The sequence below is a fragment of the Zonotrichia leucophrys genome, chromosome 4 (assembly GCF_028769735.1).
Source record: "Zonotrichia leucophrys gambelii isolate GWCS_2022_RI chromosome 4, RI_Zleu_2.0, whole genome shotgun sequence".
Classification (NCBI taxonomy): domain Eukaryota; kingdom Metazoa; phylum Chordata; class Aves; order Passeriformes; family Passerellidae; genus Zonotrichia; species Zonotrichia leucophrys.
In genome coordinates this window covers 29,778,605-30,022,350 of record NC_088173.1, presented here as the reverse complement: position 1 = coordinate 30,022,350, position 243,746 = coordinate 29,778,605, and the positions used below count along the sequence as shown (strand labels likewise).

The 243,746-nt window shown below is 42.0% G+C and overlaps 8 protein-coding genes across 18 annotated transcripts; 5 read left to right on the top strand and 3 right to left on the bottom strand.

The window, feature by feature from the left end:
* Positions 1–4,384: 4,384 nt before the first annotated feature.
* On the top strand, positions 4,385–17,339 carry SH2D4A (SH2 domain containing 4A). The gene is made up of 10 exons (XM_064710984.1): positions 4,385–4,524; positions 7,728–8,081; positions 8,855–9,014; positions 9,524–9,686; positions 11,748–11,813; positions 12,226–12,361; positions 13,585–13,801; positions 14,202–14,332; positions 14,735–14,955; positions 16,434–17,339. Exons 2-10 carry the CDS (start codon positions 7,907–7,909, stop codon positions 16,524–16,526), a joined length of 1,362 nt encoding a protein of 453 aa, XP_064567054.1. The 5' UTR covers positions 4,385–4,524; positions 7,728–7,906; the 3' UTR covers positions 16,527–17,339.
* Positions 17,340–20,435: 3,096 nt separating this feature from the next.
* On the bottom strand, positions 20,436–62,605 carry CSGALNACT1 (chondroitin sulfate N-acetylgalactosaminyltransferase 1). 4 transcript variants are annotated; one of them, XM_064710979.1, is made up of 11 exons: positions 62,494–62,605; positions 61,940–62,008; positions 55,712–55,821; positions 37,909–38,162; positions 35,386–36,308; positions 28,400–28,616; positions 26,722–26,823; positions 25,783–25,961; positions 25,347–25,441; positions 22,238–22,319; positions 20,436–21,877 (listed from the first exon to the last, which is right to left on the bottom strand). In XM_064710979.1, exons 5-11 carry the CDS (start codon positions 36,017–36,019, stop codon positions 21,594–21,596), a joined length of 1,593 nt encoding a protein of 530 aa, XP_064567049.1. In that variant the 5' UTR covers positions 36,020–36,308; positions 37,909–38,162; positions 55,712–55,821; positions 61,940–62,008; positions 62,494–62,605; the 3' UTR covers positions 20,436–21,593. The 4 variants fall into 4 exon arrangements, with proteins under 4 accessions (XP_064567049.1, XP_064567050.1, XP_064567052.1 ...); XM_064710980.1 differs by lacking the exon at positions 55,712–55,821; XM_064710982.1 differs by lacking the exons at positions 55,712–55,821; positions 61,940–62,008; positions 62,494–62,605 and adding an exon at positions 61,265–61,317.
* A 5,449-nt stretch (positions 62,606–68,054) lies between these two features.
* On the top strand, positions 68,055–87,933 carry INTS10 (integrator complex subunit 10). 4 transcript variants are annotated; one of them, XM_064710973.1, is made up of 18 exons: positions 68,078–68,240; positions 69,095–69,162; positions 69,848–69,951; positions 70,953–71,092; positions 71,582–71,663; positions 71,971–72,111; positions 72,525–72,696; positions 73,153–73,322; positions 75,727–75,860; positions 76,651–76,804; positions 77,435–77,517; positions 78,244–78,396; positions 79,523–79,631; positions 79,959–80,038; positions 80,489–80,651; positions 81,697–81,790; positions 85,640–85,717; positions 87,589–87,933. In XM_064710973.1, the coding sequence occupies exons 1-18, from the start codon at positions 68,112–68,114 to the stop codon at positions 87,743–87,745; spliced, it is 2,211 nt and encodes a 736-aa protein (XP_064567043.1). In that variant the 5' UTR covers positions 68,078–68,111; the 3' UTR covers positions 87,746–87,933. The 4 variants fall into 4 exon arrangements, with proteins under 4 accessions (XP_064567045.1, XP_064567043.1, XP_064567042.1 ...); XM_064710972.1 differs by having other exon boundaries at positions 76,648–76,804; XM_064710975.1 differs by lacking the exon at positions 85,640–85,717 and having other exon boundaries at positions 68,055–68,240.
* Positions 87,934–88,034: 101 nt separating this feature from the next.
* HGSNAT (heparan-alpha-glucosaminide N-acetyltransferase) lies at positions 88,035–100,148 on the bottom strand. Of its 2 annotated transcripts, XM_064710976.1 has the most exons (17): positions 99,900–100,148; positions 99,488–99,627; positions 98,872–98,993; positions 97,861–97,930; positions 97,183–97,252; positions 96,135–96,241; positions 95,613–95,689; positions 94,964–94,994; positions 93,942–94,102; positions 93,489–93,598; positions 92,650–92,771; positions 92,129–92,255; positions 91,922–92,008; positions 90,719–90,796; positions 90,541–90,611; positions 90,290–90,402; positions 88,035–89,281 (listed from the first exon to the last, which is right to left on the bottom strand). In XM_064710976.1, the coding sequence occupies exons 1-17, from the start codon at positions 100,131–100,133 to the stop codon at positions 89,100–89,102; spliced, it is 1,902 nt and encodes a 633-aa protein (XP_064567046.1). In that variant the 5' UTR covers positions 100,134–100,148; the 3' UTR covers positions 88,035–89,099. The 2 variants fall into 2 exon arrangements, with proteins under 2 accessions (XP_064567046.1, XP_064567047.1); XM_064710977.1 differs by lacking the exons at positions 98,872–98,993; positions 99,900–100,148 and having other exon boundaries at positions 99,488–99,547.
* A 54-nt stretch (positions 100,149–100,202) lies between these two features.
* Positions 100,203–104,456, top strand: POMK (protein O-mannose kinase). The gene is made up of 2 exons (XM_064710978.1): positions 100,203–100,777; positions 101,288–104,456. Exons 1-2 carry the CDS (start codon positions 100,490–100,492, stop codon positions 102,059–102,061), a joined length of 1,062 nt encoding a protein of 353 aa, XP_064567048.1. The 5' UTR covers positions 100,203–100,489; the 3' UTR covers positions 102,062–104,456.
* Positions 104,457–110,534: 6,078 nt separating this feature from the next.
* On the top strand, positions 110,535–125,153 carry SMIM19 (small integral membrane protein 19). Of its 2 annotated transcripts, none has more exons than XM_064710971.1 (3): positions 110,535–110,718; positions 110,835–110,959; positions 123,589–125,153. In XM_064710971.1, the coding sequence occupies exons 1-3, from the start codon at positions 110,540–110,542 to the stop codon at positions 123,639–123,641; spliced, it is 357 nt and encodes a 118-aa protein (XP_064567041.1). In that variant the 5' UTR covers positions 110,535–110,539; the 3' UTR covers positions 123,642–125,153. The 2 variants fall into 2 exon arrangements, with proteins under 2 accessions (XP_064567041.1, XP_064567040.1); XM_064710970.1 differs by lacking the exon at positions 123,589–125,153 and adding an exon at positions 112,117–113,020.
* SLC20A2 (solute carrier family 20 member 2) lies at positions 113,612–170,340 on the top strand. 3 transcript variants are annotated; one of them, XM_064710969.1, is made up of 11 exons: positions 113,612–113,727; positions 138,011–138,561; positions 143,203–143,343; positions 144,583–144,668; positions 146,622–146,718; positions 148,675–148,791; positions 149,408–149,611; positions 151,028–151,616; positions 162,159–162,344; positions 163,645–163,729; positions 168,686–170,340. In XM_064710969.1, exons 2-11 carry the CDS (start codon positions 138,273–138,275, stop codon positions 168,848–168,850), a joined length of 1,959 nt encoding a protein of 652 aa, XP_064567039.1. In that variant the 5' UTR covers positions 113,612–113,727; positions 138,011–138,272; the 3' UTR covers positions 168,851–170,340. The 3 variants fall into 3 exon arrangements, with proteins under 3 accessions (XP_064567039.1, XP_064567036.1, XP_064567038.1); XM_064710966.1 differs by lacking the exon at positions 163,645–163,729 and adding an exon at positions 163,059–163,143 and having other exon boundaries at positions 113,613–113,727; XM_064710968.1 differs by lacking the exons at positions 113,612–113,727; positions 163,645–163,729 and adding exons at positions 137,698–137,716; positions 163,059–163,143.
* A 19,522-nt stretch (positions 170,341–189,862) lies between these two features.
* FAM241A (family with sequence similarity 241 member A) lies at positions 189,863–206,497 on the bottom strand. The gene is made up of 2 exons (XM_064710965.1): positions 206,314–206,497; positions 189,863–193,584 (listed from the first exon to the last, which is right to left on the bottom strand). Exons 1-2 carry the CDS (start codon positions 206,413–206,415, stop codon positions 193,339–193,341), a joined length of 348 nt encoding a protein of 115 aa, XP_064567035.1. The 5' UTR covers positions 206,416–206,497; the 3' UTR covers positions 189,863–193,338.
* Positions 206,498–243,746: the final 37,249 nt, after the last annotated feature.

Genomic DNA, 243,746 nt, shown 5'->3' with positions numbered 1-243,746 from the left:
GTGTCTGGTTATTCATGGGTTGAAGGAGTGAGGGTCTTTCTGCCGTGTTCAGGGCATGTTTGATAACCCAGCTATGGTGTCCATATTCAAACTACAGTGTCATATTCCAGCTATGGTATCCAGACCAGGCATGGTGTGTGAAAGGAATAAGATGAATGTGTCTTTACAAACAGACCATGTGAATGTGCTTGTAGATAGTGCTAGGAACTTTAATAGATAGAGAAGTAACAGAAGAAACTAATAGTTCTAGAAAATGTTACTAATCAACACGGACTGTTGCTTAGCCAAGGCCGTGTGAAATTCCTGAACGTAGAGAAAAAGAACAAAGACTTAATAGAATTATGAATACCTTTATTTTTCTTCTTTCCTTTATATATCAAAAGGGGGATGCCTACCAGAGGGGGTTGTAGAGTAGGCGATTTGGGAAGTCTGTACTTTCCGAGTACCTCAGCCAATGGGGAAGAGGAAGAGGGTGATGCAGCCAGGAACTTAGGATAAAAGGGGGGCTGAGTCCCCCAACAGTCTGAGACCCTATAGGAAATTTCCATGGTCTCTCCCTTTTGGACATAAACCTCTGACAGGGTGGATTCATGTTCCTAACAGTGTCTCTCCCGGAGCTGACTCCCAGGAGTGGAGGGCCGGCCTCATCCTCAGGCAGTCTTGCTGTGTCCATCCCAGAGCAGCGCCTGGCTGGCTGCGGGCCGGGCGCTGCCGCTGCCGCCCCGGGACTGCGGGGTTGTGCCGCGGCCGCCAGGCGGCGCCGGTGCAGGGCAGGGGCGCGCAGCCGCCGCTCCGCACAGTGCCCGCCAGGGGGCGCCGCCGCCCGGGGCCGCGGGGATACACAGGGGCCCTTCCCGCGCGCCCCGTCCCAGGTCAGCCCCCGGCGACCCCTCCTACCACCGGGCCTCACCTGGTTTCTTCTCCCAGCTCTTTCCCAGAGCCACTGCCGGAAGGACGAGCCCTTCGGCCCCGCGCCGGCTCTGCTGTAACGCGGCAGAACAGCTCGAACTGGCCGCTCCCGGAGCCGCTCCTGCCCGAGTGAGCCGCGCCAGGTGTGGATCCCCCGGGAAGACGCCGGGATGCCTGCACCGAGGAGGATGATGCTGCTGCCTGCCCTCAGCACAGCCCTGCCAGCGCCCAGCCGGCTCAGCCCTCACAGAGATGCTGCAGGGAGCTGGCGGCTGCAGCTCCTTTGTGAGTCCCGTTAGTTTGCGTCTCCAGCTCGGGGAAGGTTCTCTCTAGTTTCTGCTTCACCTCCTTCACAGCTTCAGGTGATTTGCTTCTGTCCCCAGATTGTCTCAGGTTCAGCTCATAGAGTTTGTTTGTGCCTCCAGCATGTTTTAGACTCTAATTTGGTTTCACCTTCCCTGGCTTCTTTCCGGCTTCAGCTAATTTGCAGCTCCAGTTTGTTTCCATGTTCTGTGGCTCCAGTTCATTTCTGCTCTGGCTCATTACCGCTTGTGCTTGTTCAAATGATCTTGGTTTTTGACAGGGCCACAAATCAATCACTATCATAACTTAAACATGAACGGACATATTTGTACGTTGTATAAAGATGGACTAAACTTCTTGGACCAATGCAAGTGGACCTTCAGCCTCCAGTGGGATTCCCCACAGGTGCCCCAATACCGATTCCCACTGTCAGGAAAATCCACAAATGCCAGAAGTTTGTGTCCGTAAAGGAGATAGAGGAGTCCTGCAAGTTTATTCTAATAAAGGGAGGGAGTCCCACACAAGCCCCCAGGGTTTTCTCTCTCGAGGTTTCAGAGGGTGCAGCCTCTATCCTCAACTCCCAGCCGCAGTTGCCCTCTTCCTTTCTCCACTGGCTGAGGTACTCAGAAGGTACAGCCTTCCCGAGCCACCTACAATCTATCCCCCCTTGTACCTACTGTTTTACCCCAAAGTTCAGAAGTTCAGGTTTGTGCAGGCCCACTTGTGTGTTTCAGGAGCCAAGCTGTCTGGTTTCTGCAACAAACCTGCCGCCTAAAGTTACTACAGACATAAAGACCCTTTTCAAAGACTTTAATACCAATACTGTCACTCATCAAATTGGTTGTAAAGACATGAGCTTTCCTCTCACCACCTTGATGAATAATGGGAGTGAAGTTCCTAACAAGGTAAAGAACAAAGTGGTTAAGCAATGGAAGCAATAATCACAGGAATATGGAAGAGAGAAAATTGATGGCATAAATTCTTGAAGGGGATAACCACAGAAAGATAACACCCTTGTAATCCAGGATGTGTAATGATGAACTAAAAAATCCCCGGTTTTTACTGCTTCTGTAGTGAGAACTTGCCCTAGCAATGAACTTTTGCTCCTTATAATAGTAAAAACCCCACCCCAGCTCAGGCATCTCCCTCTACAAAAGGACTACTACTCACCAAGCATGGGCTATGATTTCTTGGGACATAATGGCTTTAATTTGAGGTAGAGAAAGGATGAGCCAATAACAACTTAAGCCAAGTAGTGACTTAAGTAAGACTTAACAGCCCAAGTTTGTGCCTTGGGGTGCTGGCTCTGAGATATACCACCCAGCACCTCTTTCTGTGCAGAACAGTAAATATAATTACGTGGTTAGAGAAATCTCCTTTCTTACAGTGACTGAGTTAGGTGGAGTATCTGATCTAGGTGTGTTAACCTATAGTAGCTCTCAGCCTTTTCACCACACTGTTAATTCTCTCAGTAATTTTCATACAGGGAGATGATCCAAGAAATGTTTGCACATTGTTCTAGGAGGGAAGAAACATTTTCATTGAAAATAGAGCCCTGTGGCCTCAGACTGTGTTCAGTAGCTGGTGCTATATCAAATTATTTTTCCTTCTTGTCATTACCATCCATTCTTACCTGCTACAAGATAACTGCTACCCCTCCAGCAATATCAGGGACCTATAGGGCAAGTCACTTCAGCTCTAGGTAATTTCAAGGTAGTTTATGTTGTGATGACTTCCTTGGTGTTGTTCTTTCAAGCATTATATGCCAGCCTCATGCAGAATCCAGTACATGAAGGGGCTACAAGACAGCTGAAGAGGGGCTTTGGACAAGGGCATGGAGTGATAGGACAGGGGGAGTGCCTTCAAACTGACAGAAGGCAGGTATAGATTATATATCAGGAAAAAATTCTTCCCCGTGAAGGTGTTGAGGCACTGGAACATCCCTGGAAGTGTTCCAGACCAAGCTGGGTGCTGCTTTGAGCAACCTGCTGTAGTGGCCCTGTCCATGGCAAGGGGGTTGGAACTAGATGAGCTTTGAGGTGCCTTCCAACCAAGCCATTCTATAATGCTAAGATACAAACAGGTCTGGTTCTGGCTTTTGGGGGCTGTGCTTGTGCAGTTGTGCTTTCCTTCTCTTATACCCAAACTAGATGTTTTTCCTTCCGTCTAAAATAAAAAACAAAAACAGTAGGCTGAAGCAAAATTAAACAGAAAGAGAGGAATTAATCACTCCGCTATTTAGAACAGGATGAGGATTATAAAAAGCCCCAAAGAACAAAACAAACAAATGAGCAGCCAAACCCCAAAGCACGGAAGGATGTTTTGGTACTAACCCTGCTGGTGCAGCTGCTAACATAAATGTTTTCTGACACAAGTGCATGTCACGAACCAATGTGTAACATTTAACCCATGGAGGCTTGTGTACTCAGAGCAAGGCTGGGGTGGTGATTTCTTTTGGCTGCACTGATTTCAGGTGGATTTTGCAATTCTGCTTTGCTTCACTTCTGAAAAAAATCAGAAATGCCTTCATGAAATCTGGCAGAGAGCTGATGGCATTGGAGTGGCTGGAACTGGAAAAATCTAGGAAAACCTGAGCTTCCTAGTGCTGCAAGGCTTAGTTTGGCAAGTGAAAGGAAATTCATTTGCATTCTCACAGTCCATCCTCTTGATCAGGGAAAAGAATTTCCAGTGGCTGTCTGAAACCACCTCTTACTAAACAAATAATCAGCTCCAAAGTGAAGTTCTTGATTCAAAATAATGTTGTTCACCATTTACTGAGCAAAGTGTTCTTATCTGCCTTTTAAGGGGAAAACTACTTTATGAGAATAGAAATCCTCTTAGGTCATCAACCTGTACCCTGAAGCAGCTTTTCTTGCATTCTCTTTCCTCCTCACTGTTGGGTTTCTTGGGTTATTTTAAATTTACAGTTACTGTCACATTTACAGTGGAGATGTGTGCAGCAGGTTGAGTAAGCTGCCTCCCTCAAAATGAGCACATTTACACTGTGCTGTTTGATTTCTTGGTGAAAATCATATCTGTGGAGGGACAGAATGTAAGAAAATGAAGATAGTGCTGCAGGCAGTCTCACACCTGAGGAGTTGCAGCTGTACTAATCACCAAAGATTAGGAGCAGGCCTGCCTTTAAATAGGCCACAGCTGTGTCCAATAAGAAGACAAGTGCTACAAAAGGGTTAGCTGGTGGAGATGAGAGTTGCAGTTGGTTGTGCTGTGAAGAGATGGAGTTTGTTGGCTGTACTGTAGAGAAGAAGGAGTCAGTGCTGCAAGGAGAGCCCATGAGAAATCACCAAGAAGGTATGGAAACTTTGCAATATGATGACAACACATATCTATGATTTTTTGTCTGTCTGTTGTTTTCTTGGAGAAACTTCTCCTCTGCTGGCAGTGCTGATGGTGAGGACCAGGACTAGTATGGCCAGGTGGGAGTGTCTTGGGAGCCTGTTGTGTCCAAAGTGTCACCTGCTGCACACGTGAGCAGGAGCTTGTGCCAGATCTTCTCAAAGCTATGGTGCTTTCATGTGTATTCATAGACTTACTTCCCCTGTTCATGGTAGATGATTTACAGGAGCACAGAGCAGAGGCTGCCCTCCAGTAGGAGATTTAAATGTTGTGTGAAGGACAACATTTTGAAGGGTCATTTAGCCTTTGAATTGTGTTTATCCTTACAGCTTTCAGGCTGAGTATCTTATACATGAGTGGCAGAGCCCCAAAGCCCTGGTTTGGCTTCCCACATCCCCCCACTTAGTTTTTTGCTATTTTTGGCTACTCCCATCTCTATTTCTCCGCAAAACCAGCTCCCACCTACCACTCCCATGAAAAAAATGTAAACAGTAGAAAGCTTAACAAGACCTCTGCTATAGTTTTCCTGTAAGTTACCTGCTTGGAGGTCCCTGTGCCATTACTGCAGTCTTTGTCTTCACAAAGTTTGAACTGTAAATATACTATTTACTGGAATATTACTATTTACAGCATCTGCAAAACCACTTCCAGCCAGGTGTCAGTAATATGGCTTTGATTCAGATTTTGGGAACAGTATATGACTGATTACAAGGATTTCCATCTCCTAGATCTTTATTGAAATGACTGCTAACACGGAAATATTGCAAACCTCTTGAGATGCTTATATCATTTCCCTATGTTAAAACAGCTGGTGCTTTAAAGGGTACCTTTGGAATACAGCATTATAAGTCTCCTCTTACAACCAAAATTATGAGGAAATCCAGCTCTGCAAAACTGCATTGGTACTGTGAAACTTGTTTGCTGAGCACCTTCGATCTTGTCAACACACTGTGTGCCCAGACATGAAAAGAGGGACCAGTTTGTCACCGTGGCATATGGCAAAGCACATCAAGTTTACCCAAGTTAATGCCATAGCAAAGCCATTCTAACTCCTGAGAGGCCAGAGCAGTGTGGACATGCTGCTGCATGCATTCTGCTGATGGATTCTCATGTGTTATGTCCTGGGAAGCTCTTCCCCCTCTATATCTGCTGTCTCCATGGCTCGAGGACAGCCCAAGACCCTCTGGCTGCTGAGCTGAAAAATCTCTGCCATCAGGGGATTACTCAGAAAGCATTGTTCAAGTCAGATCATCTCCCCTAAAAACCTTTTTTTAAATCAATAAAGTAAGTTGTTTAAACCAAATCCTGATACTGGTTTGAAACAGCAGCTTCATGTTTCTTCTAGAATGAAGTTAACATTTTTAATAGGGAAAGTATTATGTAATCAGAGAAACAAAATAGAAATGAGAAGACTTAACACCAACTCCTGGTCACTGCACACTCCCCAGGACTTGCTCCTGGCTTCTGCTGCAGACAATGCATTTCTGGGACCATGATCTGCTCCCTTGTTTCCTTGAGGAGCAATTTGTCTCCCTGCCTACAGCTCCTCCCCCTGCTCCAAGCTCCTCTTGCTGAAAGTGCATGGGGACTTCACTGGAGTGGGGCTCCAGCCAGCTGTGTCTCTGGCAGTTTTAAGGCAAGCCATATTCAGAAGCAGGAGGATGCTTGGGACAGACTGCTTGTTCCCAGCATGGGTGCAAGATGAAGGAACATGGACCAACGCAGCAGATACTTTTCTGACAGTCTGTATTCATGATGGCTGCTGTTGTGCTCTCCCATTTCATCTAAAGAATTGTGTGCTCTGTGCGTGCTCCTTGGGAAGCTTCAGTATTGCACTTCCTGGCTTGGCTACCTCCTTTTTTGGCTTTTTCTTGTCAGAAGCTAAGCAGTCATACTGAGAAGATGCTCCCAGCACTTTTCTTCCAACATTTGGGTTCCTAGAAATTCAGTCTCTCTCCTGTAAGATGGCTAATTGATTTGACCCCATTAACTTCATTTAATATGTATTCCCACTTCACCCTAGCACAGGTCCTGCCATGTCTGTGTCCTTTGCATTTCCGCATTACTGCCTCGATAACCCTCTGCCCCCCACCTACTGTGCTACGTTCTGACATGCTTGTTCCTCAGACTCCCAGGATTTGTGCAGAAGGACATGAACAATACCACTGCTTTAATTTTCTTTGTACTCCAATAGAAATGCTTCTCAAGAATTTGTCCAGAAAGTCCCTGCCACTTGTGGCCAGTCAGCCACCCTGCTCTGGTGTTGCACTTAATATATGACTGTCAGCCTCTCCATGTCACCAAAAGCACTGCCAATGTCCTGATCTCCACAAGTTATCCAGATAAGATAAGGAAAATAGTTGTTTTCAAGGTCTTTAGTCCACATTTCTACTTTCTCATTTGTCACCTTCCCAAGTGACAGGAGAGCTTTCAATTTTCCAGTGAAATCTCTGTTGTAAATGTAAATCCATGAGCACAAAGCAAGGCTGTGCGGGTGTTAGTACCTTGCTAGCATGCTGTGGACATGAGCCAGTATCCTGGGCAGGAACAGGGATGCCCCTTCTCCCCATCAGCTTCATCCTGTCAGACAACGATATCCCATGCTAGGCTCACCACGTGGAGATGCATCAGCAAGATGTGTCATAGCAGGAGCTGTCTAGGACACTGGCTATCCAAATGGCCTTTCATCAAACCAGCTGCACTCCTTGTGCTCTCTTGACTTGCTGGGAGGCTGACTTTGATGGACGGGAACACTCTGAAATTCCTGCTCCCACCTCAAAAGCGGAATCGAAAGTCCTCCCTGTCTTTCTTTGGTAAAATGAGGCAGGCTGGGCTTTCAATCATCAAAGTGTTCCTATTTGGAAGGAGGAGGAGCCATCTAGTCATGGGTTCATTGATTCCCTGCCCAGCAAGAATGTTTGCTTGAGCAGAGCCAAGCCGCACCTCTGATGACTAACAGGCAGCGCTCTCTCTTTGATATACTATCGGCCGGGTTTATCACAGTATCAACACAACCTCCCCACTCCAGGCCTCGCCCCTTCTGGCCAGCCCTCCCTGCAGAGCGGCAGGGGCGGCATGGGAGCTGAGCTCACCTCTTATTCCAAGGAATCTTAACAGCAGGTTTTAAGGTACTTATTTACTTTTTTTGGTCTGCACAGGAAGTCTGAGCTAAAAAAAAAAAAAAAAAAAGGAAAGAGACAGAAGTATAATTGCTCTGGCACGCCTGCATTCCTACTTCAGTCTCAGACGGGCAGGCACTCTTTCTTGTCGGAGCCTGGAAGAGGATCCGATCCCTGAAGATTATCGCCACGAACGTGTGTAAGTGAAACCTGCAGCCATGCTGAAACAGATATTATCAGACATGTACATCGATCCGGAGCTACTGGCAGAACTCAGCGAGGAGCAGAAGCAGATCCTCTTCTTCAAGATGAGGCAAGAACAGATCAGACGGTGGGAGGAAAGAGAAGCAGCTGCAGAAAAGATTTCAGCAAAGAAGCCACTGCCAAGAAAAGGTAAGTCTCTGCCTCCTGGCTGCTTCACCCTCTGGCATGTATCTGGCCTAGTCAACTGCTTCCTAGAGATAGGAAGTAATGTATTCTTAGATTAATTTCTTCTCCAAGGGACATGGCATAGGCTTATTTTCACACATAAATGAATCCACCTGCAATGGGGTAGTTTTGGCCAGGCACACAATGGTTTTTACTCCCTGGTTCAGACATTCTGTCCTTGACCAAATTGCTCAACTCCTCTAGCTGGGAAGACAGGGCTTATTTGCCCCCAGGACATGCATCTCATTAAGTTTCCCACTAAATGGTGCCTCAGAATCTGTCTTTACCATAACCATGGATTTGAATACCTCTCCTGAGGCACTAGATCTGATGGGCAGTTCCCACTGAAGTTCCCTTGCCAGGATTACACCAGCATGCTAGCTGCTAGGAAGATAGCTCTCTTCTCCCAGGTCTGCCTCACGTGCTCTATTTGTAAGTAGCTCACCCTCACACAGTTTGGGGAGGACAGTGGTCAGGAGTTAAGGCAAGAAAAGAAAGAGTGGTGATTCTTCTCCTTTGCTCCTAGTCTCAGAAATGCCTCCTTCACTGACCTGGCTTAAGGAGTATGAAAAAATTGGCAAGTGTGGGCTGCATCCAAGTCTAGTTTCTTCATGTACAGTTGCTTTTGGGGGGGCTCTGTAATCAACAGCAAATGGTAGGGCACAGCAAGAGCAGCACAGGCCCTGCAGAGACCTACCCAGAAAACAGCATTTTCCAAAGAGCTGCTTCTTTTCCAGCCAACAGGAAGTCAGTGACATGGAAACTCGGCGCTGACAATGAAGTGTGGGTCTGGGTGATGGGCGAACATCCTTCAGATAAATCCTATGCAGCCATCTGTGAAGAGATCCAGGCACAAAGAGCAAAGCGCTTAGCGAGAGAGCAAGGCCAGGAGGGCAGGTAAGCATCCTTCAGCTGAAGGACTCAGTGGGCAGATATGGAGAAGAAGGCTTTGTCTACGGACACATGAGCTGGGCCTTCTCTGTAGGGGCTGTGGTTAGCACTGTCATGCTAGTCTTGCTGGCAAAAGGCAATGGTTGGTTTTCTGAGAGGACACACAATGCTGGCAGAGACCAGAGACCTGAGAATTGCCCGGCTCACTGAGCTTCCTGTGACAAGGCTGCTGTGTGGGAGCCTCTGCAGAGCACAGGAAATGCTGATGCTGCCCCTGCAGCAGGTGATGGGCTCAGATCGCTCTGATTCACCGGCAGGTGCCCGGGTACAGTCAGACAATGGTTACTCACCACGAGTCATTAATTTAATTACCCACCTACCTGATCTGGAGATATAACTGCCTGTGCACGTGTGGCGTGATTGCAGCTCTGCTCTGCTCACGTGCAGCCTCCTCACGAGATTCTCAGACATCAGAAAGTGATTCCCTCCTAAGTCCTCTCTCTCTTGCATTTCAGAGACACTGAATCTTCTGCGACATGGTCTCTACACCCCCAGCCAGGACTTCTGGCTGAGACAGACCTTCATGGGAATACAAAAAACACTGCGGAGAAAAAGGAGGAGCATGGGAGACGAATGACTGATATTGATACAACAGGAAAAAGCCAGGAGCTCACAAAGGTAGTTTTCCATTTTCCCGTAACTATAAGAAACATGTTTTTTGAGGTCTAGGAAGTGCAGCAAATCCTGATTGCTGTAAATACAAATCTGAAGGAAAAAGCCATCTATGTGTTGAAGCTTTTTTTCTACCTAAGAGAAGAAGCCATATTGTTACATCCTTCCGTAAGACTCAGAAGGTCCATGTGCTGTTCTCAGCTGGGATAGATCTGATAGATAGTTTATCAATGGATAAACTACTCTGAATTGCTTTGCTTCCATTCTCTGTGGGTAAAACAAGGGGTGCAGTACTTTCCCTTCTGCACCATGGCTGGTTTGAATGGCTTTTGGGGCAAGATCAGGATTTTTAAATGGAACATCACAGCCCTCAGCCAGATCACTTACTTTTATAAAAGACCAAATGAAGATAATTTTACCAGCATCATCTGATGTGCATATTTTAGGTGTTTCTTGGGCTTTTTTGTCTTCTAATACAGAAAACAGCTTATGATGTTGATAGCACAGGATGGCTCCAAATGCAGTAATACAGTGCCTGCATTCCTGTGATGTTTCATTACAGAAATATTTTTTCCAGCAATAAATATATTTGTGCTTTTAAGCTGTCTACCAAAAAGCCATTTGCAGAGGAAGGAAAAAAATAAAGAGTTAAATTAACTACCCGTGCAACTACAGTTGAACAAAAGGAACAGGACATCCTGCCAATTTAATGGGAGAAGTCCTATCTCATTCTGCATTTTCATTCAGCCTTGAATGAACTTGTATGAGTGTATATTCTTTTATCATACTGCCACTCCATACTTGGGTAAAAAAAGTATGATAGCAGAAGGTTAGGTTTTGGCAAAATGCTCTCCTACTGCTACCAGAATAGTGAATGGAATTTGGAGTGACTGTCTCCTTTATCAAAAGCCTCTGAGTTACATGGGGATTTTCTCTGCACTGTTTGCTGAAGTTGAGCGACTATGTGGGAGGTTCTTGTTTTTCAAAGGAACTTATTAGTCAAAACTGACTAAAAAAGTCCAAAACAAAGCAAAAACAACCCCCAAAAAACAAACAAGCCGCCACCAAAAAGCTATCCCCCTTTCAAAATCTTGCACATGGGAATAGATGGGGATTGTATATTTTCCTTTCTTTTCTGTCCTTATGTTACTAGTAAATCTTCCCAGGTTTCTGAGACTTTTGCTGTTAGAAGGAGGGCTCCAGACTGAAGTCTCCTGTTGTATTTTCTAGGCCTGAAGAGAGGCTTTTTCCCACCTCCTGCATAAAATGTCTTCTCTGAGATCTACTTTGTGGTATTTACACTAGTTCCCACTTAATCTGAGAGATCCTGGTATCATGCTGCAGGGAATAGGGCTGATCTACAAAAAAAATGCTGCTCCACAGACATTTGAAGTTCCTAGTTTCCTAAAGAGGAGAGGGAAATTGTAAAGCCATGCTCATATTAAATATTAGCCAAGTAGGTGATGGAGCTAAAAGGAAGTGTGACCTTGGTAAGCAGACTAGTACAGTTAACTCATCACTTGTACTGTGGGAGGCAGTTGGGGGCTGATGGGGAAGTGGGTGGGTGTTTACTGAAAGCCAGACCTAACAGTTTGTCTGCAGAGGCAGCTCTCAGCTAGGGACTGCTGGCAGGGCAGCTGGGCTGGTTCTCAGGGAAGAGAGAACACGAAATATCCAGCCAGTTGGATCAGTTTGTCAAGTAGGAGTTTGCAGCAAATCCAGCCACAGCTGCAAACATGCACAGGCAGGTAAAGCTGTAGACGGCTGGTTCTGCAAGGGATTGCTTTAGAGGAAGGGAAGAAAGGGACTACTCCCTGGGAGCACCTGTGAGCATTGCTTAGCAAATCTAGGCATGCTTATGGCTACCCCGACACCCATGAGCTCTCCTCTGTGGCATGTTTGGCCAAATATGATGGGGAAAATCCCCACAATATTTGTCAGAGCAAGCTGGAAAAACTTAACAAATGTCACATAACTGCTTTTGCATTAAGCACCATTTGCACAAAAAATAAAGAGCAATTGTCCTAATGTCACATTTATTTCTCACCACTCTTTTGCTCTGCTCAGAGAGGAACCAGAAATGTTCACCAGATGCTGGCAGATTGCCATGCAAGGAAGCAGAGTTTCCAACAGGTAAGTGGCAACCTATGGTGCTCCTAACACATTGAGTGGTGTCAGTGCTTTATCCTAGAGTCTCAGTCAGCTTCAGAGCCTCATATGAGCCAAGAATGTTCTCGCCTTTTGGACCAGTTTTATCCAGTATTGCTATGTTCCTCATGCATGGTGTGATGATTTGAAGATGATACAAAGCAGGCCAGGCTGGCAGATTGGGGAGTAGCACAAAGAGATGCTCCTTGATGATTTTTGGTGGGATGTTTTCCCTTCCTGCCTCAGTTGTTACCTTTAGTAAAGACAGAGGGTCTCTACATTGTTGAAACTGGAGGGATTCACTGTAAAGGACAGAGCTCCCAGTATTTCAAGGCTAGCTAAAAAGTAGGGCTAAAGCTTGCCTTAGACAAAGCTGAACATAGTGTTTCTTTCATAGATGAAGGAAACACAGAGGAAAAATTCAGAAGAGACCACAGCCCCCCAGAAGCCAATACCACAGAGCCACTCCAGCACAGAGAGCCAGAGAACACTGCAGAAAGCGGATGAGAATGAGCCTGAATGGCAGGAATTCTGTAAGATCTTAAAATTACCTTTTCCTATAAGGCTTGAGAAATCCTGGGTCTCTGTGGGGTCATGTCAACCCTTCCCCTGCCATACTAGAACTGAATAATAGGTCAGAGGGTGGAGAGTATTGCCAAGAAGTACAGCACTGTATTACCAGAATATTTCTGAGTCCACACAGCATTGAGACTAGAGCTGGGCAGGGAAATGGAAAACTTTTCCAACTGACACTGTGTAAAAACAAGCAACAAATAGAACCACATGAGTATAGCCAGTACAATTAATTTTAGACTAGAAACTGGCCTTTTGTAAGACTTTGCAGTAACTGCTCTTAAGGACAAGGGTAGTCCTCAAGAGTAACAGGGATTAACAAAAAGGGCTTCCCTGTCATTTAAGCATGATCCCACCCAAGTAAAGCCCTTCTGCACTGTCTCATGTAATGAATCCTAATAATAGAAAGGAAAATGGCAAGTAGCGTGAGACTTGCAGTAGTAGCCATCACTGCTGCCAAATGCTTCCTGAAGGAGAACCTGATGCACTTTTCTTCCCAGTTCCTCCCCTGCTGCTCAGTAGATGGCAATGCTGTACCACCGGTTGTTTCCACTTCAGTCTAGGGGTTTTATTTTTCTGGCTTGATAAAAAAACTGGTGACTGTAGAGCTGGTTACTCATACAGACTCCAGGGAGAGATGGACCTAGACAATAGAGGCAGTTTTACAGGAAAAAAACCCAAACAAAACCACTGTCATGTTCTCCACTTTCCATAATAGTTTCAGCAAGGCTCCTTACTACCCTCCAAAATTGATTAGCACTTTCAAATCCTTCAAATGATTGATTTGGGGTCATTTCAGCAGCTTCAACTCCAGGAGCTTCAAGCTCTGCCCCCCTTTTGTTTACATGAAAGGCGCTACAGAAATCCATGTCTGAACCAGGAGTCAGTATCCGAAACAAAACCAAGAAGTCTCTGAGTACAAAAGGACCTGGTACCGAGAAAAACCACACAGATTTTGAATCTTGTCCTACAAAAAAATTGGGTTTTAATCTTTTAAAGGAATAAAAACTATGCCACTTAACACATGGGAGAGATGTGGCAAATGGTCTCACAACTGAGTGACTCTTTCAGCTTGTGGAATGGATTATTCTTACATTTCAACAAGCAGGAAGATGGCCAAAGGGGGTAGCAAGCTTTAAACTTGCTGCTTGTTCGCTCCTGTAGGACTCCTTTTTTGTTCCAGTGCAGAAATCCAAGGCAGCAGACGAGAAGAGACGCTCCCTTGCACAGCAAGCCCGAGATGACTACAGGAGGCTTTCACTGCAGGGCATCCACAGAGGGAAGCAGGCAGATATTTCCAAGGGTGCCACAGCAGGAGATCGGCGACCACTTCAATACCCACCTCTCCCTCCCAAGCCTAAACTTCTACCTCCTGCAACAGCAAATGGGAGAGCAATTAGGTAAGGAAGCCCCTGTGCACTGTGGAAAGGAGAAGGAATGAGATTCTTTTGCTCTAGCAAGAGATGGTTGAGATGATTGTCTCTCTTCCTTCTGTGGAAGAGACACCCAGCAGGGCAAAATAGAGCCTAGGCTATATTCCAGCCTGGGGTGTGATGAGGCCTTCAGGTGTTCATTCCTGGAGGGTAACAGGTTTAGTTAGTAGTGTGTCTTAAGTCTAGAACACAGAGAGCCCCTATGATGCCAGATGCCCGCTGAAAACCATATTCCATACAGCTGAACTGGTGTAAGCTGCCTGTTTAGGGCTGGTCTTAAAATCCTAAGCAAAATGTAAGTCCCATGCAGAGACTCAAAGCCTGTCTTTTTGAATCTGATGCACAAACCAGAGGTCTTTTTTAACAGGAAAGAGGGAGTCCAGAGGACAATCTCCAATTCCACAGAAGAAAGCATCATCAAGTGGTTCAAAGAGGAGCAATTCCCCCTCCGAGCTGGCTATCTGAAAACCACAGACACAATAGCACCTTGGTTCCATGGTGAGTCCTGGGAATTTCTACCCCAACTCAAGTGTTTAAGAAGTTTTTCTGCTAACATGGCTGCTAATATGGGCTGGGCTTGGGAATAAAGCTCCTACACTGGAATCAACATTCAACAACTGCAATACCATTCTCTCTCATAACACAGCAACAGTCCTTTTGAGCTGTCCACATTTGCTGTTCATTGTTGGTCAAGTGTGGCACAGTTAACAAAGAGCTGTTGGCCATGGCCTGTTACTAGCAATGGCAGCACTCTTCTTCTTGGGCTCCTGGGCAAGAAAACAGTGAAAGGGATGGAAGTGCCATGGACTGGTTTTAGAGCAGATTTCTTGTGAGAACTGTTCTGTCCAATCCTGCACAAATGCTTTTCTCCCTTCAGTTTTGTGTTTCGGTTTTGAACAGGTATCCTAACCTCTAAGAAAGCAGAAGACCTTCTGAAAAAAACACTACCAGGGAGTTTTCTGATCCGGGTCAGTGAGAAAATCAAAGGCTATGTGCTGTCCTATCGGTCTGTGGAAGGATGTAAACATTTCCTCATTGATGCCTCCAGTGATTCCTACAGCTTTCTTGGAGTGGACCAGCTGCAACATTCAACGCTGGCTGACCTTGTCGACTACCACAAGGTGAACTTCTGGCAATGCATTCACTAATAGCTTAATTGCCTCAGGGCACTTCAAAATAAGACAGAATAGATTCAGTTGTTTTGAAGTTGGTAACTAGACCCATTTTAACTGCTGCTGGCTACCCTGTGTGATGCTCCAAAATTGTATTCAGCCTGACTGGTACAGCCCAGGTGACCTAATACATCTCAGGTATCTTAGATTTGATTCACTCACCCTCAAGCACACAGAACACCTTGCATGCTGGGCCCAAGTTACTTACTTAGTAGAAATGTTGATGAGAGGTGACAGCATACTCATACAAACTCCTTTCTTCTATATTCTCTCCATGGTTAAGAGGCAGTGGCAAGTTGGGTAAACACAAAATCCTGCTTACCTTCAGCTTCAGCATGAAAGAGAGTAACATATCTTTATTATCTCAAAGCAGACAAGGGGTGGTACTGAGCAAAGGTAAAATATAGAAGGGAAGGAGGAAGGTTGGCAGGCTCTTGCAACAATAACAGTTGTGTTTACCAGCACTGACTGCAGTTGCATGGATTTCTGGGAGAGCCAGGTGGATTGTTCATTTGTTTACTGTAAGATCTGCCCAGGGACAAGTCAATAATTTTTCTCATAGTTTCATTTAAAGTCCCTGTTTCTTTTAAAAAAGTGCCTAGCTTAATGCAGGCATGGTAAACAAAACTGGACATGAGAACAATAGCTATACTCATTTGCTCTCTGAAACTTTACCTGGACTGCCTGAGCTTGCTTCTTGCATGATTTTCACAGTTCAGGCTGAAAGTATTAAAAGCAGGAGTTATACAGCTACTTGTACCAGAGCTAAAGGATTTAAAGCTTTGCTGTGCATAGCTACATCGAGTATAGAGCCAAGGCACAGTCTGAACCCTGCAGCTCCCCTGCACTACAGCACATGTGGGCAGATGAACCCACTCTGCCAAAGTGCCCCGCTGGGTTCTGCTTATCACCTACCAGGTGAGCATGAAAGAAGGCAAGTTCCCACCATGCATCTGCTGCTAGGATGGAGAATGAGATTGGAAGCACAGACTGTACTTAGAACAGGACTTGCCTAAGCAGAGGGTGTGTGTTCTCTCCAGAACCCACCCTTGTCCCTCCTACAAACACAGTCAGAAGCTCGGTTCACAATCCCCGGTCCTGCTCTGCCTGCATGCTGCGCATTCCTGGCTCCAGCACTTTCTAGGCAGGGCACCTCTCCATGTCAGAGAAGCTGTAGTTTTCTCAGGGATGAGCACAGCTCTTTCCTAGAAGTGCCTGAGTTGTCACTGAGTTATGGCACAGAGCACTTTGTGTTATGAAGACAGAGGGCCCTTCCCTGAGTTCTCCAGGAAACTGAGCTGTATCACACAGTGGTGGGAACACATCCACAACATAACAGAGGCAGGAAGACTGCTGTCCACTTTGTGAAGTTGTGACAGGCAGGATCTGTTTGAAAACTGGTGTTTGATCATATGCTGTATTAACAGGACGAACCCATCACTTCCTTGGGGAAGGAGCTGTTGCTTTATCCATGTGGCCAAGAGGACCAAGAGCCAGATTACATCTCTCTCTTTGAGTAAACCTCCCCATCTTGTTGGGCAGCCCCGGACTTGTATTCACAAAGAACTTGGAACTGGACTTGGAACTAGAGCTCCTGATACCTGGAACCATCAGTGCCTCTGTTTTGTATCCTTCACAACAGAGCAGTAGGAGGATAAGTACTGTGAGCTACAGGATGCATCAGCCCAGCAAGCTGCAAACCTGGACACATCCCACAAGATGGAGAGAATGAGTTGATGAAGTAATCAGTTGATCAGGAGATACTGCCATGGTTTTTCATTGGGTTTTTGAAGGTTTCTTGGGGGACTTCTGTATTCAAGCTGCCTTTTGTTCTTGAATGCAAGGTTCTCTGGGAAATAGATTAGTACCTACAGTTGAATGAGATTATAACCTTCCCAAAAGCACAAAGCAACTTGGAGAGGTGAATCGATCTTGATATGTAATTTGCAAAATGTGAAGCTTAATTCTATAAAATGCTGTGTCCTTGGAAGGAAGGATGTTCAGCCAAAAATGCAAGCAAACCCTGAGTGCCTTTCAGTGAAAGGTGCTCTCTGTGACAAGAGATTGGCACACATGAAGACTGCATTTTTTTAAACTCCCCTAGCCTCTGAATATAGATCTTCACTCTTTTAACCTGTATTTAACTCCCACACAGGCCTTTCTGCATTGAGAGGGTTTATCCTTTTTGAAAAGGAAAAGAGATGGGACAGAGTAATTTTTGTGAAGGGACAACCACATGTACAGAGCCTAAAAATGTAAGAAGGAACACCTATATCAGTATTAATACAGTTTACAGAAGAGTTTTTGCCAGTAAAGAATGATGTTTTCCAAAATGGAGCTATTTATTGCAAGTTGTGTCCCAATTACTGAGATGCATCTAGTGTAAACTTCATTATAGAACTTGTTCTTTCAACATAATGTTCTTTTTTCTTATCTGTTACAATGCTCTTTAAATACATCATTCAGAAGATTGGGGGAGAGCTTGGAAAGAGTCACATAAGAAATTAGTCTTCATCCAGGTTCCTCAATGTTGTTGCACATGACAAACTCTGCAGCTGAGGGTCTGAATCTGCAAACGTCATTTTTTAGAGGCACAATCCTCAAATAGTGAATAAGAGTTGGTCTTGTTTCAGTTGTTTACCTCTTTTTACCTGTTCTTTTTTTTCTTTTAGATCAGGGCTACTCAACTTGAAGAAGCAGTCAAAACTTTCAGTCTTACATTAATCTGGGTTTTGCAGAATACAGATTTAAAGAAACTGTGATCATCAGGTCTTAAAATTTACAGCTATGCTGACAGGTGGTTTCCATTAAAGGAACGAGGGGATAACTACACTCCAGTTTCAGCAAGTGTCACTTGCTAGAAATAAAGCCTTAATGTAAACTGAGATTCTGAATGTAAAGACACTCTGCCACTGCAAATGACTTAATGAGCTTCTTGAGCAATATATCACATTTATCAAAGAGATAATTTCAATATAATCTGTATCAATCATGAGAAAGGGTGTTAGATTATTTGTAGGGGAGGAAACATCCCTCCTTCCCTCTTTATGAACTGTTTCTTTTAAAACTTTTGTCAAAATGAAAGGTCCTTCAGAAAAACATCTGTTTTCATGTGAAGAACATGTCATAGCTGATATCTTGCTGAGACAAATTGTGAAGTGTTTTGCAGATCATTGGGCTGGTAAAGGGGGAGGAAAAGTATGTTCTAAAAAGGCATTTTGAGACTCAGGGTGTTAACTTGCAAAATAGGATGCAGGCCAATCTGTCATGGACATAGCAGGGCATAATCAATTTTAGCTCTAAGATCTTTAGTAAAACTCCTCAGGGTTTGACCTGCTGACAAGTGGACCAGGAGATTCACTACCTTTATATTAAACTACTTATTTGCAAATATTGTCTCAGTACAGCCCAGGGAAAACCACTATCCATGTTCACATCATCCCACATGTTTGAGTCATGCCTTGGTTTTTCAAAGACCCACTTTTCTGCTGTGAGGCAAGAAACATGAATATTTAGATGACTAGACTGACTGCAAAGGCAACTACCTTGCTAGAACAGATCCCCTTAAGACTGGCTCTTCTATTGCTCCAAATCCAGTTACCCTGAAAGTCTGTGGAGCAAGGATGTCTTGCAGCAGTTGAGACTCTAGGGTGATGACATACCTTTGGGAGTTTTCTCTGTAAAATCTTTCCTTCTTCAAGGGATGCTGTGTAAGGATTACAAGAGGAGTTAATTTGCAAATTGCTTGCTGAATCCTAGAGGAGCATGGGAATTTGTTTTTGCTCTATGCCTTTAGCCAGAGTGTGCTGCAGTCATCACAAAGTAAAGCAAGGAGTCCCTGGATGGCCTCCCCACCTGCAGAGGGCCATCTCTAGTCCCTCCTCAACCAAGATAAAATCAGTTGTCATTCTGAGAAAGATCACAAGCTGGTTTGGGGACAAGGAAGGTAGACACCTTCATAACAAAATGTATTGTTCTGTTGACTGTTCTCTTTGGATTTCACCTTTTTCTAACTGGGCTAGAAGATCTGTTAGAGCTCCACTTGGCTGACAGAAACGTGAGTAACAGCAGCTTCCCTTTCTCGTGCTGTTCCTCACCTCTCCTGCCAGTGCAGTCTCCACCTCTAAGAGAGCCCTGACAGATCTTTGCTGTGATTAGATTGCCCTGCACATCACCAATGACTGTGGGCTGGATCTCTCCATCACTGACACCATCTCAGCTCTTGCCAGACTGGCTTCTGCAGCCAAGGAAAGAAACTACATAGACAGTATTGTTCCTGGCAAGAGGAACAGCATCTCTGTGGAAAAGGACATACATGAAAATCACAAAGGTGCTATTTAAAAACGTAAGTTGTGAAACTCTGACAGGATCTGGATGATGTGCTTGCAAAGTAATGAAGTGCTGAATTTACAACTGCCCAGTGCTTAGAACTGGAGACTAATAGAGGCTTGAAGGGACCTCTGGAGATATCTGGTCTAGTTCTGCTCTACAAGTGTGGCTCAGGGAAGACTGAATAAAACAATCGTGGAAATAGTTAAGGTGAGGCTTGGCACAGGTCATGATTACAAAACTTTCATAGTGTACAACACCCAGTTTCAAATTCAGGTTTAAGTGGGACTGTAGGAACAACTTTTGCCTTGGACCAGCTGCATAACCACACTTTGATATGCACTCAACAAGTCATACCTGTCTCCTCCTATTGCATAATGTTTGTAAAGTTACTTCATCAATACAGAGCCCTTTATAAATAATTTATCATGTGTTCTGGGAACAAAGCAGTCCTTTGGAGGATCTACTTGAGTGATTACTGAAGTTTCTATGGTAAGTGATGTATTTTGGGGTTGAGGTTTTGAAGAATACAAAGTTTCTATTCTTTTTTATTTTTGCAGTGTTTTGGATACTTGGTGATTTCCAAGATGAGTGCAATGCAGACCCTTTGCACCAGTAAAAGTCAAACACATATAAACCTGTCCAAGGAAAAGATACTTATAGCAGCATGGTCTCTGTCTGCAGAACCTGCATGCAGTGCTTTCAAAAGAGCACTCTTCCTACTGCACAGCTGCACAACAAAGAGTAGCTCATTCATTGTTCAGTGCTACCTTTCTTTCCCCCAGCTTTTACAAGCCAAAAACCAAATTAGAATCTGGTTCAGACTGCCTTGAATTAATCTGAATCCAAAAAACAAAGAGGCTGCTCAGAGAAACAGCATTTAGGTAAGCAAATGGGATTTACAAACCTGTGCAGTTTTTGTTGGCTAGTATATATTAAAACTGTAAATAGCAGTCAGCATTAAAATAAAATGCTTTATAAGAGCAGTAACTCAAACTTTCAACAATTTTAGGCAATTGCAACAAAAACTATCAAGAAAATTACTAATTTTTACAATTAGTACCTATAATTATCATAAGAGAATTTGCAGGGTCCACTAGTCCATCACAAAAATTTATTTTGTTAATTACAGAAAGCTTTTTATACCCTGGGCAAGACTCTGTATTTGGTTTAGAAGAAATACTTTGGCATAAAATCAGAAAATGTTCATCACTGTTGGTATCTGGCATTTGGAGTTTAAAGCCTCCTGCTAAATCAGTACTGCAAGTTGATATGTATTTTGTTTTCTTCAGCATGATAAAGCTTCTGCCTTCCAGTGCCCAGGTTGTGTAGAAAAATCACTTATCTATTCCAGTTCCCATCCACAGGAACACAGATCTGCAGAGCGTTTTCCAAGCATTGGAAGGTTTACTATTTCCTACTAAGGCTAGAAGTAGAAAACCTGAAGTATGGCGAAATAATTCTCAAGCCAAGTGAATTTCATTTAAAAATAAATCTTGAAATACATACAGCATTCTAAAGCAGAAATACACTATGTGATTCACATGATACAGATGTGGCTCATTGCTTTTGGCTCACTGTTCACAGAGGAGAACAAACAGTACCCTCCAGTTGATGGTTTTTCAACCATCACACTTGACCAGTAAGATTTTCTCTTCAAGTTTAGAAAGCACTTTCTGAGAAAGCTCTTTCTCTGGATTAACTGGGAATGGCCTGTTAATGCACTGCTGCTGTGCCCCCATCCCAGCCCCTTAAAGAAAAAGTATTTTTGGTTACTCCAGCTTTACCATGGTTAACAATCAGATGTCCTCAGAGCAGGAGTCCCTGGACTTGTTAAACAATAGCCCTTTTTAGATATGTCAAGTTAGGTGTAGGAAATAACTCCTAATTATTGGCCCACCAAAAGATCAATCCTTTCAATAACTGTACACATCTTACACATCCATTTGTTAGTGTGAATACCACACTGGTCACATAACATATAATGTTCATTGTCTCTATGATGTGACCTTGAATTTCATCAAGTGTTCAAGTCTTCCCCAGAAGCAAGTGCTGAACAGTCAGGATAGTGGAGTACTTAAAAACCTCTTTAGAACAAAAACAAAAGTAGGGAGGACAGACGCTTTCCCTCTGCTTTTGCTGCCATCCTGCTGGAATCTCCATCCTCTTTCAGTCTCATCCCAACTTTTCTGGTTAAAACCTCTTTTCCAAAACACCCCGAAGTCCAGTTCAGAGGCTTTCAACCTCCCTTTCTAGATTCACATCTTCTTACTGCTCAATTTCTGTTTTTGCAGGTGTGTCTCAATCTCTTGCTTGAAAACAAGCATCCCAAGCTGGCCATGGGAAGCCTCATTCATGGCCTTGGACTGCATGCACATTTTGTACTGCTCTGGAGTCAGCTCGTCCAGACACTGCTTTTCATGCCACAGATGGAAGAGACCCCTGACAGGCGTTCGGATCACCATCAGGTTGCTGTGAAGGTACTTGCGGTACAGATGCACATCTTCACCACCCCAGCCTTTAATGTCCAGGTCAAAGCCACCTGACACAGACAAAATTCAAAATACAACTAGAAATCTGTTAGCAAGCTCAATGCTATTAATTGTACTGCAGCTGTTTTCTGATTCCAGTCAGCCCTTTAAAACACACACACTTTCTGTGAACATTTAACTGCTTTAAATTTAAATATTTCACCATCAGAGAAAAGTTCTTTATTTGTAATTTTATTTGTAAGCAGTGTTTAGATTCTGGTAATTCTGTTACACCTAGGAAAAGCCTGAACATCTAACCCCAGCACTGCTGCAAATTAGTGAGACAGACACATTGGCAAAGGAAAGGGAGGCTGATCATATTTTCTATGTTTTAGCAAAAAGGCAGGTGTATTGGAATGTATTTTTCTTACCTATGTTGATAAAATCAGATCTGTACTGGCAAGTCATCCCAAAACCAAAGTCTCTCCAAAATCCAGTTTCTTTTTTAATAATCTGCATGGAGGGAAAGGAATATTTATATGGAAGCAAAATTGCTTTCAGAGTGAGCATTCTGACCTGAATGTGGTCAGAAATAGGAGCAACTGCCCTTTTATTCTTCCCCATGTGAATCCACAGCTGGTCCTGAACCCGTTTTTGTAGATATTCGTTGGATATATCTATATACTTGCCACCCCAAAACAGCTGTGTTCTTAGCTATCATGGATAACCCCCCTGATCCAGAACAATCAGGTTTTGCTCCACTCCTGCTGTTGTAGACCAAGTAGAACAATATCACACCTCTGGAGATAATTTCTTTGCAGGCAAAGCATCCTCCAATTGTTAGTCTCTGTGGGATTCACACCTGATGTAAGAAACATATTGGTAAACCAGGGAAGCCAGACTTTGCTCAGAACAGATGGTGGCATCTGCATTGTGGACCACAAGAGCTCTAGAAGAAAACAGTGGTTCTAATCTGATCACACAATCTACAGGGTTTTGATTACATTGATTTTGAGTAACAAGAATAATTTTCCATTACAGAAAATGCTATATTCACCTAAAATTGAACTCCAGAAATGCTTGGTGATAGATATAAATCCCATGAAAGCCTTTGTAAAGATGAATGGTGTGCCTTCCTGAGATGGACAATCAAAATATTATGTATTACAGGTAGAAAATCAGAGCACTGAGGAACAATGGTTATAATTTTGAAAGGCAGATATCCAAGTACAGATCTCTAAGGTCATAATTCATGTGAGTGACCTAACCCAATCTGGTGAGACATCCAAGAGCTTCAAGGGATAGGCATTTAAATCCTCTGAGCAAGTATCAGCAGTACTTCACACTCTTAAATGCAGTTTCTTTAGAAAATCTTAACTTAGTTGTGACAGAATTTCAGAAGATGAGGAAAGAGAACTTCCATTTCTGGTTTTACAAATCCTAGTATTTTCTTTATGAAGAAATGCTCTTCCAAAATTTTCTCTCCTGATTTATTGTTCATGCCTCCCCTTTTTGTTCATAACTCTTGTCACTTCAAATGCTTTTTAAAAAAAATTATTTTACTGCTTACATTGCAATACATTTCATTTCTCATTTCTCCTTTCCTTGAAAAAGCCAAGTCACTGCAGAAGCTAATTAAAAGGAAATAAGATTGAATCTGTCAGGCCTGCACTGTAACAAGAAGTCTCCATCACGATGCCCTTACAGCAAGCTACTCATGTGCATTAGCATTATTATTTCCCATTAGGGCAAGTGGCTGCTTGAATCAAATCAAATTCTATCCAAGATTTCTCAAGGAGTTTTGTTTTTCTCCTCAGCAGCCCAAGTTCCCGGACAGAGAGCTAACACTGTCTTGTTTTATTGGCATAAATCTGGCCTTATGCCTGGCAACTAATGTGGGCTAAAAATACAAAAATATACATAAAAATGTGATTGGCTGTACTTCTTTAAATCAAGAAGCTTTTTTGACATAAGCATCACATTTTATGATTCAATATTAGCTATAAATATTTTAACAATCCTGACAATGTACTTTGTGGAATTTATGCTAGCTTGAAAGCTAAACTCTATTTCATTCCCTAAGCACAATTTTTACAAGCGTGAGGATCCCTGACAGGCTCTGAGCAGAGAAAGAAAGGCTTATGTGAATCCCATGGTATGATCAGAACAAGTTTCTTCTGAGAAAAAAACAGTACAAGGAATTTTCCAGTCACTTCAGTTAAAGGCTTTCTGGCTATATGTCTCATAACACAGACAGTAGTTAAAAAAAATGACTTTAAAATGTTTTGGATTGACTTTTCAAACTCTCATTCTTCATTTTTATGGAGGAACTGTACAAGGTGGGGGTAGTGATGACAGAAGACTGGACTCAGAGACCAGGTGATCTTTTTCAACTGTGACTGTCTCTGGGCTCACACCACCCCTAATTCATACTTATCCAGAACAACAATAGAAGCTGGGGTGCTCTGGGGACAGTGTCCAGCCAGGGACAGGATGAGCCCTAGTGAGTGCAGTGCCTGGCAGTAAGAGAGGCAGATGTGGCAGGTTAGGACTTGGCCCAGAGGAGCTGAATGAAGCTGCAGAGTTGGCTTATGTTTCGATTTGAAAATTCAGCCACTTAGCAGCACTAGTGGGTAGAAAACTGTGGCCCACTGACTCTGGAGAGAAGCAAGACTCCCTTCTATCAGGCCTTTAGGCTCAACAACAGTGCAACACCAGAGCACAAGAGAATGGAGAACAGTGCCTGCAGCAGTGCCAAGCAATGGCTTGGTCACTAACATTCATGTGAACCTCTCATCTGTGTGCTCTTTCTTCCTCACAACAGCTCCCTTCTCATTCAGGAGACTCATACGTGTCTTAATCATATGCCTTATGGCAATGTTTTTTAAAAATACTGCTTTTTTCTCTTGTCAAAATTATGCAGGTGAGATGAAAATCAGTGGAGCTGTGTTGTGTTGTATCAGTGCCAGAATAAAGTGACAGTTCCAAGCATGTGATTTGACTCAGACATTTCAGAAACACACTGTCTGCTCACAGGCAGTTCAGTCATGAATTGTGGGAAGGGAAAGGCCGCTGTAAGGTGTTCAAGTAAGTGGAGAATAACTGTGACAGCTCCTGGAGTTCTCTTTTTACTGACTGATCTGAGGACAGCTCTGCTTTTTACAAATGTCATGTCTTCAAATGCAAATAGTATTCAGTGACAGGAAGAAATCAGAGCAAGTCAATGACTGTCACCCCAAAATAGCACACCATGGAGGAATTGTTCACTAGTTAGGAAATTCCTTCTAACAGGGAAGCAGACATTTAAAAAATTCTTTGTTGCCATGTAAAAACTTCAAAAAGGTTTAAAATAAATGGCACCAATGCACTTCCCAGTGAAAAACACTGCAGAACTCACAGTAAGGTGAGTGATGTAGTTAATTTTGTCTGTGTGGCTGTCACTGTGCACAAGGAATAGGGAAATGCTATCCAAGAGCACATGTACCTTTAAAAAATGCTTTGTTCGAATAGAAGCAGGCATTCAGAGAAGCATGTACTTACCAGCTGCTGTTCTAAAGATGGTATGGAATCATGGTGACCATAAATTATACTGGGGTTATACTGGCTGAAGAGAACAGGATAAAATACCTTCTTCCCTGGAAATGACAATGGGTTGTTTTTTTTAAAAGCTGTATAAAACACACTTGTCTCTTACAAGGTACAGTCCAGACCTGACCAAATCCAGACAAAGTCACATAAGTTTTGCACTAAGCCTATGTTCTTTCCATGAGAATGTGAGAATATAATTAATAAAAAGATCCTGTTCCAGAAAAACAGGTGCTGAAGGCAAGAGATTCTATCACACTGGGAGCAAGAACTGTTACAACTGATTTACAGTAGCTTCATTACCAATTCAAAGACAAGAATACTCTGATGAAGGATTTTACATAATAGGTGGAACCTGTTGAAAGACAATGCACTTCATGAGGAGCAGTACCTGGCTGTGTGTTCAGTCTACAGGAGTTCAAGAATTCGGCTGTGAAGTATATGTCCACATCGCAAAAAAAGAGAACAACATTGTTTCCTTTCCAAAATCGAGCACCAACATCTAACCCTTTGCCCCTGGAAAACTCTTCATTCAGCTGGATGAAGGTGAAGTTCTTGAAGTTGGCTGACCTAGAAAGGAAAATATTCAGCAACTTACCCTGTCCATCCAGCTCTTAATACAAGCTGGGGGTGGGAACCCCATATGAAAGAATTAACAGACTAATAGAAATCTGTAGTATCACAGTTCTGAGAGCAACTGGAGGGAAGAGATGTCCTGTTTGACTCTTGAGGAGATTTCCTACCTACGTTCAGAGCTTGACCTGTGTCAAGCACACACTAGCATTCCTGTCCCAGACTTTCTTTGGACAGATCTCACAAAAATCCCAACAAGGTTTAGATTCGCAAAAATATCTTCTGTATGCCAATTTCAATTACCTGTGGTTACATTACTGCATCTATACAAGGGTCTTCTTCCTACACAGAGAAGACAAGCCAAAGGCTACAGTGCCACATGATCTAGACAAATACAGCTATGTAACCAAACAACAGAGCAGAACTGGCCAAAAGTATTGAGTTCCTTTGTGCTCTACTGAAATTTTCTTCCACCTGCCTTTGGAAGTCAGCTTTCAGTCCTAACAGTCCAAGCCACTTTCAAAGAACTAAAGAATTACCTGGGGGGGGGAGGGGAAGCAGTTGCACTGAGGTAAATTGAGTGAAAATCTGTTCTGCAGAGACCACTCTGTGGGACTCTGGGTAACACCATTTTTATTTGATACAAAAAGAAAGCTATTTTCTGCAATGCACTTTAGAACCCTTTGGCACAACTATGAGTTTTGTGTTATCAAATCTCCACTTCACGTAGGATCACTGTATATGAACAGGTACTTACTTAGAGGTATTTTCAAGTATTGATTTGACTTCATTCATTTGTTCCTTTCCAAAGTAAACTACAGTGAGGTGAATTCTTCCATCCTGCTGAATGCCCATTTCCCTGGAGAAAAGAGACAGATTTGTGACTTGTTCCAGAAGTGACCTTCCTTCAATAACCTAACAGCAGCTGGAGAAGGCAGAGTAGGGTGAACCTCAGAGGCATTCCTGGGGACGTGATTCACTGACAGGCATTCTTGTCCTCAGAAAGCTGCTCACTTTCTCTCTTAGAAGAGACAGAAGTCTTTCAGGCAGATTAGGTACCAGCTCTCTAAACAGCATTTGTTATATTAATAGGATACTGTTAAAAGAGGCCATCCAGCCCCAAGAAGAATGATCAGGCAGGCAATAACTTCAGCACTCAGGAGAACGTGAGAAAGGGGATTTTTATAATATCCTACCTCATAACCTTGAGTTTTTGCAACACATATTCCAGAGTTCAGATCTTTGGCATTTGCTAAAACCTAAGTATTAGCAGAGATCAAACGTGTAGCTCAAGGGTAAGACCACTCTGAGCAAATGCTAGAACTGTGCCTCACTTGCACTAAGTTTAGTTTGTAAGAGTTCATCTATAATCAGCAGAGAGATCAGCATGACTAGAGGGCGATTTCTCCCAGTCTAAAACAAGATAATCAAAATACTAATCAGAAGGCTAATTTAGGCAAGGAGCCTATTTTTAGATGGCTGTAATTAGACAAAACATCCCATTGTAAGAGTGAGCATCTTTTGATATCACAGTCTTTTCTGGGCAGCTATTTGAAGTTACATCTCAGTTCAGTTCTTTCTCTGAACATCTTATCTGTGCTGAAAAAATAACAGTTTAAGAGTTACTATGCTGAAAGCTTAAATACATTTCCTTCTTGCCTTTTGTTGCCTTAATATTTTATCTAATGGAGCCTAGCAAATTGTCTGGGAGCACTGATTCCCCTTTTCCTTTTTTCCCCTTTGCAACTAGTGCATGGCATTCTCATGTTGTCACAATTGTATGTGCCCAACAAATAGATTGAGACTATTGAATCAGGTACATGCAAATCAGAAACCCTGATGACTGGAATATAAGTGCCTTTATCGCTAATCACTATGCATTAAGCAACCAAATGCCTTTCAGTCTGTAATCTCAAAAATCACTCTGTGGCACAATGAACTGTTCTGTAAAAGTAGCAGTGAGTGAGGTTTTGATAACTATTGTAAATTAAAGGTGACTCCAATGAAGGGGAGAGAGAATGATGCATCTGACTCATCATCAGAAGGCTAATTAATTACTTTATTATACTATACTATATACATTTCATCTAAACTGAATCTGCCATGCACTCACTCTTGCTCACAACTGCACAGAACTGCATTCATCTCTGATTCTCTCGTGACTGTCCCATGACAGTCCGACACACACACACCTTCTTGGCCCTGATGGGCCAAGGGAACAAAACATTCTCACTGTGGGTAAACAATCTCCATATTGCATTCTACTTTGGCACAATACAGGCACGGTGAGAGAAAAGAAATGTGTTTTCCTTCTTCTCTGCTTGTCTCACAGCTTCTCTCTTTACAGAGGGCATGTGAATACCACAGATAACTCTTTTAATTGCATCTTACTCTCCTAGTAAGAAAAAGTAAAGGCAGCATTGAAGGAAACCCACCTGAAATTCTGCATGAATTGCCGAAATTTGCTGGCTCTCTTGGCCAACGGCACAATGACATTAATAAGTGTGTCAGCCATATTGACATTTTCATTTTTCACTTTCATTACAGGACCAAATGGCCGGAATAAAACAATCTTCTTGAACTGATGTTTTGCATCTCCTTTGAAAGTCAGCTCATACAAGGTGCCTTTATTTTTTTCTGTACGGTAGATCCCTGCATGAAAACAAAAATGAAGAGATTTTTGTATTCAAGTTGGGCTCCTAGGGGGAAAAAGGGGGAAAGTCTTAAGTTGCTACATGTAAGCTGAAAACACAGCAGAGGCAATGAGATATTTACTTTTATACCAATACACAGTCCACTATCATTTGGAGGAGGCCATCACTGTAGCAGGGACACAGCCCTGGGTTGCAGGAGCTGTTTGGTATTCTTGCAGCCACATTCCAAGGCTTGGCTGAGTTACAACCCCCTGAAGATTACCAACTGCTCACTCTCAGTATAACCCAGCAGATGTACTGTCCTTATTTTTCAGACTGCTCCAATTGCACACTGTAGACATGCATGGTAATGGGATGCAGAGGGACTGCAAAGGCAGTCTGCCTCTCTGCAACAGAAGGGATTAGGCCATCTCCCAGAAAGGCAATTTCCTGATGAGCACTGGGAGGTTCTCTGGAAAGTCCCCTGATAAAACTTTGCAAACAGGCCCTAGCCATCAACTTCCCCCACTGTCAGTCAGACAAAACTCTCCTGTTACTCAGTTCTCAAGAGATTGCTATTTTCTGTACGAATACCCACTCCTGGCCAAGTAATGGTTCTGCAAGGATAACACTACAGTTTGTCAGAGGCTAGACCGGGATACTTAATTCATACAATCATGTTTTTATTTCCTGTATGGAAGAAACTTTTGACATGCTTGATGGCTGAAATTGCTCTGGTTCATGCTGAGAGCCAGCATGAACTATAAAAGCCTTGATCATGCCCCACCGAAATACTATAATATCCTAAATGAGATCAAATTGGCAAAAAGGCTATAGATTTTACCCACTGTAAATGATACTTCAGTCCCTACAGTGTATACTGAAATAAAGCTTTTTCACTGGAAATCCATTAGGTTTAAGAAAGGAAAATTAATGCTAATTCCAACCAGTCACTAAGCCACTGTAAACATCTTAACAACTTAATCAGTACAAGAGTATAATTGCAATGCCTTCCATCTCTTGCAGAAGTTAAAGAGACAAGCACAAATGTCTTGAAAAAAACTCCTTCTCTTAACTTGCTTTTCTTTTCTTTCTTTTTTTTTTTTTCCTCTCCATCTGGCTAGGAAGCATATCTTCTTCTGGTTATGAAAAACAAGACCAAAATAAGGCTTGCTTTTAAAAAAAATTTGGTTATTCCCTGATGTGTAACATTGCTGGGCATCTGACCCATAAGCTGTCAGCTCTGTCTGTATTTCTTGTGAAAGTCTGGGTCAAAGTTTTCTTCAAAGAGCAGTGACAGAATCTCTTCATCTTGTATTGCAGCTTTTACATTGGTATAATCAAAAAACTAATTAGGTGTGATTTTATCTGGAGAGAGTTCTGTGGGCTGTCTTATCTTCACTATCGTTCTCCAAGTCTTTTATTCTTAATGAACACTTCAGCTGGTTAATAATATATGCAGATTTGCTGATCTGTTATTCACTTCATGTTTTATTTTTAATATAAGCTGATTCAACAAATGCTCCAATCCTCTTTCTAGCATAGTAAATGAATCTAGGGAAATAGGAGCTCCATAATTCTTTTGCTGCTAATCTTTCAGCATTGTGCCCTTGACTCCTCCTAGCTTTTTTCATAAAGTCTTCCCAAGCTACAGACCATGAACTACATTTGTTACTGAACGGAGCTCTGACCGCTCCGGCTGTTCGTCTCTGCACGGTCACCTGTAGGATGGCCTTGGGACAGCCTGTGCTGCAAAGGACAAGTCTGGACTCTTCAGATTTTCAGTCTTCAAATTGTTTATAATTTCTTATCTACAAAATTTTCTTCCAGCCCGACAGAGGTCTGACTGGCAAGGCAGCCAAGGGCACTCTGACCTCCCACTGGGCGGTCATCTAGTTTTATACTACAAACTACGTACATCATATTTACCTTTATTTCCCAATACCTTTCACCCATATTAGCAAGTGCACCTTCATCAAGGACCAATCCCAAAGTGCCAACATCACCACAGAAAATGGATGACAAGAAGAACAAAGAAGAAGGACAAGACATGCCCTGATCCCTCCATCTTGTCTCCATAACCCCCCTGTACCAAAATCCCAAAATCTACATTTTCACCCTGTAAATACTTCATTCTTACACCATTCATTCCCAAGTGATTCTCTTGTCCTCAAACAGGTGGCACATCCCTTGCAGGGTCAAAATCCAACCACCAGACACTTCTGGCAACATTCCAGGATTTCCGAGCCCCCCCCAAGGGTTGTCTCGGTAACTCTGGACATCTGGAGTGATGTGCTGAGTTCCCACTGAGCTCCTCTGAATAGTGGCCCAATAGTCCCTTGATTTCCTCCTCCTGGTGGCCAGAGAGTAGAAATTTGGGCCTTTGAACTCTGCTCACCCATTTATTCTTACAGAAAGCCTGCTGATGATCTGAGTGCATTGTTGGGTGCACTCATTTGCTCAGGCAGTTTTTGAACACAGGTTTTACCAAAGATGTTTGTGTTTGAAAGGTTAAGGCAACCTTCTGATATTCAGATAAACAAAATTCTAAATTAAATCTGATTTTCATTCCCTTTAGAGATAAATTGATAGGACTGTTTCATATGTTTGACATAGTGAACTGACCTTTTTTCATAATAAAAAAGTTCTAAATTAAATTAACAAATCTAATAGTATCTACCACACAATATTTCAGCTTTTGCTTTTACATTCTCTTCTACCTACCCCAGCCAAGAAACAGTGACCCCACAAATTCCACTTCCCTGGAGAGATGTAATATCCAATAAAGGAAACCTTGTCAAACATGAAGTAGCTTAAAGATGAATGCAAGTTTGGAACCTGACTGGGGTCCCTCATAGGGCCATACATACAGAGGCTGCTTCTAAATCTGTTGTTTTGTTCTTGTTTAGTACCTCTACTATGGCTGAAAACAAGTAGCTTAGGTGCAGGCATTTGTACAAAATGGTAATCCAAGAATTTATAATCCTAACATTTTATACTGAAGAGAACTGTATGCAAGTTTAATGCCTCTAATTAAATATGGCTATTCTTCATTAATATTTAAACTATTTGTTTTTCATTTTTAAAAATGTTCTTTCCTTTTAAAGTATCTTCTTTTTAGAAGCAGAGAACAAAGTGATTTGCCCAAGGGCAGGCAGTGAGCCTTGGAAATGAGTCTGAATGTCTTGAGTCACTCTGGCGACTCACCCAGCAGAACATCCTGCCTTTTACAAATGTTTTCCATTTCCAAAGGCTCTACTTTATTTGTGCCACCAGGACTTTCTATGTGATTCAGGAAGATGTGTCAAACAACCTCAATTCTGAGACGTGAACTATGAGGAGAGGAAAAAAGTAGTCTCAAAAAAGTAAACAAAACCCCCTTTTCCTTAAAAGATTGCTTCTGAAATGAAAGCCTTGGAAAGGCCAGATATTAAATAGGGATAAAAGAAGGTTAATTGATCACCTATTGCTTCCATTACAGCAGATATGTTTCAGAATATGCACCATTTCTTTGAGAGGCAGAGAGAAAAGTCAAAGCCTTTGGAAACCCAGTGTAAAAAAGTAAACAGAAGCTCTGTGTCAGCAGATAGAATGGCCCTAAGATGAAGGGAAAGAACAAGTGAGAAGCAAAAATGGCCTGGGCTGAAAAACTGATGAAAGAGTAGTAAGTCTCCAGTCTTCAGAGCAGCAATTAGCAGCAATTCCCAGAGCTCTCTAAAGAAATGGAAAACACCTGATGTCTACTCAGCAGGGCAGGCAAACAACTGCCAACTATATAGATCTACATGAAATGTGTAACTAGCAAACAGCCACACATTCATAACAAAATGCTGTTGAGTGGATGACAATTCTAGCCTCAGTTCTACAGACTACAGGCTTCAAGTCTCCTAGTGTCTCTAGAAACACTCCCTGGACTCATGTTCATTAGTTCCCTTCTGTTAGATGATGTAGGAGCCACTATGAGGATTTATCAGAATTTGTTATCCTCGTTTTAACTCAGTGCTACAATGGTGTTCCCATTTCACATGCAGTAAAATACAGCATCTTATCCTTTGATGAAAAGCGTCATTCCTTTCTCCCAGTAAGCAGCCATGGCAAAATGCCATCAGATAGACCACTACCAGTAGCTGCCCATTTGAGGAAGCAAAGCTACTCTTTTTTCCTTTGCCTCTGAGACCTTGATTAAAATTCCAGTCACTAGACAGCCACATACTTCAAGTAGGAAAACTTTTGATTCAGCATATTTGAAGGTGTTATGGCAGGGCATTTCTTAAAAATCCAGGGATTTTCTGGAGCTATTCACATTAGGAAAGAATATCATCAGGCAATTATTCCATTCACTTATGGAACACACTACTGAGGCTTGTCAGTCTCCGAATTATCATCTCCATCTCTGAGAAAATGAGCAACTCCCAGATCTATTTGGTACTGCTGCTATTTACATAAATTAATGACTAGATCTGTTATCCTGCTTTCTGAGCAAGTGGCTTTCTACTGGAAACAGAACAGTCCTTTGCCTGCTTATAATACACAGAAATTTCCTTTTTTTTCCCCATGCTGTTTCTTACGGACTCCCCTTGGCAGAAAGCTAGTGAACTTGGTTCATAAGTGGGAGGAATAAAGGGGAGAGGGGAGCATTATAGCAGCTGAACAGTCCAAGTGCCTCTGTCAGGAGAGAAGCTAAGCAGAGAAGCAGCCAGATGGATACATCTCAAGGTCCAGGGAGAAGGTGTGGCTCCCTTGGTTTTGATTAAGGGGGGGAGAAATGGAAAATTCCACTACGCATCAGCTATTGCTCTGGAGGGAGAACTGAGAATCCTATCCAAATTTCGTGTAACAGCAAATCTGCTGAGGAGTTTAACTCCGACATAAGGTACTAGGGTCATAGTCCAATTTCCTAAGTTACTCTGTCTAGAAACTGCAGAGAATGCAACACTAATTTTAAGATGCCAGAGAGACAAAACATTTCTCCTTCAAGAAGTGTTTGAAGAAACATTTCCCCTCTGCAAAGACAAGAGTAAATGCACAAAATTAAAAAAAGGAAGAGATACAGACCCCAGCTGAGTTTATTGCCACACACCACCACCCTGCCTAGCAATGAACTAGTACTGAAAAAGTGATAGCAGGTGCCAGGATCCACAAGAAAAGAAAAATCCACACAGGAGGCCAAGAAAACAAGATTACTGTGCACAACTCTACCTTCTAGCTAGACTCGGGATCAGCAACACACTTGAGCAAAGCTGGTGTCAAAGGCGTCTCTAAGTAGAGCAGAAACAAGGACATAAATCCCACATACTGACCAGCAGCAGTTCAGATTTTAAATCCTGTCTCTGACCCTGATTACCTGATTTACATTTCAGCACATCTCTCCACCTGAACAACCTTAAGATGAGAGCAGTAGCCCCACATTTAACATGAGAGGCACACAGTTTTGTGTGCTGTTATTGCTTAAGCAGCTGGAAAACACTTAGAGGGTTAGTGCTATTACTTTCTGTGCAAATCTGGGCACTCCCAGAAATCTCCAGCTGCCCATGGCAGTTCCAGAAAATGAAAACAGCTGGCTTGGTGGCTGGGTCAATGGACTCATGGTTACTGTGTTGCTGGACTTACACTAAGTTGCCGGAAGCTAACATAGAATCCAGCTTATTACTCATTGTGTAGGCAGTAGCACCTGCAGAGCACTGTTTCCAAAACAAGTTCAGAGTCCAAACTATACTTGAAATGCAGAACTGGAACAGATAATTCAGTCCTCCCTACACATACTGAAGTTACACAGAGCAATGGATTTGTCCTTTGATTGGCAGTTTCTGCCATTCTTGGGAGAATAAAGTTGGGGGGGAGAAAGAGTGACAAGTCACAGAGATGTCCAAAGGGATTTGGCAGAGAAATTTTCTGCCAAGTCTCTTTGTTTCCAGCCCCAGTACATGGATCACTGCATTGGCAAACAGATCAGTCTGCACTGATGAGTGAGAATTAGAATTTGTTCCCTTGAACCTGCAGAAGTAAGGACCTGCCTCACAGGGGAGGACATAAGGAAGGTTCCTTGAGCTCAGACTTAGCTGTGCAGAGGCCTCCAGTTTCTTGAGCTCTAAATCATGTGAAAGACTTCCTCCCTCTGGAGAATTTCACCATGGTATAAGAAAGCCAGGAAGACCATTAGTGCATGAAGAACCTCCACAAAGCCAGCACTAGCATGCATCTCTTCCCCACATCTTGCTGCACTTGTTGCCCGAGCACAGCACTGGTACCTTGTCAAAGTCTCTTACTTATGCATAAAGGCAGGCTCACAGCTTAACTGGTATTAAGCAATGTGTTTCAGGAAACATCTCCTTTCTTGTCACCTTCTCACATGGAAAAGGTGGTGCTAAACAGTCATACCTGCTTGTTCAGCACCTATAAAAACTGTAGAAACATATTTTGAAAAGATAAACTAAACAACAAACAGAAAGGAGGAGAATGGCAGCACGGATTTAAACTGCAGTTGCCAGTGTTAACTCTGGAAATAGATCTGGGATTGCAGTCTGGTCAGTCACTCCTTTTTGAGGCAAACACATGACTAGAGAGCTGTGAGAACACATTGGTGTCACTATAGGACACAAAGTTGTCACCAGGTCCTGTTCCCCAGGAAAGCTGCCATTTTGCAATAGTGCCTGAGACAGCATCACTAGGTCACAGCACTGACACCATCCCAGACATCTGTGCTCTGACACAGCTCCCATCTCCCTCAGCAACTCAGTCACCCAGAACTCCTCCCCAGCACTGTGTGGACCTGCTCTCTACATACGAACCTTCCACGAAGTCAGAGGCTGTGTATAGGCGGGGTTTTGCTTTGCTGACCCCGTCTGGCTTGTTCAGGCTCCCCACTGCTAACTCGATCACCTCTATCAACTCATCTCGCTTGTCCTTCCTTACGGGCTTCTCCTCCGGGTGCCGTGTCAGCCCTGTCTCCAGCTGGTAAACCTTCTGGAGGGTGAAGCTCTCAAAGGGCACTGCCGCGTACTCTGTGGACAGCTTAACACCGCTGTGCACCTCTGCTTTGTCTACTTGGGAACGCAGGAAGGCCAACAGGTTGGCTTGGGCCTTCTCTGGCTTACTGTGGTCAAGCTGAATGTCCAAGGGGTCTGGGTACTGGTTCTGCATGTTCTTAAGCTGCTCGGTCCTACCCTGGAGCTCAGCCTTCAACTGGGCAATTTGTTTCTTCAAGCTGATGATGTAATTGCGGTGCTGCTCCTCTCGCTCTTGCAGAATGGCTTCATATCCCTCCTTCACAGTTGGACTGTGCACCCTGGGCAAGGCAAGCTGCTGGTTGTCACCCTTGGGTGTGCAAGCCAACATATAAAAAATAGACACTGAGCAACAGGCCACCACCAGCAGGCCTATAAGTCGGGGAAGAAATAGAATAAATCCTCGTCGGAGCATCATATCTCAAAAAAGCAGAGTCTAACCCCACACATGCAACAGTTCTTATATCCATGCAGTGCCACAGAGGCCTCTGGTCTTGGAGTACTCTTACACAGATACATGTATGTGCAGGAACTGGTTTGTCAGCTCTCTTGAAATGTGTTCTCTGCCTCTGTATGGAGCTCTCTCTGGTGTGTACTCAGCAGGACCAAAAGACAAGTTGTGAAGCAAACAGGACATGTCCTGATCCTCATGGCAACACCTATGTTGTTGCAATATGATCAGATGGTGGCTGATGGAGCCTGAGGACCTGAAAGATAAATAACAAAGGCAGACAAGTTAGAATTTGGTCATTCTAACAGTCCAGACCATTTAGCGTGTTCTAATTTAGCTTGTTTCTCAGCTGCTCTAGCAGACCTCAAAGCTGTGAAGTGCTTGGGCTAAGACCCTAAAGGTGCCAAGATCCTTATCTGAAAAATCCCATATGTATCCCTTTCATTGTTAATAACATGGCTTGGCCCATTGCCCATGGGAAACTAGTCCAGGCCTCAAAGACTCCCATGCTTCACCATAACTTGGAAGAGTCTAGTGGTCGGATGCTAAAGTGCTCAGTTCATCCAGGCATTGATGGCCCTTCAGGTGTTCTCAAATCTTGGAGTGTTCACTCAAGTTATGAAAGGAAGGCACTCAGTCCCACAGCTACCACATACATTTTAGCTTCCAGGCAGATTTTTTCAAAAATGCCACATGACAAATATAGTTCATTCAAACATATGAAGCCTGACCTGGAGTAGAAATCTGATAACCAGAAATCTAAAAACTGTTATCAAGGCAAATTACTACACTGACACATATCCTACCAGATGCTCCCATAAAAACCAGATAATGAGGAAGAGGACATATTCTAGGAACACTCAGACCGATTTTACCCAAACTCAACAGAAGCTTTGTTGCAATTTTGAAACTGTCATCATTGCACATTTTTTTAACATTTCAAGACCCTCTTCTGTTTCTTATAACATTATGAAGATCTTTGAAAAAATGTACAGTAAGACCATGTTTTCCAGTCTGCCTAGGACTATAGACCACAGAGAAGGTGGAACTGGGAGCATTATAATTTTTAATACAACTTCTTCAAGTATATATAGATAAGGGAAAAAAATTAGATTATTGAAGTTGAATATTGATCTAGCTATAAGCTACATTAAAACAATTGTGCTGAGAACATTACCAGAGAGATTTTCAAGTCCCTTGGGTTTGACCCAAACCCATGCTGGTGCAAGGAACTTCATCATTTACCCTGTACACTTAGGAGTCAAGGCTGAGTGACATCCTAGATTACACATTGTTAGACATAAACACAATCAAATTAACCCCTTGGTGCTCTCCCCTTGGATGCATGCATGACATCATTACACTCTTTTGACAGAGAGAGTCACAGTCCTTTTAGGCATAAATCCTTGCTGGCACACCCTTAAGCAAAAGCAGTTTGACTAAGAATAAGATTTTCAGAGTTATTTTCAGTTATTTCTAGTCTTGAATCAAAGTCTTATGTAGGACTTTTTATAAAACTGCTCTGTGGCTTCCCCCCTCCTGCCCTCCCCCCCATCTTGATTGACTGTTGCTCCATATGCAGCAGTTACACAGAGATATTTCTGATGTTTGAACTGTTATTATTTTATCAGTTTGCAAAGCTTCTGGGAAAAAACCCAACTTTGAGCAGGAATTGAGGGGGCTAGAATGAGCCATAAAAATAGTACTGTGTTTTTTTCAAAGTAATGCTAAATTACTTTTATAGCATTTCTAGGATTCTCCAGAAAATGTCAGAATTTTCAAAGAAAGAATTGCTGATTTTCAAGAAAATATTCAAGCAGCAGGACAAAAGGACGGGATGAAGTTGGCGCCCTTACCTTTTTGATGTGATTTCTTTGGAACATCTTGGTCTGCTACAGCTTCTTCTCAGCTTGCCAAAACCATTGCCTGTTTATCTCCCTTCTCATGCCTTTCCCAGAAAATGAGTGTACTATGAAAAGTGCTGTCAACCTCAGAACACCTCTTCATTGCTTTCACATTTGTCAGCTGCCTACATCTTCAGTCTGTCTCTCGTGTGGTGAAAGGCTGTAGTGGAGACGCTTCCTATGGATGCACTAAAAATGTTGGCCTCCTGCAATGTAAAGGAGCTTGTCAAAGCAGGGAAAATTAATCTGGGCATTTCTAACTGTACAACAGATCTGGCTAGAAGACTGTAAGAAGGTAGTGTGCAGGGAGACAGGGTCAGGAAGTGGTGAGATGTAGTACATAAAACACTGCTGTGCTTGTATGCTTCCCTTCACACAATTAGTCCATTGACTGAATTGGCAGAAGCTGAACATCAGTGAAAGGATTAGTTGTCCTAACATGGTATAAACTGAAATTACATCTCAATGGCTTAGATAAACACACTATTTAATTTCTCTAAGCAGCAACAGATTTAAGTTCTGGTCAAAGAGCTCTTCAAACGTTGACCTTAGAATATATATGTATATAGATAACCATCTTCACTAAAATGTAGTATCTCTCTCTTCAGGGTACTATCTCTTTTCTATATAGTTTTCTGGTTTGAAATCTCTGCCATCAAAGATGCATCTTTATAAACATTTCAGAACAGTAAATTAGCAGAGCTACTTTGTCCTTTGAAACACCATTTTCATAGTAAGGAATTGAGACTATGGGGACTTTAACCTTCTTCACAGGATTTTACCATTTTGACTGTAGACATCCTGACAAGAATCTTTCATTGCTTGCACTCTGGATCTGTCTTATTAAATTGTACTGGCAGCTTCAGTGGCATTGCCTTACAGTAGCTGACATTTAAATATACAGCTGTTACTGTACTACTATCTCATGGACATGCTTGTGAAAGCAGTCCCTATCCTGGTCAGTGCCAAAATAAGCAGATTACTTTAAATCAACACCAAAGGTGGTCACAGCTAAGGCATGTCAGCTGCATAGGCAAGTACCAGAAAGCCAGGGATGGTAACTCCTCCTAACAACCATTCTGTTGATTTCACCAGACCAACAGAGTTTCACACCAACTGAGATGAAGACAGACTGAAATGTCAGTTTTTTTCCTAGGAACTGACAAAAACGCCTCTGTATTTCACAGCAGTCAGCTGCATCAAGCAGCATTAGTCCATTTGCAAGGAGAAGCTGTAACAAATATGCAGTGATTAGTCTGGTGGCTGAGGAAAAGGACATTAATGCTTAAAAAAGCCTTCACTTGCAAAAACATCTCCAACCTCAGTTCAACCTGTAAGCCCAGCCAGAGGTCAGCCCTGCTCACAGAGGTGCTTTTCACTTGCTTTCAAGGAGCCTGGGTCCAAAAAATGCTCTAAACACAGAAACAGATTCTGTCATCACTCTAAGCACTCTATAAACACTTCTGCACAGTGGAGGGTGCTGCACCCAATCACAGGGAGCGGCAAAAAATGAAAATTGGTTGGTTTGAAATTTCAGATTGTATGCACCCATCACTGTTTCTCACCAACATCTGAACTTTTATTGGACTGTAGAGATACAGGAAATTCCTCTCTGCACAGAAATAACAATGTATTTCAAGTCTGAATTTTTGGCTCTCGAAAACCACACAGAGAATCTGTGCAGGAGAAAGGGACTCAAACCAAAGTATCTCTGTACATATATCTCCTCTCTGAGCTTCACAATTTCTGCACTCCTCATGTTGAGGACAGAAATGAATGGCAAAAGCTCAGTCATATTTGCAGAGGTAGTGATCTCTCAGCACATGTGACATGAGCAATGCCAGATAATTCCATGTTTTTAAGTACTTTCTGCCACAGCTTCTTATTGTAGGTGTAACTCAGACTGGCAACTCCCATTTTAGCTCACAAAACTTTGAAATTCCTTTTATTTTGTTTTTTTTCAGTAGAGGCAGTAAGTGGCAGAAGCTGCAATTAGGTTTTGTGTAGGTGTTTGAAACATCTTCATTGAATAGCAGCACATGTCACTGTGAGATTTCAGTAGAATCATAATAATCTCTGAGATGAGCTCTGGGGAGGAGGAAACAGATGTTCCACCCAGACTTTAAGTGCCTTACAAAAATAGAGAAAGACATTCTGCAGCCACTTGTAATTTGCCTTGATCTTCTTAATTACAAGGACTGTGCATAGCACGGCAGACAAATTAGTCTGCTTTAAATGTTAGGAGCAAGATTTTTCCCCTTAGCTTCTCAACAGAAATCCAAGACCCTCAGCAGAATAGAACATGTCACAGGGACTAAAATTTAGTCTCACATAACAATTTACATACTTTATGCAAAAATTAATTTTATTTCTCCTTATGGCTAGATCATGATTTCTCAACTACTTCTCAGCCCAGTTCTTCTGTCTAGGGCTAAATTAAACAGAAGGCTGAGTAAAGCAAAAAGCCTGTCTGATAAATTGACTGGGTGTACATTCTTGGCCTTCTTGTATTGTCCCCTGTTAAAAATGCCACTGCTCCCTCTTGGGTTGACATTCACACAATCCCAAACAAAACACTCAAAATCTTAACATCTGGTTTCCAATCTTCAATCCAAATAAAGGGTTAGTAAGAAATAGTATCCAGAATGAAAATGTTAAACATTAATAGTTGAAGACAGTAGACGACTTACTGTAAAACTCTTCATTTCCTAATCTTTGTTTCTAGAGTCATCTTCAACAGAAAGTCTTACTTACATTGTCACATGTTCTCTCAGAAATCCTCAAAATCTAACCCTGCCCACAGAAGGACAATTACACTGTTCCCCTCTGTAAAAAACAATTACAGACTGATCCTCTTGCAAATAGGTTACAACAACAGTTAGAAGCTGACTTCAAAAGAAGAAGCCCTCAAAACTTTAACAGTCCTGGAAATACTGTGTTTTCCTCTTGTAAGGGAACTGAGAAGTAGCTGTTTCATTCAAGAAGCAGCTTATATTCAAGATACTGTTAAAGACTTCTCACTCTGGAAGCTACAAAACCAGTGCAGAAGTCCTAACTTTTGCCTTTGATAGTATCTGGATCCCATTTCTGCTAATTTAATTAAATTTAATTTAATTAATTAAATTTAATTAATTTAATTTAATCCTCTTATAAGGGTGAAGCATTAACTTAATCTGCTGTGCCACTTTAACTGAATTCTGAGGTCCATGTGTACTTGTGTTAGACCATCCACTTACATGTGGTCTCACTGCTCATGAAGGGAACTTTCCCAAAGACAGTCCAGAACAGAAATCAAGATTACTCTGAAAGCCTTCTGCTGTCATATGCAGTAAACATGCCAGAGTTGTTTTAACTTTTACAGTAGCCATTATTACTCTTACAGTAGACATCCAGTAATAATTATTTCTTCTACAGTATCATTTCTGTTTTAAATAAAGCACTCAAAAGAAGTACTGAGGTGCCTTGGTCCTTCCAGTACATACCTATTCTGTGTGTGGGTTTATCAATGTGTATAAACACAAAAGAGTGAAAGCACCATTGCTTTCCTTTCTCTACTGTTAACAAAACTAGTTTTAAAGTAAAAAAAACCACAGAGGATAAACAGTAATTAATTTCTAACTACACCTGAAAAGAACCAGTGTAACACCTAAAATTATCTCCACAATTCAATAATATTGTTTTTTCTGATAAAAACCCCATTACTTCAAGTAACTGCAACAACACTCCTAAAACTGCTTTCTCTGCCTCAGAGCAATGTTATCTGTGTAAGACCTGGCAGTTCTCCAGAGATCAATAACCAGTCATTCCAAGGGTCTGTATTACGAATTGTATATTTTTTGTATGAGGTACTCAGATTTCCACTTTACAGCCAAAACACACCACCCTTCTCTGCTAAACACGCTGATCTATAGATGTGCAACCTGCACATCCTCAGTGCAACTATCAGCTGGGGGTACTACAGGGCACTTCCAAAAGCCTTCACAGGACTTTCCTGAGAGTTTCCACCACTCTGTCCCTCCTCCAGTAAGGACATGACTGATCCATGCCTTGTCAGGCTCCAAAGAAAAAATGCAGAGAAGAGATGACAAGCATGCGATGCTGCTGCAGAGATGCTGTGACTCACAAAGACCATCTCCGTGCTACTACTACAAGACAAAAAGACAAGGTTTTTCTCTAAAGGTCCATTTCTCATTATCAGGCTCTGGCCTGGAGTTTTAGGAATTCAATTACTCCAAGAATGTTTTGACCTTTGCTAAAATAGAGACAAGAACTATGCTTTTGAGTTGAGCTGGAATTCAGCCTGGTCTTTTAAGAGCAAATTAGCAAACTACCATAGTTTCCAGAACTAAAACATTGTGTAGGGCTGGACAGCTGAGATGTTCAACTTAGCTGGAAGATCAGCATCTTCTGAATGTGACCATCACTTTAATTTCATTTAGGTGAGCACCATCTCTGCTTTGTATATATGGAAAAAAGGAGCATTTTTGTCCAATCATATGATGCTGCAAGAGCCCTATACAACATCAAATACAGCAGTGTGCTGAGAACAGTTTCTTTTTGTAGGAAATTAACTAACAAAACAAGGACAAACTACAGCCAGGGAACAGCTAAATAATGCTACTCTAATTTACTTCATTTTAAGATCTAATTCAATTTCTAGGCATGTAGAGAGCTTCCAGATAGACTAACTCAGCTTTAACATAACACCAATCTATACCAGCTTATGAAATATCTTAGAATCAGAGTAATAAGGAAAAAACACAAAACCCTGTAGTATTTCCTCGTTAAAACAAATAGTGGAATAAATTTTGCTTATCCATTTAATTCTGTACCTGGGAAAAAAATGCTATTATTTCACTTTGAAATGTTTACACATGCCTCCTCAGTGATTCATAGAAGCAAAAGAAAACTGACTGCCACCACGGGAATGAACAGTCATTTCTTTTAAGAATGAAGGTGTCCACAGCTCTATGAAAGTAGCTCAGGTCAGCAAGCCCTGTAAAACTGAAGAGATCTACACCTATGTGGGGACACTCTGTGAATGCTTGTTGGTTTAGACCATCTCTTCATGAGTGTTACTTAAAACATTTTCTTGTACAAAGTTCATATTGATGTCACTTTATGCAAGGAACCCCAAAGATTCTGCCAGATGTACATCCCAAAGTTCCACAGCCAGATTTTCAATGAAATCTGAAGCCCAGTGTATGCACACCTGTGATGTAGGTCATGAATCAGGGAAGGTTTAGCACCTATCTATTAAACAAAAGCATAATTTATCTGTGCATGGCTAAGTTGTGTTCAGAAACGGGAAAGCCTAGCTAGGCTGAGCTGCAGCGTGGAAAGCAGTTTGTGTCTCTCCCAGTATTTGACTAGGACTTCTTTAGTCAAGGCTCTAAAACCTTTCATATGTTTAGCTGCCAGTCCAGGCCAGCAGCTACAAGTGCACAGTGCAGTGAAAGCATCCCTGATTTGAGAAAAGCTGAGAGGTGATAAAGTATAGTAACAGTGACTGCCTGTAAGGTAGCAATAGAGTTTTAAGATGTTTGAACATTCCAGCCTGACCTGGAGATTATGTCTTCCTCTCCTTGCCAGAAATCCCTGGTACAGCTAGAATGCTCTGTACCAAGCTGGATGTGGACTTGAACTTCATTAACTCCAGCAGAGTTGGAAGGGGAAGAGATTTCCTCCCTCCTGAGTCCAGCATGTGGGAACTGAGAAGAGACATCTGGCTCCCACAAGTCTAATGTTATATTTTTATGGCAATTTTGCGCTCCTTGTACTTGAAATTAAATTTTCTGGGTAGTGTGGTATCAATACAGAGCTTTAAATAAAATAATTAAGAGCAAAGGAGACAACAGAAAAAACATTTTGATAGTCAAGGTGTTAAGGATTAGGTAGGTTATCTAGGTTGAACAAGAATTAGCAGGATAGGAACTAATTTTGCTGACCAAAATGACTTTTAATCTGTGGTTTACATTACAGGAGAAAATCAAGTTTCAGAATACAAACTACTAACCATGAAGCCAGAAAACAACTGCAGCCTGGTTAAGAATTAGAGAAGCTCCCCAGGCTCTGCACAGAGCCCCAGTGCATGCAGCATGAACACTCTCCTGTAGCTGCCCCCAAGCCCCACTGATCTGCATTTGGCTGTCAGTCTGGTCTGTACTGACAGGAAGAGGCCAGGCCCAGATCCAGCCCCCACTTCCTTCCTCCTCCAGGTTGGTGTTACTCGGAAACAACGTGCCACAAGGTCTCCTCTCCTTCAGCACCACTGTTTTGATACGTGGTTTTGGTCAAAGGCCCAGCATTTCCTTGATAGATTAGGAAACCATCTCCTAGCAATTCTTTGAAAAGCCCAAGTTCTTTCAGTTATTTCAGTAAAACAGTTTTTCTCTTTCTAGAAGAAGTTTCCAAATATGTTTTCCATTTTTTAATTTGGAGCTCACATAATACTTGAATCTCACTAACTTCACCTTCATCATTAAAGTAGCTAATTCTTTACTATGGAAACTTGAAAAGATAAATCACAGCAAAGGTCTAGGCAGAGATGAAAAGAAAGGAAGGCTTTTTTTATATTTAATATTATGCAGTTTTCTATTCACTTGACCATGAAATTCTTCTTCCAAAAAGGAATTTTAAAAATGCCAAACCTGAGTACAACTGAAAATTAAAGAACTATCTTGCAAAACAGAGCTGTCTACAACCTTTCATTCAGGTTGATTGATTTCAACAGAATGAAGATGTTTATCATTGTATGATATTTCATTACTTATATAGATTTATTTTTTAATAAAATATTCCAATAGGCTGAGAATGCCTACTTTGTTTTAACTTAACAAATCATAGGGCTTCAAATTTCCAATGCCTGTCCGTTTCTGTATCTTTGAAGGTGTCAGAATGCACACAGGTCCACAGAAAACTGCTTTTGGTCAAATGGCTACAAGAAAAAAATATTCTTTTAAATTTATGAAAAATGTCTTCACATTTCTATATCCTTTAGTTAAACCGAGCCACATTTTCAAGTGTTAATGAGACACCTAATCACAGTTGCTTTGGTTGAGTTTTCATCTCTGATCCTCAAATCATATTAAAAATGGAATCTATCCTTCAATTGCTTTATAAGCAATTCTAACAAGTAATTCAAACAAGTAGTCTGATATTCTATTTTACACCTCTTTGATATACCAAATTACAGCCATAAACATAATTTCTCATTGGTCCTTAAGAAATTTCAGTTCCCTCATTGACTGTATTGGTATCTGGGATTAAAACTGTAGCTTATTAAGGAGATTTTAATTGCAGTTATTGCATACTGTCAATAGCTCTTAAACCCAGTCATTTAGCTAGAAATACATTAAATGTTAACAGTTTACACAAGAGGCATCCTGGCTCCCTAACACAGAGCTGATTGATGACATAAGTAAAGCCAGTTTCCCTATCAGCAGGAGCTTTTTTCCCCTTTTGTTACACAGGAGAGGTACACCCTGCAGTCAGCTCAGCGTTTCCTGAAAAGTTACAAAGAGCCCATCCTTTGAAAGAACTTCAGGCTTCAATCAGAAGCAAAACCATTTCATGTGAAGTTATGAAATAATGCATGCAATATGATCTTACTCTGTAACATTTTTCCTCATTGTACCATGAAAGTATCTGACTTGGTGTAATGTAACTTTGTGTCAAAGTTGATGGAAACAATTATTTTTTTAAAGGATAGTTAAATTTTTTTAAGAAAACAGTTTTTTGCTTATCCTTGTTCCTTAGGTGCAATGTTTGTCAGAAAACAGGAATAGAGAAAAAAGTGTAATCTCATAGCCTACCAGAATACATGAAGTAAAGAAATTTCCTTATGAGTTTAAGCTTCTTGCTACAGAGTCTTTGTTTTTCTCCACATGGAAACCTGTCTGCAAATGACAGCATTATTTTTATTTTAACAAAGATTGGCTAGGATGTGTGCTGGCACAGCTGTGTAAGCTAATGAAACAAAAAAGAATAAATTGCTGCTGTGCCTTTACAGTTTTCTTCCATTCCCTCCTTTTAATATTCCACAGTTCTCTGTGGAATATTAAAATCATACCATTTTCAGTACCAACTCATGGCAGCTTAACTCAGTTTAACTCCCTACATCTCCACTACTTTCTTTCCCTGTGTTGTTCTGTTATCACAGGGCAAGGGTTCAACAAGGGCTATTAGAAACAGCAGTGAAATGTCTCACTACAAATAGTTCATTAGTCCCTAAAAGAAAAATCGTTCTCCTATGGATGTAAAAGCATTTCCTTTTTCCAAATGCAGTCAAAATAACAGGCAGTTTTCCAGGACTGGCATCTTAAGGACAAATCTCAAGAGAATTTAACAGCCTTTTGTCTGAAAGAGGAAGGAAAGTAACTGTTGGTGGAACATGTTAGCTGTTAAACAGCAGCTGAAAGTTCCTACAGGAAAGAATAAAATATGAGCAAATGGTCTCAGCATGTGAATGTGGACTATGTGGTAAAAAGCAAGTCATCCCTGGTTCAAACAAAATTCACAGACAGGGAGAAGTTTTAAGCACTTAGGTTGGTGCATGCACAGGGGATTTTGGTGGTTTAATTCTCTCCTGTGGCACGTACCCTTCACAACAAACTTTGCATTGAAAGCGTGACAAAAACTTCAGTGAAACTGAAGAAGCTGTGGGAAATCCCTATGTTCTTAAAGGAAAATATAGTTAAGAAAAATTGCCTGATAGAGAAGATGATATCAGCCATCTATGTAATGGTTTACATTGCATCTCTTAGAGGATACCAAGTGCTTTGAAAGGTGAAAAAAAAAATCTTGTCCAGGAAAGAAATCTTTTTAATATTTGTGATTTTGATGATTGATCTATTCCCTGAGCATAAATTTGTGATTTTGATGATCAATTTATTCCCCAAGCATAAGTTTGCATTTTTGCAGATATGCATATGAAATAATTCTTCTGTTTGGGAAATGTTACTTTCCTTCATTCCTTCTCTGGATTTTTACCCTGATTTTGACTTTCATTGCTTCAAAATTGGCATTTTCCCATCTCCTTCTCTGAGAAGTTGCATACTACTACATATGTAGGTACTGCTTTTAGCTACTTCTGAAAGAGGACAATCAATTTCAATAGCTACTCTTCTTGATCAGTACTTGATTCTATTAAGCTGCAGTCAAAAAGGACAAAGAAAAGTGTATTATATGTAAATAACTGGAAAATTCAAAGAACATGATTATCTTACAGACAATCATAGGCAGAACTCTCCCTTGTTTACTGTAAGAGACATGCTGCTGAGAGATCTCATTTATTACATTACCCAAAGTCAGGCTCCTGCACTTAGCTCCTGAATTGTCTTCTGGACTTCATCTAGCCACATTCCTGATGGGAGCCTAGGGAATTTACCTGGCTAACTTAATCACCTGAAGAACCATCACACAATGCCAATTAACTTATTTTAAGTAATTACAGTGTGTTCATTACAGCCACAACTGAGCTAAGGTAACATTCTAGGGAGTGGAAACCCTTCTGATAGCTTTTACACACTGACTTGCCCCCTGTAAGAGTAATCCAGTGTCCTACTGTTTATTCAGTTTATTTCTAACTTCAGTTACTTTTACAGGATTAAAAGACATCAGCCAACCTGTACAGTGCAATAGTTCCGGTATCTCCAGCAAGTCCAACACACCCAAGATGCACTCAGCAGAAAAGGGAAAGAATATAATGAAAATCAGATGGTTTTGGCCTCCCCTTTGGTTTTGTACACCTACTTCTGCTTATTTAAAATATTCTACCTCAAAAGATACAGTTGACTCAAAATATAAAAAGATGCAAGAACCAGGCACCAGTCTGAGTTAATAAGCTACTGCCAGCTGAGGAGTCATGCACACATCCATTATTACAAGCCTAAAAATAGCAGGCCTTTGAGAAGCTCTTAGGACAGCAAAATGTGGCATATTGATATAAAAGTAATGTCTGGATGAAAGAAAAAAAGATGGTAAGAAGCTATTTCAAACAGATGGTTAAAGAAATAAAGCAATTTAATCCCAACTTCCAGAGGCAAATATTTCCTTCATTATCAGTGATGTTAGAGCCAACTGCTCTACCTGGGGTCTTGCTGCATTCCTTTCAGAATGTCCAAGCTCCCAGGCAGTGGGGTCTGCTCCAGATGAAAGCTACACAATTTCCTATCACTCCTTGCACATTTCCTACCCATTTTCTATTTCTCCACAGCAAACCTTCCCAGAACAATTGTGTTCCTTACTGTTCAAAAGTTTGCTCAGTAGAAATCAGGTCCAGTTGGGCCCTCAATGAATCTGCTATGACAGGAAGGCGTCCAATACCAGATGATGGCCCATAGCTTCTTCTTTCTCTCTAACAGATGTGCAGGCCACTTCAGAGGCCCTGGCAGAACCAACTTGGCTGGTCTACTGAAATGAGGAATTAGTGCTGGCAATCAGCCTGGAAACCTTAAATATGGTACAAATTGTGACTCCAGCCCAGAGGAAAAAGGGTAAGAAAATGGTAAATACCTTGAAATTAGAACTCTGTTATCTCATCTAGCCTTTAAAATCAGGAGTGTAAAACTAAATACTGTGCACATATTGCAGCTACACAGTGAAGTTCCTCATTGTTGGCAGATCTGGAATTTCACATGAGTCTGTCACACAGGAGCACTAGGAGGAATTTGAAGAGTAAATGTGAGGTAAATACCCGCGCCATGATCTCACAGCATCATTTTCCACCCCCTTCTTTTAAGAAGGGCACACCTTCAGGATGATTATTTTGATGTGTGCACCATTTGTTGGGTGGAGGCTCTACACACTCCTTGACTTCCAGAAGACAAGGCCCATGAAATTCATTCCCTCCAAGCACATTCTCCTTTACAAGCAGAAAGCTGCAGTTTAAGGAGGGCAGCTACACACAAAACCCCCAGCCTGCAGTTATAGGATAAACCTTCTATATCCATTAGCACAGGCAGGAAAGGATTCCCAGCCTGAAGAGAGACAAGAGGAGCAGCTGAGAAGTGGCTTCCTCAGATGCTGAAACTGCACATGGAAGTCCCTGTAGATATGGGTCCCTGGTGTCCAGCCAAAGTGGGCAAAACTAAAGGCAACTAGATGTAATGGGTGGAAAAGGAGGCTGCTTCTTTTAGGCAGCTTCCTTTTCCAGAGTATCTCAATCTTAGAGTCTTTCTCAATACACACTGCACTAGAGGCTCGTGCAATAGAGCGTTTGTTAGCAGCACATTTTATGGCCTGAGAAGAAATAAAGTTTGCCAGAGCTCTAAAGCACTGGCAAAACACAGCCATCCCTCAGCTCAAACACACACTTTAGCACAATCCTGCAAGATGCAGGATCATTAGACAAATCAGTTCTCAGGTGTGATCCATTCAGTCTGCAAAGCTGACCAGAAAAAAAATCACGAAATGATGAAAAAATGCTTCCACCACACCCACAGAAGACAGCCCAGTTATACAGTTTAAATATTTTCTACACCAGAAGTGCATGATTTAGAAGACCCCAGCATGGCCATTTCCTGGTATAATAAACACCTGGTCAATCTCAGCTGGAAACACTGCACCCATCCCTGGCAACACTGAGGAGGCTTTCTAAAGGACACACTGGTTTTTTTCACCAGGGTGACAATGACGTATCTAGATAAGGTTTCTCACACAACTAAAGCAGTGCACAGACTACTTGAAAGGAGATGCTAAAAGGAGATGGTTCACTGTGAAAATAGAGCTCAACTTTGAGTTTCATTGGAGATACTGAAACATGTAACCAAAAAAAAATCTTACAAAAAGGATATTACTGGGATAGTCACTAAATTTTTTTTCCTTTGAAAAAGGGGAAGTTCCACAAGGAGTTAAGGTAATGATGACATGATACTAGAAGAGGAACATTTGTAATGTGTAGTACTAGTTCTACTGTAACTGAAAACTGTCAAGACACACTTACCTGTGCCAGAGACAAAACACTCTGTATTTAAGGGAACATAAAATCAGGAACACTGACACAACACTTTATTAATATTTGTCAGATAACATGAGGAAGTCACACCATTGACTTCAGTAACTACTGAGGAATCAAATGAGAAAGAAATTACAAATTGTAATTTCCTACTAAAAGTAAATCAGCTGTAGTGATGGAAAGCAAACATTTTCACACATCTGATTTTATGCATCCTTGGTAGATTTCAAAGGTACAGACACAACATGAAAATTATTTTTAGAGCCTTATAGCTGCATACATTTAGTTAACTTTTGCTATTTTCCCACATATAAGCAGGCATGTTCTCAACAATTTTCTCTTTTATTCTGGAATGCCATTGTGTGTGGGGATCAGGAGACTTTGGGTTTGTCTTATTTACCAAATTTTACTTGAAAGAAAAAAAATGCAGAGTATCTATGTATCACCTAAATGGAAAAACTGAATTATTACCAAGGTCATAATGATTTATTGTGGAAGTTTTAGTTTCATTTTGAAAGGGAAAAAATAAAAGAAAAAAAAAGTATGTTCTTTTCATGGTATAGAACAATATTATCTGCTGAATGTCAGTACTGATTCTTTGTAAAGCATTTTGTGCATACAAAACATCAGTACAGCAGTAGTAACTGCTATTAATGAACATTGCAAGTAGACCATCTGACCAGAGCCATTATTTAGACCAGTCCATGCCTGACTTCATTGAAAATTACAGTAATATCTTTTTTAGTCCTTAGTGAATCTATTCAATAGCAAAATGTCAAATCCCTCTGATTAGCTCAGTACATACACTTCGATTGAACATCTGAAAGGAGCTTCAGAGGTGCTTTGCACCTTCATGTCATGTGCCCAGGGTCACTAAAGAACAGAAACACAAACCTTAAAATTCATTACCCAGCTGATGCCATTTAAGCTCAGCAATCAACTTACAAACGGTGTATGCAAGACAGGAGATCACTTGCCAAGATGACATTTACAATCCAAGTAAACAAGCAGCACAGTCTAGATTTCCTAATGCATCAGGCTGTTTGCTGGCTCTGATTGCTGCTGCTTAATGCTCAGACCACATGCATGCAAAGAAGCCATATGGTTGTGAGAAAACGAACCACTCTGCTGAAATCTGCATCCTAGGAATCAGAAGGGGTTGGGTTAAATGATGGATTGTGCTGTCCTCAAGCATTCCTCCAGTCTCCTCCATCAACATTGATATACCTTTGTTGGAGCACTATGGACTCACTTGGCTTTGCTAAAGGGATGGAAAAATATATTTGGAAGAAAGAAGTGAGGAGTAAACAAATGAAGGCAAAAGATGAGGGGACTTATGGAACCACTTAGAATTACTATGTTGCTAAAATACCCTTGTAAAGTGAGGAAATTGGCTGTGAGTAGGTTTGCAGCTACAAAGAGCCACAAAACCTCAGCATGGTTTGAAGCGGTTTTGCTGAAGGGAAGCAGCTGTAGCAGCTGGCCTGGATTCTGAAATGTGTTTGGGAAAAAATCCCCAACAAAACAACAAAACTCCCCACATGTTCAAGACATACATATCTGCAGAGAACATCAGGAGCGCCTTAGAGAGCTCAACAGGGGCTGGACGAGAACCACACCTCTCCCCAGGAAGGAGTGATGAGTACACAGGGACTCTCACTCAATTTGCTCTCTTACTTTCCCTGTGCAGTCTCTACCAGCTTTTTTTCTTCCCAAAGGTAGGCTGGGTTAGAAAGCTCTTAACACTCCTCTTTCCACCAAGTCTGTTTATCTGAGCAAGTCCAATAGGCCCGGATCCAGCTACAACAAACTTTCTGGGCACCTCTGACTGTTATGAAATATAGTGACTCAGCCAAGCTACATTAAAAAGAGAACATATTTTATTTGTTTACTGGAACCTAGTAAACCAGAGCAGGAAAAAAAAAGCATCAGAAAGGACACATCCCCACATGAAAGCTTAGTCCTTCTCTCTGACCCTAGGCAGGTGTCTCTATCTGGCTTTCTTCCTCCCTATAGACTTTTGACTGTCTGCCTCCCTCCCCAGACCCATAGCTCTGCACTTCAGACACAGGTCACCTGTCCTGTGATGCAGTTGAATCAAAGGTATCAGTGCTTATTTATGACCAGCATTTCCCCACAGTTCCCATTGCCATGGTGAGCAGCAACAGAGCCTGAAATATAAGGTCAAAACATAGCCTAGATATCTCCCACAAGCCATATGGCATAATCATTTTCTGAGGAAATTTCTGACATAAATTTGCTTGCTCTCTGACCAAAAGCACACCTCAGCTCAGCACTCTGGACTCCTAACTGAGCTCCTGAGACAGAGAACAATAAACATCCCTTAAAAGCTTGAACTCAGATTCCTCTGCAGAAACTGAAGAGGATCTTGCCAGTTCTTTATATGTTATCAGTGTTACTTCTTTGATCTCTGTCAGCCTCACTGTGTTTCCTTCTACCATGTGGAAGTTCAGGGCCATGGCACATATCTGCACTGCTTGCCAAGCACCCCAATATTACTTCATAGGAATTTATTATTATTTTCCATCTTTCAGAAGCTTTTCAGCCTATCCTTGCACAAATAATGTATGACAATATAGGTTGCATGTGAATATATTTGTGAAGACAAACCAGACCTCTTCCCCAGTTGCTATTCCACTGAAAATCAAATGTCAGTCTGCGTGTCTTGGATTACTCAGAGATAACACAGTCAGCAGCACAATGCAGTTATGTGAACTGTATCAAACTAATCAGACATTGAGACAGAGGAAAAAATAGGAGAAATGAAATGAACCTGGGAAAGAGGCATCAAGTTCAGGCTGCCAGGACTGCACATACTGAAATACCTGAGGAAAGATGAAAATTATTGTGGTAAGTACATCACAATTTAGGCCAGCCTAAGAGAGAGGCTGTCCACTTGGTGGAAACCTGGACAAAAGCAGATATTCAGCCTAAGAGACTGTGTTCTGGAGACAGGTATGAGGACACAAAGTATGAAGCACCAAAAAGGCAGAAACATAATAATAACATACAATCGCTGCCTTGTCTCAACAGGAGTCAAAATTAAATTACTGGGACCTACCAGATTTCAGTAAAAATTTACATTTCTGGGCATTAAACAGGATTATTCAATAGATGAGAAGACAGAAGTACAGTATTGACAATAAGTGTCAATATATCAGAGTGGTGATACTTCAGCCCAGTTTGGTATCCTAGGCTTGATGAATAATACACTGGGCAAGACAGAAGCTTTTCATTTCTGTGTTACCTCCTGTATCACCTCAGCCTTCTCTGGATTAATTTTAAAGCAGCTATTTTGGAACTTGTGAAAACAAAGGCACCTCCATGTCAGTTTTAGCTTGGGAAACTGTCAAAAATCCAATTCTAGCTGCAGCTTATGTAGAACCAAATGCAGACTCAGGCTTTAATTTTGACATAAGTATCATAACACAAAGACATCAGCTGTTTTTTCCTCTGTAAATTGCAACAGATCTTCTCCACTGATAAGTTTTCATGTCATAGTTGCTTTCTGATCTGAAAAACAATGCAATTTAGAAATTCTTCTCCTCTACCTTGATACAATCTTGAGGAATGCAACTGAATTCATTTTAATCTGCAACACCAGCAAGATGAAAGAGAGTAAAAAAATTTAAAGAGATCAAAATTAAGAAAAAGATGTAATATCCAAGGAAAACAAATAAATATTTAGCCAGAAAATAGATATAGCTGAATGGAAATTGTCCTGTGCAATATAAAAAGTGCTGGTAACACTTTTTTGGCTTGGCTTTGTTGTTTCAGTCCTAAGAGATCTGAAATGTTTGCTTTGAACTGCTACTGACCATACACATCAGTTTGATGAGAAAGACCAAAAGTTTAGTATTAAGTGTGTACCATAAGCTGAGGAGCAACAGCTCAGAAGCTGTGTCATTCATCAGGCAAAAGTACACTACAGCCTTCATATAGGGAAATAAGTCCTCTCTTGAAGAAAGCCCATGGAGTAAAAACAAAAGAATACTGTAAGAAAGAGCAAAAGCTCTCAGTGCATTGAGGTGACAAGCGTGCAGCACATCAGAACTTTCCAAAACACTGCTGCACTTTCTAGGTCACCACATGCAGGTTCCAATATCTTTCCAAAGGAAAGAGTCTGGAAACTGGTCTGGAAGATACTCCTGATCAACTCCTACATGACAGATATATATGTCACTATATTATGGGACTGAACAGCAGCAAGCCAAGTCTCCTTCCTGAAGGTAAGATGATCCTGTGCAAGTCATTTCCCTGTCTTCCTCTTGATATTTCCAGCTGTAGCAAAGACAATAATGATGATGTCCACTGTATTATGCATCTAGATAAGATGTTGAAAATAAACAGAAGTGGATACATACTTAAGATGAAATAACTTGCTGTGGCTTCTTCTTCTCACTATCACGCAAGGAAGCATAACAAGATATTGAACTGAAATGCATCTGGAATTGGACAATCCAAATTCAACCCTAGCAGTGTAAGAATTAGCATCACTATTAATATGCTGAATACTGCTTCTCCAAAAATCTCAAGGTGAAAGATCAGAATTCACCTCTAGATCAGAATATCACCTCTAGAAGGTGGGAGTTTTTCTCACTCCACAGGTATGTTATCATAAATATTAATTGGAAAATGTCTATGTACTTCAAATAGGAGGGGGGAAATGTGCCCAGACTGGAGATGCCCATGGCAGCTGCAGTGAGGAAATAAGAAACTAAAGAAGTCTAGACCAACATGAAAGCTTTTAACATGCCACTGTAAAGGTTCAAGTATCAGTTAGACAGAGTCTAACTGACTCGGTGACTTTAAGAGTCAGATGATTTTATCACCAATCATCTTTATGATCGTGCATACTCAGCAGAGAGGAGCTGTGGACACAATTTGACTCTCATTATTTGAATCCCTAAATCTTTTCAATTTCTATTCAATTTCTAAACACAACTCCTAAAAGAAACAGCAGAAAAGTCTTACTGAGCAACCATATAATCATAGAATACCAGGTTGAAAGGGGCCCTCAGGATAGTTTTGCAGTGGCACTCTCAAGGCAATGCTCACCTCACCTGTGCCATTCTTCCACAAGCTTGTGGGCAAGCTTGGACTTGCCCAGCCCAAGGACTCCAAAGAAAAATGTAGTTGTCACCTGTACCCAATGTTCATCTAAATAACAGTCCCCAGCAGCAGGAAATTGACACAGCACAGCTATTTATGACACAAGCACTCTGTGATCTGCATCACCCACACCTTCTCTCTTTCCTTGGTAACTCTTGGAAAAGAGCTTACCCTTCCCTTGGACTCCCTTTGATAGCAAGGGACATCCATTCGGCTCTTCTCAGTGGAAGGAAATCCTCATGGTTCTAAGGTACCTGTGACAGCCAAGGCTTACCTATTCCCTCTGGTTGTCTGAGCACATTATCAGCCCAGATGAAGATTATAATGGATCCCTGATGGCTTTCCCCCCAAAGCCAAATCTCTCCTTTGCTGCTTTATGAAAGTTGAAATATTTATGTGGGAATGTACCAATATCAAAATTCCATGTAAGATTTTTTAACTCTAGGATGGAACTTCAAAAGGAAACTAAAGAAATCTGCTCTGTGAGTACCAGCACCTCTGTAAAACAAATACAGCAGCGATGAAGGATCTCACAGGATGCCACATCTTTGAAACTCAGTATCATGCAGCATAAATTCAGTCCCCAGATACATCCATCCTCTTTTCTACCTCCTCTAACTGACTACATTTGAATCATGCATATGAGAAAAAACATCAGGACAGTACCGTTAGCTGCACTACAAGTCACAGAAGCACAAATGGCATGGAACGTCTGAGCCTTTTAATAATGATGCTCTTCTCCACTGCAGATCACCTGGCATGCACAGTTCAGCTCTCTGAAAAAATAATGCAGTCATTCCCTGATTAAATTACTCCTGGAGTGGAAAAGACATTGAGCAGCCTGCCTGTTTCAATTGGCTGTGTAGTGACTGAGCTCCATGAATATGGAAATAATTAGAAATGCTAGACCAATACAGAGGAGGACGAGGAATATGTGACCCACATAAAGGGCATGCTGGAGTTGCATGAAAGTGAAATCGTACTGTAATACTAAACAAGTAGTTTAGTATTGCTATCAGTGATGGAGGTTAGAAAACAAATGAAGATTACTTCAGTAAAATGCCAACTGAGATACAAAGCCTTTTCAAACGCATTTTACAAGCTCCTTTCTCCTAGGAAAGAGGTAAAATTGAGATTTTATTTTAAATCCTAACTCATAAATCTAATCCACACTTTTGTGTCTCTTTTTCTCTTGATGTTTAATAAGTTTACAATATTACAAAGTAGCTGCCAGGCAAGTTTTTTTACTTGGGCTCTGAAGCTTTATATACCCTAAGAAAACCAAAAAGCTTTACCACCAGATGAGCCTGTTTTCACCAACTCAAGCAGATTAACTGCTTGAAAGAAAGTAAGAAAATTATGGCCCTGAATTTACTGGAAAAATTCTGTCACATACATCTGTAAAATCTCTAAAAAAAGCTTACATTTTCCTTGGACGTGACTCACTTCCTCGCTTGCCTACCTAGCCCACCTTGCTAACCAGGAAGAACCAGCACTCCAGTATAAGTGGTGCCTGGGTGAAATTGAAGTGCTCTGCTTCCCACATACTCCTGCAGCTGGAGTGCACAGCACATGCAGGCGCCCCGTGTAGCTCTGTCTCTCCTGCCACTCCCTGGAATTGCTGGCCAACAAGGTGTGTAACAGCAGCCTTCTTCAGCTTCTTCTACCTGGCTGTCATAGCAAAAGGCAGATCCAATAGCAGGGAAGAAAAACAAAGTCTAAACCACACTGGACAAATGCGGACATCCATACCCACTGAATTCTGAACTTTTTTTGTCCCCATCAGAAAACTAGGGCCACCAATTCATAACAACACTTTTAAGGGATTCTGAGATGTGCTCTCAAAACTGTTTTGCAGGTACCTTACATTTGCAAAGATCTAGTTTCTTAGTGTAGTTAGTTCCTAAGGATTTGAGAGTGAAGCTTTATTTTCCTTTCTCTAATGCTAAGAAATTTTCCTTTCATTCCTTTAACATTACGTAAGTGCTTTTCATTTCCTGAACAATTTTCAGAGAAAGCCGCTATATTTTTGGAGTAGATTAATTCATAAATTTATATACATAGTTCAATTAAGTATCAGAAAACTTCTCCACTGACTTTTATCTCATGAAATCACCTTACACTATCCTGTAAATTGAAAGGTCAGTGGCATGTTTTCTATCCCTGTGGCTCAAACAAATCTCTGTATCAATTTTTAAGCTAGCAACTGCTACTTTCGCTGTAAGTTCATTAATCTAAAATATTTCTGTTTAAATTTGCTAGGATTAGAAGTAACATTATGATGCGTTATATATTCCCTACAGACAGTTTTTTTACTAAATAGCAGTATGATGAGAAAAAAGCAGTGCAGGTAACATGATTCACTATGCACACCACCGTATATTTTGTTAATAGCTTTTTACAAGATTTCCCAAAGTTTATTTAAAATCTCTTCCCTGAAATCTAAAGGCTACACCTTCTCACAAATAAAATAATACAAAGTTTCCTGTACAAAGCATTTTTTCAAAATTTACCTCTATTACCTTTATTTTCAGACTATTCTAACTGAAGAGGAATGCTTTCCTAAAATACTGGCTCCACATTAAAAGCACACATGGGAATGACTATTTGATGTAAAGCTCCTCCTTTCAAAATCAATACAACTCAAAGTTTCTCTCTGTGAAGAAACACAGTACGTACGTGGTCATTGTAAATGTTAATGAAAATATCAGTTGTAGGATACATGAATCAAAGAACACAAATATAGACATACTCTGGTCTGGGCAAGCTGAAATTTAACTGTCCCATCAGGGGTTGGGTGACTGGCTACAAAAGCTGAAAAATAAAAATGCACCCCTCAAAACTGGAAGCCACTTGGTTCACTGAGTGATTACCACTGATCCCTGGCACATGTAGCTCTGTCTACCTCTGTTATGATCATGGCCAGGACTTTCATAACTACCTTCTATTAAATCAATTCATAGGGGAAAATACTGGAAAAATCTTAAAATTGTACAAGTATTAAAATCCCACTTTTAAGACTGAAATTTTCTGCCCTCCCAGATGAAGTTGAAGTACCACCTCGGTAGCAGGAATGGCAGCACAGGTGACAGAACATCTCCTTCCCTTTCACCATTCACATCCCAGTAAAAGGTGTGAGTGCAACGCAAACCACTGACCATCAGTACTGGTCTGGGTAACATGAAACTCTCTGAAGCTCTCTGCCTTGGTGCATGTGCCTGGGAGGCCTTTGGATATTCAATCACTCCTGTGGTTTGAACATTTTGGCCTGTAATTCTTTATTAAGCCAACTTTCAAAATAAATTATCTCTTAGTAAACCAGGTGGAGTTACAGATCACTCAACTAGTTTGAATTAAGTGATTCTGATTTCTAAATATGGCTATACAATAAAACATAATCTAGTAGGCAAAAATCTGACCTTAAATGCAGGATATAAAAGTCCAGCTTTTGGCTCTGCCACGGGCACAGTGGCAAGATTCTGTGTGAGTCTTTTCACCATACACAAAACAGGAACAATAAGAGATTTGCCTCAAAATCTGAGCAACATTATGAGTAGATGATTAATAGATATATTGGGCTACAGACTTTTGGCTTTGAAAATCTTGATCCAGTTTCTTATCCTGGAAAGGAAGCTGGGATTATTCATTTTAAGAACTGTCAACTATTTATAGCCTCAGCTATAAAAAAAAATTCTTTTAAGAAATAATAAGCCAGAAACCTCTTGCTGCCCAACCATCTCCAGTAGAAACAATTCCCAGGGGTATCTACATACTGTTCCAATGTTGCTGGAGTGCATATTGTTCCATGTCTTCTTGCCAGTAAATTGTCAAACCACTGTCAGACACATGATGGAGAGGAAAAAGGAAAAAGCAAAAAGCAGTTCTGAGGATTTAACTTCAGTAGAGTTTCTATCACTGTTCTGTTACTTTAGGAGGATGATGCTCATGTCCAAGTGAGTCAGTAACATTTTTCTGTTATCAAGGCAATGCAGCCTGATCTAGTGGAAGGTGTGCTTGCCTATGGCAGGGGGGTTGGAACTAGAGGATCCTAAAACAATGTTCAGTGCTAATGTACTTTTAAGAACATTCCCATTGGCATGGAACTGGGCTAAAAAAGTACAGTTTAGCCTAAAACACACAAACCTGTTGATGATGAACCTGAAAACAGAATCCAGAACTGTAACTACTCTAACAGTGAGGTACCTTAACAAAACCAAAAAAACACACAGCTCTCTGCTATCTTCTGACAATCAACTTTCTGTCTCCGTGTCAGAGGAAAGACAGAGCTCTGCACAACATTGAATGTGTTAATTTACTTGTTGGTAGAGAATACAGCTCACCATGAAGACATTTTTTCTGCAAACTAAGTCCCAAAGGGAGGGGAAGACATTTACTCCTATTTTGACTAAGCAGTCAAGTATAAGAATGTAACACCTACACTAATAAAGATATCAGTGAGTCTCTAACAAGGAAATCATTGAGGACAATGATGACATCTTATCTGGGTACACACAAACAGTTGAGGATGAAAGATTAACACTGCACTGTCTCAAAACTTTTGTAGTGCAACTGAATAAAAAAATGAGAGTTTCTTCAAGAATCAGAAAATGACCTGAGGTATGCTGGTGTGGACAAAGATGCAGTGTGACAGAGCTTTCTCCACCAACTAACTGATGGAGGCTTGTGAGCAGGCTTTCTCCAGGAGATGGGACCTGAAAGGTAAGCTACACGCAAACAAAAAAATTTTGTCAGAAGAGGATCAAGTCAGCAGGACAGGGTGAAAGAAAATAGAAGCTAGGTGTAAATAGATTCAGCATTTTTGCCTTATGTTTTTTGTCCATATTTTTAGTAAGTGTTTCTAAGTGCATTGCTGATTTTAACTGTTACAAACAAAAGTTCATAGTGCATTTCCACTTCACCTCTCTTGGATAGTGCATGGTTTAGACTAATGAGCCTTTCCTTGTCAAGACACAGGTAAGAAAACAAGTACTCAGTTAACCAGGTAATAGGAGCCCAGTTTGGGGCATGCAAGGTGAAATATAGCAAGCCATGAGCTCTCCTACATTGACTAGGTAAAAAGCTGACACCACAAACTTCATGGAAAAAAATGAACGCCTTCCAGTAAGTCTTGGGGAGCAAGAAGGATGGAATCCAGTAAGATATTGCATCGACTCCAAAGATCCCAAAGAACACACCAGGCCATACACATCACTTATCCTCCTTCCCCATTCATGTTTTCTGGCAAAGTAATGTCCATAGAAATGTCAACACATCGTGGTGGGAGTCTAACAAGGCTTGGAAAGCAGTACTGGCTACCTCACAAACCAGAGATCAGAAGGGAAGGGAGGCAGCCCAATACATCATCTGCCAGGGATGGTGAATCAGAGATCCTATCTAGTTTTTTCATAAAAAGGTTCAGAAAACATGTTCTATAAAGGCTGCATTAGTTTATTAAACTGCTTAATTTACAGTTTTTAAGGGAACATTTAACTTGAGATAACTTTAAGAATAGGGAATAAAGGAGATTTTTTTTTTGACAGAGAAAAGAGATTGCAGACATAAAGTAGATATTTGCACTGTGACAGGATATGGATTTCTAACTCCAAAAAACAAGATGACAGAAAATAATAAGATTTGGTGTAATGTTGATTAAAGGAAGTTAAGCCTCAATGGGTTTAAAAATATCTTAGAATTAATTTATTCATTTGAATATTGTAAATATTTACAGTGGTAAATATTTTTGTTCTATAAAATGAAAAATAGTTTAGTGTAACTTTGTAACTCTGCCTTCTATCATTCCTTACCCCATCCCAAGTAAAAAAAAACTTCTTGACAAACTGTTAAAGGACACTTCTAAATGGAGCTACCACTAGGTGGAATTCAAACAGCAAACAGCTTCAGAGATGTGAGGAGCCAAACAAGACAGATTTAAAACATTTTGCTAGATCAAAAGTGTTTCTGGACATGCAGTACAGCATGTTTGCCTTAAAAGATGCAGACTCCCCTTGTAAGAGATGCCCCAAATACTCAGATAGATTGCTTTCAATAATGAGAAAACTATAGAAAGCATGAGCAAAAATCTTGAATTATAAAAACTGCAACCTTGATACAGAAAAGAAAAATTAACATCCCTTGAATGGCAAGCTCTTAAATTGTTTGAAAAGAAATATGAACAAGAAATAGTATTTTCTAGTTCCCCATGCACTAATCATAACTCACCAATAGTGGTTTCCCACACAAATCCATTTTCAATGCAGTTGCATTGGGCAATGTTGCAGTGACACCTTTCAGCTATTCTGATGCTCAAAAATAATGATTCAACCTTTTAAAGCTATATACTTCCTGTAAGAAGCAACATAAGGTACACAAGGAAGTAAACAGCTTGATATGAATAACTATTTTATTTGGACTGCTCTTAAAAAAGAATACACAAAAAGTACATTGTATATGTTTGAAAACAATTCTACTCAAGTTAAACATTACCATAAAAGTAATTCTTTTACAAGGAAAGTGATTCACAGTGGAAACAATTTGAAACTCAGTTTTACAAAGTTTGCATAAGGACTGCCCACCCAGGTCAAAAAATCCACTCACTCCCACGCAATATGATAAGCATAGTGGACAAATCCAAAGCAACTACAAAAAATGATCTTTCATTGATCCAGAGAACACAAGCTAATAGGAACATGCAGATATGTAGTAGGTATTGTTGAAATAAAAATACAGGATTTTCATTCTTACATAGGGAAGGAACAGTTTTGTGACAAGTCTAAACACATTTTATCAATAAGAAAAACAAATAGCAACAGGATAATCTTAGCAACTATAATGAAAGTAAATACTGCATCTACTTCATAGTCTAATTTCAGAGATAAGGATAAAAAATCGCCTTACCTCAAATACAGCTTGAATAGAGACATTAACAATATGCCTACATCCTTCCTTAGTTCTCTTGATCGCAATCTAAGAAGAAATACAAAGTAGCAAATAACTATCTTTCCTTCAGACAGCATATGCCCAGGAATAACACACTTCCCAGTAAAGTGTGCAGAAAAGAAATAAAAAATTAAAACTCAAAAAGACAATCCTTGCAAAAAAAAAAACCCCAGAACTTTATATATTTGAAATTCATAGTATGATTTATTGCATTTTAAGGGAGTAGAGACATTCAGGAATTAGATAATATAGATAATATAGACTTAACTGTGATATTACCTCAATGCTCGCTAAAATATTAATTCAGTATATTTGTCCACAAAAGGAAGATTGTAAATTCATCCACACAGAACCCGGACACTGGAGACATAAAAAGATTTCTATTCCAGTAGTAGGCACACATGGGCTCACACGATACAGCCTTATTAACTTGCTTTTTCCTCCCAAATGACAGTGCTTACCAAAGTGACACTCAAATGTTAAATGGTCTGGTCAAGAGTTCAGTCACTGACCTGCAATGAAAGCCTTATGTTCAGCTCCAACATTTTCTAACAGCAAACAAGGAGAAAAAAAATGGTTTCACGGAATGAACTGTTAAAAAAGAAAATCCTCACACAGGCTTTCCCCGAGGGGGAAGAAATATCCACAAGCTTTAAATTGGCCAGGCGGATTTAAGAGGAAGCAAAAAAAAAAAAAAAAAAGGCAGCTCTTTCTGTTGCGTCAAAGAGCCCACTGTGCAATAGGAACAGTGAACAGAGTTGTGAAACTGGCAAGCCTTTGCTGAAGACAGCTTTTCAATATGCTCTCAGCATCGTCTCCCAGGGCTGGCTGGAGACAGTCCCACTCCTCTTATATGGGCTCTACTCCTTCAAGAGGCAATCGCTCTTAAGGACAGTTTCTATAAACACACTGTTCTCCCGGCTTGGCTGCACATGATGAGGGCAATTGCACACGTATACATACCTGCACTCAGGGAGCAGACCTGCAGGCACTTGGGGAAAATGCAGGCACACTCCAACTAGCCATCATTACCTTGGCTTAAGAGCAGGATACTATTGATGACTGACTGCTTGCTAAAACTCCCTTCCCCACTTAGACCATTCAGTGTGCTGTTGGAAAGCAATTCTGAAAGGCACAGTACTTAGAGAGGAAACCTCTAATGCAATTCCACTAGGGAATTGCAGCCCCAGCAGTGCTCTCTGACTAAAGGAAATCAGTAGTCACATGCTGCTGCCTAGCTTTGTGTGTAGTGCAGAGGGCTCGAAAGGCCACCAGAGACTGCAGCTACATGGAATGAATGAACCATCCCTCCCAGGAATGATGGCTCCATTACTGAGGACATCTTTAGGGGCTGAACCCGTGTACATAAGGTGAGCAGAATAACCTGGTTAAACATTAGTAAAGCCACGCTCATCACCACATACAGGAAACTGGCACACAGATCTCTGCAGGTGAGGACAGCGCCCTGCATTCCTTTCACAAGCCATGGAGATCTGAGCAAAGGCATTCAGAGCACAGTTCAATGTACTCCAACCTGCATCTGGTCTGCTGAGCTACCTTCTGGGCTCCACTGCCTACAAAGGGAACCCATGATGGCTTTCCCAAGAAGAGGTTGCAGACAGCAACATTTTTAGAGATGAGTGCCACTCCAAATGACAAGGCGATGAATGCCTGCAACGTGTGCGCAGAAAGAACTTGCAAGGAAGAATGGCATTGGTAAGGGACAGGAAAAGAAAAGGGAAAATACAAACTGTGGAATGCACTTTTCAATGTGACTGCAGAATTAAAAGTGGGGACAAACATATGCAGTTGGTTAGTTTAGAATTTATCTTCTATTTATACATCTTTTGGAGTTGCCACAGGGACATAATGAGCCTGAATATGTGGGAAGGCAGCAGAAGGAAACGAAGTATATGCAGGAGTTAAATTCTCTCTATTTGTGTTCTTTCTCTACTTTATGAACTTCTGTATGGAAAAATTACTGGTTTAACAGCTTCTCTTGAAATCCTTCCAGGTGAAAATGAATTTCTCTCCTAAAAAGTGTTTCCATAAATGACAGACTAAGTTTCTGCAAAAAGTACCTTCAACTTAAAAGTGAAATACAGCATTTTCTAAGCTTTTAGCCCTGTAAATTTAATACAAGGTCCTATTTGTGCACCAAGCAGTTTGCTGCTTTATTCTGTTTTCACAACACCTGACAACTCACTGTGTCCAAGCCCCAGCTGTAGTGTCACTGGAGTCATATGGGCGTAGATTTGGCCACACGAGAGTAGAGTGATTAATAATTCTGTCTGTGCTGTGTGGAAGATAATTACAATCTGGTTCAGTTCCCCAGATCTAAAAGCTAGGCAGGTATTTTAACACCTCTCATAATAATAATACCTGCTCATAAGATTACCTAAATGTTTCCTCCTATAAATCCAGACTCCCCACCACTCATCAGTGTCACACTGCAAGCTGAAAGAAACTGGTAATATTTGTTCTTTTCTTGAAATTGATTTTTGTTTAATTGAGTATAATAAAAGTAGATTAATTTGCATGTTGAGCAGGTGGCTGGAGCAGATGATGTCCTGATGTCCCTTTCAACCTAAACTATTTTGATTCTGTGAAAATGAGGTCAATTATTAAAAGCTGCCTTAGGCTATTACAGAAATTAAGTGGACTGCGGCCAACTTCAGTGTTTTGAAGCCATAATTTGGATTCGACTGTCAACTGCAGTTTTAGAGTCAAAGATCTCCATTATGTCACTTTGGGAGAAGCTACCAGATCTGCTGAAACATAAACCATAAGCATTTGTAATGATATTGCCATCTATGAGGTCATTAATGGATATCACTTTATGGAGAGGGTTCCCACACATCCCTTGCTGCTCCACTCTTGGGTTCCCAACCTCCGTTTTTTTTCCCTTCTTATCTATCACCCAGTCATCCAATCTCAATTTAGTGTTCTTCAGCTGCAAGAGACAAAGAAAACACTGAGAATTCTGAGGGACTAAATGCCCAGACAACTCATGTCAGCTGTAGAAATTCCTCTGCACAAAGCAAAGGACACAGAATTAACAAAAAAATCTACAAAATAAGAACACCATTTGCATGATCCCTAGTTTTTGTGTAGACTCCACTATACTGCTAGCTCAACACAGAATGTCTTCTCCAATGCCTCATTCAGAAGATGTTGAGAAGATGACCCCTTTCAAATCCTTTCAGTACTATGCAAAGCTTTAGCTTCCTTGTTACCCATGCCAGACATCAACTCCTGCTCCCCAGGCCTAAGGAGTGGCTGTCAATTCAAGCCCTCACTACTCAGCACAGCATTTATCCCAACCTTTGCACTGCCACATCACAGACCACTTTATCCCATACCTGAAACCCAACATGCACACCCTTAGGGCTTGCTGTAAATACTCCAGTCCTGTGTAAGTGACAGCAGCCTACGGCAGCAAGCCAGGAAATCCAACACAGAACAAATGCTATCTGGTGGGATTATACTGATCCAGAAATGTGGAAGGTGGAGAATGACATTCAGAGCCCTTTGCCGCTGCCAAGTGCCAACCCAACACCTTTCAAACACTCTCTTGGCTCATGAAGACTCACTTTTGTGGTGCAGGAGGAATTTGCAGCACTACCACCAAGGTCTACAATATGGCCTTTGCACACATCATATATCCATCCCTGTGCCGCATCAGCTACTGCCTGAAATATCTCTGTTACTCACCGGCCTTCCTTAAGAAATGGGACAATCTTCCCAGGGAAAAATCATCCTTCACTACTGCCTTGAGGTCAGTGCTGCCTCTTTCCTGCTACAGAAGGTCACAAAGCCTCTTCCTGAAAAACAAGGCTCATGTAGGTATTTCAGCTGAGTCCTGTATTCCTGCAGGAAGGAGGCTGAGTGCACTTCCAATTGTCTAGCCAAAACTTTGAGATTCAGCATGTCCTGCACTGTGGAAATCCAAACAGCACAATCTGGGCAAGAATTCAGGAATGCCACAGTAAGTGGAGAGGAAGCTTCAGACCCTGACAGGCGTAGCCCAGCCCCACCACCACCTACATGCTTGGCTCCTGGAATGGGAGAGGAGCATGCAGTGCCATTGGCACATCAGTAATTCAAGTTTAGAACAGCAGTGGCTCTAAACTGTTGGCCTGGCTAAAAACCAAGTTTATATTCCAAGTACCTTCAAATGCTAGTCTGATGTCACCTATTGCAGACACAGTGCCCATATTCTGAAGAAGCACAGTGCTCCTCTTCCTCCCATCCACAAACCCATTAGTGGTGTTTCCTGCTTGCTCATGGAATCACTTGCCCCAATCCCTTGCAAGTCTGATCCTGCCGCCTGTCTTGTATCTATATGAGGATCACAGAGCAAACAGTTTTACCTCCTAACTTCAGGGGTCGGGCAGCCTGAATATAAGTCCTTTCTTGGGTTTAAACTCTTCCAAGCCCCAACCAGACTGTGCCCTTCCGACTTCTTCTGTCAAGTGATGCTGTTTGTACCATAAAAAAGTGGACCTTCAACTTCTTGCCTGGAAGGGCTGAGTGGACTGGCAAACACATGAAGCATTAGGAATGCAGAGGCAAGGATTCAACAACTCTCTGCAAGAGACAGCAGTACTTCATTTGAAAAAAAAAAAAAAAAACCCAAAAATAACAAAGTATTTACAGTTTTAAAAGAAATTTGAAAAATAATCCAGTGTCCAGAGGACACACAGGCATACACAAAAGGAAAAAAAAAGATAAAAGGGTGTTTCTAATTTATTGGAAGTATTCCCCCTTGCCTAGTGGATTAAATACAGCAACATCTTGCTTTCAGGACACCTTGTGAAACTGGTTACAAAACTGCCATCTTCCTGCCTAGCTGATATCTAGCTGATGTCTCAGGGGTGATTCTGTACCAGCAATTTTTTCAGGGCACTCCTCACACATCCATTAATTTTCAGAAATAACTGTTAGTAATCCCCTGCCCACCCATTTCACTCCTGCAGCATCCTGATTCTGGCCTCACAAGCAGCACAGGGGGAACCCCAACTAGCCCATCAGCTCTTGCTGGGCAGTTTTCAAAGAGACAGAATACACAACTTTATTACCATATTCAGTCCCACAATGCAAAACTATATAATAATAATAATAATAATAATAATAATAATAATACTATTCAGTCAAAATTGGCTGTGTACATCTGCACAGGCACATGGGGAAGAGCTCTGGGTAGACCTACACACTGGCCAGTGATGAACATTGCTGCAGTTGCAGGGGATTGCAGGGCTGTGAAGCCATTTTTAGGAACCTGTGCCATCCCACAGCAATTTGTAGTTTGATAGCAAGAACAGAAGAAGAGGAGGCACCTGTTTTACGAGGGACTGACTTTCTGCTGTGCCTCTGTCACCTCTCTGTGGTGACAAATGGCCACAGTCTCTGTGTGAATGACTGCAGTCACCCCAGCAGGAAAGCAAGGACCTTGCCTTTTACCTGCAAGAGAGGTTATATGTCTCTTAAAACTATTTGCTGAAAGGATTATTGCACTAGCTCTGAGATGTGTAATTTATGGATTTAATCAGTGAAAGTCCCCAAGTGCAAAGTCTGTAAGGTGTGTCGCAACATCAGAAAGAAGAGCCTACTTGAAAGGAGCAAAGAAAATGACAAGGAAAGAAACTGAGAATTCTTACTAAGTAACATAAGGGGTTACGCTTGTAATCAAGCCTCCTAACATTAAAATCTAATTATAAGAAGCAAGGCTCTGTTCCAAGCTGCTGAAAGGTGGATGCACATCTGTGGTGAGAGGTCCTGCTTTTCCTTCGCATTTGCCTGTGGTGACTTTAGTAGTGGACTGTAAGAACTTCAGAGAACACTAGCCCAGGCAGCAGTGCCTTGGACTTCCAGAGCGGGCTTTGACCAGCAGCAACACCAGTCTTAGGAGGGCAGCGCTCGTTGCCGCCCACATCAGTGCTTTGGCTCGCTCGGGCCCAGCGGACCGGCAATCGCGGGCCCGCTCCGACACTCCGGCCACCGAGGGCGCTGCGGGCAGCGCGCTGCGCCAGGCTGGGACGGAAACGCGAGCGAGCGCAGCTCGGGGAGCGCTGTGGCGCATGCGCGCCGCTCGGCGGCCGGGGCGGAGCGAGGCCGCGCCGGGTGCAAGATGTCGGCGCAGGGGGACTGTGAGTTCCTCGTGAAGCGGGCCCGGGAGCTGGTGCCGGGGGACCTGTGGGCGGCCAAGGCCTGGCTCATCACGGCACGGAGCCTCTACCCCGCCGACTTCAACATCCAAGTGAGTGCCGCAGCTGTCGCACACGCTCGGTACCGCGGGCCCCGCTGCGGCCCTGCTTGATTGACAGGCAGCTCAGCCAATGGGGGGGGGGGGCGGGGTTGCTGGGTGCCGCCGTGACTTCGCGGTTAAAAAACAAAAGAAAATCCTTTATTACTGCTGCTACTACTGTTAGTTAAAGGTTCTCTCCTCATTATGGCTTCTGTGGAATCTTGGGGGCTTTGCATTGCATTTGACTGGGTTCAAACCCTGGTCAAAGGACTCTCTGAATTCCAAGTTTTCAGTTTGTGTAAAAATTAAGCCGGGTATTCGCCATGGAATGTTAAGGGTTGGTTTAAGGATCATCTGGTCCAACCCCAGTTCCATGGGCAGCGCCATCTCCCACTGGACTAGGTTACTCCAAGCTCCATCCAACCTGGGCTTGAACACTTCCAGATACGGGGCACGCACAGCTTCTCCGGGCAGCCTGTCCCTGTGTCTCACCCCTCTCACACTAGAGAATCCCGTCATTATCTATTATATAAAGTTCCCCTCTTTCAGTTTGTACCCATTACTACTTGTCCTAGCACTTCCTGATGAAGAGTCCTTCTCTGACTCCTCTGTTGGCCTCCTTTAGATACTAGAAGGTTGTAAGTGTTAATGATATTAAGTATATTGTCAAGAAGAATTTTATGCCTAAATTAATGTGTGATTAAATTGTCTAACGCACCTTCTAATTCCTGCAAATGTTGCAGTCCTTTTATTTTCTGTTATGCGGACTGCTGTGGTAAATCGAGGGCAGGTTTTTAGAGTGGAGGGACTGATGTGATTGATAAATATATTTGGGAAAGCTGATGTTGTGTTCTTGCATGCTGCAGTATGAGATGTACACTATTGAGAGGAATGCTGAGAGGACAGCGTCTGCAGGCAGGCTGCTCTACGACATGTAAGTAATCAGAGCTGGAACTCTGCTTTTATCCCAGGTGCTCCATTCATGGAATCAGATTGGGAAAGACCTCTGAGATGACTGAGTCCAGACTATGACTAAGCATCACCTTGCCCACTAGACTGTGGCACCAGGTGCCACATCCAATCGTTCCTTAAACATCTTGGGAGGGCGACTCCACCACCTCCCTGGGCAGCCCACTCCAATTGTAATTACCCTTTCTGTGAAGAAATTCCTCCTAATATCCAACCTAAACTTTCCCTGGCATCTTAAGACCATGTCCTCTTGTCCTGTCACTGGTTGCCTGGGAGAAGAGACTGACCCCACCTGGCTACAGCCTCCTTTCAGGGACTTGTAGAGAGTGATAAGGACACTCTTGAGACTCCTTTTCTCCCAGCTAAACAACCCCAGCTCCCTCAGCCACTACTCACAGAACTTGTGCTCCAGACCCTTCACCAGCTGCACTGCCATTCTGTGGACAGATAAATGTCAGGATTTCCAAAAATATAAACTTAGAGTTTTTGAAAATCTGTGTGGGTAAGTTAAGCACAAAAGATCTAATTAATTAAAAATAAACAATGAAAGGTTTTATTTTCTGTTTTGCCCAAACACATACTTTTATGGGAAGGCTTTGTCTTTGAGACAGATTTTCAGATCACTGTACATTCCTTAAACTTTGTTACAGGTTTGTCAATTTTCCAGACCAACCTGCTGTGTGGAGGGAGATCAGTGTTATTACATCAGCATTAAGGAATGACTCCCAGGACAAGCAGACACAGTTTTTAAGAGGTAAAGATTCTATCCTGAAGTAATCTAAAGATGAGCCCTCTCATTGTTTATCTAGTTTGACAAGTAAATGTCAGTTTTTCTAACTTTGCCTGTGGACTGCAGGGTTTGTTTTTTTCCCCTCAGTTCATTCATAGCAGACTTCATTTGGTGTGTTAGGCTTAGGAAAACAAAGGGACATGACAAGCTGATTCCCATTGCTTTGTCTCTGATATAGGTAGGCCTACTCTGCCAGAACAAGAAGCACGGAGTAGAGCAATTGAATAGGAAATAAGTGGAATGGGACTTAAATCAGAGATTGCAGAAAGCAGTGTATGGTTGTAAAAATGGAGTGAATTCTTGCTGATGTAGTGAGGGATATAAAATTGAATGGCGTCCAGAAGGGCTTGGCATTCGCTGCTGGCAAGCACAGGCAATTTTGAAAGCAGGATGTACACCTGAGAAACTGTAATCTGCTGTTTGAATACGTGCTTCAGAATCTCTAAGAATATTCCAGTTATGAAAACATTTGATTTTTCATGGGATGTATTTATTTTTGAAAGCAAATGCATAAAACACATGGGAGAATATGTGAGTTTCTTTTTAGTGTCTCACTGGATGTTTAAATTGAAAAAACCCTACATTTTAGTAATGAAAGTATTAATTGTAGAAGTAGAATGTAAAAAAAGAAATAAACAGTTTTGAGAAAGCATCTTGAAATGTCCAATACTGAAGTATTGGAATTTAGATTATTTCACTTACTAGTAGTCTTACTTGTCAATTCAAGGTCCTTGCACCCAAATAAACACTATTACAGATGAATATTTATTTGGTCTTCTCTGAAAGAAACAGACTTTTTTTCAGATATGTGTGTTAAAAGCAGAAGAAGCATAAGGAAATCCCTTTTTGTTCAGCAAAGCAGGGTGATTGACTTTTATGCTTTGTCATATTTACAATTATTTGTCATATTGTCATATTTACAATTCAGACACAACAAGTTAAATGTTTTCTTTTTTTTTTTTAAGGATTATTTGAGACCCTTCCTGGTCGGGTGCAGTGTGAAATGCTCCTGAAGGCAACGGAACAGTGCTTTAACACATTAGAAAGGGCAGAAATGCTCCTTCTCCTTCTGCGGCGTTTCCCAGAGACCGTGGTGCAACATGGGGTAAGAGAAGAGGAACTCACAGTAATTATTAAGGATATTGGCACTCAGTTTTTTGAGGTTCTGCTGAAATGTGTTTTCCTTAATGAGAGGGTGGGTCTTTTTATTTATGTTTAGCTGTAACATATAGTTCAGACTGCTGTATCTTGAGCTTACCACCAGGAAGGGATTGGGCAGGATACAAATGGAAGCAAATAAATGTTTTGTTTTGTAAATGAAAGAATAACAGTCATATATTGCTTTCATTTGTCTTTGTGTGTCATTACTGAAACAGTTTCATGCACAGTTTTTCTCTTGTTCTGGTTTTGCTATCTTCAGACATTGCTTTTTACCTGCTATTAAGTGTGGATATTTTAACTGTATATTTGGAGTCTGGCACATACTGTTGCCATAGAATTGTTACTGAATTACTGTTCAACCCCACTGAATTGCAGTTCAACAAGTTTCTGAAACCACTGGTCCAGTGTTTGATTGTCACCTCTGCTCACACAGGTAGGCCTTGGAGAAACATTATTAGATGCTGAAAGTATTGAAGACCAAGAATCTCCAGTGAATTGTTTTAGAAAATTATTTGGTAAGAAAATATTAATGTTCTTGTTTTACAGCGCTGCTTTGTAGTGTGGCAATGTTCTGAGGTCAGTAAACTTCTTTAATGATGCTGTGATTAGAAAACTGCTTTAGCCAGAAGAGGCTCAGGCCATGTTAATCCAGGCTGGCCATATGGTACAAGTTGGTCCTGGAGCCATTCATGTGAAGTTCTTTCTGGTGTATGGTCAACCAAAGATGAAGGCTCCCATTGCTGATTGAGAAACCTTACCTAGGAGAAATAGAACAAAACCCCTCACAAACCTAAAGGATTTTTTGTTTGTTTTCTATTTTAGTTTGTGATGTTCTTCCTCTGATAATTAACAACCCTGATGTACGACTTCCTGCCAGCTTGTTATATAAATATCTGAATAAAGCAGCAGAATTTTATATTAATTACGTAACTAGATCGACGCAGACAGAAAGTCAATATCAAGGTAAAAATATTTTCACAAAGTCAAGCTTTCTTAGAATGTGTCTTAGTATCACTGATGTCCATAAATAAAACATGCATTGTTTTTATGTTAATGTATCCCACAGACAAGGAGACCACTAATAGTAGTATTTAGTGTTTCTTAGTTTTTTGATTCCAAAATACCAAGATGGTGCTTCAGCTACTTAGTCATGATGCTCATGATGCTTCAGCATATGACAGGTGGGACGAAATGCCCTTATCTGGCCAATTAGCTCTCTTGTACAAAGGCAGAAATGCCTGCTGCTCCCTGTTAAACTTCTGTGTAAAGAATGGTTATCCTGAAAGCTCCCACATAATTTTTACATGTTTTCTTCTTGAAAATGCATCAGTTTGTTTGATTTCTTTATGAAGAGAAGAATGTGCTGGTTTTCCTAGGTTCACAAGATTCCTCTGATATTATGTCTCCAAGCAAGCGCAGCTCTCAGAAATATGTAATAGATGGTCTCACAGAGAAATCATCCCAGATTACAGATCCTTGGGAGAGGCTGTTTAAAATACTGTCTGTGGTGGGAATGAGGTGTGAGTGGCAAATGGATAAGGGAAGAAGGTAAGAAAGCTCTACTTTGCTGGGTATTTCCCCTCATGGAGAATGTGGCTTTTTGATTCTTAATAAGAACAATTCTCATTGAAGAACAGTTTTAACACAAAAACATTTTTGGTAAGTTCCCAGCAGCTTTTCTTTCAAGACTGTACAATGGAAAGCAAAAATGGGACTCTAGAAAGCACTTTCAAATTAGTCTCTAAAATCAACTTCTGATGATGTTAAAAGTCATGCATAAGCACTATAGTGCTGTGGGTAACCTTCCCTATGTGCCACAGTAAAGAGAAACAGGGTAAATGTTTTGTGAAATTTCACTAGCATGTATTCCCAGCCTCCACTGATTTGATGCTGGGAGATATCCTCAGCAGAAACATTGAGATTTTCATACTCACTATGCATTCTTTTTTTTAGTTGCAGAGTCTGTGTAACATCCTGAATTCTTGTTCTCTCTCTTCCCCTCAGGAGTTATGGTGACATTCTGCATCGAATGAAAGATCTCTGCAGATACATCAGTAACTTTGATAGTGAAGCCCACATTAAATACAAGAATCAAGTAGTGTATTCCACGATGTTGGTCTTCTTTAAAAATGCTTTTCAGTATGTCAGCAACATCCAGCCATCACTCTTTCAAGGTTAGTTTCTAATGTTTCAACTTCTGTAACGAGCCCTTCGTGGGTTCATTGCTAATGTCTTAAAGATACTTTCTCATTAGTCTTTTGAAACTGTCGTCTCACAAAACAACATTTACATTTGCTATGACTTGTCATAATTCTCCCAAACCATTAAGCTTGCCAACAGTAGTTCATAACAAATGTGTAGTGGATCAGACCAAAGATCAGTCTAGCTTAGCATTGTGGTTTCAGCCTTGGCCAGCAGCAGTTGATTGTACAGCAAGGAGAAAAGACAGACCAAATGTTATGAGAAACATCCCTAGGGTTGATTCCTACTCTTCCATGAGCATTGTTTTTGTTTCATTTCTCCTCTGATTTTGTTTCTTTGAAGCTGACATTTTCCTGCTTTCTTTCAGTCAAAATAAGTGAAGATATTTTTGCACTGGAAACACACAAATTTGTAATTAAGCAAACAAAATTGAATAGGAAAAGATTTCCTGACATTCACAAGCTTCCAACTTGTCTTTCTTTATATAGGTTAAGCCTAATTTTTGAGGTGTGTTTTGCACATTTCTCCTAATTAGTTACCTGTGCATTTTCCTACCCACTCACATCTGCATTTCAGACATGCTACATTGCTTGGAGCACCTTGGATTGCTTTTTTTGGGATTAATTGGACTTTTCAAGGGTGGCCCAGAAGCTGAGGAAAGTTTTTTGGGTTGATGCTTTTGGGGTTTGTTTATAACACTCTCTGCTAGAAAACAATTAAAAACTCTGTAAACTTTGATTCTAGAGCTCAGAGAGAAAAACACAGTGCTGCTCTTTGTATGCCTGTGTAACTTTCAGTACTGTAAGAGAAGGTCTGCGGCCCCAGTCAAGTGTGACAGTGGATTTTCTTTTGTTTTAGGGCTGGAGGTTTTGCAATAAAGACTGCAGTGTACTTCTGGTGCTGGGAGGAGAATACTGGTTTGGAAAGCAAAGCACTTAGCTGGCAATAATTTAAGTCAGTATGAGTAAAAGAAAAACCCAATATTTTTCTTCTCCGGTGTTAAAACTAGACAGCTTTTGAGGTTCTAATGGTGAAACTCTTCCAGCATCCCAGTTGTGGTACTTTGCATTAATGAGAATAAGATATGAATCTTCTGTGTTAAGTCTTTGCTCTATTTTCAGTTTTCACACATGGGATTCTGACATAGTGGAATACATGATGGTACAGGAGAGGTGATTGCAGTGTGCTGTAGGTGCAATTTCAATGGTGGAATTTATTGACCTGTATTTGTTAGGTAGAGCAAATTCGCTGTTTCTTCTGACAGGAGCTTCTGTTGTAGTGAACTCAGAACACATCACTTTTGAGTAGATGTGAAAAGCTTAATAGAAGGTTTTTTTTTATGTCAAGAGATGAAATGAATCATCTACTAAACTCTCAAATTAACTCTTTGCAGTTACAAGTGAAACCTTAGCCTCATATCTTTCTGCAAATAGAAGAAATGCACAAACTGAAAGTACTTGTTTGCACTAGTGTCTTACAGAGATTTCAGAAAGAGAAAACTGATTAAAGGATTCCTCTTCCCTTTACATTTCTCTTTGACTGAGCTTTGCACATCTATATGCAGCTTGATTGTGCAGGAGAAAATGGTTTTGGAAAGAAAGCTGTCTCACTAGTGATCACATATGAATGTTAGTTGAGATTAATAAGTGTTGTTCCTATTTTATGTCTAGTGAAACTTAAGCACTGGAGTGTGAAATAATAGGTACCAGATCCTGCTGAATGTGACAACAGTGAAAGTAGAAATTGTTTTCTGTGTTTCAAAATGAGTCTTTTCTATTTTTTGGGAGTGAAGATGAACTCTGGCAGACAACTAAAGGTTTAATTCTGTGTACTAAAATTAGTGGGGACAAAACTGACACTGAGTGATCCTACTGGGGAAATCTTGTCATAAAATACACAAACTTCTTTGTGGGCTGGGTGCCTGTCAGCCTATTGGTTTGGTTTCTCATGAGAAATATTTTGAGAATATTGTTGTGCTTTGCCGTATTTGTGGCTGTTAACTTCAGAGCCATTTGTGCTGCAGAGTTCATCTGTTGAATAATTTTACTTATTTAAAGCAAATAATGCTTGAACAGAGAGCACCTGCTGCCTGAGTATATTTTATGCCTGCTCCAGAAGAAAGGGATTCAGAAATACTGTGAAGCTCTCAATCAGACCCTGGTGGTGTCTACTAAATGCACTCTGACTGTATGGCTGCATTGAGGAAACCACTGCTTTACCGGAATAGTTTAAGTAATTAAAGTGACTTAATTTAAAATTGTTTTCTGTAGCATTATAGTCATTACTTGTGAAGGAAAAAAACCCCAGCTTGCTGTAGGCATAAGACCTTTCAGATCAGTTCAGGACAATTGTGAATTAATTTATCTTTAAATCCAGGTCCAAATGCTCCCAGCCAAACTCCTCTGGTGCTTCTTGAGGATGTACCCAACATCTACGGAGATACAGATATTGACCGTAACAAACACATACACAAAAAAAGGAAACTTGCTGAAGGAAGAGAAAAAACAATGGTAACTTCTGTGGACTTTTTAATTCATAACAAGAATGGCATTGCTACTGGAATTTAAACAATAATGGTTTTGACATGGATGTAAAAAACGATGTAAAAAACATATTTTTAGAGCTACCCTGAATTAGCTGTTTATGACCACAATTTTCAAACATTTTTTTCCTTAAGCCAGCAAGAATGAAGCCATTTTTGCACCAATTGCTCTAGACACATGTTCTGCTGTGAATGCCTTAACTTAAAAGGAGTTCAGCAGAGGCACTTAAAAAAGTAGCTATAGCAGTCAGGTAATTCAGGTAGTAGCTATAGCTATAGAATTACCTGAGCTATAGCAGTCAGGTATTCTACAGGTAAACTAACAAAGTAATTGACTTTTCATTATTGGAACTGTCAATATATCTATTGGTTTAATGGTAGAAAATGACTATTTATAGAATTTCTCTGCTATAAAGAGAGTACAAGGATTTCCTTTGCATTATGCCACTGTAGGCTTAAATTGAGTCATAAAGTGTGAAGTGTGTATGTACTTCAACAGATAATCTGGCTGAAGCTCAGTGGTGGTAAACAGAATAAATTTGTTTGGGATACTGCTCATCACACTGTGCCACTGAGTTCTTGGTAGCAAACCAGATGGATCTAACCTTGAAACAAGCTAAGTGAAAAATCACTTAAAGCCACTTAAACTAGGACTGTGGCACCTCTATACATAACTGTTTTCTTGTGTTCAGTGGAACTCTTGAAGAAAGTATAAATTAAGAAGTTAATCTCTGTGTTTTATACTGACTTCTAAGCAGAGCTCAGATGATGAGGATCCTTCTGGGAAGGCAAGAAGTCGCCATATTACAGTAAATAAGGCTGATCTTGCAAATTCTATTGAAGTATTAGAGAGTTTCAAACTGGCAAGAGAGAGCTGGGAGCTGCTTTGTTCGATGGAATCCCTTGACAAAGGTAAGGTATTGCGTTTAGAATTGCATTTAGACTTTCTGTGTAGAAATCACTTTTTTATTGTTAAAATGGAATTCCTGCCATTATGAATCCTTAAAATTGAAATTGCTTTGTGTCCTGAGTATTTCTGATAGAAGTTCCAGTAAGAAGCTTTATCAGTTGTTGCATTTCTGAATATTTTGTTGCTGTATTGCATTTCATTCTTGATGCATCTTTGCTTATTCACCCCTGTTTCTCTTGGATCAGTTGGTCAGTAGTAGGGCTGATAGTGCTCAGTGAGGATGTGCTGCTTTAGTTCATGATTAGGAACTTGTGTTTTTACATGTCTCTCTTTCTGATAATAACTAGTGTGATAATCTTGAAAAAAAATTCTCTCCTAAAAAGCAGGCAAACAGTACCACCTAGCTGCTTTTACGTTTCTTGGACATGGTGAAGAGAAGCATAATCAAAAAATGAGTGTATAGGAAGAGGGTATCCTATATGTGAAGGATTTCATCCTCTTACTGTTTTGGTGCCATTTTTTAAATTCTTAAATTCAGTTTATATATATATGTATATTATTGGTGTTTAACCCAAAGCTGTGAAACGTTTCATATGCTCTTTGTTTTTTTGTTCTCTAATCATGTAACACAGAGTTCACCAGAATTTGTTTGTCATGGAAGACTGAAACCTGGCTTTGGTTAAGAATCTTTCTTACAGACATGATCATCTACCAGGTAAAAAAAAAATGCTATAAACTAGGAAAAACACCATCCTTGTGTTGCTCTTCCTTCTAGTAAATAGCAATTTACTTCTTTCTTGTTAATAGTAATTCTGATTAGCCAGTTTGACTGCTTATAGTGTCTTTTATGCCTTAAAGTAAGACTCTTCTGGGGATAGAGCTACACTGTTTGCACCATAAGCTTGATACACTGCTTTGGATGTTTCTGTCCCCATAGCTGTTGTTTGAGTCCAGCTAATTTTGGCATGTGGAAAAACATCTATGTTCTCCACAAAAATTAGGCTGACTGTGCTCATTCCAATTCCATCTACAGAAGAAAGCTTGTTCTTTATTTTTCCTTTGTGAGTCTTTTATTTTTGCCTCTACTTGTGCCTGAACAAGAGCTATTTCGAACTTTATTAGTCTAAATAAAGTAATGATTAATTCAAGAATATAATTATTTGATTCAGTTACAAATATGATTTTGTAAACTGTAAATTTTTGTAAATTTTTAAAGGAGAATTTTGTTTGTCTTCCGACTGCCTTGTAAATGATTAACTCACACACAGTCTTGTACACAACACATCACTGGAGATTATTAATTTAGATTAAAATTTTGAAGGCTTGTTACTTGGACACACACCATTTTGAAAGTTTTCTGTAAGAGAATTTTTTCTCTATTGCTCTACTTCTTGTATAGAAAAGACCCTAACAGGTTTTTTTTTATTATTCTGTTTCAAAGGGGCAGTACAAAAAAGCAATTAGCAGCCTACATCACTTGGCAGCTCTTCAGGGCTCTCATTCTCCCCAGCAAATTACAGGACAAGGATCTTTAGAAAATCAGCGAGCACTAATCCAGTTAGCATCGTGCCACTTTGCCCTTGGAGAATATCGGGTACGTACAGCATTCCACACCCTGGGCCTTCAGCAGCTGGACCTGGGCTTCCCATTTCTCTTTTCCCTTAGAATTTTCCTGGGAGCCTGCTTTCAGCAGCATATCAAACATAAGCCAGGGTCTACTGAAAAATCCATGCTTTACTGGGAGAATTGTACTTTGTGCCACATTAACTGACTGTCCATTAGCAACTCTTCATATATATGTGTATAGTCTTTTTGATAGTGAAGATTTGGGGGGTTAATTATGATTTTTGGTGGCTACATGTGTTTGAGTTGTCTGTAAATGTATCCTTAATTTGAATTCCTTGACTTTACTGAATTAGTTTCTTAAACTGAAGGGGAATTCTTTTAGATACAGGCTTCATGTGGCAGGGAAAAGAAAAAGTAACGGAACTTCTGTGATCATCTTAAAAGAGAGTTAGTTATTAGCTGACGATATGAGAGACACCAGAACAATATTGTCTGGCTTGACCTCTGAACTTGCTCTACTTTTGCAATAGATGTTTTGTTTGCAATTTTTAATATTGCAGGAGTGTGTGATGGTCTGAGGTCAGTCAGAGTCAGCACTGACAATAAAGGCTCTGTCTCTAAGGATCTACCTCATCCTGGTACTGCTGGACAAGTGCTTTTATCCCTTCCCCGTTAATACTTTTTCACTGGAAATGTGATCGTATATTCCCACAGACTCCTTGCTAGGAAATAGCATTAAAAATTCATTGAATTTCCATCATGCTGTCAGATTTCCATTTTCCTTTCTATTTTTACCATGAACAAAATAAATTTTACTAAACTATTTTAATAATTCATTTTAAAACATAATCCTTCAAAACAAAATAATTTTGATTGCAGTTTTATTGACCTTATCCTCTTGAAATGAAGAATGCCAATACAATTTTTTCACAATTAAAATGATGTATGTAGGCTCTCAGAGGTTGTTTAGTGACAGCTAAGTCTTTTTGCTTAGCCAGACTATACTGTGTATTAAGTCAACTCAAGTTCTGGCAAAGAATTTTGTGATTGATTTATCCTTTTGTGGTGTCTGAAATTTTTTATCATTATTAACATATTGGAATATTTAAGAAGTTGAATTTAAATTTAGCATTATCATGTCCCTTCTTTTACAGCAAACATGCGAAAAAGTGCTTGACCTCATGTGCTGTATTTTACTTCCAATTCAAGAAGGAGGTAAAGTACAAGAGGAGCAACCCAAAGTCAAGTCAAAATTCAGGAAAGGTATGGAGTTGCTATTACCCTAAACTCATTGTTAGCTGATTTTTTCTATTATGAAAAGGGAGGAAGTTTTTTATTTCCTTTTGATTTTGTATTGAGGTTTTCTTGCTTGTACCTTTTAAAGTATATTGGTGGCAAAATCCTACCACAGGAAAAGAGAAGTGAAGAAGAAAAATTTAAATGTTTCACTTCACATTTTGAATCAGTCATGATTTACATTTAAAGCTTTCCTCCCTACCTGAGATGTGGTAATTTTGAATTTTTTTTGCTCCATTTCAATTTCTTTCAACCTACCTGTTGTGAGACCCCTAAAGAACTGTTCTTTTGCAGGTTCTGATTTGAAGCTTTGGCCCTGTACCAGTAGAGCTATCATGCCTTACTGCCTTCATCTGTTGTTAGCTTGTTTCAAGGTAAGATAGCTCCAAGGAAATTGGAGCTTTCTTGTCCTTAAGGGCTAGTTTATGTATCCTGAAACTACATGGCCATATCCCAGGGCTGTGCCTCAATCCTTCTTACCTAAGTGGGTATGGGGAGAGTCTTCCTTCGGAGAGGGGAGTGGAGTTTTGAAGGAGGAGGGTTTGTTTTCTCTTTTTCTCTATTTGTTTTAGTTTTGAGCAGAGAAGATAGAAGAGATCTCAAAATTTTTGTCTTTGTTCAGACTTCTCTTACAATCAGTGGGAGAGGATTTGGTATTTTAGCTGGAAATTTCCAACCTACTTCAGAAGTGTATTTCATTCTGCCTTAATATATATTTTTAAAGAACTTCTGTATTTGCACAGATCTAGGTGAGATAAATCCTATATGTTTTTGAAAGCACTGTGTATTTCGTGATTGTCTGAATATAATTTTTTCCCCTGTAGCTCAGAGCTTTCACAGACAGCAGAGATGATATGGCCCTGGGCCACGTAGTTGTTCTGCTGCAGCATGAATGGCCAAGGGGTGAGAACTTGTTCCTGAAAGCCATCAACAAAATCTGCCAGCAAGGAAACTTCCAGTATGAGAATTTTTTCAACTATGTCACAAGTATCCTTTCTCTAACCAAGAATGTCTTTCACATCCTGTGCTGTAGTGTTGAAAAAGCTGTTAGTTTCCACAGCAGCTCTTTCTCTGAATCATATTCTGTATTTATTTTCATTCCAAGAAAACCTCTTGTAGTAGGCTCAGTACACAATGGACTGTAAATATGCTCCTGTGCCCTGGCACTTGAGAGTACCCTTAAGTACACTGCCATGGCATTTCCACTCAGGAAAACAGCAGGAGCTCAGGCTGCTCATGCAAGTGACAGCAATCTCTTCATTAAGAAATACAGGGCATTATGTACAAAGCTGTTAACAAAAAAGACAAAGTGGTACCTGTACTGCAGAGCTGCATGATTTTGGCTCTTGTTTGTGAAATGCTTTCTGTGGGTAACATGTTTGGGTTGAGTAAGATAATGAGCTATGTCAAAGATCATGCAAAGCATGTTCTGATTTATCTATTCAGCTGTCTGACATAAATTTTGATCATCGTACACACAAATTGACAGTTTCATGTTTAACCTAAATAGACAACTAGCCACGGGCCTCAGGAAGCAGTGGGGTCTAACTCCTACCTGTGACAGCTGAATAAGCTGTTGTGTTAAAGGAAAGGGAAAAAAACCCACACAAAACAAGCAGCTCAATAAAGGATCAAAGTAGAAAACTAAAAAGGGTGATCATGTGCCACTGTGTTGGCCCTTGCTTCAGATGCAGCCTCAGTTTGCACTGCTTTCATAACCTGGAGTGCAGGAAAAGGAAGTGAAACCCAGGGAATTGGGAGATCAGCCTTCTTTACCTCTGACTACATACGAAGAAACAAAGAAAGAAAAGAAACTAACGGATGTGTCCTTCACTTTGAAAAGCCATTTCTCATCAGTTTGTGGAGGATTAGGAATACATGCTGTGATCTTCTTTATCACTTTTAATAATGAGGTACTTCAATAGCTTTTTAGTTTGACTCTCCTTTCAGCAGTGTGGCTTCAGATGGGAGGCATAAGAAAGAATGTTCTCAATCATCGTTTCCCTACTCAAATCTTTAACGTTTTCTTCAGATATTGATATGTTGGAGGAATTTGCTTATTTAAGAACACAGGAAGGAGGGAAAATTCATCTGGAACTGCTGCCAAATCAAGCAATGTTGATCAAGTAAGGATAAAAAAGCATTTACTGTTTTCTTTGGCAAAAAAAAAAAGGGAGTATGTTCTGGTTGTCTTTGCTTTCATGTTATCTTCTGGATAGTTTGTCATGTCTTTGAGCTTAAATTTAATGAGTTCAAACAAGGCCGTGAGTTTCTTTTTCTGACTCCTGCTGATCTATGTATTCTTTTGGGGGGGGGGTTCTTCAGCTTCAATTCCTGCTTTTACAGGACTTTATTTCTGAGTGTGGCACTTGCTTTAGAGTGATTGATATTAAAGTGATTATGGTTGTGCTCTTTCAAGTAGACACTTGCACTTTGCAGGAATTCATCAAATAATTAGGCATGAGTGCAAGGTGTTGTTACTAATTTTGATGAAGAGTAATGCTGAGCAAGAAGCACTATTTTGCTTATTTTTGTAAACAAAATTCATGAAAGACCACCGAATGATGAAAAATTTTGGTAAAAATATAAAATAAATTACTTTCCAGCTACACTCCAGTAATCTTTCTGTTAGAATTAGCAGGTCATCTTATTCTGCTTAGCTTATTACAAGGTGCTGAAATAAATTAATCATTTGGATTAACTTCCTAGGTGTTTTTACTTGTTCAGTCTTGACTCATAACTATCTGCTGCAGGGTTTTAGTGGCATAATGTTTTGGAGTATTCTGGTTGCTTATGAGAACTTGTAGTATTTTGCTTCCTAAAAGGGGGACTGCTTAAAGTTTGTTGAAATTCCACTTAGGGAATTGTATTCTGGCTATTCACTAACCAGAAATAGGCTGAAGTTTTCAAAATGGGAGCCTAACATCAGACAATGGGATCCAAATTTTAACTAGTAAATAGATTTTCCAGAGATCTAGGTAACCAACACAAAAGTGAGATACTAGGTATAATTAAAGGAAAAGTAGAAATTCAAATGTTTAATTATGTGATGGAGAATTTTCTTTTTTAAGCTCTAGGTTTTCAAACTCTTCCCCTTGCCATATCTTACTGCTTGTAACCAGCTGTATGAAAACAAGCTTCAGGGCATGCTGCACCACATAGGGTGTTAAGTGATAAGCTGTGCCAGCAAGAGGGCTTAGCACTGAAGACTCCATCTGGTAACTTTTACCTGCTGTCTCCGTTTCATTGCAGTGGGCCAGCGCTGTTTCTCTTGGCTCCGTTGGATTTGCGTGGCCACAGTTACTTTCTGTTCTGACCCCCTCCGTCAGGAGGGAGGTGGGGAGAAGTGTTTCTAGCAGGACAGAATCTCTCTTTCTTTGACCTCCTTTTGATCTGTGATGTTTCCTCAGTGATGGAAAGGCTTGTAGAAGAGAAGTCCATTTCTTTGTGCTCACTGAGCCAGAGCAGTCAAGTGTCCTGTCCAGCTGGAGAAGCTGTGTACAGTGTTTCATGTGGCTGTGTAGGGCTGGAAGCACTTCACCAGAGAGCCCATGGAAGGGATAGCTGAGGCCATGAGTCACTGGTCAGAGTGATGTTTCCTCCCCTGGTACTGCAGGTGTTTTTTAAGCTGGACTGGCTGTGAGCCCAGGGCTGATGTCACCCACCAGTGTTGACCTGGGTAGCTCACAGCCTCCCCCAGCTGGGGTTTTGCTAAAGTGTGCCACTGTAGCCCTGTTTCCTGGGACAATGGTTGGTAGGCTCAGTATCTGCAGACTGCTTTTATCTTTCAAAACTATCACCAGCTCTGGTTGGATGAGCTGCTGAACCATCCTCCCATGAATTAGCAGGGACAGCTCAGATGCTGTTCATTCTTGCTCAGAAAGACTCTGAGTTCGACACAACAGGCCAAAGATAAAGCAGTTGTTCCTTTGTCTGATCTTTTCTCAGGATAAATGTAGTAATCCTGCATCTTAATGGATGGGAAATGTATTGCAGATATTATATGTCTTTTATAAGGACTACTTTTTGATGACTGACAGGGCATTTTCTCCCCAGGTGAATTCCTCATTCTTCTTCCAGTACTTTTTTCTAAGTACTTTATACTTCATAGGAAATTGTATTCATTTTTCTGAAGTCAGTACAGCAAACTATAGTGTGCTTTTACAAAAGATGAAGTAAGATCTTGGTAGTCTGCAGACTTTTATTTAGGTTCTGCAAAATATTCCCTTTGTTTGCATCCACTGTGGGAATGAGAAGGTCCATGGTTTGGGTTTTAACTGGTGATACAGCCAGCTCATTCTCTTTGTGGTGTTAACAAGATTTGTTTTATGAGCTTTGAATCCAGCACCATTAAGTGCTTTTGAACTCCCATCTAGAAAAGCCAAGTTTCACAGTTTATCTGATATTCATGTCAGTAGGGGCAATGTTAGCTGGTGAGGCTAAAGAGGAAAAGAGCAATATGCAGGAAATTGCTGCTTAATATCTTGCTCCTGTTTTTGATAAATCTTTCTCTAATTAATCTAATCATAGCCCACCTAATGGCATAAACTTGATAGGAAAGCTATGTCCTTCCTTTTACTCATATTCCCATCTCATCTCTCCTTGGGGACTGAGGAAGTTGCTTTGAAGTGAAACAAAGTATCTTGAAAGTGTAATTTTTACTCTGTGCACATGGGTGCTTAGTTCTGACTGCAGATCTTGCAAACAGTAGTGAAGACAATTGCACAAAATTCCTTTTGCAAACATCTGCCACTCTGGGACCAATAACATCTTGCTGGTCCTTTGTATTTTCTATTCCCCATATCCATTTTTGCAAATACTGAACTTACTCATGCCAAGAATTCTTGAAAAATTACCTCATTTGATAGAATAATTTTTGTGGCTATTTTATTTCTGGTTATTGTAGCTGTATTAGAGTGTTAAATGTCTCATCTTTATTTGACTTCTATAAGCTCTGTATCTATCAATAAACCAGAGATGCTAACCCAAATGCCCACCTATGAGATCTGAAGGTAGGCATCTAACTCAGAATTACAGGAATCTAAGTGTGAGTTTTGCTTCTCTGCTCCCTTCATAGCATCTCTGGGGGTGAATGGTGCACTCCCTACTACTTAAGATTTAGGTGACATAAGAGACTTAGAAGAAGCTAAACCTCTCTCCTATATACCAAAGTTCTCTTTTTTCTTCTCCTTAAGTGGAGTATTGCTTTAGACTGAACCTCTTATTATCTTGTTCTAGATAGCACACAGAGATAGAAGTTTAATTTCCTGGAGAAGACAGACAGTCTTTCAGCTGAGACAGCTTTTGGTGGTTAGTTCCTGTAGCCCTGGTCATAAATAGGAGGTTGCTCTGAGCGGGCATTTGTGCTGTGGCATTGTCTAAGAGCTGTTTTTATATGCAGTTAGAATTTGTAAAGGTGGAACAGTCCATCTGTGGGCTAACAAAAAGATACTTGGGCAACCTTTAACAAATACTGCCATGTACTCAACCTGGCTGATACCTGCTGTGCATGCACCTGGCTTGGGCTCAGCAGCCAATCCCTTGGCCCCAAGCTCTGGGCTCTCCCACTTTGCTGACATGCTCTTGCCAGTACTGAAGGGAAGCTGTGGTATCTGCAGTGCTCCTCTGATTAAATCTTTTCTGACTGACATGCTTCCTTGGAAGAGCTGTGACAGTTCATTGTAGTACAACTGTGTATTGGTTTTGCACCTGCTGCTGTCCATTCTCCTGGTGTAACTGTCCAAAAACATGTGTATATATTTAGACCACAGCTGTAGAACAGCCTTGCAATGAAGTCTGGAGATATTTGCATGTTTGATGCTGTTAGAGTCCTGCACCCCTTTGGCTGCTCGGTGGTCATACTGCTGTGTGAGCTCACCCTAGTTTTCTGTTACTTCTTTTTTGGAGAGTTGTTTTGCACCAGAGGGGAGTTGGTGTGTGGGTGTTTGAATGCTGCTATTTGCTGTTTTTTAAAGGACCTCTAGCCCTCCCATGGGGTTACTGCAGCAGGAATTCATACCTGTGCTACAGCCCAGCATACAGACTGCTGACAGGTACCAAGTGGAAAAACCCTGCTCATAGTGTGCTGTGTTTTGTCAACATGTTTTACTGCCCATGATTTTCAGCAATTTGTTACTCAATATTTATCTTTTTTTTTATTTCTTCATTTGTGCCTACATTGCCTGGCAAACCATGTTGTTCTATAATAACATTTATTTTTCTTTTTCCCATAAGTTGCCAGTATCCGTGTCCTTTCAATTTAGTAATCGCTATTGAATTTAAACAATAATGTAGAAATCCTCAAAAGTTTTACTGATGTTCCATCATATATTAGCAAGAGCATAACCCTTTATTTTCAAGATACTGGTTCCTGGATCCATTTGAGGCAACTTTTCTTCATTTAGGTTGTTCTGAATTCTGTTTTGTGTTTTCCAGCTGTAATATAACTCATCCTCCAAAGTGCTGCTGGCTTGCTCAGTAGCTGTAGGTTGCATATTCTCCTTTAGGCTGTAACTGACCATAGCACCCAGCTGCCAGCAATGTTTAAGACAATAAAGACTGAAAACAGGACTCATCCCATAGCTTCTGAATATATTGTAATGTCTTCAGTTTAGGTTTGCTTCACTTAGCATAGCTCACCAAGGAATTGCCCAGTAGGCTTTGCCTTTTCCATGTGTTGCAAAGGTCTCTACTGTTTTGGCAGAGAAGTCTCTTCTCAAATGCCAGAGTTACATGAAAGTTGTGTGGTATTGTTGGTGAGGGTAATTCTGAGATGTTTCCCTTCCTTGTTTCCAGCATCTGTGGATGGGCACAGATGCCCTTTATTTTTTATTTTCTTTCTGTCTTTCAGTGGGCTTGCTGGGTTCAGACCAGCTATTCCTTTCTTACCCATGACTCAGGACTCATCTCAGCATTAGCATTATGCTTTTCTCTCTAAATTAATTTATGTTGGTTCCTTTAGTAGTGTTAAGGTTCTCATTTCAGGGCATGTCTTTTTCTCCCCTTCCCAAGCAGGGCTTGCAGGTAGATGTTACAAAGTCTTGATCTTACTTACCCAATTCTGGACCAGTGCAAGTAAAGTGCTTTGGTGCTGCAGAACATTGTTTTAAAGACAAGATTTAGGTGTTGAGGCCAGCATGAGGACAAAGAACTGTTCATAAAAATGGCCTTTAACAGAGCAATATCCCATAAGTTTCCCCAGCCAGCACTGCTTTAGCTTGCTCAGGAGCTGGACCTTTGTTCTGTTTGAAAATAAGTCCTGTACTTGTGCTCAGAATAAATGTAACCCCTTGCCTGGTGTCTAGCATCTTCATAAGAGCTGGCTTCTACGGATGCAGCCTGGCATGATTTGGGTTTTGTGAAGTGCTCACTGTGCCCTTCACTAGCCACAGCATTATCAGTGCCCACAGGGTTATAAAGCTCCTTCCTGCACTTTGATATTGATAGAAGATGCCCTCTGCTCTTTATGGTGGCACCTGTGCTCCAGAGAAAGCAAGTTCATCTTTTCACTCTTCTTTCAACCCCAACCATTTATAGAGGTGATTACAGGGAAGAAGTGGCCTAGGCAGCAAAGGTAGAGAGGGAAAAAAATTCCTTTCCCCAGGCAAGGAGAACTCTGTACTTGCTGGGTTAGGAGAACAGACTTTCCTGCTATCCAGAAGACTGGCATTATTTCCCCCTTCAGCAGTCATAGTCAAAGCAGTGAGAACACAGATTTTTTTGCGGCTTCTGTTGAAAGACTTGTAACCTACTAAACGTGATTTTTAAAAAATAGCATAGCTCAGGCTCTTTGACTCTCATTAAATAAACTCAGCTATGCACCATAAATATATAGTAGGTGACACACAGTACCTTTTAAAAGCCTGTAGTTCACTAGATAACCATGATTTGATGTTGTCTGTCTCTCTTTCCTCCACGGTTTAAGGCACCACACAGTTACCCGGGGTATAACGAAAGGAGTGAAGGAGGATTTCCGTCTGGCCATGGAGCGCCAGGTCTCGCGCTGTGGGGAAAATCTCATGGTGGTCTTGCACAGGTTCTGCATTAATGAGAAAATACTGCTGCTGCAGACTCTTGCTTGAATGGACTGGAACCTGATGAAGTGTCTTTTATGGAGAGAGGGGAAGGCTCTTTGTGTGAACAAGCAGCATAGCAGTGGAAAAATCTCTTGTTCAGAGGGTCAAGAAGTTCCCTGTAAGTTACAGGTTCTGCACTGCTTGATTTCTTACGTGAGTAGATCAAACTTTATAAATAAAACATTGTTTAAAAAGTCTTTGTAATATCCTATTTGTTTTGGTTTTTTTTTTTCCATAGCATTATACTAAGGTGTGTGTCATAGTTCTTTTTGTCTTTGCACATACACAGAAAACATAGCAAGGTATTTCAGGTTTTTTATTAGCACTAGTTTGGAAATCACAGCATGAGCGAATTTCCTGAATTTCTAAAAACTGTTATCTTACATGGAATTGATCTGTTAGGTTTTCCTTGTCTGCAGAATTCTACCTGTATTGCTGGTTTTCAGATTCAGGGTCCTTAAGTAAATTCATGTAGAAAGAGGACTGTTTTGATTGAAATTTGGTAATACCCAAGTGATTATGCAAAGTCAATAGGAAATGGCCTTTCTGCACTCCTAGAGTGTAGCACATGAAACTCGGACCTCGTCCATGCAAGAGGTGTGTTACACAAAGGCCCAGAACATGCACAGATGGGCTGCTAAACCTGTAGGAGCAGCCTGCTGATTAATAAGCCAATAGAGGAGATTTTAGGCTTCAGCAGGATCCTAAACCTAAGGGTTTGGTTGAATAAATGGGAAAAATACAATGAAGCATGATCAGCTGATAGCACCACCAAGCTGCGACACAAAGGTGCCCCCAAGCTTTCCCAGATGGTCACTGGCCAGGTTAAATGTGTGCCAGTAGCCAGAGGGGACAGGCATGCAAGAGGTGCCAAGGATATATGCAAACCCCAGACCACCTGAGTTAGGGGGTTCTGTGTCAGGGACTGCTACCACAGGCCCTTTCTGACAACCCCCTGCAGTCAGCATCCCCCATCCCTTGCAGTTCCTTTCATGAACATCAGGGTGTCTTAGGCTGCCCAACTGTTAGGGTATGGTCAGCTTCTCTATATGAAAGAGGGAAATCAGTAAAATATTTACAAAAGATGGAAAAACAGAGAGCAACTGTAATAGACTAGTAAGTTTTTGTTAAATAGGAAAATACTGTCCCTTAAGTCACATAAAAGTCTTGATGATGACTTCTATGGCACTGTAAACTTGAACTAGTATCCCTTTTTAGTAATACAGCCTGAGTGGCGATATTTCAGGCTAATCCACCATATTTCAGGCTAATCCACCATATTTCAGGTTAATCCACCATATTTCAGGCTAATCCACTTGCCTCATCAGAATCTAGGCCTGCTAGACCTTGACGACCTCTATCAGATTTTCCAAAATATCCTTTTCCTGTAAAGTATGTATGATATTATGACCCAAAGAGTTGTTGCAGTGAGGTTTTGAGTCAGATGCTCTGCGTGGGATTGACTGTCTTGCATCTTCCACTTAAAAGGGAAGTAATTTGCAAAAACTTGGTGTCCAATGTATACCAGGATTGAGTTCATTCCTGAAAGGAAGCACAGGGTTATACCATCTGAAAGAACAGGTATGGGCTTGATTCAGAGCAAGCAGGCAGAGGTGTGCCAGGCTTATAAAAGAGAGTGGCACCAAGACAACAACTGCTAATGTCATTTGCCCCAAAGATGCTACACACTGTTTTCAAATACAGTCTGAGGGGTTCTCTCCCCCAAAACATTTATTCAAAGAAATACAAATAATCTCTGTGCTAAATTGAAAATACAGCCAAATCAGTATGCTGCAATTATATTAATAAGGAGAATAATAACAGTTACTGTTTTCAGAGTGGATGAGTGCCAACCAATTTGGTCAGATCTGCTGCCTTTACAAACAAATGCTGACTGCCCTTCAAAGCTCTGGGGTTTCTGGTAGGAGGTAAGATATCCTGCTGTCACCCTGCCTATTTTCCTACCCAGACAACAGAAACCGAAGTTGCTGAAAGGTCCCCTCTGCTGTGGCTTTGCATTCTCTTCTCATGTTTGCTGTGTGCCCAGTGTGGTTAAAACCACAGTGGCATACTTTGGGAAACACGCTTATCTAAAATCACAGAGACACAACCTACACAGCTGCCCAGGGGATTTAGTCTTCCACATCTTCAGAAGTGGTATTACTCTGTTGACAGGCCTTTGAGTTTCCCATTAGGTTACACAAGTCTCAGCAGTCCCTTCCAAAACCAACTTTGAACAGCTGTGGTATTTTGCTTGGTACTAGGCAGCTGTTCACTGGGACCTTGACTTGATACCAAACTCAGAACAGTCATTAGGCAATAGCAGCTTTTAGCCCTCACTTAAAGAATTTATTGTCCCTCTCTCCTAAATATCTGGTCTCAAGTGTCCCAGTTCTATGTAAATGTTCCACTCAATCATTCTGGAATCCTTCAGGTGACCTCAGTCTAAATCCCTACTTTCTTACAGACAATGGAAGTGAAGAAAACAAAAGGATAGTATCAGTGCAGAAAGAATCATAAGGAATATGTCTCCTGATGTGTTTTACTGACCTGGGTATAAAAATGGAGCACCTGACCACCATTTCTTGACATCCACAAGGTAATATATCAGCAGTAATAGGATGAAGGCAAAACAGCTCATGGTTGTCACATATGATATTGACCTACAAACATTTGCAGTAGAAAGAGTAATATTTAGAGAACTATGTGATACAGATCTCAGTGTACAAAAGATAAAACATTCTCTGACCTAAAACAGTACTTTAACGAAATCATAAGAAATGTTTGATCTCTTTGCTTACCATAAGTTCTTGTTTATGGGAATAAACCCTTCTTCTTTAGAACATTTTGTCAAGATAGCAGAAATAACTCCCTGAAATAGAAAGTAAAGTTTATATAACCACTGCAGCATGTTTCAGAAATATTTGCATTGCATTAAGATACATGTCTTTTAAAGAGCTCCATAACTATCAGACTTACCATTACTATGCCCCATATGGTGAACCGACTCATAATTTGTTTGGGCTGGTCTTTGTAGAACAAAGTAATTTTTCCTGCCTTATAAAAAAAATACAGAAAAATAATTAATGCCCATTAATGCAACCACATTTCAAGAGCCAGATATATTTTCCACCAGCTACCTGTGAAAAAATAGAGACCACGAATGGGATTTCTATCAGCCAGGTTGTTGAAAGGCTCAAAATGAGGACTCTTTGTAAAGAATGGACACACAAGGGGAAAGTATGTAAATGCAACCCAATCAGCAGTAGAGGTGCATCTTTTCTCCCTTTCTAACTGTTAACTGAGGAAGGGGACAAGCATCTTTATTAGGTCAACACAACATAATTGAGCTCCCTCTCCCTTGGTAAGGAACAACACCAGAGCCAGCCCCAAGAGCTACTCCACAGCATCCCTGACCCACCCAGAGCACATACTTCTTTTCATACACCACTAAGCAATGTGTCTTGATAATTCACTCCTCAGTGTCACACTTCTCTTCCAAGCTCTGCCTCACAGATATTTCAAATCAGTTTTTACCCAGTGCTACATGTGGTAACATTTCTTTCCAAGCACAAGAATTCCAGTTTGGTTCACAGCTGCTGCACCATCAGAAAAGCCAGGAGTGCATCAAAACTGCATCAAAAAGTGCAGTGCTTTAAACAGTTGTGACCTGTGAGCTTTTGGTGTTGGTAACACCAGTATGAAGCCCTGTATCTCTCTTGTCAGGGAAGGTGAGCACACAGCACCTGTGCAAGATGGTTATCACTGCACGACAAGCAGAAAATCAGCAAGGGGGAGCAAGTACATCTGCAACTTTTGAAACTCTTACAATGAAGCTGTGCAGTTTGTGTGTCTCAGCCTTATTTTCCAACATGCAGAGCCAGCCTACTCCCAGCCTACTTCAGCCTTGAAACACCAGGTGTCTATTTTGCAAGCTTCTTGTGTCCATCCCTTACAAAAACTGAGAAGAAGTCTCAGTGTATCTAATGCAAGCTACTGCCATGTTAGCTTCCACTTCTCTGGCACTCACCTCAGGCTAAGCCATTGCAAAAGCATTGTTCTGAAAAAGGATTTGTTAGAACCAGTCTCAGCCTTATGTAAAGAAACCCAGTTGCCTCCCCACTTCCAAGTTGCCTTCAAATCTTCCCATTATAGCATGCAGCCAGAAAGAAAATTAGGTACCTGCAGTCCCAAAAATGCCATAACAATGCTATTTATGGTCCCCAGGATCCCTTCAGGATCATATGGCATCGTTGATTGGTAAATCACCTTAGAGAGAAAATAGCTGTTACAGAGAACCCAAGCAAACAAACTCCTTTTCTTTTAAATCCCCCTGCACGTATCATTCCCAAGCCACTCCTGATATACTGCAAACCAAAAACTACTTACACCTGAAGAGGGATGCTGATACATATGCTTTTCTCCAAGAAGCAAGCGGTCAATGTAACCAGCTGCTCCTCCAGTGCAGTTGGGATACTTTCCGAAGTCCCCAATGCCCCCAGGACCAAGATAGCCCCTAGGACAGAGGCAGAGAGGTTGTAGCACAAAATGTTGTTACAGTCCGGCTGCACAGCCACTGGCCCACTGACCCACCACACTAAATGCTCTGTTTTCCCAGGCTAGAGGCACACATTGATGGCACTGAAGTGACCATGTATTGCTGCACACAGACCTCAGGGAGATTTTAGTCCTCTTCTTTAGACAGAACAGAAGAGTGACATCACCTATACAACATCTGGTACTTTAGTACCAAAGTAAAGAAAGTTTTTTCACATGATGGATGCTTCTTTTAACACTGCTGGCCTGAAAGCTCTTCCCTCCATTCTTTCCCTATGGCTAATAAAATGTGCCCTCTACTCAGTAGAAGAGAACCAACTTGAGAACCACATTGTCTGAGTGCATGGTCTTACCTGGGACAATCTGGCACTGGTAACAAGAAGGTCAGGCAGAGCCAAATTGTTTCTAACACCAGAATAAAAATCCACTGTGGCCAGTAGGGGAGAATATCCTGCAGAGCAGGGAATCGTCCTTCCTGCATGAGATGGAGGGAGGGGGTGTTAGCTGGCAAGTAAAAACCATGCCCCCAAGTGCAGGGGGACAACCTGCATTTCCTGGCAGGCAGTCTTGTACCCCAGATACAAGAGGGAGAAGTCATTACAAAACTGGGTTCTACCAATAGACCTTTCATTTTCACAAGCAATTTCCAGACACTTAGTTACTTGGGGCAGGGGGGAGAAACAAACCAAAACAAAAGCCCTTAATGTTTTCTAACTTGGAAAATGTCAAAAGGAATTTTGATTCATGCATAGAACAAAAGCATTTTGGGAAAACAGAAAGGCCAAAACCCAGTATTACTTTCCCCGGCTGTGAAAAATCCTTGACAAAATTAAGTGGACAAAATGCAGACTACAGGATTCACCATAGAGATGCCTGTCCCTGGACTTCCTTGGCAGTGAAAAAGTCATCAAAAGCTTCTTGGAATGCCTGTTTTTAAGCACTATCTGAATGGATTGTTGAAATCCTCAAATATAGTAAAGCTAGATGTGACAAAATGCAGACTGCAACACTGAAGGGTGCACATACCCAACACTGACCCCTGCCAGGCCACACTGCACCACGCATCAAACAAGATGTTACATCTTGTTTTCTTGTTGTTTCTCATGTGTTCTTTTTGCCCAAACAAGAGCAAAGGCTCCCAAACCCTTCTCCAGTATCAGTTCAGTTGTCAGAATCTCCCCACATAACTCACCCAGGTCCCACTATCAGCCCTTGTAAACAGGAGTTCAAGAGCAGCAACCACCAGGTATGTGAATCCCAGCCTCTGGAGCACGCCTGGAATACGCAGATTATCCCAGGACACTGGAAGACATGCAAGCAATGTGGAAGAGGAGCAGACACAGGCTCTGTTGTAAATACAAAAGTGATCCTTCTTCAGGGAGAGCTGAGATCCACTGCACCTGCGGGTACAAGGGACACCTCCACTCTGCCATCCCAATTTTCTGTACATCAAAGTCCTGGGAAAGTCATTAAGGCAATCAACAGTGGTTGGCACAAGAGCCTAACAGAGAGAATTGCATCAGTGCAGAACTGAACAGCACTGCACAAGACACCATCCAACTGTTGACAAAGTTTTTGCAACAGCCCAGCCAAGGAGGCAGGAATAAGTTACAGAAATGCAAGGAAGAGAGCAAGTTCCACTCACAAGGTCCAAGGCAGTAATTGGGATTCACAACTATGATTCCCAGCAGGATTAGCACAAAACTCCTCCAGATGATTTTTCTAAGCACCTTCCACTTGGAACTTCCCCACCTCAGCATGGAGCCCAGTGCCAATGCTATTGATGTCCCCATGATGAACACAAACCTGGAGAACAGAGCAGATGGGAAATGGAGCTGACAGATGTCTCATAATAAGTATGAGTGACAGCAAACACTAAAGCTGGCAGAGTGGCCTGCATTGGTCCAACATAGATGCATGCACATTTTATTTCCTCTGATTGCTAGGAATTTCTAGGCTACTGAGCTTGCACTATGGGACACTTCTGCCTTTTTCAGTGGTCAGTTGAGGTAGGGTTGTAATTGCAGTCGGCTCTTTTTCCAGCAATTCACATGATACCAAAAAAATCCATTACCCAAAATTAAATTAGCATCTTCAGAACAGTCAAACACCAGCTTCAAATCTATGATTCAAATTCAGAACTGACCTACTCCTCTACTCTAGCTTAGGTTCACAGTCCAAGTCCAGCTCCTTACTCCAGCAGAATCCAGAGCTGGTGTAGAGAAGCATGTTAGGGGCAGATGGGATAATTGCTTCTCCATAAGACCATTCTTTGGTTATAGAAATATCAGCTTAATCCAAAATTTATTTGGTTCCTTTATCTATGGATACACACCAGTCCAGCTTTGAATCTTGCCAGAGTGGCAGCTTTTAACACAGTGGCATGGCATTGAGCTCCTCAGGGATACTGCACTTCCACAGGCAGGGTAACCCTGAGCCTTGTGTGTGGGAAGAAGGAGGATGTGGGCACCAAAACCACTTAGCTTTTCTACTGGTTCATAAGGGTTATGTTGTTATTTGTAGGGGCAGACTCCTATTGACTGTTTTACACAAATTCATCCCTCCAAATACATTTCCACATGGAGGCAAGGTGCACACAAAGTTCCACTTGCAATATTTAATACAAAGAATCACTTGATACAAAAACTATTCTTCAGGAAAACTTACCATGGAAACACCAGATCTGCCACTGTTAATCCTACAGAGAAATACAAAGGAGCGTGTTATCTATCTTGAACCCTCCTCACATTTAACTATATTACTGCTGATTTTCTAGAGGAATTGCAGGCTGCTAGCAACTATTTATGTCTCAAAACCTAAAACATGTTACAAACAAAACCTACAAAGAGCTAATCATATTGCTTCACTGCATTTGCCACTCTTCAAGAATAGGGTCAGAACTGATTGCTGTGCCTTGGGAAAGATTTCAGGGATGGGATCCTTGCTGTTCTCTACTAGGGCATTACAATGCTTGACTTCATCCCCATCAGCTTACCAATCAAGGATTATGTTTTTACAGCACTGAGCAACATCAGCTTGACTAGGGTCATTTAGCAACCCAGGAAAGTTAAAGATATGACCCTGTATCACAAAAGAAAGGGTTACACACAGACTGTGATGTGAAACCATGCTGTCATGAGGAGGACTACACTCTGCTTTGCCCATTTAACCAACAGGCAGATTCCCTGTTGAGGCAAACCAGGACAGCATCCCAGCTTTTGGCTGAGCAACAGTTCACTGCAGCAGCTGCAACACCAACCATTTCTAGATACTGCTGCAGTTAAAACCCAGAGCAACTGTCTCAATTGTACTTTACCATTCCAGCTCTCATGTTTGAAGAACCAGTACTTTCCTCCTCCATAGTTAACAAACACCATAATTACAAGAGAGAGCCTAAAAAGACAACAAAACCACAAAGTATCACATGTCAATGAAATGCATATTTATGAACACAAAGTTAATGATTACTACTCCCACTGATGCATTTCTAACTGATTTATTTTATTTTTAAAGCAAGATTTCCTAGGTTTCCAGCTTTACCAACCAGTAAGCCATGTTTCAAAAATCATGGGTGGTGGTGAACCAAAGCAAGCTCCTTGTAGCATTTCCACACTGAATACGTTATTTTTTTGCATCATCTGCCACAACTTTGACGTCTCCTCAAATTAGATAAATTACAAAATATTTTGGAATATCTGAGAATTAAAATCTTGATTAACTTCCAAGTAAAACAGACCACCTTGAACTGTCCATCTGCTCTATATTGCCACACACTGCCAAACCACTGGAAAAGTGTCATTCCCCTTGGAAGAGCTGCTTTTGAGCAACTCAGGCTCACCCTCGGAAGGTGTCCAGGGACCGCAGGCGCTGCCGCGAGCCTGAGCTCCACGACTGCGGGGCAGGATCACAGTTAATGGAGTCTGTGGTGGTCGGGGATCCGAGCTCCTTCAGGAACAAACCAGACACATGAAGAGCACATCAGCAGCTGCACCAGCTGACTAAGCAACAAAGGATAGTAAACTACAAACTTTCACACACACAGTCTTTATTGTCCCTGTCTTTCTTTTGTCTACTTCTAACCTCTTCCTGGCTTTGCCACATTGCAATAATGCTTGCAGATGCTCCAGACTACCTTTGACCAGGCAGAAGAACGCACTGAAATGAGCCTGTGCTTGAGACTCATCAGAGCTGGGTCCCCTCCAAATCAACCAGAGACTTGCCAACACTCTGAGTACTGCTTTACAACAGAGCTGAGCAGATCCAGTTGCTACGCTCAAACAGGAGCCCCCCAACCCATCAGCACTTGTCTGACACCACAGAGAGACTGTTTGGAGATTGCTGTAGAGCTCTGCTTCCAAGTCTTTTGATTCTAGACAGATTTGGACCTCTTCACTATGAAGCCCAGACTCTGATGAACTATATACATTCTACTACAAAATGAGGATCCCATAGAAATGCCGGTTCTAGGGGTGCCAGAGAAATTCTGACTTCATTTTTTTTTGCTAAATTCCTGCTGTGCTGGAAGCAGTAATGAAGGCTGTGATTTCCCTTACACTGATTATGTTAGAAGGGAACAGTATTTTTACCAACACATTTGTTTCAAAGGAATTAAAGAGGGCACAAAGATGTATGTTCAAAACTTGCAAGAGCTTTACAGGGAATCCACTACACTTGCATGGAAACCCAGTCTAGCACTCTCCATTGACATAAAATTGCCTATCTGACATCAGTACAAGATTTGCTAAGATTTGCTAAGATTGTTTGCAATAACGCACACAAGGGAAAGATGATTAGTAATAAACAAGTCCCCAGATGTCCAGATAGTGTGTGTTTCTCAGAAATGCAAACACTACAGAATGCAAACTAAAGATACTGTGGTCACTCACGGAGTTAATCATACGATCAGTTGCTCTGGGATTCAGTTTCTTGTAAACCCAGTTTCTGACTGGATCAATTCTGAAAATGAGTAACAGTTTAAAACACAAAACAAAGCCAAAAGTACTTTATAGTTAACTTCACCTTAATAGAAGCTATTTAGCAGAATAAAAGAGAAGTTTTGACAGTTCCTATTTCTGTTTTTACAGCTCACACAGGTAATACTGAGATTCAGCCAGCACCTAGGATCTCAGTTAAGTCCAGCTGTGGAAATACACTGACACAAGCTCATGTTTGGGGGTTTTATTCTCGGGTTGCTTACAGGCAAAGATGATTTACACCTTTCAGTAAAGGGTAGAAGGTTGCATTTGTTACATGCACTTTGGCCTCACTGCCTTGGATTACTGATCCAGAGCTAGACAAGGAACAAGGGACATCAGGGTGCAGCAGGGCATTTGTGAGGTTACAGTGAACATCATCTGCTTTGCACACAAACTACCAAGGCTGCAAGATATCCCTCGAGTGAAATTGCATTACTCTGCATTTCTTGCCACATGTGCCACAACGTGCACATGGAATCTGATAACAGGATCTGATGTGCAAGCAGGGCTACAAGTGAGACTCCAAAGTATTGCCACACTGAGATGTGTGGTCTTAAACTGGCACGTGCAAGGAAGAAGTTCACTTACTTCATGAGAAGGCGCCCAGCAATCAGGAGAGCAAGGATCCCCACGTAAACCAGGAAAGCAAAGAGAATAGCTACATGAAAAGGGAAGAACACAACTCTATAAATGATCTAACAAAACCATCCAGCAACCTGGGCTTGGCCAAGTGAGACACAAACACGACACAAAGCCCAACTCCTCGATCATTATCCCCACTTCTCCATGCAGTAAACATCCCAGAGGAAAATCAAAACCCACAGCAAAACCCCCAAACTACCCAACACAAAAGCAGGTTAGTTTCAAAGTGCAGCTCAGTGACTCCACATCTCGGCATAAAAAGAGCAAAATAAAACTGCATTGCATCACAAGACACTAGTGAGAGAAGAGATGATGTGCTGTGATATGTTCTGAAGAAGGAAGTAGAGATTTCAAAACAGCCTCAATGTGAAGAAGATAGGGGAAAGGGCAATACACCTAGTTAGCAAGCATGGAGAATTTTTCTTTACAGTTAGGAAACTGGAAGAACTGAAGAATAATGTAATGGAAAGAACAGACATAGACAAGAGTTTGAAACAGTCCTGGATAAGAGATGAACAAAAAAGAAGAAGGTCAGGTTCTAAATTTAAAGTCCAGCAACAAACAAAAATCCAAACAAACACTCTGTGAATTGTTTCCCATTTTGTGAGAGAAGATAGAGGGAAGAAGAGGGAGGATTCTGCATATACACAAAACCATGCAGGGAAACAGGAAGTAGTATCTCCCTCCAGACACATACCCACTGATTTTTCTGTACTAATGCCTGCTGCAAAAATGTTGAGGGCAGACAGGATATCATGTGAAGAGGCCTGATCCTGGTCAGGGCCTCAAGATGGGTGTATAAAACATAGGGAGGCAAGGATGTCAAGAAAGAAGAGGAGCAAGCCCATGACAACTCTCCAGCACAACATGAGTGGCTGCACAGGCTTCTTAGGAAGCTGGTTCTGCTGGGAGACATGTGGGCTGTAGAATGAAAGGGAAAAACAGAGCGCTACATACGGAGGTAGCTGTTGATAGGGCCTTCATTGATGATTAGGTCACAAGAAACAGTTTGGTTGCTTGTACTTAAGGTCTTTACCACGAGGGAATAATTGCCAAACTCTCCAAAATGATACTGAATTCTGCAAATAATAAAGGAAACAAAACTTGGTGAGCCACCCCCAGTACATGCAGGTACCACTGCAGGGAGGCTGTCAGCCTGAGGAAAGGCAAGCCAAAAACTTGGACCTGTGATCTAACACAGAACTTGCCTCTTCCAAGCATTACCCTCCCCTAACCCAGCACCAATTCTTTACCACACATGCATTGCCATAATTTGTCTTCTTGAGCTAGAGACTCCCTGCAAGAGAAACCAGGTGCTTGCACATGCTGCCTCAATGAACATCGTTTTTGCTCCTGCTCGCACCTTTCAGCACAATTCCAAAGTACACCACACTGTTACAGCAGTGGGGTGAAGGCTGAGCTCTAGGTCTAAAAGTTGGGAAAAAGGAGGAGATGAGCAGGCAGTGAAGAGGCACATGGCTCCAAGGGGGAAAAAAACCCAAAACACCAACAACAAACCAACACAAATAGAGGATAGCACTATCCATGTACTCCCTGGGGCTGGGCCACCTACTTGCAGAGATCTCTGTCACCCACAGAGCTGTTGAGCAGCAGGGTGAGTGGATGCTGCGTATCAACCATTACCGACGCCGTGCCTGGTTTTCTCAGGCTCTCGTTGCTTGGTGGGACAAACGCCAGGAACTGATACAAGCACTGTGGAAGAAGAGGATGAAGGGAGCTCATTAGTGCCAAAGGAGAGTGAAACGGGGTTCTGCCTTGCATGGTGGCAAAGACAAGGAAAGATGCCACGGGGCTGGACCATCTCCTGCTTCGGGAATTCCCTGCGTGCTGCTCGAAGGTAAAACCGAAGCGAAGCGACCTGACGAAGCCGCGGGGAGACGCCGGAGAAGCGGAGCAGCCCCGCCGCTGGCCGGGCTGTCAGAAGCGGAGGCCGGGGGTGACCCCCGCCCGGCACAGCCCCTCACCTGGTGGCAGGAGCCGGAGCGGGCGGCGAGGTTCAGGCCCGGGGCGGGCAGCTCGTTGCGGACGAGCAGCAGCGCCTGGTCCATCCGCCCCGACCGCCGCCGCTCCGCCGCCGCCGCCGCCCCGCCGCGGGGCCCGGGCGCGCCCTGCCCGTCGGGCTGCGAGAGGCCGGGCGCCATCAGCAGCGCGCCCAGCGCCGCCGCCACCGCGGCCACCAGCCCCGCCGCCGCCGCCATCGCGCCGCGCTCCGCCCCGGGGCGGGGCCGCCGCCGCCACCGCCCCGCGGGCCGCGCTTCCCGGTGTTTTCCGGGGTCAGGCGTCCCTGTCCGCCCGCCCGCTCGCGGCTCGGGCCCGCCTGCGCGGAAACGCGGGAGGATGCGCAGCGCGGCGAGTGTCGAGCTTGCGGCCGCCTGCACGACACGTCCCGCTGCCACGCGTGGCCTCTCGTCGTAGGCTGCAGGCGCCGGAGCGCGGTGCCTGCGGGACGCCTGGGCAGCAGGCACTGAAAAAGCCGTAAAGGCGTTCATCCCCCGGTTGGGAAGAGGGTTCTGCTTAGCCTCTGTCTTTCACGGAGGATGCGGAAGGCACGGCCATGGAAAAGAAATCGCATTTCGTTAGGAGGGAGCTTCTTCCCAGAGAGGTGTCATCCATCTCGCTGGCGTTACTGCTTGCGGCCGTCCTGCTCCTTAATGTCTTTCTCTACCTGTACCTCAACAAGTTTTCCAGCTCTCTGGGACGTGTCGAAGCGGACTCTGGCCTCTGCCCTTTTGGGCATTTCAAATTCGGAGGGGTGAAGAATTGTTCCCCGTGGCTTTCCTGCGAAGCCATAAATAGGGAAGTCAGGAAACTCAAGTGTGTTGGTGAAGGTGCTGTGAAAAAGGTGAGTTTGGATTTTCTTTCTTCTCTTCTCTGGTTAAAGAGCTTTCACATTTTGCTGCCTAATTAACGCCAGCACTGCTGTTATGATTATCCTCTCAGCAGCTAATTACCGTAGGCATCCGCGACCATATGGCTACTGATAAGGCGAACACAACAGGTACGAGAGCATAACCTGGGCCACCTCTCTGACACCAAATGACATCCAGCTACACAAGCAGAATCACAGATTGGTACAATCCTGGAGAGTGAGACTGGCTATTTGGGTGATATAAAATAACTTAATTCATATGCATTGTCCATGCCAAAGAAAATGTAGGAAATCGTGATATAACTGTGGCATTGGAAGGGGTTTGCTGTGACAGGTACACGGCTCTACCTAAAGCTGACTGTGCCTGGTGACTGTAATTTGCAGTTGTGACTAGCCAGTCACAGGAAGAGGTCAGCAGCAGCTGGTAGCTGTTCATTGAAGAAGCCTCTCCACATGTCTTATGTGTTTCTTGTATGTTCTCAGGTCTTTCTTTCTGAGTGGAAGGAAAAGAAAGTGGTCCTTTCACAGCTCACCAACTCAGGGCTGAAGGAGGACTTTCTCCATGGACTGAAGATGCTGAAAGCCCTTCAGAGCAAGCATGTTGTCCGGCTGCTTGGCTACTGTGAGCAGCAGTTCACAATCCTCACCGAGTACCATCCTCTTGGTTCACTGAGAGGCCTGAATGAAACTCTCCACATTCCCAAATACAAGGCCATGAACACCTGGCATCGCAGGCTGATGCTTGCCATAGACTACGTGAGTGTCATTCGGTACCTGCACAGCAGCCCCCTGGGCACCCTAGTGATGTGTGACTCCAATGACCTGGACAAGGTTCTCTCCCAGTATCTCCTGACAAGTGACTTCCATGTTCTGGTGAATGATTTGGACGCTCTGCCTCTTGTGAACAGGAGTGCTGGCAGGCTGGTGAAGTGTGGTCACAGGGAGCTCCAGGGTGAGTTTGTAGCTCCTGAGCAGCGTTGGCCCTATGGAGAAGATGTGCCATTCGATGATGACCTCATGCCTCCCTATGATGAGAAAACAGACATCTGGAAAATCCCAGATGTCTCCAATTTTTTCTTGGGCCATGTTGAAGGAAGTGACATTGTACGACTGCATCTGTTTGACATCCATGCAGCGTGTAAGAGGAAGGACCCGGCAGAACGGCCCTCTGCCCAAGAGGTCTTAGACACCTACAGGAAAGTTTTAACTCTGCTTATTCGGGAGGCAGCCATGCCTAGTACTAGAGAAATGTTATAGTGAATCATGAGGCAAACAACACGCTGGTGTTTGAAGTTAATGTCCTTCCTATTTATGTAGCTTGCCTGATGGGCAAAATCTCTGTCCCCAAAACTGAGAAGAAAAGAACAGCTGAACTTGTACCTCTTGATTAAAAGAAAAAAAAATCCCCCTAATCCAAGAGCTGTGCAAGCTTTCCATTGGCATGTTCAATCTACCATTGGAAGAGGAGGAGGGAGAGAAAGGAAGTTGTGTGGGTGCAGGGAAAATTTGTTCCTTAAGAAATGATAAATTTTCTTTTGCAACATATACACAAAAAATATCTTAAAAATTAGAGAAAAACAGCTAAAAATATATTGGTCTACCTTAACTTGTTGGTGGAGACTGGAGAGCAGAGACCATGGCATGCCCCCCACAAGCTTTGTGCTGATTACTGTGGCTTTGGCCTATGTTGTATCCACAGAGCCCTCATCTACTTTCCCATGCAGTAAAAGCAGTGGTCACTCAGAAAGGAATACCCTGTTTCACTTCAGGTTTTGGTGAGCCCCAGGGCCCGAGCTGCAGTGGCAGTCTCTCCCTGCTGGCTGGGGCATAGGTTGTGTTTGGAGCCGTATGGCTGTTGCTCCTGTATCCCACAATAGCAAGTGTGTGGCCACTTTTGGAAGCAAGAAGATGATGCAGATTCTGAAGAGTCTGCTTACAGACACAGGTTCTTGGTTTTCAAGCCTTTGTCCTGTGGTATTCCCAGATGAGCTCGTCCAAGATGAAGCTGTCAAATGCAAGTCTGTCGCCCCCCTGTAATCCACAGAAATGCGGAACACTTTGGAAAAGAGATGAAGCGTGTCTTTTTCTTTTTTCATTCACCTATCTATCTTGGCTTAGTGTCATCATGATTTGATGGAGAGGAGAATAACAAGGAACTGAAAGAGAATGTGACTTCCACAGCAATAAGCATTAAACACAACCTTTGGAAAAGAAAATTCCTGTATTCAGAGCATACAACTCTATTCAAAGTCCATTAAGGATAAAGGAAGGCTGCTAAAAAGTAATCTTTTTGGTGTGTTAGGAAAAAGCTTGAGGTAACCTACATGGATGTAACAGCCTGGTACCAACAGCTAGAAAGGAAGAGCAATAATGCCTTAATCCAGCAATAGGCTGTGTTTGGTGGGACTGGGATCCAGGATGTAGTCTCCTTGGTGAAAAACCAGGAATAATATGAATAAGAAACATGAACTCCACCATTGTCCACCTGAGGACTTTCTGTGCTGCAGACTAAACCTTTTAAAGGCCTAAGAGACAACTTCCATATTGTGATCTGAAAGGTGATTTGTAAGCAGAGAAGTACACTGTCCTTTTTGCTCCTTTTTGAAGAGTTTGGTTTGTTCTTGTCTGTGCTGCTATTCCTCTGCACATAAACCAGCCATGTTCTGACTGCACTGAGATCATGCAGTCATTTCATAATGTATAATGTTAAAATGTTGGTATCAGAATTTTATTATAAATGGGAAAAATTTCATGCAAATAAGGAAATTAATCCCTGATATCATACAATACAAGCTGCTGATTATGCCTTTCCCTCTGGGCAGTGTGTTTTCTTAAATTAGACTTTTGCCATTTTCCAATTATTTATTCCTTCCTTGCAACTTTCCTCCTGAGGTTGTCAGAAGACAAAGCTTAGAAATCAAGTTTTCCAAAAGAGAACAGTGATTGTGGATGCTTTGGGTTTGTTTTGAACTTTGACTCAAAACGCCTAAAAGAAGCATGGGGAAAAGAAATGCTCTGTTGAAAATGCATCATCCAACCCACAAACTCTTTACTTATTATAAGGGTTAGAGTTCTACAGTTTCAGTATGAATACAGGATGTGCAGCAGTTGAAAAAGTCTCGTGTTACAGCACCTTGAAGCCAGGGATAAGGCTTTAAAGGGTCAAGAGTCACATCTTCTGCATGTTCCCCCCACAATAATTTGTTACCTTTTGTTAGCCATCATGTACACTTGAAAGGGAAATCATCATCTAATGGCTGTAGACAACCTGTCCATTAAGGGTTTTTAAGAGTGTAGCAAGGACAGACAAGAACCTGACAAACATCTTGTGCTGGTGTCTCTTGGTTAAGACAAGCTTCTGCTGGGATTCTTGCCTTGTTGTGTACTGTTGCACCTTGCAAACAGCCATATTAATTTCACCAAGTGAAAAAAATATGGAAAAATTCTGGTTCGGAATAATTATCTTGCCATGGAGATGATTCCCTGTTCCTGGATGAAATAGTTACAAATTTTTTAAAAAAGAGGTGTCTCCCTAAACATTCACCTTGAGCAGTGGCTTCTCCATGTCTCTTTCCCATTCCCTCTCCTTCAGCTTTTGTGTTGTCCAGCACTGTATTTCAGCAGGAATAAATCAGTTTTGTTCTGAATACTATATTATGGAGCTGCAGTTTCTTTTTTGGGATGTTGTTTCTGTCTTTGAGGAAACACTAGATGGCAGCATGAAGGTCAGTTTAGAGTCAGTTATTAGCAGCTGCCTCTGAAGCCCAGACATAGGCAGAATCTGGCCTTGCAGTCAGTATTTTCTTAGCAAACTTCCCTTAAAGGTAAACCCCTTAAAGATATCATTGTGTTTGCTTTAGTGAGTTGAAGGAACAAGACACATAGATAAAGGGGCTGGCCACACATGCCACTTCCCCTTTAACTTGCTCGTGGTCTTTGTGTGCTTTACTGTCCTGGTGAGACAAAACCTGGTGAGACCAAAACCAAGTTTGCCTTGTGCCATGTCACCTCCTTCCAGTCTTTCTGTAAAATCAGATGTTTGTACCCTATGCATCTTTCTATTCTTCCCTGCTAGCTCCTTCTACAATCTCAAGATTGCATTAATCCATCCAGTCCTTCCCACATTTCCAGCTTCTTTTCCCTTAAAGGGAAAAGGCAAGGCATGACAGAGAGGGGGAAAGGGGTAGGACAGCCCTACATGCAGTAGTCTCCCCGCTTTCCAGTTCTCTTTTCTGGGCATTTCAGTCTTTACCGCCAGTCACAGCCTTTGATAAACATTCAGGGACTTTGCTGCCGCAGTACAAGCAGCTCTTGTCTGTCCAGTGGAAAGCATCAGAGGATGAAGGGCAGGAAGAGGCCTGTTCACAGCTGGGAGCCTGCAAGTCCCCAGCCAGCTCTAGACCAGTGGCCATGACCTCCCCTGCTGAGACCACTGCCACAGTTCTGCCTAACCTCAACAACAGCTGCTGGTTCTTATCTCAAGCTCTGATCAAGTGTCCCACATTCCCCGTCCTTTCCCACAAAAAATGCTTCTCTGGCAATGGTCATTTTCACGTTTCTTATTGTATTACTCTTCTTCCATCCCAAAAAGCCAGTCAAAGAAACTGCTCAAAGATGCAGGTCACCCAAGAAGGACAGTGATTGATGCTTATCTCCTTCAGAAAACTTCAGAGGAGGTTCCCCAAACCACCCTAGGTAATCAGTGCCGAGGCAGATATGATCCCAGTCATTCCAGGGCTTTTGTTTGCTGTCATTATAAAGATGAAGGCCCTGGGTCTGGCCCCTTTCCAAGGGTCAGAGCAACCCTTTTGCTGAGGTTAGTGTAACCACCTTACCCTTCTCTTTTGGGCAATGCCTCCTCTGCCATCCCTGCAGCAGTCCCACAGCGGATTTCACCCACCCAGCTGCTAGACAAAGAATCAGAGCAGAAGCCCTCTCCCAGACTCAAGAAATAGCCCCTGGTTCCCAGACTGAGCTCTGCTGGGACACTGCTGTGCTAGCAGCGGAGGAGAGCAGGACACTGGGGCCATGCTAGCTGAGCCTGCTGACAGTGGCTGCAGGTGGCAGCTGAGTCAGGGCCCACTACTGCTGTGGGCGCTCTATCCTTGGCCCAATGCTGTTGCCAAAACAAATTCCCAGTGGATTTCCTACTAAAGTTTAACTTTTCCCAGGCAGGTTTGTACAGGTTATAGAATGGAAACCACCTCAGAGGTCTCTGTCTCAGAGCAGAGTCCCAGATACAGTTCAAACCCACTGCTCCTTTCATTTTCTCTTCAGAGCCATCCAAAGAATAGCAGTGTCAAGGTTATGCTGATTTCCTTTCCAGATTGCCTGCTGGGGGGTCAAGTCTGATGGAGCATTTCCCATTTTGCACTATGGATTTCAGAATCCATCTTATTTAACCCTAAATCCTCTACAGGTGAGCAACCCTCATGGCAACTTGTTTGTATGTTTGACACCATCAGACATAAAAAGTAGTGCACGAATATCTGCGCCAGCTGTTGTGTAGGTCTGGGTAAATACGGAGGAAATAAAATGGACACAATGTATTTAATTGAACATTTGTTTGATTTTTTTTTTTTTTTGAAGGATCAGTTGAAAATCTGTGTTATTCTGTATTTAATAGAGTGGTAACTTTTAAATGTATCACATGTTGAGAATACCGCACAAAGTTTTTTAAAATTCTGTCACAATCTCTTAAATAATATTTTCCTTTCCACATAAACAAAACATCAGATCATTATCTTTGTGAAACAGAGGCAGTGTTGTTTGCCAAATATAATTTGTGAGCTATTTGGCAGAATATGCAACTGTAAACTGATTCTATCATTATGACTGTAACGTCTTACCAACAGTCAAGAGACCCTGGGAACAAGAAAAAAGTGGTTCTCAAGTTCTTCTGGCATGATATAATTGTATATTTGTAGAGTCCAACCAAATAAATTATATGCTACAGGGTACTTTTAAAAAAGGAAAAGGATTTTGTGGTTTTATTTTAATTGAGGCACTGTATACTTGAGATGACCACAAGGTTTCCAATAATTGTCAGTCTCTGTTCAGAAGTCTACAATCCAGTATTTATCAGGATTAAATGGTGAATATATTTACATTACAGTGATATTTACATATCAGCAATTTTTGATTCTGTTTAGCTCTGGGTAACTCAAAATGCATTAAAAAAGATGTATTTATATATAGACACACACACACATACATTCTTTGGCTATAATTTTTAAAAGACCAAGCTCACTGTTTCAGCATTCACATTTTGGATATGCAGTAACCGGATTTTCAAAACTGATCATATTCAGTAGCTCTCAGTCAAATTTCTAGTAGTTGCTAATGACTTTTGGAAAGTGAATTCTTTCCCTGTAAAGCTGGAAGACCCTTTTCAGCAATTCTCTTGATAAATCTATGAGACTGAAGTGAGTACTTTTATCAAGTACATTCTGGATTTCTTCATGGAATGAACATAGTCTCCATAAAAGTTGTGATTTTTATGTGTTTTTCTCCCTAAGAGCTCATTCCTAGTATGGAGGGAGAGTAGGGTGCTGTATCTAACTAAAACTGAAACCCTCCAGGCTTGTTTGCCTGTAATGTTGGAAATCTGGCCACTAAGCTTGGGTCTCCATTAACTATGTTTAGCTTTTGCCATATATTATCATTACATATTATCAGTTTGGTGCCTACAGGCTTTGGTCATGGGCCAGGATCCTGTAGGTCAGATGCTATAAAGGCACAGCACAAACTGACAGTCCTTTCCCTACATGCAGCTTTTGTACGAGAAAATATAAAACAACTTTTGTCCTCATGCATGAACAGCATGCACAATTATTGGTCATCTCATCCTCCCTCATCCAAGGCACAAATAAATGTGCTGCCTAACCTACATGGACAGGTAACACAACTTCTCACACAAAATTGCAACTGCAAGGACTGACTGGGCTCTGACTGAATTCAAGAGCAGCTTGCATTCCCACTTCTGAACGTGCTTTAGGAGCCCAAGACTGAAACAAAAGCCCAAGATCTAAAAGGAAATAACAGTGTACCAGGCAAGCTAACTTGTAGGTCTAAGAGTCTTTTGCTGTTTGGGGCAGATTCTTCAAGGAAGTCATGCAGAAAGCCTGCACCCCCAGAACTCCTATTTCTACAGTCAAATAGGGGGAAGATCCCCCCTTTTCCTCAGGTTTGCAAGGCTGTCACACTCAGGGCAGCACCAGCTGTTGTGCTCCTCAATCTAACCCTGTCCTATCCATTGATTCACATTTACTAAATTCAGAGGGGTATGTGGAAGCAGAAAATCTGTCTCTGCCTGTCTTTTAGGTTGGGGGCAGGTGGATAATCAAAGTCAGAAATCAAGCATTTCATTAAATCAAATGAACTGGGCAATGCTGAGCGAGGCAGTCTGTTTCTGTGTGCTGGAGGCTGCAGAGGAGATGCCAGGACCTGAGCTCATGCTCTGTGGATGCAGGCCTTGGTTCCCTCTGCATGGGAGGCTGTGGGCAGAGTCCTGGGGTGTCCCACTTCCTTCCCAGCTTGTCCAGAGCCAGCTGCAGGGTTAATACAAACAGTGCCTTTAGTTACAGCTTAAATACAGCTTCTCGCCTCCCCATCCAAGGGAGCCTGATCTCAGCTGAGGTCTACAGACAGTAATGCACTACAAAGGGCACCAAAGTTACTTACATTTGTTCTTTCCACTTTTCTTCAAATGTGTGTGACGCTTTTGTCCGGCTTGTTAGCAGAGTATTCAACATACTAGAACAGCAAACAAAAAGCCTCAACTTCACAGGAAACTGCTTAAAATCCCTCTGAAACCATGCTTAATTAAATGTCTTATGTCGTGTTGCATAAGTGACTTCTTAAAAAATTTCTCTCAGTGGTTTCCACAGTTCTGTGCATGGGTGCCATCCCAATTTAATGACCTAGAATTATGTCTAATTGCTATTCTGTCCTCCTTTCCCACACCATGTGGGGCAAGGAACTTTTCTCATGACACCAGTGCCTTTGGTTGTTTTTTTTTTTATATTGTCATTTTCACTCATATTCTTTTATGTGCTGATCTAAGGCTTCTTAAAATGAATCTGTTCCATACCATGGAAAGAGAAAAACTTGGAACATCTCACAGTGAGAACACAGCTCCCCAAAGGATAGATTTTCCTCAGGCTGATTAGACATCTGCAAAGCAAGTGCCATCCAAATGAGGTGTCTAGACTCCTTGCACTCAGTAAGGGATCAGAGATTTCCCAGGCACAGGAGGCATGATTCTGAATGTTTGACACAGGTTAAATAAATCACACCCTAGAAATACTTGAGTTTTCCCCCTTTATTGTCTTATAAAGGGTGAAGATGGATAACCATAACACAAGCACATACCCCAAACACATGCTGAGCAGAGGGACATGGACCATATCACTGATCTCTAAATTGTAACAGTTCTAGTATCTGAAGGAAGCTATGGCAAAAGGAAGTATCAGAGGCAGAGGTGGATAGAAAGAAGCAGAAGGCCCTAGTGAAAAGCATGCCTAAGCTGTCATGTAGCTCAAGCATTTCACATCAGGCATTAGGGAAAAAGTTTGTGTGTGTGAGTGTTAGAGCAGCCTAGTTTACCTGCATCTCAGTAAGCAGTTCAGAAAACTTTTCCAGGTTCTGAGCTGAAACACTTGCTCTGCCAAAGCATAATCCTAGAATTGTCATTTTTGGCAATGGGAGTTTTTCTATTTTGACAAATATAAACTGTCACATTCAGTTCCTATGTGAAAAGCAAGAGCTCATGACACTCTGAACCTCTTCTTTATTTTTGACACCACGCACTGCATTCCACACAATTCCACTGAAAAAGCACCAGCCCTGTCAGCTGACTCCTTGCCTGCCAGGCTCCTGGAGCTGCTGAATCCACGTCTCCTGGCCCCACATCCAGCTGTGCCTTTCCCTTGGACACTGGCACGGCAAAGCCAAGGGACTTTTCTTGTTATACCTCCGGTGCCCCTGGGAGAGAAGCAGTCCCCTGTGCATGTCCTCTCCCCAAGGGTCTGGTACCTGGAGGTATGGGATGAAAGAAAAGAAAGAAAGTGTGGAAAGGCACCCCAGGGCCTCAGGGACAGTCCAGAAAATTTTGATTTCTTACCCGGCGTGCAACAAGCCAGTAATTACACACCTGAAAGAGAAATCGCTTATTCTCTCTACAGCTCCCTGAAAGGAGCCTGTACCCGGGTGAGGGTCGGCCTTTTCACCATGGTGACAAGTGACAGGGCGTGGTTTTAAGTTGCGCCAGCAGAGGTTTAGGTTGGACATTAGGAAGAATTTCTTCATAGGAAGGGTGATTTGACACTGGAATGGGCTGCCCAGGGAGGTAGCAGAGTCACCCTCCCCGAGGTGTTTAAGGAGGGGCTGGATGTGGCACTCGGTGCCATGGTCTGCTTGACAAGGTGGTGTTCGCTCACGGGTTGGACTCGATGGCCTCAGAGCTCTTTTCCAACCTCACCGATTCTCTGATTAATTTCACAGTGCACAAGCCCAGGTGCTGGGTGGGGTCCCACAAGCCCGGCGCGCCGACTATCACAATTTTTTCCTGCGTATACACTTTGGCCAACAGCGGCATTAGCGTTCCCCGGCACAGTTTATTGTCAGCGCTAATCACGGCCCCCACCGCCCCTCCGCGCCCCCCCGCCATGGCGCCCGGCACCGCCCTGACGTCACTTCCCGGGGCCGGGTTGGCCCCTGCCGGCCGCGCTCCCCATGGCGGCGGCGGCAGCGGCGGCGGCGGGGGCTGGCGGGGCGGGCGGCGGCGGCGCTTCGGCGGCGCTGGGCGACGGCGGCGCCATCGACTACTCGGTGCACGAGGCGTGGAACGAGGCCACCAACGTGTACCTGCTGGTGGTGCTGGCCAGCCTCGCCCTCCTCGTCTACGCGCGGCGGTGAGAGGCGGCCCGGGCGGGGCGGGGCGGGGGCTCCCGCGGGGCCCGCAGGTGGAGGGGCGCCCGCCCTCAGCGCCGCGCCCTCACCGCCGTGCCCCCCTCCCTCCTGCTCGCAGGAACAAGAGGAGGATCATGCGCATCTTCACCCTGCCCCCGGCCGCCGAGACGCCGCCCGAGCCCAACTTCTACGACAGCATGAAGAAGATCCGCCTGCGGCAGCAGTTGGAGATGTACTCCATCGGTAAGTCGGAGGGAAACGGGGATCCCCCGGGCCTGAGGGCTGCTGGGGGCCGTGCCTAAAGGGGCGACCTGGAGGCTGGCGCAGCGGGAACGCCCCCGGTGCTGTGGCGCCCTGTGAGGAGCGGGGGCTCGGCAGCAGCCGGGGCCGCGGGACTGCTGCGTGAGGAAGTGCGGAGCGAGGGAGCGGCTGTGCAATCGTCCTAAAGCAAATGTCAAAACGATTCCTATGTTACACTTGGAAAGAGCTAGGAAGGTCTGGATGTTGTGAAAATGTGGGCGGACTTGTAAAAGTTGAGAGGACTGTGGAATGATGAGTAAGACAACCACATAAATTGAAAATTAATTAGAATTTTACTGTACCAACAAGTGTTGCTGCTCGGATCTCAGTGCTAAAGGTCAGGATGGAGGCAGGAAAGAGCCCCAAGCCTGTGATATTCCAGTGGTCCAATTCAGAGAAACACAACCTTGCTTCACACCTGCCCTACATGTATGCCTAGAGGAAATACAGCAAAATTAGTGCTTAGTGATCTGAAACCACCTTTTAAATGCAAAGACTTGATGTAAAGATTCTTACATCAGGCCATTGCGTTCTGTAGGAACAAAATTGGATGTTCTTCCTACAGTGGAATGCCTGCTGGCATTTGCTGATGGTGTTTGTACCACTGCACACAGCTCTTTGATCTCCCTTTGCCTTGCTAACCAGATTAATTTTGAAGTCAGTGTAATTGTTAGCTTGTGGCTTGTATATTGTGGAGGAGATGAGAAATGTGGACATCAGCCTTGTGACTGTTGAGCTGTTCACGTCATCAGCAATAAAACTTCTGAAGCCATAGCCTTTAATTTTATTTTTTTTTATTTTAATAAAAGGACCTGAATGGAATCATAGTTCTCTGCCATTGATTCACTGACATTTTGCTATGACTCTACTGTTCAGCATTTATAAGGTGAAGTTCCACATGGTGACTGAAACTTCCCCTTGTGTGGGGGAAATTAGGTTCTTTGATGTTACATCTGTTTCTTGTTGTCATAGTTACATGAATATATATAAACATACATATGTACATATATATACATGTATGTAATAAATAATACAATAATAGTAATAATAATATAAAATAAATTGTATAATCAGTGTTGATTGGTGTTTCTTTTTTTCAGCAAGGAAGTATGAACAGCAGCAGCAGCAGCCACCAAAACAGACTGAAAGCGTACAGCTCTCAGTGGAATGAAGCCCACAGTTGTGTAGGAACTCAGGACATATATCCAGTGCTGATTTTAAGAGTCAATGTGGAGCTATTTTCAATGCTTTTTAATTGACACATAGCTGAAGGCAAGGGGGAAAGGGAGGGGACTGTCCCTAAAAGTTTGTTCTTAGTAGCTTTTCTCTGAGCCCTCGTGCGGTAAAGCGAGTGCCCACTGGAACATTCAGCATGAAAGTACCCAGCACAGGGCAGATCTGCTCAGAGGAACATGAGGGCAGGGAAGAGCAGCCTTAGCACTGTCTGAAACTATTTCTCTCTGCTAGCACCTTGGAAATCAGCTCCTACCTTCTCTGGCAACAGCACCCTGGAGAAAGCGAGGCAGTACCCGTCTGCCTGGAAAGCCTTGTGTTCCTTGGTGATGGTTGTTGAATTTGCTGAATACAGTCAGCAAGTGTGACTGAAGGCACTGTGGCCATACTGCCTGGTGAAGGTGAAGCTTTGAGAGCCCAGAGTGTCAGGTGGTAGTGCGGAAAAGTTCTCTCTGTTTATTTGGGAGTTGTGTATGCAATACTGTGAACCTTTCCTGGAGAAATTTTGAGATGTACACAGTGAACTACACATCCAGAAGACACTTAAAGCCACTACTCTAATGTTAATAGCAAAGGTGGTTAGCTTAATTTACTCAAATTGCTGTAAAGAATGGGTCTGTCTGTAAAAATCGGTATAAGCAGGTCATAGCTTGTCCAAAAGAGACTTCACACTGCAGTTACTTTTTATTTCTAGGTAAATCTCAAAATCAATTAGTTGAAAGGATTCTGCAGAAATTACTTTTTAATAAAAGCATCTAATCATGAAAACTATTTGAAGATGTATCATGCTGTAATTCCTAAGGTTACACAAGGTGAGTTGGCTGAATGATGAACAGCCAGCACAGTGCTGGGTGTTTATGTCCAGTGGTTCTCACCTGTTTTGCTCTGAAATCTTTTAAGCCCTGGAGCAGTGGTTAGCACCACTGCGGTTACATTTGGATATTAAGAAACTTGGCTTTGAGCACCAAAATTTTTCTATATTGACGTGATCTGTACTTCAGTGTCTGTAGGGACTGTGAAACGTGACCCGGGCGGAACTGACAGTGGCACAAGGTTTGCCCCATGGCTCCTTTGGGTGAAGGGTGGCTCCCTGTGACAGCTTCCTTGCTGTAAGGAACCGCGGAACAGCGGGGTCGCTGCGCGGGGCCGAGGGCTGGCGGGCGCGGAGCCCCGGGGCGGCCGGAGCCGCGTCCTCCCCACGTTACTGTGCCCCTGTGATGGCCCCGCTCCGCAGCGCGTCCCCGTCACCCCGCGGGGTTTACGAGACACAGAGATCCACGCCCAGCAGAGCTCCCCGGGCGCAGGGGAAATCTCCGGTCCGCATCCCCCTCCACCTCCCGGAAACCCCGCCGTTTCTCCTTGGCGCGACCTCACTTCCTCCCGCGCTTCCGTCTCCGGGACGCGCCGGCTCCCGCTGCTGCCGCTGCCGCCGCCACCGCCGCTGCTGCTGCTCGGAGGCCGGAGGCGCCCGCCGGGCGGTGAGTGGGGCCGCGCCGCCCGAGCCCCCGCCGCCCCCCGCGCCCGTCCGCGCCGAGGGGAGGGCAAGGGCGCCTCGCCGGGGGCCGTGGCGAGGCGGGAAGGGGCCGCCCGAGGAGAAAGCACGGTCGGGGGCGGGGAAGGGGTGTCCGAGTCCGGCTCCATTCCCGCGGGAGGGCTTGGTGCCGCCGCCGGGCCGGCACGGCCGTCCTCCGCGGGAGCGCTCCGCTCCGTCCTCCGCGGGAGCGCTCCCCACGTGTCCCGTGCCTGGGTTCGCGCCGCGGCGATGTCCCGGCACGGGGGCTCGTGGCGGTCCGGACAGCTGAGCCCTCCCTCTTTCCCACCGGCCCTGCCCACCCGGCGGGCAGTCAGGAAACGGAGCCTTCCCAATGGCGCATCTCGGCCGGCGCCGCTGCCCGCCGCAGCCCCTGTGCGGCTCCGCTCGCTTCAGTGGAGCGGCGTGGCGGAGAATGAACCCGCGCCCTGCCGCTTTCCCGGCACAGCCGCCTTTCGAGCTGCAGATAATCAGTTCACGGTTTGCCTCTCAGCTCAGCTGAAAGCAACGTGAAGGGTTTCGAAATCTGGAGCAGCGTGCGGCTTCGTTTGTATTCATGGACCTGGGGCGGTGGCAGGAGCATCTCAGACTTACTTGTCCAGAACAAAAGGCTTGTAAGGAGAAGTAGCAAAAGCAAAAGGTTTTCTAGGGCCCGTGCCTTTTGCCTGTGCTAGGGTGTTCGAAGTGTGCTGCTTGAGCCATGAGCGAAGGGCAGCGTGGTTTGTTTTCCCGGCAAGTGCAGCCACGGGAGTTCTGTCCCGGTGAAACTACACCCTGTTCTGCAGGGGGGTTTATGTTTTCAGCTGTACAGTACAAGTATGTGTTGGGACAGAAGGTGTAGTCAGCTTTTGAAATTTTACTTCAAATATCTGCACTGATTTTTACCTGTTAATTCATGATTCCAAAAAAGCAAAGGCAGATAGGGTAGAGAGACAGTAGATTTTTTTATGCATCCATTTTTAGTAGTCAGGCTTATAGGCATGCACAGGAGTAGATTCTCAGACTCTCATGTAACTTAGTTAATGCAGAACTTTGGATGTACTGGATGGGGAAAGTTATGACCTAACAAAAATTGGGCCAAAGTTATCTTCAGTTACATTTATTTTTGAGAATGCTGTACAGAGGGAACTGTTTCTAGCTTACCCAATACTGTTTAAAAAGCTATTATGCTGTGTAGATTGTGTGGTGTCTGATCACATGAAGCATGTGAGAAAAGGCTTTCAAAACAGTTAAAACTTTACATCTGTAAGATACTGCAGAAAATCATTAACAAGTTGCTCTCAATTATAACTCCAAAGTTTTTGAGAATCTGACCACTCTGTTGTCTCCATGTGAGCTGCTGAATGTCAGATCTTTGTAAACGCATTCTTCAGATGGCATTACAACCATACCTCTATAATCTTATGTGAAAACTATAATCTTCTGTTAAGTGGTGGAAAAGTCATCTCTCTCCTTGTAACCCAAAATGTGGCTGGCTAGGTTTTTTACTCAGCACTGCACACATCAAAGGATTTTGATACAGCTCTGTAAGTTCTGTGACAAGGCTCAAGAGGGTCTTAAATATTTAAGCTATGAGTATGTCTGTGTTTAAAGAGGACGTCGTAAACTCTGAAGGCCTAGTAGTGAAAATTTCCTCCCCTGTGCCATGAGCATTTCAAGTTTCAGTCCAGTGTTACATGCCCGGATAGTATGAGCTGGTATGTGCAAGCCGAGCCCAGATGAGAATGTGTCTTGCAGCAGCTGCCATGATGCCTTATAGCCATCCACAGGATTTAATAATTTCAGCAGAGTGATGTGTGATTGGTCCTAAACTTGCTCTCAAACTTTCCTTCCAAAACTGCCTGACCCATTGAGAAGACCCACAGAGGAAGCCTTTGCTGTACAACTAGTACTAATGATGCTGGTAGAAGCTCTGAGAATGGAGAGAAGATCGCAGTGCTTTTGTCTGAGGACAGTTTGCAGGGAAGCTTCTTCAGTGCAATGCAAAATTATTAATTATGAATATTCTAACCAGTGATGAATCTTTCTGTAATTTATGTTTTGCATATATGATTAAGCAGCATTGGCCAAAAGCCTGGTGACAGCACAGGGCTCTGGAATGTTTTCCTGTTGCCTGGGCAGTTTATTCATGTTAGCTTACTTCCGTGAGCTTTAATCACTCCTTTTAAAGTCTTCCTGAACTCAGGAGTGCCCATGCTATTGAGCAAGCTGAAATTACACACGCTGCAGGGAGCAAGGTGGGGATGTTGCAACTTAACATCTCTTTTGGAGGAATTGAAAAGATTTTGTCCCAGCCCTAATTTCTGCATTAAAGAAATTGAAAATTGTCATTGCGTGCCTTCTTCAACAAGGAAGCAGCGCATTGTTAGAAAACGTGTTATTAAATCCATGATGTCTTCGGCCTGTTATGCCTAAAGTGCAACAGCAATTGGAGGAGGCTTGCTGACAAAGGGGAGTCTTCAGTCATGGTTGCTTATGCTCCAGATCAGAAGCAGTGATCAAAAGGCGTTCCCTTTCCCCTCCAAACAATTAAACTGTGCTTTAGTCATGGTGAGGAGCCTGGGTGTTGTTTATTAATGTAGTCATGCAAACAAAAGGCAGCACTCGGTCTTGTCCTTGAGACAGGGGTGCCGCTGAGGAGCAGAAGGTTTCAGTGCCTCAGGCCCTCGAGAACGGAGGTAAGAGCCTTCACTTTGCAGCCCCGCATCTGTTGTGGCATAAGAGTTAAGGGCTATGATCCAGATTTTTGTAATCTAACAAGCTCCACCAGAAGCTGGCATTGCCTGGGTCGAGGGGCCTCCCTGCTGGCTGAGGGAGAGGTACAGAGGATGGCCAGAGGAAATGACTGCTGGCAGAGCAGCCCCGAGCCAGCACAAATGTCTCATGAGAAATCTGACATCAGGGAGTGGAAACCGGTGCTGCTTCTTCTGTAACAGAAGGCAAGAAGGGAGGAAAAAAAAAAAAAAAAAAAGACACATGTACTATTTGGAGCAAAAGGCTCATGATTTTTTTAGGCAGAAAAATAGAAAAATCCTGCCTTAATTACTTTTTTCCTCAAGTCTCTGATAAAAAATGGCTGATAAAACTTTGCAGTGCTCAGCTGTCTTTGTGAAATTTGTGTTTGCATTGAAAAGACCAAGAACCTTTTTAAGAATGAAGGTGCTTTGCCTTATTTTTGAAAGGAATGCCTAAGCTTTGGGTGTTACTTTAATAAAAATAATTCCTGATCTTTTTATGGAATATATAAACTCTGGGCGTTACTTTAATAAAAATAACTTCAAATTCCAAGATTAACAGAATTGCTAAAAGGAATTAGTTCTCAATATGAAAAACAATAAACTAACTTTGGAATTTCTGAACCAAGCCCTCAAAGGCAATTTGTGGCAAAACTCCAGGAAAAAAAGTCTCATTTTTATAAAATTATATCTAGGCACTGCTTCAAAAAGTGATTCTCTCCTTGCAAATGCCTAGGAATGAGGTATTTTAAGAGAATTTGGTTTAATTTTAATCTAGCAGTGAAATAAATTAATCTTGAAAAGGGGCTGTTTCAGATTTGGGGTTTACTGAAACTGCAGTCTGAGAAAATACTTCACATTTGCATATCTGAAGAAGAACTTAGATCCTGACTCTGCGAAGGAGTTGTCCCCTTCGGTTTCTGCCAGGCTGTCAGACTTGCTGGAACTGGTTTTGGACATCCATGATGTATAAAATGCACAGGTGGATCTACAGCTTGCTCCTGAGAAAGACCATGGTTTGATAAGATGGTAGCAACATTTGTCATTTTCGTAATGGAGTAGAACAGGTATTTTGAAAAGACTCAGCCAACTGGAGGGCTGTATTACTTTCCAAAATATCCTCTGGATCATCTTGGAAACATGGTTTGTAATATGCTCTTGACTGACAGCGAAGGGTGCGAGGCGTGAATTCCTGAGCAGGGAAGATGTATGTGGGTTGTGCAATGGGAGACTCCATGTGATGTCGTTATTTATGGCGCTTCTCTCAGATGTCTTTCTGGGACTCAGACAGCTGCTGTGAACTTTACCCAGCACTGAGCACTAGGTATGTTTGAGTGACTGTTTTGCTGTTGCTTGGATCATGGTGATAACCAGTACCGAGCCAGGTTCTGTGACACTGGTTGAAAGAACAGAGCAGAATTTGTACTGGTTGATGAAAACCTTGCAAAGGGGAAAAAAAATGAGATTATCATCTTCCATAGCTTTGGTTGGTGAACATCAGGGAGTGGTAGTTGAAGGCAGCCCATTTCTTTCTGCTGTAATATGGAAGGAAGGGTGGACTGACAGGAGAGGGAGAATTGCTTTTTCTTTTCAGATAGAGGAAAAGGTGCAGGTTTTCCCCTCTTACCTCTTTTCTTCATGACTGTGTTGTTAAATGGCAGCAACCATTGTTTGCAGGAACTTTTCATTGCTTTAGTAAAGAGCTGCGGGTTGTCATGCGTTTTGATATGTGGCAGTGCTGTTGTTAAACAGATCCAAATCTACAGTCAGATAAGGCTCGGAATAATTGATGTTTTTAGCTCAGCTAAATAACTGGGCTCACATGATCTGTAAGTGGCCAGCAGGTTTTTTCTTAGGCAAAGTATGTACTGCTTGTATTGTATATTTATTTAAAGCTAATTTTATGACAACAGATTGAGAATTCTAGCAACCAAAAATACCTGACTTGAGTCTGTTAAAAAAGTCTCCTTACCCAAAGTCTGCTTCTGTGTGTGACAAACAGAAAATATCACTTCTTTTTGACTTCAAAGTCAGTAATGACCCCAAAATGGTGAAAGCATTGCACTCTGTGCCTCTGAGATTACTTTTGCCACTGCTGATGGGAGAATTGTTCTGTATCATTATTGTCTTCCCTTTCAACCTCAGCGCATTCTGGAATGCCAAGGGCAAACCACTCGCTGGCTGATCTGAGGTCCTGGCGGTGCTGGTATGGCAGTGCTCTGAGCCTTGTGGCTTGGACCACTCTTTCAGCATTGCCTAAGACATTGTACAAGTACCCAGCTCAGTATATTGTCTTTACACATGTGAGACTGAAGAACAGGAAAACGTTTGTGGCCTCTTGGGAAGAAACGGTCAAGATCCTTGCTCTTAAACAGAGTTTCTAAGACCTCTGTAACTATTAAACAGCACGAAGAGGTCTTTGAGAAATACGTGAAAGGACAATTTTACTGCCATTATGAGACCTGTCACTTTATTGACTAATCAGTCTCTGATACTCAAATAGAGAAAGAAGTTGCATGTGTTTGGATTATTTAATGAGGTAACTGTTGACAAAGTGGGGCCTTTTACCAGTTCTGTTAGTGCTATTTTGATCATTAAAGAACTTCATTTGTTTCTGAACCATAAGTTGGAACAGGCTTTTTCTCTCACTCCCTTGCTTGCCTGAAGGTTGTTCCAAAGAGAGTTGAAACGGTATAATTTTCATTTTGGTTGAGGCAAAGAAGTATTCTCTTACCATAACTCACCAGTTCCAAACCCATAATCACAACATTTGTGGTCAAACAGTGATGACTGTGTGGTATTTCTCACAGATGCTGTAAAAACTCTGTCATCTCCTTGGGAGGCCATCTTCCCACGAGATACCAGCCTTTCTCTCTTTCTTTCCTGAAGGCTTTCGGACTGAGAACCTGTGGCCTGGAGTCCAAAGTTTTAGCTTCTTCAATTGGAGAAGAAAATGCAGCCCAAGTAATGACTGAAAGCAGGTTTTGGGGAGACAAGAGGATCCAGAACTTCAAGTGTGCTTTAAGAGTCTCCCTTTCTTGTCTGCTGCTTGCATATATATTTTTTTTCCCCACCAAGCTTTTGTTGAATGAAGGTGTGGCTTGATACGTTGATGCATACATTGTGTGAGCAGAAACAGCAGACAGCACTGGAGCTTTAATAAGTACATGGCACAACAATCATGATGAATGTGCCATGAGCTCATCTGTAAGGAACTAAAGTAGCAACACAGGCTAAAGTTATTGCACAGGGGAACCTGCAGCCCACAAGAACATCAGCCAAGAGCAAAATAGGATTGGTGTTGCATGGTTTGGCCCTGGTTTTTTTTATTCAGGTATGGAGATGAGAGGGCAGTTCTTTGCTCAGAGAGGTTCCTGTACAGCCCTCTGTATTAAGTAAATGTATCAGAATCTTGAAGGGGGGTTTCAAAGTGCACAACATAGAACAAAATGTCTTGCTTATAAGAGTGGCATCCCTGGAGTGGAAAACGACATGAAAGTGAGCTTGCAAGATCTAGAAGAAGGGAGAGCCTGCTGAAATCTTGGTGCAACTGCCAACTTTGCTGCAGATCCCAGAAACGTAGCTTAAATGTTGCTAGTTATCTAATAGAAGTTGCTCAGTAGCTTCCTTGAAGATCCTCAGATTGTGTCCTGTCACAGGGCATAGCGTGGCATGGAAATTTATGGTGCAAGGCAGGCTGGAGCTCTTGGAAGGGGAACAGAGGTGGTCAATGGTTATGCTAGTTCCCATAGTGCAAGAACAAAGGGATATTTAAATGACATTAGGCATAAATACACCACACAGTATTACCGAGAGCAAAAGTTTAGTTGGATTCCAAGCAAACTTGGGCATTTATATGTATAATGACAATGTCCAGAGTTGCTGTAAATAGGATTAAAAATAAATTAAGCACATAAGCCTTCATCCTTATTGATGAGGTCAGGAAGGAATTTCCCTTTTGGGGGAATTACATCATTGCTCACTACCTGAACTGTTCTACCTTCTGTAGCATCTGGTCCTGATCACAGGAGGCAGGATTCTCAGAAAAATGGACCAGCAGTCTGACCTGTCGTGCCAGTGCCTGGGTAGGATCTTGTTGAAGGGTTTGAAAAGCATTTTTTTTGGGGGGGGGAGGTTTTGAGGCCACCTGTGTTGCAGTGTATGTCTGCTTTTCCACATTCCCATTGGTGAAACAAGACAGCTGTTGTCCAAGTGCCTTTAATGAATCCTCAGAATTGCCTGTTGACATGTCAGCAGCAGCCCACATAGAGATGGAAGATGTGATGGGCTCTTAAGGCATTGCTGTATTGCTCCATAGATTCAAAGGTAGCTCTGTGAGCAGCTGAACTAGTGAAGATAAATCTTTCCTGCAGCTCTCTTGGTTTTGGTGGCACTGCAGTACCTTACACATCTTTCCTTCTTTCTCTCTTTCCATTACACAGCAGTGCTGTTAGCATCCCTGATTTTCCCCACAGCACAGTGCCTGAGCAGCTTCTCACTTGTAGTGAGTTCTTGGGTATATTTAATCAAAGCGTGCTGTCTCCCTGATGTTTGAGAACCAGACCTTTGGCTCAGGAGACTGCCTTGGTTGCTTACTTTTGCAAGTCTGCTGTAGGAATTGAGCACTTCTGAAATCTCCTAGCTTTTGCATGAGATTAGGTTGAAATTTGCCTTATAGTTTACATTTCTGTGCATGGAACAATCAGTGTGGTTTTATAACCATTGTTTCTTTGGGAAACACGGAACACTTTCAGTCTTTCAAGCAAGTTACTGAAGAATATTTTTTCTCTCAAAGCAATCAGGTGAATGAAGAGTTACACCAAATAATTGAGGTGTGTGTACTTTTAAAACATGCACTGTTTAATCTTTTCAGATTTTCCCCAAGGTACAAGGGGAAGATTTCCTTGCCAAAATACTGTAATTGAGTTAACATTCTGGGAGGTTTCTGTGTTTTGTTACTGAGCTACAAAGCTTCAGAACTTCTGTTACTGAGCTTCTGCTGGTGTTGGAAGGAAGGAAGATCAAAGTTAAAAGCACCAGCCTGCCAGTAAATTGTCTCTTCAAAAGAAAACTGAAAATTCCTCGGTTGTTTCAGGTGGCAGCCAGCATCAGATCTTTTGGGCAACTATTAACCTTTTCCTGCAGTTCTCTTTCTGCATGCAACAGTGAGCAGCCTGGATGTTTTGTAGTCTGTATGGTGTGTAAGCTGACTGTAGACATCTGATTAACAAGTGAAGATGTCAATAATAGATTGAATTACTTGTCCTCAGTTACTTTCTGCTGCTCAGAAAGAATATGGAGTTATGATGGCTATGGAACAGTACAATTATGATTTCTGCTTCTTGTATACAGTGGTCATCATGATAAAAGATTAAGAATCACTGTGGTGTAAAAAAATTGAATGGTGTATATATTTTATAAAAGAATTCTGGATGCCCTGACAGCTGGACATTTGTGACTGCCTCAGCTTTAGTGCTTTTGAAAGCTTTTAAGCTCTTGAAATCTGTGATAGTTACCTTTCCTGAGTTAGCAGTAGCATGTCTCAGTAGCAGGCGTGATCACTGAGGCACAAGCTTTCAGGACTGCTTGCCTTCTGATCACTTTTGAGGGTAAGGACTTAATCAAGAGTTCAGAATTGGGGGAATATGTATTTTTCTTTGACATGTAATCCCAGCACAGCAAATACTTTTCTGTCCAGTTACTAAAAAGATGTTTTTTCTGCAATACCCAGAGCGCTCTCAGAGGGTTTCTTGCTTTGACTAAGGCTCAGTTATCTTCTCAACTGTGAAGTGCAAGAAGCAGAGCCAAAACTTTGTGCTCTGGTGGGACTCTGTCCCTACAGCTGTCCCTCATTTCTGCTGTAAGAAAGCCAAAATGAGCCCTGTTTCACAGGGAGGAGTTGGGGAAGGACTACTCTGTCTTTCTGATTCATGCATATGGAGCATGCTGCTGTCAACTGTTTTTGCAGAATAAAGAAGGATTTTAGATGGGATGTGGAATTCTGAGAAGTTTAGGTGATAGCTGATAAGATGTAAGGTCTGCTCTGCTTCTAGTACAAAGAGGTTTTGATGCTAATGTTTATTTAAATGTGGCCTTAACCCTAAAAGGGAGAGATAAAATGGCTTTTATGCTTCTGTTTCACTGAGAGCTGGCTGGCAGAATGGTTTTGGTGCCTGCTTATCTGCTCTGAAGGCTTCATGGCTGGGGAGGCTGCAGAAATAATTCTCCTGTACCCCCTTATTCAGCATTCAGGCAAAACTGTAAAGCAGGCAGATGGTTTAAGCTGCAGCTTTGGACACAAGAGGGTTGTGTCTCCATTTTGCAGATGAGTCATCCCTTTGCTGTTTTGTTGTTAGACTCTAAACAGTGCTGCTCTTGGCTTTGGGCCTGCTTGACCCCAAGTTTTGGATGGCAGAAACAGGCAAGTGCCCTCTACCCCAATGCCAAGTTTTATGACAGGTTGAAAATACCTTAGGTCATTGTCACCTTGTAGTTAAGCTGCTGTAACACAGAGAAAGCTTTGTCTTCTCTTGTACCTGATAAGTGTATAAAACCACAAACTGTGTGCTATGGAAGTTGTGCAGATTAGGGAGCAATGGGAAAAGCAGAGGAGAGGCTTACTCACATCTTTGTTTTTAATCTAACTTGTGGGCTTGAGCTCTACTTGGACAAGTGAGTCCTGGGTAAAGATAACTGGCATTGTTTTCAGTAGCGGGTAAGTCAGCAGATGGGTCAGCAGTTTCTTTTAGTTGAGCTGGCTGCCGCAGACTAGTTCTGCAAGCTTGGCACCAGGTCATATTTTCCACAGTGTGTAAGGCTAGCTGGTGCAGGATTTCTCCTGCTCATGGTGTCAGGATCAGAGGTGCAGATTGGGAGATTGGTTACCCCCTTTTTGGCACGCGATGTTTTGCCAAACTAGGTTTGTAAGCTTTGCACTTGTGAAAGGAACTCTGATTTCCTAAAAGGAACTTGAATGAAAGTTGGGATTTTATTAAAGACACAGAGGCATATTATTATTCATCTTTCATTGCTTCATCCCTGTGATGTTTCCTGTTTTGCTTCTTGAGATACAGGTGTCATGATGAGGAGCTTCTCAGAAACAGAAGTGGATGATGAGTGGAGATGAAGAAATCATACATTTAAGAAGTTGGCTCAAGTTTCCGTTACAGGCATGGAAAGTTTCTGAGACCAAGCCATGCGAGAAGAACATGAGTAAAGAAGAGGGAGATGTAGACCCAGACTTTCTAGAAGGGATTGCAGGATTTGAGAGGACGCTGCACAAACGTCACGTAGTTTTCTTGCTTATTCATTTACCTGCACCCCTGAACTGTAATACTTTGTTTGCATGTCTGTTTGGAAATTGAAAAATCCCCTCACATCTGTGTCTTTAATATAATCGTGGCTTCAAGCTTGTTTTAGGAAGAGCAGAACATCGCTGTAGTTTCATTTGTGGATGAGATAGCTGCTGCTTTGTACTTGAAATCAATTTGGGGTTTTTCTTGTTGAAACATACATTGAATATGGAAAAGCTCAGACCATTACAAAATAGGAAGTTAGGAGTTTTGCTCAAGTTTAATAAACAGCCTTTGCATAGAAAGTATGACGACAGGTGCATAGGTAAAAGAAAAAAAAATCGTGCTAACCCTATGATTTGAGTAACCTTATAATGTATTGTTCTTATGGTGTCCTTAGACAGATGCCAGAATCAAATATCAATCAATTTTATCTTTTCTATCTGACTGTTGGTCAGAAAAATGTTCTAGGTAAGATTTCTTGCCAGGGTTGTAGGGTTATAAGTGCAGATTTCTTAGTCAGGAGAGAGCTTTTTGGAGAGAGAGTTTTTGAGCATCTTGGCTGTGCTGTGAAGTATCTCGAAGGAAATACTGGCCATGCAGTCCAACAGCTTAATGATGCTGTGAACAGATTTGATTGTAGTAAGTCTCTGATACAAAGTTATTAAGACTTTGATGTATATGCATTTAAAATTTTAAAAGTAAATGTGTTTTCCTGTATTGAAAACTATTGGTGGTAGTGGCAGGCAAAGAACATCTTTATTTTTCTTATGAACTCCTATCTGGTGTCTTATCCTTAATAAAAGGCTATGGTTATTTTTGTATACTGACTGAATATTTGGCCTTTAAGAGTATATAATTAGATAGAAGAGTAAAAGCAGTTGTTAAAGGACTATTTTTTTAAATGAAAATAGTTTGAAATCATATAATTTTAGTTTCTTCTGAATAGATGTGATTAGTGTGTTGGAAATAGTTTTACAGTGGATATAAGGGGAACAGTTGAGAGACAGTGGCTGAGAATGTGTCCAGATATTTTTGTAGTTATATTTTTCCAGTTAGATTTTTTCAGTCTCTTTACTTAGATATTTCCATATAATCGAGCTGCTACATCACAATGGGATACAAAAACTATTTGCACTTTTTAATATTTACATTTTAAAATAGGTTTTATTGTACTAATTGATAAGTAAATTGCAATGACTGTGAGAAAATCCTAGCCTATTTTATTACTTTGATAGAAATTTGAATATGGGATAGTATTGTCTGTATCATATAAGAATGTTTTCATGGATTTTTAGCTGCTGAAACTGAAATCAATAAACTTTAGCTACTGTTGTTGACTGGAACCAGTAAATCTGCACATTTGTTTTCTTCGTGTTACCTGCACCCGTGTTCCCTTAGTGTTTCTGCCAGCATTACTCCTTTCATGGCGTTTGCCCATCAGGCACACTCAGCGTGGGTTCCTGCATGGTCTTCTGGAAGACTTTATTGATGGAGAACTGTGCATTTGAATTTGTGCAATTGATCTGTTTCCTGAATAAACCTTAGAGAATCTCAGTCAAAATAGAATCCCAGGATTACAGTAGCCAGTAGATGAGTTTGTAATTTTTTTCCAATTTTAAATCGATTTTTCGGTAATTGATGATAGTGTTTGCAAGTAGATAGAGAACGGTCTTTGCACCCCTGAATTTCACATATGATTAGTGCACCACTGTATCCCAGATGGAAAGTACATTAGTGAATAATACAGTCCAGGTTCTGGATTGCTTTAGAGAATGGAAAATACTTTTTGCATAATTGAGGAATTTTTTAAACTGCAAAGTATTATTTTTCTTGTAAACGCATAGTACTTTGGATTTGAAAGAAACAAACTTGTACTATAACCCAAATTTATTGTAATCTATTTAGCTATTAGTATTAAATTAAGTGATTAAGATATCTTCATGTCTGCTGAAGTTTTAAAGAAAAAAACAAATTGTCAAAGATATCTGGTTAAAGGCTTGGAGACAGTGTTGATTGAAATATTAAGCCCATTTTGGGAGTAATGTATTCCACTGTTTCAGAGCAACTCTTTTCCTCACATAATTTTATTAATTTGATTTAATTAAATATCTGCTTAATTCAAAGTGGAGAAACTGACTGATAGTTGAAGAGATGGCACAATTAATTTTCCCCTTTTTAATTTATGTGTAGAAGAGATGGAAGAGGAAGTTATTTATGTGACTTCTGAAGGTCTTGGTGACAAGAAACCAATTTTTAATTAATTGTACATTCCTTGATTACTTCCTTAAAGGAAAAAAATACTTTATATTCTTTCTGCCTGTGTATTCAGTGTTCCTTGTTTATATGATTATCTACTTGCTTGTTTGTTTTACGGATAACAGTGGGTAAATTTTCCTTATCAGTATGACAGAGATAGACCTTGTTCCCTTCCAGGTCTTGCAAGAAATGTGCTCTGCAGGTTCTTCCATATTTCAGAGGACTCTTGACATGGTGTTATTGTCATGCGTGGCTGCCATAGACTTAATTTTATTTATTTTTGGGGGTTATTTTCTCTTTTTCTGCTTGATTTTTTCAGCTAATTCTGGAATTTGCACCCTTGTTTGGAGTGGTGTGGCTCTTCTCACAGTGCTTGTGTGGAGCAGAGAGGTCTGTGTCAGTGCCACTCCTATTTTTGGGTTGGTCATTTTCTGCATGGGGGTGCATAGTCCAGAGAAGTCCCAGCCTGAGCCACAGTGGCCACAGCAGGATCCTGGCATGGCCAGCTCTGCTTCTCACACCGGCAGGCAGGGAAGAGGGGAGGGTTCCTCATGGAATCCCCTTTGCTATTCCTGACCTCTCAGCAGCATCCATTCTGTCTCTTCTCCTCTGGGCAGCCATGGGGCTTCTGAGATGCATTAGTGTTGTCATCGTGGCTTAGCTAGGAATGCCTTACCCTGAGGATGAGGCACAGAGGCCACCGGCCCCGTTTGCTGGTGCCAAGTGCTCAGATACATTCTGCTGCCTAGTAACTTCCTCTTCCCTGCAGCCTGTGTGTCAAGCACAGAAATTTTAGGTGTTCAAGCTCTTTTGGAGGATGAATATGCTCATCAGTCCGTGTGTCCTGTTATCTTGCCCAAACCTTTAGGAAGACTCTTTGTGCTCCCCCTGGACATTGGCACTGCACCACTGGATTTGCTCCCCGGCCTTCCATGAGAGATAAAGCCAAACTTTTCTCAGCATGCTTCATATGACTACACACCCTTAGTAAGCCCTCTTGGAGGTGTTTGCTAAGCCAAGAGCCAGTTGTGGGACACTCTTTGGCACATTGATTGACAGTGATTTAATCTGTAGCCCATGTCACAAGTCTGTTGGGCACTTCTTTGTTCAATCTATGGTGAAGCCACCAGGAGGTTAATGTTGCCTGGTAGGTGGAACTCAAGGTATTTGCTTCCCCATCATGCTCCTCATGCCTCTAGTAGCATAGGCTGCAGGAGACAGATGTGGATATTACATGGACTCAAGAACAGAATCAGCAGCTGTTGGGCTTTGAGGGGGCAACAGGCCTGTTAATTGGCAGATGCCAAGCTTTGCGTTGTCGCCGGGCAGCATAAGCACGAATATTTGGCTCTGATTCCTGTGAAATGAAGCCAAGGTCACAGCTTTCATTGCTGTTTCTCCCTTTATATCTCTATTACTGCAATGCTCATAGGGAAAAAGAAGCAGCAAAATTTCCATTGCCAGAGTGTACTGGCTTAATCTATTCCATTTACTCCCATAACCCTGGTTGACGCCTCTGTGAGTGTTATCCATCCTCTGTTTGGTTATAGCCCTGATCCTTTTCTCCTTTTGACATTCAGCTAGGTCAGGAGTGCTTGGTCTGTCCTGTGGGCCACACCGATTCTGGAGGTCGGCAGTGAGAGCCAGCCGGTGTGCTTTGGCATGTTGATAGCCACTCACTCCTGCAGCTCTGTTTGAAGAGAGGGGGTTGCTGGACTCAGGGGAGCTCCAGCCATCTCTTCTGGCTCAAACAGAAGGCTCCACAGTGGTTGTTCTCTGAAACCCAAACTGAAATGGAAATGGCAGGCAATCTGGGGCTGGACGTGTCAGGTTTCCTTTATCTGCAAAATTTGCATTGTTGACTTTTGGCAACCACACTCTGGCTTTTCACCAAGGGCATCTTTACATATGCCTCTGAATTTGCAAAATGCATATTTTTGGATTGCCACAGGAGTGTTTCATGGGCAGTTTTTATGTTCTGTGTAAAAGTCAGTACAGGTCCGTTAGTATTTCAGGATAATGCTCCTTGAGTTGTCAGCAGTAGCCAGGGCTTTTATAGTACTGTGCTTATGCTGACTGCTTCTTTTGGATATGGGTCTGGGGAGGGGAAGATTAAGCTCAGGGCTTAATCAGGGCTCTGAACAGCAGCTCTTTTCCTTGGTCTTAGTATGGACATGAGTGTGCCCCAGTCTCTGGTCAGTCGGCTGGAATCACAGGCGATGCAAGTCCAGTTCCCAGCATTAACTGGGAATGGACCATTCCCAGCCTGAATAAGCACTGGCCAAAGCCTTGCTCCTTCAGCATTGCTTTGCTGCCTTTGAACTCCTCCTGGCTGGACATGGGCTTGTGCTGTGGTAGGGGCTGGAGTCAGCGTGGCTCTCCCAGGCCACACAGCACCCGGAGCCTGTGTCAGCCTCTGCGCCAGCCTTGGCCTCCAGCAATTCCACTTGTGGGTTCCTCCCTTTCATTTCCCAGGGCTGGCTCACTCGGTAGACAAGTGTGATCTCAAGCAGAGTCACATGCTGTAACATGGCAGCTCTCCATGCATGCCTGTGCAAGCACAGCTAATTCACCTCGACCACTGGGAGTGGAAGTCCCTTGACTGGGGTGGGATGTCCTCTTTGAGAGCCCGCAAGTTTGCTGGAAAAAAGAAATGTTTGGATGACACGGTGACAGAGTTCAGAGCCATCAAGAAAGCCCATCCAAGGGGTTTGATTCCTTAGAGCAGAGGAGTTGCTCCCCGCTAAATGACTTCTTAATTTTTATGTCTACTGCATTAAACTTTCCAGAGTCCCTGAGATGGTTTTCTTGCAGTGAAACATGGATGCGTCTCTTTTGGAGATTATCCTAATAGATAACAATGTTTCAGAACTTGCTATCCAATATGCAAAAGCAGATGTGCTTTATTGGCTCTTTTTAACCTAAACTGTGTTTGCAGCTCTCTGCAGAGCAGATGCTCAGAGTTTTGTTCGTATCCATTGAGCATAATAGAACCACCAGAGCTCCAAGAAGAGATGTTGTGTTTGGTAGAGCAGGTTTGATTAAATCTCTGTTAGTCTGAAGGGCCTCAGGGCTGATTTCCAGGTAATGATTGGCCTGTGGTGCCCTTCAAGGCTCCTGTGGTGGAGATGGTCATGGGGGCCTTAAGTACCAGAAAGAAGAGGGCTGGAGATTTCTTTGAGGTACGATGGGCTGTTGTCTGTCACCCTTTTCATTCCTCCTCATTGATTCGATTTCCCCTGTTTATAGATTGAGGGGGAATAAAGGAATAAGAGTTCCCAGGCAGGGGCAGGGTCTCCAGTTCCAGGTGCTTATGGCTCCCAATTTTAGAGTACCAGTAGGTATGTGAGAGCCCAGAAACTCCTGTAGCTGGTCACTAACCTTGCAGCTTTTGGATGTTTTTGTTGTATTTCTATTCATGAGTAAATGCATTTTACAGGCATTCAGGTTCCAATTCTTAGGGGCTTTTATGTTAGAAAATTATACTCATCCCCCATTATTTTCTACTCAAAATGTAGGTGTTTTAAAATCTGAATAATCATTTACATATATAGCCTTCCAACCTGAATGGCAAAAAAAAGCCAGTTACCTTTGATATAAAAGTATAAAAGTTACTCTTAGTTGCAAAATTAACTTTGTTTTAGTGGTCACTGGGAAATGAGAACCTGGGCATCTTTCAGAAAATAGCTCATGCAGAAATGCAGAACAAAGGGGGTTTAAAATTAAATATTTAAATTGGCTTGTCCTATTACATTATTTTAATGTGAATATAAATCTGCCTAGCATGAGTTTGTTTAATCAAACAACGATCGATCAATTGTTGATTTACCGAAATAAATTACAATTAAAACAGAATTATGATATCTGATCGAGATTGTAATTTATCATTTCTACAAATATTTGATTTGATGGGAACCAAACTGGTGATGCCATTTCCAAAACCCAATCCTCGTAATTTATTCTGTGGTCTTATAAATTTTCCTTTGCTTGCTTCTTTAGTGGTGTCCCAAATTATAACTCTTTCTAATGGTCAACCTATCTTGGCTTGAATTTTCCCATGCCTGAAGTCCACAATGCTGATGTAGCAGAAGAGAAACTTTGAAGATATTTCCTTTTCTCTGTGCTGTTTATTATATCCTTTGCTTTGCGTGTAGACCGAGCTCTGCAGCTTAGGTCAACAAGAAGCCACCGTTGTGGCCAGGCTGGCTCGTGGGAAGCAGCGCTCAAATGGTTCCAGTTTGCAGCTCTCCTGGGTCTGAGATGCTTCCCACAGGTCAGGCTGGCAGCTTCTGGGGCTGGGAATTGAAATGGATACCCCTCAGGTCTCATGTGCCCTGGGCAGTGTTTGTACCTGCACGCTGGTGGTGGCTGCTCTCGGCTGGGGGAACGGTCCTTAGCTTCTCTGAAGGAGAATTAGGATGGATTTAACGCTTACTGGGAGAGGCAGACATCAGCTATAAAGAGAACATGGAATAATATTTTGCCTTTTTTTTTTCTTTTTACCTTATAAAGTTAAACAAATGGTACAAGAAGTTTCTGCGCTTATTTATTCGCTTTCTTAAAACTTTGGAATCCAGATCTATAAATACAAGCTGACTTAATGTTTACCATTATGGTCGCTCTCACTTGAATTGATGGGTGCTACTTGTCAGGGAAAAAAAAGTAAAAAAAGGTATTAAGATATATGATCTGCAGGAAAAGATTAACATGCTGTTGTTGTTAAAATATGTTGCTTTTGTCCATAAGGGAAAACCACTGTGAAAGTCTTAGCCCCTCAGTTTTCTAAAAACTGGAAGCCTGTTTGTCAGCTATTACAGGAGCAAAAGGAAGGACATCACAACCAGACTAAAGAGATGTAGCTTTTCATAAAGATAGCAGATGTATCACAGACTTAGTTGTAGTGGGGTATCGACCTTAAATAAAGAATCACCATTTCTTAAAAATAATCATGGCTCAATAGGTACAATTCTTTTTTGGGGGGGGGGGGGATTTTAATGTCATTTATTCATTGCAGATTTCTAGTTGGAGTTTTTTCTAATTCTTTTTAGAAGGTGATGTAAGCTTGCTAATCCATGTGAGTTTTCTTAAGAAATGTAAAATACTTTTCAGTATTACCAAATAACCCATGCAGATGTGCAGCTGAATTTAACCAATTCAGAAAACTTTTGACTTCTTGTTAGGAAATATCCGTTATTCAAACTTGAAAAAATAGATCAGGAAGGATTATGTTTCCAAGTCTGTGTTTACAAAACTGAATTGATTTGGTTTTTCTCAAATGTTCAGGATGCGGAAAATGTACAGATTTAATTATGTTAAGTTCTAATATCATTACACACATTTTAGTGACTCTGAATGGAGTAAAACCTAGCAGATAAATATATAAACCATAAAGGTGTGCAAATAAATTTTTGTCAGTCAGATTTGTAACTGTGACAATGCAGTTTTGATTTTAATTCCTTTTTGCTGAATATGATAACTGAATGGCAATATATGGTCTTAAAGCAATTATTTTATATAAAGCTAAGCCGGGTACTTTTAGGCAAACATTAGTTGTGCCTTGATTTATGTGCAAAAAATTTTTCCCACTTAAAGGAAAGCGGTTGAAGGAATCTGGATTGGGTAATTTAGGCTGAATTGTTGAAAGTGAAGTTGTTTGCTTAGGCATCGATCCAGACAAAACTCGTGCACATCTTTAACTTTCTGCAGTCTGTGTAGCCTGTGGGACCTCTGCTGACATGGATAAAGTAGCAAGCGTGCAACATCATTCCCAAATTGGATCTACATACCCTACTGTCACAGGCACTTGAATTAAAAGTGCATTTAAGTGTGCTTGCAAATAAACGATCTGGGACTCCTCAGAGATTACCTGATCCCACCAAAACACCCAACTGACAGTCAAAAATGAGATTTCCTTTCTTGTCTATGCCTATGCCTGGGGGTGGGGAGTGGGAAGGGAACGTTTTGTTGCTTTTAATACGAGCTTCATTGGATTGGTTTGTCTCTCTGGTGCAGTCGTGACGCAGTGTTGTGTTTTATCAGTGCCCACCCCCAGCAGAATTCTTTGCTTAAGAGGAGGCAGATTTTCACCTACTGAATAAGAATCTGGACTCGCATTGATGCTTCTCAGTGTTGTCTTGTGTGCTCTCCTCCTGTGCCGGAGTGAATTTTATCCCCGGACTGCCTGGTGTAAGTTACAGCGCTCTTTCTACCCTCTGAAAGTTTGCATGTTCAGATGTGACTGTGCTGAATGATAGGATATCTATTTTAAACTTCAACCTGTATTTCTGATCAGGAGGGAAGGTTGCTAGAAGAACTTTGCTCATTTTTCTCTTGAAAGAACTTTTAAATACTGGGTGAGTTTTAAAGACTTCTTTGCATGGTTTTCTTTTGTAAAACTTGTTTTCTGTAACCATGAACACTTGTTTTCTCTGAATGGATCTTGAAAATCTCCAGTATTGAGTCATAAAAACTACTTGCCTGCTAGAAAGACTTTGTTCAGTCACTGAAGGATCAAATTGTCCTTTAGTTAGAGAAAAATATGTTTATCAGCAAATGCATGAGAGTTTGTTGATATTTCACCTTTCTTACTTGTTTGGAGAAGTGCTTAAAGTGACTGCTATCTGTGTTTTTAATGAATGTTTTCAGCCACAAAATCTCATGCTAGATATTTTATATCCATTTTTAACCTTTCAGTGGTGGGAACAGAAGGTTGATAGGGACTAGGAAAAGGAAGCATCCTCTGGAAGTTTTGGGAGCTGACAGTGACAGTCCCTCTCTGCAATGTTAAACTGGACAGGAATCCTTGGAAAGCTATCAACTTCAGTTTGTTTCCATATCAAGTAGTAGTATGAAGTATGCTTAAACACATTGTGACTGTGTTAAAATAGGAACTGATTGATAGAAAAACCTGCTTCTGCTGATGTGGTAATTGATTTTTTTTTTATAGTAAGTTCGGAGTGCTTTTTGTGTACTGGAGCATTAAACTTGCATAATGTTTGGCCTTGTGACAAGTCCTGTGCATGTAATTTAGAGCCATATAGGGATGTTCTCAGTCTTGAACCACTTGATTCAATACTACCTTTCATATCATGAATGTAGCGTTAGTAATTTAAAGTAAATAATTTGTGAGCCTTGTGGCCTGAGCATGAACTGGAAATGATAAGGACTATTGATAAGAGCCACGTTAGTAGCTCTGGTTATAAACCAGGCTTGGTTTCTATGCAGTGCTGCTTCAGTACCTGGAGACTGGAATGCCAGATCTGGCCTGAGTTTATACACATAGGTGGGAACCTGACAGATTGGTTTTATATAAAAAGCAGAGGATATAAAAGAGAGGATATGGACTAACCTCCCAGGAGCTGCTGTCTGGTAAGCATTTCAGACAGACTTTTACCCCACTGGTAACTAGAAGTGAACCTGCCTGTCAGTACAAATCCAGTGCTGCTGTCAATCATTAAACATCAACTGTTTTCAACACGGCAGAGGAAAAGAAATTGTCCTCCCTTGTCTGCCTTGCCATAATGCAAAGTGGAGTAGTCATATAAATTATTTTGGGAAATGCTACATGCTGCTGTCCTTTGATTTTTGTTCATACTTGGGCAACAACAAATCAGTTAAAACTGGGATGTCTCAGAATCTCTGTCCCATCCAGAGCACAAGAAAATTTTCAGCTGCAGGACGGGGCAACTTCTGAGAGTAGGAGAGCTGCATGCAGCATGATTTATATATGGTATGAGCTGCATACCTTTCAGTGCCTTACAAATGCTGTAGGTTCTTCCCTAATTTTCAGTGAAGAGAATATTAAAGGACATTTATGGAATCTCTGTTTGTTCCTTTATGTCACACAGTCGGATTGCTAGATGGTAATGCACTCTGATTACTTCCTTAGAATTTGAACTTAGTCCTGAACTTTTATTTATCCATTCATTCCTGCTGTTTGATACTTCTCTGTTCTCTTTAGCAGCAATTCGTTTAGCAAAAACAAAAATCTCCAAACCCTGACATCTCTGATTTTCAAATTTAGTATTATTTTTTTCACTAAAACTTGTCTAGGCTCAGTAGTGTACTCTGAACAGCTTCCAGGAGACCTGTCTTAGTGAATGTCCGTATATAAACATGTCCTAAAGTGATCTCATGTTTAACACGAGATCCTAACTTTTTCCTGAGGATTCACTTGTCATTGTGCATGAACTGAGGTGCTTTTTTACCTAGGTTTTGTTCTCATCTCTCCCTTAGGGAGGAAATAGCACTCTGTCTTGACAGAGTTATAACAAGCTGTTTAATGAATAATAAAATACAGTCTGAGGGGAGTGTCTGGATCATCTCCAGTGAGGCAGAGGGACGTGCTTAGCATTTCCAAAAATCAAATTTTTCTTGCTGAGGTGCAAGTTTCTAAGTCCATTTAAAAGGCTTCAACTCAAACCTTGTAAGTATGGTGCACTGACTATGGACCATAAGGAAACTCTATTAGCTAAAAATCTTGCCTTAATGCAGAATTAGCTTCTTCCAGCTTGACATGCTATCTCTGTGCATTTCTCTCCATCCATCAGAGATGCATGCCCTAGCTTCACATCCTGCAGCTCCTGGTCCTAACACAATTCCTCTGCCCTGCTAGTGCCCAAGTGTGAGTTTGCATCATGGCAGAACAAGCTGGGCTGGTTCAGGAAGAGTTATCCAAAGCCTAAACAGGGAAATGTACTTTTCCACCCAGAGTGTGCTGTGGTGGCAGAGCACACCTGCCTGCAGAGGAGGTGTCAGTCCCAGAGGTGACTGGGAGGATCCCCAGCACCCAGCAGGTAGAATTGAATTGCACAGAGGCAGGTTGATGGAATATGAGAACAGGAGAGACACAGGCAGGTGACTTCCAGGTGTCACACGTGGAGCAGATCACCTGCCATTCCCTCCTGCATGGTTTTTTTTCCAGTTTCTTTTTCATCCCATTAAACAACATCACAAGCTCTTGGGTTACATTAGGTGATGAGGGGCATAGTTCAGCATGTCTGAGCATGCCAAATGTATTTTGGGCTCTAGAAAGAAGCAGACTAAGATTTAGTCTGTATTTAGTCACTGGCCTGCTTTGCAGGATATTTTGCATTTCTGAAAACTTTCTCAGCAGAGATGTGCCTTTTTTTCCCTTTTTTTCTATAAGCATTTAAAATCTTTTACCGTTTTTTAAGGTTGAAAGTAGTAACACCTAGCCCTTCACAGGCAGCCTACATGTTAATTTTTAAACATGTGTTTATTTCCTTTTTCCTTTTGACTTCCATCTTGTTAAAGACACAGCTTGGCTGCTGCTGTGCTGTTGGTTGTGCCAACACAGTTGAGCCTCTCAGGTTTTGGAGGAAGCTCTATTTTGAACCATCACCTTGCATAAAATGACAGGAGGGGTGACTTCTTACTTAAGACATCCTTTTCTCCTGAGACCACGTATCCTGTTTCACAGGGAGGGAGTTTGTGTAGCTGCCTCTGAGAGCCCTTTGCCAGAAGCCCTGCTGGCAGTCTCCTGGAGGCTCTCTGGCCTCCATGAGGGAATTTAGGAGCGCACATACGCACTCTTGAAGTCTTCATTTCTTCGGGACCATCTGGAGGAGTTCACCCCACCCTGCTCCCAGGGAAGCTAATAAAGGCAACCTTGTGACTTAGTGGTTTATTTTGGAAACTGCAAGAACTCGCCGTGGCTGGAGCAGCCAGATTTGGCAAACATTGTCCCATGAACTCTCTTGTGGTGGGGCAATGTCACAATGGCCCTGCTCTTTCTCTCAGTCCCAGGAACTGGGCCACCACAATAAATTGGTAGGTTGGTTGATAAGTGGAGGAAGGACAGATCTCTGTTGGGAATAAGGGTGTGCTTTTATCTAGCTGGTCCAAAGAAATGGGTCTTGTATAATCACAGACTGTGGGTGCATGCGTGAACCTCAGTCAGCTTTGCCCATTTTCAGGAGAAGAAACTGGGGCACTGAGGCTAACTTGGCAAAGGTACTGTGGAAATGCATGCAGGATGAAGAATGTAATCATTAATCTCCAGGATCAAGGAAGGATCCTAGTCCAGTACTTCATCTCCTAACAAAAATCTGACATGCATAATAGAAATTTTTTAACAAATGCTTTTAGTGGGGTTTAATCTTCATTCACAGGCAAACAAGTGCTAACTGTAATTGTTTCTTCCAAATATCATTAGCCTTTTCTGTTTCTGTCAAGTCCTTTTCCACTCAATGGGCTGAGTGCTCATGAATTATAAAAAAGCAACAAGTCTTCAAACAGAAAACATGCTTTGGTGCTTCGTTTTCTCATGTTGTCTCATAGTATAAAAATCCTTATACAAATGTTTTTAGCCATTAAGACCTTCTGAAATGTTATTTTAGAGTGTAAGGCATTCAAGGGTTGATGTCTGCTCCATGTCTGGAAAAGACTGGAGCAACAGTTGTCCAGCCAGTTTGGAGCCTGCAGAAAGAAAGAGGGACACCTTTTTTTGCTGAATATGTTTCTGCAGAGAAAGCATCAATCCTTCACATCAATTTTAGAGTTTTCTAGGAAACACTTATGGATAGAGGTTTTATTTTCCTCCTGGCTGTTCTCAAGGATCCAGCACCTCAGGAGTATGCAAAATCTCTTCTAATTTTTAAACTTTGCTGTTATTTCAGGGGTTTCAGAGACCCTTCCTCCCTGCTACTGCAGGACCCAAATTGCATTTGGATCATTGAAAGAAATTAAGTATGATCTGGAAACTGGCCATGTGGGAACATTGTGTTGGAGTGACTGTGGGGAAATAGTGAGCACGAGGTGGGCTCAGGGCTTTAATCTGACATCCCCTGCTCTCTGGAAGTGCTTTTCAAAGAGGTGGAGTTGGCTGATGCAGATTTGCTGCTAAATGTTCATTTAACCCCTTGCCACAGGAGCACAGGATGTCTTTGTGGGGGCCAGTAACAGAAGGAAATTGGCCCTTGGAGGAGGCAGGGGCTTTGGGAAAATTTGCTTCTAGCTTTTGACCATCTTCCTGTCACTGTGGGCCTGATCACTCTATTTAACAGTCTTTTGGATGATGAAGGTTTTATTTTTTAAACTCCCTTTCTCCATATCCTTTTTTTGCTTTGAAGAAGCTTATTCTTTTATCAGACTAAGAAAGATGTAATTCAAAAGGCAGTCATAAAACTTAAACTGTCAAAATAAATACGCAAAGATATCTGTGACAATAGTTTGAATATAATAACTGTTAATAATTGGTAACTATCTATAGGAAAAAGCAGAGTTCAATGATTTCCTTGCACCTTTTTCATAGACTTCTCTAAACCAGTAGGGATACATGGAAATATTGAAATTATTGTCTGTTTCAGTGGCTGAAAAGCTTCAAACGAATTGTATTCTTGCAGCATGGGATGTGATAGCAACAACAGATGAATATTAATGTTCTTCAGAGTATTTTCAGTGGTATTTCCTAGACAGACATGCATATAAAATGATTTTTCAAAGGAGCATATCCATGGCTGCAGCTGATAAAATGTTGAGAGCTCTGCTGAGGTCAGTGGTCAGGTGTTCTGTATCAGCTGGGAGTCAGGCTGTGTGGTATGGTCTGTGTACCCTTTGTCTTATATTCTCTGGGTGCAAAAGCCAAGAGGAATCCTCCTGCTAGAAAGAGGGCTTATTGCCCTGCTTGGTAAATTCAACACAAACAAATTCTCAAACTTTCTAAATCCTTTTAAATTGCTCAAAAGAGTTTCTTGGTCAGTGATGTTGCAAGAAACATATTGCTTTGGAGGTGACCTAATTTGAATCTTTTCTGAATTGCTTTATGATTAGAGCAGTCACATGCTGAGGACCCCATTAATGGGTTTAAATCATCTGTTTACTTCTGAAAACACGCATTGTTATGAGCTCTGCTGAGTATTGCACCCTTTTATTTTAATTTTCTTTTTTCTTTTTTCCTTTTTTTTTTTTTCCTCTGTTGCAGGACAGAACATCGCAGTCCTACCGGTTTGGAAGCAAAATATGGAATGTGTTTCACTGCTGACCGAAGGCAGCCAAATGAACAGTATTTATAGTAGTTCGAAAATCAGCAGTTAGCAGTTTCTTCACATTCTAACACTACCCAGCACTTTCCAGAGAGAACTCATTGTTTACAAGAAATCTGCTTTCCAAATCCGTGGCGGTGCCCTCCAGCCTTGACTATTAACTATTTGCAAAGGGGAAGCTAATCTACACTTTGGGGAAAGATGGCAATGGATGAGTACCTGTGGATGGTCATTGTGGGTTTTATCATTGCTTTTATTTTAGCTTTTTCTGTCGGTGCGAATGATGTTGCAAATTCTTTCGGAACGGCCGTGGGCTCTGGTGTTGTTACTTTACGCCAGGCTTGCATTTTGGCTTCAGTTTTTGAAACCACTGGCTCAGTGTTACTGGGAGCGAAAGTAGGAGAAACAATTCGGAAAGGTATCATTGATGTTAACCTGTACAACAACACTGTCCCGCTGCTGATGGCAGGAGAAGTGAGTGCAATGGTTGGTAAGTAACACTTTCCTATTCCAAGTAGTGTTTGTTCTGTGTTTGTCACCCTGCTAACTGTGAGCATTGTTAACTCAGTCTTTCCATCTTCTGGACCTGCACATCTTTTTTTTTGTGTGTGTGAATGCAGGGGCCTGTGTTCCTTTTTAAGTCTCCTATGTTTTTTTAAAATACTTCTAACAATTTACATTTTTCAGTGGTTCAGCCACTTAACTAACAGATGAAAAGGAATGTTTAACACAGTGTATCCTATATGTGTGTAAGACACTGAAAAAAATTATTTTGGTGATTTTTGTAATAATAAATGGAAAATATAAAAGTTTAGCATTCGTGTCTGTACAGAAGATCCTACAGAATCAGCAGTTTGCAATGAGTGTGTATGAGAAAGAATCCTTTTTTAAAAGTTTCAGAACATCCAAACACTTCTGTAAACTGATTGCCTGGCTCAGTGATTGCAATTAGTCCTACGTTTCACCCTTACCCACTGCAAAACTAAGGGAGCAGTAAAAATAATCACACATTTAAGGTCTTTTTAGGTTTTCTGACCCAAACGACAGCAGGTCAGCCCTTAGGGTCTATCCCCTTGCTTGTGTTTGTAGTTAACTAAATCTCTGTTCAGAACAAACAGCATATTTTGAGGTAAGTAACATTAAGCCACGGTATTTACTCTTTGTTTATGTGCAAGAGATTTTGTGAGCTTTTAGAGAGCTCCCTGCAGGAGCAAACCTGCTCTTAAAGGGCAGCAGGAGGAAACCCTTTATCAGTGGGAGAGGCAGCCCCGGCAAGGGGCCAGCCCTCCCACCTCGGTCTGGCAGCTTGGTGATTTACACAGGCACCACAGCATCCTCTGCTTCAGAGGGATGTTCCACTTAAACATTTTCTTCCTTAAACCTGCTTAAACCTGACCTAAATGTTATTTCCACCCATCCCTTCTGACCTCCTCACACTTTTTACGTGAAACCTGCACAGGAGTTAGATGAGTCTGTGCAGAGATTTACTACATGTGCTTATTTTCCTGTTTCCTTTGGGAATAGGGAAAATTGAGTGCCTTTTAAAAAATTTCTTTTATTTTTTATGGTTCGAAATGGGCATTGAGTGACAGTTTCGGGAGTTGTCAGAGGTGGCTTTGTGTGCCCAAGAGTGGGAAGGTAGTTCCCTTGGTTCTGTGGCTGTTTCTGAGCCTCCTGAAGGTTGGGCACCTTTCCTTGCCCAAGGGGCAGAGGGGTTGGTCACCAAGAGATCCCTGGGGCAGCAGCCACTTCCACAGATGGTCCCACTTCTACCCACCTCAGGTGCTCCTGCCCCCCCACCCCATCAGCTCCTCTCTCCTGATCTCTTGCAGGATCAGCTGGTGGTGTTTGCTCTTTCCCTCAAGGTGCAGGGTGGCTATTTAGCCCCATCCCACTGGCACCTGTTATCCCTGTGCTTGCTGAGATGGCTCAGGCTCTCCCATGGGTGAGCTGGGAGCGCTGCACAGCGCCTGGAGTGTGAGTGACCTGCGCGTTCCCGATTCCCTTTGAAGGAAGGGTCCGTTTTCTTCCCTGGATCTATTTCTGGTCTCCTGATCCTAGCAGGGCAAAGTTTTAAGTCTCAGATACCCCCTGCAGAGGCAACTGGCCAGAAGCTCAAAGAAAACAACTTATTTGCATGCCTATTTACATAAGCCTGTGTGAACTTCATGACCAGTTGCATTCCCTTCCTCCAGTAGGGGCATTAGGAAGAAATTCCACATTATAAGTCTCAGAATTAATCACAAGTTACAAAATGCACATTTCAGTATTTTTTTTCCTCAAATCCATCTCCAGCTTTTCTCTGGATGTATGGTATTTTTTCTGTGTTTTCTCTTAGCCTTTTTGGATGTTTACTTTTTCTGTTTTTGCTCTGCATTTTCCCCCACCCTGTTCTCTCATGTCTCATGATCATGTTTTTGCAAATGGATTTAGCTTCTGAATTTCAATGAGGCTTAAATGAGTCAACAGTCTGGGAGAGACCAAAAGTCACTGTATCCTCTTTCCAGATGTTGGTGGAAGACCCTTTGATGCTTGCAGCAAACAGCAGATGTAATTTTCAGGTCAGCCTTTTCTCCTAAGAGAAAAGGAAGCGGGAAGTAATGGGATTAAAGTTTTAATATGTAGCATTTTGTAGTAATTTGGAGCACATTCAGATGTTGTTTATTTGGCAGATGAGAAGTTAAGAACTGTTGCTCTTGGGGTAGATTGTAGTATTTGCCCAGCATCAATTAGCTGTCAGGTTATTGTCAGGACGAGCCCGTGTGTTGTTCTGGAGGTTCTGGTGCGAGCTGAAGTCAGCAGCTGATGCGACTGAGGAGATGCCACCAACAGAGAGGACATCCCAGCCAGGATTAGCAGAGCCAAGTACTAATCTAGTCCTGCAGGTGACGTGGTGTTTGGTGTGGGCTCACAGCTGGCACTGAGCACTGGAGCCCAAGGAGAACGAGGTGCCCTCAGTGGCAGGGCAGTGTGAAACGCACCCTGGCCAAACGCGGGGGCAGGCTGCAGCCAGCCCTCTGTCTTCAGGGGATGTTAACCCAGAGGAAAGGGTGTGGGCCACAGTGTCCACAGGCATGAAGGGTCTGAATTTGGGACCCAGCCAAGGGAGCCTCCTGCTTCCTAAGTTAGTTTTGCCAAGGTAAAAGTTGAGAACATACATTTTATGTTAAAGAGGATTTAAAGCTTTGATGTAGGTAGCTAAAGCACTGCAAGTCCCAGAGTAAAGTCTTGCTCTGGCTTCCTTTATAGTTTCTTCTGTTCCTTAACACTTCCTGAAACTTCTTTAGATTATGCATTGTTCTTCTCAGGCCATCCATTGGTCCTGCACCACCTGTTTCTTTCTCTGCTGCTTGTTTTCAGTTGAGCAATCTGCTCTAGAGGAAGGTGTCCCTGCCCATGGCACGGGGTTTGGAATTAGGTGATTTTTAAGGTCCCTTCCAACACAAACCATTCTTTGATTCTATGAAGTTAAATAAACAAGAAATAGTTCCATAGTCCCTCTATTTTCCCCGACAATAAACCCAGTGCTCACCAGACATTTGCAGTGCAGCTGTGGCTTGGTGCCGTTTCCCCTTTTTTTTGTACTGAGTATTTTGTAATTACATATCTATGGGTAGTTTATCTTTTTATTTGGCTTCTATCAGATGTAACCATTTGATTTCTCCTTCTCCTTACTTCCATTTGCTGTGTCTCTAAGTTCATGTCAAAGGTTTCAAAGTGTTTTTATTTTTATTTTTATTTTAGTACAGGGGAAAAGAAGCCAAAAAATTGAAGAGCAGGTGTTCCTTGATTGATCTAGAATTTCCACTAGCAGGAGAAGTAACAGTTGTTTTGGGATAGTATGCCAGGAGAGATCAGTTTTACAAACTGGTTGACTTCCAAATGCAGCCACATATGATACCAGCAAATCACTGTTTGCAGATGGCTCTGTTTCAAAACCTTCAAAGCATCTTCTTGTGTTGGAATTGAGGATGGAGCTTGAAACTTTGGGTAGTCTGCCAGGATATGTTCAGTGACCTTGCTTTATCACCTGTATCTGCTACAGATCTGTTAAGAGAGGAGGCATGAGCCAGAAAACTCAGGATCACTTATGGCAGTGTGATTGCTGCCACTGGTGGCTCAATATACGAAGATTAAGGCCATGAAGTATTACAATGAGGTCTTTGTAAGAATTCTCTAATATTAGGGGGGGTCCACAGAAAGCTGGTGTCACTCTCAAAAGTATTTTGCTGTCCTGAGGTTAGTGCCAGTGGAAGAGGAGCAGGGATCTTGTGTCTTTGGAAAGTGAAAGGAGTCAGAGCATGAAGCTGCATGCTCGAGAGCTTGGTGGCCAGCTGTGTCTGATCTAACTCCTGAAAGAAGTGCTTGGGATACTTTTTTTTCTCCTGTACTCTTGGCCAGCATTCTTCCTGGAATTCTTGCTGGAATGCCAGATGTGGCGTTTACTTTACAGACCATTACCCACTGTCCCTTAGTTAGGGGAACTTATTTCCTTATGCCAGGGTACCTTTGGCTTCTCCATGACTAACATAAGCCTTTTCAGCAGTCTTGAATTTCTCCTGGAATCCTTCTTGAATTTCTCTGCAACAATGAGCTGCAGATGAAGGCAGTGAGAGAGTCTGTATTCTTTCCTCGGTCCATTTTTCCTGTAGAGGACTGGATGGCTGTATATCACTGAGATGAAGCATGAAATCTCTATGTCCCACAATTTGAACCTTTCTCTGGTAGTATCCAGCTTTAGGAGCATGGGTGGTTCACTAGTGAAACGGTGAATGCCTCCTCACGCTGATCACCTGGAGGCTTCCAGGGTCAGCTCTCAAGAGGGAGGTTGGGGAGCAGTTTGTGTACCTAATCAGACAGCTGTAAATACTGAAAGCAGAACTGTCATGGATTGTGGGGAGCTCTTAGTCATAAACAGTCATAAGTAAGATGTAGCATTCAAAGCTGCTATTAAACTGTCTTAGTATCTGCTTTTAGAGACAGAACAGGAACAAAACCCTCTTTAGAAGATCTCTCTTATGCATGAGGAGTGTAGGCAGCACTTGTAAAAGAATGTGGGCATGTGCTAAAGAATTTTCTGCGTTACACTATTGTTGTTGTTGTTTATACCATATGGTTAATTTGTTTCTAGGTTCTGCTGTTTGGCAGCTAATTGCATCGTTCTTGAAGCTCCCAATATCAGGGACCCATTGCATTGTAGGTGCTACGATTGGATTTTCTCTGGTGGCAATTGGCACGCAGGGTGTGCAGTGGATGCAGCTTGTCAAGATTGGTAAGTGCTGTCTCCTTTTATGTGTGAGGGTGTGTGAAATAGTGTGTGCTGCCTACAAAAAACATTCCCAGAAATCTGCTTTGTGCTGATAGCACACTCTCATTGATTTATTTTCCACCCCTGTCACATCATTCAGAAGATGCACTGGTGCCATGTTCATTAAGGGCTGCAGTGTGTCTCCAGTGGAGAAAGGGGTAAGGCAAAAGGTGTGTTTCCCCATTGGTAAGCTAGGGGCACATTGTCCCTCAAGAAACATGCCTCAAGGTGACATTTCTCCTCTTCTAATTCTCTTTGAGGCAGCTCATACTACCCTGTTCTTGCTCTCAACAATATGAATGCTATCATGTGAATGCCCACAGTCATGTTTCTCCACCCACCACCACCTTCAGGGCACACAGCACGTTTAACTCACAGCCTCCCATTGCCAAGAACAGTGGCACATCCAAGCAGGGATGTGATGGAGTGTTTTCTTATTGTTTTGGAAGCCTTTGGAGCTTGAGGTGCAGTCTAAATCTCTGTTAGAAGGAAGTTCTAATATATTACCAATGCCCTCTACCTGAAGGCATGGTAATATGTTAGTACTTCAGCAATGCATGTGCGTTTTTAACATTCTGTCAATAGTAAAAGAGTTTTCAGTGACAGCAGAATCAATCTGTTGACCATGCTGCAAACAATAAATCACTGTGGATGAGATTTCCAGAGTGCTGCCCTAATCCGGCTTTATTGAAATCAGTGGGGGCTTTGCCACCTACTTCAGTTAAATCATCCTGGACACTTGCAGTGCTGGCCTGCAAAAAATGTACATGCATCATACATTACGGTTGATGTTCCTGTGGCATTTTGGAACTCAAGACTCTTACCCTGGGAGCAGCCAGTCATCCCACTAGATGCAGTTGCTTTCCATTTGCTTGCCACATTCATGGTCGTGGTGATTAGGAAATTACAGTACTTTCTTGGTCTGCTCTGACTCAAACTACAAGAAACTTTCCTGAGGAGTTTGATTGCTAAACTTGCAAAATTAGCAGGAAATGCTTTGGCTGTTGTTTCTAATGGTGCTTAGCATTACTTTGACTTTCATGAGTGTCAGTGGACATTGAGTTGCACCAGTTGTAAGTAAATGTACAGAACATTCATTCCAGTTGTACAAGAATTGTTTGAAATTTATTGCTCATTAACAATGTACTTGACTATTATGCAAGAATACTGTTTATTTCAAGTTTCATTCTTTCTTCAACACAGTTGCCTCTTGGTTTATTTCCCCACTGTTATCTGGCTTGATGTCTGGAATCCTATTTGTGCTGATCAGATTCTTCATTTTAAACAAGGTAAAGAAATCTCACTATTAAAGTTAGTGCTTAGTATGAAGGTTGTGTTTTAGCCTCCCGTTGAGTGCTGCCATTTCCGTAGTTGAAAGTTTATGACTTCTTTTTGGACAGGAGACCAGTCATTTTTTTAATAGCCATTTGAGTTATACTTGCTCTTAGCAGTTCTGAAAGCTCTCAGTAAGTAATTTGACAAGTATCTGAGGCTTAGAAGGTGCTGTGTGATAATTAATATTGTATATTCTGTTAGGTCAGAGGATGGTACATTGAGGCTGCTTCTGTATTAGCACAAGCTTGCTGGCATTGACTTAGCCTCACAATTGCTGTTCTCTCTGTAATTTAAACAGAACAGTCCTCCCTTGGAGATACTCTAACTGGATTTTAAAGTCGGGAAATTTTAAGTCTTGGTTTTCCAGCGTTAGAAATATGAGCATCTGCCTATTTTGTAGACTCTCAAGAAACCTGAATCAATGGGTTTTAGTGACCTGAGGTAACATTGGTCCATGTATCTCCAGTGCAAAAGATGACTTGCCTGCCACCCAGCATGGTCTGGAAACCTGAACTGCCTTTTCCATTTCTCTCACACCATTCAACTTGCTAAAATGGGGAAGTGAAGAGCATGGCAGTGAACTAAAATAAGGGACACTATATTAGCAGTTATACAGGGAACTTAAATAGATGAGGGATTAATTCTTTTGCTATGAATAGCACCACCTGTAACCTCAGCTTCATCGTTCTTTATTTCTGCTCTAAATAAATGTCAGTGATAAAAACAGATGATATGTTTGATAAGATTCGGCTTTGAATAAGAAATAACTCAAGTTGCATGAAAGATAAGGAAAGGTTCCACTATTGTATTTAAAGCCTAGCAACTTAATAAATTAGCCATCAAAATCATGTGAACTCCGGTATTAAAGCTGTATATTTAAGCATTCAAGAGGCAGAAAAATTCAAGTTAAGGAAATTGCCTCCCAACTGCAGTCTGTGCCATTCACAAAGCAGTAAGATCTGTAAAACTTCTGACATAAGCAGGTAGTGACTTGTGTGCATGCATGAAAATAGAGCAGCTTTCTGGCTTGTGAGTCTGTGGCCTGTTAGAGGGCTCCATGCCCTTGCTGGGGATGTCAGTGGATAGCAGCTGGCCCTGCAAATGCAGCCCATCTGCATGCTGCTTGGGGACCAGGCACAGCGCAGGGGGACCACAGCCTTTTCTCAGTTCCCTTGTGCAGCTCGTGGCAGCAAGAAATGAAACCACATTAGCCAGCCCTCAGCTTTGCCAGGCTCTTTGCAAACACGTGGAGCCCCTGGAAAGGCCAGAGCAGTCCCTCACAAAGGCTCTGTCCATGGCTCACACGCGGCATTTCCGCTGCTCTCTCAGCTGAGTCTTTCCTTGTGAGTGCTGAGGGCAGCAGACACTGTGCTGTGCTGAACATTGCCTGCTCACTGTGTGTGTGTCACCTGCCTAATGCAGTCAGACACCTGGGATTTCAGAGATTTCTGTTAGCTGGTAGGAAGTGCCAGGCTGTTTCGGTCAAAGAAGAGAGCTTGGGAATATGGTTTTGAGATGGATGCCTTGCATTGCTGCTTGTAGCACAAGTCCAAAACATCAAAGCTAAGTGAAAGGGACTCCTCATCTTGTACACAAAATAAATGAGAACACACCTGCAGAAAGAAACCTACCCCCAGGTCACTCAGCAGCTGACTGGAAAGTACAGCATGAGTCCCTGGTTCCCCTTGACAGTGTCAAGCTCCCCCAGAGTGCTGGTACTTGCCAGGACCAGCATTGTGGACTTGGGTGTAACCAAGCAGGTCACTCTCCTTTCCCTAATATCCAAAAGCTCCATCTGCCTGTCACTGATTTGGGAGCACATGTTTTCCACGTGGAGGTTCATGCTGACATGAATAATCTGTGTGAAATGCAGCTAATGTTTTCTTTTTTCTGTGGTTTCTCTGCAGGAAGACCCCGTGCCCAATGGTCTCCGCGCGCTGCCGGTGTTTTATGCTGCTACCATAGCTATTAACGTGTTTTCCATCATGTACACTGGGGCTCCAGGTGAGTGAGCCGGGGAGGCACGTCAGGGAGGCTTCCACAGAGTGTAGGGATGCTCTGCCAGTGTCACCCAGACACCACAGGGTTATCTCCTCCTGTGTTAGGAGTTAACAAGGGCAGGAGTAAATCATTCACCTCCCCACGTGCTTCTGTTTGTGCGTGTGTTTTTGTGACACCCTCCTGATTGCTCTGGTTAGTGGGGAAGAGCACAGCTACGAAAAGAATCCCTCTTTAGAGGAAGGGAAGCTACTGAGAGGCAGCTTTGGCTTTGTAAATCTGAGCACATGCTGAGCTCTCAAAGGTGTTCTAGGTTTGTGCATCAGGGAGTGAAGGTTCAGAATGGGGTGGGACAGCAGGTGCTGTTTGCTTACCTTCACTGACATCAGCAGAGTCACTGTTCTGGCACATCTGGCTCCAAGACTGTTATTTAAATTTACTTCTTTTTTTTCCTTTAATGATAAGAATTCCCAAATCCGTTTCTTCATTGAATACATCTCCTGTCTTTCGTGTTGTGTTTTGATTGCAACTCAGTAGAAGGAAATGAAGTTGAAGGACTTTATATTTTTGTATATTTATATATTTCATGTGTACTTACATGTTTGTGTTTATTCATGTATATATATATTTATATCTGAATTTTTGTATTAGTTGAATTTTTGTATTGTTATATTTATGTTTGTATATTTATATTCTCACATTTTATGTATTTGCATTTGTATTTTTATAGTTTACTGTAGTGGTGTATATTTAAACACACACTTCTAGCAAAAGGGTTCAGAACAAAGATGTTCAGTGATCTCAACTACTTTTTTGAAGACTGATCATTAAATGTTGTCTTTAGGTTAGATTATTGTCCAAGAACTATGAATGAAGAGGCAATTGAAGGTAGACTCCTGAACGTGGCCCTGAATTAAGAAAGCAGGCTTAGAAAGTGACCTTTTTTAATGGAAATATTTCTCTAAAATCCAACATATTAGATGTACTAGATAAAAACAATTGGTAGACCCTACTCCGTAGCATAACATTACTGGAATTAATAAGAACTTGAGACCTTCCCAATTTGAAGGGAACATTACTATTTCTCTTAAGTCTAATTGGCTGTGTATCCAAGATGGTTAACAGTAAATCAGCTGTATAACTCACATTTCCTCATTAGTTGTACTGCAGAAGTAGGTCAGGCACTCTGCACTGACTCATTAAGCAAAATAAATTAAATAAGAATCTTAATGTTCCCTCTGTTTCAGCTTAGCAGTCTTTAAAGTGTGTGAATAAAAAGGTGGGACTCCATTTTCGATACTGGGGAAAAACATATTTACTCTCCAAGGCCTCTGTTCTCGCAACATTTACTCACAAGGATGAATTAATCATGTAGGTTTCAAGATAGGCAATGTATATATGGGTTTGAAGGATCAGAGTCCAAGCTCTTTCTTCATTGAGAGTTAGATTGTTTCATTGAACAAGTGCAAGGATCTCTGTTGGGGGAATAATGACAGAAACATGAGTTTTTGATGTCGCTGTGCATTGCAGGGCAAAGCCTCAGCTGCATTAAGCTCATATTGCAAGCAAATAAGGGCTTAGAGCAAGCTAGGCATCAGGCTTTATGGACCAGAGCAAAGGTCAGCTAAACACTTAACCCTAATGGGAAACGTGGTTTAATGTGCATTCATTTATAAAATCACTGCAAACTTGTTTTAGCAGCCCTGATGTGGGGCTCTTTGGGAAATAACATCACAGCTGGGCAACAGGAAACTGGAAGACTAAACCTGCAAATGTTTTCATGTCAACTGTGCCTTTAAATACTGCAGTAACTGGTAATGTGTTAAAAGTCATCAACTCCTTCATGTTGGCTTTGAATACACTGTGGACACTGGCTTTTCTGCAACAGACTGCTCTTCCACTGGGATAATTAAGTCATGTTTATTAATGGCTTGCTTCGGTTTTATTGCTTTGTCTTTGCAGTACTGGGACTGATCCTGCCAATGTGGGCCATTGCTCTAATATCAATTGGTGTGTCCTTAGTATTTGCTGTCTTGGTCTGGATTTTTGTGTGTCCCTGGATGAAGAGAAAAATAGAAAGTAAGTAGTTATTTCATGAAATGTAATATTCCATGAACTGAACCCTAGTTCAGTTCCCACAGACAGGAGGTGCCTAAACTATTCCTCATGTTTTTGTGTAATTTGCTCTGAAAAAGCTGCAGTGGTAGAAATTCAAAACCTTGTTAGGCAAGCTATTGCAGTGCTAAGTTCTGAAGTCTAGCAGAAACAGCAAAATAAAACCTGGAATATAGTTTAGTTTATATTTTATTAAGAAAAAATTAGAGAAAAAGCCTGTCAGAATGATTATCTTTAAGTGACTGTTTTAGCTTTACAGTAAGTTGGGCTGATCACAGCTTTAGTTGCTTTGCTGCTCTCAACAAATGCAGAGAAAAGTGTCAGGTTTCATTAACAGATGAACAGCCCAGTGTTTTCTTCAGTTACCTACTTTGGTGAATTTTATCAGAAGAAGCAAAGATGTTCTAGAATTTTCACACATGAATATAGTAGAGTGTTAGAAATAAATAGTGTGTGTATGAAACAAAGCTTGGTTATTGTAGCCAAGTTAAATAAACCATGCTGTTGATGCAAACAGTGGAAACTTAAGTAAGGAGAGGTGTAGGCTGGGTTTAAAATTACAGTACTATTCTTTCCTTAGGCCGGTTAAAGAAAGATGCTGCACTGTCAAGGATATCAGATGAAAGTCTTGATAAAATTCAGGAAGAAGAAACACCAGTCTTTAAAGAGCTTCCTGGTGCCAAAGCATCTGATGAGAGCACGATTCCCCTTACTGGCTCAGTAACAGAAGCTGCTGGGGCATCAGATAATATTGCAAATGGAAACCATCCACGTGTGCCCTATGGTAAGGAGCTAAGACAACTTGGACGGTTTGTTCTCTTCCTGCTTCAATGAGGTTTCTTAACTTCAAGTAGGTCTCTGCTGTAAATAGTAAATTGGGGTTTGGAATTTCCATCTCTAATCCCTTTTCAGTTCTTGTTTGCAAAGATGCTCATTTACAAGTGACATTTTCTGGAGAGGACGTAAAATCAATTACATTTTGTTTGGCTGTGTTTCAGTTTTAGAAACAGCTGAAAAAAAATGACTTGCCTTTTTGCGTTGCTTTGCTTTGTATTCTTAATGGTGTTTCCATCCTATCAAGCAGTGGAAAAATACAGAGCACACAGATTGCTGATGTATGAAGGTTAAATTCAGCATAAAGATGATTAGCATACTACAAAAGGAGATGAAAAGATTTGGGCTTTAGTTGATAAATGTATGACCATTTGGAGCGTGTCCACTGGAAAAATGTCACACATTGTTTTCTGAACATACGTTTGCAAGAAGTAGATTTGGGCATAAAGCTCGTTCTGCTCTGCCACGTGGTGGGAACACCCCCCTCCACTCAGCGGTCTGCTGACTTTGATATCGCTTTGCTAACATCTACAAAGCCCTGTAATTTGGTTAATAAATGCCTGATATATTCAACTGGTTCTTACAAAATCAAATAAGTCATGACGTGGAGCCCTTAGAGTATGTGCTTCCAGTTTAAAAATAGCTAAACCCAGTTCTGAATGTTGCACAATGAAAATCCAGGCTGTCAGGAAATGAAAAAGACAGTTTCTTCAGAAATATTACCTGTGATACATTTTGATGCTAACATTAAATGCATACAGTGGGAATATACATCATCATGTTCATAGAACTAGTATATAGAAAATGTTGCAATAACTAAGGAAATACTTAGGAAGAATGAGATTTTTTTAATTTGTTTTTTTAAAATTATTTTTAAAGCTTTGTAAATGTCTCCTAAACAAATGAGTATGAATTAAATGTCTCTTAAACAGATAAGTCCCAGTATGAAAATGCAGTAAACCACATTTCAGAAATCGTAATTATTCCTATTCAATGTAGACAAAAGCTCAGAAAAAGCAGAGCTTGCTTTACAAGAAAGGAATTTATTGGAAATTTATATTTTCAGAGAACCTGAGGATTTAACCATCAAGTATCACATTCAAATAGCTGATACCAAGTGATTTGCTGGAGGTCATGCAGCATGTCTGGGGAGACTCAGGACTGGAACAAAGCTCTTTTTGCTCAGAAGATGAGAAACTTTATTTTGCAATGAATTGAATCTTGGTTTATTCCTGCATGTAGTGCAAATGGATCTTCTTTGTCCTGTGTTCTCAGATGCTGGCCACAATATTGTCCTGTGTTGGAGGAAGGGGGCTTTTGTATTGCATTTTGTGTAAACAAAACCTCTGAATCTCTGCCTTTTCAGGAAGGGCATTTTCGGTGACGCACACCTCGGTGAAATCACCTGTTTCCAACGGCACCTTCAGCTTCGATGGCCACGTGAGGAGCGACGGCCACGTGTATCACACTGTGCACAAGGACTCAGGTTTATACAAAGACTTGCTCCACAAAATACACCTGGACAGGGCCAACGACGAGAGGCCCACTGCAGAAAACAACTACAAGCTCCTACGGCGCAACAACAGCTACACCTGTTACACTGCTGCTATCTGTGGCATGCCCGTGCATTCCTCCTTTAAGGCAGCGGATGCATCTACTGCAGAGGACAGCGAGAAGCTGGTGGGGGACACTGTTTCCTACTCCAAGAAGCGAGTCCGCTACGACAGCTACTCCAGCTACTGCAACGCAGTGGCGGAGGCGGAGATTGAGGCGGAGGAAGGCGGGGTGGAAATGAAGCTGGCCTCTGAACTCGCGGATCCCAACCGGCCCCCCGTTGATCCCGTGGAAGAGGATAAGGAAGAGAAAGACACCTCTCAGGTCCATCTACTTTTCCACTTCCTCCAGATCTTAACAGCCTGCTTTGGATCCTTTGCCCATGGAGGCAATGATGTCAGGTAAGAGGATGAGATCTCACAAGCCAGCAATTTTACATAAGTATGTGGAGCAAGGCTTACCAGCTTTGCTGGTTGGAGAGCGCATTCATTTCTGCAGGTAGATGATCATCAGGGCTGTGTATCGTCAGTGTCCTCGGTGCTTGCCAGGAATTGCACTGCTTAGTCTATGGTTCCTTTTCTTCTCAAGGGTAAAATCTTTTTTATTTGCTGCTAAATAACTGTGAAGTAATTAGTTTAATTTACCTTTAATTTTGGCAATCTTGGAGGCATTGAGACTCCACCCAACATGCCAGCCACTGTAAAGGCAAACAGGACAATCCCAGACCTGCAGAATTTGAAGCATATTTTAACTGCAAAATCAGAATCTTTCAACAGACAAGAGATTTTAGACTATTTTTACCATTAGATGAATTTCATCTCTTGTCACACAGAACCTCGCCATCTCAGTGGCATGTGGCTGAGGAGCAGTCTGGGTGGGTTTGCTGTGCCCCTGGGAACACTCTGTATTTTTCCTTTAGGATTTGGCTGAGCTGCCTCTTCCCTAGACCTGGAGCAATCCATTTGGTATTTAATAGACACTTTTTCCAGTATCATGATAAGATCCCCTGAGAAATTCTCTCAAGTGGCTTGTTGGAGCAGCTGTCCTTATTTGGGTCGTGGCTGGGGCTGTACTGAGTCCCCTTCCTGCTGGACCCTTGCCGTGTCAGCCATGCCCTGATGGTATTGGTTTCAGTGTTTTCAGCAGGACTTTACAGCATTCATCATTTTCATCGTCCTCCTTAGCCTTCTGGGCACACGCTGTCCCGCTCTTCAAGGACAACACTTACTGCTTCTTGTTCTTGTCAGCCTCCTAATTTAACTTGTAACTCATCATGAAAACAATTACAAACATGTTTCTTTGCTCCCTGTCCGTCCCATATCCTGGGAATTCAGACCAGGGCTTTCTGAAGAGCCTTTTGTACTTCCTTGGTATCCGCAGGGATCTGGCTCTGGGAAGGAGTCCAGAGGCCCCTCATCCTCTGGATCAGAGGGCAGTGGTGTAGCTTTCATTCCTCTCAGATGCTCTCCGTTGTTAAAGACCTTTGCTCTGAGCATACTGGCCAAGAGCAGAGACCCATGGGAGTCAATATCCAAGCTCTGCAAGTGGCCAGCACTGAGCGCTGAAGGGAACACAGGGATAAGGACAAAGACTGCTGATATTTCTTGTAATGTATCCTGGGAAGTACCAGACTATTATGCACAAAGTTCACAGCCTACCTCAGCAGGTGTCACAGCTCCTTTATTCCCTGCAGGTGATACTTATGTTTATGCACATGTTTATGCATGCATCACTTGCATGTTATGTAGGAGGAAAGGGTAGTTGATTTTGTTAGAAGTTATCTGTAAGGATGCAGTTAGTTCAGAAATCAGATTTGGTGTTGACAGGAGCTGGTCAGGATGAAATACAAAGTTCAGACTCTGTACTGTATGTGTTGTTGCATCTTACAGTCTAATTCCCTTAGAATTTTGCATTTGGACTAGCTTATTACTGTAGCAATATCCTTTCCTGAAAATGCTTTTAGTGTTTTTCAGATCCCTAGTTCTGTCAGTGATCCTATCAAATTTGCCAGGAAATGTGTTTTTATTAAATGCTGTTTATTCCAAAACCTCTTCTTAAGCTGAATTCATATAATTGCAAAACTAAAGAACAAGTTGGCTTCCTTTTGTCAAAGCTGGTAGAAAAGCAGGGAGGTGCTCATGTGTCTAGGATATTGGATAGGAATCCATCCTTGCAATTGTACTGAATTCCAGCTAAAGAATAAAATTAAAGGCCCTTTCATATGCCTAGAAGATTTATTAGATAAAATTCCCTGGGAATGCCGATGTCTGTCCTGTGGATCATATCGCAGAGATGTTTTGTCAGTCTTTGTCCAGTGGAGCAAAAGATGTGTTGGCTCTGCCGCATGTTGCATGGAGATCTGCAGGGCTCAAAAGACAGTGCATTGTTTAAAAGATGATGCAGTAGAACCCAGTGAGTAGCACAGCTTTCTGTTCACATTTATGTAAGAAAGTAAGCCCTGGCAGTCCACCTTCCACTGATGACTGCTGTCTTTTCATCTCCCTCCTTCATTCACTTTCCTTTGGCTCATTTTCGGTGCTGCTGTCAAGCTGTTTCTGTAATGTTTTTCCTCAGCCTTGAATTCTGTTGTTAAAATCCTGCTTTCCCCTGCATTTGGTTTTAAGCTCCTCACTCATGTATTTAGGATAGCATCTCCATTGTCCACACCTTTTTTTTGGACTTGACTGCAACATTTTCTTTCCATATCCTGGAACTTACTCTTGTGTCATGTTTTCTATTTATTTTCCTTCAGGCTATTTGTAGGAGCAAAGAGATAAAAATAAAAAGCCAATATGAAACTTAAAAACTGCAGGTGATTGCAAGGTAAACAATTGGCCTGCTTTAGAGAATATTTAAGCATGGGACATACAGTACATACAGAACCGTGATGCAACTCAGAAAACCTTCATGGATAAGAAGTGCCCCATATAGTTTGGACAGCACTTTGGTGGACAGAAGATCATACAGAAATCTCTTTCATTTCATTGTCCAGGATTTACCCACAGACCTGGAAGAGTTAAATCAGTATTTTTCCCTCGACTGCAGAACTAATTCTTAACTAACTCATGGGGTAGTTATAGACTCCAGTTTCTTCTAAGATGATGATTTTTATGTTCTTAACAAAATCAGCCATGTTTGCTGTAGGAGCTGATGTTTGTGGCCATCAGGGCTCGTGTTCAGGCTGACATCAGCAGGGATGTGTTAAAAGGAGCAGGCAGTGAGGGTAGCTCCTTATTTGGGTGACTGTTTTGTTGGGACCATCCTCTCCTGCCCTGCCTCCAGGCTTATGTGCACTGTGTCAAGGGTGCTGGAGCCCTTCCAGGGCTGGGACCAGCTGAGCCGGGCCCAGAGCCTTGTGACACCACCATGCACATGGACTGAATGAAATCTAAAGAATTTAAAATCCCAAATAAATGTGTTGGGACAGAACCGCTGGAAAAAAACGTTGTTGTTGAAGTTAATTAGTGGCGCCAAGTGAGCAGGGCCCACTGGCTCAGCAGTGAGCACAAAGGGAGTGCGTCAGGTCAGGGCAAGGGCACTGGGAGAATAAAAAGGGCAGGGTGGAAAAAAGACCTGGGCCAGGAGCGTGACACAAGGAGAACTGCCAGCTTCTAAATGCTTGTTCAGAGCCAGCTTTCCAGAGAGGCCGGGAGGCTGGGCTTTGTTAGCCAGCAGGGATTATATGCACCTATGGCTAAGTTGGACTGAGCTTATTTTTCTGTAGATATGGGCTGATTCAGCAGGAATTGTCATCTGGAGCTTCAGTGCTGCAGCCACAGCTGCCTACCTGTGTAACAACAAAATAGCAGAACAGTTGCTGAAGCTGTAGGGTTTGTGCTGTATTTTAAAGTCTGGAAGCATGTCTGAATTTACTAGTTCTCAAAAATAAAGGCAGATGGGCAGGCTGTTTTGGACATGGCTAAAAAGGATTGCTAACCTCAAAAAACGAATATGAAACTTAAAAACTGCAGGTGGTTGCAAGGTAACTGATTAACCTGTTTTGGAGCCTATTTAAGCATGAGGTATACAGTACAGACTGAACTGTGATGCAACTCAGAAAAACTTCATGGATCAGAAATGCCCCATATAGTTTGGACTGCACTTTGGTGGGCAGAAGAGCATAAGGAGATCTCTCTTGTTTCTTTGTCCAGGATTTACCCAGAGACCTGGAAGAGTTAAATCAGTATTTTTCCTTCACTGAAGAACTAATTCTTAACTATCTCATGGGGTAGTTTAGACCCCAGTTTCTTCTGAGATGATGCTTTTTAGCATCATAACAAAATCAGCCATGTTTGCTGTAGGAGCTGCTGTTTGTAGCCATCAGGGCTCCCTGTTGAGCAGGGGTGCTGGCTGGGGCAGCTGTGTGTTAAAAGGAACAGGGAGTCATGTTTTCTCTGGTGCTCAGCACAGCAGTGGCTGTGGCTGCTCTGCTACTGGGCTGGGAATGAGAATTGAGCTGTGAGCAAAGAGTGTGTTTGCCCCACAGTCCTATCCTAACAAGTGGGAAGATGCTTTTGTTGATTGCTCAAGCAATCTCTGGAGCTTGTTATTCCTTGAATCCTTGCAATCAAAGCAGGATGACCCACAGAGAGAGGCTGTAGGTCAGTGTGAGTTTTGCTGATTAAAACATGCTGTTTATGCTGTGAGGAAAGCCTGAGCCTTGTACTCCTCCCCACCTGTCTGTGCATGCGTTCAGTCATTCCTCACACAGATTCCTTCTCCTGTAAATGGGCAGCCTCTGCTGTCCCTTCCTGCCCTCCTTCGGGCCATCGCTCCTGCAGTCACAGGAGAAGCCCTGGGCTGTCAGAAAGACCTGTGTGCCCTGGCTGGTGTGAGCAGGGCCCATGGAGGAAGGGTGATTTGGGGCCCTGACGGTGGCAGGAGGTGAGATGCTGCAGCTGGGCAGGGTGACCAGGGGCCCTGGCACCCCCCGTGTGTGTCTGTGCTGCCAAGGGACAGGCAGTGCTCAGGGCTGGCTGGTAGGTGCTCTGGGGAGGGGAAACCTGCCTGCAGCCATTTCACAGGAAAAGGATTGCTAACCTCAAAAGGTTTTCCTGAGTTCCTCCTGCACAAATTGTTGGAGTCTGTCTGCTCTAATTAAATTTCCTGTGGAGGACTTCAGGACTCCCCTTGTGTATTCGTGCTTAGCTATTAGGAAAAAGGGGTCATTGGAGTTAGAGTCTGCAGGTAATGTCATACAGGTTTATGGCACAAGTTTGAGAAAGAATGCCTCTCATTATCCAAACAATATAGGCTACTTTACTGACAAAGGGATTTAAAACCATTTCAGAGCTATAGTAAAAATATTTAACTTTTAAAAAAATATTTATGCACGTTCTTTCAGTGATCTTAGGGAAGCTGACTGCTATTAGATAGGGAATTCATTTTAAAGCAAAACAGCTTGAGGAAACTAGGAAATGTGTACTTGCCCAAAATACATGGAGAAGAGCTTTCTCCTCTCACCTTCATACAGATTTCACTGGAATTTAGGTCAGAGTGCACAAACAGCTGTAGGATTCACCTTTTCCCTCTCTTCCTAAAGTAAAGGCAATGGGATTAAAGGAGGGAAGGGCCAGAGCATTGCCAGTATCTCACTGCACATGGAGAGCTTAGTGGGATTCAGCCTCTTGGCTAAATAAGGAGTCTAAAGGAGCTATAGTAAGGCTGGATTACAAACCAGGTATTTCTTATTTCCTCCCTGAGAGCTGTAGTCAAGATCACTTCGAATATTTAGGAAGCTAATCTGTCTGTTATATATAGTGAGGGAAACCTGATTTCTGATTTCTTCCCTTTTTAATAATAGTCCATTCTGTACGTTCAGCCTGTGTCCCAAGTGGATGTGAGTCTTCATTTCTGTCCTTAACTGTGCATGTACAGGACATTTTTGTTTTGCCATGCAGGCAAGTCAGAGAAGAGCAGCAGGAAATGGGGTCTGCAGTGGGTGTGGGAATCCCTCCCCATCCCTCTGTGAGCAGGGCTCATGGCTGGGCTTGCCTTGCCAGGGGAAAAGCTGATGCTGGTGGGCACGGACCCAACCCTGCAGGATCCAGGGCTGGGGGTTCAGGGCCAGCATTTGCAGGACACAGAGATGAGCTACAGCAATAAAAGCATGTCCACCCTGACTCATTAACACACCCAAAGCTTGCACTTCACAGGGCACAGCTCTGACACACTTTTACTGTGCTGTGGTAGATGTCAAGGCTGTCCAGTTATTTGAAGTGGGATAAAAGTCTCCTGATAATCTGATAACCTTGGAGATTAGAGCATGTTTTTTTTCCTGTTGCCACCTACGGGCGTATCTGTCTTTCACTCTTGCTCAGCTGGGTGATGTCTCAAGACATAACTGCAGCCTATTTAGAAATATCATCTCACTGATTTTCCCAGTGGAAGGTTTGTTTGTGAAATCCTGGTTTGAGAAATTGTCAAATGGCTGGACATTTTGTAATTGTACTTGTAATTTTGGACACAGATTTTTCAGATGGCTGTTCTGCTCATCATTCAGCTTTAATTTGTGATAATGTAGTTAGATTTTCTTTTTGAGCAACTCACTACTTACTCCCCTCAAACAGCAGCCAGGAAATAGCTATGTTGCTGCTTCATAACATGTTACTATGAGCTTGATGGGGTTTGGTCACAGAGCATTCAGCTGATGGCTGAATGACTGGGAAAAAGCCCCTTGTTTTTTACTAAAAAAAAAAAAAAAAAAAAAGTGTTAGTCCTTATTCCTCCAGAGAAGGTCTTGGACTTGTGACCCAAAGGTACCTAAAAATTTCTGCTTGTGTGTGTGTGTGCATGGGAAACTGTCATTTCTAAGCCTGTCTCATGATAGCTGAATGTGGGGTGGTTATTTTTGTTGGTAATACTATCTGTCTCACAGGGGAGAGGAGAAGCCAGATCTATTTATAGTTCAGATTCACTGTCAAATGCTATCTTTCACAACAGTTTTATAAATGCTGTGTGACAGATTCTAAACTGGCACGAGCAGCAGCAGAAGAGAATTGTGCCAGTTCACGTTAGCCGAGAGCGCCAGCAAAACCATCCCGAGGGTCAGGCAGCACCTCAGAGGCACGGAGCAGCCCTCAGTGAGCCCCACGGGACACCTCTGCCAGGGCAAGTACTGCTCTGGGTGGCATTAAATCCTGCAGTGCACCTCCAGGGAAGGCAAACAGCCCCTGTGCAGCACCGCAGCTGTGCCCTGTGAGTGATGGGGCTGGGGGAGCCCAGCAGAGGTGGGGAAAGTGCTGGATGTGGAGAATACACTCTGCAGCAGGCAGGCTCAGGAGTAGGGCTTCTTATGCCATAACGTTTTATAAACTCATCCTAAAATTAACTCTATTGGCCACCCCCTTGTGCTCAGTGGGAAAGTGTGTATTAGGTGTGCAAAATTAAAGTAATACCATGACAGGAGCAGTCTATTTTCTGTTTTAAACCCAATAGGTAGATAATACAGCAAATTCTTTGAAGCACTTCAGTTTCATAGGAACCTGAGGGCAGTTTTACATATAGATAGATGTGGATGGGGGTTCAGAGCCCTTGTGTGACCATGTCAGGCTTTTTTCTTCTCTAAACTGCCATGGATAAGATGTCGAGCTCCAGCAGAATGGAGAGTTACTTATTTTCTTCTCTAAACTGCCATGGATAAGATGTGGAGCTCCAGCAGAAAGGAGAGTTAGTTAAGGTAAGTAGAAACCTGGGTGGGAGAGTAAGAGAAAATAACTTATGGAAAATAGACTTGTGAAGTGAGTCTTAGCCAAATGCATGGAAGATTTGATGTCTGCTTTCCTGCTAGTCATGTCCTGAATCAAGTGAGCTAGAACTAGTGGGAAATACTGTGAAAGCCACATCCCAGTCTAGCCAGCATCCTGGTTTATCTGGTTAGTCACTCAGCTGTAGGAGACATCTGTTAATCAAACTGTCTTATCTAACAATGCCCTTTTTGTTGCTCGGTTTTTTAGTGTGTTGTTTCTCCCTTGCCCTCTCTTACTGTGCTGTTGGGAGTGGCTTTTTGTCTTCTACCTCTGTGCAGAACCAAGATGATAGTCTCTGCAGTGCCTGAGTCAGGCCCATTTGCTGTGAGCTGTTGGCAGCTTCATGGTGGGACAGGCCCAGCAGCTTCTTCTAGAGGTGTTTTCCATTGGCATGGGGAGCACTGATACCACAGGCCCCTTGGAATTCACCTCCTGGACAAGTCTGGAAGCTGAAGGAGCCCCTTGAAGAATCTGGTGCTAGATTCAAGCCACTGTTGTTGCTGTTTGTAGCCACTTGCAGATATTCAGGCTGGGACATGCCACTCTCCCTAAGAGCTGAACATTTAAGTCACATTGAAAATGATTTACTGGGAGAGGAAAAATGTCCCTCCGGTATAGATAACCAGTGATGCAGACACCCACAAAGTAAAATGAGGTTAGTTTTTACCTTTTTGCCTTTCCAAGCCTATCATCAGCACATCCAGTGCTGTTTGGCTTTCTTTTCTTACAGGGAAGGTATCAGAATTGCTGCCTCTGTGGGCAGCAGTGTCATCTCTTCTGCTCTGTTGGACAGAATCAGCCACTCAGATTCTCTGAGGCTGAGCATAAGTCAGCAGTTTTGGCTTGTCTTCCCTTGCCACAAATAAGAACCTTTTCCTCAAGAATTAAGCTTTGTTGATTCACAGAGGTGTAGCATTTGCAAATAATTAAGACTGGGCTTTGATATGGAAGAGCATAGTTTGCTGCTGCAGTTTTGGAAGCCTTTTCTGCCTTTTCATTTATGTTGGGACTGGCAAATATGTATGCATAATCTCTTCAGAACAGTCAGGAATGAGTGCCTGATCTCACTTCAAATGTGGCTGTTATTTTCAACAGGGAAGTTTTCTTCCATGTCATACAGCACTATAAAAAGGGATGATCAGTTTTGCCTTTATTCATCTGATCAATGTATTATTTGCCTTTATCCATCATTCAGCATCCATCAGTTTATTCGTGTACCTTCCTACATTGAATTACTTTCTTTTTCTGTGCCCAAGAAGGCATTTAAGTGTGCAAGTAATTTAATCCACACCTGAAAACAGTTTTTCTAATATTTTGAAATCAACAGTTTCAGGTTGATTTCAAAATATTAGAAATGCTTCAGTCAATAATCTCTTCTTCCATGGAAGTAAAATAATTCTTGCATTTAGGCCCTAATGACTTTTCACATACTGTCCTTTCAAAACTGAACTAAATGAATGCTTACTTGGGCACAGTATCAGAACAGAATTTTAAAGTGTTCTAGTTAGTTGAAATCACTCTTTATTTAGAGTCTTTAGTTCTTCATTGTACCAACCAGTGTCTTCAAACCCACTGGATTTTCTTATTCATGTTAAGTCACTAATTTATTTTCAGGATCTTTCTCAAAATCTGTAAAAATTAGTAATTCTTTTTTATAGCTAAGAGCATTTTTAGCTACTTTCATTTCCCTTGCAGCTTGACCGTTGCTGTGAGTGTTTACGAGGGAAAAGCTTTTCCTTATTACTTTGCTTCAGGATCACTTCTCAGGGTTCAGAGCTCAATTTCTCAAGGGCCAGATGAAGGCAGGAGGGTCCTGTGTTGCTGAGATGTGCCAGCTTTGGGCTGCTGGTGGCCCTTGTCTCTTGGCAATCACCACTCGGCCCCTGGCACCTCATATCTGGTAAGGACAGGATTGAAGGAAATTGTTAACTGGCATATACAGTGGCCTGGTTTGCACAACATTTGACATTAAAACTGGCCCTTACTCCATCTGTGTGCTTTGGAGTGGGACCAGGAGCTAAATTTAGCAGGTCCTGGCTCCAGGGCGAGCATGGCTGTCAGTCCTGCCTGCAGTGCTCATTGTGACCTGCTTTCCTATTGGTTTACAAAGAGGGGAGCTTCCCTGATAGTTTTCATATTTTTGGAATGACATTGGTCAGGCTTGTTCTGCTCTTCTCACTCTTATTTAGACATAAATATAGCACTGCTTCACTAGTTATTTGGTGAATAAATGCTGCTCAGCAAGGCAAGCAGCTACTTGGTTTAGTAAAAGAGCTGAAAACAAAAGGGATGTTGAAATTCTTATCTGCTTTTTAGTATTTACGCCTCCAAAGTAATTGGATACTGGCTTTCAAGTTTTTCTTCTAGCTAGAAGTTTCTGTCTAGAAACTTGATGCTTTTTTAGAATAAACAGAGCCAGAAGTCTGACTCCAGACATGAGTATCAGATGACCTGTGTTAAGAGTGGGGACTTCAGTGTTGCTGACTTCCAATGTTTTTCCAGACAGTAGCAGCAAAAAGGGCTTACTTCAGCTCTGTGTCAACAAAGGCTCCTCTCTGCTCCAGTCCAACTCACTCTACAACATCTTTGAAGATAACTAAATCACCTTCCCAGCTGCACTCAGATCATATCCCAAACATTACGGGCTGTCAAGCTAGATAATATTTCTATATTCTTTTCTGTGATGGTAATTTTGCTCATTATTTTCCCCTCTTTGATAAAAAGAGCTAATTTGATACTTGAATTTTAAAGATGCACTGCTCCTCAACTGGTAAATTTTGAGGTATTGGTAAATTTGGTAAATTGATGTTTTGGAAGAATTTGAGGTTGGTAAAATTGGTAAATTTTATGTTTCAATGTGGTACTGATTTTTGTCACAGACAAAAATACTGATTTTTGTCACAGACCAAACATAACAAGGTACTTCCAACTCTGACATTTCAGGAAACTATTTGTAAAAGAGAAATTTCTTTCAGGCCTTGCTCTGGTTATCAGTGAAGAAGTGACAACTGAAAGAGCAACACGAAAAGAGTCTCCTGCTGCACCCTTTTCAAATGAGAAAGGGTGTTGCCTGTAGGGACAAGTCAGAGTAGCGCTGCACCCATGATGAAGAAAAGCCATGCAGAAAATAACAGACTTCTTTCAAGGAACTCTGTGCATTTTTGTGACTCAGGTGACATGTTTCTGTTTCTCCAGCAATGCCATCGGTCCCCTTGTCGCACTCTGGCTCATCTACGAGCAAGGTGCCGTAATGCAGGAGGCATCCACTCCCATCTGGCTGCTGTTCTATGGAGGTGTTGGCATCTGTGTGGGTCTCTGGGTCTGGGGAAGAAGAGTTATCCAGACTATGGGTAAAGACCTCACTCCAATCACACCGTCAAGGTAGGTCCACAGGTGTCATTGTGGTTGTGTGAACTTTGTGCGTGAGCCAGTCTGAGAAGTTGCTCTTCCAGTATTTTGTTTGTAATGCAGTTTGCTGGATTTGCTGTGCTTTGATTTTAATGATAACCTGGCTTTGACTTCTCCATCTTTCTAAAGAAAAAAAAAGAAAAAAAAGAAAAAGGAGAAAAAGAAAGCATGAGAAAAAGAAAGAGAGAAAGGAAAAAGGATAACTCTGTAATACTGAATGTGTTTAAGGCATAGAGGTCTGCATGAACAGGCAGCAGAGTCTTGTGCTTATGACCTAATTAGCGTGGTAGAAGTTGCATTTGGAAATGGCAAGATTACAGTGGCTTTCCCAGTGTGCTTGAGACCATTAAAGCCATATGTATTCATTACAGTAATTTTTGTCTTTAATACCTATTCGACCTCTGCTGGTGCTTAACCAAATTACTAATTAGGCACGATCCACGGCAGCGTAGAGTAGCGGAGGTCTGTGACGCAGTGAGCCGCGCAAACGGGGTGCTGCAGATGACTAGCCTGTGCCCTGCCCATTGTTCAGCCCTTTCTTGTCCTCTTAACTTACTCACAATGACCAAAAATCAGTTGGAGATAAGAGTCGAAAGAAGAAACGGGTAAGACTTTGGCACGCTGCATGGTATCAGTCCGAGCTGATGCAAAGAGTGATTGTGAAGTGTTTTCTTATGCTTCCCGCAGTGGATTCACTATTGAGTTGGCTTCGGCGTTCACAGTTGTGGTAGCTTCCAATGTTGGACTTCCTGTCAGTACTACACACTGCAAGGTATGCCTTTGCCCAGCGACTGCAGTCAAGGCAGTCTGGACTATTCATCTTAAAATTGTGCTGCTCGAGCCAGGGATAATGGCACAGTGAGAGGAAAGCAGCCGCTGGCAGAGGATGGTTAGGTAGGGGTGCCTCATCTTGGTCACACCAGCAACGTGGGAAAGTAATCGGGCTTCCAGAAAATGTGTTGGAGTTGTCACATTAACGTCACTGGAATTGGCCACAGCATAAACCCCATAGCTGCTGGTGAAGAAGAATAGCGCTTGCAAAAGCCTGACCTCAATTTTAAAGCAAATGGTTGCGAGGAAGAGCCTGGTTTCCTCTGATGGTGCCATTTGAACCTGGCCGGGTAACATTTCTCCCTTGTTCAGAGGCTGCGCACCATTCATCATTTATACTTGACTTTTCTTGATAAGTGCATGGCATGGGATTTCCTGCATATAACTCTTTTACTACAGGTTTTCCATCTGTCTTTTTTTTTTTTTTTTTATTTCTTCACAGTGGATTTTGCATTGAAGTAATGTGTGCGCTAACGGTACTTGTAGCCTCAAATGTGGGTATTCCAATAAGCTCCACCCATTGCAAGGTATTGGAGTTTGCAGTGATACTATCAGTAAATCACATCACTAGGACAAACCATAACAAAATCTGGGAGATACCGACTGTTGCAGATTGCCTTCACTGTGCCGTGCCCTGCAGACCGTGACCGCAAAATAACGGGGCCCGCTTTTAAAGGCAGTACAGCCAAGCAAAGTCAGCATTTTAACTAATTGCACAAAAGTCTGGACTGTCTTTCACCCCTACATGGTTGTATTGGACTAATATAGACATATTAAAATAACATAGATTCATAGTCTGTGTGAACCCAGTTACGTGTATTTTAAAACCACCTGTATGAAAAACACTGCTACATCATGAAGCTAATATTTTAATGTCTCTCTTCTTTTAAACCAATTTGTCCTCACTTTTGTGCATTGTAGTACAGAATCTGGCCCTTTGTAATTAGTCCTTTGAACAAGGTACTTTGCTTTTTTGTTGCTTTTTTATTAAAAAGAGCACTTTGTAGTATAGATACAGGCTGGGTAATGAGCACAATTTAATTTTGTCATGAAGACATTTGTATAGCTTGTAGACATGAGGGAGCATGTGGACATTTACACTACTGGAAGATCATAATGGGAATTTGGAATTTTGTTCCCTGGGAAATTCTCAGGTCAAATATCCTGTCTTTTTTCCTTTTGTTTCTCTATGGACTCTCAAGCTCCTGGATGTGCAGAGCTGTTTGTTTCTTTCACCCTCTGGCAGGATGTGGGGAGGCCCCTCCAAAATCAGAGAACCCAGAATGGCAGTCCCTCTGCATCATTGCACACCACCAAGACCAAGTCCTAAAAAAAGACAGTGCCTGTAGGATTCCCTGCTGCACCCTGGGGAGCCCCTGGCTGGGGCTGGGGCAGGCAGGTTTCCGGGGATAACTGCTCCATGGCATGGCAGGCAGGCTGGCAAGAAGCCTGGCAGCCTTGCCTGTGACATTGACCTGCTTTCCAGTAAAAGAGTCAATGAAATCCACACATCCTGCAAAATGCCCAAAGTTGGTTCAATTGGCCTTTTTCTAGTGCAAACCATTTCTTCAGAAAGCCTTCCTCTATTGCAAAATCATTTAGTTCTTTTACCCTGGTGCTCTTTGAGAAGCAGCCAAGACTGAGCTGCTCTGAAAGGCTGTTCAGATTTCCTGGCATTGACAGAACTCTGGTTCCTCTGAATAAGGCAGGGAGGGGAAAAATAATAACAATGTTATCCACTTCTAAAAATGCTAGCCTGAAACCACCTCCCTTTAGGCTGACTGGTATATCAAATGCATGATGAAGAGTTTGCCAGGGAGAATAATACAGCTTTGATTATCCCAGTTGCGTGCCTGAAACACTTCTAGCCAACTGTTGTAAAAGAGAAAACATACTTTGGTCCAAACAAATAGACTGAATTTAAAAAGAAAATGTCTTGGAAGCCAGAAGCTAATGAGAGGGGTATTCATTCACTCAATGCAGCGAAAAGCTTGGTCTTTTCTAACTGCAGAGCAAAATAGTTCTTTTTTAAAAAATACTTCCATAAAAGCAGCTAATGTGGTTAGTCTGTGTCTGTTCCCTGTAGCTTGCTGCATATCATTAGATGGATCATTCTTAATGGGAAGATCCACTTTGCAATAGGATTAGACTGTTCCAGGGATGTCATGTTGTTATAACTGACTCTGTGTTTCAGCAAAATGAGATCCTGAGTTGAAAAATCCTAAACGAGCAACACAAGATAAAGCAAACACTTGTAACTGATGTATTCTTGTATTCCTAGCTTTCTTTGAGGGCCAGGGAAGGAATAAAAGAATTGTTAAATATCATTTGGTCCATGTGAAAATGCCTTGCTGAAAGTGCTGTCAAACACCGAGTCAAAAACGCCTTCTTAAAAATCAGCAGAAAAATTATTTTGCCTTAGAAATCCAAAAGAAAACAAGTTTGAGGTGAGCGTAATCGTGAGCCTCCAGCATCAGAGATTGGGATTTATTCTTTTCCTCAATATTTGCTCCACTGCAAAATAGCATTTGCTTGAGTGGAACCCTTCTGAATCAGTGTCAGCCACCTGAGTGTGCAGCAGCTGGATAAAGTGATGGCAAATAAGGAGCAGCATGAAACAGATGAGGTGGAGGGAAACCTTTTAGAAGTGAAGCAGTAGACTGTAATGAAAAATGGAGACCAAGTCTGAAGCTCAGAGCAGCAGTTTTCAGATCTCATAGCAGATGCGGTGGCAAACTGGAGGTTGGTAGCAGGAATAAAAGCATTTAGCTTCTGGGAAAGGTTTGTAAAGCCCTCTCAGATCAGGACCTGCCCTTGGTCCTAAACCAGAGCCTTTGGTCTCCATGAGGTGTCACTGCCCCATGTGCCTGTCCCACATCAATGGCCAAGCAGCGTTTTCACTCTCAGTGCCTGCTGAGAGTCTGAACTGCACCTTCATCTTTGCCACAGGTCCGAGAGGAGAGGAAAGACCCTTGAAAGCCTCCAAGTCAAGAGGGCTTGGAGGAAAGACCTTATCTTTTGAGCCTCGGAGGAAGTTGTGGGTCTGAATGCAGTAGCCACATTGCTCTGGCTGCACCAGTTCAACCTCCCCTGGGATTTAGCACTGGAAAGCCAGAGGGTGGGAATGCATTCCTTCCCTTTCTGCTGCCCAGGTGGGCAAATGATCACACAGAGTCTTGGAGTGCCTGTTTTTTGTTCTCAGATTGGAGATTTAGAAATAGACATTTCGTAGCTGTACCAGAGTGTGTTCATCTAAGATAAAATTAGAGCGCAGCAGTTAAATGCTTTTCCTCTGCAAAAGTGACTTTGCTGAGGTCATTCTGCCAGCTCCATTTTGCCATTATGATTTTGCGGTTTTGAAAAATATTCTCTGTTGCTATGATTGAATTATCATGTTCTGTGTGTTCTTATTATACAGCATTGCACAGGAACAAGAGAGCCAAAAGCATTTCTGTAATGCTTTATGCAGAGCATACTGAAGGCAAACTGCACTGGTTTCAAACCAATCTCAAAGTAGATACCATCTGAAATTCTACAGAAGGTGTAGTGTGCCTACACCCAAGGATTAGATTCTCTCCTAACCTCTAGTCTATCAAAAATCACTATTAATAAACTAAACTTTAATAATGTTTAAAACAGATTGCCAATGCCATCATTGCTGATACCATTTCAGTTTCAGGAAGGATTTGGAGATTAGCGTATGTAGCCTGCAGCCTTGCTCAATAAGTAACACACACCAAATGTAAAGCTGAGCCTAACAGCTGAGCTGCTGAAAACCCAAATGCTCTTTCCTTGGGTTAATACTTTGATGTAGTCACAGGTGTGGGGTTCCTCTTCACCTAGGTACACCTCCACCTCCTCAGCACACTTAGCCCTCCTAATTGCAGAACAGCATATTGTTCACTCCACGAGTATTCAGATGAAATATCCAACAAATTTCATTTTTGGGTCAAATTTTCAACAGAGACCTTATTGGTCATAGAATATCAAGTTTAGTTTTCCCTTGTTCTGTCACAGGCCCCCTAGAGTTACAGGGTCTTCCACAAGTAACTCTTCTCCAAAAAGAAATGTTTAGCAGTAGTTAGAAGCTGAACAGGTGTTAGCAAAACACGCAGATTTTATATCCCCCAGCTATCTATCCCTGATTCCCTGTACTCCTGGCATGTATCATTTTCCTGGCTCTGTGCAAGGGGAGCAACCCATCTTTTGATCTATAGGCAGGGACTGATACTCCCATTAAGAAAATAAGCAGGGAGGCAGGGATGGCACTTCAGGGGGCACATGCCCAGCTGTGTCTTGGAGTTTCCTTACCTTCAAAACAGGATATTTCTTCCACATTTCTTGCTGCTTTACTGTGCACTTTGAATAGACTTACACTGTTTTTGCTAACAGCATGGAAAGCACTTCGAGGGCGGAAAGAAAATGTAGTCTTTATGAAATTCTTGTATCATTTTTCATTGAAAATGTTTTTCTCAGTCCAGTTTTTTTTTCTTAAAAACTGCTATGCTGGGTTTATACCTGAGTTTATAAAGTGAAAATACCTTTGAAGGAAGAAAAGGTTGCAGCTTTGCCCATAACACAGTGTGTTTTGTCTACAAAACCACTGACCTACCCAGCTGCCCTGGTAGTAATGTCTTTGAAGGATATTTTGGTGTTTTATCCATTCCCCACCATCCTCTTGGTGTCTGGACAGTTAGTGTGCCCCATAATATAGTCTGGTGTCTTTTTCTGCAAGACAGGATTTTAGTTCTGGATGCTTTGTTTCCCTCACAGGGCTCAGATCGATGGGTTTGATGTACTGGGTCTAAGCCTGCCCTGCCTTTCTGCCCCCTGCCAAGGCACCATCGCTGCCCCAGGGTGGGCTCAGCTGCTTTCACCCTGCCCCTGCCATCCTGTTTGTGGCCTGCAGTACTGGAATGTGGATGTGGTGTTTTGAGGCTGGGCTGTGAGCTGCACACACAGGCAGAACAGGCAGGGCATCCCAAACCAGCAAGAGGACAGGCAGTGGGACAGGAGCCATACTAGCTGTCCTGGCCTGCCCCATGAGATGCTCTCCAGCAGAGCCTAAAAAACAGCTTTCCTGGTGTTTTCCTGATTTAAATTGCAATCAGACCACAGTCACTGGACTCTTGCTCTCTCCCCTGTGGACTGAGTCAGGTGTCGGGCTGCCTCAGTTGCACTGAAGGCTCATTTAGGAGTTAGCAAGGCAGAGAAAAACTCACCAACATAGTTTATTGCCTTTGGCTGACCCCAAGACCCATGAAAAATAGGACAGCACTGAAAAACAAAGGTTTAAGTAGCCTGGAAGTGTCACCCTCCTGCCACCACACCAGGACAGAGCCATTGTCATCCTCAGGGGCTCCTTTACCTCAGGGCATCACTTGGTATCAGCTGGCTGGCATTGGTGTGGCCGTGGGCATGTTACAGGCGCTCAGACCGACCCCTCACCCCCTGCCTCCCTCTCTCTTCCCCACGCTCCCAAGGTTGGCTCCGTGGTGGCCGTGGGCTGGATCCGCTCCAAGAAAGCCGTGGACTGGCGCCTGTTCCGCAACATCTTCCTGGCCTGGTTTGTGACTGTGCCCGTGGCCGGCCTGTTCAGCGCCGGCGTGATGGCGCTGCTGATGTACGGGATCCTGCCTTACATCTGAGGAGCTTCCTCTGCTGGGAAAAGGGGAAATGGCCGAGCTACAGCCCATGGGAGAAGCGTTCCCGTGAAAGAAGCAGTCGGAGAGGATCCATCTTCCATACCTAACTTCTTATCTACTGTACATAACAATGTGTCATATTGGTGACATGGTGATGTGGTGCCATTTCTTATATATTAAAGAAATATATATGCATATAGTAGGTAACAATACCTAAGTTATATCATCAGTGGGGTGAAAATAATTGCCTAGAACTTAATATTTAGTAAAATTTGTACATAGTGTATCATTTTGGTGGCTATTTTTTAATCTTTTGAAGAAGAGTATGAATTAGGAAATGTTTCTTGTCCATTTGATATAAGAAGAAGCGAGGTACAGGACTGCGTAACACATGAATTTTTTTAAAGCTATTAAGATACTGGAACAAAATAAAATGTGCAGAAGTGCTTTTCATGAAATAACTTTGTTCATATCATATTGATTTTTGTGTATCATAGCGTGATGGTTATGGCTGTGTAAATACTTATGAACAGTAACTTTTAAATGGTGCATTTCCCTTATATATTTTGGATAAGAAAGTTTAGGAAGTACCAAAGAAGCAGGGGAATAGTTTGCCGATATTATGTTGTTGTCTCCACGTGTGTTGTGTTTCCCCACCTCTGATTCAATGTTGTTTCACCAAGCTCTGGCCAGTGAGGCCAGGGTAGTACTGTTCATGTCTTAATGTAACTTTAAAAAGGAAAAGCGCACACAAAAAATTAGTTCTCGTACTTAGTAGGCAGCCCATGGCTCTCCACATTAGCTGACAGTAGACTGACTTCATTTTGTGGGTTGATACTCGAGTATCTCACTGCTCACCTTCTACCTTCCCCCTTCGAGTCTCAGCTCCTGCTTGCCCTGCTGTGGGTTCCTGCGGAGCGCCAGCCTCCCTCCTCCTCCTCCTCTCCATCAGACACAGCGCACTCTCAGGTACAGGAGCGGGGCCTGGGGCACCCCCGCGTGCAGAGGGAAGGGCAGCAGCGGCGGGACAGGGCTCAGCCCTGGCTTTGTGCCTGGCGGCCATGGGCGCCCACAGGAGTGCTGATCCATGCAGGGGAGACGTGAGCAGGCGCTGCCTCCCCCCTGGCGAGCGCCGCGCCAGCCACAGCCAGCCAGCCTCTGCTGTGCTCCTGCAGCAGGGAGGGGACGGGGGCCTGGCCCTGTGTGCATGGAGGTTGAATGGTAACCAGCAGTTGGGATGAGATTTTTTTCACGGCAGCTCAGGGGAAAATGGCCAGCTACATCCCCTGCACGCCTTTGGAAAGCACATTTGAGTGAAAGTTACTGATTTATGCGTGGGAGGCAAAGGGCAAGGGGTGCCCAGAGGAGGTTGGGAATCTATTACTGTTTAAATGCTGCTAAAATTTTGATAAAATGTTCTTGGTACTCCATTGTGATTTTTCCATTGGTCATTCATACCAAATTTATAATAAAAAGATAAACAGCCCCTATAAGTGCCTCTTGCGTTTCTGGAGTGTTACTCAGCTGTAACGGGAAGGCTCCCTGGGCAGTTAAAGCCTACTCCTTGGCATCTGCCGCCCTTTGTCCTTTGTGTGCCGTGGTCAGTGGGATCAAACCCTGCTCTGTGTGGCGCTGACAAAACCTCCCTTTTCTCCTGCTGTCCTGGCAGCCCCAGAGCCCTGCCAGCTCTGCCCGGGCTCGGCTCACAGGCGTCTCTCGGTCGAGCTTCGGGGGCTCGTGGGCTGCTTCAGACACATTCCCTGGGCACTCGCTGCCTCCAGCTGCCTCCCTCACCCTGGCTCTCTTCCTGGGGCTCTGGAAGCATCCCTATTGCCATGGCAGCGTGCTGCTCGGTTTCCAGCTCTGAAACCCTAGAGCTGTGCTATAAATAGTGCTGGCAAATGGGTGGGATGGGTGGGCAGCAGCTGAATGCCCAGAGCAGTCAGTAAATGCCCAGAGAAAATTTGGGAGCTATGGAAAAGGGTGGAAGAGCTCTCCTTATCTTAGCACTTGCATAAAGAAATGCCTGCCCAGTGGCCCAGCAGCTTCCCACCTTGTTTTATCTACAGAGACAAACCAGAGTTCTCTCTCTCCAGGGGCGGGGGCACAGCTGCATCCCCGCCAGACACAGGCAGCATGCAGAGGCTGTGCCAGCGCTGGGGGTATGTGATAATCCCCCAGCACACACAGCTGGGTGTCTGTCAACAACACATATATAAATAAAACTGCTGTGAGGGAAATGGCTGGCAAGGGAGGACCTCCAAAATATTCCTGCCCCAGCTACAATAACCTTCACTGTGGAGGGAGATGGAGAATAGACTCCAAAGTGACTTTCTTCACACCACAGAGGTGTCTTTAGACACCCCAGAGAAGCAGAATCTGCACAACTGCTGAAACATGCTGCAAATATGGGCACGGCTAAAACTCCCTTTGCCCAGGCAGCAATCAAAATGGGTCTGTTTTCAGCTCAAGAGATGGTGGGCGATTTGCATTTTTTCAGCAGCATTGGAGCTCAGTGGGGCTGGAGAGCTGAGCTTGCTCAGCCAAGGCCTATTTAACAAGCAGATGCTGATAGACCTCGACAGAGACACGGGATCTTGGCACCCTGCAGGGCTGCCCTGTCCTTGGCAGAGCTCTTCCCGCCGTGGATCACAGCCACCAGGGCTGCAGCCCTCCTGGCAGGACACAGGACAGCGGGGCTGTCACCAGGCAGACCTTGCTGCGTGCTGGGGAGGAGTGTGTGCAGGCTGCTGGGGCTGCAGGAAAAGTGAACTCAAGAAACAGGTCAGAAGAGAGATAGAAGGCTGATAGAAATATTTATTACAAGTAGAAAGTGTTTTAGCCAAGGAAATGCAGCCTGAATTACAGAAACCAAGGTGTCTACTGGATCTCATAGACCAGTGGTAAATCTTTGACTCCAAACAACCTGAGGAGAGCCAGCTGGCAGAATGAAGGTGCTAATAGAATAATTACCCTCATCAACCTCTCCTCATGCCCCCAGCTTTCACTCTACTACCAGATTTCATGGTTTGCCCTGGGAGTTGCTTTGCCTTTGCATGTCTGATGGTTGCTGGGATGGTGCTGGGACATGTCATTGTCACCAGCTCTGCTCGTGCTGCTTGGCAGATGCCCCGTGATGGTGAAGTTGCTGTGGCATGGTGACCTGTGCATCCTGCTCTGTCCTCTCCAGCAGAGCAGCCCTGTTTTGCCAGCTCCCTGCTGCGGGTCTCCCACCTCCCAGGTGAGTGCCCTGTGTGCTCATGGCTGCTCTGCCTGGCCCAACACCCCTTGGAGCAGGAGCCCTGCCCGTGCCACAGGCACTGAGGTTTGTTCTGGAGCTGGGCACTAAGTGCTCCTTGTGGGGACATGCGAGGTGAGAGAGGCCAGGAGATGCAGTGGGGAGGAGCATGGGGCAGGACAAGGCAAAGGCACAAAGCCCTTTGTTTGCGGTAGAGAGACCTGGCTTGCTTTGAGAGATAACCCAGGCCTGGGAGCTATGTGCTCCTGCACTGCAAGATGGTACTGATGGACAGATCCACATTTCTGGGGGGCAAAAGAGTGTTTGAATTAGTGTCCTGTGCTTTTGCTTCTCTAGAGAAGGTAGATGATGGGGAAAGTGGTTTATTCTGGTTCTAGGTTTCTTTTTTTAAAGTTTAAGGACCCTTGGTTTTGTGTTCCTGCTTTTGTGGCGCTTGCTTTAGTGACACTAATGATTGGTTTGATGGAGCATTGCCTCCACCTGCTGGTTACCAAAAAGAAGTCCGAACTGGAGTAAGATTTTTATTGCCAATAAAGGAAGCTTTACGAGCCTCCTTTTTCTAAGCAGTAAAGCAAAGCAGAAATAAATTATATGTAACAAAAATGTGGACTGTGCTCTTTCCAGGTGAAAATTGTATGTACAAATATGCATTTATTTGTAATTTGGCTATTACAAATAACTAAATCCTGCACACTCAGTTTTATTTCCAATATCTTAGGTTCTAGGAGAAAAAGGTTGCACTGAATTAAATTACATTTTCATTCTGATTGAAACAAAAAGATTTTTTTCTTCTACTTGTCTTGCAAAAGTAACCAGTATGTCACTTGAGTTCTTAAAATTAGGCTTTTTTTTAGCATCACTGAACTTCTGCAGTGGTCCTATTTTAGCACTGTATTGATGAGCAAACACTTTGTCCAGGGGTAGCATTGGTCTGAAAGATTGTATAAGCATATTATACCACTTATTCAAATAATTTCAGTTTTCAAAGGGGTATTATTTTTCCAAAGTGAAATAGTATTTTTAACTTGAACAAATATGCTGTGCTGCTGCCAGCTTTCAGGTGCAGAGATTTTTTTTTGTGAGAAGGTGAATGTAAATAACAAAAGCTTGTTTCCTTCCTTAACTGCAACCTCTCAAAACAAAGAGCCTGGAAACCAAGCACAAACAATGTCTGAGTTTCGTGGCTCCTTGCATGTGCCCCAGCTGACAATAAACATCCAACTTCAGGAAGATGACTTCTCATCTGATAAACCCCAAGTTCAAGGATGTGACATGTGTTACTGCAGTGCAAATATTTACTGCAGATCATTATTCATTGCTGTGCTTCAGGAAGAGCAAAAGGAGTGGCAGGTGTCCAGCTGGTGGCCAGTCCTCTCCATTGCCCAGCTGCAGCCAGCCCCTGGATGGCCCTTCCCACATTTTGGCGCAGCGCGTGCCAGAGCCTTTGCTGGGAGCAGCTCGTGCAGCTCACAGAATTCAAGTTGCTGCTGAAGAGCTTGTTCCTGGTCTCTCATTGCAAGGACAGTGGGGTTCTCTGCCTCTGAAAGCTGACTTCATTCCCTAACTAGGGATATCCCACCAGCCCCTGGCACAAAGGGAGAAGCTCCTTGTACCTGCAGATCAAGTTGCCAGTGTCAGGGAAAGGCAAGGAGGGTGTAGTACACTGCTCTCATGTGAAACAGAGAGATGGCTCTGAGTGGAAAGCACTAAAGCATTTTTGGATGATACTAAAACTGCTTTCTGACTGTGAGAGGATTTATCAACTTTTTTTGCTGGAGGGGAAAAAATATAGGAAGGTTAATCTGAAAATGTTACCTTGCTATCTTGATGTACTTTGTAATGGATGATCTTCTCTTGATCTTGCAAGACAGTGTTGAGAATCCTTTTAATTCCTATGGAAAACAGGCACTCCTGGAACTGCCCAAAGTTTCTGGTCTGAATAATTTTCTGTATGCCTGATTCTTCCACTCATTCTTTCTTCTCATGGAATCCTGGTGATCTCTGTAATGGAAATTGCATGTGACATGTCTTTCACACTCATGGGCTTATCAAGGTGAAGCTGACAATTCCTCTCTTCTCAGTCTCTGACTTTGCATGACAACCTGCAGTAAGTCTGGCTGCTTTCTGACAGATGGCTGCTTCTGTTTCCCGTGGGAACAGAGATGCTTTGTTGCACTCATAAAGTGCCTGTCAGTGCTGGGGTCAAGTGCTGCTCAAAATACACCAAAACCAATGTGGAACTGGCACAACAAATTATGAAAGGGAGAAAGAGAACTTGAGGCTGGACCCAAGGACCACGAAGAGCTTGGTCACTTTATGGGGACAATGTCACAAATCCAGTTCTGAGGACGAGCTTTGATGGCAGACAAAGGTGCACCTGGATTTTTTAGGTCACGGCCATGTGCTGCTTTTGCTGCTTTCCAAAGCTTTAGATATTTTTTCCTGAGCACTTAGAACAATTTGGATGCAGAAATCTGTGACCCGAATCTTTGAGACAACAGTTCAAGAGCTACATTATGTAAAGGTCAGCTGAAAACCTTTTCTTATATTTGGGTTAAGGTTTCTAAGCACTGCAGAAAGATGTTAAAAGGCTTTATCAACTTGCAGGCTGTTCTCTTCCATAAAACACTGTCCTTTCTATTCCCATCCCAAATAATGTTCATTAAGGCAGTTTCCCTTCCTTTATGAAGGCTGGAGTAAATGCTTTTAGATATCTTTTGAAGAAAATCTCCTGGATTCACATTATTTATCATATTTATTATGGAAAAGACATCTTACTGTTTGCTTCATCCTTTCATTTCAGATAGTTTGCATCAAATAAAGATATTTCCTTTGTTATTGAAAATTACTCCAGATCCCCTTTGCACAGGAATGTACAGAGACAAAATTTTCTAATTTGGAAGAACCAGTTACGAATGTGAGGAGTTTGCAGATGGTGTTGATAAAAAGCACTGGTACCAGGATAAACAGAAAGGATAGAAATAAATGAGGTGGGAAGGGCATACTAACAATACCAAAATAGCCTTCAGAGATCAAGAGGTTGTGGCTGAGACAAATAATGGCAGAAACACAAGCTTCTGATCCAAAATCAGAAAAGGAGCATTGCTACAGAGATGCTAATGGCCTTCCTCAAAATTCACCAGCTTTGAGAGGCCTCTGATAGAGTAGATTCAACTTGGCAATCTTGGTTTTATTCTCATGCCAACATTAGCTCTAGGGCAGAGGTGGCCACTGACTGATGGAGCATAGATAAATAGTCACAGAGCAAAGTGAGCAGTCGCTCCTGCCCTCGTTATCCTCCAAGCCACCAGGGTGCTTGCTCTTGCTCTGCTCAGCCAGTCTCAGGAGCAGCACTCAAGGACTAAATTTCCACTTAATTTAATTGAGAAAATGGCTGTAGGACTTTTCTGCTATCATTGTTTAGCAGCTATTTTTCCTGAAGCTGTAATTATCACAGGCAATGCCATTCAGTGGGTAATGGAGGAAGTCAGGAGAGGAAATACTTCAAAAGCTCTCTCTGAGAGGCTCTCAGAGATGTTGAAGTTCAGATACAGCTTGTTTACTGTACCTTACCTTCATTAAGGTTCTGAATATAAAGAGCTAATAAATATTATAGTACATTTTTCATAAAGTCATAAAACCCATCAGACCAGCAAGTTGTTCTACCTGGTCTGTAACCCTCTGCAGCATTTGCTGATGTATTGATAACCCTCCAGCAGTACCTGGCAAATGTGATAACTTAAATGTTAAATCTGTGCCTCTGAAAGCTGACTTCATTCACTAACCTCTGAAAGCTGACTTCATTCACTAAGTAGCAATGTCCTTCCGATCCAAAATATTCCATGATAACAATTTCCACTCTTATATGGCCCACTGGAGTTTGTTTCTTTGATATGTAGTTGGGTCATGATTGTATTACTTGGAGGACAGAAATTAATTTCCATTTACAGTTTAGTAACAAATGTGATTGACAAATCTGCTTAAAACCTTCTGATAGAGAAAACAGGGCAAGGAAAATTCCTCATCCTTGGGAAGCAAGTCTCAGTAAGGCAATAACAAATTTCTTACCAAATCAACTGAAAAAACCCCCTAATTATCCAGATATGATAAAAATTGCAAAATACAGGGCTTTTTTTTGTATAATTATTTTGTACACCCTGCTTATTTTTACTCAATACTCAGTGTTGAATGCTTTAATCAATTAAACAGGTGCGTTCATGATTCAGAAGAAACAACTTTGGGCAGGATGTGCTGGTTGACTTGTGCTGCCTTCAGCCTGCAGCGTGCTAATGCAAGTGTGCCATCAGGTGGTCCAGAAAGAAAGAACTTTGCAAAGCACTGGGCCTCCAGCTCAAGCCTATTAAACAGGGGAGACCAGGTGTCCACTAAAATGCCACATTTTCATCCATCAAAAACGAGTGCCAACTATTGATGTGCCACTGATGGGAAAGAGCTCTATGGCTGGGGCTGTAGCTGCAGGGACAAATGTCTGTGGATTCAGCAGGCTTTGAGGCTCTTAGGCTTGTATAAAGTTTAGCCTGTTTAGACTCTGCCAAAAACACTAATTACCATGGAGAGAGGTGTGTGTCCCACCTGATGGAACCAACAGCTCCCTAATGAGCCTTCTGAGGAGCAGCAGGACCTGTTCCAGCAGATGATACTGATTTAAATGCAGCTCAATTCAACCCAGAAGGGAAACTGCAGCTGGAACATGCTGGTAGTGCATTGGTGGTGGAAACCTGCACACATCTATGGGGACACCAGGAGATCCTCCATGCTCCCCCTTGCATTGCTTCCAGCCATGCCAGAGCAGGTGAATTTGGCGCAGAAATGCTGGATTGGGGTCAGGGATATAAAAGGACACAGCCAGGCTGTGCTAGCTGGTCTGGAGTTTGCTGCTAGTGGAGCTGTGTCAAATAAGGGCTGAAGGCAGTGCTGGAAGCAGAAATCCTGAAATCCCAGTGGCAGAGCAGCAGCGGGATGGACACTGCCTTAGAAATTATGAAGTTGGCTTAGATGAGGTTTTAATTGAATTTACCTTTTCCTTTCATCTGCCCTCAGTAAGGCTTTTCCAAACTGGCTAGGTTTAGGGCTTAGAAACAGTAAATTGTGCTTTTGAGGGGGCTTGAGAAACAAAAGAAATCTTGTGTTTCACAAATGTGAAACCAGGCTCATCTGGAGCAGTTTGAGGTTTTGAAAACTGATATCAAGTACTATGTTTTACTTCTTGAAAAACTGTCTTGAAGTCCTGCATTGTTGGGGCTTGGAAACTGGCTCATTTGGGCAGTTTTGGGATTAACAAATTGGAGACCAAGTTCTGCACTGTTGAGTTTGGAAACAGAACACCAAGTCATGTGTTTTTTTGGGCACTTGGAACTAGATTCATTTGGCCAACTTGGAGGCCAAAAAACTGAGGCTAAATCCTGTGGTTTGAGAACTGGGGATTAACTGGTGCAGCTTTGGGGCTTGAAAGGAGGTTCATTTGGTCAAATGTGGGGCTCGGAACACAGGAGACCAAGTCCTGTGCTGCTGTGCTCAGAAGCATAGAGAGAACTCAGTGCTGGGATACAGCTGGTGAGAACCTGGTGCTTGTAGTGCCAAGCTTTTGGGTTTGATCCCTGTGAAGGCCACCCACTGAAGAACTGGACTCCACAATCCTTGTGGGTCCCCTTCCAACCCAGAATATTCTGTGATTGTGCTTTGGGTCTGGAACCAGGACCGTGCTGCTGTTCCCAGGCTGGCAGCAGAGCCCTGACCCTGTGTGTTTGGGCTCAGCCTGAGGCTCCCGGGCTGATCCTGGGGAGGTCTGGGACCAAAAGGCAGTTCCCAAGTCCCACACAGCCCAGTGCCAGCTCTGCTCTGATGGTGACCTGAGCAGATCTGAATCCTGGCAGGGGCTGCCTTCCCCAAGTCCTTTGTCATCATCATCATCGTCATCATCGTCCCCCCACCCTGCACCTTGTGGTGCTGCACTGGTGAGGAGAAACCATGTGGGACGAGGGAGCCTGGTGGTAGGAGGGGTAACCGGCCAAAAATATCCCAGAAGGTTTTTAAACTGTTAACAAGAGCAGCTGGGTGAGGAGATCAGCTGGACAATTTCCTGGAATGTGGTGCTTCAGGGACTCCCATACTGTCACCATCATATTTTCTGAAAAATCCTCTTTGCCCAGGATCCTTCTCTGGGGAAGCTGAGAAGCCTCAGAGAAGAATGAAAACAATAATTGTCTGATTGCTTCTCCTGGTTTTGCTGCTTTGGAATGTGGTTGGAGATTGCTTATCCAACAGGTGGTTGTTTGATTGGTTTAATGTGAATTGTTTTTACTTAATGACCAATCACTGTCCAGCTGTGTTGGGACTCTGAGGAGCCAGTCACGGGTTCTTCATCAGTATCTTGTTAAGCCTTCTGTAAGTATCCTTTCTCTATTCTTTAGTGCAGAGGTGGGCAGGGCGTGAACGGCCCTGGAATCCGGCTATCTGGTGAGGGGTGAAGGCCAGGGCCCCTGCGCATCAGAAAACAGCCCCCCTCGGCATCTTGGCCTTGGGCTGAGCTGGGTGATAGCTCAGAGCAGCGCGGTGAGAGACGAATTAGGAGGCGACCACTTGCTGGGGTTAAACTGTCGGTTTATTACAGAAGAACCAACAAGGAGGGGAAACACCCAGCAAATGGCCCCGAACAAGGGGCAGGAGAAGGTTTTAAGGGAAAAGGGGGGAAGAAGGCAGGGAAACTTGGCTATCCAATAGAAATACATATTTGGAGGTACGAAACATAACTGATATACTAAAGTAACCAACTGTTATAAATTATAGGAGGGGCTCCGGGGCTACAGCCAACCATAACTCCCAGAGAAAAGAAAATTCTCGAAACCTGGGAGGAGAAAAGGAGTGATTGACTGAGCCTAAGGAGGAAACAACTTTCACTTTATAAGAAAAACCAGGGGAGGAGCAGTTTCATTTTCATAGCAACCTAACTGACAGGGTAGCAGCAGGAAGTAATACAGAAAATGGGGGGAGCAAACTAACAAACTTAAGAACACACCACAGCATCTTAGTATAGTTTTAGTATAGCACTCTTTAATATAATAGAATATCATAATGTTCTAAGAACATGGAGTCAGATTTATCAATTCCTTCTTTGTCCTGGGGACCCAGCAAATACCATTCCCATATACTGCTCTGATTCCTGCTGGTGTTCATGAGGCAGTGGTGGTGGTGAATTCTTGTGTGTGTCATCCTTCCCTGCAGCACCAGGGTTCCACACAGACAGGTCACTGGACAACAGAGCCCTGACAGAAAGTGTATTTCATTAAAAAAACCCTGTCCTTATGGAATCTGGGCTGAGACAAATATCTTGTTCTTTATGCTTAGGACTTTTATGAACAATTTTAAATGAGGTAAAGATTTTTCAATGGAACAGGAATTACTCATCTTTACACCTTTTCCAGTTAGTAAATATTAAACTCTAAGAAATAAGTTTTCTCTTAGAAATGGCTTGGCAACACGTCTCCTTTCAAAAGAGCCACCAAAATGCAAATTTGAGGATGTGTTTGATTTTTTGTCCTGCCTGAGTCACTTTGAAGACAAAAAGAAATCCTGCCAGCCATACTCGGTTGTCTTCTGTAGCATTCGCTGGGGGGCAGCAGTGATGGCAGATATGATTAATGAAGCTGGTGTCAATTAGTTTCACCTTTATATAAACAAATGGTCCACTTAGGTTAAGCCCTCAAGCTCCTGGGAAGCTCTGTGCTATTTCCATCGCAGCATCTGGACTCCCCTGAGATGGTGACAGAGCTCAGCGCTGCAGCCACAGCAGTGATGGCCTTTTAACAACACTGAGGTGGGCCAGACCAGCCCCTGCTGTATCTCAGCAGGCAGTGAGCATCACCTGTCTCTTCAGTCGGCTGTGGCAGGCTTTGTTTTACTTCATGTCGTACCTGCCAACCCCATTTCTTCATTTATCTCCATCGCATCCCACAGGCTGATATTCGAAGGTGTGCAGCCTTACCTAACAGTGCATCTTGGAATTCAAGCTTGTTTTTTTGAGCAAGAACTGTGTCTTTGAATGAGGCTCCCACGTGAAAGATAATGACTTACCCATTAGTGCACTAAAACACTTAAATATAATTTCTGGGTGTTTCCACTGGACAACATGAAACATCATGGGATGCAGTGATCGTGTGATCAAGAGCTGTTGGATGCTTGGGAGCACTTTCCTGCTGCCAGCTGCCCAGGCAGGCAGAGTTCAGGCTGTGCATGCCCAGTTAGGTTCAGCAGCTGAGTGGGAATTTTCTTGTGGGATTGTTGGGGAAAATACACACAGTCAAAAAATATGTTTTTCTTACTGGAACTGAGACCAATAATTTGTTACTGAGCTGAGTTCAGACTGGTCACTGACGTTTTTCCACATTCTGAAATGACTGCTTCAAGTGTGGGCCTTCAGCAGAAGTGGGAAACCAGAATGGGGAAGTGTGAGACGACCTCTGTAGGGCCATGCTTGGTTTGTCTTGGCTCCCAAATACAAGCACTCTGTACCTCCCCAAGAAAATCACTGTTTTCAACCCTTTTTAAATTTCTTACAACAGGATTTTGCAGCATCAGATGCACAGAAGTTTGCAGGTACTAATGGAAAACAAATAATACCATGTGCTGCCTTTATGGTAGTAAACTCTGCCCCATGGGAGATCCCTGATCCTATGCTGGCATCTGATAATGTATCAGATAAGTTACTGGGATGGAAATTTCTTAAATGCCATTTTTTCACTGTGTTTTCTTCAGGCACAAGGAAGGTATGCACATGCTTTTAAAGAGACATAATATGTTTTAACCACATCTACCAACAGGTTTGGAATTCAGGTCTGCACCACTGTGGTATGTTTTCCAGGGAACTCTTCACTTTGAGGAGCACATCATAGTAATGGAAAACTATTATATGCAGGTTGAAGCAGCATAAACTTGCTGGTCTTGCAATGTCAACCCACATTAACAGTTTTGATATTCCCTTAAATGATGTTCCCTTTTATTTATGCCCTTCTTCCTTTCACCTTTACAAAACAGGAGACAGTCACCTTCAACAGAGGAAAGGAGAAATTAATCCAAGTTATATGAAAAATTTAGCCAGAGTTGTCATCTTTGGGCTACCCCATTTTTAATGCTGATTTCAGCTCCATGTTTCCTGTATTTTTTGGCTCCCTGGATGAAGTACATTGAGCAATGCCACCTGTGGCACTTGCTCTGTGGATCAGGGCTTTCCCGGCTGCGTTTGGGTCACCCTGTCCAGCTGCAGCAGCTGTGCAGTAATCCCAGAGGTGATGGCAGGTGTGGTTCTCCTGCTGGCTCGGTCAGCCTGGAGTCCTGAGCCCCAGCTGGAAAGGCTCCCCCGTGCCCTGGCTGCTGTGGGAGGCTGTGCCTGCCCGGGCTCCTGTGCGCTGCTGAGCCGCAGGAAGGGCAGGAAGCGCTGTCGCTCTTGAGCAATTTCTGTCACACTGCGAAGGGAAGGGCTGCTCACATCACTGGCCACCAGATTATCAGCTTTTGTGGTCACAAGCAATTAAACGTCCAACCTAGGATGCTGGGGGCACATTGCTAAAATGGATGGTTTATTGAGCAAACCAAATGCAAGCAAGCAGGGTTTGGCAATAACTGAAGAACATAACCGAAGGTAGCTCCTTTCTACCACTTCAACGGTCTAACACAGACCATTATCAGCTGGGTGGTTCAAAAGGAAATAATATCACTTCTGCCTCCAAACTGGAGACATCAGATACTTGGAAACAGAACAGTATGAAGCAAATATAATCTGTGTTATCTCAGACACGAATCTTTCAGTTAAACCAGGCGCAGTCGGAGCAAAGACAAGGTTAGATCATCTCTGTGGCCTACACTGCAATGTGCTCACAATCAAAACAGGAAATGAGCAAAAAGGCAATCTCTGCAGAGGACTGAAAAGGGGTCCCTTGCACTGATGCTTCTTGAAGAGGGCAAGTGAAATAGCTTTTATTTGTAGCTGTACTAGAGAACTGGAAGAAATTTGCTTCAGAGACAGAGTCTGGTCTTCTACTCTTGCAGAAAACCATCGCATAGCAACTCTTTCAAAAACAACCAAGTTTTATCCCAAAAGCTCTTTCCAGTTCTTGTTGTCACTGATGTAAATCTTTCAGAGTCTTACTCAAATGAGGGTTTTGCCTAATATGTGGACGAAAGTTACTAACAGTTTTTACCTAACTACCCTGCAACCAGCATTACCCTTTCACTTATGCTTTGCCCCAGGACTTCATTTTACATTTAAAAACAAGCCACCTTCCATTAAGATTTTAATGAAAATGTTTGAAAATTTCTGTACCACATTATATTAAAAATAAGATTTAAAAAAATATCAGTGCAATGCTATGGCTTGTTACATGTCTGGTAAAAATATCTCCAAAACATCCTAGGATTATTTTTTTCTGACAGCCTCATCTTATTCTTGGCTCCTGTTCATCCAATGTGCAACTGAAGCTCCAGCTATCCTCTGTCCCTTCCAAGAGATGAGCTCTCGGGTGCCTTTTCATGAATTCTGAGCTATATGATCTTGCACATCATACTATTGTAAATTTACTTCTCCCTTTTTATATAACTCCAGGCCTTAATGCTGAGGTATTTTGCATAATCCTTCCTATTGCTTCTGTAAATTTCTTACATGCCTAATTTTTGTGCTGCCATCACTATTACAAATATGAACAAGGTAGGTGTACAGGATCTCACTGTGAAGAGTTCTCCTGTAAAACTTATCCCAGTCTGACAGCTTTTCTTCATTTCCCTTGTCTCAGGTGAAGTTTGATTACACTTTTCTTCCTCTGTTGTATAAACACCTTACTGATTTAGAGATTGGCTATGTCTGCTGCATCAGCCCTGCCTCTGAAATCAGTTATCAAAAGTATATAGCTCTAAGAAATAATTTCTACAGCTATAAGAAATAAAATTAGTTTTTTAATGTAGTTTTGTACAGAGGGGTAAGTTTTCTGGTATGGAAATAGGCAGCCTCAAGTAAGGCATTTCAGAATAGTGCAGCAGTTTCCTGCTAACTCTAAGGAGTCTGGGCTTCAGGTGCTCCATTCAACAATTTCACTGTTCAAAAGGCAAAATAGGAAACCCAAGCAAAAACTACAACTGTGCTAAACTTCCTGGAAAAGCCAAATACAGGAAAAGGCTTAAAACTACTTTTATTTAATTTTTTAAAGGAGAAGGCTCACCTATGAAAGTATCAAAGGCTAAAGAAAAGCTGAGTTTGCTGAAGATCAGCTGAAAAGTAAGCCATGAGGCACATAAATAATTTAAATTCTTTTTTCCCTCTCTGCACAAGTTAATGCTACTGCAGAGCTTGGTTCCTGCTTTGCCCTTGCCCACAAAGAAGCAGGAAGTCCTACTCAAGAACAGAAATAGAATGCTAAAGCAGAAACTTGCTTTACCATGTCTCTGGTCCAAAAGTATTCAAAAAAAGCTTTGCAGTAGGCAATTTTTGGAGCTGCTGCAGAGAGGGCACTATAAAGGACTGCTACAAAAGACTTTCTCAGCACCAGGACACATTTGCACTTTGGCTCACACATGTCCAAGCTGTACATTGCTGGGAAGAGCTGGAGATCTCTTGAGTGACTGAATACAAACCAAATAAAAGCTCAATTTAATTAAACAACCAACAGCTCTTCAGGCTGTCTGAAACTCAGGAATCAGTCCTAGGCAGTGGTCTATAGCTGATTCTGTTGTAAGCTGGCACCTAAGTACCTACTGGCTTCCTGATGTTGGTGCCTTTGAGCGCTGAACACCCCTCTTTGTGACTCTGAAGGGAATTTGATCACTCCTTCCCATCTTCATGTGAGCTTTAGTTTTGTGTCTGAGAGACAATTTTCCAGAGCAGCATGTTATGTGAGTGATGAAGAGAGAAGCGCAGAGCCCTCTCCTCACTGTGGAGCTGGGAAACAGAGTGGGAGCCAGGGAAGTGCCAGGCACAGCTCAAGGAAGGAGGCCCCTGCACTGATCCTTAAGATGAAAGAACGAAGTTTCAAGACATGAGATTTTGTGGAAATTAAAAGTACTGTGTGCAGTATGTGAAGATGTTTTAAGCTGGGTTTTGTAGCATCAACCTTCTAAATAATACAGTAGTTTCATTTATGTGTGTATTATTGGTAGCAGAATAGGAAGGGGACATTCCTGAAAGAAACAAATCAAACATTTAATAATTTTTTTTACTGTGACAGCTCGTCGTCCAGCTGGGAAGGTAACAGATATTACATACCTGTGATCTGCAATGCTACAGTGGTTTTACAAACTTCTGATGTTAGTAAAGTCATTGAAGCAGGAAGAGGTAACAAAGATAATCATCCCAATGTAAGGCTCTATTAACTGTGAAATTTTTCCATGGAATGCTTCAGTGCTTTTTTACAGTAATGAAGGCATGGACCCCTGTGCCTGTATACATATTTCATGCAGTAAACTCCATTGCTTTTCCTCACGATAAAGTGCTTTTGAATCCAGCAAGTAAAAAATGTTGATTCAGCAAGACACAGAGGACACCCACACACATTCAGCTGGCACGGTATCTGCTGAAACACAGCCACCACAAGGAAATAGGCTGTGGCAGGGCTCTTCAGGCAACTGCTAGGACATATGGAAACCCCAGGATGTCCTGGGAAGTGAAATGGGAAGACTCATATTTAAAGATTCCCTGTGTTTTCATTTTACAAAAGAATAGTTCAAATGTCACTTCTTAATTTGAGAAATAAACTATTCTATGTACTCCTTACAAAAAGCCCCAAAGGAGAAAATCAGAAACCCACCCTTAGTTTGTTTTTAAAGCTCAGAGCCTGTTCTATTTTAGTCCATGCAAATATGTACTTGGCAGAGGATTCCACCCAAACCATCAGTCAGAAATCTAGGCAAATGCGGTACCCTCCCAGAGACAGCCAGGGCTATCCCTGCCCATGCAAGGAGGGGCAGCACATGCCTGCCCTGTTGAAGGTCACTGGGGTGCAGATGGCTCCTGTCACAAACCATGTTATCCCTCACAGTGCTGCCATGAAACAGCCCTGATGGATTTCTTCCTGGGGTGCTGAAAAGCCAGGATGCAGGTGTGCTTCAAACCCACCATGGAATGAGCCTTGCTGGGAACACACCTTGGGACCCAGGCAGAGACAGGGCAACACAAGGATATTTTTCTGGGCAGGGCCAGAAATGCCCTGTGAACAGCAGCATCTAACAAGCTTTCAGCTCATTATGAGTGACAATGGATTGAATAAAAACATAGATCAAAAATGTCAAGTTAGAGAATGTTAGAGCTCAGAAGACAAAAGTTAATTCTAATATTCATTGACTACAAACATGGAAAAAACCCAAACACCAGGAATGCAGGAAATAAATCATTAACAGTGCTGAAAGTTAAGGGAATAAAAGATTTGACTACTTCCACTGTTTTATGGGAAATTCTAAAAAAACTTTTGCATCTTATCAGATCCCATGACAGTTAAATATCTTATTTCTGGCACACATCTTCATGACATTGTGTTAGAAGGAAGGTTACTGAAGGTTGAAAACTCCCTTTGAATCTTCACAGTGATTTTGCAGCTTTCAGAAAAAGTCCCCAGGGCTGAATTCAAGTTGGAATGGAAAGTGCATCTCCCACACCCCAGCACAACTCTTTGCCCTGCTCCAACTGCTCTTGTCCTCTTATTCTTCTTTAATAATTCATCCAGAGCCCCCTCTCTACAAAATCACTGTGAAGGGGAGTGTTCAGCAGCTGGCCCCAGTAAGCCCAGTCACAAGCCTGCTTTTAAATGCTACTCATCGAACCAAGTAAAAAGAAACAACTCATTTCATACAGGAGCAGAGATGACTCTGAATTAAATAGATTCTGAGCTTCCCCAGAGAACTCTGAAGCACTCAGGAAGGAAAAGTCAGCCTGCACTACTTCTAAACAGGAAACAAGTGCCTTGTAAGTGGGAATTGCTAAACTTTTTTTTTTTTCCCCCTCTAGTGTCTGTATTGCACAGGAAAGAAGGGTGGCAATCAAGAAAGAAGTTCAGAAAAGGTGGGAGAGGGGTTACATAAGTGGACGACATCAGAATGCACTGAATTTACTTTTTTTAGCAGCAGAGGAAGAACAGAGTATTAATGGCAGAACAGTTACTCATGGAGACCTCAGTTCTGTTTTATAGGATCTTTAGCTCAGTTTCCAAAGTTCTTTGGAAAACATTGTCATTACAACACATGGCTTAGTCTCCCGGGAAACTGGAGCAAAGCCACCAGAGCACAAGCAAATTAGATTAATCTCCAGTCTTAACTGTACTTTAACCCCTCCCCTGCAGCTGGTGAAGCTCAGCTGACAAGGTAGGCACGTCTTTACAACGAGGCTCAAAACATTAAAGTGTCCAACAGTCCCACCACCACTGAGGTATATCCAAAGCAAGCAATAGAGGCTCCCCAAAGTGTGCTTTAAAAAAAAAAAAGCAAAAGAAAATAGCAGAAAAAAAAGAGTTAAGCTCATTCATTAGAACAAGAAAAAAAAAAGATATCCAGAAGAAAAAGTAAAAAATACAGCCATTTGCATGTATGTGTTGAATACCCCGTTAACTAAGAGCCAAGTTAAATTCTACTGCTAACAGAGCTCAGCCAAATACTGTCTTATCTCTCTAATCACAAACTGAATGAAAAAAACGGGGAAGCAAGATGAAAAAAAAATTACTCAAACACTTGCATGCCTTTTAGTTCTCTTATCTACAAAGCATCAAAAGTAGACTCAAAGCTGTTAATTTTTTCCCCCTTTCTGCATCAGGAAGATTCAGAGGCATAGAAATGTTTGTTGCCTCAGTAAAACTGCATCATTATGCTTTTCCTAGTCCTATTAGGATGAGGACATGACTGTGGGATGCCAGGCAGTACTTCCACTCTTAGCAGGAAGCAGAGGACAGCAGTGTGGGTGCCCGGCTCTGTGGAGTCTGTTCAGCAGCACAGAACAAGCTCAGAGAAACGCCAGAGGAAATCAGGTACTTGGCAATGCAAGCTCTCATTCAGCATGTAACAAGATGCATAAATACAGAAAGTGACAGCAAAGGAAATGCCAAAACCTGCTTGAAGGCTTTGTAACACCAGCCAGGTAGCATTAAAGACACATCAGTCTCACCCTGTGACCTACCATTCCATATTCTCAGGCTACCTCAGCCCCACCCATCACAGCTACTGACAGAGGAGTGGCTTTCAAGAATTTTGGACTGATATTACCAGCTTTTAGAATGGACAAGAAAGAAAAAAAAAAGGTTTAAAACAGTTAACAGGTAAAATATTCAACATGAAGATCGAATAAGCCAAAGCATTGACTCAAATTCCATTCCAGTCAAGAAGAGACTTCCTGTTACAGACAAGGATTTTGGCTGACAAAGAATTTTCCTTAATTAATAATTCACTTCCTTGCTACAGAGTTCTTGCACCTAGGAAGTTTGTTCCAGCTAGCTTGAGAAAGATTGCTACAATAAAAACCAGACAATTAACTTGTGAACTAGGACAGAAGAATGGTCACTTTCTACCCCTCATTCTGGACAGTATGCAAATCCATCTACCTTCTACATTCATCCCCCATACATCAGTCAGCATCTTTCTTATCTGAAAGGAAGCCCTCAGCAGTGTGCCAGAGACTAATTTGGCTCCCTTCTCACAGATATTAATTAAACCTTCATCCAAATGAGGACTGGAAGCTGAGCCCTTTTCCCTTGTAATGTTTTAAAATGCAATTAAGAGTAAATGGTACAGCTGAAAGATGCCTAGACACACACAGATGGGTTCCAGAAGCAGGACAATTTGCCACAAGCAACATTCATTCCAAACACAAGGTGATGGCACCAGGACAAGCCAAGGAAGAATGGGGCTTAATTAAATTTCATTAGAAGAACATAAATCTTGACACAGCACTCTGCAACAGCTCTGTCTCAGACACTGCCTGATCAAATCCCTTCGACTGTGGTATAACTGTCCTTCCCCTTCCATACCACTGGGACTCCAGGTATTCCAACAGTACTGGCAGCCTGCTGTGCCCTGGGAAGGAGACAGTGACCCTGAGGCTGCAGCAAGAGCAGCTCCTGTCACCAGAAGGGCTTTAATCCAGCCACACCCCTCCTGCCACTTGAGGGGAAAAAGAGTGTGTGTAGTTCTCAATAAATTAGGAAAACCATATATTATCACAGCAGCTTCACTTTTGTACTAATTAGAAAATACATATATAGGCTGGGGGAGATAAAGACTTGTGACAACTGCACACAAGACACAAATATTATCTGGACAGGACAAGACCAGAATTTGAAAATACCAGAAGCTTGCATGCAAGTTAAAACTCACTATTATTAGTCCGATTCCCCTTTCCCATTCCCTTTGGTTCCTCTGTGAAAAACAGAGCTGGTGAAAGCTCAGTTTTCTTCAGAGTGAGATTCCTTCAGTAAAAGGAGCACTGATGATTTTATATGCATTTGGAGATATTCCTGGAAGCAACCAAGGCACTGGCAGGAGTTAAGGGAAGCTACAAGTCCACCTGCCTGTTTAAGCTTGAAACAGCCCTAAGCCACATGCTGCTTGACCTGTCTGTTCTCAAAATCCCAGTGCCAGCCTCCCAACAGCTCCTTACCCTCCACACCTGCAATGCTCTTTTGGTGATTGCAAACCACACTTTGGTAACCATCATCTAAATCAGCAGAAAAGCACTGTAACAAAGAAGTGACTGACCAGCATACACATGTTTTTTGAAAATCTATTTTTTTCCCCTCTGGTGCTAAGCAGGCACACAGTAAAACAAACAAAACACCTACCTGAAAATAGATTTTCTGTCTAGGTGGCTTTAAATAAGACTGAATGATGAAAAAGCCTGAACCTTTGGCACAGAGAAAGACTGTTCAAAGTGAACACCCCTAGAGAAGGAAATGCTGGAGTTAAAGGAGGAATGGACAAAGCAGATAAAGCTGTCAGTTCTGGCAGAGGGGAGAGGCTAAGAAGTTCCTAAACCCTGGAATAAAGCCCTGGATGGAAAGAATCAGAGTCAAAGCCAGGCTGTTCTGAATTTGCATGCACCCTATAAAAGGCCTGACAAAGATACTCTAACTGAAAACCTGAAGGCTTGTATTCAGGAATGAATCTTGTTTCTTTTGTGCACATTCAATAAGAGTTCAAAGGACCAAAATTCAACTTTGCTATTAAAAAAAACCCATTAACTCCTTAACTCACTGGGCATCCTGAGCAACACAGATACACTGAATTGTCTGCTGGATGTGGCAGAATGAACACCTTTCTGACCTGCAGAAGCAAACCAAAACAACAGCTTGAAGTAGATTTGTTTTGAACCACATAATGTTCTATGTGTATCTAAAAAAAACCCAACTGATAAGACCCAAACCTTTCCGTGGCACAGCAATTGTCACTTCAAAGGATTTTTCACACCCCTGACTACCTGTGGTTCCCCTCAGAGGCTGCTCTGGATGCAAAGCAGATATGCTGTGAAATAAAAGCTACTTTACACCATAATATTGCCATTATTTGTTAACATCTAGCTCTACTATTATTTTCTTCTAGTTTAGCGTAACTTGCTACATACAACCAAGTCTATTCAGCTCCTGTACTGCAGTTTTTTCTCCACCAGCTGCAAGTTAACTGATTTCAGTGGGTATCTGAACACAGCTCTATTTTATCTGGGCCTACCACAACATCTTGAAAGGACCCAAGTAACTCTGAACAAAGCACCACAAAGAATTCATAGATCTCATTGATGGAAATACTTTTTATTAGAAAGAGTAACAAAGTGCTTCCCCCAGGTTTCATTCAATACAGAGATTTTAAGAAATAAGATTCTTCCTTTTTATATGGACAGTTTTGATGTGATGATGTTTCAGCGCAAACAGGGTTCTCCAAGATTCTCCTGCTGAGCTTCTCTGTACACACTCTGTCAACCATTTATGCATTTGGCAGGCATGAAACAGCATTGAAGAGTCCATCCCTTAAAAAATGGAGGTTATGTGAAACGCTTGCAATGTGTAAAAACACTAGCCAATAGGAATTATATTGTTCGTTGCTGTTTAACACAGATTTAAGGGACATAATCCTTTCCTACAGTCCTACACACAGATGCATAAAGGTGCTTTCAGTTCTAACAATAATAATATGTAACAGCATAAATAACATTATAAATTTTTACTATATAGACAACTGTGAAACTGCCTTTTTTTTCTTTTTAAAATTTAACCTCCTGTTTTTTTAGCTAGGGACATCCTTTGAACATTTGGTGCTTCCTTTGCCTTCCTGCTATGTCTGGATGGAATAAAGAACACAAGCAAGGACTGTTCACCCATTTCCCCCTCACTTCTGGCACACATTTATGATCAGATTTCTTTGGACACATATATGCATCGTTTCACTGCATTCCACTTTCCACTCTTTATGCCTGATTCTATCCCAGTTCCCCTTTTTCCTTAGCTCCTCCTGCCTTCCCTGCAAATGAGAGGGGGATAGTGCAGTAGTAGCACAAAATTTAGGACAGACATTTCAGTACAAATTGTTATATACAAGGGAATGTATAAAACCAAACAGGAGAGGGGGATTATCCATGCAATGCATTCTTCTTTTCCCATTTCCAAGCCAACCTTACACCACTAGCACTGTTTTTTCAGGTTGCTAAAAATGCAAAACTTCTGTAAAGGACAAGACATAATTACCCTTAAGAGAAACCACCTAAGACATCCACTAAACACAATACCAGCCCCAAAGCTACCCTACCTTTCCCCAGAGTACACGTACACAAACATGAACATCGAGCAAGCAACTGAACTGAATTCGTGAGTGCAGCAGCCACAGTTCTGCTCACACTGAAAGGTCACATGCATATAAACAATGTCCTCACTGAGGCTGTTGGTCACGCCCATGGGTCACTGCTCCCCCTTCCTTATGTACAGAGCCCAATCACCACTTCAGGGAAATACCACATGCCATCTCACAGCACAGCACCTTTACACAACAGAACTACTGCAACAAGGCTAGCACAGATACCCTTCTTCCTATGGGATGAAGAGAATTAGATGAGATCCTCTGTACAGTAACAAGATTGTGGGAAGAAAGAAAGGATTTTTTTTTTTTTACTTTTAACACCAGGATGCTTTTGTAATACAGCCCTTATACAGGAGGAGAATACACATAACTCCATCATTCTAGCTATACAAATCTGCAAAGATGTAAACAGATGTTCTCCTTATAGGGGACTTGAAACAAACCCAACGCTTACCCCTAGGCACTTCTGAGTACAGAGCTCCTGGCTCTGAGTTCAGCCTGTACTTGCTGTCCAAGGTTTCTCTGCCAGCAGAACTATTTAATCAGGTGCCAATCAACACAGGTTGCCATCTAACCCAGCTGGGCCTCAGTCCTGCAGTCCTGCTGCTGCAGCAGAGCCTCCTGAACCCACATACAGGGTCATCTGAAGATCCAGAGAGGCGACCTGCCTCCTCAGAAGGATACCACTTGCTCATTAGAAAAGCACAGAGACACATCTAGAGACGGCATTTCAGTACAAAAGACTCTAGAGGAGCTGGGATTTCATGTTCACTGCCCTAAATAACAATTATTTTCCTAACAGGAAAGTCTATAAGAACTGGGGCCAGGAGTCCTGGAAACAGCCTAACAGACAAAATGATCCATGCAAAAAGCTGGACTTGAGAATCCAGCAGCAGGAATGGGACTATAGAGAACCCTCCCTTAACTTTAAATGTCTTTGAATAAGACAACATCTTCAACTAATTTATTGTTGTAAAAACATTTAGGAAAAAAGTCACTGCAAAAGGTTGAGTAATTTTCTGCAAATTTAACATCTCCTATTACATCTCTTTAAGCAAATATGTAATTTCACTCTACCATAGATGAAATCAATTTTTCAATTAAGTTTCTTGCTAAGAGTAATGTACAACAAATATTAAACTGGTAGCCTATTTAGCAGCAGTAGTAAAGTATAAGTAGTAAAGATTCTGTCCCACTTTTCTGTTTCTCTTCAGGAAAAGAAGAGAACTTGGAAATACCCAGCACACCCCTGGGGTGGCTACTGGGGAGTTGAGTGAATTTTGCACCCACTCCTGAATCTATTTAACCTATTCTCTAGGCTATGTGTGACATATACCTGTAGGTAGGCATTTTTGCTGCCTAGTACGGAAAGGAACCAGTTAAGACTACTAAATAAAATGACCACCTGGTTTCAACTCCATTCTTGCCTTGCATGACGAAACACGTTGAGTTGGCTTAGGCGCACAAAACTTTAGCTTGTGTAGGCCCACACTGCAGCAAATGTGAGAAGCCTTGAGAGATCTGGTCTGGTATCTGGTTGTTCAGCCACTTGTCACACCACCCAGAGGAAGCAGACAACATTCACGCTGTCTGGAATGGCAAGTGTCCAACACTGCAGCTGGAACTACCTACAAACTCCATGAATTATCCAAATATTTATCTTAAGAAGTAGGGCTGGGGGAAAGAGCAAGCACAAAAAATAAAGAAAGAAAAATAGCAGCAGGAGCTGAGTACATTTCCATAAAACAAGGCAGTGCTACACTAGACTGCTTGGCCAATGTAGGACTGCAATTTCTCCTGAACAACAGCTCAAGTCTTGTCTGATGTCACTAACATTAGTATAAGGGCATTTTGCTGCTACAGCTTGTTTCCTGGGGGAGAGCTTACTAAAAACTACATTACCCAAAGTTGCTTTTGTGTCTGGAAATTGTACTCATCTTACAAATGCAGGTTTGTTACCAAATCTCCCTTGCACAGATTTAGCTTTTCAGTGAAACACTAACAAATTATGCAGATTCAGGGAACAAACAGCACGTGAGCCCTCTCAGCAGTGAAACAGAGCACAAGAGGACACACAAGTGTCCTTAAAACCAGACATGAAATTTTCACTACACAAAGCAAGATCATGGGGAGAGTAGAAGGGAAATGAAAAGCCAGTCCTTTGGCTAAGGCCCCAAGAGCGCAGAAAACAGTACATTTCACACCATTATATTACAAACATCTCCTTTCTTCCTCCTAAAAGATGTAGTAGGGCAGTGCTGATTTGGTTTAAAATGTAATTTTAGTCCCCATCACCAGAAGTTCAGCAATTTGAAGCACTGCAGCTTTTGATATACCACCCATTTACATAAACACATAAATCCACTGACATAGTGACAGTGTTGAAATATGTCATCCAAATAGTATCTATAAAATTTTACTGTTGTACATAAATAATGACAAGGCACAGAACAGCCACCAGTCCAAGAGCTTGTAGGCCAAGAAACCAGAGCATAACCCAGAAGAATATAATTATCACAGGTTCTACTATCCGTTCTCCAAAGTACATCCTTGTGAAGCCTATTCTGATAAGGCTTTTGTTTAGTTCTCCAAACAGAGTTCCCATCTTTTTGTAGTCATCTATCACAGGTTCCGTGCTGTGGCTCCTTTGCTCTTGGTGGACCTGTAGGCAGAAGACAAAAAGAGGAAATGTGTTGTACAATTTTATTACTGTGATTCTGAACAAGTCTCTCATCTGTTTCTATCTGAATGCATAACACTAAGATACACATGCAATAAATCTACTTCTTAAATCAAGAAATTGAAAATACTACACACATAACTTGCGACCTTGGTACAATGCTAAGGATGTAATTTGTCCAAACCTGGGACATCTGAAGTGGTGCTACAAATACATGACAGCCTCCCTCCCCTCCAGAGGAGATGTAAAGCTCTCCTGCAGGTCATACATCTTACCTGTCTGTGCAACCTGCCTGTGGTTGTCAAGGCAACCACAATGGAATGAGATGTCTCTAATTCCAGGGAGGGGATTTGGCTGAACTATTTCCAGAACATCTCCAGAACTACAAGAATGATATCAAACTATTAAACATGTACTATGAAGTGTTTTGCACTGAAGCCCAGGGAACTGAAGGGCTGCTAATCACTGCTGAAAGAAGGGCACTGGATTTGACCAGGAAAGTAAACATCTGTCCCAATGTTGGTGTAAGAAACCATACAAGTCAGACAAAGGAAGACAGATGAAAGGACTGCACAGTGGTGGTATAAAAAAGCAAAGGGAAGGAGAAACAAGTTCTGGACTTTTTGTGAAATAACAAATGGCAGAGCAAATGTACAGGAAGGCAGAGATCCATCTTTAAATGAAGATGCCACAGGTAAATATCAGTGCAGAAAACAGGAACGTTTCACCATGTAAACTGTAACTAGATTAAAGTTTGAGATCCCATCTCTCTTCCCCAGTGTCCAGAGATTCTTTGCACAAAACCTTATCGCCTTGTGTTTGGGTATGACAGGGCAAACATGCTTTCAAGATGATGAACATGAACCTTCTAATGCTTCCATTAGGCAGCAGTGAAAACACATACAGCAGGTACTCATAAATAATTCAGTTGACTGATCAATAGGTCCTACAAATTGCCCACAAGCTCTATGTGCAATTAGTCTACTCCCAGATTCAAAGTAAACATGTTCCATCTTCAAGGATGAATGCTATTCTGCATCCCTTGCTCCATGGCTTGGTCTTGGTAGAGAAACAGAAATTCCTTTTCACACCAGTGCCAGGCTTTCCATTAGAGAGCAAATAATAAAAGTGAATTACCATTCTTACAGAAAAACATACAGCAAAGACCAACGGAAGCCAGTACTGCTCTTCTAGGTCAGACTTTAGGCCACCATGCAGAACCTGCTGGCTGAATGCTCTGGATAAAGCCCTACAGCTGCTGCTGGAAGAAAAACCCCAGAAGTCCCTCAGTTGAAAGTACCAGGTTTTTTTCTTTTTTAAATTTACTTACTCATAAAGAGTCTGGTTTAAGCTTCAGTACTGAATCTCATAAAGGGACAGGTGCAGAAAGCCTAAATACTAATGTGTTCGTAACTAATTCATAATTAATACTCTGTTCACTCCTTCTGTGGTTCTAGAGAACATCCTGAGCGGGCACAACTGCAGCACTGGAGGTTATGTACAGACAGGCACTTGCCTGCCTCTTCTCAGCCAACTTTGCAGGCCCTGGTTGTTTTCTCCCCCTTACTGGATTTTCTTCAGCATATTAGCTTTAACTGTGCTTTATTTAATTCAATTTAATTCAAAGAAACATTGACTCATCAATAATCCCAATGTTTCAAGATCAGTCTCTTCCAGAGAAGCAGGGCCCCTTGTGAGCCCCTGTAAACTTGGCAGGGCGGGGAACACAATGGAACTCTCATCCCTCCATTCCTAAAGAGCACAGGGAGACAAATGGACTCTTAGCCTAAGTGTATACTGACCACAGCAACCAGGGGAAAAGAGAAGGGATGTGCTGAGAAGGGAAAATAAATGTATTTGCTTCCTGCATGCAGAGACCAGAGAGAGCATGTGACACGGGATGGTGGAGAGGATCAGAGGACAGCTCACATCAAGCAATGCACAGACCACTTCTGAGAGAACAGCTGAGAAATCACTGCATTTTCTAGCCATGGCCAGAGCAACCAGGAGAGGGGAAACACGCACATCACTTCTTCACCCCTGGCCTGTCAGTGCTACTCAGCAAGGCCCAGGGAGCCTTCCCACAGAGCAAGTGCAGCACGGGCCAGGAGGCTGCCAGCAGGCACAGGTCTGCAGGCCCTCTGCAGCTCCCACTGGGCTAAGCAGGATTAACCACACGTGTTCATGCCAACTACGCCATTCCTGCTATGAGGAGCTGTAGGACACACAATTGCACTTGCAGCCCTGCTTGCTTCCATAAGCTAACAGCAAGAAGTTGCACACCTTCTCTTAAACAAAATAAACACAGTAAATTCCACCTCACTTAGGTTGTCCAGGTATTTTTTATTTTTTCATTACCCCTCCCACACCTTCTCAAACAAGGGTAGATTCGTGGATTCCAAAGCGATTAGACACAGGGAGCTGCCAGGCACAGAGACTGACAAGTGCATGTTTAACTACAGTGTCAAGTTATTCTTCCAAATATTTTTCAATAGCTTACAAAACCTTTCAAAATGATCAAGGAAATTCTCAAGACTTCAAAGTCTGCTTCAGTTAATTCAGGCTAAGTATATCTTGCTTCAGGCAACTCAGCAATAAGCAAGTGAAGCTGAGAACAGATGATCAGTCACGAAGCAGTGATGGCATATTTTTCTTTACTATTGTGTAATATTTCACATGCTGGACAAATACTTTTTTTCAGAGGTGCAGCTAAAACAGGATTAGGGCAAATGCCAGTAATGTTACAATACTCCAAATTGCTAAGGAATAATAAATAAGCTTTAATACTGCAGCTAGAATTTCTCTCACTAACTTTCAGGGCAACAGTAAAATGGCATGCAGCCCCATGTATGTGCCATAGCTCTCAAATCATAACCTCAGAACCAAATTCTTTTTTTTTCCCGACAAAAAAATACTTTTCCAAACAATTTTAGAAATTGGCCGCCTTCAGTGAACACACAGTTCCCAGCTGACTCTTTAATTTTTACTGAACTATTTTCATAGGGCTATTTTCATCCTAATCTTGCTGAATCAGCCTGAAGCTAGACAGACACTACCATAACAGACAAAATGTGAAGAGAGAAATGTACCCATTCTGAGCAGCTCACCCCCCTTGCCTCTGCAAAACCAGAGCTTCCTGGGGTAAAAGCAGAAGTTTCTGCTGCAAAGTTGCTATTTTAAAATTCAACAACCCAGCCTAGGTTTCGCAACTTTTAAGAATCGATTGTGTATCAGGAGGGAGCACAGGGAATCTCTTGATCTGCACTAGCCCCAGAGAAAACATGTTTTCCAGGCTTTGCCCAGCTGCTCTTCTCCTCATAATTAAGTGCCATGCAGGGGGCACTCCCAGACCTCATCTGCTACAGCTCAGGAGGGAATATAAGAGACGGCCACTTCAACCTCACTCATTTGTTTGCCTTTCCTCACTCTGTGAAACACAGGAGTGATGAAGAAATTGAGAGGGACTGGGGAACAGCAGTGCAGCCAGAGATCTAGGTGGATGGTGAAAAGAGAGGAACAGCAGCACTGCCTTCCAGACAAGAATCCTCTTTCCCCCTTCCTCCAACTGGCTGAAAGACACTCACCAAATATACACATATGATATTATTCCTGAAGGAGAAAGGAGAATAAGGCTTTCCTAAGTGAATAAGTCTAAACCAGAATGTATTAGAAATGCTGATTGCATTTGTTTCCTAACCTAATGTTTCTTATCAAATTACTGCAATGAATTACTTCTTACTATAATTTAAATTAATTTTACATCAATATAATTTTATTTTAGACTTACTGGGATGACTTAGTCTGAATTCTGAATCTATCCTCTGTCAGTTTGAAACTATTACCCCTTGTCTTATCCCCACACGCCCCTGTAAAAGGTCCCTCTCCAATTCTCACCTTTTAGGCACTGCAAGGTGCTATAATGGCTCCCTGGAGCCTTCTCCAGGCTGAACAGCCCCAACTCTCTCAGCCTGTCTTAAACAGGAGAGGTGATCTTCATCACCTCTGAGCCCCTTCATGGCTCTCTTCTGGGCTCATTCCAGCAGGTCCATGTCTTTCCTGTGCTGGGGTCTCAAGTGCTTGCAGCACTCCATACTCAATTTTGTATATGGTTTTTAATTTTTTATTTTAAATTGCTTAAAGATAAAACCAGAGTTATCATACAGAACAGAAAGGGAAGCAGCTGATCCACTCCACTGCTCAGCAAGCACAAACAATGTCCTTCACAAACCCACTGGTACCTTCAGGTTCCCATCAACCACCGCATTTCCTCTAGTCTTTTCAGATGTTTGGTATTTTAAAATTTCCCTCCCTCTTCAAAATGGCACATTTTCATCAGCAAATCCATGGTCTGCTGTCTCCCACTGTTTACTGGCAGAAAGTCAGAACTTGAAGATCCAAACTCTGAAAAGCTTTTATACTGAAACCTGGAACTAAGTTTTTCCCTCTGTTAAGGTCAAATAGCTTAGGGGCTTTGATGCTTCAAGGAGAACCATGACAGGCCCTCACAGATGCGATGCAGGATGCCATAAAATCACTTTTTTGCAGAATGAAACCCTACAAGGAGGTCACAGAGGAGCTACTAAGTGCCAAGTTCTGCCTGCTTCCAGAACAGCTGATGCTCCCTCATCTCTGAGGTGCTTCTAGAAGAAAATCCTCCATGTAATTAATCTTTTCCTTGACTAGCTTTAAAACAACAAAGAAGGTAAAGTCCTACTCATCCTACTGAACCCAACTAACATCCGGTTGTGGCTTTTCCAGTTATGTTTGTCATCAACATAACACAAAATTCCCCGTGTTCTGACCACTAACTACCCCTGCTTGTGACAAACTTCCATGCATTCACTGAAACTCACTACTTCCTAAAATCAGGGAAGCACATGGTATGTCACGAGCAGAGGCTGCTCCACAGCAGCCTGACAGGACAATCTTTATCTTGCTTACCCCCTTCCTATCAAAGGGTGCTGTGACCAGGCAGTAAAACATGAAACATGAGATCCCATCAGAACATCCTGCCCCCAGGAAGAAGCCATCTTTGCAGTGAGTCATACGCTATTCCCTGGGAGAGAAGGGTAAAGTTAGCACTGAACTCTTCTCAATGGCTTACGTCTGATCCCTGTCTGCACCTCCTATATGTAGCCAGTTTCTGGTCTTTTCCCCTCAAATTGCTCAGAGCACACAGTTCCTGCCCCTGACCATTTGCAGATCACACCAAGAAAGTCTGCCAAGCCTATGGAGGATGCAGAACACAAATGGGTCCAAGAAGGGCACAAAACTACCCTACACACATGGGAAGTTATTTTCATGTGCCTTATAAAGAAGAGCATGGGAGCGCAGATTTAACATTTATTTTTTCTGCTGGGAGGACTGAACAGCTCTAAAGTAACCACAAGTTTCAGTTCTGTAAGCTCACCCCTGATGTGGCCATGTGGAGAACAGGTATAGTTATGTTTTCCAGGCATATTATCTGCTGAAGCAGCAGCTTGATCCACAGTTTTTCACACTTAGCCTAGGAATCTTGAGATGGTGTGTTTAGTTTGGGATTTTTGTGTGTGTGTGGAAAAGACCCACCAAGTGACTTTCACTTGAGTGAAATAATTGGATCAAGTACGAGAGCCTTTGTTTTGTGGAAGGAGGGAATAGATGAACATAAGGAACCTGCTCCACATGAAGATTCAGGATGTTAAAAAAAAAAATCCATTCAACCACTCTGAAGGTACAAGATCCATTGAAGCAAACCAAGTAGCATTCTTGTCTTTGGTCATGACTAATGAATAGAAGAAACCTCAACAGTCTTCTCTTGTTCCAACAACCTGAAAAATTCCCACCACAGACTTAACAATAGCACCAGACTGAGTACAAGTCTATAACTGCCTCTTTTCTTGCATCTACTGCCTGAAAGGGCATTAGACAAACATTGAACTCCAACAATAGCGGAAAAAAGACCAATGAATTGGGAAAATAACTACTCTCCATGTAAAAGCTTATGATTTTACAGTCAAAAAAGTGCTGCTGACAAAGAAGGCAATGAGAAAGGACACAAAAGGTACACACAATGTTCATCTCCAACACAGAAAAGCAGCAGTGTCTCTAAATTGTGTGACATGCCTCCAATCGCAATTTATCATACGTACAGTTATAAAAGAAAGAAAAAGAATGGCATATTTAAGAGAATTATTTCCACGTTATAGAGAAAAGAAACTGCTTCTGAGTACCATAGCAAGCATGTGTTTAATTACATCTAAATGAGACATCAAAAAAACCCTGTAATAAAGAATGCAGAGATGACTTCTGAATGAGATATTAAAAAACCCCCAACCCTCTAATAAAGAAATGCAAGGATATCACATTTACGCACCCATCTGAACATTTCTTTTTTTTTTTTTTCCAAGTAAGAAGTTTTCTCTGCAGTATTTAACTGCTCACTATCTATTTTACTCCAGTCGTGGTTATTTTTACTCCAGGGAACAGGTGGTGTGTCTGCTATCTGAAGCCCACAGACACCTAAATGTCAAAAAAGGCAGTGAGATTTGACTTTAAGAACAAGCTTACTTTCAAAAACATAGGAGCATTTTTCACTAAGTTGGGATGTTAATGTTCAGAAGAGAGTGCCTCAGAGTTACCTTCTACAGAAGATGAAAACTGAAACTGAAAATACTTCAGGACCACTCATAAGGAAAAAAAAAAAAAAGAGAAGAAAGTGAGCAGATGACAGAGACCAGGATGGAAGAAACCACAAGTCCTCTCCCCTCCAGAGTAAGAGACCAATTTATCTGGGTGCAGAAAGGGACACACCAGCCAACATGCAGCGACAAATATTTAATAGTTGGGTAGCCAGCCATGGAAGTCCTGAAGGAAGGAATGATCCAATCTCACTGGTACTCAGCCATGACCACCCAGGGTATTGCCATGGACAGGCTCTAGAGATTTGCAGCCAAGAGCAGGTTCCCAGTGGTAGCCTGCTCTCTGTGCAAGCACAGCCTCGCCCCATCGCAGGGCACCAGCACAAGCCCTGCTGATGCGCTGGCCGGGTGGGTGCTGCCTTTCTGTTTCCTACTCCTCCACATATGCAAAACAGTTTTATTACTGGTAACGCCTGGCACCTGATCAGAATCTCACTCTGCTTTTTCGTACTTAAAAGATATCTTACACTTCATTAAAAGAAAGTGAAATTTGCCCAAGAATGGCAAATGATTTTTTGGCAATGTTTCTGATTTTCTTCCTCTTTACTACAGGGAAAAACCAGTCTCCCTTTGCATCTTTTGCTAGCGTAAAATTAACAATCAGTATTTAACCTCGTAAACGTAAGCAGTAAAAAGACCTTGATATTGAGCCAACAGACTACAAAGATAACACAATTAATTTCAACTGTCTGAGAAAAAAACCCCCAAACTACAAACCAGCTTCATTTCTCTACGCTAATTTTAATATGATATTTAACTATGAAAAGATCAATAGATTTGGAAATGAGGAAAAAAAAAACCCCTCAATTCCAGATGAAAAACAAGATAGAACAAACTAAGTTTAACTTCTTCCTCTGGGAAAAAGAAGCAAATGCAAGAAAACTAGAAAAAATCTTAATACCAAAAGTACTTTATAGCAGCTATCAATAAAAGTTACATACTTAGAGGAAGTTCAAACAAATGATTGCAAACCAAAGCTTGGTTTAACATTCATTTTACAGCAAGAATCTAGAAATCATTTATAAAATTGAGACAAGATGTTTCTATAGAAACAAGCAACAACATAAGAAAACCAACAGCACTGGATTCCCTTCAGTCAGCTTTTATAGCAACTCAAGTTTAGAATCAACAGTTGCTGGAACAAACTCTGAAATACCAGGCGAAGTTTTGTGTTAAAGAGATGAAAAGGCTTTTCCAGATACTTTAAGTTGTATATGGGTAGAACAGAGATAGCTTCTAAAAGAATAGAGGCTTCCCTTGATAAGCACAAAAAATGTCCCATGATTTCACGAGTAAATTCCCCACTAATAGAGGACCAGATGAGAAAGTGTGAAAGACAGGAACCTGGAGGGTCCATGGGAGAGGAAACCTGCCTGCTCCCATGTCAAGATCTGCTGCCTCACTCCCCCACTTCAGGATGCTGTTTACACTCCCTGCTCCTGTCCCTGAAACTTGATCTCGTCTGTACTGCAATTTTACATAGGGACTAGATCAAATGCAGTGTCTAATCCATCTTTTCATTACACCTGCAACATTTAATTTCCACTGGATTTCATTTATCAGGTTCCCCTACTAAAACTGGTCAGCTTGACTCAGCACAAAGGTTTGCAACCCCTGTACATTCAGCATGGTATCAAATGCACTGGCTTGCTGAAAAGCAACAGCTCTTAATTTTGCCTTTTAAGGAGAGGCTATTTCTATTCACTTCTATCTCCAGAATACTTTTTTCTTTAAGAAAATGGGATCTTCCCATCATTCAAACAGAGCATATTATCCTAGCTACTGTAGATGCTACATATTGTTGAAGGGTTGGGGTTTTTTTCTTCAAATACTGTTAGGCCCCAGAAAACTTAATAATGCTCTTAAGAAAGTTATTATCATCTATTATTTTATAGTTACAAACCTCTGCAACACAGTTCATTTATCTGCAGAGCCAGAACAAATTTGGGATTAAGTCCTCCTTGTCGAGTACGATTACTTTCGGAAACAAATTCCAACAACTGTGAGCAGGAGAAACCTACAATTTTCAGATTATCTCAGTGTAGTATAAATTAGAAATAGGTTTCCAGCCTTAGGCATTGCAAGTTCCACATATACAAGTGTACTTTAGATAATTCTTGATCATTACTGATTTATGACTGAAAGTATGCCATTCTGAGCAACACAGCACACAACCACCCAGCAGTGGAAGATGAAGATTTTACACAAGGCATACCACAGGTCTGTTGATATTATTCTCTAGTTTTGTTTCTGCTCATCCTCCCCATTCTGGAGAAATACTAGTGATATTGTAAAGAGTTCAGGGCTTGAACTTAGTTGAGACACCCATATCTCCTCAGCAAAATTCTCAATTCTCAAAGTCCTTTTGTAACAGCACCTCTAAATCTGAAGCCATCTATTAGAAGATAAAATAGTCCATGTACAGCCATAAAACACTGTTCAAAATAATAATAAAACATCCCAAAGGCTTACAAATTTAGGTTAATGAAAAGATTATAGTCTATGCTAATAAATCTACTTGCAAATACACTTATCACGTATTAACTCTGCATTTAAAGTTTTTCTAGAAGCCTTGGTTTTACACTTGAACAGCACTGTGGATTCTGTGCATCCCAAGCCAGCGTGGAGATCCTGGCCTCACTGGAGTAACTGGGAATTTTTTTATTGCCTTCAATTTTGATTACAAGGAACTAAACCCCATTCTCTCCCAGACACAGAGCTGCCCACAGCTCTCAGTACAGAAGGCAACCACAGGAGCTCCACTGTGACAGAGTGTGGCTCCAAAGTCCCTCCAGACAGACAGGGGCTGTGCATCCCACTGACACCACCTCGTGCCCTGCTGTAGGGCATGTGCAGGATGCAGGTGATGCAAACACAGGACACAGGACTTCTGCATCAACTTTTATTAATACACGCTCATGCTTTTCTATTTTTATTTAATAGTTTAATTTACACGTGTTGATGAGATTAGAATGCAGTAATGTGACAGTGGCTAACCTATTTTAGGAAGTGGGTTAGAGAAGAAGGCTTGAGGTCCTTATCTCTAGTGATGTTGAAAATACAGGACAATTTATGTGTCTGACTAATAGCTATCAACAGTTAGGAAAAAAATGTGATCTTGAGGGGCAAAGCAGCAACCTGTTCCCATGGCTTCAGGAGCAGCTGAATCTTTGGGTGCTTTCACTCACTACTTCTGAACCCCAGCACTGCAATACAGGACAGGTGGAAGAAACTACTAAGGTCCTGCAGTGCTTTGAAGACTAAAATAGGTGTAATTAGCTTTTCATGCAAACCTACAAAGCACACAAATCAAATTATTATCCAGTTCAGCTTTCAAATCTAATCACAGAAGTAGGTAATTCTACAGTCTATTGCAATAATGAATTTCAAAGGCTATGTTTAATATTTAGTTACCTATCCATCCATTCGGAATGTACAGATATGTAACTGTCCATACAAAAATGGACCTGTCAGTAATTTCATTAAGCATGCCTGTGCTGACACAATAACAACTTCAATAAAAAATTAAAGCCAGAGGGTTTGTCACTAAATAGATTTATTTCCTACTGGGTGCTCTTTCTTAAAAAAAAAATTTAAAGGGTGTACTCATTATTACTTAGGTCCTGCTTGACAGAAAAGTATTCTTTTAGTTTTCTGTTACAAGGTATGATGATCTTACACAAATTTTGCAGGAAATGGGAAAAACCAAATCACACCCAGATTTGAAGCCCCAGATCCTCACCTAAAAGTCCTTCTCAAGAAAGGCCAAAGGATTTTCTCTCATGCAAGCTTTACTTCACACCCGATGAGAGAAATAAGAATTTATACCAAGAGCAAAGCAGATTTTGACTCCTTTCTTTTGCATGGCACATATGACTAAAGCACGCACACATTCACAGTTCAGGAGAGAGCACGGAACAGGAAAACACAGGCTGAGGACCAGAGCCTGTGCTGGCAGTGCAAACACCCTCAGCAAACACAGCCACAGCTGGGCCTCCACCAGACTCCAAGAAGGACCTACCCTGGAGAGATCAGCAACAATTCCTCCATGAGAGCAAAAACGGGCAGGGAAAAAGGATTATTTTGAGAGAAAACTGAACACACTCAAGAAAGCAAAAAAGGTACAGAGTGTTACAAGGCTTGGTGACACAGGAGCCCCTCCAAATCAAACTAAAACTTTGTTCTTCTCTCGAACAAAAGAATCTGGGATTTTCTGTCAAAGTTTGCAGCAAGTGTAGGAACCACCAACTCCTTGTGTCCTTATGTCTTCCCTACACATAAAAAAATAAAATATTTATCCAATTTTTATTATTTTTACTGATACTTTATCCAATATTTTAATTCTCTCTGTATATTAAATACAGGCAAGTGATAATTCTTATTTCCAAATCTACTTTATTATTTCCCCAGCTGACTGCACCTCAGTATGCAGAAAAACTACTCTGTGCTATGACAGTGAAACATATCCAAGAATCAGGAAGGATTTTCTCCTTCTTCCTTGGGTATATTTAAAATCTCTATTATCCTATTGTTACACCCCAACTTGTCAGAAAGGTCCAGGATCACTACCTGTGCTTGAGGAAAGTGGAAAGAGAATTGGTCAGCCAAGTGTGGCTGTGGCCACCCAAGCAGCACATTTAGCAGTTTCATTTGAAAGTGTGTCTGGGCACCACTGAAGGCAGCTCTTCAGCCTGCACCATCCCCTGAAACCACAACACACCGGTCGCTAAGAAGCAGCTGTAAACTCCAGGGAAAAGCTCCTTAGTGAGGAATTACAACTAATTTGCGCACAGTAATGCATAAGATGATCTGATGCAACTTTTGAACCTCTCTTTCCAGGAAGGAGAGTAACCAGAACCAGCAAGTATTCCTTACTTTCCTCCTGTGACATCCTGCAGGAGGGCTTATGGACACAGGCAAAACTCTGAGCCTCCCTTGGTGCATCTGTCCTTACCCTACATTCAGGCATGTGCTCTGCTCTGCCCCATTTTTCCAGAGAAAGGGGCAAGAAGATGCTCTGACTTACGTAAACGTGGCGTAAATGTGGCTAAGTGAATTCTCAAGTACCAGAATCTTTGAAAGTGGCCCGCTTCTAGATGTCATGTCAGGCAAGTACTACCAGACACTTTCCGATATTAAACTATCTCAGCTGTGACATGGCTCATTTATGGTTAACTGAAGAGCATCTTATAAGAATTTTCAACAAAAATGATTAATGCAATCAAAACCATTCGGAAATTACTTATGGATACGCTCCCGCAGCTCTGTTTGCCCCTGTGCAATCATGAGTGCTAGTATATTTCAGAGCTGATCATTGCATTCTACTATTGAGCATGAAAAAGGTTGTGTTCTTTCTTCCTTTAAATGAAACATCAATAAAGGTGCATTAAGAGCACTGCCTTTGTCTAAACACCGGGACGATGCTGTCTGCAAAACAAAAGCGTGCCTGGAAAGGCAGTTTACAGCTAACAATAGGAAAACGGCTCCTAAGCAAAAAGCCCACTTCCATGCTATAAAAAAACATAAATCCTGAAGCAGACAAAAAAAATTAAAAAGAGTTGGTGTTTTCCTCCAATTACAGTATATTACGTCTCCTAAGTAATACAGAGACTAAAAGCTTAAAATACTCAAGTGAACGCACACAAGAGCTGAACTACGGGGGGAATTCCGGAGATAGCAGGAGCACCCTGGTTATTTCCAGGAGATCCATGTGGATGCCGTGCCGGGACTACCCCCGTACATCTGCTCCCATTTTCCTCCAGGCGGACGAAGCGTCCCGGAGGGAAGAACGAGGCTCAGGCGGGCCCACAGGCGGGACACCCCAGCACCAGGCGTGGGCAGCCCCACGCAGGTTGCATAAGCCCCGCCGCAATGGAGCGTTACCCGGGAGCGGCTCGCACGGGTGGGCTGTACCGGGAATGCCACGGGAGGGGAATCAGAAGCGTCGCCGCTTTTCTGCTGCCGCCCGGCGGCGGGGGCAGCCCCGGAGCCGCGGCCCGCCCTCCCAGACCCCTCACGGGCGGGCACCCACCTGCTCCTCCGGGCGCCGCCGGTGCCGGGCGGCCGCCGCCCCCGCTTCCCGCTCGCATTCCCCGAGCGGCGCTGGCGGCGGGAGCTGCGCCGCCGAGCCCATGGCTGCTCCGCGCCGAGCGGGACCCAGCGCTGCCCGCGCTCCCGCCTGCCGGGGCGGGACGGGGCCGTCACGGGGTTCGGGGGAGCGGCGGCACGGAGGGAGGAACGGAGGGAGGGCGGCGCCGCGGGAGCGAGGGGCGGCCCCTGGCAGCGGCCCCGCGGCGGGGATGGGGGGCCCGGGGCGGGGAACCTCCAGCTGCCGGCTCCCGCCTCGGGCTGGGCGGGCTCTCGCTGCTCGTTGGAGCGAAAAATAAACCACCCCGAGCAGCCGATTTCTAAAGCTTTTGTTCAAGGCAGGAAGTGCCAGGTGTTAATAAAGCGTTAATTTTAGCACCGCTCCTCGTCGGTGTATCCCTGGGGAGGAACGGCTGCTTTTGGCAGTGTGAGATGTGGCATTCGCTGTTCCTCCCTCGGGAAAGAGGAAACACTGGCCTCGCTCTTCCGAAGCTGCTTGGATCCTGTCTTCTCTTCTTTAAAAGGAACTAATACACACCAGGAAGAAGGAAACGCAACAGCAGATCCCGAAAATAAGACTTAGTGTATGGACAATGCCAGGGAAGGTTTAGATTGGATTTTAGGAAAAAATTCTTCACTGAAAGGGTGGTCAAGCGTTGGAATAGGCTGCCTGGGTGAAATCACCATCCCTGGAGGTATTAGAAGATGTGTAAATGTGGCACTTGGGAACATGGTTCAGTGGTGAACTTGGCAGTGCTGGGTTAACAGACTCAGTGGTCTTAAAGTTCTTTTCCAAGGGGTTCTCCGATTGTGCTAATGAGGTGCTTCTGCACAGGGCGTGCCTGGCGCCTGCTCCCAACACATCCCGCCCTCCCTCTGTCGGGAGCCCTCACTCCTGCCAGCCGTGCACGCCTTATCCATGCTGTCCACCCCAGTACAGGAAGAACAGAATCGGAAAGTGAAGCTGGATTTCAATGTGTGGCATTCCCCAGCTGTGGTGGGACCACTGTTGTCATCCTATGCATCTTTTCTCCTCGTCCAGTTCATGCACTATTGGTGGCAGGTCTACTAGGCTCAGTTTTCGATCCATAAGCAATTAGTGGAGGTGCTAACAGGTTGTGTTAACGGCAGGATTCAGTGGAAATGAGACATTTGGATTGATATTATATGGCTTTCTGGTGGCTAGGTGTGGATCCCACTGTCATTTGGAGCAAATTCTACCTGCTATTAGCTTTTCCTGTCATTACTGTTGGGCAATAAACAGCAGTAGCTGTTTGTAGCACACCTAAAACCATCACAAAAACCACTCAGTGTGCTGTGGCATAGTCACACCTTCAGGCTACAAGCAAAGGTTCTTCATAAGTGGGGGGCAATACACAAACCACTGCACTTGCCAGTCTGGCTGCAGGGGCTGAGGGCCAACATGGGGGGACAGCTGGGACAGCACTGGGGGAAGGGGCCACTGCTCTGCCCACCCTGCTTGGCTGTGGCTCCTCATCCTGATGGAACAACTGGCCCAATCTGCTCCCCAAAGTGCTGCGTGGCCAAAACCAGTTTGCCCTGAAGGCCTGACTAACTACTTGACCAGCGTTCCCATCCATGACCTATTTGTTTGTTAGTATTTTTTTCTTAGGAACAGAAAGAAACTTGAAGCAATATCACACTGTTTAGACAGTGACCGTAAACTATTGCAGTCCTGGTGCCATGCAAAATTCCTGGACTCAAGAAAAAATCCTATGGACTACACCACCAGGCACTGTGGTGATACATCTCTGTGCACAATGTGACAACTCAGCAGCAGTGTAGTAAAACATCCCCGAGGTTCTCTGCTCTGTGGGCGATTTGTGAAGGAATGAAGTGTCACACATAGTACCGACATTCTGTAAAAGCCCTCTGGAAAAAAAGTCTTAATTTAAGCATAGATTAGGTGTCTATTTCAGTGAGATTTTCAGTACATTTACATCCATAAACCTTTGCTGGGTTGTGTATAACAAAAACACACATTAGAAATGTTTTAGGAAAAGTTTATGCTGAGGCCACCACTGTTCTTCACAGCCCAGCCTCTGACCCCACTGCCTCCTGGGGAGCAGTGACCATCCTGCCAGGAGTACTAAAACATGTTGGCTGGCTTAGTGCTGCTCTTTCTTCCTCACATATCTGCAGTCCCATTGGTTTGATGTTATCTCCCCGTAGACAAAGATTCTTCCATTAATTCTGCAGTGAAGGAAAGTTTGTCATATTTCTTAAAAAGCCACACTCCTTCCTACTGCATCTGGCAGCCTTTGACTGCTTCTTCACATTGAGCAACTCGGTGGAGTGGAACTGCCTCAGGCTCCCTGGCACTCTCCACGTGTGAAGGCAATTCTGGGATAACAGATCCAGTGCTCAGGGAAAGAACAGGGACCCAGAAGCCCTCACTGAGATCGTTTCGGATACAGTCACCATTGTAACCTGTCCAACTTCACTAACCTTAAAGAAACCCATTCCCCTTCATAGCAAATGCTCTCATGGCAACCTTTAGCAATTGTCTAGGCGAACTTTCTGAGGCTTCATGTGCTCTGTGCATGGGTGCTGGGTCTGTAAATGTAGCTGAGCTACTGCAAACTGCTCTGTTTCTCCTTTGTCTTTCTGAAATTTGGATTTTTTCCTGATGTTTGGAAGTGTCTGGTAGCTTCATAAGGATCTAATCACAAGCTGAAAGATCTGTCATCAGAAGAGATTTCCATAACTTAGCAACTTTCCTTTCAAGATCACTGTCTGAGGGAAGTTCCCCAAAGCCTTCTGGACATGGCTGATCTTCTTCTGATAGTGCGTTCTCCCAGTAGTGATACTTTTAGAAAATGCAAGGATAAATCTCAGTGTAATTTAAGTGATAGGCAAAAAAGCAACATGCCAAAAAAAAAAAAAAAAAAAAGCAAGTAGAGAAACTAAAGGGCAGATTCTGCAAAATAATTGAAATAATTGTTTTGCATGGGGCAACTTCTCATTGATTTGTAAATGTGTGTACAGGAAAAATTTCTCCCAAGGAATAAAGAGAGCTTACCTTGCACAACTCTGTTATTTGGGGGTCACTAAGGAGGGTCAGAAGCTCATGCTAAAAATCTGTAATTAAAGGGGTTTTGTGAAAAACAGGCGCTTGCAGCTGGAGGAAGACTGAATGCTACAGCTTTGCTGAGAAGCAGGAGAGGCTGAGCCCTCTGGCCTTTCTGAAACACCACTCTAGGCTGCAAACACAGGCACAGCTGGAATGAGTGGGACTAAACTCTCTGTATTTGGCTCTGACCAATGCCAAGTAGGTGGTGAGGAGAGGGTAACAGATGCTGCAGAGATACTTCTTGAGAGTATTCTTATGGCTTCCAGGAGTCTGAGGTTCAGAGACTTCCTGATCCTGGGTACAGTTGGGTAATGAGAGCAGTATTTTAAAGGCAGGAGAGGAAGGCGTGCTACCACAGGGATCACATGCAGCTGAGTCACACAGAGTGCTTCTATTGGTCTTGTCGCCCAGGGAAATGTATCCCATTCACCCTGCACTTTTATTTTCATGCCCATGGCATTCAGTCATGTCTTCTTAGGCTGCTGTCATGGCCAGGGCGCTGAGCCCCCTCTCTAGTGACATCAGCTGCTCCTGCCCTCAGGACTTGCCCATCCCAGCTACCTGCCTAAGGGCAGGGAGGCAAAGCTGAAGCCTGCCAGAATGCAGGCAGTGGTTTGACGATAGGACAAAACCAGGTTTTGGCCATTGAATTCCAGATGGAAAAGGACATTGCCATGTAGCACACAGACTCCTTCCTGGTTCAAAAGGGTCAAACATTTTTGATGGATTAGCGCTGTGTCTAAAAGTCTTATACCAGGGCAGGCACTGTGTGTCCTCTCTCCCACCTGGTAGAAATCTGGCACAAACAGCCACCACCAGCCTAAAATTAAGCACCATGAACCAGCCAATTCAACAGACTCAAGTCTGTGTGCCTGCATCTGCTCCAGACCAAGCCTTTGGAGCTATTCCCAACACAAAACTCATCCTTGTAGAGACTCAAAAGGAAAAGGAATTAGATATAGTGGATGTCTGGAGTTCTCACCTGCTTGCTACCTGCCACTTCCTATCAGTGGCAACTCAGCTAACTTCCTTTAATAGTATATGGTTAACAACTTCAGAAAAAAACCAAAAAAACAACAACAAAAAAAAAAACCAAAAAAACCCAACCAAAACTTTTTTCCCTTCTTTATATGCATCCAACAGATGTAACTGACTTCAGTATGAGATTCACTCAGATTGCTGACTGCACAGTTTAATCCAAATCTTTTCAATCTCCAGAGTTCATCTAAATATTAAAAGGCTTGGAAAAAACAGAGGTTCTTTAAGCTCGGTTAATGGAAACTTTTGTCATAACTGGTAAAAGGTCAATGTGGTTTTATACAGTATAATGGATTTACTGATGAATGGAACATTTCAAACTCTCTGATGGGTTTTATCTACTTTATATTCCAGATGTTAATATAAGTAAATTCTCCAAACTCTCAGACAATTTGTCCAGTATGACCATGCAGCTTATGATGGTCATTGCAGCTCTTACATGGATTTTTGAAGTAAAGCTGTTAAATTTTGTAATTTCCTTAGATCCTTCAAGCATATTAAGAAATACAAGAAAGGGCTTTTCCAGCACCAGATACAAAGTGAACTGGAAGAAATTGGAATTCAAAACATGAAAATATATTAAAGGATACTGAATAAAAACGAAATGAAACAATTAATTTGGTTCCTTTTTCTTCCATGTATAATGACAAAAGGACACTGAAGATCACATTAGCAATATCTCTCTCCAACAGTTGATATGTATCATGAAATCTCATTTAAGGGTCAAAGCAAAATATACATGGGCTCATATACAGGGGCTCAGAAAGGCAGAAGCAAAACAGTAACAGAGAAGTTCTATTACAAAAGGTCACCTGGAGCACTCCTAGGCATTGCAGGGTGGCTTTCTGTAGTACCTTTTCTAATGCATTTGCCAGTGTAATTTTTTTAAACGTTTCAAGTAAATTCTGCCATTTCCCTTGGATATTATTCCACATTATAAAAAATCTGACAAAAGGCTCTTTCCTGGCTATCAAGTCTAACAATTTCCTTTTTATTTCATTCTATTTTTAGGTGAGGTTTATTTATCTTCCTTGATGAGAGGCTGATTTTCTGCATAGCCTGCTTGAATGATCAATATTTACCTCCACCCTATTGGAATTAGTAGGCTTTCAAAACAAAATTTTAAAACTTAAATTTGCTTACTTCAATTGCTGTTATCTTTTGTGATTTATTACCTTTCTTCTCGGCTACCACCTCAGAAGTGAGTTTTGATTTTCTTATCTTGCCATGAGGCTTTTATAAGCATTTACTCCACTGCAGTGTAAGCTCAGAGCAGGCAAAAAATATTTTGAAAATGTATAGACAGTCCAAATTAACAGCAGGGTATTTATTTATTTATTACTTCAGGACGTGGCAAGTATGGGTTCAGTTTGCTGCTTGCTGCTACTTGCAAAGCTCTTGTGCTTCCAGCAGTTTCCCGCAGGAATAGAGCCCTTTCCTTTTTGCAGTCCTTTTTTTGCTATGTTCCATAGCAATAAGACTTTTCTCTCAGTTCATCTGGAAGTTGAAATAAATCTGATGTGGTACTAATGCGATGTTTTATCTTTACAGTGCCACCACACCAGTGTCACTTCTCCCTTCCTCATCCATCCCTGTGGCCCACTGCCCTCCCACAGCTGCAGGTGCATGGAGGACCCTGCTGTGGGCCTGGAGAGAAACATATTGGCCAGGTATGACAGAGAGCTTGTGATCATTCCTAGCCCAGTCCCACAAACAGTTTTGTTGCCACTAAGCCAGGATGGGGCTTTGAGTCATAGAAACAGAAACAAATGGCTCGAGGCAAGAGAAAGAGAAGGGAGAGGAAAACTCTTAATAAGGCACTGGTGCCGAACACTCCACACTCTGAATCTATGACCTCAGCCCCAATATTTAATTATGCTTGCTCTCCTCCACTGAGAATCTCTTTTTGTTTACATGGAAAAAGCCCTTTTTTTGGTTGTGTTTTTGTTTTAAGGACGAGGATTTTCGGCCAGTGGGTACTTTAATAAGTATGGACTCATAATGCAAAATTTGTTAGGCTAAAATAAACCCTTAGCTGTCCTTAATGTGCTGTCATTTGTCCAAGTGCAAGTAAGGACAGGCCAGAGTAGTAGGCTGCTGCTTGGGGGGGTTTGTGTGTGCATGTGTGTTAAGTCTCATGTGGACAGATGAATTAGGGTTTTGAGCAATTCTGAGCGTATAAAACTAAACTACAGATAGAACCAAGAGGATTTGTGCCAGCAGAAGAGGCCCTTTGGTTAAAATTCGGAAAGATCACGTTAATTCCTGATTAAAATCCTAAGCACTCAGGCAACCACAAGTGATTGTGGTAGCATGATTTTCTCAAAGAAATATCAATGAATGTATGTGCATGATAAGGAAGAGGGAGGCCTTACTCAAAGTACTTCACTGAGAAAACTTTCTGGCCCCCCAGAGTGGGCAGATGAACAGACCTAGGGAGACAGACTGGCAGAACCCCATACAATTAATGTTTTGTTTTTAGCCTGGCAATACAGACAGTATTTTATTTTCTGACAATAGCAGCCTGTGAGAAAGCTCCATGTGTATGTGCATGTGTGCGAGACTCAAGCTGGGGCTGAGGAGTCAGGGCTATGCTTGCTGGTGACTTGAGTTTATGTAGCCCCAGTTTCATTTGCTGTAATTAATTTAATGTGACTACAAATCTGACAAGGTTCATTCAAGACAGTTATTAAAGATTCAGAAAGGCCTAAGTGATTTGGTTTAAACTTGATTTTTTTTAAACAAAGCCTGATTATTTGAAGCTGTCACATATTCTTGTGCTTCAGGGAAGGGGGAAATAAATTAGGATTTTTATCTTGGACTAATTAAAGGCTTTCCATAAAATTATGTGAATAATTTACAATGGATAATTTATTTGATTAATTTTACATCTCTTCTTTGCTAATTGTGCCCAAGCAGAGCAAGTTTTTCTCAAAAGTGTTTGTTATTAAAATTTATTTGCGAGTTTTTCCCTATTTAAAGTCTTTCCTTTAAACAAAGTTCTGGATCTGCAGTTAATTCATTACTAGATCTCAGTAAATACCTGACAGTCTTCAAGTGAGACAGGAAGGTAGAGCTGGACACATTTTCCTGGCTAAGGTCCCTTATTTACTGAATATCCAGTCCCTCAGCTGGGGACTCTCTCAAAGTACTTTGGGGGTCTCTTTTGACTTGTGCAAGGTAAGGAGAAAGCTAAAGTGATAAATACCACATCTGGTCAACCTGAAGATGTAGCTGGGAAGTGAACTGCATCCCAGTTGCACCACTGACTGGATAAAATGTCCATTAGGAAAGGTAAAGACTGAACCCATTGGCTGTTTCTGAGGTATTTGCCAAAATATTTGCCTTGCTTAACATTGCCATATCCTTGAAGAGGGGATGCAAGAGCCATGAATTAAGTCAAAGAATGTTTAGACAGCTAAGGCTGCAGATAATGCAACATCAGGCTTTTCAAAAGTGTCCTGATATGTTTGTGAAAGTGCCAGGGAACACCTACTGATACCTTTGGGCACCTAAATAACCTCTGAATATGATTAAAATTAATATGAACCATTATCCTTTGGAATTTTTCTGCTTTTTTTCCAAGCCCAAACTACCTACATTTAATTATGACTGCACCAGGCCCTTCCTAAGGGCCAAATTATAACACTTAGTTCTTGGACAAGAAGAAATTATTACAGATCAAATCTTTAATAATTTAAACTACAGAGGGTAATAAAATCTGATATCTCTCTGTTGGTTAAAAAACAACACAAAGCAATGCAACAGAGACCTGCTGTGATGACAGGCTAAACTTCAACTAAGAGGCAATACTTAATTACACTGCCCCAGCCTGGGTTCAGAGTAAACTAAAGACTACTATATGATTAACTCCTCTGTGCTTTAGTAAGAGAAAGGGAGATTGCAAAATGGAAGCATCTGGCACCTCTCAGAACTTAATTAAAGAAATGCAAAGAAGCTACTATTGCTATTAGAATTTCGCCTTGGGGCCACAAAAGACAAATGTAGTAAGTAGGAAAGGAGAAACCCTGAAATATGAAGGAACCCTCCCCAAACAAATACTGAATAACTGAATTTTTCATGACTGTCAAGCCTTCTGTTCCTTATCTCCTGATCAAATTGGCTTAAATATTATATACTAAGATTCTGAGAATACTGAATGACTTCTGCTTTGAAATTGCTATTATTATTTTTTAACTTTGTTTTTCCTTTCACATCAGTATTGGAGAGTGAGTGTAAAATATTATTATGGACCTACATTGAAGCAGCAGCTGTTAAGTCTTTAAAGCTGCTTGGGGATCTTGATTAGGCTTCAGTGAATGCCTAGTTGACTTACTGCCTAATTATGGAGAGCTGGTGTACTTAATAAAAAATCTAACTGAAGTATTTAGCTTTTAAAATACCCTAGGATTTTTTCCTCCCTTATCAGATTATTTTTGTACTTCTTGTTCAGGGAGACATCCAAACAGAACAGAGCAAATTTATTGTTCCCGAAGAAGTGAAAATCTGTTCTGGTGCTGCATGACTGTTAAAAAAGAATGGAAAATGGCTAATCACAAAGGGAAAAACAATTGAAAAGGAAAGTTACTAAAAGCTTGTCTAAAAGCTGTTTCATGTTCCTGTTTGTTCTTGTCTGTGTCCTCATTCCTCCCTTTTTAATTACTGTAACTGCAAGTTGATAACTTTAAAAAATATCAGAATATAGTAATACTGGAGTAAAGCTATTTTATTTAATTTTAATGGGGTTTTCACTCTGAACAGTTATCCTGGAACATTCATAGTAGTACAGCTTAATCCTGACCAATCTCATGGAGACCAGCCCATCAGACCAGCTCTGCTCAGCTAACAGATGCTAAAATAGCCATTCAATTTAGACAGAGTCAGGGCAGTGATTCTAAGAGAGAGATGCTCATTAAATTAAGACACCTAGTCAAAAAAGAGGCAAGCTGTTGAACCCATGCCTGTTTTGAATTCAAAGCTTCTTTTAAAGGATATGATGACTTTTGGACAAATTTAGCACCCTGAAGCCTTTCCTCCTAGGCGCGGTTCCAGCGGGACCCAAGAGGCAGCTTTCAAGGTGAAATGTGCTGCTGGTGCTCCACGTGGCTGCAGCAATCGCAGCCAGGGGGTGCCAGGAAACAGCACCCTGGGGAGTGTGTCTGGAGTGTGTTTGTTAGAGAGGAGAACTGGCATTACAAGCTACAGATGTCACACGAGGCTGGCATGACACTGCCTTTGACACTGATCATTTGGAATGTGCTGCTTTACATGCAGTGCTGCACCTGGAACCTCAGCTTGACCTCACTGACTGTAGAAGTTCTCAGTCAGCTTCATCACTGTCATATGAGTGAGGGTGTGATCAAGCAAAAGAATAATAAGAACATGTGTTGCTTCAAGGCAGCAAAGGCTGATTGTGTAAAGCAAAAATTTCTTTATGTTTTAGAGAGAAAATGTCAGAAATTCTAAGAAAAGTTAAATTTTGCTGAACTGTTCATAAGTATATTATCTATGAAAGCTTCTGTTCTTTAACATTTGGAAATGCAAGTTCTGCGAAATTAAACCAAACCCCATTCAAATTAATATATTTGTGCAATTCAATGATTTTCCTGCTTATTTTCTTCATTTTGAGTTTCTCATCAAGTTATATGGTCATTAGTTTTTCAATTAGAATTTCCCATTCTTCCTGTCTGATTGGCTTTTTTTTTTATTGCCATATGAGAGATTTTGTAACTTAATGAACTTTATAGAGAGGCACTTCTGCAAACCACAGTATAAAATCATGAGGTTGTGTGCTAAGAAGCTGCGCTGAATTTTGACTGTGGTCATCATTGTTTTGTGCAATTGTTTAGTAATTGCTATGGCATATGTGTGAGTCTGTGAAACCACTGAATTCTTTAAAATATCGATCAAATAGTGCTTATCACTATAAGAAACCCTTTTCTGATCTAAGCAGACAAAATGATAGACATTATGAAACTTACTGGTGTATTGTCCTTACAGATGCACAATATTGATACACCTCTAGTCTTGTAAAAAATGTATGTAAGCTTGAATTTTGCTTTTAGCCCTTGCCTTGTCATGGAAAAATACATTGTCATTTGCAGCTTCAGGACTGGAGCTGGAACCAAGCAATCTCTTTTCTTTGAAGGGAGATCTGAAAGAAGAATGCCTGGAAATAGATGTCAAGAAAATTAGTCTGTGATTCCTTGGTACTGTGGTCCCTCTGAGATGCTGGGCCAAGAGTCTAGCATTGAGTGCCATTAGGAGCAGTCTCAAAACATGAAGGGGACTGCCTGCTTCTCATCACCTTAAAATGTTTCTGTATGCTGTATTCTGTATGTCTTAGCCTCATCTTCATTTTCTTGTAACCTCTCCTCCTATCTCAGTAGGAGCACATTCTCATTTCTCATCCCTGGCTTTTTTTTTTTCCTCCTATTTCCTCTTTGGAGAAACAATCATAAAACTCTCAACTACTTCATTTCTTTTCTTTTTCATGGTTCAGTGATGGGTGTTTGGCAGTTAATCAGACCCCTGTTCAGGAACCAAGTTCTTTAGCATATCAGAAATGCAGACTGAAAAATGGGGGGGGGGGGGAAGTGAATGGCCTAGTTTTGGTTACCATGGCAACAATGATAAAGTATAGTCTTATTCACAATTTTAGAGTACTGTTTTCTGTTCCTGTAGTACTTTTTGGAATTTATTTGGTAGGGGCAAGAAAGTTACCCCTCTAACTCCTTTTGTAAAGCTGTCTAATACTAATTCTGGGTTGAGGGAGAAGTAGAAGTAGGGTAGAACTAGCAAGAAGGGAGGTAGGAAGGGAGGCAGAGATGACAGCAAAGAGAAGGTTAGAAATTTTTCCTTTGTGGGAAGATTTGACGTGAGAGGTTCCTCTGAGATGTATAATGAAGATCTGTGCAGAGGCCCTCAAACACTTTCAATGTGGCTGGATAATTAGAATAATACAACTCCATTGTGAGGTTCCAAGGCATTGCAGGTAGAGCAGATTTTGCGTTTTTTTGTACCCTGCCTCTATGAGCAAGATGAGTGCTAGTTTTCATTATAGTATTTGTATTTAACAACTCATCTAAAACTCATCATGAGAACCCTAGCAAAATGTTTCATATCAGAAATAGCAACAGCATGATTCCAGGATGCTGTTATGTTTCTGGGAATTGCTTATTACTGGACCTGCTTGTTTCTATGACTGCAAACTAATTGAACATATTGTTTCCAGTTGTGTCTGCTTCCAGTGATGGTACAGGGTCAGGCAGATTCCTCCTGCATGATGTGGATTAGCACACAATTGCGCTTCCCAGAACAGCCAATTTAGGCAAATTCTCTGGAAAGAGTTTTCCTTAACAGAAACAAATGGAACTTTTAAGTGAGTTTCATGCATTGACAGGATGAAGCTTTTTGTTCTTTCTAAGAAAGACGGCTAGATACCTCATGTACTGTTTTCTTGTAAGTGCTCTTACAATCATTATGTGTCCTTTTTCCAGTTACCTTACAAGATTTTCAGCAGAACAAAACTAGACAGGGTTGAGGAAATGTTTGATAGTTGTACATGTACTGCACTCAGGAGACAGAAAGTTCCCTTATTTTAACCAACAGTTATGACTATAGTGAGGTCTCTGTGAAGCCTGGAAATTAGATGGACTAGCAAACCACAAATGGTCCTAAATGACCCTTGATGGAAAATGAACAGAAATATACGGCCGAAAAGTGGATTGGCTGGTCAGGAAATAAAAGCTCGTCTCTAGTTCCATGTCATCAACACAATATTCCTTAATTACCAGCTGAAACAGTGTCTCAGACCTGAACTAGCACAAAGGCCTTGGCAGCTCTTCTCTATGATCTCTGTGTTGTTTTTGGGAAAGTCATTTCTATGGAAAGCAAGGAAAGAATTGAGAGGGTCTTGTGGTAAGATCTGAATTTGCCTGTCCAGGACTGTATTGGCTAATGGTTCTGCTGTGCACTGGCTGCTGACACATGAGGTGGAGTAATTTCACTGGATAAAGAGTTTCAGCTTCCATCAGTATATAGCCTTTCACTTACACCTGACATTTACCTAGACATACTCATATTAATCATGCATGGAATTGAATAAAAAAAAATTTAAAAGCTTTCAGCTATACTTGTTGCACAGATGACTGGCAAAAGAACAGTTTCCAATCTCCAACTGTGTTGCCCTCACCACAAGTAGTTTTTTCCTCATTTATGCCATACAGATGTCTTCACACTGTACCAGTTCCTCAGCCTAACTCTCAGCTGGTGTGGTGGAGAAGGGACATCAAGCAATGGGTGTGTTGGATTAAAACAGCACAAAAATAATGGTTTATGAATTCTATGCATGGGTGTTTTACATCACTTCAGGAAGCTCTGGCAGGCTGAATTGTCCTGCTTGTTTGGCTCATTAATTGTCCAAAACTCTGAGTTTGTGCTACTCAGTGGCTGCCACGTTTTCCATTTCCCTTCTCTGTTGAATTACATACAAATCACTCTCCATCATTCATGTAGCTTGTCTAACAAACAGAGAGAAGAAAAATAGTCTGTCCTGCAACCCTCCAAAGATATTTTGTTTTCCTAATACTTCCATGTATTTGAGGCCAGGTCACTTTCCTTTTAAATCAATGACAGAAATTCAACTCTCTAGCTTAAGATCAAAATGACCTCCCCAGAAGAGAACTGAGTAGATTACATTTCCACAAACAGAGAGAGCCTTGCTCAATAATACCTTACAGCTCATATAATCATTACCTGAAGTTTAATTTTGCCTTGATGTAATTTTTAAACATAGAAGCCCAATGCCCAAGTGCCACCTTGTGGACAAAATGACTTTTTCTCCTGTCCTCGTCTAACCTCGTGTGCTAAAATTCCTCTTCCAGCAGGACCTGAGTTACAGAAGGCTCTAGGGAAGAGACCTAAATCAAGCAATTAAATTTATCTCTATAAATCTAGCTCTACATATAGATACATTGGCTTAAAAAAAAACCCAAAACCACAACCAGACATAGTTAATGTGCTCATCTATTGCTTCTTGCCCCTGATAACTCCTGCCTTCACAGAGAGCTGACAGCTGTAGCAGGAACAGCTTTGGTGGCAGGCACACAGAAAGCCAAGAATTAAAAGCCATGTGGTGCAAACAGCTGGAAACTCATTTTCCTGAGGAGGAATCCTTTCCTCCAACTAGCTGTTGTCACTGTTGGCTGGAGAAGTAGTTTTTACTACTATTGTTTTCCTCTAAGCTTCTGCAAGAGCCTGATTTTTTGCTAAGTTGTATAGTCCTACTAAGACCCATGACATGGAGTCTGGAGGAAATGGGAAAACCTGGGACTCCTGAAGGATTTACTTGTTCAAACTCAATACACTAATGGGCTTTTATTTGTGAACTTAGCCAGGTACAGGAATTTTAGCAGTGAATGTGAAATAGATGCCTGAAGGCTTAATGTCCATGAATCTGTTCAACTGAGCAAAATAATCTATTCACTGCCAAGTCCATGAATGTTTGGAGCACAAGAGCTTTCCAGGAAGATGCAAGACACTCTTCATGGGGCAGTCATAATACAATCTACCCAAAGAATGTTTTTTTTTTTTCTGATGATGACAACTGATAGATATCTCAAATATCACAGGCGAAGTCCTTCACTAAAGTCCATTTTTGAAAATTATTCTATCTCAAACTATAACTATGTTAAAATGGAGATCCCACTCACAGTAAGATTGTGCTCAACATGAATATTAGTGTCCTTGAACATGGGAATTTCCCTGTTCTTGTCTATATTTGGCAACACTGTTACTGTGTGGAAACATATAATATGGTATGATATAATAATTTAAAATGGATGAAAATAATATTAACATACACAGCTCTTCTGTACCTACCCATACATATAGAATGTAGTGAACTTTCACTGTGACTCATTTAGATCTTAGCCACTAGGCGGTAGTACAAGATTAAGTCATGCAACAATAGCTGGTAGTTTTGTTTTCATTTTGCAGCAAACTTCAAAACGCATCCCAGCACCACAGGAAATACTACAAAACACTCCTCTGTTTATTTATCAGAAAAACTCTGAACAAAAATATGGCTCACAAGATTCACTTAACTATGGATCAAATGCACTATTTGAAGCTGATCAACCACCAGGACAATAGGTACACCACCTTACCCCATCTTTTTCCCTCACCTTTTCAGTTTGTGATTAGTAACCAAATACAGTTTAGTCATTGAGGAATCTTATTTAGAATAAAAAACTACAATATAATAAAATTCTTCACGCTGTGCTGTGAATCTCACACTGGAGCTGAATTAGGTGAACTAATTAGAGGAGAAGTTCCTTTTCAGAGAATCAGAATGGCTGAGGTTGAAAGACACTTCTGGAGGTCATCTAGTCCATGCTGGGTCAAGCGGGACCATGTCCAGCTTGCTTCTGAGAATCTCCAAGGATGGAGACTCCTCAACACCTCTGGGCAACTTGTGCTATTATTTGACAACCTTGGAGTAAAAAGAAGTTTCCTTGTGCTTAGATTTTGTGGCTTTAGTTTTTTCTCTTTTTTTAAAATCTGTGCCTTATTGCCTCTTGTTCTGTCAGTAAGCATGACTGAAGACAGCCCAGCTCTTTCTTTATTCCCTCTCATTAGGTGTTAATATACATTGAAACAATTTAATTTCAATTTTGCAAGTGTTTCAGATGAATATGGAAATTTCAATCTGGGTCTAACATGACAAATCAATTTTATAGGTGTAGAATGGTAAAAAGGAAGATTCCATGACCACAGGGTACAATACTGAGTGCATTTTGGGAAGCTACCAGCTGCAATGAAATAAGTCATCCTGGTTTGCTGCATCTGCTGTGTTTGACTTGAGCAGCTCATGTGATAATGTGTTGGTTGAATGCCTTCACTGACTGCTGAAAAGGATATGCCAAAGTGAATTTGGGTGAGCAACAAAAAGAATAGATGTGCAGCATTTTGGCTGCTTTTCACACAAATGAAACAATCGGAACTTTCTGCAATACCACCTGGGAGCCCTGAATTCATGTTTTATTGAGATCCTCATCTAATGTTCTTTTGTTCTACCAAATATAGGTCCTGCTAAAATACCTGGTGCTATTGATTATTGTAGGGCTGTACTGCAATCTTTCTCTTGGTTCTATTTTTTAATGATGGTTGAATGCAAGGAGACAATCAGGAAGAAAGCCTTTTGTAAATTTTCATAACTGAAAAGTATTTTCTCTGGTGAGAAGAGGAATGCAGTACATTATTAGGAAGACTAAAAAGCTTTCCTTAATTTATCCTTTTTTTCCTAAGAAAAGACTAACTTTCCCTAGCAGTATATTTTAATTTTTTAAGTGTTGCCAATATCCTTATTAATGTACATTTTGTACAGGGCTGTTTAGATCCACAGTACTGCAAAGTAATTTTAGACCAGGACTGGAAATAAGTCATGAAGTCCAAAGTAAAACAGTAAGGTGTCTTAATCGCAGGATTTGTTTTTAGCCTGTTACACAGAGAGGAGCCAAAAGCTACACAAGACTGTGGCCTCACCCTTTTTAAAGAATAAATTCTATGAATGTTCTCATTTAGTTGGAGTTCTGCCCTTTAAATACAAACAAAGTCATGAAAGTTGATGCTTTTTAATTCTGAAGTCAATATATTGGTATGCATAACCTAGTGAGCATAAAAACTGTAATTATACTCCAGCTAAACCTATCTCAGTCTTACACAACCTTTCCCACAGATACTGATTTCTACTAGTTTATTTTCAACCTAAATTTGAACCATCCTTGATCAATGTTTGCCAAACCAGCCAAGGCTATGTACATTTCTTATTTTTGCACAATGTTTTTGAATTATGGGACCTGATCTCTCAAGGAAAATGGAAAGACTCCCAGCACCTCTAATAGTTCAGGATGAGGTCACACACACTATTATGTAAGTAACTTTTTTTCATCTCCTTTCATCCATTTTAATCTGATGCAAGTCATGAGTCCTCAAGACCCATTTCCTTTTTCTTTTCTGTTATTTTTGGAGGACCTTCATGCCATGTACTCTGTTAAACTATAACATGAAGATGGACACTGTAGGGGAGAGGGAGTCTCACAAAAACAAAAAAAAAACAACCAAAAAAACCACTCCAACCCCCCAAAACCCCCAAACTGTCCTTTGTTTTTTCTCATGAAGAAATTTCAGTCTGAATAGGTCATGGTATGGACAACAAATATTGCAGATTCTGCAGTTCTTTGTGCTGTGTGATAGTATAGCTATTTCCTGGGTCTGTAGGTATTGATATATTACATAAAAAATGCTTGTGGTTCTTTCCATAAAATAATAACTTTAAACCCTTGCATCTTAATATATTACCTTGAAAACTCAAAGAGTCAATAGTTATTTTGGGAGGCTATCCAAAGGTTAACCAGATAAATTTAAAATTGTGGTCATAAATAATCTAAACAATGACCAGCCGTAGAAACAGATGGTGCTTCTGGAAGGGCCCAAACCAGTTCCACCCTTAGTTCAATGTAAACCTCCTGTTTGGAGCTCTGGAGCTGAGGTCCTTTGTGCCTGCCTTTAAATCCATAATTTCTTCAAAGGTGAGATTTGTGACACAACCAACGTGTGAAGCTTCTTTAATCAGAAACAATGCCAAGCCCCTGTTTGCATGGCTGACAGATGAACTGAGACAGCTCTCCCAAAATCAGAGAGAATCATCATGGAGTTACACAAATTACAGCTGAACATAACAAACCCATTCAGGCTTAGTTTCCACTGCTATTTGCTTATCATTTGTAGCACAGGTCAGTTCCTGCTATGGCATTATGAATTGTTACTTTAACTTGCTATTGTGGATTACTCCATGTCTGAAAACAATCAGTTTTGGTACCCACCTCTGATATTTCTATAGTTAGTTTTGGGTGTTTTCTCAAGTGCACCTTTATTTACTTTGGTTACTGGATTTAGCAGAATCAGATGCTTTGTGCTTGAAAGGTACAACGTTGCTGAGGTGAATTTTCTGAAACACTCACCTGAGCAAAATAAATTTGAAACACTCTGAAACACTCTGAAACACTCACCTGAGCAAAATAAATTCCAAATAATACAGCTCTGCAGGGGCTGAGTTTTTAGACAGCATGAAGGTTCCCTGAATGATGATGAACCCAATAAAGGAGCAGTGGTGGTGAGTTCCATCAGACCTATTCCCACTTTAGGGCTTTTTTTTAATGCCAGTTCCTGCCAGGAAAAAAAAGAAAAAAGTGGGTGTAGGTTTAATGCTAGGATGTGTTCACTAGGCAAGTTCTTGCCAAAAACCCTCTTTATGGAACAAAAAAATCATTACATCATAATAATTTAAAAGAATTATGTGAAGTAAGTGCAGGATATGCTCGCTCCATGTAATTTATTAGTTCCTGTTCTTCATCAATCTTTCAGTCTCTTCTGCAACAGCTTATTTTTTACTTCCATGGTACTGAGATCTCTCATTCCAAAAGGAGGTAAAGGTATCCAAAGTAGGGAAAAAATGTCTGAGAATTTATGAACTAGATACATGGAGACATAAAACACCATTAAAATCCAAAGAAATGGTACAATAATTACAACTCTGGAGCAGCGTGAGTTAAAAGCATTTCCTCCTCTTTACAAAATACCCTAGAAAAAAAATTCAAGAGTCAGTTGCATAAACCTACTTTTGCTCTAAAGTGGTTGATTACGGTTGTCTTTTTGTCTCAGTCAAGAGCCAGAAAACAGCTGTATTTATTTGATTGGTTTGTACTGTTTCAGGATACTTGTAACTATTGATAAAACATGCAAGTCAGTGGGTGGAGATATTTAATACAGAATAATTCCTAATGAGTCATTGGAGAGGAGGAAAAAAATCTTTTTTGTAATTTCTTTTAGAGTTAAGGCAGCATAGCAACATTTGCAGTTCCAGACAGTAGATGATGTAGCTATGGAGTTTAAGGTCTGTCTCTTGAAGGAGTTGAAAGTAAATACCTTTCCGGATAAAGGAGTTAATATATTTTACAGAACATGGGAAAGGGAGATGAACAGAGAAAGAGAGAAGGAAAGCATATGTGGAGGAAATAAATCTGTCTAGACCCCTGGAGTACTCTAGAGAAGTTAAGTTTTAAAAGCTTGCATAAGAATAGCTTCCAAATATTTGTGTCAAAATCTTCTGTCACTAAGGCATCCTTACTTTAAAACAATGCTAAATAAACATACTTTCACAATATTTTGAAAGAGAAAGAACTGAGCTACAGGGCCAGTGAAAGCTTCATTTCCATTTCCCTTCAAGTAGGCTTGTACAATTACAGAGTCATGGATAGGAGAGGAAGTGCTTCCTGTTTTCAGCAAGAGCAGTGGGAGATTTGAGTCGCCCCCAGCTTGTGCCTGGTCCTGCTTCTTTTGGGGGGCAGCTGGGAGTCAGAAATGGGACCCAGCATTGTGTGCATGGACAGCAGTGTGCCCCTCAAAGCCAGAGCTACTGAGTGACATTTCTGTACCCCTCATACACTTACCAGTTGGTATTGGCCAATATCATCCATCACTGTTGTGGCCCTGTCACTTAAGTCACTTAAGTCACTGTTCATTATTATCTTCTTATGAGCGAGCAATGCAGAATTACATTCCAGCATACAGCATGAAATACTTGCTGGCCCTCTGAAGCAACATCTCTAGATGAAAACTGGACTGATCTGATGGCTATGTGGACAGTGAGCTCCTCTGAGAATTGAATGAGGTGGATTTTCTCTACAAGAATTATTAACTCCCAAATGCTTCAGGGCAAAATGCGATTACTATGTCTTACTGCACATCTCAGAGCTTAACGGAGCATTTGGTGTTCAGAGGATGAGTAATTTCTGTTACAGGAGTGATTTTCCTGAGGGCTTTCTAAATTGATGTGAGCTTTCCTAAGTCTGTGTGCTATTGCTAAGTTTGCCTTAGAGCCTTGTGCAATAGTGCCTTATCTCGAGTTGTGCTCCTGTACGCCACTGAAATATAAATATTTCCTAACAATGTACTGGCAAGTCAGAATGATTCAGAGCATTGGTGGCATCCTGAGGGAGGGCCAGGCACTCCAGTCACCTTTTCTGTCTGTATCCTGGGAGCTGGTACTGAAAGAGGGCCTGGTCTGCTTTGCCTGATTTGCCTCCAGAGAGTCTGTGAGTTCTCTTATGTTTTTCGGTTCTCTCATTCCTGATGGGTGAGCTCAGCAGAGTTGATCCAGAGAAGGAAATTTCTGTTACTGATGATTTTGCAAGGTGATTTATACATAGACATGTTTATACATGGAATTAAACACATATCACAGGATCACAGAATGGTTGTTTGGAAGGGTCTACAACTGTAGTCAGCTTGTCCAACCACCCTGATCAAGCAGGGCCATCCCAGAGCACATGGCACAGGATTGTGTCCAGAGAGTTCTTGAGTATCTCCAGTGAGGGAGACTCCACAACCTCTCTGGGCAACCTGTGCCAGGGCTCAGTCACCTGCACAATAAAAAAATTCTTCCTCATGTTCAGATGGAGCTTTCTGTACATCAGTTTCTGCCCACTGCTTCTGCTTCCATTGCTCAGCACCACTGAGAAGAGCCTGAATCAATCTCCTTGGCACCCTCACTTTATATATTTATACACACTGATGAAATCCCCTCTCAGGGGATTTCCTCATCTCCTGCTGTGGCTGAACAAGCCCAGCTCCCTCAGCCTTTCTGGATAAAAGAGATGTTCCAGTCCCCTCATCATTTTTGTTGCACTCCACTGGACCTGCTCCAGGAGCTCCATGTCTCCCTTGTGCTGAGGAGCCCAGAACTGGACACAGCACTCCAGATGTGCCTCACCAGGGCTGAGCAAAAGGGCAGGATCATGTCCCTCAGCCTGCTGGCAATGCTCTTCCTAAGGCACTCCAGAATATCACTGGCCTTCTTGGCTGGCTCATATGGATATGTAGAAATATAGATTGATATCTGTTTCTACAGTGACTAAAGGAAAAAGAGAAGGAATAGGAAGGAGAAATAATGAAAGAAACAGAAATATTTTAAAAAATGATGAAAGATCAGATTCTAGATTACCAAAAGTCAACCCTAACTTGACAGTGAAGACTTGGCAACAGCAGGAAACATCAGGCTTTTATTTCATTGTATCAGTTCCAAGATTATAAACAGCACATTTTCCTAGATATTCTTCCAATATGAGATAAGCCTGAGAAACAGGCCAGTATGAAGAGTGTTTAGCTTTCCTATGCAGGAAGAGGCTGGGTGCATACTTTAAACCTTATCTTTTCACTATCACTATCTAAACAGAAACATCTTAAGAGAGTTTTCAGTCTCAGGACATCCCTCCTACATCTCCTTTGCTGGCAGTATTACTGAAACTATTGAATTGTTATTGCTACTTCCACACAAGATGTGGAAATGACCATTCTTTTCATTAAAATTGAAAAAAAAATTGAACCAAGACCAAGCAGGGAGGGTTTTTGTTCTGCCAAGTAGGAGAGCTTAAAATGTGTTAAGCAGACTTGTTTGCAAAAAATTATTCCAGCTTTAAGAAGTAGTTTCAGTGATGTTTTCACAAGCCCTTTTGCCAGGACTCTCAGAAACAATCTAATGTGTCAATCCTAATTTGACAAGTGATGACCACAGGATTATCTCAAAAGTATTTGAGTTCTCCTCCTCCTTATAAAAAACAAGTAGTGCACAATATGATATGGGTGTTAAATTAGCATAAGCATTTAAGATGCAACCAGTACAACCATCTCAAAATTATCTTTTAGTTAAAAAAAAATAAAATAAATATACAGTTGAAAATTAGAGCAGAAAAGAATTTTCTTCTAGTGCACCTTCATTAATTCTATGGAATTACATTGAAAGAAACAATTTCAGCCAAATCATAATACAATTAGAAAAAAATCACACTTCTCACACTTCTGTTGGTGTCAGAATTACAGCTGAAACAATTACTGCATGAGATGATTTTTAAGTTCCATGAAAGCTGTGCTTACTGATTCAACACTACATTTTAAGTTTACAAATCCAGTGTCAGAAATCAATGGCATAATGTTCTTATAGTAATCTAGGCAAAAGCCTTTTCTAAACCTAATGTACATTGTATTTATTCCTAAAAATCTCATCAGCTAATCCCTTAGAAATAAACTCATGAGCTATAGATGTCACGTATTTTCCTGTCTGTGTTTTCAATTCAAATGAATGCTTCCTTTTTTGAATTCCCCCACAGAGTATCTTTCACCTCTCTGCAGTCAAAGAAAAAGAGTCAACTTCCCAGGGAGATGGAAGACTCCTATGCAGAGTTTATGAAGAAAAGTATGGATGCATGCATTGCACACCTTCAGCTGTGTACATGTTGCACACGAGTAATTTACACCGAGAGCCAGTCTGCTACAGAGGGTCCAGTTGTGTGTCATGTTCATAAGAATCCATACCAAAAATTAATCTGTCATGGATTCTGCTTGTAGAGTTTGACAGAGTTTGGATTTGTTTTTTCAAGATTTGACATGTAATCTCAATTAAAAAGAAAAAATAGACATATCTTCTTTATTGCCCTGTTCCTAAGAAAAGAGTGGGTAAGCATTAACTCTACGATGATTTTAACCCAAATCACTGAAAGTATCTCTTTTATATCCATAAATTGTCTATTGCAAACACTTATTCACTTATTTTTTGAGCTGGAGATTTCTGCAATCTACTACTACAAGGGACCTACCTTTTTCCTAATGCAACTACATTTTGACCACCTGTTATTTCATGCAACAGTCTGGGACAATTAAAATTGCACAACTAAGACAAAGAACAGGTTTACCAATGGATTCATTTCCACAAAAATGATCTGAAGGTATTTTGAAAATTCGTATGTTCACATACACAGTGGAGAGTCATGATAACCTTTTAATTTTTGGACTCCGTAAGGAAACTCCCACCAATCCTTAGGGATGATGCCATTTGTACACCTCACCAAGCATTAATTGACTCTCCAGCTGGCCTCTGGTAGAGCAAGCAATTACCCTGGCTGTGAAACTACTGTGGCTCTCAGAAAGGCAGATCCACCACAAGGTACTAGATGATTTTTCCACCAAGGCTGGTATTTTTCACTATTTTTCACAAGCAAATCGTAAATAATCAATGTCCCACAGAAAACCAGAAAATCCCATTAGACTAATATGAGGTAGAAATAGAAGAACATATCAGGCTGCTGATGAAATTCAGCTACCTTTCTAAGAATGAAAAACTCCATGAACTAGTCAATCAAACTGGTCAAGTCTTGAAAATGTTAAGTTATACAGCTTAGCCAATGTAATCTCCCCTGCAGAACAACCTCACTGAGGTTTTCTCAAAAATGGCACAGCTGCCACTCCCTGTGTCACCCTGTCAAATGTGGGAGCAAGTTCAGATTCAGTGCTAAAACTTTATTCTTTGATTAATGGTCATGAAGCACTGCTGAAGAGTCATGGGTGCAGTAACTGATGAGCACTGGTGTTCTACAGAGCTGCTTTGTTTTCCACCATCAGCTGGGAGACCCTGCCTTTGAAAATGAGTTTGCATCACTGATACAAAACCCTACAAGAACCAGTGGGAATTGAAGATTTCATGCAACTAAGTGTGCTCTTCATTGTTTGACAGTAAAAGGGCACTTAGCTCTAATAATTTTCCTAATGGCTTATCTTGCCAGTTGTAGCATGTTTCAAAACTAAACTGCTCTGTTTGCCAAAATTAACAAACTATGACATCACTCGCTTTTGAAAGAGAGAAGTGAAAATTTTCTTGCAGTAAAAGTCCAGACAATTACAATGTGCATTCCAGATAGGATCACAACATTAGCATTGCTTCTTTGTGCTAGCTCAGGAGCCCATCTTTTAAAATAAATTATGTATCCATCAGTTCTGAATGTTGTTCCATTCTTAAATTCCTCTCTATCAGGCGGATTAGAAGCCTGAATGCTCTCACTTCAGATTTGGCCAAAAATAATGAAAATGCAACAGATAAAATAAAGCTTGTGATATATTTGAGTAAAAAAGGGCCTCATATAAAATGAGGTTAGCTTGGCTTATATTATACTCAGAGCATAAGAGAAAATGCTAAACTTTTTTAGTTGTTCTTTATACATGCTCTTCTTTATATAGTATGAAAGGCATTTATGATATATATTGTCATTTCAAGTATTCTTGCCAAGCAGTTTCTGAGTCTTTTCATAAATTTAAAGGAACTACATAACAGTTCAGCACATTTAATAAATACACTTTATATGGAAATAATTTTTGGAGAGTAGTGAGTTGCACTTGATCTTAGAAAGTTCTGCTTTAGCTTTGCAAAAGCAAGTTAATCATAATCTGATTTAATACCTTATGCTAATGACAACTTAAACACAAATGCAAGCATAAATTAAATGCACTGATAGTTCCTTACTGCACTTTAAAGGCTGCAGATAAATCTGGAATGCACTCAGAGAATCCTTTAGTGAGAACAGAGAAATATTAAAAAAACATCTGAATTTGTAACAGTGCTGCCATGGGACACAGACTATGAAATGGTTTAGACAAAGAAATGAAATATAGCAGTGGAGTAGGGGGAAAAAGAAGTACACTCATTTCAATTCTCAGCTTGCAAAAGATCTCTTATGCTGACTTTCGTGAAATGTTTCTGTCACAGAATTCCCAGGAAATTAAATTCACCCAGTTTGCAGTGGGTGAGATAGCTCAGCTGTAAAGCAAGAGCCTGGCAGAGTGAGCAGCTGTGGCAAGGTCTCACCTCATGCTGGCTGTCTTCTCCTCAATGCCCCATGCAGCAATGGCTGTGCAGGGAATGATATTCCAGCATTGCTCCTCCCACAGCAAGACTGAAGCTCTCACCCTGTGACTGCTGTGACCCTGAAGCCACCTCGTTGTAGGATGCTTTCTGAAGGGGATCATTCCCAAAATGTGACAGAAGCTCTGAAATGGCAGCAGAAGGAGCGAAGCTACATATTCCAGATTGACTGTTGCTAGGAAAGGACCAAAGAAGATGCAAACAACAAAGACTTGTAGTTATCCTCTTCTTTATCAATAAATGCAATCTTTAGTTATTATTTACTCGATGGGCCCAAGCATCCTGGGCATTTTAACATCGATGTGCCAAATTCTTATGTCTTCCTTTAATCTGCTGCACTTTATTTTTAAGTGTCATGCTCAAGTATAAGTGTATGTTTTGCTTCCTTCCCTGTTGCATTCCCAGAGGTTGATTAAGTAGGTTATAATCCTTTAGAAGATGTCTACTCAAGGCTTAGTAATGCCACAATATCTTGCTTTTTTATGTACTCAGGGAAGCTGGAGGATTCCTAATATTTCTTTTCTAACTCTGAACAAAAAGTATGAAGTGCTTTTTCTGGATAAGTCTTCATCCCACCACTTTTCTCCCAGACCTTTTGTGAAAATCTCTTTACAAGAGGGTACTGGACATTATCCAGCCTTAGCCATACTTTGTGAACTTGATAAAGGGAAGTGAGGGCTTTACAGTATGCACCACTGCACGACATCTTGTTGTGTGGGTTTGGTACAAATGAATTAACCAACTCTCCTGGTTAGCAATTAAGCAAAGTCCATAGGTTACACAGAATATACAACTTCTCTAGTGATTTGTATCCTACTGCAAATAGAAAATCACATGGCCCAATTTTTTACAAAGACCTCCCACCAGATGTCCCTCTTTCCCCACCAAAAGGATAACAAAAGACTTGAACTGTCAATTTAAACCTGTCTGTAGTGATGCAGTTCTTCATTATGCTATATAATCTGTAAAATTAATTATCATATCTGTACTTTGACTCAAATAGCAGCTGCTTTTATCCATGATGACATAATAGCATCAGCCTGTAGGAAGAGCACATAACCTCAAAGTGCACTTTGTACGTAGAGAACCTGAGCCAGGCAGATCAGACCTCACAGTGCTTGAGAAATGATGGGATACTTCAGGTGCCTGTTTTCCAGCACTGGCAATTACGCACAACCTCACTGGGATTGATTTTAGTAATTTTTTAGGGAACTGAAAGAAATATAAAGGCTGCATTTGAGTCTTTTGCCCTATTCATTAGGAAGTTTTGACACAACAAAGACAAAATATTCCAGAAGCTTCAAAAAGAAATAACGCGCAACTGTTTTGGGTATTGTCATGAAGAGGGAATTTTAGAAATGCCCTTTTATTAACATGCTTGCTAGCACGATGGTCAGTAGCCATGGTGGTGCACAAAAGAGCCTGAAAAAATTTGGTTGCACTTCTCAGCCAGGTTTAATTTCAACCATGCCTACAACAATCAAAATCACTCTTTCAGATATAGCCATCTCTTTTTCTCTGCATACACCTGTTTCCATTCATTCTGACAGTTTAGTACTTTATGGCCAAAGGGCAGCAGAGCCTGACCATAAGATCATGCTTACATTCCACAGAGTCCGAGATGAACAGGAGAAATGAGTCCATGACACACACTTAATAATGAACACAGAATAATGGGATATTTCTGCTGCTTGAGTTCTAGACATTGAAAATGAAATGAGCACTCTCATAAGCAGAAGTGTACTTATTTGATATCTTGGCAACTGAACTGTGAGGAAAGATGCAGAGAATTTATTCTCTGGCACTGTTTGTCACAATGTGAGCCAAACCCAGTACCTCAGTATCAAATGGCATAAATTGCTTTAAGGGTGTTGAAGTCCACAAAGAACCTAGCCAGTTTTTAGACGTGGTTGGGGAATAGTATGTGGAAACTACAGATTTTAGATAAACAAACTTTTCCTGTTTTCCTATAAGCTGAAACCTCTGCTTACCAGGTGGGGTCAGAACTGTAAATTCCATCCCCCAGTTCCTCCTCACCCCCCTAAAAAATCTCCAAACACCTAAGCTACCCAATGAACACACAAAAAAACCACCCTCCAAAAACCCTACTGCAAAAGATAAGGATCATGAAGACAATTAAGTATCTTTACTTTGCATCTCAGCCACTTATGCATATAGCAGAATTAAGAATATTTATTTCCTAAAATATTTTCTTTATTTGTGAGAAATATATTTTTTGACTCTCCTTGTACATTCCTTAACACTGAGGAGGTCTGAGCCTGATGATTCAAGGGCTAGTAATAACAAACAGTGGGGACAGCTTGACTGACATAATCTATTTACAGACTAAAGGTGTAAGGAGCAATATTGCAGGGTGCTTATCTTCCAAATCAATGGCCAATGGTACTGGGCAGAGACAGTATTTTACAGGCTTAACCTCACAGTTCCCTTCTCACTTTCTTCATGCCATGTAAAATCTGACTAAATTCAAAAGGCTACATGAGGAATAAAAAGGGAAAACCTGGTTCATGAAAGGATTTACTTTAGCTATCAAAAATAAATAAATTCCCAAATCTCCACTGCAATTGAAACAGACATTTCAAATATTCTAAGACAGAGAAATACTCTGTTGTAGCTCTAATGATTATGATATGAGCTTATGATTTGTACAAAACAAGCCTTAATTACTGTGAATGTCCTACTGGATTTTACAATTAGGAAAGAAGGTTTTTTCATGCTTCACAGGTTTGGGATAAATATAATTGATTTATGATTAACATAACAGATCTAGGCTTATCCTCCAAATAAATTGTGCTTCACAGAGAAATGAGCATAGAGGCATTTTTCTCATTTTTATTGAAACATGGTATTTTAAAGGCAGAACAACTGCCTTGAACAACAGAGAAATGCTGATGAGTACTTCTGCTAGATGAACATGTGGCATCATTCATGCTAGACTGAAGTTCATCTGTTGTATGACAGGAAAAGGATGAATGGGAGGTCAAAAATAATATTAATAAGGTTTGTAAAGGACACAGTTTGGAAAGTAACATGCTTGGGAGAAACTTCCTGACAGTTTATTACAAATAATGCAACCCTGATCACTGGACATTTCTTGGGAACTAATGGGACTATTAACTATGGGTTGGTAGTCCAAGTTTGTGCCGTAGGCCACCAGTCCTTGACAGCTTATCATGCCATTGAAGTGTTTCAGACGAAGGCTTTTGTAGTTTAGGTTAAAAAAAAGGTTGCAAATATATTCTAAATTTTTGAAAGCTGTATCAATAATGGTGCAATATTTATCCTGAAAGGGATGTGGATCTGATGCAGAGAAAACATCAAGACATCAATTCCCATCAATCCCCCTGGAACTCTGTTCCTCAGCAGCTGATAAAGGCTCTGGCAAGCCTCACTGAACCCCAACCTCAATTTCATGACTTTGGCAGACCAGTTTGGATAATAACACAGAAGATTAACTACACTTTCAGGCATTTCAGGCATACTCAGCCTCCATGAACACCACAATCAAATCCTTGCGGGTCAGATGTGCACTCATCTCCAGAAACTCTTTTGTTACACGCCACCTTTGCCATGAAAGGTGTCTTGCAAGACCAAGCAAGACAAGGTAAACAAAAAGTTTCAGCAACCTGGTGCCTGCTGGAAAAGGCCTGTCCCCACATTAAATCTGGTGGCTTACATTTTAAACACATCTCTAGAGTACTGAATACTTTTGCAACATCTCCTGCCTTGTTCAGCAACAAGAATGACTTCTTGCAGGAGCAATATGGAGAAAAAAAGAATATCTGTGAATCCACAGAGAAGGATATGTGATTAATCCACAGAGGAGGATAAATGTGATTCTGGCCATCTCGTGTGACAGGACAAAACAAGCAGATAGTTGTCATTTCTGCATCCATCTGAGCCCTTACTTTCTCCAAAGGTTGGACATGTCATCTGCAGCAGGATAACCCTTCCATGTCTGTATGTCTGGCTCAAGTGCCAGTCAGCTACAAAGCTCCCTGGCATTAAGGATTTGTGTTCAGGGGTGTCCAAATTCCAGGCACTATCTAAACCCTGACTAAACTGCCAGTCTGACTCTCACTGGCATTGATGACAGCATTGGCTATGGCTCATTTCTTTAAGATTTCCTCTGAAGCTTCCCTGCACCCATCCCACCCCAGGTTGGTTCCTGGCAGTACATAGAAACCAGCAATTTCACAAGGTTGTTTTAAACACTAGTCCTTATATCTAAAACCTCTCTTTTGTTAGCTTTGCTAAAACACACAGCACTCAAGTGCTTTATAAATGGCTATCAATGGATGCTGCACTTAAAGGGCAAATGTAAAAAGGAACAAACTGAATACATATATCACATACATTTTAGGGCTGAGACATTAAAAAGCAGAAGCTTAATCTTTGGAATTTTTCAGTATAAATAACTGGCCCTGCTTGTTCAACTCAACTCAAAAAAATATCTTTCACATTCTGACATGAAATATTTTCTACCTACTGCTTTGAGGAAAAAACTTCTCAACTTTCCACACTATCATTTTCGCTACTTTTTTAAGCACACGTGGCCTATTAAGAAAAGTTATTCCAGAGTATTACTCTGTTTTAAAAACAAGGAGGTACAAGACACTGTAAGGGAACATTCTGCTTTCTTGAAAAAATAATAATTTGATATAATTAATCTTGTCCATAGTTGTTGCTTTTAATTAAAAATGACTTTCTTGTTTGTTATGGTAGCAACAAAACAACTATGTGGCAGTAGCTGCCTGCTCTGTGTGTTCCTCATCTTCAGAAGGACTGAAATGATAGACACTGAATAAGGGTAAGAGGCATATATAATGCACTTTACTGAACTTGGATCTCTCCACAGATTTCAGATGTTTCTAGACAATGCTTGCACAATGTTTTAAGAGTGCGAAGTATGGTTTGAAAAGTCCACAGTATTTATTAAAAGTTGAAGCACTCTCCAAGCCAGTGTGCAATGAGATGGAGAAAATTCATTAGAAGAACTGGTCTTGTGTTCAATTTTAAGAGCAGAGAAGACACACTAAAATACATGTGATTATTTAAACATTTCTAGTTAGCGCTGTTACCACACAGAATAACAGATTCTATGAGCTGCAAGCTACAGCCAGCCAAGTGCATGTACTCTGCACTCTACAGCCTCTCTCTTTATTAATTAATAGGATACATAGGCCTTAACATACATTGTCACTTAAACCAAGTTCCATGGCATTTTGCATGGATTAATACTGCCAGCTTGCATCCCAAAGATGCAGAACACTTGGGCATTGCTCCCACTCCTACAAGTGGGTCTGCTGAAGATCAGTGGTGTTACTCTGCCAAATTGAGCTGAGACTGTCTGTGCTTGCAGAGAAATTCCAAAATGCTTTTTTACCTTTTGTCCTAGGCAAATTTCTCCCAAATCTGCCCTAAACCAGGACACCTTTGTAGATGTCATGGAATTTTCTGAGCAAAGGAGATGTGTCCCTTCAGCTGGCAGCTCAGGGATATGACCAGTGCTGCTCCAAATATCAGTAACAGCCAACCTCAAATGAGCATGGAGAACGCCAAGGGAACTGACTTTGTGGAGACCTCTCACGTCATGTAGTACCAGCATGAAGAATGACAGATAGCTGTACTCCCAGCTGAAGTGAGCTTCATGCAGCTGTGATTTCTGAATAGTTGGGTATTTCATTATGAAGTATGCACCTATTAGAAAAGCTTGGTAGAAAAAAGAATAAAACATATAAAAATGGAATTGTTCAGATTTGGGTTTCCCTTCTGCTTCCATGCCTAATATAAGCTAAAGAGTAATACTAGGGTGTCCAGCTTAATAAATGCATTGACATGCAAAGTCTATATAAGATGAATGTGTTAGATGTTCACAAATGCAGGAGGGTGAATATGTAGTGCTTCTGCTCATACTGCAAGATTTTGCTTTGGGAAAAAGGTGTGTATGTAGTATTAAGAAAAACAAGCTATAACTTTTGGCTTGTAATAGGCCTGTGAATTTTAACACCAGTGGGTGTTATGCTTTGCTTTTCTATTCATAGTCCTGAAAAAATTCTTTGCTATTCAAAATATTGTGCCCTGTTTAGTATACATGATAGATTTATTACTTATTCCTCTTTTTTTTTAAATTAAATTCAAATTTTCCCCTTATTATTAGAAAGCTTGGTCAGGAATTTGAGGAAGAACTGGGTACCAAGGAACCAAAATAGAATTAGGATTCTGTGCCTATGAATTCTTTCCTCTTCTATCTCTGCCTTTAGGGAAATCTCGACTTTATTTTCCCTATGCATAAAAGCTGACATATCTGCCAATTTTAATTAGATGGAGTACAACACCTCCAGGATTGTAAGTGCCAAGCATTATTATAATCTGTGACCTTCAGCTAATGAAGGAGTGTCCTGCTTTCACATAAAGCATGTCAGGTATTAGGCTGCGATACCCTTGGAGTGCTCTGCCCTTCTGACACAAGCTGTGCATTGGTAAAAAACATTGTGTGTTGGTAAATCCTTGCTCACACATGCACAACACTGCTGAAGTTTGTAAAGACAGTGTTTGGTGTCAAGCATGTTGTGCATGTTGTGATTTTATATTCACCTTATACAAAATCAAAGCCTTTTACAAGAAGCTCTGTGACAGATTTCAAAGTAAAGGGGTATGATAACCTCTGCCTTACCATACCTCAAATTACAAGATCAAATGCAGATTTGGACATGTTGGAAGAGAAGTTCAGCTCTGTGGGTGAAAGCCAAAAGAATTTAAATAATGTGCTTTGATATGGCCTTGGGACCTCTTGCAATTTCCATGGAGAGCTACTAATACTTCTTTATTTCTATCACTTTTTCATAGGTAAAAGATTTTTTTCTTTCTCCCCTAAAGCTCATAATGTGGTAAAGAAGTTGTTTGGAACAGTTAAATCAGTGTATAAATCCCCACGAGAAAGAGTTCATCATACCTTTTGCATATCTCAGGGGTTCAAGGACAGTGGGCAGGAATCTGATCTGTTTTACAATAATTTAAACTTTTGACTAATTTGAGTGAACTCAGCAGCGTTCCTCCAGACGTCAGTTAGACTGACAGAGAGCAGAGTGTGGCTCAGAAAGTGAAAAATAAAACAGAAAATCTGTGTCCTTCACTGCTGATGCTGTAACTTGTGACAGCAACCTTCTCTGCAGTAGCGATGTGCTGGTGTTCCAACCATGCTGAAATAATTTACTTTGGCAGTTACTTGATTGTTCCACTGTCTATTTATTTGAAATGGAAACCAAGTCATGCTGCCTGCTCCTTCTCCCGGCGTGTGATTACACAATACATCTTCCAATTTTTGTAATCAATCACTTTCAGTGCTATTTTCCCATTGTGCACCATGTTACCTGGCTTTTGGAGAGGTTTCCATATGAAAATAAGTGCAAAGGAAAAACTTAAAAATAAGAAAAAGTGTCTGCATTTGCAAAGTGTGAAGAATGTCTAAGTTGTTCCATGCATTTGCTCGGTCATTTACTGACAGCTGATTTGGAACATATGCTTCTCAGACACTCAGTGGGCTTCTCAATTTTGGGTGTAAGAGCCAGAGATTTTAGTGTCAGATAAGCTAACCTTGTTTTTTCAAAAAGTCAGGACCTGTCATCATTATAGACATGTCCTTGTTGGATAGGCACAACTCCTGTAATGTGCCTATTCAGTATCAGAGACAGATCAGACAAACGTTTGGTATTTTCTGGATTCTATTTAAATTGTTCTACACTCAAATAAAAACCTGAAAATAAGGTAGATAAGTGACAACTCACATCTAATGAATTGTATGCAACACTTATTAAGAAGAATTTCAAATGGAAAGGAAATGTATTACAAGAATATTTTGATTTTTAGAAAGGTAACTTAATCTAATTAAGAGCTCCCACATATTAGTGGATAGGACATCCTTGGATGAGTTATTTTAGGTTTACTTTAAAGATGTACAAATTGAGGTATGTAGTGTCCAAGATCAACCAGAAGGCCAGTGGAAGAACATTTAATAAAGTTTGAGAACTGTGAATAAAACTGAATAAGGGCCATATTTGAAACAAAAAAAGCTACAGGTAGGGAAACAGGTGACCACTGGCTTAATTCAAATTCTGACAAAGTTCCCTTCCCTATTGAGGCACAGCTATGCCTGCCAACATCTAAGGAAGGACACAGATTCTGTCAGCAATTGATTTACCTTGGGCTACTGCTTCATCCATCTCTAGAAAAGCTGCAGTAAAGCTACCTAATTGATCAACTCATCCCTCAGGAAAAGTCCTTCTGTCACCAAGAGTCTGTCATTCTCATTGGGATGGGACTCCCTCTTCTCTCCAAGAAACCATCCTTCTCTGTTTCCTACATGGCTTGTATCTCTCCCCTCCATCCATGCTGACCTTTTGGTCCTTTCTTGGCACAGTATCTGCCAGTATCCCTTCCTTGTCACCTTCACCTTGTGCCTCTTTGTTGTTTGGACTCCAGCCACTGATTCAGGCTGCTGTTACTGTCTCCTCCGTCTTGACCTGTTTCATTTGGTAGCATAGAAACTGATCCTATGTTTATCATCATTAGCTTTTCCCACATTTTTCTAAGTCCCTCTATACCTCCACTCATTTTGCTGATAGAGAATTGATGCCTTGAGGGAGGGCTACTGCCCAATTTCAAGGTGCTTGGGCACTTCCATTCTGTGCCCATGTAGAATGGAAGTGCCCAAGTGATGGAGGGTTCTTTTATCACTCACTCCTGTAGTAGCCACAACCTGGTCTCTGCCTGTAGAGCTGTCAAACCTTCACGAGCATTGCAATCACAAATTACTGAAGAGTTGTTTTTTCTGAAGCTGGGCCCACATCCAACATCTCTCTTTTTTGACATTTAAAATCACAGGGAATTGCACATGCACACTTATTCCAGCTGTGGGTGTAAAAGGCACCTCAGACAAAACAAGTGAGATCATTTTTCTGGAGAAGAATACAAATCGTACAGACTTGAATAGAGCAACCTGACAGACAGCTGACACATGCAGAAGGCTCATCAGGCTTTGGAGAAAAGATTTGCAGTTTTGTTGTCTGACTTCCTGAAAATGAATGGACAGAGCCTGGGGAAATGTAACTTGGAACAGTGTTGTTGCAACAGTGAGAGCTACTTATCACACTTCCCAGAGGAGGGAGTTTTATGTCTTACTCCAATGTTAAACCTTACTCCAATGTTAAACCTTACTGCAGTGTCTGAGTGAGTCAAATGAATAAAATGAGAACTTTGAGCAGAAAATTAACCAACCAAGGGGAGGAATATTTAAAAAAAAAGTGTTTGTCATTAATCCTTTTTATGCTTGTCATCAAGGAAGACTGCCACAGCTGCAGGGCATGTACATCTCTACCCACTGACATGCTTACCTGGAAGTGAAAAAGCAAGGGGTGAAACCTCCACCCAACTGGCATCTAAATTACACCTTATTAAACAGAAAGGTGACATTTGGAGCATATGAGTCGGGACTTGCTTTTTTCAGCATCTGAGCATTCATTTCTAAAACTGGTTCTCTCGTTATTGTGTCAAGATGAGAGATTCCCAGCCAGGTAGCTGACAGGTTAGACAAAGGGTTCTGTTCAGTAATAAAACAGTCATTCAGGTATTCTCCAGTTTTCCCTCCAGCATTTGCACAAAATATATGAGCTGTGCTTGGGCCTGATACACTCTTTCTCTTATCTAGGATTTGATAATTTTTTGCTAGGAAAGTGGAGAGATGTTTCGACTAGCACTGGAGTATGTGAATGAAAGTAAGAGGGTCAATAAGAGGGTCATAATTTTGCTCTCAGGAAGGCTGGTGACATGTTCCGTTTATCCATCTGATTCATTTGTTTATCATTCAATTAAATGAAATGAGTGTTGCCCATACAGGTGCCTAGAAAGGTGTGGTGCAGCTTGAATAGTTTACACTCGGTGTTTACTTGGATGACAACTGCCAAACAGTCAATCCATAAAAAGTGATTCTTTTTTCCTCTCACTCCCTCTTATCCCCAGCCCTCCAGGGGCTCTAAAATTACACCACTAATACTCAGCCTAGAGTACCACTAATACTCAGTCCTACACTGACTAGAAACCAGCTAGAGCAAATAATCACATTGTAGTGACAAGGAATTAAAATTTGCAACCTTTTGCAAGCTTCTGCAGTGATCTGTTCTCATCAGTTTTGTATATGGGCAAAAGTGTGGCCACATGACTTTGGTTCAGACATGCAGTACAGATCATAGACACTCAAAGCAAAACAATTCACTGGAAAAACCTTTGTATCTCATGCTTTTCATTGCTTTTGGTGTTTATTACTCTGCTGAAGATTGAGTTCTGTATAAAAGGATTGCCAAGTGACACAGCAAGGAGGTAGGCAGCCTACCAGCAAGACAATAGATACCAAAAGGCCACCTTATACTGAAGTCACGTTCTTCTGAGAAATGTGACTATGATGCTTTAGCAAGCATTAAGTACCCAATGATCTTTCTTACTCTATACCACTTCAGTCTAAAAAACCTGATATTTGGTATTTGTTGTGCAAGAATTACTGGTATTGGCACAGACATTCTCACATATAATTTGAAATGGAAAAAGGAAGGAAGTGCTCACTGGTGCTTTCAAAACCTGTATTTACATTGCATATATATTTGCAGCCCTATCAGCTCAGTTAGCAAGTAACACAATTCTCCCTGAGTATCTGCAGGGGAATACTTATCTATAGTTCATGATCACAGGACTGGGAATGCCAGAAACCTTTAACTGTCAGCAAAGCCAATAAAATAAATCATACATGTATACTGAAGGAGTGGTATGCAAGGGAGAAATGGATACAGTGATTAGAGTTCATATGGTAACAATGGTAATCTGAATGGATGACTAACTAGGATTTGTGAAAACATTTCTAAAGTAATCTCTGTTACACTCCTCCCCTAGTGTACAAGACATCTAGGTAAGAGGAAAAAGAGGCATGCAATAAACAATGTAAAAGAGGCGGGAAAATATCTTGGCACAATGCTGGAGAACTTTTGGTGCTGCGTTTAACAAAGTTGAGCCAGAGCTGCATCTGAGATGAAAAGCTGGCAAACTACTACATCTGGCAAAATTGGAAACTATGTACCCAGCAGCTGGGAGAAGACCAACAAACAGTGACAATTCCAGGAGAACAAAGACATTTGTTAGGCACTAATGGTACTGCCATAATTTAACAGGCAGTAATAAAAGTTCAGACAGAAGGTACAAAAGCCCAGGGGAAGGAGCAGTTGATCAAGCGATACATTACAGTAGCCACCAATATGTCTTGGGCAAGTTCACATCACAGTGTACAGAGGACAACCTGCAATGATTTAACACTAATGATCCTAAAGAATCCAAAGAATTTAAAGAAGCCCTAGACAATCACAAAACAAAAAGTCATGGAAGTAAATGAAAGAATCTAAGACAGAAATAGAATGGTAAATTTTCCTTGGGGGCAATATACCAAGCAATGGGATGTATCAAGGATTTAATTTGATGAATTTAGTAAAGACTTGATTTTCATTTCTGTGAACACAAAAAATCCTAGAGCCTGCTTTGATGCCCGGTTAAATATTAGACTAGAAAACACAATCATACAGACATTTGGTAAGAAATTTTTAAGTACTCAGTAATGGTTTAAACCTTGTGTAACTACTGCTGATCTTTGACAAAAAAGTAACAAGCCTGAAGACTTTTAAACTGGCATCAATCACATACATAGTTACTGCAATCCGCTCCAAACCTCCTCCATAAAATACTTGGTACAAAATTAGAGACTGTTTATGACCAAGCTGAAGAATAAGAAGCTAGTTATATATTTTCATAACTTGCAGTTAAAAAATCTACAATTATTTATATACTTAAATTGCTCCCCAAAATAATAGCTAGCTGAAGATAAATGACAGCATCACTGACATCACACTTCATACCTTTTTCAAGTACATTTATTGCATATTTTGGGAATTAAATGCTTCCAGGATATTTAAATAATGTTTTTCCATGTTGGGCTGTAACGTGAAACTTTTTATGGGCATAAACCATAGCTTTGATGTGAAATTAATTCATTCATGAAATTTAGATACAGTTTATTATTGCAGCTGAAATGTCTGCCTAAAGGAAAATTAATATATTAAATATTTTTCCATAGAATAGTCTCCATAAACTAGAATGTTTGAAATAAGCCTGATCCTACAGAGATGTGAAGGAGATGCTATTTTTAACATGAGAACCAAATCATAGCTTCCAGTGCTTGACTTCCCAAATCCCTTTTAAGTTTCTCATTTAGTTTCATACTGCTCTGTTTACTAGATCTTTTTCTCAAGTAAACCTGTATTCTATATATTTGCTGGGTTTGTGACATGACTGTTTGATCTTTCTTAAGTCCAGTCCAAACCAGCAAGGCATTCTAGCAAACTGAAAAGGAATTTAAATGATCCATGCCTTCATTTATAAGAGTATTGTAAATCAATTATTATACCTTGTTAAAACAAGACACTTAAATAAATGCATAATTTAATCACATCCCTATTTCCTGAAATATAAACTCTCAACTTCATGGAAGAGATCTGTTTTCCCAAGTTGCTTTTACCTATTTCTTTTCTTACTTTGAAATTTACACAGGTACTGGAAAATATTCACAAAGGTGCTCAAGACATGGACTTCACAGGACAATCCACAGAGTGACAGCCCAGTGCTGCTCTGGGCAACTTGGAGAAGGAAGCTGAGGGCATTTGCACAGCTCCAAAAAGCCACGAGGGGAGTTTATTGCAGATGATGGCAAACTCCCCGGGCTGCGGAGCCTCAGCAAAGCCCCACGCCTGAATTTAGCTGCCCGCAGAAGTACCTGGGTTTGTCTCCACTGGTTGTGTATTGTCAATGTTGAGTTACAGGCCCATTTCCTCTCTGCAGTATCAGCTCATGGATTTCCTTTTATGTTTGTGATGCCTTGCTAGGAAGCACCTGTCTGTGCTGCTTTCCTCATTTCCTTTCAAATGAGATTAATAGATAGCAGCCTGCCTCTGAGGCTCGGCAGGACGGTCTCCTTTGTACAATGCTTAGATCTTGTAAGAGCCTGATTTAATGCTGTCAGACCCAACAGAACCTATTCCTGTTACCATTTGGGGTGTCTTGGAACATATGACAGAAAAAGTCCTGCCCTCAGCCCCACCAGGGCTATAACAGCTCTGCATTTAGACCCACTAGTTAAGAGCAGGAAACCAGAATATTGTTTTGTTGCTTGAGACTCCAAAGTTTCTATTTACAAAACTCACAGGAGTATGATCTGGCCAAATGTTTCTTTAAGAAAAATCTAATACTCCAGGATTCCAAAATTAAAAAAAAAACATGACAATTTCCATTGTAATAATGCACTCCAGATCTACTAAACAGTAGTTTA

What these genes read in the sequence shown, in the direction of transcription:
- SMIM19 (XM_064710970.1), top strand. Translation starts at nt 110,540, where the DNA reads ATGGCGGCGGCGGCAGCGGCGGCGGCGGGGGCTGGCGGGGCGGGCGGC. An exon ending in CTCCTCGTCTACGCGCGGCG is followed by an intron (nt 110,719 to 110,834) that starts GTGAGAGGCGGC and finishes TCCTGCTCGCAG; the next exon opens with GAACAAGAGGAGGATCATGC. An exon ending in GTTGGAGATGTACTCCATCG is followed by an intron (nt 110,960 to 112,116) that starts GTAAGTCGGAGG and finishes TCTTTTTTTCAG; the next exon opens with CAAGGAAGTATGAACAGCAG.
- SLC20A2 (XM_064710969.1), top strand. Translation starts at nt 138,273, where the DNA reads ATGGCAATGGATGAGTACCTGTGGATGGTCATTGTGGGTTTTATCATT. An exon ending in GATGCAGCTTGTCAAGATTG is followed by an intron (nt 143,344 to 144,582) that starts GTAAGTGCTGTC and finishes TCTTCAACACAG; the next exon opens with TTGCCTCTTGGTTTATTTCC. An exon ending in ACTCCAATCACACCGTCAAG is followed by an intron (nt 162,345 to 163,644) that starts GTAGGTCCACAG and finishes ATTTCTTCACAG; the next exon opens with TGGATTTTGCATTGAAGTAA.
- POMK (XM_064710978.1), top strand. Translation starts at nt 100,490, where the DNA reads ATGGAAAAGAAATCGCATTTCGTTAGGAGGGAGCTTCTTCCCAGAGAG. An exon ending in GTGAAGGTGCTGTGAAAAAG is followed by an intron (nt 100,778 to 101,287) that starts GTGAGTTTGGAT and finishes GTATGTTCTCAG; the next exon opens with GTCTTTCTTTCTGAGTGGAA.
- CSGALNACT1 (XM_064710979.1), bottom strand. Translation starts at nt 36,019, where the DNA reads ATGATGCTCCGACGAGGATTTATTCTATTTCTTCCCCGACTTATAGGC. An exon ending in AGCCTCTGACTTCGTGGAAG is followed by an intron (nt 28,617 to 35,385) that starts GTTCGTATGTAG and finishes GTTTTCATGCAG; the next exon opens with GGATCTACCGTACAGAAAAA. An exon ending in CATCTTTAGAACAGCAGCTG is followed by an intron (nt 22,320 to 25,346) that starts GTAAGTACATGC and finishes CCCTCCATGCAG; the next exon opens with ATTATTAAAAAAGAAACTGG.
- HGSNAT (XM_064710976.1), bottom strand. Translation starts at nt 100,133, where the DNA reads ATGGCGGCGGCGGCGGGGCTGGTGGCCGCGGTGGCGGCGGCGCTGGGC. An exon ending in GCTGGGCGCCTTCTCATGAA is followed by an intron (nt 97,253 to 97,860) that starts GTAAGTGAACTT and finishes ACTCATTTTCAG; the next exon opens with AATTGATCCAGTCAGAAACT. An exon ending in CCATATGGGGCATAGTAATG is followed by an intron (nt 90,612 to 90,718) that starts GTAAGTCTGATA and finishes TTTCTATTTCAG; the next exon opens with GGAGTTATTTCTGCTATCTT.
- INTS10 (XM_064710972.1), top strand. Translation starts at nt 68,112, where the DNA reads ATGTCGGCGCAGGGGGACTGTGAGTTCCTCGTGAAGCGGGCCCGGGAG. An exon ending in TTGTTTTAGAAAATTATTTG is followed by an intron (nt 71,664 to 71,970) that starts GTAAGAAAATAT and finishes TTTCTATTTTAG; the next exon opens with TTTGTGATGTTCTTCCTCTG. An exon ending in CAGACATGATCATCTACCAG is followed by an intron (nt 77,518 to 78,243) that starts GTAAAAAAAAAA and finishes TCTGTTTCAAAG; the next exon opens with GGGCAGTACAAAAAAGCAAT.
- SH2D4A (XM_064710984.1), top strand. Translation starts at nt 7,907, where the DNA reads ATGCTGAAACAGATATTATCAGACATGTACATCGATCCGGAGCTACTG. An exon ending in GAAGCCACTGCCAAGAAAAG is followed by an intron (nt 8,082 to 8,854) that starts GTAAGTCTCTGC and finishes CTTCTTTTCCAG; the next exon opens with CCAACAGGAAGTCAGTGACA. An exon ending in AAAGCCAGGAGCTCACAAAG is followed by an intron (nt 9,687 to 11,747) that starts GTAGTTTTCCAT and finishes TGCTCTGCTCAG; the next exon opens with AGAGGAACCAGAAATGTTCA.
- FAM241A (XM_064710965.1), bottom strand. Translation starts at nt 206,415, where the DNA reads ATGGGCTCGGCGGCGCAGCTCCCGCCGCCAGCGCCGCTCGGGGAATGC. An exon ending in GGCGGCGCCCGGAGGAGCAG is followed by an intron (nt 193,585 to 206,313) that starts GTGGGTGCCCGC and finishes TTCTGCCTACAG; the next exon opens with GTCCACCAAGAGCAAAGGAG.